The 272,878-nt window shown below is 42.1% G+C and overlaps 1 protein-coding gene across 2 annotated transcripts; it reads right to left on the bottom strand.

Annotated features, from left to right (window-relative positions):
• Window positions 1–62,794: 62,794 nt before the first annotated feature.
• Window positions 62,795–272,416, bottom strand: GPC4 (glypican 4). Of its 2 annotated transcripts, XM_029606670.1 has the most exons (10): window positions 272,216–272,416; window positions 271,917–272,064; window positions 161,829–161,987; window positions 138,230–138,621; window positions 88,466–88,631; window positions 69,701–69,831; window positions 68,480–68,626; window positions 67,912–68,045; window positions 65,722–65,894; window positions 62,795–65,246 (listed from the first exon to the last, which is right to left on the bottom strand). In XM_029606670.1, the coding sequence occupies exons 2-10, from the start codon at window positions 272,062–272,064 to the stop codon at window positions 65,032–65,034; spliced, it is 1,665 nt and encodes a 554-aa protein (XP_029462530.1). In that variant the 5' UTR covers window positions 272,216–272,416; the 3' UTR covers window positions 62,795–65,031. The 2 variants fall into 2 exon arrangements, with proteins under 2 accessions (XP_029462530.1, XP_029462529.1); XM_029606669.1 differs by having other exon boundaries at window positions 271,917–272,416.
• Window positions 272,417–272,878: the final 462 nt, after the last annotated feature.

Below are 272,878 nucleotides of genomic sequence, written 5' to 3'. Positions count from 1 at the left end.
CTTGTATGATCTTTATCCTGTTGGACTCTATACCCTCCCAGAAATAAAGTGCCACACCCCCACCAAGTTGATCCTCCCCATCATTGCGATATAATTTGTACCCTGATGTAGCACTGTCCCATTGGTTATCCTCTGTCCACCAAGTCTCTGTGATGCCAATTATGTCAATCTCATCATTTGCCACTATACACTAACTCTCCCATCTTACTTCTTAGACTTCTGGCATTGGCATACAGACATTTCAAAGTGTGTTTTTTGTTTGTATTAACAACCTGCTTTTCAGTTGTTAGGGATAATTTGGAAATCATTAGCCTCTATGATTTTTTACATATAGGCACATGGACTATGTTTGCTTTTAATGGAACCTCTCTGTTGGGATGCCCTAACTCTCCTGTTTTTTTTATTATCCTTCAAGGATACATTTCTCCGAATCATGCACTGCTGAGTAGGGGTGTGCATTCATTCCCTACGAATTGGGAATCTGCAACGTTTAGGGCCCTATTTGTTGTATTCGTGGGGAAGCAAAACATATCGTGATTCCCCACAAATACACCGGTATAGCACCGGTAGCCCCTTAATATGTCTCAGGGGCTACCTGTGCCATTGGTCAACCCCTGTCACATGATAGGAGCACAAGATTGCACCGATGGCCATGTGACAGGGGCTGACCAATGGCACCAGTAGCCCCTGTGACATAGTAGGTCAAAGGCTATCGGTGCCATTTTGAAACCGGCAGCCGAGGGTGTGAGTGCAGGGGATGGCTCCCGGACCCCCTGCTGGACCACCAGGGAATTTTGGTATGTCTTGGGGGGGGGGGTCAGGAGGGTGGGGGGAGGGTTGTTTAAATTGGCTCCCTTAGGCAGCCAAATAATTCGGCAAACAAATCTTTGCCGAATTATTTGGCCGCCTAAGGGAGCCAATTTAAACAACCCTCCCCCCACCCTCCTGACCCCCCCCCCCCCCAAGACATACCAAAATTCCCTGGTGGTCCAGCAGGGGGTCCGGGAGCCATCCCCTGCACTCACACCCTCAGCTGCCGGTTTCAAAATGGCACCGATAGCCTTTGACCTACTATGTCACAGGGGCTACTGGTGCCATTGGTCAGCCCCTGTCACATGGCCATCGGTGCAATCTTGTGCTCCTATCATGTGACAGGGGTGACCAATGGCACAGGTAGCCCCTGAGACATATTAAGGGGCTACCGGTGCCTTTTCCCAAATGTTTTCCCAGTTCCTTACATAGCTGAATCCCTCTTCCCTGCACCATCATCTCATCCAAGCATTGAAACTCTGGAGCTCTGCCTGCCTCTGGGGACCTGCACGTGGAACAGGAAGCATTTCAGAGAATGCCACCCTGGAGGTTCTGGATTTCAGCTTCCTACCTAAAATCCTAAATTTGGTTTCAGAGGCTCTCTCCCACATTTTCCTATGTCGTTGGTGCCCACAGGGACCACGACAGTCGGCTCCTCCCCAGCACTATAATCCTATCTAGGTGACGCGTGAGGTCTGCCATCTTCGCATCAGGCAAGCAAGTTGAGGCGGTCCTCACGTCCACCAGCCACCCTGCTATCTACGCTTCTAATAATTGAATCACCAACTATGATGGCCGGCCTAACCCTTCCCTCCTGGGCAGTAGCCTTGGGAGACTTGTCCTCAGTGCAAGAGGACAATACATCACCTGGAGAGCAGGTCCTTGTTACAGGATCACTTCCTGCTACACCAGGGTGATGTTCTCCTACTGGGAGACCTTTCTGATCCAAGGCAGCACTGGGGCTGCCAGATTGGATTTGGGACTTGGCTACTATGTCCCTGAAGGTCTCATCAATGTACCTCTCTGTCTGCCTCAGCTCCTCCAAGTCTGCTACTCTAGCCTCCAGAGATCGGACTCATTCCCTGAGAGCCAGGAGTTCTTTGCACCGAGTGCACATACAATCTCTCACCGGCAGGTAAAAAATCATACATGTGACACTCAATGCAAAAGACTGGAAAGCCCCCCTCTTGCTGCTTGACTGCTGCCTTCATCTTAGTTTTATTGCGTTCCTAGTTAAGTTTAGTATACTAAGGGAGTTGGAATGAGAGTACTTTAAATTTACAGGTGAATTTACTAATTAATCAGCTAGTGTCCTACAAGGGGATTATTAAACTTTCAATAAGGGCTGGCACAATAGTATGATTTAGATAAGACCCTGGTTGATTTTTAATGAGAAAGTGTCTCGTGCCTAAAAATCAAGGGTTGAGTGGGTGGGAAAGACACACTAGAATTAACTATCTCTAGCTTGCTTTTTACCTCAGATACACACAAAATCTAAAGAGTATATCCCTTAATTTCACTTTCACCAAACTTTTAAAAGCCCAAAAATTTCTGAAAGCTATACTTACCATTCCTCTTTAACCACCATTAAATTAATCTTCACTCAGTTAATGGAAGGGTTTGAGATTGAGCCTTCCGGTCCTCCTCTACTGCACAGGGTGCTGGGCCTCTGGAAGCTGGGGCTGTGGAAGTCAATCCCTGGATCACTTGCAGTGACCTCTGGATGCCTCTCCCGGGGGATGCTGGGAGCAGTATGCAGTTGAGCCTTCAGAACAGGCTTACTAACAAGCTATTACAAACATACTAGTAACATTCATAGATGCTTTCTAGTAGGGGATATTAGAAATTTAATTTTTTCTTTATCCTAGGAATGTCAACATAAGACCTGTGGGCCGCATGTGGCCTTCTCAATCCTCTGTTGATGTCATTCAGCAGGCCTTTTGATAAAGGTAACAATATAGCAGTAACTGTCACTAAATATTAATAAAACTGAAGCGTTTATTTTCTTAAAACAGATCCCTGTGGACTGCCCTTCATCATTTGTGTTTGATGGTCATGCTCTGCAAATAAAAAATGTAGTACACACCCTAGGTGTTACCTTTGATTCCTCACATTCTATATATGACTATTTCAAAACCACTGTAAAATTCTCAAACTACAACTTTTACATAGATTAAAGCCATTATTAGAACATGACAATTTTTGCACCACACTACAGGCACTAATATTCCTACCATTGATTATTGTAATGCTTACTCAGATCATTACAAAATTATTCAGAATTCAGCAGCACGTATTTTGACTAGTGTTAGTTTGTACATTCACATTATTCCCATCTTCCAATCTTTATGCTGGTTACCATGCCACTGGCGCGTAAAATACAAGACAGCCTGCTTGTTAAGTTTTTGGAATTGTACATGAACAAATGTATGATTAAGCACCTTATTATGCATCTACCAGCCATCTCATTGTCTGAGGTCAGTGAATAAAGGCCTTCTCAAGACTCCATCTAGCTAAGACCCATGATCTCTCATTCTCTGTTGTCGGTCCACTGCTGTGGAATTCACTTCCTGAAGAAATCAAGCTAACTTTGGGGAAGACAACATTTAAAAAAACTATTAAAATCATTTTATTTAAGGAAGCATTTAATCCTGGGTGAAGATCTGTTTTGCTAAAATTCTTGAGTATGCCGGCCAAATATTAGTTCATTTTTGTCACAATTGTTCATCAGAAGCTCTGAGCTATTAAGTCTTGTGTGTTCCTGACATAATTGTGAATGTTATAAACATTCACTTTTAACCCATTTCGAAACAGGTAGAAGTGGGATATAAATATTTTAAAATAGTGTGAGCCCGATCCCACACTGAGAAGTTTGCTGAATGCCTGTGCAAGTACCTGCTACTAACATTGTCTCTTCTCCTCCACTGTCTATTCTGTACTTCCTGAGCTGACTACTTCTATTGCTGTTCTTGGCCTAACTCTGCTCCAACTGTTGGGCAGAAACAGTAAAGTGCGGTCCAGCGGAGTACACAGTTTGCGTTTGGCTGTGCGTTTGACGCACTATTTTTACCCCTTATACAGTAAGGGGTAATAGCACGTCGAAAATGCACGGCCAACACCCCCGAAACTCATAGCGCCCGCAACATGCAAATGCATGTTGATGAGCCTATTAGTCATTCCCGCGCGATACAGAAAGCAAAATGTGCAGCAAAGCCGCACGTTATACTTTCAGAAATTAATGCCTGCCAAAGGCAGGCATTAATTTCAGCTGGCACCGGGAAAGTGTACAGAAAAGCAGAAAAAACTGCTTTTTTTGTACACCCTCTGACTTAATATCATAGCGATATTAAGTCAGAGGCCCCAAAAATTTAAAAAAAAATTAAAAATCTGCCGAGGCCTGCGGTTGGAAGACGGACACTCAATTTTGCCGGCGTCTGTTTTCCGAACCCGTGGCTGTCAGCGGGTTCGAGAACAGATGCCAGTAAAATTGAGCGTCGGCTGTCAAACCTGCTGACGGCTGCCGCCAGGGGCGGATTGAGGAAAAATAGTGGCCCGGGGGATATTTCTCCATACTGGCCCATGGGTACTCAATTACATATACAATATAATTTACATATATGTACACACCCCTATATATCAGCATGCTACTCCCGTATCAACACAGTACTATTTGCCAAAACTCAAAGAATAACAACCCCACCTATGAAAAAGAATACCACAAATATTACACCAGAATCTAAAATATCAATACACCTCCTATCAGGAAAACAGAACAGGCCAAGCTCCTACAGATCCCTACAGAGAAACCACGTGCTAAAAGAATGCTTCATCTCAGTCTTTGCATGCAGAACACAAACTCTCACCAAATACAGAATAAAGCCACATAAAGTATAAATAGAAATGTGCAGACAAAAATTACTGTAAAACGTATCACGCCAGACTCTATACAGTGCAACAATGGAAAAACAAAAATGTCACCCTTCTTCATGAAACAATCAATAAAATCAAGATATATAAATCATGACTCATAATTATAAAATAATTTCAAAACAGCAGATGAATAGAATATCCAATAATTAAAGGCTCAAGCAAATTTTTAAACCTTTACCAAACACCAATAAAATATTTCAAACAGCAGACATCACATACTACCCAATAATTAAAATGGTAATCAAGAAAAATGAACTTAAAAAGCCACCTTTACTTACCCTCTCCAGCAGTTCTCCTACTCCTTTCCCTTGCAGGCGATGCCAGAAGCAGCAGTAGCTGCTGAAGCTGTCCTCATGGTCCTCTTCCTTAGGGACCACAACCAATCTCTTCTCTCTCTCTCTCACACACACACACACCAATCATACCCTCAAGACCAGTTTCTGTCTCTCACACACCAATCATCTCCCCAACTAGTCTCTCTCTCTCTCTCACACACACACACACGAGCACACACATACCAGTCATCTCCCTGATCAGTCTCACACATACACATGTCACCTCTCTGGCCAGTCTCTCTCAATCACACAATGCTCTTGCTCTCTCTTACTTACACAAAGGCTTTCAATCATACACATGCTCTCTCTATTTCACTTACACACAAGCTCTCAATTACACACATGTTCTATCTCACAGCCACAAGCCAGCCAAAAACATGCTCCATATCTCTTGCACACACACACAGAAGCACCCTCCCTGTCTAACATACACATTACACTCACAGAATCACCTTGCTTTCAGACTTGCATTTTTCACTTTTACTAAAAGTGAAAGTGATGATCCCAACCATTAAATAAGAAAACCACATTCCTATTAGAAGATGAAATGACACCCTTCCTTCAGGTTCTGTCCTCCCAAGGGACAGCCACCCACACCATACAGCTTCTCTTGTTTTGCGCTTTCAGGCAATAAAGCAAGTGTCTTTCTTCAAACTATCAGTCATATGATTATTCATGTGGGAGATATGGAACCGAAAGACATCCTTAGTCAACTTCCCTTTTAAATGGGAAGATTCCAGTCTTAGTCATTTAAAAATATACATTTTCTAAAGGCTTAAAAAATAGCAAAACCATTTCAGATTGGAACTATTCTAGTCTTCATGCTTAAATTATGCTAAAAAAAGAAAAACAACCCACCTGGCATCAGTAAAATTTGTGATTTTGCTGAGATGAACATTTTAAATAGTTTAATTTTTTTTTTTGCTTTAGTATTTGTCTCTACCCACTTTGCTACATTTTATTTTCTAGAAGAGGGATGCTTAACATTCAGTAATTTAATCTTTCATCCAACTTTTCAAAAGTTGCACTATTCTCATACACACACACACACACACACACACAAAAGCACCGTTCCTCTCTCACACACACAGAAGCACCCTTCCGATCCAAGGCTTAACAGCTGGTCTCCGGTGGCGGTTCACTTCCTCGGCCCCCGCCGGCCTCAATTTTAATTCCTTCGGCCCTCTTGGTCTCCGGTGGGGGCCGAAGAAATTAAAATCGAGGCCAGCAGGGACGGAAGAAGTTAAAATAGAGGCCGGCGGAGGCCGAAGAAAAGAAGATAGGCGCTGCCCAGCCAGCCCCCGCTTGAGGCTGGCTGGGAGATGCCCATCTTCTTTGCTTCAGCCTCCGCCGGCCTCTATTTTAATTTATTCTGCCCCCGCCGGCCTTTGGGGGCCAGCTGTCTCCGGCGGCGGCCGAAGAAGTTAAAATAGAGGCCGGCGGAGGCCAAAGAAAAGAAGATGGGCGTCGCCCAGCCAGCCCCCGCTTGAGGCTGGCTGGGAGGCGCCCATCTTCTTTTCTTCGGCCCCCGCCGGCCTCGATTTTAACTTCTCTGGCGGGGGCAGGCTGGGAGGTTCCCATCTTCATTTCTTCGGCCCGCGCTGGCTGATCTTCATTTCTTCAGCCCCTGCCGGCTTGGCCTCCGGCAGGGGCTGAGGCTGGGCTGAGGAAGAGCCACACGGTCGAGACCACGTGACAAGGTAGACCGGCCCACTGGGGGATGCCCGATCCCCCGCTAGGTCAATCCGCCCCTGGCTGTCGCTTCTGTCAAAAAGGAGGTGCTAGGGACACGCTAGTGTCCCTAGCACCTCCTTTTACCACGGGCCCTCATTTGCATACGGGCCGATACTGAATCACTCGCCGGTTCTCCCGTGCTTCTTTCTGTATCAGCCTGTGTGTCAGATAACACCTCTTCTTCCCTCCAGCGGTTTGCCACACTCCCACTGCCTCTATTGCCTCCTCTGCCAGTGAACAGCTGGCTGTGCAGCTACTACTTCTAAACCTCTCTTCTTACTTCTGGCCCCTTCACATCCATTACTGTTGAAGAAAGGGGATGAGGAACTTGCCATGAGGTGCATTTTTCTCAGTCCATATAGCAGCAGAGGCACCTTGCTATATATCTCCCCCTCTCCACCAACTTTCCTTCTTTATGTGCAGATGGGAGGCCATGTGGCTGCCCAAACCTCTCTGTTGCTCCTGGCACAGCTCTGCTCCTTTCTGCTCGCTTCTGGTAACAGGAAGAGAAACAAGATCTTTATATCTGGCAGTACTGAATCAAAGAAGGCCATGAGAATCTTCATCATCCCTTTCCAGGGCAATTACAGGCAGTGAGAGAAAAGATGTCCTGTGCCTCCATTACCCCTGGAAAGAGAAAAGGTGACAACTCTTATGTCTATGCAGAAATCTATGATAAGGAAGAAAAACAAAATCAGTTACCTGTTGTGGGGATTGGGCGGGCACCTTTTCCCTAAGGATATCCCATGTCATGGTACCTTTTGTAATTGAGGAGTTGTGGGCTTGCTGATTTGGACAGGGCAGTTTGTCGGCTTTTTTTTTTTTTTGTTGGAGGCAGCATTAAAAGTAGCATCAAGCACTGGCTGCTCTGGGAGTGTGCTTCATTTTCTCCCTTAGTATTGAAGAATCAGGCCTTTGACAGCCACAGGAGAATTGCTCATTTTCTCCCACATCACTAAAAAGAACTGATCGACAAAGGTAGTGTTAGGCTGCACTGGAGGGCAGCCATGGGACTATGCTGTTTCTCCTGTGGCACACTGACTTGCTCGGCAAGGGTGAGAGAGCAGGAGAAGCGATTAGCTGCAGTCAATCCTTCCCTCTCATGGCAGCAGCACAGGAGGGTCTCTGCCATCATGGTTTTGAAAGAAGATGCTGAGAAAGTGTCCAGGGGCCGTGGAGCACCCCAGAGCTGTAATTTGCTACAACCCAGGTCCAGCGGTGGGAAAGTAATGTTATTTCCAGGTTGAGGTGCTGGCACAGGGGAAATACATTTACTGAACTTGATATACTGCAAGTTAAATCAAATTGCCCAAGTAGTTTACAATGAAAAGAAAAAGATACAATAATTATAACAAGAATAATAAACAAAAACTAACAAACAGGTAAATCACAATTGTACAATGTATCAATCCTGAATAAATCTGCCATCTAAAATATTAGTTGTATGCCTGGTTAAAAAAGTTAACTGTTACAATCATTACAGTTGGCGATAACGATTACCACTGCTTGGAAACTTTTCACAATGACAGCCCAGTGTAAGTTCAGCACAAGCAACATTAAGGGAACAATTAAACAGTTAGCAGTGAAAGTGAGAGTGAGAGTGAATGAGGAATTCTTTTGATGTTTACAACCAAAAGGTAAGAAGCAGAGCAGTTAGTGATAATAGTAAATGAATGATGAGACATGACTTTTTTTTCCAACTTCAGTTAACATGTGTAATGAATGAATGAATGATTAAATTCACAATTTTGTTTCATTCAAACAGTGAACTTGGTTCAGCTATATTTGCATAATACCAGGACTAAGTTAAAGGCCCAAAATTATTTTAGTAGTACGAATACAAAAGAAATTTAAGTTCTGTTGGAACAGTTAGTTTCTCTCTGACTAAATCATTTAAAGTAACAGCCATAGTTATATGACTCTTGTAGAGGAACTGTTCAAGGAAGAGTCAGGAGAAAGCCAAAGGTAAAGATGTGTAAAGGATTTTGTTTGAGTGGTACAGAACATAAGAGCATAAGAACATGCCATTGTGGATCAGACCAAGGGTCCATCAAGCCCAGCATCCTGTTTCTAACAGTGGCCAATCCAGGCCATAAGAACCTGGCAAGTACCCAAAAACTAAGTCTATTCCATGTTACTGTTGCTAGTAATAGCAGTAGCTATTTTCTAAGTCAACTTAATTAATAACAGGTAAGGGACTTTTCCTCCAAGAACTTATCCAATCCTTTTTTAAACCCAGCTACACTAACCACATCTTCTGGCAACAAATTCCAGAGCTTAATTGTACATTCAAGAAAATTTTTTCACTCAATTTGTTTTAAATGTGCCACATGCTAACTTCATGGGGTGCCCCATAGTCCTTCATTTATCCAAAAGAGTAAGGGGCACTTAGAGAAGATAAGACCATCGCGGAAAGATTAAATGATTTTTTTGCTTCGGTGTTTACTGAAGAGGATGTTGGGGAGGTACCCGTACTGGAGAAGGTTTTCATGGGTAATGATTCAGATGGACTGAACCAAATCACAGTCAACCTAGAAGATGTGGTAGACCTGATTGACAAACTGAAGAGCAGTAAGTCACCTGGACCGGATGGTATACACCCCAGCGTTCTGAAGGAACTAAAAAATGAAATTTCAGACCTATTAGTAAAAATTTGTAACCTATCATTAAAATCATTCATTGTACCTGAAGACTGGAGGATAGCTAATATAACCCCAATATTTAAAAAGGGCTCCAGGGGTGATCCGGGAAACTACAGACTGGTTAGCCTGAATTCAGTGCCAGGAAAAATAGTGGAAAGTGTTCTAAACATCAAAATCACAGAACATATAGAAAGACATGGTTTAATGGAACAAAGTCAGCATGGCTTTACCAAAGGCAAGTCTTGCCTCACAAATCTGCTTCACTTTTTTGAAGGAGTTAATAAACATGTGGATAAAGGTGAACCGGTAGATGCAGTGTATTTGGATTGTCAGAAGGTGTTTGACAAATTTCCTTATGAGAAGCTTCTAGGAAAAGTAAAGAGTCATGGGATAGGTGGCGATGTCCTTTCGTGGATTGCAAACTGGCTAAAAGACAGGAAACAGAGTAGGATTAAATGGACAATGTTCTCAGTGGAAGGGAGTGGGCAGTGGAGTGCCTCAGGGATCTGTATTGGGACCCTTACTTTTCAATATATTTATAAATGATCTGGAAAGAAATACGACGAGCGAGGTAAACAAATTTGAAGATGATACAAAATTGTTCAGAGTAGTTAAATCACAAACAGATTGTGATAAAATGCAGGAAGACCTTGTGAGACTGGAAAATTGGGCATCAAAATGGCAGATGAAATTTAATGTGGATAAGTGCAAGGTGATGCATATAGGGAAAAATAACCCATGCCATAGTTACACAATGCTAGGTTCCATATTAGGTGCTTCTACCCAAGAAAGAGATCTAGGCATCATAGTGGATAACACACATTGAAATAGTCTGTTCAGTGTGCTGAGGCAGTCAAAAAAAACAATTTTGGGAATTATTAGAAAGGGAATGGTGAATAAAACGGAAAATGTCATAATGCCTCTGTATCTCTCCATGGTGAGACCACACCTTGAATACTGTGTAAAATTCTGGTCACCGCATCTCAAAAAAGATATAATTGCAATGAAGGTGGTACAGAGAAGGGCTACCAAAATGATAAGGGGAATGGAACAGCTCCCCTATGAGGAAAGACTAAAGATGTTAGGACTTTTCAGCTTGGAGAAGAGACGACTGAGGGGGGGATATGATAGAGGTGTTTAAAATCATGAGAGGTCTAGAACGGGTAGATGTGAATCTGTTATTTACACTTTCGGATAATAGAAAGACTAGGGGGCACTCCATGAAGTTAGCATGTGGCACATTTAAAACTAATCGGAGAAAGTTCTTTTTCACTCAACGCACAATTAAACTCTGGAATTTGTTGCCAGAGGATGTGGTTAGTGCAGTTAGTATAGCTGTGTTTAAAAAAGGATTGGATAAGTTCTTGGAGGAGAAGTCCATTACCTGCTATTAAGTTGACTTAGAAATTAGCTACTGCTATTACTAGCAACGGTAACATGGAATAGACTTAGTTTTTGGGTACTTGCCACGTTCTTATGGCCTGGATTGGCCACTGTGGGAAACAGGATGCTGGGCTTGATGGACCCTTGGTCTGACCCATTATGGCATGTTCTTATTCACATTCACCCGTTCTAGCCCTCATGATTTCGAACACCTCTTATATCCCCCTCAGTCGTCTCTTCTCTAAGCTGAACAGTCCAAACCTATTTAGTCTCCTCATAGGGGAGCTGTTCCATCCCCTGTATCATTTTAGTCACCCTTCTCTGTACCTTCTCCATTGCAACTATATCTTTTTTTGAGATGCAGTGACCAGAATTGTACACAGTATTCAAGGTGCGGTCTCACCATGGAGCGATACACAGAGGCATTATGACATTTTCCATTTTATTCACCATTCCCTAATTCCCAACATCCTGTTTGCTTTTTTTTGACTACTGCAGCACACTGAACCAACAATTTCAATGTGTTATCCACTATGACACCCAGATCTCTTTCTTGGGTGGTAGCTCCTTATATGGAACCTAACATTGCATAACTATAGCATGGGTTAATTTTCTCTATATGTATCACCTTGCACTTATCCACATTAAATTTCATCTGCTATTTGGATGCCCAATTTTCCAATATCACAAGGTCTTCCTGTAATTTATCACAATGCGCTTGTGATTCAACTACTCTGAATAATTTTGATCTGCACATTTGATTACCTCACTCGTCGTATTCGTTTTCAGATCATTTATAAATCTGTCCAAGTACAGATCCCTGAGGCACTCCACTGTTTGCCCTTTTCCACTGAGAAAAATCGACCATTTAATCCTATTCTCTTTTTCCAATCTTCTAACCAGTTTGTAATCCACGAAAGGACATCACTTCCTATCCCATGACTTTCTAGTTTTCTCAGAAGCGACACACAGGCCTTTAGTCACCAGCAAACCTGTGCATTCAGAACTCCTCTACACCAATACCCAATAAAAAAAGAAAATATACAGAGGGCAGCCTGTTCTGGTATCTTGCATTTTAATTTATCATGAAAGAACCCTCGAACCTGTGCCCAGAATTGTTTTATAGGAGGACAGTCCCAAAAATTATGGTGAAGTGTTGCAATTGCTTCCTCACATCTCTGACAACTGGAACTATCAATAAGTTTCATTAAATCGGTCTTATGTGGAGATATTACAATTCTATGCAAAATTCTTTAAAAAGTGATGTTCTCTAACAAGCGTGGAAATGAGAACGTGATTGAGTAGTAACAAGCTCTCTTGCAAGTCTTTCTCTAGGTTTATTCTTTAGATCATGGCTCCATACCGAAGTTAGAGCCTGCATAGTGTTATATGTAGTAATACAATGAAGAAATTGATATGTTGCCAAAGTGTTTCCCCCCATGATATAGACCCTTAAGTCTTTGAAAGAGCCCCGGGCCTTGCATAGAAATGTGTGAGGTAAGCAGTGTGGAAATGAAGCTGCTGAGTTGCAGGGTTTGCAAAAAGTCCTGAGCTTGAAAGTTAAACTGCTCCCTGCGATGCTGGAAGGGGAACATGCGCCCATGCATAAAATCAATAAATGAGTAAAATTTATCCCTGCCCATCATGGATTGTTTGGTGAAAAAAAATGTGTATGCTTCTGCCACAGATCTGCAGCCAGGGCAAGGAGTTCCATGGCAAGGACAGCATTTTACGTAAAATACACCAGCAGTATTTCATATACTGAAAACGCATATTATTCTTGTGTAAAGAAGAAACCTCATCATGTCCCGCGTGTAGCAGAAAACTAAGGGGGTCATTTATTAAAATGCGCTAAGGTGTTTTCGCATGCGTTAAGGGCTTATCGCATGCGAAAATCCCCATTAACGCATGCGATAGGCCCTTACCGCATGCAAAAACGTCTTTAACGCATGCGATAGCACCATATTCTATGGTGCGATGCAAATTTGAAAAAGAGGAGGGGGTTAGGGGGCAGGGAGTGGGCCGGGTTTGCCAGTCTGTGAAATGCTATCGCACAGACATAACGCCGATTTTAACTACACCTTTTTGAATAGCGTTAAGCCGTGCGATAGCATTTGATGACCCTTGGAGTGAGGACACTCACCCAAAGATGAGATTTGGGCAATGTTTTCTCAACCTAGCTTGATGAGTCCATCAAGCTAGGTTGAGAAAACATTGCCCAAATCTCATCTTTGGGTGAGTGTCCTCACTCCAAGGGTCATCAAATGTTCATGAGAGACCCCTGTTCTGTTCGTACATCTAACATTGAATGTCAAGGTGGCACCTAACCACCTACACTAATACCTAAACCTCACCTCGAGTTACTAGGTGGGCCTACCATAGGGATACAAATATCTATGCAGGAAATACGACAGATCTGGCACTTATCGCAATTTGTGCTAACTTAGCTCTTCGACAAGGTAGTTAGTGCAAATTGCGATAAACCATATTAGCATAAACCACACCCCTTTTGCTATCGCATGCAATACTTATCACATTTTGATAAATCCAGGCCTAAGATGGTAGGAATGGGCAATAAGGGCCTCCAGGCCAGTGACTGCGAAAGTTGTTCGATTGAGAAGCCAGTCTCCCAGGGCTCTTAAAGCGCAAGCCACACTGTAATAATGACTTGTTAGGAAACCCCCCCCCCCTCCCATATGGGCACCATTAATTTATGTATGGAGACTCTGCCCTCTTTGCCTTCCACATGAATTTAGAACAGATAGAGAGTAGGGCTTGCAAGTCTTAAGGGACAGCAGTAAGGGGAGGGTTTGCAGTAGATAGAGTTTAGGGATAAGTGACATTTTGAGCAAAGCTATGTGACATTTATTTATTTTTATTTATTTAGTTTTATATACCGACAACCGTTTGCACATCGTGCCGGTTTACAGATAACTTACAACCAAATTATATGTAGGCAAAGCCTTTACAAGGAACAGTGTGTAACAAACGTAGTAACGGAGTAATAACTAGATAACTAGGGGAGGGAGGGGTGAGGGTGATCGAGACAGAGGAGGGGGCAGGGGGAGGGTGAAACAGATACATAAGGAAAAAATATGTACAGGGAATCAATGGGCAAGTGATATGTACATAGGTTTTATACAAGTATTGTATAAGCGCATAAACAACAGTGAATGAGGTGAGAGAATGTGTACGGGTTCTACTAAGTGATGAATTATTATGTGCAGGATGTTACATGTGGGGTTTGTGTTTGATTCGAGGGGGAGGGTGTAGGTCCTGTGGTAGGGGTGTTGGTACAAGATGGAAGTTGGGTTAGGGTGTTGGTGGGTGACTATGATGATTGGGGGTATGCTTGGAGGAAGAGCCAGGTTTTGAGTTTCTTTTTGAAGGTGGGTGTGGAGGTTTCGGTGCGTAGGTCAAGAGGCATGGAGTTCCATAGGGATGGGCCTGCGAGGGAGATGGCCCTATTAGTGGTGGAGATAGTCTTGTGGATTTTATGGAGGGGGGAATAAGGGTTCCATGGAGGGAGGAGCGGATAGGTCTTGTGGAGGGGTATTATCCCTGATGGGAATTAGGTCTTGTGGAGGGGATTATCCCTGATGCGGATTATCCCTGATGGGAATTATCCCATCAGGGATAATGGGAAATTCATCCATCTCATTGTGCATTTTTCAAGCTCTTGGATCATCAAGGGGACATTGACTTGATACCATTCCTTTGTGTCCCTGTGAACAAAGACCCCTAGGTATTTAAGGCAAGAGGTCTCCCATCTGACAGAAAAAGGCTGCCAGTGTTCATGTAGGGAGCCTAAGATATCCAGAATAACTGATTTTTCAAGGTTTAATTTAAAACCAGATGACAATGCATATTCCTCAAGAAGATCTAACACCAAGGGAAATAGGTCTTTAGCCCAGGGTATGAATAAAAGGATATCTGCAAATAAAAATGCAAATGGGAGTAGGGCATCCTGATGAGTCACATGCATCTGTAGCCCTTCATGTAGTTGCGCTAATAAGGGTTCTAAGGTCAAAATAGAGGGAAAAGCAGGTATCCCTGCCAAGTTCCACAATGTAAAGAGAACTGGATAGATAATGTATCATTCACCTGTATCTCGGCCCTTGGGTTGCTATAAAGTACCCCGATCGCTTGTATAATTCCCAGAAAAGCCATACAACACAAATACCTGAAATAGGATCTCTTGGGATTTCCTATCAAAGGCTTTTTCTGCATCAAAGCCCACCAAGACCGGGTCCCAAAGACTCCTTGATGACAAATCTAACAGAATATGAAGCCTTTGCAGATTAACACTAGCACGGTAACCCTTAACAAAACCCATCCGACCAGGTAGGATATTGGCCAGTTTGTTAGTAAGAATCTTCGCATAGATTTTAATGTCTACATCTAATAAAGAGATGAGCCGGTAGGAAGATGGCATCTGAGGGTCTCGGCCTGGCTTAGAGAGCACTACAATATGCGCCATATTTAAGGAATCCAGCATCTTACCCTTTTGAATCATTTCTGCATACAAATTTTTTAGGTTCTCTTGTATTGAAACAGCAAGAACTTTGTAAAAATGGTTTATTAATCCATCAGGCCCTGGAGCTTTGAAACTAGGCAGCACCTGGATAACAGAGCACTTCAGCACTTGAAATGGGGGTGTTTAGAAACGCCAATTGAGAAGAGGTGAAAGAAGGGCCCACAAGTCCATGTAAAAACTGGCTTCCAAATGCAGGGACCTCCCCTCCCCCCCCCCCCCACCCCCACTTATACAAAGCAGAATAGTAATCACAAATGATATCACTAATATCCTTATTAGCTGTTTCAAGGTTCCCAAAGATCTCAACCCCGCCACAAAAGTAGATCTCCGCTCTCCACACACCAGATTGGCAAGGAGCTTTCCTGATGTTTCCATAAAGGGACAGCCGGTGTTTGAGAGACATTAGGGATGAAGTTGCCCTCTTGTGAAGAGCCTCATTTAATATTTTCTGTAGGGAAAAATTTTTTATTTTAATTTGTTCCGAAGGATTAACCAAGAGTTGCTGTTTCAACACATTCAATTGAACTGTTAAAGACAAAATATCCCCATCTAATTTCCTTTCTTTTGAGCAGAAACATAGCTAAGAATATCCCCTCTAAGTACCACCTTCATGGTTTCCCAAAAAAAGGTGAGGGGGAGGATCACGTGAGCCGGCGGGGAAGGCAGATGTGGGTGCCCTAGCTCCTGGTCCTAAACCCCAATCCAATCCCATCCCCGGCCTGCCATTGAACCTGGCGTTGTAAATAAACTCCAGTGATTGGCATCTCTTAACCCAGCATCCTCCACAAGTGAGCAAATGGCTACCAGGATGATCCGCAAAGACAAGGAACGGGAGAAGACTAAGGGAGCTGAGCCGCCATCTTCTCCGGATCGCCCGACATAAGGCCAGTTGGGGATAGGGGCCGATATTGAGCAGATAAAGTCAGCGGTTACTGCGGCGATTGGCCCTGAATTAAAAGCGATAGCTGAACAACTGGCTGAATTGAAACAGTCGTTGAATGGCTATGAAGTGCGGTTCGGAGACTTGGAGACGAGAGTCTCTGAGACACACGACGACCTCGTGGCGGCACGCACAGATATCACGGTGCTCCAGGCCACAGTAACTCAGCAGGCCCAAAGGTTGGAAGACCTCGAAAATAGATCAAGGCGATCCAATATTCGTTTGATCGGCCTTCCGGAGTCCTTAAAAGACGCTGACTTACCTGCGGTTTTAGAGAAATGGCTCACGGAGCAGTTACATTTATCTTCCCAGAATGGCCCGTTGCGCGTGGAACGAGCACACCGCCTAGGCCAAAGACCGTCGGAAAACACACGCCCGAGACCCGTAATAGCTAAGTTGTTGAACTATGCGCACAAAATTGAAATCCTCCGGGCCCTTCGCGGTGGTTGTACTCTTATGCTAGATGGCCAGAAGATTTTACTCTTTCAAGACTTCTCATCCGGGGTCTCTCAGCGTCGGCGTGCCATGGCCCCGTACTGCTCCCAGATCATCAATATGGGCCTCCGTGCGATTCTTGTCTATCCTGCGCGGATGAGGGTGGTGACCGCCGAGGGGACTCGATGGTTAGAGACTCCCGACCAAGCGAAGGCGTTTGTGGAGGCCACTACCGCCGGCGACCCAGCGAAGAAATGACCCGAAGGAGCTGTGAAGATGCGCCAGTGTGGAGACCGTGTGAGAGGCAGGGTGCCGTGAGTGAAAGTCTACGCTTTTAAACCTACAATATTTTTTCTCTCCGCTCCCAGCTTCCCATTGTTTGGCTAGTTAAAGCCCCGAGCCATGTTTTTGGATTGGGCCGGGGTCTACCTGGCTACTAACCGGTGCGGATAGACCACGTGGATTGGCTGGATAGATCATTCAGTGCTCTGTCGGTCCAGCTACGGCCTGCATTTTTTGAAATCTCCTTGCGGTTTATCAGGCCGCAGTAAGCGCCGGGTCTGGCGATTTTTCTGTTTTCTTTTTTCAAACATCTCTAATTTCCTTCGGGGTGTTCCTCGTGCAGCCTTTCCGGATGTCTTAGGTTTGCATGCATACCAGCGGTAGTTTCATTTTTCGAGCTGCATGCATTATCATGGCTGCTGACTATCGCAATATTTCTCTATTATACTCTTTTTTTTTTTTGCTGTTTTATTTCCTCATCTGGATTTATGTATTCACTCTCTAGAGACACGGGGGGCACATATTGCAGACTCGGCAGCCTGTGTTCCTTGCTCTGGTCGACATTTGTTTACTACTTTATCATAGTTGTCTCATTGCCTGTGACAGTTTATATTTCTTGTTTCTACTTCAAATTTATAGTATGGACATGAGATCCTCATTGCACTATTATTTTTGTAGCTATTATCAGAGGTTGCTGTTATGCTACTATTGGATTGTATTGTACAGGTTTGATGCCCATGTTTACCTCAGTGGAGATTTGGAGGGCGGGGATGGGGGGGGGGGGGGGGGGGGGGGAGGGAGCCCACCTGTGACGGGAGGAGGCTCCGTGATCTTCTATACCACAGCGCTCGTGAAACCTCATATGGGTGCTGGAGGTATTTGGGGGGCAGTTTGTAACGGGGGGGGGGGGGATCTTCGTTGAATGGTGTATGTTGGGGTTCCGTTTTGATCTGCGAAGTACTAAATCTTGCACTGCTTCCTGTGTACTTATGTTTCGGGCCTAGGCTCCGGCTGGGAGAGTTCAGGCTCGTCCAGATATGATCTCTCTGCTATGTATGATGGTTTCTCCCATGTATCTCTAATAATCTTACTCGTATAGTATCCTGGAATGTCGGTGGAATACATTCCCCTATTAAACGCACCAAAATTATATCCCACCTGAGTAAGAAAGATGCCCAAGTGGGCTTTTTACAGGAAACTCATCTTACAGATACTGAGCATATGAAGCTTCGTAGGCACTGGGTGGGCCATGTAGCTTATGCATCGGCCACATCCAGATCTGCTGGGGTGGCGATATTGTTTCATAAAAATTTACCGTTGCAAATACAGCGTGAAATCAAGGACCCGGAGGGACGATTTCTCATTGTCATAGCAGAAGTATATCATCGGCGTGTGGTGTTTTGCAACATCTACGCACATAATACCTATACCGCCCAGTTTTATCAGACGATCCTTTGCCACCTACTGCCGTATTCAACAGATGTAATTCTAGTAGGAGGCGATTTTAATACGGTTAAGGATCCCCAGGTAGATGCCTCGCACTCTACTCGGCGCGAAAAGGGGATGGGAAAGGGTCTTGAGATGTTGGAATCCTCCTTGCAGATGGTGGATGTGTGGAGAGCACTTAACCCAGGGGTCAAGGAATTCACCCATCTGTCTAGGGCTCACGCGACCCATGCCCGTATTGATTATTTACTACTCAGTGGCCAGGCTTTCCCTCTGGTGAGTGAGGCTGGTATAGAAAATATCATTATCTCTGACCATGCCCCGATCTGGGTGGACATGCAATTCGCGTCTGTATCTGTGGGGCATCGGTCCTGGCGATTCCCCTATTTTCTAGCTGATGATCCCAAATTTCAACAGTATCTATTAGAGAGATGGTTGGATTATACCACCCTTAATCAGGCTCATACGAACGATCCCTCTCTCTTTTGGTACACGGCCAAAGCCGTGCTACGTGGAGATATTATTTCCTACGTGGCGCATAGACGGAAACTTATTAATACCCAAATTCTGCAGCTCAATGACCAACTGCGACGTCTAAAGAGACAGCTCCTTCGTACTAATACTGGCCTTCTACGGGACCAGTATCATTCTATACAATGTAAATTAAAGTGTATTGCATTCTCGTGCGAAACGCAGTATATTATACTATCAATTCCAGCTGTATAGATATGGTAATAAGGCGGGCCGAATGATGTCCCATTTAATTAAGGTCTCTAGGGGGACGAGATATGTGGCGGGATTGAAAAATGCATCAGGCCAGGTAGAGACCCAGATTCCGACTATCCTACGGCTGTTTCGGGAATACTATGCCCAGTTATATAGTGCAGGGGATTGGAATGAGGACCGGTGTGTGCAATTTTGCAATGCTCTATCGTTACCGGAGCTCACCGTAGACCAAAAACAGGCACTTAATGCCCCAATCACTGATTTGGAAATTCGTGCAGGGATTATGCACTCTAAAAGTCTAAAAGCTCCGGGGCCCGATGGGTATACCGCCGAATTTTATCGCTGTGTCCTGGATAAGGTTTGTGCACCCATGAAGGCGTTCTTTTTGGATCTAATTATGAAGGGAGGGTACCCCCCACAGATGAATTTGGCACATATTACGCTGATACCAAAGCCGGGGAAGGACCCCCAGCGGGTGGAATCATATCGGCCGATCTCTTTGATTAACTTTGATCAGAAATTGTTGGCAAAGATTTTGGCTGATAGATTAGCGAAGGTTCTCCCTGTCTTGGTGGGAGACCATCAGGTGGGGTTTGTTAGGAAGAGATATGTGCTGTCTAATATTAGGAAGATCCTTACAGCCCTAGAACTTGGTCAGTGGACGCAAACTCCATCCCTCACGATTAGTTTTGATGCCGAAAAGGCGTTCGATAGGGTGGAGTGGCCCTATCTCTTCTTTGTTTTACGGAAAATGAGGTTTGAAGGTTTTTTCCTACGGGCGGTGCAACTGCTTTACGCTGACCCCCTGGCGGTGTTGCTAGTTAATGGTGGGCGTTCTGCCCCCTTCTCAATTTTGCGTGGCACAAGACAGGGGTGCCCCCTTTCTCCCTTGCTCTTTGTTCTACAATTGGAGCCCCTTCTCCTGACTATACAACAGACGTCCGGTATATGGGGGATCAGACTTTCCAATACAATATTTAAATGTGTGGCATTCGCAGATGATTTGTTGGTGTATCTTACCAAACCACAAGTCTCCCTTTCTATTCTGCTGGAGGTCATGGGTGTTTTTGGGGAATTCTCGGGGCTTCGCATTAATTGGGGGAAGTCCTTGGCGCTTGCATGTCCGGCTACGTTGCAGAGGACCTGGCCCGGTTTCTTTCCCCTACAATGGGCACAGGACGAATTCCTTTACCTGGGAATTCACTTACCGGCGGATCCCGCTAGGATTTATACTGTGAATATACCTCCTCTTCTTAAGCAGACACAGGAGCTCTTGACGAGGTGGGGGCCCCTGCCTCTCTCTCTCTTAGTGGCAGGGTGCACCTTTATAAAATGGTGATTTTGCCAAAATGGTTATACGTTATGCAAAATTTGCCACTCCACCTCACCCGTACCGACAGGCGCCTGTTAGATAGCGCACTGCGTCGATTTCTTTGGCGGGGGAGACGGGCGAGGTTGCCTTTAGCTTGGTTACAGAGAGGCTGGAGATATGGAGGGCTGGGAGTGCCGGATATGCACCTTTACAATTTGGCCTGTAATATGCGCCTTATCCGGGACTGGCTGTTGGGGGAAGCAACCTATACGTCCTTGGAGGCGGACAGGGCGGGGACGTTCCCCATAGCTCTCACTTGTGCGTTGCAGATGGAACGCCGCAGTTTACCCTATATATTCATACGCTCAAGCCTTCTTACCCCGCTGCGGCAGGCTTGGGTAGCTCTTACAAAACACCTACAGCTTCCCCGGATTTGCGCTTACCTCTTATCTGTGACAGGAAATCCTGATTTTACCCCGGGACGTCAGGCTAAGGCCTTTCGAAGGTGGCAGGATTTGGGTATTCTTTATCTGGGGCATTTTTACCATGTGGAGGGTCATAGACTTCCATGACCAGAGTTTCGAGAGCTCTATGGGGTGGACCGTAAGGATTCCTTTTATTATATGCAAATAGATCACTACTTACGGTCGATACCGCCTGCATTCTTGCAGCATAGAGTGTTTCAGAAATTGGAGGAGCAGCTGCACTTGTCTCAGACTAAAGCACCGTCCCTCTCTTTTTACTACAAATGCTTGACAAAACTAAATACTAGTGATTTCTTTGACATTATGGCTGCTAGATGGAATGCAGATGGGGAACTTCAGATGACAGCCAATGTGTTACGTATCTGTTACCGGGGGAATATCCCAGATCTCGAGCAATAGTTATTACCGGGAGCTGCTATTTAAATTTCTGGGCCGGGCCTATATATCGCCGTTACGGGCGTATCAACAGCGTCTGGCGGTATCTCACTGTTGTCTCAGATGCACTGACAGGGTTGGCACTTTGACTCATGCTTTTTGGTCCTGTCCCATGGTCCTGCGCTTTTGGGCTCACATTGCAAAATATATAGCTGGGCTATTGGGGATTTCCATTCCAATTGCACCTATGTGGTTATTGTTTGGCTATATCCCGGAATCCAGGCTACGAGATCTGGGTGCTCGCCTTTTCATCCAAAAAGCTAGTGTGGTGGGGAAAAAAATAATTTTGTTACAGTGGCGAGAGGTGGATCCCCCCTCTTTTTGGGCTTGGAGAAACCTCTTGTATACAATGATGCATATGGAATCTCTTTCGGTTAAAGGCCATCCAAGATTGCGGAAGAGATTTTTGGACGTTTGGGAGCCATATTTACAATCGCTTCCTCATCGGGCTCGTAGCCGGATTCTCAACGACTGAAGATGTGGTGCATTGCGATTGGTTAGACATTCCTGGAATGTTTTTGTTTTTTTCATTCTACACAGTGGAGGCCGTGCGAGTGTTCGGTGATGGACTGGTATCCATTAGAGTGACATACGGATATAAGTCAGCGAAGTGTGGGGGGGGGGGGGGGGGATAGGGTGGGGGAAGGGGGGGATAGGGAGCGTATGACTTGGGTTTGATATTGCTGTAACTGTTGTCAGTCAGTATTGCTGGGGGTAGCGGCAGAACCACCTGCGCCCAGCCATTTGTAACATGATGTTTTGTTGGAAACTTAATAAAAACTGTTTAAACATAAAAAAGGTGAGGGTATCAGTGTGCTGGTCGTTATTGAGTGCAAATTCTCTCCATCGTGTTTGTAATTATGAGGTGAAAGATTTATCCCAAATTAGCAAATGAGGCATTTTCCAGAGAGATAAATCCCCTCCCCCACTTGGCACTTGAAAATTGCAAGAGATTGGACAGTGATCAGAGAGAGTCAAGGATTCGATTTCTGGCCCTTGCTACTGTAGAAAAAAGGGTTTCTGAGATAAGCACATAATCTAAACGAGATTTAGAGTCTGTTGCCCAAGTGAAGTGGGTATAATCTCATTCCCCAGGGTGTAGCACCCGCCATGTATCTACCAATTGCAAGTGTTTGCACAGGAAAGATACACCCTTCCCCTCCATAGATGGGCGCTGGGCCTTCACAGGTGCCCTATCTAGTAAATTATGAGCCACAGAATTAAAATCTCCTCCCAAAAGGCTGGGGGCCGATTCAAGGGCAGAAACCCAAGTAATAATGTCAGCAAAATCTGATCATCATAGGCGTTTGGGCCATGGACGGATCCCAGTATCATTAGCTTCCCATACAAAAAGCCATGAATTAAAATATATCTGCCATTGGGATCAACAAGTGAGTGTTGTAATTGAAAAAGAAACAGATTTGTGAAATAAGATCGCCACCCCTCAGCAAAGATTTGGTTAATCCCCCTCTTAGGTTCCAAGTGTTATCACTGGGACAAATGCGTCTCTTGTAGAGATACAATTGATCCCTGTAGTCTGTTAAGGTGGGAAATTTTTTCACATTTTACTGGCATTCCCAGGCCCGCCACGTTCCATGTAATGGAGTTAAGTGGATTACCCATATGGATCAGAGTAAAGAGTACTGGGTGCCCTCCTGATCCAGTCAGGACTACCAATAGACGCCATGAACCTTCCCGTCTCACTGTCAGCTACACTTATTCCAGCAAATGAGAAAGCACTGTCAATAAAACAGAAGCATGTAAGCAGTTGAAAGAGATGTAACCACACTTTCCCTTTATCTATGAACTCTCTCGCTTTAGTAAAACTAGATCCCCTTCTCTGTACTCCTTGACTCAGAGGTATGCTCTCCATCAAGAATATGGGAGTCTGATGCATTTGGGTGCCTTCCCATCTCCTTCACAACAAAAAGAAAAAAGTACATAAAATCGGTAAGATGCAAAAGCTCACAAAATCCCTGCTTCATGTATCTATCCCCCTTCAGAATATAAAAAATATTGTCCAAATATGAACTTCTAAAATAGGAAACAATTGAATTAGAATTCCTGTAACAAGGAACCACAACTTAGCTAAATGAAAAGAGAAAACCAAACGTAAGTTTCCTGTAATAGTCCCTGCAGTGGGCACATCAGGGCTACTTCCTTCATGAGAACACATGGTAACAAACCCATCGGACCACCCGACTTAACTGGACACACAAGGAAACACCACAGGAGTAGAAAGGAGATTTAAGAACTAGACTGCAGCAGATTTCCAATGTTTTCCAGCAGGGGGCGAAGATACCCACCATGCGAGTTAAGGGGGCAGGGACGTTGCAAAGTCTTTTGCTGCTTGCACAGAGTCACACCAGTGAATACCCTGATCGGACCAGATTTTTAGACGGGCAGGATAAATTAAAGCAAATTTCACCTGGCATTTTGCTAGCTCTCCATATATGGGGCTCAACTCCCGGCTCATGGATGAAACACGTGTGGAGTAGTCCTGGAAAATAAGCACCCGCTGCCCTTAATATAAAAAGTTCCTTGCGTTGTCAGTAAGCATGCAGGATCCGTACCTTGTGGGTAAAGTTAAGGATTTTGACCAATACCACCCTGGGCTTGGATTTATCCATAGCAATAGGGCCCATGCAATGTACCCACTCAATGTGGAGGTGATTCACTAGGTCAGCCATTCCCAATTCAGTCGGCAGCCATTTTTGCAGTAGATCATGTAATTTCTCATTTGTGATGGTATCCGGAAATCCAAGAACCACAGATTCGCTCGACACGAGCGGTTTTATAGATCAATCTTATCCTCGTGAGCTTTGACCAATTTTTCTAGCTTTTCCAGATTTTCCATTAGAGCCAGATCATCACTTTCCAGTTGAGTACACTGGTGGTCGCCAGCTATAGTCAATCAACCAGTTCAAGTTAATCAAGTTCTAAATGTTAACAAGTTAATTAAGTTAACCATATGATGAAGTTAATTAATCAGTCACACATATATCCACAATGCTTTTCAAGGAAGAATACTGAAGAGCTGCACTTCCTGCAGGGGTATATGTACTAGGGGCTGACGTCAGATTGAAATCTGATCCATCTCCAACTGCTAACAGGAGTACACTATACCCATTGGTCCTGAGTCCATCTGTCTACACTAAGGAAAACGAAATTATCAGGTAAGTAATTTCTCCAATTTATGGGTGAAAATGAAGGACCCTAAACAAAGCTTAAACTTTTTTTAAAATTAATTTCTGTCCTGTCTTACATAACTGCTTATCAAATCTAACTTTGGATTCCATAAAATGTAAATAAAAGTAAGATTTGTTTTCTCCTTCCTTCCACTGCTGCAGTCTCTGAATCCTTTGCCAAGAAGAGCATTCCATTGAGTGAGCTGCTTATTTATTTATTAATTTTTCTATACCGAAGTTCTTGTAAGAATACAAATCACACCAGTTTACATTATAACAACAAAATTCTTACAAAGTTTATTCCAACAAAATGCTTATAAAGTTTATGCCAACAAAACAATGCTGGTTCTTAAGAATCCCAGAAATTGAGCAGGTGCAATTCCACGTCACTCTCAATAGTAGAACATACTCATACAATCAACAAAGGAAATGTATAAATAGTTACATAAATATGTGTGTTACATAAATATGTGTAAAAAAAATTTACAATTACAACAGCTTTATACTGGTGTGTAAAAAGTAAACATAATACATCTTAATATGTTTATACATAAAGTACACAATCTGAAAATATACAAAGCTCTTATTTTACAATGGTTTCTCATCCATATAAAGCAGTTTCTTATGTATAAACCCACAGAAAACAACCTCACTCAAACTATCACAACCCATTCATTCCCCTTTCATACCATTAAAACCTGAAGCATCAGGAGTCATGTGATGCAGTGAGCCAGGATAGAAGTGCTGCCTGAAGCTCCGGGTGCCGAACACCAGGATCCTTTAACATCTGGATCCATCCCTCGCTCAGGGGCTGTAAATAATACTCTGTGCTTAGGGCCAAGGACACAAGAACACTTAAACTCCAAGACAAGGATGAGGTTCCACAGAGGTACTGGCCACTTTAGGGGTGGACGAATGTGTTGGACTCCTTTCAGGAAGCGTGATATATCTGGGTGCGAGGCTATGCTGTCACCCTCGCTCCTGGAGCGATAACATGACAATGCTGCCACCTGTACCTTGATGGAGTTGAGGGACAGACCCTTCTGTAGTCCATTCTGTAAGAATTCCAGAATCACGGGAACTTTAGAGGAGCGTGGCTTGACGTTGTGGTCTTCGCACCAGACCTCAAAAACTCTCCAGATAGTTATGTACTTTAGAGATGTAGAGAACTTTGCGTACTCGGAGGCTAGTATCTATTACTGCCCCTGAGAATCCGCTCTCTCTCAGGCGGGCCCTCTCAATGGCCAGACCGTAAGAGAGCATCAAGCTGGGTCCTCGTGAAGAATCGGGCCTTGTTGGAGCAGGCCTCTGTGTGGAGGCAGGGCTGGTGAATTCCCTGTCAGTAGTCTTCTCATGTCTGCGTACCAGGGTCTTCTTGGCCAATCCGGGGCCACCAGATAAACTAGTCCCCTGTGTTGCTGTATCTTATGAATGATTGCATCCATCAAGGGCCCCGGTGGGAAGTCGTAAAGCAGGGTCCCCGGTGGCCAGGACTGTAACAGGGCCTCGATCCCCTGGGACTGCGGATCCCACCTGCGGCTGAAGTATCTGGTATTTGAGCGTTGGATCTGCTTACTAGGAGGTCCATGTCTGGGGTCTCCCACCGATTCACTATCATCTTGAAGGCTGTGGACGACAGCTTCCATTCTCCTGGGTTTATACTTTCCCTGCTGAGGAAGTCTGCTGTGATATTTTCTTTCCTGGCGATGTGGACGGCGGGGATCTCCTGGAGATTTGCTTCCGCCCACACCATCAGGAGGTCTATTTCTAGGGACACCTGTTGGCTTCTGGTTCCTCCCTGTCTGTTGATGTAGGCCACAGTCGTGGCGTTGTCCGACATCACTCTGACCGCTTTGTCTTGAAATGTGTGGGCGAACCGCAGGCAGGCTAATTGACTGCCCGTGCTTCTAGGCGGTTGATGTTACATCCCGCTTCTGCGTTCCACTGCCCTTGGGCGGTTAACTCTTCGCAGTGTACTCCCCCACCCGTGTAGACTGGCATCTGTGGTGAGCAGGGTCCAGGTTGGGGAGGATAGTCTTGATCCCCGGCTCATGTGGCTGTTCTGCAGCCACCACTGTAGCTGGGTCCGGACTCTGCCCGGAGTGGTAGACGTACGGTGTAGTTCTGGGATCGTGGACTCCGCCGCGATAGAAGTGAGCGTTGTAGGGGCCTCATGTGGGCTCGCGCCCATGGCACCACTTCCAGCGTGGACACCATCAGCCCGAGGACTTGCAGGTAATCCCATGCTGTGGGACGAGGGACGCTCAGTAAGGTCTGAAGCCGGTTCCGCAGCTTTGATCTCCTCATGGGGGTCAGGCTGACCTTGTCTCCCTCGGTGTCGAATCGGACTCCTAGGTATTCCAGCGACTGTGAGGGCTGTAGGGAGCTTTTGTCTGTGTTGACCACCCATCCTAGGCTTTCCAGTAGTGTTATGACTCTGCTGGTTGCTTGGTGGCTTTCCTCCGGTGACTTTGCCCTGATCAGCCAATCGTCCAGGTAGGGATGAAAGAGGATTCCTTCCTTCCTGAGTGTTGCCGCCACCACTATCATCACCTTGGTGAACACCCGGGGAGCAGTGGCTGACCCGAAGGGTAGTGCCCGGAACGGATAGTGACAATTCAGGACCTTGAAGCGTAGGAAGCGCTGGTGTTCTTGATGAATTGGGATGTGTAAGTAGGCCTCCCCCTGGTTGTATTGCCCATATGACAGATCGTAGGGTTTCCATGCGGAAGCGGGGGATCCTTAGGTGGCGGTTGACAGACGAGGTCCAGGATGGGCCTGAATGTACCCTCTTTCTTGGGTACGATTACTCCATTTACTTTATGTCCAGTATTCATTTCCCGTGTAGGTACCGGGGTTATGGCCTCGAGGGCCAGAAGCCTGTTCAGTGTAGCTTCCACTGCCACCCTCTTGAGGGGGTCGTAGCAGGGTATTCCACGAACTTGTCCGAAGTTCTCGACCCATCTGCGGTAGAATAGGGCTAGTCTGCCCCCCATGGCTTCTTCCCTTGGATGGGTCTGATTCTCATTGTGGGGTGCGGCCGGGTCCTGTACCCAAGCTGGTTCCCCTCTTGGTGTGCTTGTTCCACAAGGGCTGGGTTCCTGCCCATAGGGCAGTACGCTTGATAGTTGCTCTTGTAAGGGTTGAAGCACAACTTCTGCCCCTGGTGGACCTGGGGAAGGGAGGCTGGTTTCTCTTTGTTTTGTCTTCCGGCATGTGACGTAATGGGGAGTCGCCCCATTTGTTGGTCAGTTTCTCTAGTTTGCTGCCGAACAGGAGGGATCCTTTGAAGAGGAGTCAGCCGACCAATTTCGAAGCCAGAGCTGTCTCCTGGCTGCCACTGTGGACGAGACTCCTCTGGCCGCCGTGCGCACTAGATCGGAAGCCGCGTCAGTGAGAAAAGATAGTGCTGATTCCATGTCTTCTACCGGGGTGTTGTTCCTGGCTTGTGATAAGCAGGTACGTGTCACCATGGTGCAGCAGGCCGCAATCTGTAAGGACAGGGCTGCAACTTCGAATGACTGCTTGAGTATAGCTTCCAGGCGCCAGTCATGTGCATCCTTGAGCGCCGCTCCTCCCTCCCCTGGTATGGTAGTGCGCTTAGCGATCGCGCAGACTAGGGCACGCCAGGAGCTCCTTGGTCGCTGGGTCCAGGGGGTACATGGCTGACAAGGCTAGGCCCTCCTTGAATGAGGACTCTGGAGTCTTCCACTCCAGGTCAATTAGCTGTTGTGCTGCCTGTAAGAGAGGAAAGTGGAGCGACATCTGACGAAAGCCCTCCAAGCAGGGGGTCCATACTAGGTTCCCCCCGAGGTGCCTTGGCCCAGAATAGCAAGCTCCGTTAGGCATTGGGATACCAGGTCCGGGAGCTCATCCTTTGCAAAGTGTCTCATGGTTCGGTGTGGCTCTGTCCCCCTCCAGGGGCTCGACTTCTTCTTCGGAGAGATCCGTGTCCCTGTAGGTGGGGCTTCTGGATAGTGTGAACCTGTGCCTAGGCCTCGATGGTCCTGGGGCATGAGGGTCCTCCGGTGTCGCATGTGGCTGTTCCGCCCGGGGTTCAGGCTGCATTTTAACAAAGGCGTGAATCCCCTTGAACCACTCCACCCAAGAGCTCAATGCTGGGTCTAAGTTGAGGGGCGCCGGTTCTCTGGGGGTCCCCGACTGTGGGGCGGACTCACTGGGGCCTGCTAGGTCCGGGGTGCCCCTTTGAGGAGCTAGCGCTGGGCCCTGGTTGGGACAGGCCCTGACCTGGATCTCCCAGGGCCTCCTCACAGTGTGCGCACACAGGGCGTCAGTCTCCTTGCTCTGTGCGGCTCTGATGTGGCATGCTGGGCAGAGGCCTTGAGCTTTATTCCTGGCTCTGGAGGTGCCATGTCTGTGGGCGCATAAGTTCTTGTGCGCGCAGATGTGCGCCTAGCCGTAGATATGCGCTTTGTTCTGTGCGCGCAACTTATGTGCATAAGGGTTTATGTGCGCCTAAGTTTATGCGCACAAGGATTTTGTGCGTTTAGCTCGATTTGTGCCCTCGGATCGAACGGCGGGCGGCGCGGCGAATAGGGCCAAGATGGCGGCAGCGAGCATGCGGGCAATATGGCGACCTCCACGTGGGTAGACCCTTGGAAACAACTGGGGCCTGGCCCTGCCAGGGCGGATCAACCCGGTGGCGCTGGTCTCTATCGGTGACCTGCGCTCCCTCCTCGATCCTCGGAGGCCAGGTGAAGAGAAGATTTCTACCTTACCTTGTCTTTGGCGCTCCCCGGTTTCGTTCTGGGCGGTCTCCGGCTGCGGGGGAAGAGGGCAAATACCTTCACCGCCGCACTAGAGGGTGCACCTGCTGCCTCTACGCTGTGCCTGAGACTTCAGGCGCTAGGTCCCTGCTGTGAATCGGCTGCCAGACAGAGTCTCACCTCCGAGGGACCACAGAAATCACCTCGGGAAACTCATCTGGGGGAGGGACCAGAGGGCATCACCGCAGGAGAGCGGGGCTCGTCTTCAGGTAGGTTTCTTCTTTAAATTTTAGGTTTTGTTCTTTAATTTTGGTTTAACGCCCTGAGAGCGTGCAGATAGTCCCTAACCAGTAATTTTGCCCTCCTGTTTTCTGGAAAAACTATAGCACCAAGTGGAAAAAAAAAAAAACAGAACACATAGGTAAAGGATACCCCCCTACATCCCCTCATTTTCTAGGCTACTTGACATGGTTCCTGATAGATTTAAAAAAAAAAAAAAAACCCTACTATTTTCATCTTGTTTACAATTATACTATGCAAAATAAAAACCGCAAAATGGCTAAGAGACAATCAAATGTTATTTGCTACTTACGGTAAATTCCTTTTTTCCCCCCCAAGACAGACAGCATTCTTCAAACCAAAATAAAAGGAGTTGTGAAACATGTTAAGAAAATCTAGGACTGATCAGAACCTTGAATTGCATAATGCCACAAATGTTTGCACTGAAGAATAGGTTAGGTTGCATCCTTACTATAGCATTTATCATCAGAGGGACAGGGCCCCCTCCCAAAATGACATTCCTTCCCCGATGGAGCCTTGGCCTATGAATTCAGCAAAGAGCCAAGGCAGTGCTTTGTGGATAGAGGAGGCTGGAGAACAAAGACAAGTGCATGAAGAGGGTAAGCATTCCCCATCTCTTTAAAAAAAAAAAAGGCACAGCCTGACAAGTGGGGCTGCTCGAGAAACCTTTGAACAAAGGCAATAAGCATGTGACCTCTTGCTGGAGAGCCATCTTCAAATGCCAGAGCATGTACTTTAGTGGTTCTGTGCCCTGCTGACCACCCAGTTAAAAAAAAAAAAATAAAATTCAGTAACATTGAATGGACTGCAGGGCCAAGGTCATCTCAGTGTTGTTTCATGGGCCAGTATGTCATAAATGGCTTCTATTTGGAACCCATTACCATTGATGACTTAATGCCAGGTATGTAATTTTTCTTGTAATATGGGTATGCAAACTGAAGATATTTTATTATATACTGCCATACAATACCCAAAGAAGCTAACAGATTAAATCCATTCTAACATTTTTAGCTCTTTCTTCCCACAGTTATGGATAAAGTGTAGTAGCCATCCTAGTCCACTTGAATGCACCAAAATAAAGGTTAAACAAAAATAACAAAGAAAAGGTGAGACCTTTCTTTTGGACTAACTTAACTAGCTTTCGGGACCTAACACTCACATCAAGTCAAAATAGAATGAGGGCAGAGTAAAAACAAAAAAAAAGGGGGACATTGCCAGAAAATACAACTGCTGTAAAACTGCAAATCACTTCCTCAGGATTCCAGAGATTATGACTGAAGTTGACTACTTGCTGTTTCAGACATGAACAAACTGCAGTCTAGTCTTTTTAATTTTTTTTTGGCTGTGCATCTCAATTAACATTTCATTCTTTGACAACCTTGCCAAGTCTTTCCTGAGTAACTGTGATTTCTAGAATAGGGAAATATTGATTATAAGACCAATGGATCCCAACCTGTGGTCTGCACACCCCAAGGGATCCATGAGACCATCACAGGGGTCTGCCAGAACGGCAGCTGCCGAGAGAGAAAGAGAAAAAAAAGAAAGAGTGGACTCTGCTCTAACGGTGCTGCTGCTGGTGCCTGTGACAGGACTACTGGATTGCACACGGTGGAGGTTGAGCACTGCTAAAAGGTGGAGAACAGTGGATGGCTGCTTTGAGGAACTCAGACCTGTGCCGAGAGGAGGGAAGGTGCATGTTGGATCACAGCTGTTAGAAGCCGCAGGGCCAGGCTTTTATCATCTTTAACAGTGCTGCTATCCCCCTATTGGATTGAGGGAGAAAGTGAGTGGTATGGCCATTAGGGAGCAGCATTCGAGCACAGGACATTAGAGATGTGTGTCGTGTGATCGATAGTCTTAACGATCGATTTCGGCTGGGGGGGGGGGGGGGGGAGGGAATCGAATCGTCGTGGTTTTGTTTTTTTAAATATCGTGTAAATTGTAAATCGGGGAGGGCGGGAAAACCGGCACACTAAAACATCCCTAAAACCCACCCCGACCCCGGCGCTACCTTTGCCCTGTCATATGACAGGGCAAAGGTAGCGCCGGCACCATTTTGGTTCCTGTCCCCTGACGTCACGAGCGTAGGAGATCGCTCCCGGACCCCCACTGGACCCCCAGGGACTTTTGGCCAGCTTGGGGGGGCCTCCTGACCCCCAACAAGACTTGCCAAAAGTCCAGCGGAGGTCCGGGAACGACCTCCTGCACTCGAATCATGTTGCCGTAATGAAAAATGGCGCCGGCCGTACGGCAATATGACTCCCCCACTGGACCCCAGGTAATTTAAGACATTTGGGGGGGTTCAGGAGAGTGGGGGATTTTAAAGGGTCGGGGTGGGTTTTAGGGATGTTTTAGTGTGCCGGTTTTCCCACCCTCCCCCTTCCCCTCCCCCCGATTTTTGACTATAAATCAGGGGAATTCCTATTAAATATCGACTAATGATTTTTGACGATTTAAAATATATCAGACGATATTTTAAATAGTCAAAAAACGATTCACATCCCTACAGGACATGGGGGGGTGGAGGGGCTGCAGCAAGAGGGCAGGAGAGCACACATGCTGGGAAGAGCCATGGATTGGGGGACGCAGGGTAGTAGGAAAGGGTCATGGAGGGCAGCACTTAGGAAGGGGCCAAGGGTGAAGGGAAGTAAGGTAGAAAAAAAAAAAGGGATAATGGGGGAAGAGAACTGGCAAAGGGATCACAGGGGGGAAGACAGAAGAAGGTACACAGGAAGGAGCCATGGGTGGGGGAAATCTGGGTAGGAGGGAAGGTGGGAAGGGGCAGGGGCCACAGGCAGGAGAGAATAAAGGGAAGGCATTTGAGAAGGGACCGCAGGTGGGGGAAGGAAGTAGGGTAAGGGTGATTCTCTTATTTAAAAGAAAAAAAAAAAGTAATAAAGTGAGGGGGCGGGAGGTAGCCATGAGGTTGCAGACACAAGGGCTGTTACATGAAAGATAAATTTTCAAAGGAGTTAGGTGGCTAATTTTGGGGGTAAGATCAGAGTCTTTGAGACGTGTAGCAGTCAAAGAGGTCTTTGCTCCCCAAAATGTTTGGAGCCCCTGATACAGACAACTCCGTGATCCATTTCAGTATGTGCTGGGAGGATGGGAAGCCTAGCTGTCCGCATCTACAGAGAGAGTTATTGATTTCTGCTGCATGCATGGAGATGAAGGAGCAACATCTGTTCCCTTGTCCATGCATTCACCACCCAGCCACCACCTATTCAACGTCATTTTACGGCTGATGGTCCTCGGGGTCATTGTGTCATCATGGGAAAAGCAAGAGCATTAAGAGGGTAATTTTCAAAGCTATTTATGCAGGGAAATAGTAGTTTATACACATACATGAGTGGTCTTAGAATTCATCTCTGCGTGTGGCGGCTAAAAAGCACAAACTCATTCCAGCACACCCGCACTTTCAGCTGCACGGAGGGGAAGCGCTCCCAGGGGAACGTGCTCGCATAAAACGTAGGTGCAAACGTACGGGCAAGGTGCTTTGTACCCACACGAATTGCAATGCTCCAGTGCGCGTGCAGTTTCAGTTTGAAAACCGGTGCAAAGGCCACAGCTACTTTTGCACCAATGCAGGGAGAATTGCCCACCCTCCAGCTGTCCCTAATTACAGGCACTAAAGTAAGGGGAAAGCATGAACACACATTTGTTTCCAACTTCAATCGCCCCACTCTGCTCCCGTCTCTCCATCACCCTAACAGTGCTCCACTCTTATCCAGATCTTTCCCACCTTCACCCATCTCCTCCTTCTGTTCTCCCTTTCCTCTCAGCCCTTCCTATCCAACTGCTCATCCTTACTTTCAAGGTTCATTTCTTCACCCCTTCTCCTCGCTGGTTCCTTTTCTCTAATGCTCAGGTTTCTTCCCCCCCCCCCCCCCCCATGCTCTTCCCCCCCCCCTCCTCCGACACTTGCTGGTGACAGCAGGAAGCTAGCAGTGTACACAACTGGAAACTTTTGACTTGTCACCCTGAGATTGTTGCAGATTAATAGGGTAGCCAGGGGCAGAGGGGGCCTAACAGCAACCTGTACACATTCTCATACCTTTACCCACATGCACACACTCACTCCTTTCCCTCTTGCCCACATATATACACATGCACTCACTTCTCCCTCTTTCGCACCTACACACACTAAGAGACGTGCACACATTCTCTCTCCTTACCTCAGTCCCCATTAGCCACTGTTGCTTCATCTTTCCCAAGGCCTGGGGGGGGGGGGACGGGGGGGGACACAAACTCTCCTCCTGCTGGAGCACTGGGCCCACGCTGCCCTTGTTTCATTTTTCCTGCTCAGGCCCCAATGCTGCTGCTCTTCCTGTGCCTGCTCAGAGGAGCTCATGCTGTTTCTTGCTCTCTGCTAGGGGTGGGGGACAGAGACTCCTTCCTCCTGCTGTGTGGCCCTGACATCCTTCCTGCTGCGCAGGGGCCAATGTTCCTCCTCCTCCTTTGGGCCTGTACTGCTCCAGCTACTTGGGCCTTCTGCTGCAGCACGGCACCCTGAATGTTTTGGTGAAGGCCCAGAGCAATGCATTCAGCATTCCGAAGCCTGCAGATCTGATCACAGAGACACCGTTGGCCAGTCCCCACAGCTGCTCTTCCTCAGCTCCCTTCCTTATGCAAGCAGTAAAACAGAATAGGACAGCAGATAAAGGGCACATCCAATTTACCCACCTTTACTCCTCTATGTTTGTCTCAAGCTTTCTTGAATTCTTACACAGTCTTCATTTCCACCACCTTTTGTGTAAAGAAACATTTTATTAGATTACTCCTGAATCTACATCTTTTCATCTTATGGCCTCACTTTAGAGCCTCCTTTCCATGGAGGCCTGCCCTCTAGGGGCCGTTCATATATTATGTACATTTTTGTGATTTTCAGCCACCCCCTTCTAACATGTGCATAACAAAAACCCATCCCCCCTTAAAACTATGTAATACCTCAGCCAACCCCGTTTCTGCGGTATTGAAGCTTTACAACAGCTTATCTGCAAATGGGTATTAGTAGTAATTAGGCCTAACTAGCCCTTTCACAAAATTAGTTCTGTGTTTCTTCCCATGGCGATGAACGATGCCTATCTGTAGAAATTGGCATCTGCTGATGGGGAATTATGCTGTAGGGAAGTTGGAACCTGGCTGGATCCAGGTCCTCTTCGACCCATTCTCTCTGATTTCTTCCAACACAAATGATAGCCATCAGTTCTGTCTGCTTTTGAACAGCTACTCACACCCGTCTTTCACTCTTCTCCACAAGACAAGGCTATGGCTCAAGAGAGTGGCCCTTCATGTGGTTTGAAAGAAGAATGGTCGATGGAACATACTGATGGCAAAACTTCACAAACTCTGTTAATCAGCTGTATTTGCACCAAAGGACAATAGAATTAAGGCAGGTTTTTAAACGCCAACGCCGATCTCAGAAAGATAGCACTGATCTTCAGTGCCAGAATAGGGTAAAGTGGAAGGAAATCAAAGTTTCCTGGTTTGTTCTCTGGTGCCCTTAGACCTCCAGGACTTTGGATTACACCAATGGATGGTAGCACAAATTGCACTGGAAGGATGGTAAACAAAAACAGGCTCAGTTGCAGCAATCATATTCATGCACTTTACAACCTGAAGAAAATACTGACTGGTGTGAACATGTTCTGCATACAGTTTTTTTCATCTCTGGATAGCAAGCTAGATTGATCTAATTCACTTGTTGCTGGCTTCACAAATTCTGCGACTGTGGGAAAATCTAAGATGACATTTGACCATATTTCAGCCAGAACTTTACCAGCAGTCTCAGAGTTCTGCATCTCTAACTCAGCATTGATCGGGATTCCTTGCACATCAAGCTGCAGGAAACCACGTGGTGAGTGCGACCGCTCCCACCCTAACCCAGCCGGCCTATCACATAGCAGCAGTAAGCCCTTTAAATTTGGTGATGCTTCCAGGGGCGTCACGTGCCCGAAGGAGTGTGACCTAAGGGGCCTGCCCCTTAGTGTGCCCCTTTGTGAGCCCAAGGAATCAGGACAAAGGCCACTCTGATAGACAGCCTCGCCTCAGCATTGCTACACACGACTCACAGCCAACATACCTTCACCCCCCTCCAGCACTCCACCAGCATTCTTCCAGCCTCCATCTAGCATTCAACCCATCCTTTACCGCACCACTAGATCATAATGCTTCTGGGACTCCCAATCCCTATTCTTCACCACAGCTTCTACAACACAGGAAAAGCAACAATGCAATACCATCCAAGCTCCTCTAAATCTCTCATTCCGATCTTGATTTCACCTCTCACCCAACTCCTAGGTCTCACTCTATTCTCCTTGACACTATTCAACACACAATCCATCACAAAAAAAACTCTGATCCTCAATGACTCTCTCCTAGACACCAAACCGGACATCTGCGCCATAACAGAAACTTGGCTGAAACCAACAGACATAACCCTAATAAATCAACTCCCCACACAGATGTACGATGTCTTTTCTGTCCCCCGACCAAAGAAAAGGGGCGGGGACCTCCTAGCAACCAAAAAAAGAACTGAGAATCTCCCAACTCCCAGTAAAATCGGATTCAAAATTAGAAACAGGCCTCTTCAAAACAGACCAACTCCAAATCCTCTTAGTCTATGCCCCACCAGGACTCCTCGACTCAGATGCCTCGCCTATAGTAGAATTAATTGCAAAACACATAAACCTGGACTCCCCCGCCTTGATCCTAGGAGATTTCAACCTACATGTTGACAACACTACACTCACAGCCAACTGTGAATCCTTACTCTCCACACTTACAGCCATGGGCTTCCAACAGATTATCAACAAGCCCACCTACAAAGCAGGCCACACCCTGGACCTCATTTTCAAAAACTCTGGCATCAAGCACTCATCCCCTCCTGTATGCACACTGGTGCCCTGGTCGGATCACTCACTAATCTCCGCTACTTTCTCTAACTGAAACCTGTAACCCTCACCCCCCTCAATCATCGTTTACCTACAGAAGATCTTGTTCTTCTGCTGACCTCAGCATCCACCTGGCTAAAGAACTTCCACACTTAAACCTCTCAGATTCCCAACTCAGCCTTATCATCCTGGAGCAATATCACAGAGGAAATAGCAAATAAATTATGTCCACTATCAACAAAAAAAAAAACTCAACCCAAATTCCCCAAAGAGACAACCATGGTTCACTAATGACCTACGGAAACAAACAAATCCTCAGAAAAAAGGAAAACAAATGGCAAAAACTCCTTGTCCCAACACACTTTCCGCCTACAAATCCATCCTCCATCATTACAGGAACTCAACCCTAAAGGCAAAAAGGGATTTCCACACTCACAAGATTCACGACCTTACCTTAGTCGCAAAAGCCCTCTTCTCCTACATATCCGAACTCAACCTAACACCATCTATCCCTAATGAACAAGCACAAGCCAAAGCAGATGAACTAGCCCTATTCTGCCAAAGCAAAATCTCCAATCTCTTAACCCTCTTGCCCCCTAGCCCCACATCGCTGATTAGCTCCTACCACCTCCTCAACAAAAGAACCTCGCTGGATTCGTTCGAACCTACCACTGCTTCAGAGATCCAATCTCTGTTGAAGAAAATGAAACCTTCCTCTCATCCCCTCGACCTAATACCGTCAAAACTCCTTCTAATACCTGAAACCATCTCCAAACCACTAGCAGACATCATAAACTGTTCCTTAACACAGGGAATCTTCCCTGATGCCCTAAAAATTGCTTCTCTTAAACCACTACTAAAGAAACCAGATTTGGATCCCAGCCAAACAACTTCTGCCCAATTTCCAACCTGCCTTTTGTAGCAAAGAGTTTGGAAAAACTGGTCAATTCACAACTCTCGGACTACCTAGAAGATCACGAAATACTATACCCCTCCCAATATGGATTCCCCAAGGCTTTAAGCACTGAAACCCTACTCTTATCGCTAACAGACCACCTCATCATGGGCTTGGACAAAGGACAATCTTTCCTACTAATTCTCCTAGACCTGTCGGCAGCGTTTGATACTGTAAACCATGCCATCCTCCTCAACCGCCTATCAGACATTGGAATAACAGGCTCTGTCCACACATGGTTCAAAACATTTCTCTGTAACAGAGGTTACAAAGTTAGAATCAATAATAAAGAATCCCCCTGCTACAATTCCCCTCTAGGAGTTCCTCAAGGTTCCTCCCTATCCCCAACTCTATTCAACATATACCTTCTTCCTCTATGCCAACTATTGACCAACCTACAACTAAAACATTTCCTATATGCCAATGACGTGCAAATTCTGATACCCATCAAAGAATCTATCACCAAAACACTCAAACACTGGGAAAACTGTGTCCAAGAGATCAACCGACTCCTCGCAAACCTAAACCTGATACTAAACTCAGCCAAAACTGAACTTCTCCTCATCACTCCCGAAAACAGCAATTCCCCACAAAGTGCTCCATCTAACACTATTGTCACACAAGCAGGAGACCTAGGAGTAATAATAGATAATCACCTGAATCTAAAAACATTTATTAACAATACTACCAAGAACTGCTTCTACAAGCTGCAGGTAATAAAAAGAATGAAACCACTCCTACACTTTCATGACTTCAGAACAGTCCTACAAGCCGTAATATTCTCCAAGATAGATTATTGCAACTATCTTGCTAGGTCTGCCGTCCTCAGCCATAAAACCACTTCAAGATGCTCCAGAATGCGGCAGCTAGAATCCTGACAAATTCCAGAAGAAGAGACCACATCTCTCCCATTCTAAAAAATCTACACTGGCTACCAATACACTTCAGAATTCTACACAAGTCCATCACCATCATCCATAAAACCATCCATTCCCAAGCCCCCCTCAACCTCCAAATCCCCCTCAGACTACACACATCATCCAGACCCATCAGAGAAGCCTACAGAAGTTCCCTGCTTATCCCCCCTACGAAATCTACACCATCTAGCACTCAGAAATCGGGCTTTTCCACAGCGGGCCCCTCTCTCTGGAATACATTACCACCTGATCTCAGATTGGAACCATGCTTATTAACATTCAGAAAAAGGCTTAAGACTTGGCTATTTAAACAAGCCTTTCCTGAGTCTAATATCCATTAACAGACCATTGCTGCACAATGTAAATACTGCTCAATGTAAATAATTTACTTCTGTATAAATTCTTTAATTATTGTCTCCTTCCTCCACCAGTTCCAGCAACCCTGTTATATTGTAACTTTTGTTTCTTATGCACTAGTTAAATGTACAAAGTTACTGCACCCCCTGTTTATTTTAACACTTTTTTATACCGGCATTCGTAGGACACATCATGTCGGTTTACAGTCAACTGAGAAAGGAAATTACAATGAACAAGGGAGGGGCTAACTGGGTAATATACAAAATACAAAGGGAGAGAGAGCCCTGTTATCTGTAAACCGGCATGATATGATTGTATCATGAATGCCGGTTTAGAAAAGCTCTAAATAAAAATAAAAAAGTCATGTGGTAAAATGGCAACCAGTTCTTTACTCAGTACAGCCATTTGGCATTCGACGCCACTGAACACACTGCATCCTAGTACATTTGTGGCAATGTATATGGCATCAAGGTTCAGCGTTAAAGTGATGGATAGCCACCTGAATCACCTTCTGAAACCTAGGATTTTCATCTGGGCCTCCATCGATAGTGCAAGTGAAGACTGGTTTTGCAGCTTTATCCCATTCATTTTTTAAGTGCTTCAAATTCCAGCAGCTGGAGCAAATGTGCAATGTCTATGGCATGATGAATGTTTCCCTGAACAAAAAACATTATAGATGGGTCCGGCCTAGCAGACAGCGTTGAAGCTGAGCTGTCAATCCAATCATGCTCTGGTAACCTGATGTGATGCTCTACACGAATCAAGAGCAGAGAGTGTTTGAGTTACAGCCAAACCAATAGATACCCTGGCTGATATGGCAGATGTCATAAGAACCAAGTAATTATGCTAATTCTTGCAGATTATTTTTTCCCAATTTAAGATTAGTTGAATGTTGCCACAGTACAAATGAATAATAAAACATCTTACATTAAAAACCTTGTTTGATGTTTGATATAGAACAATATCCCATTCCAATCCCCCACCCCCCACCCCAGCATTCCCTATAAATTAAATAGCCCAATCATACAGTAAATATTATAAGGCAGGCGAGATCTCACTTTATGGTCCCTACCTAACCAACTGACACAAAAATCAAGTAATGGAGTACAAATTAAAATGAAAAAAAAAAAAAAGTACTATAGCCCAAAGTACTCAGCCCAATTTGACAGCTCCCAAACAATCAATATATTGACAGGTGAAAAAAGGTTCTCTGTGCACAGTATCAGATATCAATGGAATAAATCCCAGAGAAGGCCTAAGCTGAAGACTGAGATGCCCAATCTACATATGGTTTTCATTTCTTCGTAAAAGACATCTGATTGTCAGGCCGATAAAGTACAGTGCGCTCCGATGGAGCTCACTGTTAGCCTGCTCTGGGACGCGCATTTTCCCATACCCCTTATTCAGTAAGGGGAGGAAAATGCGCATCCAACCCGCGGCACCTAATAGGGCCCTCAACATGCAAATGCATGTTGAGGGCCCTATTAGGTATGCGCGCGGGATATAGAAAGTAAAATGTGCAGCCAAGCCGCACATTTTACTTTCAGAAATTAGCGCCGACCAAAAGGTTGGCGCTAATTTCTTCCGGCGCCAGGAAAGTGCACAGAAAAGCAGTAAAAACTGCTTTTCTGTGCACCCTCCGACTTAATATCATAGCGATATTAAGTTGGAGGTCCCAAAAAGTAAAAAAAAAAAATTTTTTAATTCGGCCCATGGCTGTCTGGCCAAAAACCGGACGCTCAATTTTGCCGGCGTCTAGTTTGAGCCCGTGGCTGTCAGCGGGCTCATGAACAGACGCCAGCAAAATTGAGCGTCGGCTGTCAAACCCGCTGACAGCCGCTGCTCCTAATCGCGCGCACGCCGGGAGAGCAGGCGTTCGTCCGCTCTCCCGCGGACTTTACTGTATCGGCCCATGTGAAAGTAAGCTTTAAGGTACGCCATTTGTGATGTGTACATAGCCTAAGAACAACAGAGATAGAGGGGACTTTTACTTGCTTCCAATAAGCTGCCAATTTGCAGTGAGCCATTATAAAGACTTGGAGGCAAAACCTACATTAATATTTATCCAAAGCCTCATATGGAATATTAAGTAAGACGTGACAGGTATCTGGCTCAATTCTCACCCCCCAAAATCTGTGATTTCCATGCAGTAACCTGTCTCCAATAGTCAAACACAGGTGTGCATGTCCAGATATGATATAAATGACCAACTTGCCCACATTTCTCCAACATTTGTCCTCCACCCAAGGGTATATAGCATGAAGCTTAACTGGAGTTAGATACCATTGGTATAATAATTTATACCAGTTCTCTTGCAAAGCAGCTGAGATAGACATTTTCATGCATACATAAACACAAGGTCCCAGTCATCTATACTTAAGGCCTCCTCTAGATCAGATTCCCAAGCCAGAATATGCATATGCGGCACCTCAGTTTCTTTATTCAGTAAGGAATACATTTTTTAAATCGCACTTTGCAACTTATCTACTTTGTCACAAATAATGTTCAAAAATACCGACTTTTACACTTGGAAAGAATAAATGTAACAGATGTCACAAAGTGTCGCACTTGAGCAAAAGCTAGCAGTATATAAATTATATATTTTTCAGCAAAAGATCTCTGCGAAATATTGCCCCTAAAGAAAAAGTTGTTCAAAGTGAGTAACACCCCGCTGCTTCCATATCTCAAATGGACCACCTGATAGGCCTACTGGAAATAGAGTATTATGAAAAAGATGTGAAGAAAATATATTGCCCTTCTCCCACCAATTTAGATTTCCATTGTGTCCACATCCTGAAGATAACAGAGTAATGGGGAGACAGTTTAACTGTCTCCAAGTAACTCTCAGTTGCCATTCAATTACCCACTGCTTAGAGGAGTTCTGCCTGAAAACATCCAATAAGGCTCCTACAGGCCTATACAGCTCTGACGGAGCGCACTGTACTGTATCGGCCTCATTTGAATACTGTATCATGCGCACACAGGCGGACTTTACTGAATCGGCCTGTTAGTTGGGAAGCAGTGAAATACCAATGGAGATTATCAATCCAAGACATGTCTGGGGGGTGCCTAAACTACCCATCTAGACACCTTTGGTGGCCATTTCCAAATGAAGTCATCAATCCTTTTCTGCCAGGTATATAAAATGGCTGCCGGAATGAAAATTGGCAACATATTAAAAAAGTATAATCGTGGCAAGATATTCATTTTTATGATGGCAATGTGCCCTAACCGAGAAATTCTCTATGCCATTGATCTTTTAACAGTAGGGCATAATTGAAGCAAAAGAAATCTGAAATACAAATTCCAATACGAACTCCTAAATATTTAAGGGAAGACTTGGCCCACTTAAATGGAAACTGAGACTTTAGCATACCTATATGGGAGCTGGCAAGTTGATGTTTAAAATTTCTGACTTATAATTCACCTTAAAGCCAGACAGTACTAAACTGGTTTAATTCAGTCACTAGGCAAGCTAATGAATGACCTGGGTTAGTGAGGATGACCATATCATCTGCAAATAAAGAGCTTATACTGTGTTTCCCCTACTTTCAACCCCTCAATTTGGTCAGATTGGTGCACTCTGGCAGCAAAAGGCTCAAGAAATAGGGCAAAAAGCAATGGGGATAGAGGGCAACCTTGTCTCGTGCCCCTCCCTACTTCAAAACATTCCCCCTACTCCACCATGTACCTTCGCGAATGCCTGAGGTGCATGGTAAAGACTTCTCATCCAGTGAAGAAAAAAAGGCCTAAAGCCAAACTTCTCCATTAATTTGAAAAGGAATGACCAGTGTACCCTATCAAAACGCTTTTTCAGCATCAAAGGAAAGCAGTAAGGAAGGAACATGCTCTCTATGGACCCCACCATAATAGATCGATAATCTTGCAGATGTTATCAGCTGCTATTTGGCCCGGTATAAAACTAACCTGGTCTGTATTCACTAATTCTAGTATGACCTGATTCAAATATTCAGCCAGAACCTGTGCCAATATTGTAAGGTCAAAATTAATTAGCGAGATTGGACAGTAAGGACCACACAGAGTTGGGTCATGGCCAGGTTTCACAATGACCAAAATGGCTACCACATTGGTGGCCTCTGTGATAGAGGCCCCATCCCATATATAATTGAAATAGTCAGAGGAGCTACCACGATATGGGAAAATGTCTGATAATATGCACTGGAATAGCCATCCAGGCCTGGTGATTTGCCTGATTTCAGGGATTTTAAAACCTGTAACACCTCTGGTCACTAACTGATCTATCTAGGAGGTGCTTTTGTTCATTTGAGAGTAATGGTACAGGAACTTTAGATAGATATTTATTAATATCCACATCCTCTCTAGACAAATCCTTTCTGTATAAGGAAGCATAGAAAAGAGAAACACTGCCTGATTTCTTTAGGTTAAGTAAATTTCCTGATGGGAATTTTTAATTTTAGCTATGGAACATTGCCCACGAAAAACCTTTAATCTCCAGGCCAGGTACTGCCCAGCCTTGTTGCCCCCTTCAAAGTAGGCCTGTTTGTTAATCTTCATTTAGTGGACAATAAAGTCATCCTCCAGTGCTTGGAGCTCAGATCGCACTAATGTCAATTGTATATATATATTAGGAGATTGGGACTGCTTATGACTGTGAGAAAGGTCTACATTTTTGCCCATCGGAAAGCATTGGTGCCTGTCTTTCTCATTTACAAAAAGCGGCACATGAGATAGACCCCGCATGACTGCTTTGGAACATTCCCAGAGTGTCAATTGGGGTGGATTCCATTGTATTAAAATGGAAAAATTCTAGCATTTGTTCTTGAAGATGTGCACAGAAGATCTCAATCACCAAAATTTATTACCAGGATCTACATTCCTGGAGAAAAACATCAATCCAGACCAGGGCATAATCTGACCATATAATGTTACCTATGTCAGTATCATGCACCCTGTTCTGCAGCAACATATCCATCAGGAAATCTATGAAAGACTAAGAGTTATGTGGTGAGGAATAGAATATATAGTGATATGACTTAGGATGTCTTTGCCTCCATATATCCACTAAGATCCACTGAGTCATACGAGAACATGTTCCTTAGCCCATGAGAAGACTTGGATGTCAGTGATGACAAATCAAGATGTGGGTATTGAATAAAATTAAAATCCCCTCCAACCAACAAGAGCCCTTCACTTTGAGTCAAGAGAGTTCCCCCCCCCCCCCCCCCCCCAGAGAGTGCAGAAAGGACAAATGATCTTGATTAGGTGCATATAGTCTAACAATTATAAATATGTCTTTGCCAAATCTCAGTTTTAGCAATAAGAATCTGCCATGTGGGCCTGCCAGTTGAAATAGAATGTCAAAAACAAGGTGACAGAATATCAAAATGCCTACCGCTGTGTATTTCTCCCCACAAGAGCTCACAGCAAGATATTGATAAGGAAAACTTAGTAAATAGCAACTTCTCGTGCCTTTTTCTCAGATGAGTCTCCTGTAATAAAGCAATAGAGATTGAGAAGATAGCTCTTGGTAAAGCAGGCTGTGCTTGTGCTGGGTATTCAGGCCTTTAACATTAGACAAGATGCGAATAGCCGTTTAGAAAAATAAGTAACTACTCCAATGAATCTACTAGCATAATTGAGGTGCCATACAAGAGATCCACATTGCCTGCCTTGTATATTCCATGAATAGTTTGGCTGAAAACACCATTCACACAGTTCCATAACCCCACCCCCACCCATATGATCTACCAGAACCCTCATGTAGATCTCCCCAACCAAAGTAGGCAGTGACAATCAATGGAAGATGAAGGCCCATCCTTGCACCCTCTCTAAAATAGCATGAGCATAAACCATCAAAAGTACCATCACTATTAAAATAAGAATGAGTACAGCATAAACACTCTTATGGGCAATAAATTAAATCTCCAAGCAGCATCTGGAAGAAAAGAAAATGCAGTTAGGAACAAAAAAACTGCAGAGTCTAATGCGGTGCAGGTCTGCAATATCAGCCCTGGTCTGAGAGAGCAGAGTAGGATTCCTCTGAATGCTGCTGCAGGCGCCGACCTCCCTTTCCAGCCCACCACCATTTTGGAAAGGTATGGTCTGGATCACAGAGCTAGCTGACTTCGCTGTTGTAAATATCACTGGCAAATAAGCCTTTGAAAAGGCATCAACAGCCTCAGATAAGGTGTTAAGCCAGTAGGTAATGCCATTCAGTACAAGTTGCAGACCAAAAGGGAAAGTCCATCGATATTGAATGTTTTCAGCTTAGTGCCTCAGTTACCTCTTAGCTAAAGGCACTTGCAAAGGGCTGTTTGTATCAAATCATTAAAAATTGCAATGGTGAGATCCTCCCAGCTCCAATCTTTCTTTCTTGCTGCCTCAAATGCAAGATTTAAGCAACTATATAGGCAAATTATATCTCGAGCCCAATTAGGAAGCTTAGGACCTAAGACCCGATGAGCACACTCAATGGTAATTCCTTGTGGTGAATGCTCTGATGGCTCTGTGTTTTCCATAGTATTCACCAGGAGGGACTCACAGATCTTCACCACCACCTCCCTGGCATTTGAAAAATCCAGGCAGCTCAGGAACCCCTCTGATATGCAAACTTACAGTCTAGAACAGTTCTCTAGGTCTTCCAACTTATCTAGCAAAGAATCTTGTTCCATTTGCAGGTTTCTCTGTTCTGCTACTTATTCAAGGATTGCTCTAGCCATCTATGCGGGTCTCTAATTCATCCATTCGGCCTCCCAAGGCCACCATGCCTTCCTGCACTTCCAAGATGCATGCCAACAAATCGATCTTATGCTCCATAAACCAACCACGCATTTCTTCTTGTGGGTAACTCGGCAGACTCCTATCTGTTGCCAGAGGAGCCTTGCTCTGTTACTAGCTCCTTGCTGCTGAGACTTGCCATGGCCTGGGTGTCATCTTTGCCGCCATTCTCATTAGTATGCTTTGTAAAGGAAAACTGCTTTAAAATCTGCTGTTTTTCACTTTGCTGCCATCTGCGATGGGTGATGAAGCAATATAGCCATTTGAATGCTCCAGAGCCACACGGATGGTGCTCTGTAGTTAAGCCTCCTAGGGATGTGAATCGTTTTTCAACGATTAAAATTATCGTCCGATAATTTTAATATAGTCTTAAATCGTTATAGAACACAATACAATAGAAATTCTAACGATTTATTGTTAAAAATTGTTAAATCGTGTTAGTGCGCACTAACGGGAGTTAGTGCGCACTAACAGAAAATGATACAAATTGACACTTTCCAGGTCAGTAAAGGTCAGTTAGGAATGAATATGTGTTCCTATTGGCTGGCTGCCCTCTTATCTGTTGATGTTACCAAGGTTCGCACTGAGGTGATGGTTGGGGGGATGGGAAATGGAACTGGAAACTCACGAACACCAACAGAAAATGAAACAAAGTGTTGACACTTCCCAGGTCAGTAAAGGTCACTTAGGAATGAATATGTATTCCTATTGGCTGGCTGTGCTCTTATCTATTGATGTTATCAAGGTTCCCACTGAGGTAATGGTTGGGGGGATGTGAAATGGAAACAGTTGGAAGCTTGACAAAAAAAGTAATGTGATGATCATCACTCATGTGACTAGAACTTGTTTGTTTATTATTTTTGTTAGCAGGCATGTGAAATGCTAGTGCATGTTGAATTTGCCAATCACTGTGCATTTTAGAAAGGTGGTCCTGGCTGGAACTATTATACACAGTTCAAATATATGTGGTAATTGATTGTTGGTAAGTGTATTTTTTAAGTAGCCACACTGGCCACCAGTATGTTTACTTTTCCTCCTACTTAACTCACTAGCTCAACTTTATAAGAAGGGCTTCTCTGCTTGTGTGTTGCTTTTGCTTGGTGTGAGGAGAGCAGAAACATCAGATCTTTATTCAATCTACTACAGTCAGGCAGCTCCCCCCTGTCTGTGAAGCCAGCCTCTCACTAGTAATGCAGGCGGGATAGGGCACTGCATGCAGGAAGATCACAACACCCCTGGTGTCAGGGTTAGGGCACTGTGTGCAGGAAGATCACAACACTCCTGGTATTAATAGGGATAGGGCACTGTGTGTACATGAAGATCACAACACCCCTGGTATCAGGGTTAGGGCACAAGTTCTAGTCACATTGACTGATCACATTACTTTTTTTGTCAAGCTACCAACTGTTTCCATTTCCCATCCCCCATATACTGTCAGTGGGAACCTTGGTAACATGAATAAATAAGAGGGCAGCCAATAGGAATACATATTCATTCCTAAACTGACCTTAACTGACCTGAAAAGTGTCAAATTGTATCAATTTCTGTTAGTGCGCACTAACGGGAGTTAATGCACACTAATCGGAAAAAACGATTTTTAACGATTTTTCAATGAAATAATCGTGCCAAACATGATTTTCTTCTCCTGCCACACGATTTCAATCGTTAAGATGATATGGCACACGATTCACATCCCTAAAGCCTCCATCTTCAATGGTGACGTCACTAGCCGCCTTCTTCCAAATGTTTTATGGTTGCAATGCAGAACTTCCCATCAATGTGGCTTGTATGCTTGCCCTTTTAAGCTTTCATAAGTTGACAGGCACTATGACTACATGGCAGCATCTTTCTCCAGACAGGCTTCAATGCAGGAGAAGACGCAAGTATACCGCACTTCTAATAGTAAACTGCCCAACTATAAGTGTTAGTTCATCCAGAGAACTGATAATACGATAGATATCATGCAGTGCAATAGCAATTATGCTTTTTAGAAGCTGTGGGTTATTCTGTCATGCTTGTGTGAGTTTAAAAAGAAGCTCCTGTTGATGCTTGACTCGCATAGTGCAGTTTATGGTTTTGCATTAGTTTAACCTTCAGAGTGACAGCTTAGCTTGTGTTTTCAGTTTATTGCTTGTTCTGGAGAAAGAAGGCCACAAGATTTTCACCTCCTAAGTCCACAAAAGATCAGTTTCTACTACATATGTTGCTGATCAGTTCTTGCATCTTTGCTCTGAAATTAGTTTGCTGAGACCTCAGAAGAAATACTATTGTTTGCTGTGGTTTCTTTTGCACTATAGTCATCAGCAATAGATGCATTTGGCTGACCAGCACCCTGTGATGCTAGTCTTGTTGCCATGGCCTCTTGACTGTTTGGCCCAAAAGGTTTGAAATTCTTTAGCTATGAAAAAAGCACGAGTCTTCTGTCTGCTAGTAAGGATAAAACATTCTCAAGAAGGTCAGCCTTTTTAACTGCCTGCCATTTTTCAGTGACCTTTTGTACTTGCTGAGGCATTTTACTTGGATATGCTTTGGTATAAGCCGCAATCATGGAATTAAATAGCTTTGCTTTGATGACACATTCATGATGGGTAATGTTTCTGTAAAATTTTCAACAAGAAAATATACCAGAGAAAAACAAACAGTTGCCACAGAACTGGGTTGGCAGCTCTGGACCAGTGGGCTTGGAACTAGGGTGGTCGGGCAAGTCATTTTCTCTACCAGAGCTGCCAAGGGTAGACTGCCCAAAAGAGTGAGATTTATGGGCAATGAGTCTTAGGTATAAATCTATTAAGTTTTACATAGGGGGGAAAAGCTTCACAAATTGAAGCAAAATTAAATATTTAATTTTCTTTGGTACTTCTGAACGGTCAGAATGAAGGAAATATCAGGCCAATTTTAAAATTAATTTGCTCAGGTAACTTAAATAGCTGGGTAAATTCCCTAAGATGAGGACTGTCACTACTTAGCTGGATAAATTGAAACTTGCCCGAATAAGTGTTCGACTAATCCAGGAAAGCAGCAACTTGTCTGGATCAGTAGCACACGACTGCCATACTCATGTGTGTCTAACTTAAAATATTCTTGTGGAGATTTTACCTGTGTAATTTACATGCATTTACCCCCCATAAGTCGGTTTTTATGAGTGAACGTCCAGATATTTTCTAACATGCACACAGCAATAAAATTACCAGTTTCACCAAATTAGTCTACCAGTTTGCCCGCAGGTCATCGAAACCCTCCTGGCTCTTTAGCCTGAACTCCACCCCCACCCCAGTCAGTATTTCACTTTTAAGACACTTAAGATCACTTACTCCAGATATGGAGCAGGTATAGATGTACTTGAATAAACTGCTGAATTTCCATGCATAGATTGCTTATAAAATAGCATCTTACATGTGTAAATCTGGCTTCACCCTGGAACACCCTGTCCTTTTTGCACATGTAAATTTTCTCTTGTACCTTTACTTGCATGTGTTTGAGGTTTATAAAATAGCATACGTGAGCAAAGATACCCCAGGGACATTCTCTATGTGCTCCCCCCACCATGCTACTCAGGGTGGAGGGGGTAGAGGACAGGGAACAATGGCAGAGTCAGGACCCAGCAAGAGAGGGATAAAGCAGGGCATTGTCCTGCCAGAATGGGATGGCATAAGTGCCAGGATGCTGTATTGACATGTACTATTCAAAATCAAGCCCTGCCTAACTACTCTCAGCTGTAAATCAGCACTATAGGGCCCTGATTTTCAGACCATTTCAGCAGAAAATTATCAGCTAATTTCTCCTTAAACTGATGACCTCCAACAAGCTAATTAGCATGACAGCCATATTCTGCATCCTGTCACAAACCAAGGCATATCTATCTCCATTCATCCATGTACTACAGTCAATTCAGGATGAGATTCATAAAAAGTAAAGACATTTCAGCTTTTAAAATAGCATTAAATTTAAATTCTAATAGTTTGAGGCAGCATCATAAGTGTACAGAAAGAAAATATCAATTAATATGACAAGCACAGCAGGTTCTCTCAGACATCTAGGTAAGACCAGCTCAAATTACCAGTCAATTTTGGGTCTTGCAAATTTTAAGTAGTTCGAGGAGAGTTTGGGTTTTTTTTTTTTAAATCTGGCATCTGTCCTGGCAGTCATTTAGAACCCACACAGGAACTGCTTTATAATCTCACTGTAGTAAAATTAATTCTTGTACAACCTTACTTGGCTCTTAACAGGTATATTTCATTAACAAGTCAACCTAACCTTGTAAGAAGGAGCTCCTTGTTAGTTGAAATACAATTGCTACTACTGCATACCAGTTAGACAATACAGTGTAACAGTAGGGGGCTTTGTTTTGGTGCAAGGTAATTAGATTTCTTTGTACTGCATTCAAAAGTAATCCTGTCCTTTCTGCATATAAAAAAAAATTAAAAAAATCAAACATTTCCTACTTTGAGATGGTCTATCTTTAATATGCTATACAACTATTTGTTAAACTGTTTGATGTCAAAGTTACTGGAAAAAAACAAAGGTTAATTACAACTGAAATTTAAACATGAATATTCTGTTAAAGTATGCAAAATCCTGGTTTACAAGCGTTTTCCACTTCTATAAAAGTAAGACGAGATGCCAGCAATTTACATTCATGAATGAGGATGGCATAAGCTGGTTCATAGTAAAGCAATGCGCACGACAGATGGTGAATTTTAATTCTATCAGGGCTCCCCACAGGCAAAGCAATGCGATTAGGTTACTGTACTAAAAAAAATAAATTATATATATATATCCCACCCATAACTCAAGGTATTCTACAATTCACAATTATTCTTCCACATCAAGGCCAAATAGAGCACCAGTCTCAGTCACTACACATGAGAGTCCTGGGGCTGCAAGTCAGGTATGGGAGCAACTACACAATGCCCTCATCAGGCCCTTTAACGTTCATGCCACCACACTGTTTTTCTACCTACCAAGAACACACATATCTAGACCACACACTCTGATAAAATATAAAACCCATGCATATTTTTGAACAGGACATGGTAAGCAATTGCAGAGCTTGCAAATTCTGCAGAATTAAATACCAAAGCAAATAAACAGGGCATTTGCTTATGTGATTATGTTCCTAATGGCAGTTTAGTAGCATGATGCCTGCTTTGGAATTGAAGTGAATCAGCATTATAGTGCCCTGATTTTCTTAAATTCATAGTGGTAGGAGTGGCTAAGTAGGAGGAGCTTTAAAAAATTCAGAGCCTGGTGTCTCCTCAGAAATGCTAGTGCTACTGTTTCAAAATTTCATAGTTGAGCTCCTAGAATTTAAACCTAACTAGCAGCCAGATTTGTTCTGAAAAGAAAAATGTATGGATACATTTATTCAACTATAAGGTAATTTGAAAAAGAAACAGTAAGTGTCGCTGCAATGTGTTACATGCAGTATTAAATTTGAATATGGAAAAGCCATTACAAAAAGCTGAAAATTCTTTGAAGATTACAAATTTTTATATTATAGAAGGACCTAAGCATTAATACCAATTCTTTGTGAGCAACCTAACATTTAAAAATGCTAAACTCACAGCGTTATTAGAATATTTTCCATTGCCTACAACCATTCCATAAGCATTTAAGATTAGATTTCTGATGTAAAATCATTTAACTGGTAACCTACATAGTAATAAAACAGTTTTAAACCAGTGAACATGTTTTCCCCCCAATTTTTTTTAACACATTTTATTCCTAAGGGATTGTACTGCTCTAAAGTTTGAAACACCTTAAGAAATTTTACAGATCATCTCCATACAACATAAATATAACATCTCTACAATGAATTAGCATGTAAAAAACTTAGATATAGCCCTTATAAAATGCCCAGGTGGAAAATAGTTGTACAACTGGAAACTTCCATATTTTTCTTTAGAATTGCTATAGTATACATAACAGCAAGAAAAAGCAATAGCACCATCATTCACTTGGCGTGCACTGGCAAGATTCAGCAACTTTGCCAAAGGGAAACAAACCTCTCCAAAAACCCAGCTAAGCAATGGACACTGAGAAACAACCTAGTTCTTTTGCAGACTATGATGATTATGATATGCATGAATTTCCTAACATCCAAAGATGTGAAAGTCTCTGTACAATCACCCTTTGGTCCTGTAAAGGGTAATTTTCTCCAGGAACATAGAACTCCATATTGATGGACATCCATTTAAAGCATCTTCACAAAGCCTCTCGCTAACCCAGCTTGGACATTAACAGGCATCTGCTTACTCTGACCAGGGGTAATCACTGCCATCATGAATAAAATGTCAAAAGGTTTTGTCTCCCTTTTCAAAACAAAGGGCTGCAGAAATGCATTTTAGAAGAGAGCTGATGTAGCACATGTTTCCTGGTGGTCAGAAAACCCAAAGATACTACAGGCAGTAAGTGACTATAATACTGCTGAATCTTGCCTCTGTCATCCGTCTAAACAAGCAACCCAAGAACACCACACGCTACACGTATTTGTTTTTTTTCATAATTTAATTTTCTCTTCTTCTCAGGACATTTAACCCTCAGCACTGCTTCTGTGGGCACTTCCACCACAACCAATTGATGGCTCCCTTTGTACAAGGATTGTTCCATTTTGATTTTAGGTTCCCTAGAAGTTCGTCAGAGTGAAAAGGTGGCTACATCAGAAGGTAAAGCAGTCTGTGCAAACTAGGCAGCATAAACTTCAAGATATGCAGCTTTATATTATGACAAATACTTACAAATACACTTTTAGAAGGTGCAATTTTAATTCTCAATAAGGCTATAAGCAGATTAACATTTCCACTTTTAAATTTGGGAAAAAACAAACAAACTCTTCTGCAAATGAACAGATCACATACCTAAGCATCTACTTTTGGACTGGATTCTTTTACAGATTCATGTAAAATGAATGCTTAAATTTAAGCATTCATAAAATAGTAATTTCTTGATACCTCCCTCATACATGCTACAGCAAAGTCCCTCATTATCAAGATTTTCTTTTCATCCTGCATAGGGACAAGAAACAAAACAGAAAACCACCGCTCTGATGGCTTAGTGGAGTAGTTTGGAGTTGTGAAGGTTGTTCCATTTTAACAAGTACATGCCAAATTTACATATTTCATATTCATAAACCATCATGCCCAAACAATACATTTTAGCTCAGACCTGCAGAAATAATTCTCTTTTTAAGCAGATAGGAAAACTGCTTTCGTGTCTAAGCCACAATATTTTCAGCAAACAGGCAGAAAGTCACAGCAACATTCAGTACAAAGGACAGAAAGTTCCATTTATATTGTGAAAAACTTAATGGGCGATTTACAACTCAATTTAAAAAAAAATGCACAAAAATGTGTTTAATTAAAACATCTCATGTGCATATGAGCAACTTTAGTTGTACCAAAAAAATTAAGAGGAAAAAAAAAGAAAAAGACTTACTAGAAATTTGTGGCTCTGTATATTATGGAAGATTGAGCCATTTCAAGAAAAGAAAAAGCAGCAATTACCACAGACTAACAGTAAAAAAAACAAAACAAACAAGCCAGACTGCATCCAAACCTAATGACATGGCTGTTGCTTAAAAGCCAGACCTCATCTCAGGATGACCTGAAGGATGCTCTATCTTGATGGTAAAGCACAGTTGCTTACCTGTAACATATGTTCTCCAAGGACAGCAGTCCTCACATGGGTGACAATGGAGCCTGGATGCAGAAAACCTGTGCCAGTTTCTAGAACTTTGGACTAGACAGACAGCATACCTGCATGCCCTAGACCACACGGTGCCCTCTCTAGTCTTGTAACAGAATTATAATTAAGATAAAAACAAAAACAGGAGAAACCCAACTCCAGAGTGGAGAGTGGGTTTTCATCAGGACTAATATCCTGCTGTCCTCTGAGAAAACACGTTACAGGTAAGCAACTCTGCTTTCTCAGAGGACAAGCACGATGGTAGTCCTCACACATGGGTGATTACCTAGTAACAGGCTGCTCCCACAAAAGGGGACCAATAAACACCCAACCAAGTGCCAATAGGCACACCACCACCGGTGCTGTTGGTAACAGAGGGAGAGAGATAGTCTGAACCCAAACAGGCCCTAGGTGGGAGAGCTGGGTTCTATATCACAAACAGGTTCTGAAAGACTGGCCAAGCCTGCTGTCATATTGGCCATCCTTATCCAGACAGTAATGAGATGTGAATGTGTGGAGAGAACTCCATCTTGTAGTCTTGCAGATCTCTACAGGAACTGCTCACAAGTGGACCATCAACACTGCCATGGCTCTGGCAAAATGAGCCTTGACATGGCCCCCAAGATGCAGTCCCACCTGGGCATAAAAGGAGATGTAATCTGCTAGCCCATTGGATAATGTCTGTTTGCAACAATGTTCAACCTCTCACTATCAAAAGAAATAAAAAGTTGAGTGGTCTGTCTATGGGCTGTCTGTCTGTTCCAGACAGAAGGCTAAGGCTTGCTTGCCTCAGTGTGAATGGGCAAGCAAGCCTTCTGTCCGTGCTTGTTTGCCTTAGTATGAATGGGCCTGGGAAAATGTTGGCAGGACGATTGACTGGTTAAAATGGAAGTCCATCACCACCTTAGGCAGGAACTTAAGGTGCATAGGCAAAATCATCCTGTCATGATAAAGCTTGGTGTAAGGTGAATAAGTCATTAAGGCCTGGAGCTCGCTGAAGTGACTGCCACCAATAATATGACCTTCCAATCATGGTCTTTAACAGCTCGAAAGGAGCTTTCATCAGCTGAGCTAACACTAACTTGAGTTCCCTAGACAGAGCAGGCAGCCTTAGGGAAGGCTTCAATTGAAGAAGGTCCCTCATGAATCATACAACTATAGGCTGTACAGAGATGGGTGTACCACCTACACCTTGGATGTCCAACTGTAATGAGATGAACTCTAATGACTTGGTCTTTAAGCCAGCTGCCAACAGGTGTAGAAAGTAGTCAAGCAGTTTTTGTGTGGGGCAGGAGAAGGATCTAGGGCCTTCTGCTCACATCACATGGAAAACCTCCTACTTCAGTCCATAGGACTTTCTAGTGGAAGGCTTTCTGGAAGCCACCAGGACCAGAGACATCCTCTGAAAAATCAAGCGCCTGCAGAAAACCTCTCAACATCCAGGCTATGAGCAACAGGGCCTGGAGGTTGGGATACCACAGCCTACCTCAATCTTGTGTGATGAGTAGGGGGGGGGGGGGAGAAGTACCCAGACTGATTGGTCTGGGGAGGAGTGGAAAATAGACCTATCTCGGCTAATGAGGGGCTATGAGAATTATAGTCTGCTGTCCTTGTGAAGCTTCAAGGGAGCCTTCACCAGTAAGGGGATTGGAGGATATGCATAAAGAAGACCCTTGCCCCAATGAGAGGCAAGGGGCATCTGAGGCTGGTTTGCTGTCTGACCTGTACAGAGAACAGAACTAAGGCAACTTCCTCTTGCAGGGGGATGCAAACAGATCTATGTCCAGGCTCCCCCAGAGATGGAATATCCAATTCACTATCCCCTGGTCCAGGGACCACTCATGGGGTCTGAAGAATCAACTCAGCCTGCCTACTACCATGTTCTCTGTCCCAGCCAGGTATATGGCCCTGAGCCTCCCAGCAAGTACAACCATATGCCTCCCTGTTTGACATACTACATAGTCACCTGGTTGTTGGTTTGGATCAGGACAACTTTGCTGGACAGCTGCTCTTTCAAAGCCCAGTGTGTACCTGATCTCCTGAAGCTTCAGGAAGTTGATTTGACAAGAGTGTTCCTGAGTGGACCAGAGACCCTGGGTGCTGAGCCCATTACATGAGCTACCCACCCCAGGGTGAATACATTTGTGGTAGGACAAATTGGGTAGGGGAGACTTGGAAAAGAGATCTCTGTTCCAGATTTAAAAGTACCTACCACCAAGAAAATGAGTTCCAGAAAGACAGGGAGACTTGGATGCAATCCTGGAAGCTCTGAGGGGCTTGGTGCCACTGTGACTTCAGAGTCCATTGGACTCTGCACATGTGTAAATGTGCAAAGGAGTGACATGGGCCATATGGCTGCAGCTGTCCAACAGCCTCAACATGTGCCAGGCTGACACCTGCTGGCTCTTGAATCTCTGCTGTGATGGTCAAGGTGATGGCCCACTGGCAAGGCAGGAAAGCCTTGGCCTGAGCCGTGTCTAGCAGGGCTCCTATGAAGTCCAACTGAAGTGACAGGCTGAGATGAGACTTTGGGTAATTGAGAACTACCCTAGTGACTCCAACACCCAAATGGTGAAATGCATGGATCTGACAGCCCCCTGCCTGAAACTTGTTCTAGACCAGCTAATTGTCCAGATATGGAAAAACATGCACTCCCAGCCTGTGTAGGTGCGTCAACATGGCCAGGCATTTCCTAAAGACCCATGGGGCTGATGTGAGCCCAAACAGCAACACCTAGTACTGGAAGTGCTGTTTTCACACCACAAAAATAGGAGATCCTTCCTGTGATCAGGGAAGATCTTGATGAGTGTATGTGTTCTTTGGGTTGAGGGAGCATAGCAAGTCCCCTTTTTGTTAAAAAATATATAAGGGGGGGGGGTTAAGGTACACAAAGAAACCATTTTTTTGGTAACTAATTTCAAACAGTCAGAACACACCCAGGCATTAAAATAGAAAAAGGGCATCAGCACACCACATAGTGGAATGCAGTATAACAGTGACACGTAAAAGCTATTGGGAGTTGTAAAACTTCCAGTATGGGTCCTAAATCCTATCATACAATCTGACAATATCATATAAAGGGTAATTTATCAAGCAAGGCTGTAGAATGCAGCTGTGAACTCCAGTCACCTAGAGAGTCTGTACAAATTTCCATTTCCATGCATTAACAAAATGGGCAACACGTAACATTTGCTGCATAAGCAATTTTAGATGCTTATTCATTCTGAGCCCTCCACAGTCCTAAAAGAAATTTCCAGAGAGCGAGAGAAATTAGTAGTTTGCCCAATAAGTAGGCCAATCCTCTGCCAAAAATTAGATATCGAGGGGCACCCCCACCATACATGCAAGACAGACCCTTGTAGGCCACAGTCACACCAACAGAGGCGAGGACATGGATGAGAATTTAGAGAAAAAACCCAGAGAGCACCTGTATGTGTGCATAATCAAGCACATCATAAGCTCAGCCCATTTAGCAGAGAGAGCCTGGAAAACCTTTTAGAAACTTGCTCAAGGCCCTTAGGTCTAGGATGGGACAGTCGTCCTGTTCTTTGGAATCAGGAAGTACCTGGAGTAGAATTCCCACCTTCTTTGCACTGGTGGGCCTTGGGGTCTCTGCTGCCTAGGACGGCAAGAGCCCTGATGGTGTTGACAAGAGTGAGGCGGCCCCAGTCTCGCCAACCTTCTAGAAGGACAGGTCCTGAGTACTGGCGGAGAGTTGTTGGAAGATTTCATGGTGGTCACAAAGTTGGGCCACAGCATCTCTCATCCTATCTCCGAAGATATTCTCTCCAGTACATGGTACAGAGTCATTCCCATACCTCTGGTTAGATCAGAGACCTACAGCCATGCATTTTGCAGGCGCCAATTTCCACTGCAGAGACTCTCGATGCCATCTTCAAATCATTGAAGGTTGTAAGGACCTCATGTTTTCTGCACTCCAGGCTCTTATGCACCAGCAAATGAAGTGGAGGAGATAAGCGAGGGAGGATGAATAGTCTAGTGGTTAGAGCAGTGGACTATGAACCAGGAGCCCAGGGTTAGAGTCCTGCTGTCGCTCCTTGTGACCTTGGGCAAGTCACTTTTCCCTCCATTGCCTCAGGTATGAAAACTTAGATTGTAAGCCCTCTGGGGAAGAGAAATACCTACAGTACCTGAATGTAAACCAGTGTGATATCTCGATTGAGATCAAATGTCTGTATATAAAAATAACAAACAATATAGCGCTAGACATGTAAGGATCCTTTAAAGTTCAATCAATGAGGTAGTTGCCAATCAATTCCATCTTTTATTGTAATAAAGGTGAAAGATTTTGGTCCCCCAACATGGATCATGTTTCACCCCCTCCAGCTCTCCATAAATCCTGTTTACATGGCTTTGAAGTGCTCATATCTCCTGGCAGGCTCCCTGAAACCAGAGTGTTAGACACTGTTCTGGTGGAATCCCTCACACAACTAGTTCTAACAGCTCTCAATGCTTCTTTCAGTACTAATTTATTGCATGTTTGGAGAGGCCATGCTTTGTGTAGTGACGTTCTGGCACAGTGTCATTAATCAGTTTGGGCCTTTGTCCTTTCCAACACAGATGAAGTTGCAAAACATGGTCCATGTTGGGGGACCTCCACCTCCTGGCACCTGCTTCCAGATGTCCCACGAGTATTGGCTCATGTAGAGCTGATAGATAGCAATGTAGGCAATGAGCATGGTTCTATGAATTACCTTCCTCCCAGAGCATCCACTCTTATGGTCTTTCCCCAGGGGTGCCAAGGAATGAGTCAGAGTGCTTGGCCCTCTTTGTGGCAGATTTGACCACAACTGACTGGTGGGATAGCCAATGTTTATTGAATCCAGCAGCTTTCTGGACAAGGTAGACTCAGTCTGCCTTCTTATTAACAGAAGGCAGTGAGGGTGTTCCCATATCCTAAGCAACTTCTTAAGGATCTTGAGTACTGGGATTGCCATGATCTCCTTAGGAGGATCCATGAATTGGAGAATCTCAAGCATTTTATGCCTGGTACCCTCCATCAATAGCTGAAAAGGGATGGCCTCCACTGTCACCCTTACAAAACCTGCAAAGGTTAAGCCCTTAGTAGAAGACTTCCTTCACTCCTCTGCAGGAGAAGGGTCTAAAGGGAGATTCTCAGAGCCCTTGGAGGACTCCTCCAAAACATCATCTCCCCAGGGGTCATAGGGTTTCTCATCCTCACTGTAAGTGAGAGGGGATGGGTCTCTAGGTGCTTAGCCTTCAGAGGTGCAAGCATTAGTTTAACTGGACAGGAGGCAGCAGGCTTTTGCATCTCTGCTGGTATCAGTGGAGCTTCCTCAGAGGAACTGATGATAACCACCGAGTTGGTAGGGGGAGGCCTTGGTGCCCCATTGGACACAGATGTCCTAGGAACACATGCCAGCTGGGTCAGTAATGTACCAGTGAGCATGTTGAGCTTCTCCAGAAGCGGTATGGGCGGCACCGCATTCACTGCCCTTGGTGCCACAGAACTGAAGCCCTGCAACACCCGGTTCACTACTAGCTGGACTTGACACTCCAGCTCCTCCTCTAATGTTGCTGATACCAACACCAACTGGGAGGAAGGAGAGTTAGCCAGATCCTCTTCGGACCCTTGAAGTGGATTAGTGACTGCAACAGGACCAGTGGAGACAGTCATGGACCCCTGGCACCGATTGAGGATTGGCACTCCTTGCTGCTGGGTTCAATGGCATCACAGCAAAAGCTGGTGAATCCCTGGGTATTGACAAGGACTGGTGCAGATACTTTTGGCTTCCCTCGATGCCTGGCCTGATCCTTCCCTGGTGCAAAGGCTGATGACAAGGAACCAGACATCCTCTACCTGAAGGAGATATACTATGGTTGGTCTCTGACGCCCGTCTGCAGACGGCATTGATGGAACAGATGGTCCTGCCGATGTCTATAGCTGTGTACATCTGTGCAGCTCCTTTGATGCCAATGCCGGTGGCTCAGACTTAAACCTGAAGAGCTGCTCCATCTTGTCGAGTTGAAGCAGACATCCCTTTGGGGTCATCTGGGTGCATAAACTGCAACTCAATGTCATGTGATGCCCCCAGGCAGTGGACAAATCTCATGCGGATCTGTGATAGAAAAGGTCCTTGGGCACCAGGGGCATCACTGAAAATTGGACATGGCTATGACAGATGGAACAAAAAGGGCTGAGCCAAAAAAAAAGATGGTGGCAAGGCATCTATAGCAGGTAGGCACCAACGCACTGTCACAGGGAATAGACTGTGAAAGTTTTCCACAAGGCCAAAAACAGCCAAAGTGACGCTTACAGCTCCACAGAAAGACTGGTGAGGGACCCCACGTGGACCTGTGGTATAGGGCACGCTTGGCATCTTCGTGTGTCTAGTCAAAATTCTAGAAGCTTTGACATAGGTTTTCTACAAATCGGGGCTCCATCTGATGTCACCCATGTGTGAGGATTACCATCTTGCTTGTCCTCTGAGAAATACATTGTCCCCAAACCAGCACCACAAAAGGAAATTAAGTTTTTGGTCCATGGTCAGTTTTCCAAAAGAACATCCTGCAAATACAGGGCATGGAAAATACTTTGCTGAACTTGCTATGCTTTTATTTTTCAAGGGTTCAGTTTCTGTAGTGCTGAGTTTTTAAATTCTAAAAGATATTAGGAGTGGCATTAAGCTCAGTCTAGAGGACTTGGACACTGTTTCACATAGGCGACTTATAAACAAATTTAGTGCCCTGGGTATGGACCCTAAATTGATTGACTAGGTTACAAGCTGGTTAAGTAAGAAGCTAAAAAGGGTAGTGATAAATGGAGTTTGCTCTGAGGAAAGAGGTTACCAGTGGTGTACCACAGGCATCTGTTCTTGGTCTAGTTCTGTTTAACATTTTATAAGCAATGCTATAGGTGTTTTTTTGGAAAAGGTTTGCCTTTTTGCAGATGACACCAAAATCTGCAATGGCGTGGCCACCCTAGAAGATGTGAAAAACATGAGAAGGGATCTAGTGTTTGAGGAATGGTCTAGAGTCTCACGACTAAGATTTAATGCCAAAAAATTGCAAACACCCATGGAAACGGTACACCAACAAGGGTAAAGTTCTGCACACAATACAAGAGCAGGATCTGGGTGTTTTATCTGATGATCTTAAGTTGGCTAAACAGGTAGGTAAGGCAAAGGCAAAAGCCAGATCAATGCTTTGGGTGCCTAGGGAGGAGACTAGCCTGCAGGAATGGGGACATAGCGTCTTTAGTGAGACATCTGAAATACCATGTACAATTCTAGAAACTGCACCTTCAGAAGGGCATAAACCAGAGGGCAGCTATTAAAATTGTCAAAATCTCTTAGCAAAGCATATGGAGATAGTCTTAATGATCTAAACATGCATACCCTGGAGAAACGGGGAGACTAGGCCCACATTTAGGCATAGGTAGCATAAGCATCTGCCTAGGGGGCCAAACTTTGAAGGCACCAAATATCTAGGCGAATTAATATGCTTACTTTAGAGTCCTGTTCTGGCCCAACTTCAAAAAGGGATTTGCATACCTCCAAGGAATAAATTCACTGAAAGCAAACCTTTCAGCAAAAATGAGGATCTGGAATGAGGGGACATGATGCGCAGGTGAAAGGGGGTAGACTCAGGAATAATCCAAGAAAATATATCTTTACAAAAAGAGTGGGGGATGCATGGAGCAGCTTCCGTGTGGATGTGGTGGTAGACAAAGATAGTATTGAAATTCAAGAGTGGATTGGACAAGCTCAGAGGATGTCAGAGAGACAGGGACTATAAAGCTGATTAGGAAGTGTGATTGGGCAGATTGGATAGGCTCTATGGTCTTCATCTGCCATTATAGGTTGTATGTTTATATTTCTATGACTTCTAACCCAGTAAGGACAGAACCTTATGGAACCCAAATCTTTCCTCATAAATGATCTTTTAATATAGCTAAGAATCATTCTAACCATGTGACATTTTTAGACTACTTATTGCCGATTCTTTGCTTGGCTACAGGCACAGACTGGAATCTTCAACCTAATAGGATATGAAAAGCTCTGAAGAATAACTGTATATTGCTCATTGAGCAAAGAAGATAGACTTCTTTTTTGTGTAAAGTCCACCACTATCTTTTACCTGCAAGTTTTAATAGTAATTTTTTTTTTTTGAGAAAGTGTGTACTTTTGTTTTGGGCCGATGCAGTAAAGTGCATTCAGGCTGAGCGCACTGTTAGCCCAGGTTTGGCCACGCGTTTGACGTGCTAGCTTTACCCCTTATACAGTAAGGGATAATAGCGCATCTAAAACGCACGGCCAATCCCCCCGAAACTAAAAGCGCCCACAACATGCAAATGCATGTTGATGGGCCTATTAGGTATTCCTGCGCCATACAGAAAGTATAATGTGCAGCCAAGCCACACATTTTAATTTCAGCCAGCACCAGGAAAGTGTACAGAAAAACAAACTGCTTTTCTGTACACCCTCCGACTTAATATCATAGCGATATTAAGTCAGAGACCCCAAAAATAAAGAAAAATTTAAAATCTGCCCGCGGGTTGGAAGACGGACGCTCAATGTTGCCAGCGTCCGTTTTCCAAACCCGTGGCTGGCAGCGGGTTCGAGAACAGACGCTGGTAAAATTGAGTGTTGGCTGTCAAACCCGCTGACAGCTGCCGCTTCTGTCAAAAAGGAGGCACTAGGGACGCGCTAGTGTCCCTAGCGCCTCCTTTTACCGTGGGCCCTAATTTGCATATCTTTCTTTACTGAATCGCACGCCCAGGAGTGTGGCCTGGGCGCTCGCCAGCTCTCTCGCGCGTCTTACTGTATCGGCCCGTTTGAAAATTACTTGATAATAACCCCCCCCCCCCCCCCCCCCCAATCTACATTTTCTAGTTTGTACAGGTAATTTTCCCCGAGAAAACACATGCCTGCTTTCAAAAATCCAAAAGCACGTACCTGTGTACTGGCTCCTGCCCCAGGAAGACCACTCACCAAGGGTAAGGTTACGCAGGTGGGGCTGCTAAGATTATGTTTACAAGCACATAGGCTTTTAGAAATAATTATTGTCCCTATTTCAGTGCATAAAGCACCATTTTACCTGCAAAGATGACTTAAAATTGCCTCTTTAAGCCACTGGGAGGGTAAAACTTCCCTAAAAAAAAAAAAAAGCCACCCCAACCTTTGCATTTATTTGCACCTAGAGAACACGCACCATGGGTGGTCCCGATTATACATGTGCACGTCACACACCTATGAGTTGTAACTCTACTCCTCCCGCCAATGCCTGTACCTCCTGTAACACCAGAACAGAAAACAAGAATTGGGTGTTTCCTTTGCTCCTGAGAGCTCGCATTTGATGCAGAGGAGTTCTGCTGCCAAGGAACTTAAACACGTCCATGGCAATTCTTTAAATTGTTTCCTTCTATCTTACCAATCTAAAAATAATCATGCACAAAACAATTAAAAGAAACCCAAAACATTAATCCCTAAATTTGGGAGGACAGTTTCTAGATACTCACCAGGCTGAGTTGTTGAAAGCACAAAGGACATTGTACATATTGACACCTGTACACTAAAATGGGGGAGTTTAGAAAAACCAGATGCTGCTTCCTTTATTTGAAGCTTTTATTTCCACTGTCTTGTCTGAACATGGCATTTTAATATTTTTTTTTTTTTTTTTGCTAGCCTGCCAGCTTGTAAAAAGCCAGAAGGGTTATCCATTTAGACCTTTTAAATATTTACAATGGTAGTGCATGTTAGATGTGTTTAGATCAGGGTTGAAAATCAAAGCCTAACAGGATTTAAATATTACGGATACCACCAAGCAATGGGTCAAAAATCAAAGAAAGTCCTGGAGACCTTGAAACTCTTGTGTTTGGGTGACTTAACTGAGAGAAAACAGCTGGAGGGCGAGTGGCTCTAGGTCCTAAATTAAAAGTGTAATCTAACCAGGTCTACGGGGATAACTCTTCCCGCTACATTTTGGAGAACAAATTCATTTTTACCAAGCAGAAGTGAATAGCCCTCCAAGCTAAAAAGGAAATGCCTCAGAAATGAGGTTAAGTTACCAATCAGCACATTCCCCTAATTTCTCACAAACCAAGTAAGTTATTTACAATCTATTTTCCCACACAAATCTTTTCAGTTTGCAATGTCAATGACTTCTGAAAGAAAAACAACAAAACTAGTCAAAATAAGTCTACTAACATCATGTTTTAATAAATAACTTGTTACTTCTAATGAAATTAAGCCTCTAGGGATGGTGTGCAACAGCCAAATAAATTTATCCATCTGTGACAAGAGGAAAGTACTTTTGGTTAAATGAAATGCTGACCCTGAGCTAATGTTTACAAGCAATTAAGATTCGGATACAAAAACAGACATAACAAAAGGACTGGAGAAACATTTAAAAACAATGTCCAGACATTGATCTCAAAACGATTATGCTGGTTGTCAAAGATGGGAAGAGAGTGCTATAGAACCGGTTTCACGCTAAATCTGGAAATGTTTTCTATAATTCCTTTATAAAAAAAAAAAAAAACAAAAAAAGTGACATTTCTTCCTTTTCCCTTGTGAGTTGCCACTTGCTTCTTCCTTCTGATTGGGATCACAGGAAAAACTCACGAGTTCATGCTACTGACATCTTGTGGACTGGCTGACCAAACAGTTCTTGAGTTATGGCTTCCACCCTACCCTTCAAGTTCAGCACCTCTGTGGTGGGTGACATGTAAGACCTTTCCTTTACCCTATTTTAGTTTCATACTGACCCCATCAACTCTGCTGATGCTCTCAACATTAAGCCAAAAGGTGCTCAAACTGGTCCTACGTGCATCCCCAGCCAGTCATGAGAAATATTTGCATATACAGGAGGTAGTGCATGCAAAAAAAAGAGTCTTATGCATATTCATTTGGGATATCCTGAAAACATGACTGGCTGGGGGTGGGGGGGGGGGGGGGCACTAGGCCAGCTGCCCCCTTTGATTTCAAACTGGTAGGAGGAAGACACCTAGGGGCATACAAGGCCTACCCTACATGAGCTTTCTCCAAACAGAACAAAAATGCTGAGTCTCACTATTTCTTTGTATTAGTGAATAGCAGGAGCTACATCTATAGATTACTCCATTCTTTTGACATGTAGGTAAAAGGTTGAGGGCCAACCAACTGTCATATCAGTGTATAATGAGATAGGGACTAGCCATCTCACCATAGCTTTTATGGCAGGAATTCTCTAACATTTCAACCAATTTAACCCAACATAAATGAAACTTATACCAGATCATACTGTTTTATGTGAGAAACAGTTAGCTCCTAGCATACTGTGCCAATGTATAATTTTTTAAAAATGCGACTGCTTGTCAGATAAGGCAATTAACATAAGCAGGAGATTTGGCCAATTAATACAGGAAACATTTTCTGCTTAATGGGTGCTTCATTTTTCTATAAGATAACATGATAAATAAAATTTACTTCTGTACAGATATTTCATATTCTGAAACTTGTCACAAGCCAAGTTATGGCCTGTTTTCTTGGAAGGAAATGTGATAAAAACATGAATGCATAGCTAACTACAAGTCTGTATATACACTTGAGTTGACCACCTTTGACACTGATTCATGCTGAATGGAACAGGCACGCAAGTCCATGTCCCACTTTCCAGACCGACCGAGTGAACACCACAAAAAAAACAAACCTTTCAAATCAGTGGCAACGTAGTAAAAAAAACAAAACCCCCCAAAACTGTACACTGCTGTCCATTAACTTGAGAGCAAAGTCACTAGATGGTATAAAAGTGGAAACAGGTGCTTGAATATTGTCTTTTGTTTCCTAACGTGTGTGATTATCTCCATTGTCTTTGCACAGCCAAGATAATACTAGTGAGCAAGACTACACGCGATAAACCAGTGGTGGTGGCAGCAGATTCAATATTCAAAGTCTTATCGCCCTTCTGGGTTTTCCCTGCGTCTTCAGTTCCATTGAACTCAAATTCTGAAGTGCACGGTTGCAAGTCACTATCGCAGCCGCTTCCGCTTTCTTCTCCGCTACTTTCCTCGCCTGTAAAATAAAAAAAACAAACAAAAACAATGAGGTTTTATTATTTCCTTTAACCTTTTGCTAGTTTCTCTGGACTTTAAACAAGTTCCACGGGCCGGCTTGGTACACTCCCAGAAGGGAGGTCCCGGTTTGATTCCCCCCCCCCCAAAGATGGTTATGTTGCTCCCCAGGAGTGACATTCACAGCTCCCGGGGGTGGGGGAAGCAGTCGTGGCAATGGCTTAATGGCAACACCTAGAGGCTGGATTCAGGAAGGACCCCAGCCCAGGGCCATCATGGTGATGAACAGGCTAGATGCTTGTGGCAGGGACTGTCGGGGGCTGAATATAAAAATAGGGGAGAAAAGCCCAGCCTTGGTTCCAAATGAGCTGGAAGTACAAGGGAACAGCAAGAGGAAACCTGCTAGGCCAAGCAAAGAAACCCCAACAAGCTCTTCACACATAGAAGTAGTAAACTGACACCTTAAGCATACTTACTTATAACAAAATCAACATCAATGCCATTATAAGCATTTTTCATTTTGTGTGTCATCTCTCGAAGGGTCATGATCTGACGACGGATCACCATGTTTGGCTTGGTAATATCAACTTCGACATCAGGATTGTGCGCCTGGTTGGCTAACCCATTTGCTGTCACTGGAAACAGGTACCTAAAACAAAAATACATGCTTAATTTCATAATGTGAACACATTTTCCTACAACCCAATGAAAAAGATGTCTGGCTGTGTGATGCATTGTATGCCTGAGCTATAATATAAAAAAACTTTAGCTCGCTTTAGTTGAACAAACTGGTAACTATGTATTTTGGGAAAAAGGTACTCATGCTTTTTAAGTTTTGAGAGCATGGAAATAATGGTCAACAAAATATAATTTAAGCTGAGAGAAAGTTACTTAACTTTCAGTCTCAGATGGTAATATTTTGGATGATTAGCTGTCCTTAGATTTACAGCTATAGAATGTCTATTTGCACTAATCTTATTTAAGCAATTCAAATATGTATTACTCCTTCTGTACAATTCTGTTGCTTGCTCATGGAAATGAAGTGGCAAAAGAAAACCAAAAGACGATTTCACAAAAGAAATTACCGTTCTGTGCTAAAGCACTTGATATCACTCATACCTAAGAGATACTTCACCGAGCACACCACTCGAGGACCCCTAACATGCACTGCACCTCAACAAAAGCACCAAATGTGTGCCACGTCACAATGAGCTTATCAGTTCCCCGTCATCCTATGGGATCCACTAACAAGGCAGATGGGGCTCACCAAACCTCAGAACAGTCAGCACACTTAGGTTTAATGCTGATCACAGCATCTATATTGGATGGATAAAAATGTTTGCGTTGCATTTTAAAATTAAATGCAGAAGTACTACCAATTTTTTTTTAATTTTTTTTTTAATTTTACTTCTGTTAAGTTTTGCTACACAGAAAATATAGCTACACATTTTAGAAGAGAGGGATAAAGACATGAAAATGTCAGTAATCATCTATGGGCTTTAAAATGAATTTTAAATGAAAGCACTTGATATAATTAGCCAACCCAAAAATTGTTCCTATGGTGTGCAAGAGGCGTCTGAGTAATGTATACAAGGAAGAATTTGCTTATGGTACATTTGCCCTATATTGTGACTAAAGGGTTTTTCTTGTGCTATGTGTTAAAAGTACTTGGTACATCAGGCCCAATGAAAGCGAAGGTTGGGAATGCACACACACACACACACTCCACTAAAAGATTATCAGACTCTGAAAAGTGGAGAAGCACAGGAATCTGGCATCTAATATTTACATTTTTCTAGTAAATTTTATTGATGGTTAAAAAAAAAAAAAGTTAAAGATTTTCACAAGCAGAGTCTAGGGTGCAACTTTGTAATACTATATATTCCATAAACCAGGGTCCCCAAGCTACAATCCGCAGGGTGGACCCAACCCACAATGCTTTCCATTCTCATGGCCTGATTCGGCCTGCAGAAAAAAATTTCTGATTTTACCGAAACAGACAAAAAGCTGCTTTCAGAAAGGCCAGGCCCCGCCCCCATCAACGGGAGAAGAGGCACCGGGACCTGTGCAGACAAAACTGCTGGCAGGGAGGGCCAGGCTCCACCAGCCTAAGGTAGACGAGTCAGGGAGAGGGGAGAGAAGAGAAAGGAAGGGAGTGAATGAGAGTGAAAAGGATGCACCACATAATGTACACAACACGGGCAGGCAGATGGAAGGGAAGGGGCAGGCAGGAAGCATGGTTCTTTGAAAGGGGGGGGGGGGTTGTAAATGTAGGAAAACTACTGGCACTCTGTCCTATCCCAGGAACCTGGATCTCTTCCCTTTCCTAGCATTTCAAACCATTCAGAGGGTCCGCTATGCCCTCCCCACCTCCTGGCCCAGCAACTTCCAAGGCGGCCCCTCCCTCGCTGCTCATGAAACTCCAAGGGGATGCCTCCCCACCAGCCCTCTTGATGATTTGAAGTTTCCTATTTGGCCCTACCCTTAAAAAGGTTTGGTTAGTCTTGCTATAAACTGACACATTACAGAGCTGGAAAAGTGGTTACGTTAAATATACGTTCTAGGAAAAAAGAAAAAAAAACAGCTTTCCTTCCTATGCTGCCTTGAATCAGACATTGAGAGAGAAAACTTTTAAAAAAACAAAACAAAACAAAAACTCTCCAGACCTGCTCGTTGCATTTCCATTCCAGCACTTATCTTCATCAGCATCTCCAGCTGTCACCTCATCACTGCAAATACTTCCAGGGAGAGAGGACCAAAACTTTTTGGCAGTTTTCAGTTTCTCCTTCACATCAGTAACCTAAGTAAGAGGGCAAGAAAATCCTTATGCTCATCGCCAGACGTCTCTAAATATACTTTTCAACTGTTTGCTTGCATACTAAAAATCATACTGAGCAGATAAAACACACGCACGAGAAAGCTAAACTATTAAAATCAACCCTACACTCATGTTTCTGCACACTGAACATTTTCATGTCTAGACTTGTTAAGAGTATGTCCTTAATATCTAGTAAGCCGCTTGTCTAGGAGTTTCCATAACTATTTCTAAGAAAAGAAAAAAGAAAAAAACCTCCTAGCTAAGTCATAAAAAAAAAAACCTCTCCTGAACGCAGCTGTGTAAGTGTAAACAGTTTCTCCCACACACACATAGCTGGGGCTTATTGTAAGGTTAGTAAAATCCTTAAATTGACTATAAAAATGACTTGTCTGACAGAGGTGAGGTAAACCACTCACCAATCTATCCAAATTTGTGCCAGCAGCTGTAGTTGGCCTTTCCTCTGGATTGTATGGCCTAAAGCGAGCGCTGAAGCCACCTTCAGGTACAGAGCGAGAAGATCGGCCTTGAGAGAGTGTTTTGGGCTGCCCGCATCCATGGAAAACCTAGAAAAATATTCACACACACACACACAACACAGTCAGAAAATAGCAAGCTTACGTATGCACCGCTCTAAAATGTCAGAATCTCATGTGCCTAAACAAGGATTTTTGGCCTATCCTTATACATCTTACTATTTCTCGCCAATTAATAAACGCCATCAAGCTACATAATTCCAGTGAATAAACTATCAATGTAACTTTTTCAAAAAGTATGAAGAACAAAAAAAAAATAAGATGCTGTTAATGGCAATTTAATAAACAGATTTTCTATAAATCTTAATGTGCAGTAAAACAAAATCATACAAATACTGCTAAAATAAAACAATAAAATATTTTAAAATAAAATATGATATAAACAAATACAGGAATCTGCTCATGGCAGCATTCTTGGGCTTCTCAATCTCACATTGCCTATTCAGGGCAAATGGTGCCCAGGGCAAAAAGCAACACCGCCCCCCCGATGGTATCCCCATTCTCAACTGATGGCACACCTCTCCCCCTGGGTCCTCATTTTGGCCACAGTGGGATGGGATCTGCCCTCTTGGCTGTGGTGGGATGGGATCCACCAGACAGGCTGGGCCTCTCTTCTATTGCTGCAGTGCTCAGGATGCCCCCTCTTGATGGCGCCCTGGGTGTCTTGCCAGTTCACCCACCCCAAGCGCCAGCCCTGGCTATATTTTACAGTTGTCATTTTCTCTCCCAGCATTTTTTTTTCTACAATATTCTTAGACTATAGGCAGTCTTTCCTAGCTGACTAGATAAAAAGAGACCCAAACCCTGGCAGTGAGGAAGGAGGGCAGAATGGAGAAGAGATCCAGAGAAGAGTTCTGCTAGACATGGACACAAAAATGGCTAAAGCAGATTAAAATTTCTCTTCCATTCTCAAATGACCCTGGTTATTGGGCCATTTCACCAAGCTGGTAGGCCAATTTAGTTGTATCCAATGCCAGCGCTATACTTTATCATACATATGAACTTCACAGAGCACATTAAATGCATTATTACACCGGTCCCCATATTTGTCTTTGCATAATTGCAAATATGGGTAAAATTTTTTTTTTTTTTTTTGCATTTTACCTTTTGTGATACTTGCATACTGTTTTCCTGCATGTTCATAATGGCATCAGAAATCTTCACGTCAATTGGATCCATGACTGACTCGATGTTAAAGGGGCCCTCCAGCCTTTCCGCCACCATCAGCGTTGAGTCTGTTAGAAAAACCATAACCCACAGGTTTAAATGGATTTCACGGGTCTTACGCAGAGTCTGGGAGCGATGCTGCAAAATATCTAACTGCCCCTACTGAAGAGCAGCTAAATAGCTTCCTATTTTCAGTAGGTGCCACTTTCAAAAGTAGGGGGATGTGGTTTGGGGCGGGGGTGAGAAAATTAGCCAGTTAGAATGAATTTTCATTGCCAGCTAGCCACATTTAGCCACCTGAGGGCAAATATAGCAAGCCTATGCCTAGCCAGGTATTGTACAGGCAGATAGGAGTAAGAAAGTTTTCAACTGCAATGTATCTGAGCCACATTCTGAAAATCTATTCCTGTCCATCTAGTACTGTCCTTAAAACTGCCGTTAGAACCTAAAGTCTGTCCAGTACCAGAGGTGCAACAAACTAAACATGAACCCAATTGCTCAGATCTGATTGGGATGACTCGACCCAGCAAGAGCATATAGTTTTTAAACACTTGGGTCAAGCTATTCAAAAGATATTTGTCCTGGAAAACCATAAATGATAGAAATGAATAGTCTGAACAAGCCAAGAAGCCCAGTGCGAAGTTCTCCATTATGATCACCACAGACCGTACTGTGCAGCTGTTATATTTTGGAATTGAGATGTGACACAAACAAATGGAAGGATTGTGCACAGCTAGAAAGCTGTTGTAGGGGCAAAAATCAAAATATTAGCCACTGACATTTCACTGCCAACCCAAATTTTGCTCTTCAGGAAGTGTTATGTTGGCAGCATTCCAGGGCTTATTCGAGGAGACATGCAAATTCAGATTAAAAAAAATACATACACATATATAAAATAAATGCCTGCCTGGACTGTGGATCTGGTGAAAACCCTTTTGTTTCCAATTTCAACAAGGAACATTCTCACAGGAGACAAATAGTAACATCAAGTGTGAATTAGTCAAAATATTCTGATATTACTTCATTTAAAAATAGTAACCAAATATGCTATCCAAAAGTCCAAATTTAAAACAAAAAAAAAAATAGACAAAAAAACCCAAAAAAAACTTTCCACATTAAGAGATTTCAGACACTAAAATCATTTCTCCTTTTAAGGGCGTACAGGATACTATACATTTTAATACATTTTAAAACAAGCTTTCCCGGAGTCCAGCTAATGTCCTTCAACTTCTAGTTCTATAACACAACCAGCTCATTTAACTGTTCGTTGTAAATATTTAAAATGCTATTAACCTTTTCTTTTTCCTTCCTCTCCCAGTTTAAGCATCCCTGTTTTTTGTAACTGCTTTCTTCCGCACTACAGTTCCAGTTTGTTTTTTCTTTCTATGCACCACTGTTTTAATGTAAACCAGCATGATGTGATTTTATCATGAATGCCGGTATATAAAAACCTTAAATAAATAAATACCATATATGCTCAAGGAGTATAACCTCCTCACTGGATTCTTGTTGACAAAGCTGACATGTCACAAATTTGTAGTTTGAGCAAAGCAAGGCAGAATACTTTCCCCTAAGACTATACTGCCAGTACAGAAATTAAAGGTTTGTTTTCTATTAGTATTTGAAGGAAAAATTAGTGCACCCATTTCATAGCATTGGGTTCTGTCTACCTAGTACCATAGAAAACAGAACGATAGCGGGTCGAAAAGAGCCAGGAGGTGAGTGCAACAAGACAGATCTCCTTAGATGTAAAGATTCCTATATTAAATGAACAATCCAATGGTAAAAATTAAAATATGCCCTTTAAATAATGCCCAACTCAGGCTGAGTTTCGCCCAGTCATGGGGCTGCATCAGGGGCTTCCAATTTAAAAAAAAAAAAAAAAAAAAAAAAAAAAATCACAAAAACGTACGATCTCCAATACACAGATTGGGAAATCCACCCAATGTGTGAACTTATTCTTATGCGATTTAATTTGAGATACAGTGCAACACCAGTCCTCTGTGCAGATCGGTTATCTTAGTGCAGCAAATCTGGCATATTTTAATTTTTACCATTGGATTGTTCATTTGATAAAGGAGTCAGTCTTGTCTTGTTGCCTAGAACCATATACTACTGCAGGTGAAACTGAAGATCAATTCAAGGAGACCCCTGCATGTCACTCAAAGATGCTGAAAACCACAATTAATGTCTTTGCTCTATGTAATGTTCATTCTGGACAGGCAACCTTGAGAGGTGACATGCCATACATGGAAGCACATAGCCAGGCTCACCAACCTACAAGGGAAGCCATATCATGGAATCTACTCTCCTCTAGTTTGGTAAAGTTAAAACAGTCCTATGTATGAAAAAATCCCAGACCACATGCATGGTTTTTAGATATGTTTCTATGTCCATCTCATTCTTTGAATATAAATTGTGACTCCTGCTTTTGCACAAGCAGTGGAAGTGACAAAGTAATGTGTTTGCTAAAAGTGATTTTGCTCCATCAACACTCACAGCAAAGCAAGGATTTTGGGGAAAAAGTTCAGTATCAGGAAATACGTTTTTACTATCATTTAGGCCTGGATTCACTAATGCCGCAAGGCATAGTGAATCCTGGCGGTAACGTGGGGGGGGGGGGGGCGGTTCTGCGATAGCCGGCAGCGATCGCAGCTCCGCGGTGCGATTGTTGCCGACGTCGTGCCGAATAACTACACCATAAAAGGTGTAGTTATTCGGCACAAAATAGGCAGCGATACGGAAGCTTACCGTTTCGCTGTCCGCGCTGCGTTCGCAGAGTCGGCCCCGGTGCCACCCCAACGACTGCTCTAACAGGGCAGACTCCGCCCCGATTTTACTTTTGCATGCATGCAAAAAGCTTTCTGGCTATCGCACGCTTGGCACTGGTAGCACAAGTGTGCGATAGCTTTAGAAAATAACCCCCTTAGTGACCATCTGATTAAAAATGTGTCTCTGGATGATCTTGGACCAGTTTGCTATACATTTTCACAAGGCAGCCACACAGTCTATTTTTAGTTCTGGCCTAAGGTACTGGAATATGATCTAAAAAACAATAAATGGTGCATATCGGGGGGAAGTGAATCACCATCCATGACTGGATTGTTGGTATCTGATGGAGGGAGGGGGAGGAATGCGATAGCAATCAAAACCTCTTCCTTGAAAAGTATTTTGGAGTTTTAAGAATAAAAAAAAAATGCTTTTTTTTTAAACTACTTTTGTCTAGAAACATAGCAACATCAAGTAATGTTTATGACAGGCAGCTGCAAATTCTGTTGAAGAATTATTCTGTACTAGGTGAATAAGATGTTCCATGCACTCTTTTGATAGTAAACTGACAGCAAGTTTTACAAGCAAAAACCCATGGACAAATAGCCATTTAGAGCTACAGGTGTCAAGTCTTCATTATAAGAGTGCGCCTCACAGTATGATGGGAACCTCAGAGGTGTCAATTACTTCGAGAATTTGTATTCATACAATGCTGCTTGGTTTTACTCTGATTTTAAGATGGATTATAAATTGAATAAATACTTGCACTATGCCAAAAGATGGCTTCCTTCTAGAGCAGAGTGTCTATAACTCCTGACATGTGGACCACAACCTGTCTCATTAGCCTGGTTCCTCCCTCCCATGTACGCCTTCGTGCAGTCTGAGAAGCAGAAAGTGAGTGAAATAGCAAAATGTTCATACTCTAGGGGATGAGGGGCTTAATCCTAAATTCTAGGGATGTGCAGAGGGACGCCATACGTTGCATTCGGGATTTGTATTCGTCGGGGGGGGGGGGGGGAACGTTGCATTTGGCAAGGGGACCCCCCGATACGTTCTACACATCAATTCCTATTCGTTTTCCTGCTAAAATTAAACTACAACCCCCCACCCTCCTGACCCCCACCCCCCAAGACTTACCAAAACTCCCTGGTGGTCCAGCAGGGGGGGGGGGGGGGGTGTCTGGGAGCCATCCCCTGCACTCACCCCCTTGGCTGCCGGTTTCAAAATGGCACAGATAACCTTTGACCTACTATGTCACAGAGGCTACCGGTGCCATTGGTCAGCCCCTGTCACATGGCCATCGGCACCATCTTGTACTCCTAGCATGTGACAGGGGCTGACCAATGGCACCGTAGCCCCTATGACATAGTAAGGGCAAAGGCTATCGGCGCCAATTTGATTACTGGCAGCCGATTGCTCCCGGACCCTGCTGGACCACCAGGGACTTTTGACAAGTCTTGGGGGACCCTCCTGACCCCCACAAGACTTGCCAAAAGTCCAGCGTGGGTCCGGGAGCGATCTCCTGCACTCCGGCCATAGGTTGCCAGTATTCAAAATGGCGCCGATAGCCTTTGCCCTCACTGTCGGCGCCTGTGAAATAGTGAGGGCAAAGGCTATCGGCGCCATTTTGAAACCAGCAGCCGAAGGTGTGAGTGCACGGGATGGCTCCCGGACTCCCCAATGGACCACCAGGGAGTTTTGGTAAGTCTTTGGGGGGGGAAGGGTCAGGAGGGTGGGGGGTTTGTTTAAATTGGCTCCTAGGTGGCCAAATAATTTGGCAAAGATTCATTGTATTCGGGGGAATCGCGATACATTTTGCTTCTCCACGAATACAACGAATAAGGCCCTATACGTTGCGGATTCCCAATTCGTAGGGAACGAATGCACACCCCTACTAAATTCACTTCCTGTTTATGTTACCACAGCTGCTGCAGTAGGGTGATTCCAGCATGGAGGAGGGGGTTATGGGACAGGTGCTACAATATCAGAGGGAGAACTATTTCCCACAAGCTAAGGGTTGGTAGACCAACATTCCCTTAGATGCCACCTTTTTCTTTTAAGCACTTTGCCAAAAATTGCTAACTCCCTGTTCTAGAGCTCACTGGGTGGCACAGGTAGAGGCAATATATCAAAGAGGGCTTGGAAGTACTCTGATCAAACTGGTGGCATCCAAGACAATTAGTCCTATTTCTGTAGCTCTCTTCCACAGTTCTTTTGCAGCTTAGCGCCTAATGGAAAACAGAGCAGAAAATACAATACCTATATAACTATACAAATAACCCAATAGTGTACAAATACATTTTTAGGTAATTTATCAAAAAAAGGAATAAATTTATATTAAAAACATTTAATACAAAACTATAAATAAATGCTCTAATAATTCTATTTTGAAAATTGTAAATACAAATCTTCACTTTATTACACACAAAAAAGCATTTAAAATAAAATTCGGTAGAAAAACAAAATTTTTTAAAAATTCCTTTCAAACATTTCTTGATATGACCAGTATATCTCCCTGAAAAGCAGTCAAGGCAAACTTTCTACTCTTGTGCCCATAACTTTCAGTAATTGCTCCGATATGCATGGACTTTGACAGCTTTCCCACTCCCAATGCATAAACATTCAAATCTTGAGCATTCAGTTTAAAACCTCTTACCTCATCTCATGCTATTTCCTCTGTTATCTTCCCAAAATTCAATCTTTAGTAGCCTTCCCACTAAATGTTTGGTATGCAAAATTTGTGTGTCTTGCTTTGGGTATAAAATTGAATATTTATAATTTAAAAAATAAAAATATGCAATAAGTGATTATATAGGGTTTTGTATTTAATGTGTGTAATAAAACCAATACAGTTCTTTTCTGGTTAAAGTACTAAAAAACAAATTAGTTTTGCGCAGAATGGAAGTGAGCCTGTTGGATAATCTCAATCTTTCAAATTTACTGCTAATGCTCTTAGCAGCATTGTGCTAAAGCAAGCTTCCTTCTGGAATTCATAGGATGCACCACATATATGCAACATATCAAGCAGCTCCAGGAAGTTTTTTTTTTTTTAATCAGGACAGCACCCAATGCAATTGGGATAATGTCTTATTTTTCTATTCCTTTTCTTGGTTTCTGATTGCATTTATTTATACTTGAGGATAATGCCTGGCACTGATACTTCTGTTAATGCTGCCATTCTTGTGATTCTCCCCTTTACCATAACTTCACATTTTCTTGCATAGAAAATGTCCCAGATGAGTGCAAGTTCTTCGTTGAGGATCATGATCTCAGTGTTTTTCTGCTGCAGTGATAAAGTCTTTGTACAGTTTCCAGTGGATGAGCCATGCTACTTTATTCCTGTGTACAGGGCTTCAGACATCAGCATGTCCCGCCCACACATCTGCATGCATCTGTTTTACCATTTTTTTCTGTGCTGTGAACCATCTTGCCTGGGAGTTCACCATCCTGTGCTGCAATTATCATCTTTCATCTTTAGGTTGAAGTTCACCTCTCGTTAACCATTCTTCTGTCAAGTTTTGATCTATGTGTGGCTGCTGAAGTAAGACTGGATTTCTTGCTGTATTTGTGTCTTTGCTAATTGTTTTCCCTTATTTCCTCTTTAGAGTGTATTTTCTCTTGTTCTGCAAATTCTGCTTCTCACACATCCCCCTTCTGTTCATCAGAACACTTGGGACCAAGTGAGGAATCAGAAGTGTTCTGTGGCTCATATACAGCAATCCTGCACTTCTCATTATGGTTCATGGCTAACAAATCATACTGCGCCCATGCAAACCATATCAAGTCACCTGATCTACTAAAGGATTCTTCTTTGTTGCTAAAAAGAATTTAGCAAATAAAACGTAGTTGCTTTCCATGCCTTTTTGTTCTATTTGGTTGTGTACTATGTGGGCACTCTTGTAAGACTCTTATAGGAATTCTTGCTGTATATCGTACTTAGAAAATGTGATTTTGACATTTGGAATCAAAATTATTACTCAATGGAATTTAAAAAACAATCTTCTAAAAACTTGAAAGAAAAAATGTTCTGTAAAAATAGATTTGGTGATTAGCTCCTGCAACAAATCTCTGCTGAGTGGAGAAACTTACCAACAAGAGCTGCTCATGGTTTGGAATTTAGACCTGCAGAAAACATCTCCAAGTAGTTGTGTAATTTAATTTAAAAGGGGGAAAAAAAGGTAAATGAAACATGACTTAACCTGGTGGATTCCAATAAAGTAATGCTTCAAAATCTCAGACCAAAGACTGCTGAAATGAATGTCCCATTGTCTTGAAAGCAGGGGAAAAATGCTTTTGATGTGGCAGCAAATGGCGACTTTTTGTAAACAAGTGGAGCACAGCTTAAGAAGTGTTCAGCCTCGTCAAAGCTTTCGGGTTTTTGTTTTTTTCCCACCTACATAAAATGACCCATCCTAGTTCATGAAGCAGTGGCTTCTTTCAACTAAAAAATATTATGAATGGGCCACATAATAAGGCACGACAAAAAGTATAGTTTTTAAAACAAGAAAATCTTTCAGTTTTGTAACTACTCATTCCTTCAGCGGCAAGGCAAGGCCCCCAGATCAATAATGTGTTTGTGAAAGCCTGAAAAGGAAACACAAACCCCAATTCTTCTGGCTGTTTGGCGTCTTTGTAAACTTTGAGCCAGCTAGGCCATACACAAGAGCATGGGAATGTAGAGCGAATTGGAGGCCTTTGTTGCTCATGATGCCATGGAGTTACATGTATCTCAGCAAAGGAATGCAGCCTCCGCTTTTGACTGCTGATATAGAAAATGCATTCGGCCTCCAGCAGAGCAGCAAAAGCTGGTTATAAAAGATAAGGAAACGAATAATTGGCCTTGGAAGGATATATTCAACTACAGCTCTTCAGTAGAAGTGATAGATACTGACAAGAAGTACTACAAAAAGAAGAAGAAAAAAAACCACATTTAGAAGGGTATCCAGGTCACAGCGTTTATTTGGGGAGAGGGGAATATCGCCTGGCTCCTGCCTCAACTTGGCTGGTGTCCCCCGCCATTCTTGCTAACAGTGAAAATCCTCTGGCAACATTTGACATTAATAAAAATCAGCTAAGAACAGTTCTCAGAATCTTGCTGTTTAAGAAAAGCTACGCCAAGAATCTACTGTTAGGTAGTTTAGCTATTTTGATTTGGTTCAGCTGAGTTCACAGAGCCTTTGAAGCACCAATGCATTTCAACCTGTGCTTGCTCCAGAGCGCCAAGTGGCATCTCTCTCCATATTTGGGCAGGAAGGGGCAATTACAAAAAACATGCAACTCACCCTATTCATGGCCATTTTCTTACATATCTTCTCTCCGCCTCCCCATGTCTTTTGCTCACTAACCATACTAGGATGATGCTCAGGGACAAAGCAGCTTGCTCCTACTGAATGAATGCAATTCTTTTGCATAGTGCTACTAATAGTCAGAATCACCACCAGTTACACCGTCTGACTTAAAGCACAAAAGGCAGTGTTCAGCTGAAACCTCTAAGATCTTATTTTAAAACGCAAAAGCTTTAGTATCCAAGTGTAAATCTGGGAGGTGGGTGGCGGGGGCGGTACTCGACCATTCATTAACAAAAGTAGTCATTTAAGTGAAGAGAAAAAAAAAAAAACTTCCTTGCAAGGAAAAAAAAAAAAGAAGGGTCCTACATGTAAACTGAGGCTGAATTCTGCAAGCATAAAGCAGATTAATTAAACCCTTGTGTAAAATTCATGAACAGGATCTGGAGATTAACATTATTCATTACTGTAGGCCCTTCTAAACTAGTTTATATGAAACAAAGTTAAATCTGACTGGCTGGTATGCAGAACCATATCTGAAGCGTATTAAAAAAAAACCCATTTAGAATCTGTTAAAATGTTAAAAAACCCCCACAAAGAATTTTCAGACTATTTTATTCCCAATTATGGTTTTGCACTTAAGGTCCACACACTACGGAAAACACCAATCTAACATCTAAGCAAGCTTCAGAATACCTTGGGTGGTGCTTCAGTTACTTATGTTAACACACTAGGCAGCTAAAGGAAAATTGTTTATCAATCCTTGTTCTAGTAAATCCTAGAGCAGTCAGGTACAAGCCTGTACACATTACATTTCACAGTAGTCTGACCTGCAAAGGCACTACTGACCAGGGAATGTAACAGACCAGCAACTTCAAACAGGAAGTTGCATCACAGCACTTCCTGTCCCACCCCCTCCTCCAGCAGCAGTCCTTCCCACTCAGTCTGAGCACTTCTCCAGCATCTGATGATCTGAAATGCATATTTCCATATTTGGTCTCTTGCTAGTCTTATACACAGGGTTTCTTTAACAGATAAAACACCCCGATGCAAAAGAATAAAAAAGTGTTTATTGAATAAGCAATAGAGAAACACCACTACTTCTAGGACTTTCACACCTCCCTTTGCTTGTATCCACTGTGCCTTTTTGAGCTGACAACTCAGTTGTAAGGGTTTAGCAGCTAATGGGCCTCAATTCGCTTTGCTAGTCAACTCTGCACATTGGAGCTGGTGGTAAGAGGACAAAACAAGAGTGAGGAGTCTGAAAGTGATAGGGATTTGGTGGGGAAAAATTGAGAACAGGGTGGTGGGGAGATAGTGCATGTTGAGGATGTTGTAAGGGGGGGGAGAGTGTCTAGACTAAGGTTGTCTGAGTGGGCATGTGCTGGTGGCTTGAAGAATGCAAATATTTTACTATAGCAGTACATTCATGTTTATGGAAATCTATATTTAATTCAACTGGAAAATATAACCACGAAAACGGATATATACTTCAGTTTTTTTCCTATCCTCTTAAAACCCTTTAATTAGCTGGAAAATAAACACCTACATTTAGAATTTATAAAATAGTTCAAATAGAACTAATCCTGTATGGCAGGTCCTGTATATAGCAGTGTTTCTCAATCCTGTCCTGGAGGTACAGCTAGCCAGTTTCCAGGATTGCCACAATGAATATGTGAGATTGGAGACAGTGTATGCAATTCTATCTTATGCAAATTCACTGTAGCAATCCTGAAAGCCAGACTGAAACAGAAATGAAATGACAGCAGAAAAAGGACCAAACTGTCCATCCAGTCTGCCCCGTAAGCTTATGGTAGCATAAGCTGCACCATCCAGGTCTCCCCTATAATGGCAGCCTCGGGGGGTGGCATCTGCTATGCCATACAAATTACCCCATACTTAGGTTCCCAAGCCATTAAAGTCAGGGCCCTTGGTGGTTACTGCCCGAGTCCAATTCCCTGTTCTCTTATCTCTTGCACTTGAAGCAGAGGGCAATGCTGAGTTACATCACAAGTATAAGGCCTATTGGTTAAGGGTAGTAACAGTCGCATCAACAAGTTACCCCCATGCTTGTTTGTTTTCTCAGACTGTAGAATTCATATCCTTGTTGGTTGCTGTCTGAACCTAATTTCCCCTGCCATTAAAGCAGAGAGCAATAATGAAGGCTTGTTGGTTAAGGGTAGTAACCCCCACACCAGCAAGTTATCCCCATGTAATCTTTTCCTCATTTCCATACTCTAGCCTTTAGGGATCCACCATTTTTGTTTTTACCACCTCCTCTGGCCTGTGACAGAGAACGGAAATGCTGCTGTAGAGACTCACAATATACCCAAAATATTAATGGGAGCATCACCACGGCTACCACAGAACATGAGCAGAAAGTAAAGAAAAATCTCATTACACTCCCTTGCAGCCATGACCTGTGAGAAAAGCAATCAAGCTTCAGAACCTTAAAGCCTGGTTCTTCAAATATGTCACACCTCTTGAGAAATCTCATCAGCCACAGTAAACCCTGTCCCAAGCCCAACAGAGCTGTATATGGAAATCCGAATGATCCCATGGCCTGGACTATCCAGATACTAAACTCATCTGAGGTAGTTACACTGGGAACCACGAGATCCATGGAGACAAAAAAAAAAATCAAAAAAAAAAAAAATCAGATCTTGCCTTAATTCAGCAGCAAAATGGAAGAGATCCAAGATGCAGATCTTGCTGAGGAGCCAGTCATATATGTATCACAAACTAGAGTACACATGCAAAACATTTTCACCTACTACCTTTCATGACTTGCATTTTTTTTGTAGTTTGCCTCATTTTTTGATAGGCAAAAAATGAGGCAATTGAACTACAAAATAAAATGCAACTCAAAAGGTAGTAGGTGAAAGTGTATATACACACACACACTATACCTGTAGGAAAGTCATTGTTTTTCTATTTTTGGTCAAGAAAAAAATGTGCTCTTTAGTTTTCAATCTTTACTCCTGGGGGAATTGTGCATAAAAAAAATTTAAAATTCTGCACAACACAAAAACAAAATTCTGCAAACTTTATATTGGTCAAAATAAAAATTTACATGACAGTCTACGTAATTACATTTTAAATTAATACATAAACTACAAAAAAAATGTATTAAATTGCCTCTTTTTTCCCCTATCAAAATATAAATTACATTTTAAATTAATACAGAAAAAGGTTATTACTTAGATATGCAGAATTTTAAATATTTTGAGCAGAATTTCTCTAGAAATTCGCTGTAAGTGTCCCTTCCACTCACTCTCCCTACTCCCCTGGCCACTTTGCCCTCTCAGGCCCCTTCACCTGCCAGTATCTCTCCCCTCCACCTCTAGGCTCAACCCCTTCCACTCTATCGCCAGTCCCAGAGTTTGACCCCATTCTCAGTACTGCCCCTCACACAGGCTCCCTCTGTCCCTCCCTCTCTCTAGTACACACACCCCCCCTCATACAGGCTCCCTCAATCTCTCGCACACACACAGCCCCTCATACAAGGTCCCTCTCTCTTCTATACACCCCCACACAAGCTCCCTTTCTCTCTCACACATACATCCTCACACAGGCTACCAATGTCTCTCTCTCACGCACCCCTTCACACAGGCTCTGTCTCACACAACACAATCTCTTCACACAGGCCAGCACCCTCACATATACATGAGCTTACAATCTCCTCATATAGGCTCCCCCCCCTTCTCACACCCCTCTCCTCACACATGCATTCACTCTCACCGGGGCCTTCATCTTTGCCATGAACGGCGTGCCAGGGCCTTCATCTTTGCACAATCTGTTCGCGGCATGCCAGGGTCTCCTGCCATTTTCTGCGCAGAATTAGGTAATTCTGCATTGGGGGGGGGGGGTATTCTGAGCTCCGCAGTAGCGCAGATTTCCCCCAGGAATAAATCTTAAAATGCCTTGACTTGCAAGATACATGGGCCTCCAATCTAACAAGTATAGAAGTGTGGAAGTGGCATTTTGGATAGTGGTCACAGCCATCAATGAGTGTATATTAATGCAACAGGAAAACGCTTCCAACAGTATTTTAGGTGCCCAAGTATAAACCATTAAAATCTTAGCTCATCCTGTTTGGCAATTTGTTTCCTGATACTAGGGGACAGAGATGGATACAATCTCTGCATAAGGCATTCTTGCTTTACCTTGTACAAGAATGCTTAAAAATAGTTAAGCAAATTCATATGTCACAAATTCTAGACCTCCACTGCACTATTTTTTTTTTAAGGAAGTGCATTTTCATTACAGTGTATTCTATTGCAAAACAAAAACATGCCAAAATGAAAAGAAAAAAAAAAAGCAGAGTGAAAATTATCCTGCACGTCCCTAATTTTATAGTTTGCAAGCTGCCTGAAAGATGGCACAACCAGGAAGATGGATTGTAGGAAGATATACCCAAGATATACCATTCTTGCACTGCGTGAACTACTGGCAGTCTGCCTAGAACTCATGGTTGAGCCTCCAAGCTTTTATGGCATCAGTTTTTATTCCTTTGGTGCCCGGGGCAGCATCCTGCTGTGGTCCTTTTCCTAAGATAAGCCAAGTATTGGGTGGGAAGGACCATTGCAGGAGTAGTATATGTGTTGTGAGACTGAACTTGAATACTGTATACAATTCTGGTCACTGCATCTCAAAAAAGATATAGTTGTGATGGAGAAGGTACAGAGAAGGGCAATCAAAATGATAAAGGGGGATGAAACTGCTCATCTATGAGGAAAGACTAAAGATGTTAGGGCTGTTTAGCTTGGAGAAGAGAAGGCTGAGGGGGGATATGATAGAGGTCTTTATAATCATAAGAGGTCTAGAATGGGTAAATGTGAATCTGTTATTACACTTTCGGATAATAGAAGGACTAGGGGGCACTCCATGAAGTTAGCAAGTAGCACATTTAAAACTAATCTGAGAAAATTCTCGCTCAATGCACAATTAAACTCTGGAACTTGTTGCCGGGGGATGTGGTTAGTGCCATTAGCGTAGCTGGGTTTAAAAAAGGGTTTAGATAAGTTCTCGGAGGAGAAGTCCATTAACTGCTATTAATCAAGTTTACTTAGGGAATAGCCACAGCTATTAATTGCATCAGTAGCATGGGATCTTCTTGGTGTTTGGGTAATTGCCAGGTTCTTGTGGCCTGGTTTGGCCTCTGTTGGAAACAGGATGCTGGGCTTGATGGACCCTTGGTCTGACCCAGTATGGCAATTTGTGTGTATGGGGTGGGGAGGAATATACTAGAAGTGTGATGCTACTTCTGATTTTAAAGGTGCTGGTCTCAATAGTGGCCTTAGGGGTCATGACTGCTGGGGAGTATAAAAATGCAGTTTTGTTCTACCAGTGCCTTATTGGTAGGTCGGGGGAAAAAAAAAAAAAAAAGCTCTCCTCTGTTTTTGCTCTTCCCCACTAATCCCAGCTCTAAGTGAACCAGAGATAGATTAGGTCAAAAATTACAGCTGTAATTAGGAGTCAATTGTGTTTTTCTTGCTTCCCAGATGTAAATCCATCTTTCAGCTAGCTAAATATTTACATTTAAACCAGGCATCTCTCCAGCTAGGAAGTTAAATTCCACTATAAAATCTAAACTGCACAACAGTAGGCACATCCTGTTCAATAACAAATGACTATTGCATAAAAAAATCTATTGTGGAACTAGGTCCTTGCAAGACAGCTCATTAAAAGATTATTCCAGCTGCATATGTTCACTAAAATACTGTTTATCACTTGCTGAACTGTAACACAATATAGGGTAAAATAGTGATCCTCTCTTTCTCCCCCATTTAACTGCCTAATCTGATGTGCTTGGTTAGGTGGCTAGGAAGAAGCTGTTTGTGATTATGTTGTGTGCTCAACGAACATACTGGCCTCCAGTCGAATATTCTTGAGCTGTGTAAATGGCCAAATATCCACAGGTATTGAGCTTGACACTCCCTCATCCTGAAACACAGATACATTGCTCCATCTTGGGGGCATATTCAGCTCAGTCTTGTAGAGCAATAGTTTGTGCATAATTCTTATACACGCATCCAAACTTTACAGGCTAGAGGTCAATGTGTCCTAGTTCTCCATAATGATGTATATATTCATTTTAGTTGCAGAAATCCAAATGAGTACATTAGGGTGGGTGTGGGGGTGAACTAATGTGCATCAACCAAGAGATTGACCTTGAGGTGATCGGATTCAATGGTCACAAGGTAGTTAAGTGGTGGTCAGAGTCAAAGAAATAAAAAGCATAGGAAGAGGTATAATGAGCATTTAAAAAAAAAAAGCAAAGTCACCAATAAGAGTCCATCTTGAATACTGTGTCCAGTTCTAGAGGCTTTGTACCCAACATACAGAAACGAAGTGGTCCAGAGAAAGGGCTACTAAAATAGTGCCTTAAGAGATGGGACTTAATATATAGAAACAGAAACGACAGCAGAAAAAGACCAATCGGCCCATCTAGTCTGCCCAACAAGCTCCCACACTTATTTTCTCATACTTCTGTTTCAACCACCAACTTCAGGGCCCTTGTTGGTAACTAATTCAAATTTCTTGCCATCCCCTGTCACTGATGCAGAGTAATGTTGAGTTGCATCACAAGGTGAGCATAAGGCTTAATGGTTAAAGGTAGTAACCGCCACATCAAGCAAGTTACCCGGATGCTTTTTTTTTTTTGAACAATTTTTATTCAGGAATGTCAGATAAAACAGTGATTTACAAATCACAACCAGACAAGCAATAAATACACATCAATATAACAGGATCACGGCTCAGACAGAAAGCACCTGAATGAAAAAAGTTTGATAACACCCTCTCCCATCTCCGTCCCATTCCACCACAGAGCTCCAGGAAAGTAAACCCAAAAAGAAAACATAAGGTTAACGTCTATTGCCTAAGATAATCGAGACAGAGTCCTGGTTATATCCTGCAACCATCCTAAAGAGATCCAGTTGTTGGTAGAGATTTCCACTGCCAGTAAGGTTGCCAAGCTGCTTCAAATCGACCCATCCTGTCCAACCGAAGTGCTGTCAGCTTTTCCATGAAGTGCAGCCAGTGGAGTCGACGCAATACACATTCAAAAGAAAGGGGGTCAGAGATGACATCCATTCACGTGCTATTGCGCCCCTCATCGCCTGCAACACTGCTCGCACAAAAAGAGGCTGGGGCTTAGGGATCTTTAAGACCATAAAATTCAAAAGCGCAGTGAGAGGATTGAGCGCAATGGGAGGGCCCAACAGTTGCATAAGCAATTCTCAACAGTATGCCAAAGTGTGGTAAGACTAGGGCATAACCACCACATATGCAGGAAATCCCCTCGTAGACCACCCCCACACCAACAGAGCGTGCTACGAGTGGGGTACATTTTATGTAGTTTGACCAGAGTATAATGCCAGCGAAAAAGTATTTTATAATTAAGTTCCAAAGTCCAGGCTGATATAGAACTGTTACTGGTGGCATGGAAACCAACATCCCACTCGTCGGGAGATAATGGCCCCATTAGGTCCTCCTCCCAGGCCTTCATAAATTTAGTTTCAGGTCTCTCTTTATAGTTAGTATAGCATACAACTTAGATACCACCCGTCTAGTCTTATGGGCAAAATTGCAAATCCCCTCCAATAAAGATTTTCCCTTAAGTAAATTGTCCTTCACCTCAGACAAAAAGAACCCCTATGCTTTTTTACCCAGATTGCATAGATCAATGCCTTGTTGGATGTTGTCTGAATGTTAAGTCCTCTTTTCCACATTTCCCCCTTGCCATTGAAGCAGAGAGCAACGCTGTATATGCATGCAAAGTGATGTATCAGGCTTAATTGGTTTAGGGTAGTAACCACCGTAATAAGCAAGCTACCCCCATGCTTATTTGTGTACCCAGATTGGGAAGTTCAGTCCTTGTTGGTTGTCTGAATGCAAATCCTCTTTTCCACAATTCCTCTAGGGTAAATTATACCCTAGAGGAAAGGAGAGACCCTATACAGACTTTCAAATACCTCAAAAGGAATAAATATAGAGTACAAGCAGCAAACCATTCTCAGAGGAAAGAATGCTGTAGAACAAGAGATCTCAGTAGGAAACTTTGGGGTGGGGTGGAGTAATACAGGACCAACATCAGAAAATTCCTTTACTGGAAGTGTGGTGGATACACAGAACAGGCTGATGACAAAATAGAATGCCTTAGACCCTGGGATAAAGAGGTGAAGAGAAAGTCAGACAACTGGGGTCTATGGCATTACAACAGAAATGGAACTGGAAGACTAGAGGGCCTAATGGTCCTTATCTGCCATTATTCTATGTCACTGATATAACAGGGTTAGCACGTTACAGAATTATACACAGCCGAGAGAAGAAGTGATCAGGACAAAAAGGGTTGAAAAGGAAGCACAAGCTAGCAATATTGCAAAAAGACCATTGGGGAGGCCAGACTGGTACCAGTATGCAGCTCTTCCCTGAAACCAACCAGGTTGGGAGTAGTCCGATATGGGCTAGTAACACCATACAGATTTAAGCAGCTGAATGTTGCAGCAACAGCCTTAATTTTGGTGGTAAACCATGGGTATGGGGGTGTGTTTATGTAGATGTTGAAATCTTGTATGCCCAATGACAATTTAATCCATCTACCCAAGATGGCAGAGAACCAATGTGAATGAAAACAAAACAGACTTTGATAAAGAATCATTCAACAATCAGTGAATCTTCTATGCCTGGCAGCTGTTGGTATATTCTTAGCAGTATAGACTAAAATAACTAAGCAGAATGGGCAGATCAAACAATGTTTTTGCCATCTATTATAATACACTGCAAGCAGACAAGAGATGAATTTGGAAAGGAAAGATGGGATAAACTAGAACACACATGAGCTTAACTTTCAAATTTAAGTAAATTGTTTATTCTGTTCTCCTGTCAAAGAAAACTGACATTCTTGGACACTTATAAAGTCAAACATGTTTTCTGATGTCATTGAGCTTATAGAAACAAATACATCAGCTAATAAAAAGCTCTGAATTGGAGAAGTAGATTTTGTAAGATTTATTTTCAAAACTTAAATAAAACTTTCAAGTTATAAGCAAATATATATTCTTTGCAGGCTAATGACAATGCAACACAAGCATTATACAAAAATGATGCACACTATAGGGACTTAAGATCTAAAAAGGCCTCTGTCATCTCAAAAGCTCATGTACAGCATTATCCTCTCTGGATATTTAAGTTGGCTCAACAAAGTTGTCAATCTGCAAAAAATCTATTTCGAGATGAGGATAATTACTATTTTCTGTATGTACTTCTGCAGTGCAGCATTCTAGTAGCCATCTTGGTCTTGAGGATAAACTTATTGATACTTCCAGGGTGAGCTATATCGGTCATTGATTCTCAACCTGAACCTTGAGTTCCACCTCCCCATGGCAATCTACTGATATCCTGAAAACTAGAGGCAAATCTGTTTCATGCATATTCATCATGGATATCTTGAAACCCAGGCTGGATGTGGGTACTTGAGGGTCAGGGTGAGAACCACTGATATAGATGGATCCAATGCATTTCCCAGTATGAGATCTCTACAGCTTTGCTACTCCCTGTGGAAAGTTTAGAACACGAAACTTGCTGGTCAGGTAAGAGCAGCACAAGAGAAGACGTGTGGACCATGTGCGATACGATGTGCGAACGGATATCGGTATATAAGAGACCTTAAATAAATAAATAAATAAATAAATAAATAAATGTCTTGCCCTCTTAGTGGAAGACGTGTAGTGGGGGGACCAGACACTTGTAGTGCCTAACCTTAAATAGAAAAAACAGCTTTGCCATTGATTATCCTTGGCTGGCATCAAATGGTATTAGAATCATACCTATTCCCACACTTCACTGCAAGGGAACTTCAGCACAAAGCTGGTGAAATACTGCAGGTTGCATCAAAGGAAAAAAAGGTAAACCAAAAGCCTTCATGAAAATATGGAAAAAAGTTTGCAATGAGGTAATAACATACAGGGCCAGATTTGTAAACCTATGCGCGGGCGTAGATTTGTACGCACAAATCTACACCTGATTTTAACACATGCGCATAGCCGCACGCATATTATAAAATCCAGGGTCAGCGCGCGCAAGGAGGTGCACACTTGTGCACCTTGCTCGCGCCGAGCCCTAAGGGAGCCCCGATGGCTTTCCCTGTTCCCTCCAAGGCCGCTCCGAAATTGGAGCAGCCTCAGAGGGAACTTTCCTTCCGCCCCCCCCCCCCACCCCCAATCTAACCCCCCCCCCCCCCCCCGACCTTTGTTAACGAAGTTGCGCCTCCGTCCCGCCCTGCCCATTTTTTCAAGCCCCGGCACCTATGCGCGTCCCGGGGCTTGCGTGCGTCGCCGGGCCTATGCAAAATAGGTTCGGCGCGCGCAGGAGCGTGTTTTCGGGGTTACATGTGAAACCCTTTGAAAATCCACCCCACGGTGAATGAATTGTGTGAGCATTTTATTTTAAAGCTTCTAAATTAATATCTCACTGGGTAAAAAAAAAAATAGTGTACACAAACTTAAGGGATTAAAATTTTACTTTTAGCAGAAAGTGGTTAATTTAATAAAGGGCTACCTCCAAATACACAATTTTGAACAGATCGTGTATATATGTAATTTAATAAAACAAAGCATTTGCCATGCAATCAATATTTTCTCACCTATAAAATTGTTCCACTCTGTCTCTAGGTCTCCTAGGTTGGCCAGACAACCCCTCATGACATTAAGGCAGTAGTTATTACATGGCTTTGCTGTAACCAGGCCCCGACAGAATGGACAGTACATCATTTTCAAGAGAGCTTGATGACACGGAGGTGTTGGATTTACCTTTAGGAGGGAAAAAATGCAGATTTAGTTACAAAAGAAAAGAAACATTCAGCATTACAACAACTAAAAAGTTCCATGTTCCCTTCTCAGCTAATATAGAGGAGTCAAAAACAAATTTAGAGCCAACACTAAAGATAGGATGTTTACAAAGGCACGGACTGTTAATGACACAATGAATTCTAATCATGAATACAAATACACATCAAGACATTACTGGATACTTTTTACAAAGCTATTAAAACATGTACACATATTTTGCAATAGAGAGCTCCTCTCTCCAGTTTTAATGTTAACAGAATAAAATATGCATAATGCTCAATGACATTAGCACCTAATCAATGTCCACTATTTTCAAAACTAGTTGAGTTCAGACAGCTTCAAAGGCACCATTCCTTTGAATACCCAAGCCCTCCTCCCAGATCATTCTTGCTCTGCATTGTGTCTTCTTAAAGTGAAAATAAAATGGGATTTCACTACCATCTCCATAAAAAAAAAAAAAAAAAAAGTATTAAAGGGCTGGAGCAATACATTATGAAATCTGGATTGTTAATTATTTTCAATATGTCATTTAAAAATTTTAGTCAACATTCATTCAAATTTTTTCAGAACCAGTTATATACCAGGGCAATTTAACACTAGAAGCCACATTTTGAGGCTCCAGCGCAGTATACTACTTTAATTAGTTGGTGTTTTGTGTGCTAGGAGTGCAGCTTTTTTTGCTAGCAGGGGGAAGGCCTGTTCCAGAGTAGTCAATAAAGCTAAAACGTTAGACTAATTACCAGTGAATCTTACAAAGGCTCCCTCAAAAGTCTTCCGTTTATCAGTTACTTTCCAACGGTACCATTATATAAGTGGATCAAGTGATACCTTGCCCCAAAATCCTGCTTTTACATGGTCCTGAAAGCCTTCTCAGCAGAAGAAATTCTACTCTACACAAGGTTGGTACTATAATTTTATACACAAAATGTAAACAATTAAGTTAAAAAATATGCAAATTGTGCCTGGGGGAGGGGAAGATAGGTTTCTGTGATTGAGGAGGGAGGTAGTTACACACCATGACTTGCATCTGCACGACTTATCTTCTGAAAAAAAAAGAGGACAGTTGAATACTAGTCATGTGGTCTTCCTAGTCCAAGACTAATTCCATGAGCCAGTGGTATGATACAACTTGCATTAATAAAAGCATGGATTTTTACAGTTTTGTGTTACAACAGCCTTGCCCTACAAGCTTACAATTAGGCAATCACAGTTGGGTAGGAAAAAAAAAAAAAACAGGGGTGGGAGAGGGGTGTGAAAACTTCTCCCATGTTACACACAAGATAAGATTTGAATTCGTAGAATGGTGACTATACACAATACCAAGTTCTCCAATTCAAACAGAACATACCTTATCCCACTGAGAGCTTGAGACTCTACAAATGAAAAAACTGAGGCTTAATCTTTTTAAATAAGACTTATATAACAAACCTAATAGGCAAGGACATCGTAGTAAAACTTAAGATCTCAGACAGCTTTTACTACCAGTGGAGGTCAGGTCGTCCTAGATAGGACCCAATTAACTGTAAACATTGTATAAACACTACCTGCCTGAAATCAAGATATTTGCGATAGCTGTTTTCTTATCAGTGTCTTTACAAGTTGTTTTGCCTTACTTAAACTACAGAAATAATAACTGCATTCCTCCAAGGTGAAAACTGTCAAGTTAACACCTACCCAACAAATTCCAAGTAAACATTAAGGAAAAAGGTGGTGATAAAAAGTGGCTGGATTGCACTCTTGTACTATTGGGCTTTCACAACAACAATGGGCCAATCACCTAACCTTATCCAAGTTGATTAATTTAAGGCAATCTATCAATTCTTTACAAGCTATTGTTAAGGGCACTGATTACAACCCTAGAAAGAAATGTCACCCATTGCAAACAGTTCTGTAATAACCAATAAGCCAACTGGACTTTTCTTACCCAATGGTAAACATCCCTTCATTAGCCTCAGAAAGCTAGCACCATCTAAATATTAAAAAGTATAACTTTCTTTTTCTATCCTATGATATTAGAATTTTTCCTGCTAATGTTGTATTTGATAAAAACATATGCAGGAAAGGAATTGAGTTTACAGAGAAAAGGTACAAAAATAAGTAAGCTATTAATATAACCCATTTTTTAGACTCTTTAGCATGCAATTAATAAGCAGCCAAGAAATTCTAACATTTGGAATCGCAAGGATATTGTAGACATTTTAACAATGGGTTTGTAGCTTCCAGATGAGCAGTTGAACTTTGGTTTCATCTGCAACAATATAATGCATCACTTTAAAATCCTTGAGGACACAGGAATAGCTAACTACTATAAAGGACTCAGCTTCTTACAAATAGGGATTTTAGCCACTCTGGATGGCCCTAAAATTGACACATGGTAAATTTTCAGTGGTACTTCTGAGCCAACACCAAAACACCAATTTTCAAACCACAAGGTACCCGCACTTAGTGTTTGAATGTCAAGGTTTTAATGCATACCTTACATGTTGTAATATAGAAATATAGAAATAGAAGTGATGGCAGACGAGGACCAAATGCTACCATAAGCTTGCTGGGCAGACTGGATGGAACACCAGCTGTGCCACACAGATCTCTCCCATAAAGGTATCGTCAGGGCATGTACCTTGCAAGTTATCCCCCCCCCCACCACCACCACCACCAAATACTTATTTTCCCAAACTGTTAGTCAGGGCCCTTGTTGGTTTCTGTCTGAGTCCAATTCCCTTTTATCTCTTGCTGCTGAAGCAGAAAGCAATGTTGGAGATACATCACAACTATAAGGCTTAAATGACTAAAAGGCTCGCCTAGGGTGTCAAACATGCATGTTAGCAGTATGGCATGCTTTTTTGAAAATTCAGCATGTGAGCACACAGTTTCAAAATGCCTTCCACCCTCTTCTTGGAATGCAGTTATGCGGCCAAATTAACACAATTTTTCATGCGAATACAAATCCATTGGAAGTTGCAGACTTAGGGCAATAAGAGTTGACCCGCCTTTGAATATTTATCACCAAAGTCTTAGTTAACAACTCAGGCATTACAGTAAATTAATTGTGAGAACATGGATGTGCTCATGTATGTACATCTAGTAGAGAGCAGGGCTCTAGACGAAAACTGTCAAAAAAAGTGATAACTTTTTATTGGACTAAGGTATCACTTTAAATGTCATCTATTGACTTTGCCTGCACATTCAAGTGGAGTAACAAGGCAAACATGCTGCTTTATCCTTGGATGGAAAAAATACTGAGTAACAGAATTTTAAGGCTTGAAGAAAACGTCTGAAGCAATGTCTCATTCTATTCTCCCTCCGGTGTCAGACGTCCTTATGCACACTGTCTGCAACATGCACAGTTCTATCAGTATTATCGACTAGTTTGTTCTATGTGATTATGATCCACTTTCAACCATATAGTTTGTGTTCCATGCCCTGCCACATCTCCTCCATCCCAACTGCTTTCTTTCCTTTCACCTCTGATTCTCCCTCAGTCTCGACCTATCTTTCACCATGGTAACAGAGGCAGCCATCACCTGAGACAGCTCTGGGCAAAGCTGTCTCTTGCTCAGAATAGACCCAAGAGAGGCAAGAGCAGAAGCTGAATGGATAGGGGAGAGGGAAGAGTTTGTGTCCCCCATGCTGTCAAGCCTACTGGCTTCCCTCAGTTTACTCCACCGACTTCCACATGCAATACCACCCCAGCAAAAATGTTCCAGATTAAATAATCAAATCTCAGTTTTCCTACCTAATTTAAAGATACACTTGTAAAAATAAAGTAGGAATTACTCACATATCTGGATTTACATACTCAAGTCTGTACTTTACAACATGCGGACATCAAGGAAGTTAAGGTTTACCAATTAGTCCACTAGTTTACCCAGTCTTCTAGGTCACTGAGACACCCTCCTGGTTCTTAAGCCTGAATTCTCCCCAGTTGACCCAACCTGCTCACCCAGTCAGCAGTACATAACACATTTAATATCATTTATGCCAGATTAGTTGTGTAAAGTTACACAAACTGACAAATGTACACATGCAAGTGTCTTAAAATAGCAATTAAGGCATGTACATTTTGGCCCTGCCTAGCAATGCCCCTAGACTGTTCCTTTTGTATGCACCTATGTGCAGGTAAAAGGGAAATGCATATTTTGGACTTTTATAAAATACAGAATGTGCACGTTATGTATACAAAAAAAAGTTGTACATACATCTGAAAATTCACCGAGATTCTGAGTGGCTCTGTAGTGCACACTATATTTTTATCCATTTTTCGGATTTTAGGTAATCTTTTTAGCAAACATTTTTGACAAATATCTTTTCCTGCCGTTTTGTCGCGCGTTTAACCTGCTAACTTACCACCTACCCTTACCCCTGCGGTAGAGGCAGGGGTAAGGGTAGGCGGCAAGCTTTCCCCCAGCCCACCTGCCCCGGCCGCGATCATGGGTGCCGGTCTCCGGGGCAGCCCCAGTCCTCTCCCCTCCTCCCGAAGCAAAAAAAAAGTTGCTTCGCCGCTTCACACTGTCAGTGTCTCTTCTTCCCTCCTCCCGGAGCAAGGCTGCTTTTCGCGCCCTGCTTCGAGAGGAGGGAAGAACAGACACTGACAGTGTGAAGCGGTGAAGCAACTTACTTTTTGCAGCCCCCATCGGACCTCTCCTGCCTCCCGCTGCGTGACTTACTTTTTTTGCAGCCCTCCGGCCATCAGCAGGAACGGATCGTGGCTCCCCTGCCTCCCGAAGACGGACGCCTGCACGGGGGAAAGCGGCCCCTGTGCCTGCAATTGGCCGCTCAAGACGTGATGTCACGACGTTTGGAGTCGCGGCATGTGACGTCACGTCTTGAGCGGCCAATTGCAGGCACAGGGGCCACTTTCCCCCCGTGCAGGCATCCATCTTCGCCGGGAGGCAGGGGAGCCACGATCCGTTCCTGAGGGCTGCAAAAAAAAGTAAGTCGCGCAGCGGGAGGCAGGAGAGGCCCAATGGACGCCTGCAAAAAGTAAGTTGCTTCGCCGCTTCACACTGTCAGTGTCTGTTCTTCCCTCCTCCCGAAGTAGGGCACGAAAAGCAGCCTTGCTCCGGGAGGAGGGAAGAAGAGACACTGAGTGTGAAGCGGCGAAGTGACTTTTTTTGCTTCGGGAGGAGGGGAGAGGACTGGGGCTGCCCTGGAGACCGGCACCCATGATCGCGGCCGGGGCAGGTGAGCGGGGGCTGGGGGAAAGCTTGCCGCCTACCCTTACCCCTGCCTCTACCGCAGGGGTAAGGGTAGGTGGTAAGTTTGCAGGTTAAACGCGCGACAAAACGGCAGGGAAAGATAGCGATAGTCGGGGCGCGGGTTACGGGATGCTAGGGAATAGCTAATTCGCTCGTTTGCATGCAATATACATGCCGCGTGCAGAAGGGGTTGGCTGGGGATTTTAGGACACGGTAGGAGTAGGTTAAAGGGGATTCGGGATCGCAGGAAGGGATAACGCGGCCGGAAAGTGAGTAGAACGCGGCTTAGGAGCAGGGTAAACGCGGCCGCACTTTACAGGATAGACCTGTCTATGTTTAATGAGCAAGACACCAGCAGGCAAGGAAGAAGGGTATATATTTATTTATTTATTTAATGGTTTTTATATACCGGCGTTCATCCAAGGATATCGCGTCGGTTTACAGTAAAACAAAACAAAACGTCAGAGCGTTGTACATAGAACATGGTAGTAATAATAATAAACTAATAAAATAACTATGAAAAGAGAAACGTAGTACATATAACAAGTTAATAATAATTTTGAACTAGTATATAAATAATTAACAGAGTAAGGACTAAGTAGTTTAAGCGGTAAAATATAGATTAAAGGAAAGAGGGGGGAGGAAGGGTGGAGAGGGGAAGGAGGAAGCGAGGATAGGACATAAAGAGGGATTTAGAAATGTTGCATCAGGATAAGGCAGAGCGAAATGGATAATGTTTAAAGTGCTAGTAAGATAAGTGGAATGAGTTGGGATGAAACAGGAGGGATCATGTGTAGGCTTTAGTAAATAGCCATGTTTTGAGATTTTTTTTGAAGATTTTCGGGGATTGTTCAATATAATTGTTCAATATAATCTTGGGGATACTCGCTGAAGATTTGGTAAAGGGCCAGTAGTCACTTTAATCCATTGGTGACTTAAAATGAGCAGCCAAATACTACAAAAGTACTTTTTCCACAAGGTTTTAGTGCCAGGAGCAAACCTTTAACATACAATTGTATGTAACAGTAAAGCTAGATTAGTTTCATTTTGGAAAGACACAAGTTCATTAAACTCTACTCAGTGACCCTCAAAACCAAAATCTCCTTCCTCAAAAAAGAGTCCTTGTGAAAGCCTCATCTGTGTAAGAGGATTTATTCCAGTGCACTCAGACTGGGCAGTACATTATGTTGCACATAAGAGGAGTAAATATACTCTGTTTAAGTAAATGTACTTTCTATGGTGTTAACAAGCCACAAAAGGTAATCCATCACTCTGTGGTTTCATTAAATAAATTAAAAATGTGTCCATGTTTATAGACTGTCAAAATGCAATTGCAAGCTATTCACCAATACTAGGCTTTGGCACTAACCTTCACATTTATCAACCTGATGGTCTTCTAGACAGAGTAATAAAGCAGTAAGTAAACAAGGGTTCAATTTTCTAAAACCACCTAAAATACCCTCATATCTTTGCTGTCCGATGCCATCATCTACAAGAGGCATGTTTTTATACGTTCTTCACACCTGCATATTGTCCACAGAAGCATTAATGTTTAACCTGACCTATTAAGAACAATCCTGAAAAGGATACTGAACAATGCCCGTTCTATGCTTCACGAGTTGAAAAACAACTTTGAACCTCTGATAACGTTGTTCTATTTTAATCAAGAAATGTTTACTGCATTATCAACGTCAGTTAGGAACCATATAAAATTAAGCAGTAGATGTTTGATGAGCAGTAATCTAGCTTAATGCCTTTCATTGTATGACTGATAAGCGTTACAAACGCAGCCTGCAGAACAGTGCTCAACATTTCTTCCATTCTGTACACCAGCTTGCAAAATCCATTTGCATAACCTTTGAGTCCAGATATATATAGCCATTTCAATTTTGGACCTTTGAGGATCTATATAGTACTTCAAAGAAAAAAAATTTTGTTTTAAGTTTTTTCCTATACCTTAGTAGGGTAGCAGGCACCAAAATCTTAAAAAAAAATATTTTGGGCATAAAGAATAAATACAAATAACTGTAGGTAGTGCCATTATAAAGAAGACAGCCATACAGACATTAACAGGATTATTGCATATAGAAAGTACGCCATTACTCTCTCACTTCATTGAATATGGTTAAGGCCATTGTTTGAGTAGCATGTCCAATCTAATATGCCAAGCTAGGAGGATGAGGAGAAATCAGAATATATCCAGAACAAAGCAACAAAAAAATCTAAAGGTCTAAATATAGCTTGTAAGAATAGACTGAATGAGCTGGACTTATTCAGCCTGATCAAACTAAAAAGGCTGAGGCATGATGTACCGTAATAGATTTCAAATACATAGAGGAGGGCTACAGTGAGAACAAATATCTGCTCGGTCTCCATGGAGGACAGGACAGGACAGGACAAGTCACTTACAGAAAATAAACTGCAGCAGGAGAATTTTAGGTTGGATCAGGGATAGACAAATCTGGTCCTGGAGTTCCCCCAACAGGACTGGTTTTCAGGATATCCACAAGGAATATGTTTAGGTATATTTGCATGCACTACCTCCATAATATGCAGCTCTCTCCTCACTGAGGATAACATGAAAACCAGACCTTTTTGTGGCACTCCAGAATCTGAGCTGCCTACCCCAGGTTAGACATTTGGAATAGCTTTAACTGCAAAGGTAGCCCAGGACTTGGGCAAGATACCTAAAGGAATGGTGGAATCTCCATTGAGGTTTTTAAACATGCACCTTGGATAATACAAGTAAGCTGTATCCCCCACCTTGAGGCAGGTGTGGGCTAAATGGAGTCCCTTATAGTCCTGCTATTCCAGGATTGTATAAAGCCAGACTAGGCGAGGGGGGGAACCATGCAGCCAGAGCTACTCCCTGAAGATCCCACAGGGTGGAAGACTACGAAGAACAGTGCCCAGTACAAACCCACAAATCTGAAGACAAACTGCATAGCACACATCTATAGCTATTTTTTCCATCTACAGGTGTAGGTCACATCTATGAATATTCATTACTCTAGGAGGTTCAACTGAAAAATTGTGCTTTCATCTACTTAATGCATAGAACGGTGTGAAAAATCTTAATGAATATTACACAACTAATGTAAAAAAGGCTTCAGTATTTGCCCCAGGAGCTTGTTTGTGCACCACAAAATACACTGGTCCTGTACTAAGCATTTTTGTGGTTGTCAGTTATGAAAGGGTACGTGTAAAGTTCTATTCCTATTTTCTTTGTACTAACAACTGCGCATAATTAGAAACTTAGCACAATAGTGACCCAGGATCATATTGATATTTTGCAGGTCTAAAGCATAAAAGTAAGGGGAACCCCAGCAGAGTGAAGTAAGCTTTATTGGGAGACAGGATACATCCTTAAGATCTAGTGGTGGACACAGGAAGAAACTCAAAGGAATTCCTGATAACAATGGGCAGGCACAAAGTGGCAGAGCAGGTTTACCAGGTGACCCTTTTGTGGGATGTTTAGACCTTGTTGCCTAACTTTTATATCAGTTTAGCAGGAATCTGGGAACACTATGGGTAATGGCTGATACAGTAATTGTTTTAATAAATATCAAGAAAGGAGCTCAAGAGATCATGAATATAGTCACTGGTATGGGGAGGGGGAGGGAAGGGATGGGTTGGGGTCCTTAGGACCTGCAGTTTCAGCTTATTATTGCAAGGTTAGCCAAAAATAAAATACTATCAGGTCCATATTCAGTAAGCTGGCTAGTACATGTTATGCCGCTAACATTAGCAGGATAACTTGTCCAGCATATCCAGTGGATAAAAACATTCCACTAAATATACTTCTCTAAAGTTATCCGGCTACAAGTAGCTGGAACTGGGAGCACGTAAGAGGTTACCTTATTCCCACAGCAGGTTTTCTTGAGGTCTGGGGGAACGGGTCAGCAGGGAAGCTTTTATTTAAAAAAAAGTTATAGAAATGAAAGGGGTAGGGCGATCTGCAACCCTCCACTCCACAAGAGTTAATCATCAGGGTCTGGGGGTTGAGGTATCTTGTCCTGTCAGGGCCAGTTTGCATATTATTTGGAGAGGGGGTTATAGTCAGGCCAGTGGCCCACAAAAGGTTATTTATTTGAAGTTACTATGCTAGTTAACAGGATATCTTCAAAGATACACAGTTAAGCAGAGACGTATCCGGACGCACAAGGCAGTTATCTGGATAACAGCCAAATATAATTCAAAATCGGCTAAATAAGCTGCATAACAACTACATCACAAAATTCCCCCCAAACGCCTTTTTTATCCAGATAATTATAGCTCAATGATGATTTATCCGGCTATAATACAGCTGGATAAGTGGCTTAAATATGGCAAAACTTGTGAGTTACCCATCTAAATGGCTTAGGAATATTGGACCTTTATGGCTTGATCCTTAGCTTGGGGCTGATTTTTGCGGGCATAGAGTTTTAGTTGCAAGAGAAAGATCTTGTTATTTAACCAATTGTCCCTGAAGGGATTTTCTTATATTAACTCTAAGGATAGAAGGAAAATGGACTTGGTGGGGGGGGTACTTGTCCACGATTTTAAGGACCAAGTAAAACCTTCCTGTCAACTGCTATGCCCACTGAGGGGAGGCCGTATATTTGTTGGTCAAGTTAAGTGCTGCCCAAGGGGTTGAAATATTACAGATCAACTAGGCACCTTCTAGGGAAAAATCAATTGTTAGATGGCTTGTTAAAATTTAACAGCAGATGGGGTATTATCAATACCAAACTTATTCATCTTACCGTAGGTAACAAATTGTGTATATGGATCTTTGGGAGCAAGATCGTAAGTGCCCTTTTTTGTAAAAAGTATAAAGATCATAGTTTTCACTCAACTGGAACATGCCCCAACCTATTTGGCAGATCAAGTTCTAGATCTGGTTCTCTGTCAACATACCTTCTCATCAATGCTGCAAATCAGTGACTTGGATTACACCAGTCCTGTAGTCATATTGTTGGGCTTATATATTTGTGTCAGCTGATTGGAAGAGAGGATAGTAGATCCTGTAAAATGGTGTGCTCAATTCATCCCTTTCTGGTAGACAAATTCCAGCCTACAACAGGGATTTGTTTTGGACTGAGAACTGTCAAGGTTCATCCTGTGTTACCAAAACAGAACTTATTCCTGGACCTTCCTGAAAATTATAGGCCTATTTCAAAGCTCCCCATTCTTTCAAAGACTTTGGAAAAGGTTGCTCTTCCCCAGCTATCTTCTTTTCTTGACAAAATCCTAGTTTTTCATCCAAAACAGTCTGATTTAGCACATACAGCCCTCATGGCACACTATTCAATGATTAATTTAAACGTGGCTTTTTGAGAGACATGATAATCATTAAAAAAGGGTATGCTTCCTACAGTTTGGAAATAAGCCACTGTTAGACCACTTAAAGATAAGCAGTCATCTGCCAACTTGGCAAATTATCGCCTGATTTTTAATCTACCAACGGTTGCAAAAATCCTTGAAAAAGTAGTTTTAAACAATTGGATTAATTTATAAGTGATCATAAACTGTTTGGGTACCGTAAGAGTTACTTGACTATTTATTGCTTTCAGTCACAGATACATTACTGGGCTGTCTTGATTACAGTGGGTCTGGTATTCTTGTCCAATTGGATTTGTCAGCGGTGTTTACACCCTTCAACATGATATTCTTTTGACGACTCTGCAGTCAATTGGTTCTGGTCCTATGATTGGAAGAGAGCAAAATGATGCAAATAGAGACGCAACATTCGGATTGATCAGAGATTAAGTAGGGTGTGCCATAGGGTTTAGCCTTATCTTCACTGCTTTTTAAATCTTTGCTTAGCTCCCATAGGAGAAATTTTTCAGTCATTTAATGTTAAGTATTTTATCTATGCAGTTGATATATAATTTCTTGCCCAGTAATGTTGGGGGAGAAATTCCAGAAGCAAGAAAATCAAAAAGTTGAATGAATGACTGGCTGGCTATCCATGGCTTGTTTTTAAATATGAAAAAAAAAAAAAATGTTATGGGTAGGAAGGGATGCCGATCTAAAGATTGGGAATAATTTGTGGTTATCTATTATCTTGTGGTGCCTGTGCAATCTGAGATCAGGAGTTTAAGTGTCTTTTTGGACTCTCAATTATCAATGAAGAGGCAAATTAGCCATGTCAAAGTCAGCTTTTTATAAGCTTAAGATGTTGTACCCACCGAGGGTATTTTTACCTCCACATTTTTTCGATCAGTGTTGCAAGTTGTGGTACTTACCCATTTGGATTACTACATCACACTATACTTTGGACTGTGACAGGATGTTGCATGCAATGCAGATGATTCAAGACTCAGCTGCATGAGTTTTGATGGAATTTCCAGATCACAGCACATAACCCCGATTTTAAAGGGAATTACATTGGCTCCCAGTTAAATGGAGAAGTAAATTTAGATGAATAACCATAGTTTTTAAATTTGTTCACAATTTCTCATGTAGCCTGCGTGACTTGATAAGACCTTATTTGCCATCCCACTCTCTGCGATCCACACAATCATATTTGCTAAAGATCCCATCAGTTAGAAAATTCAAGCTGGCCAGAACCAGAGGGCAGGCCTTCTCTGTAGTTGCTTGCCCCTAGCAAATGGAATAAGATCCCACAAGTTGTGAGACAGCTGCAGGATCTAAAAGATTTTAGAAATGCTTTGAAGGCAGTAGTTTTTGAAGTTGCATTTGGATGAGACAGTTTTAACTCTGTTTTAATGCTAACTATATGATGATTTATTAATGTCATATCTGTGTATGTTTTTATAATTGTCATTTTGTATTCCTCGCCAAATACTTTATGGCGGTAGAATAAAATAATTTTTTTAAATAAATAAAATGTGGATAAAGGTAGAGCAATGTTCATTGTCTTCTTAGACACAAGTATTGCATTTTGACACTGTTGACCATCACCTTCTAAACACAGATGTAGAGAAACTGGGATAAGATTTGCCTTATGAGCTTGCTCTGACATATGCATGAGCCACAAATCAGTATCCTGGGTACTTCATGTAACTTCAGGATTGCCAGCCATCTTTTCATCGAGGGCATAATCATAAATTAAGCCATGCAAAGCACCCAATACAACATCTATGTAGGACCACACAGCAAGCTGTGAGATCTGTCCTACAAATCACAGTGGCTAGACATGTAAAGGACCTGACCTAGTTAGCCACCTCTCATGGATTAGGCTTAGACAGCTCTTCCTTTCTCCTCTTATGGCACATTTGGCCCCAATTCCTATGACCTTGCAGCAAATGAAGAATGTCAATGTAATGCTGCCTCCTAATCCTGCTACTTAAGGATCTAGGAACATGTCCCACAACATGGTATAATTGGAGGGGCCAAACAGTTCTGGAGGCAGATCCTCCGGAAGAAAGGATCCCCATAAAACTCAAGAGCTAGAACTGCTAAAGGAGCTACAATTAGTAGATCTAGAGGAATGCATCCTTGACCAATGCCTGTGCCTTCTACAAACCAAAGGCCTGCCATTATTTTGTGTCAATATTGGCTGACAATTCTCCACTCATACACTAGGGCTGTTGAATGATGATGTGCCTGAATGCTGATCAGAAGCATTTTCAAGTCCTGTAGGAATTCAGGACTGATCTACTTGGAGAAATTTCACTTCGGATGGGGTTACTGCTGTGCTTATGCCACAGACATCTTCTGTTCGCCCCCCACTGATGACAAAAATGTAACCCATTATGTCCAGCGTCCTATTTAGAGGATAGCTTTTTAAAAAGCTTGGGACATAATGGGTTAAACCTGCAAAACAGTGAGAAACCGGGGCAGGGTAGCCCTGTGCTGTAGTTCATGAGTACTTCTGCTCCTGCCATCAGCTGAACCCCCTTCTGAGAGCAAGGAGCATGGCAACCATGACTATAAGGAGAGCAACAGCCACCATGACCAGCATGGCTGCTCCTACCTTGGTAATGCCAATAGTTATACTCACAACAGATCTTTGAATGAATGCCACTCATGGGCATGGTTATAATGGTGATACCTGGATTCATGGTCACACCATCATGGTCAGTCATATCCCAAGGACTTATGCGCCCTATAGCGCTCATAAAAATCCTATCAAGAGCAGTAGAACTTGATCAGTTTCACCACCATGATCTGAGGGAAGCCATCCCTGGCCCTGCCCCTTATTCTGGCTTTCAGGGTCATTATCGAGTATTCTGGACCTACTAGGTCCATCCACAGTGGAGCTTGGGATTTCAGCCTTATGTCCCATTGTAGACAGTCCCTGAATGGTTGGGTGATTAATAGTCAGCTTGGTTCCAAGAGGTGTAACCATCCTGGGAGATCAACAGGTTGAGCCAAGTCCATATCACCCCTACTGGAATCACCATTGTAGGCCAATATCCTGACCCAGAGCAAGGCCTGCATTACCCTTAGGAGGCCCATCCCCTGATGTCTGCCACCTTGAGACACCCCCCCCCCCCAGATGCATTATAATCTGCTCCTGAAGGCATGATTCCCCCCCCCCCATCTGCACCACACGTTCTCTGCTTCAGAGGCTGTGCCCCATCCTACCTCACAGATGCAAGCATTGAGTCTGTCCCCCCCCATGCACTACAGGGGCAGAATTGGGGCATTCTAGACTCACCTCTACCCCCCCAGGAAGAGCCACCCTCAACCCCTCTAAAGAGCATATGCTGTGGAGGTCGACCAACAGGCATTTACACAGGGTTGCAACAGTGTGATCCAAGTACTCACATGCTGTAGCAGACTCTTGCAGGGTCCTCAAGCAGTGGCAAAGCCTGTGCTGTAAGAAGCAGCCTATACATTTATTTATACACACACTTTTTCCCCAATCAATAAGTTTTGTTTGTCCTATATGCTGCAGATGACTGTGCCCTCTAGCCTTAAGGCTGGATAGGTTGATGCTCTGCTGATGCTCCAGCAGAGCACCACTGTGCCCTTAAGGCATGCCTGAATATATAGACACTGTGCTAGTAAGGCAGGGTCTGCAGTCACTATGCCTGTAATACCTGGCCTGCATATAGCTATTTTTTGTGCCCCTGGATGCAGGGTCTTTTCACAGCTGATCATGCCACTGGGAATGATGTGGCTGGCAGGGGAGATTGTGATCCAAATGGGAAGAAAATGTCTCATTTATCCCCTGCCAGCTTCTCCCTTCCCTCCCACCCCCGTCTCTACAGGCAGCCGGCCAATCAGATCCTCCATTGAGGGCCAGCTGTCTTCTGCTAGCAAGGCCACAGTGTACTGGGAAAGGACTCAAGGCATCATACTGGCCACATAGCTGCTTCCCATGGGTGCCGTGGGAGGGGGGAGGGTTTGCTCTTCTACTGCAACCCTCCCCCTCCAAACCCTCAGCAGTGAGTTCTCCTTTCCCTCCCACATATAGCTGGTAAGAACAGGGAGTGACCTAGTCACAAAGGCAGTGGGTAAGAGGCTTGGGTACTCCAGTACCAGCAGCACCCTCAGGTGCAGCAGCCACTCAAATCAGATTACAGAGTATTAGGGTGATGGCTCTCATACCCGACTCCCAACCTCTGGAATTCCCTTCCCTTCTTCCTGCATCTCATAAAAGCAACTCCCTTTGTTTTGATATTCGATTGGTTTTAGTATCTTTTTGTACTATTACTATTTGCTGTATTTAACTAATACTGTATTTAACTAATACTATATTTAACTAATACTATATTTAACTAATACTATATTTAACTAATACTATTTGCTGTATTTAACAGCCTTACATGTATATAATCCTTTCCTCCTTTACCTTTTTCTCTTTCTTCCCCTATTTAAACTTATACCCCTTCATTCCTTTTCCCCTCCTACAGTTCTCCCTTGATACTATAATAAATTGTACTATTACAACTAATCCATATAATATTATCTTTATATATCTATATCTTTATAACCTGTTTTTTGTTAATGCATTTAACTGTTTTAATGTATAGTTTCTCAGTTTTCATACTGTTTTATGTACAACGCAATTGCGTATTTTTCGTTCTCTGTACACAGACGTGATATCTGATGAGCGGCGGTATATAAAAACCAATAAATAAATAAATATTACTGGCATTGACTTACCTTGCTTTTTATCCTTTTAATTGTGTTAATGACTCATGTTCTACTCAGTTTAATTGTATGTTGATTTTGTTATTTACACTTACCTATGTTTCTATTTTTTATTATGTTAAGAATTCTACTTATTTCCTTTTCATTTATGTTACTGTACAATGCCTTGCTTTCAAGCAAAGAAGGGTGGTTTAAGTAAAACTGACTTAGAATTCTGCATCATGAGTTTTTCACTCCAGCCACCAGGTATCAGCTTTAATGATACTACCACTCCCACAAGTCATCCCAGGGTACCATAAGGCCTGATCAGGGAAATCAGATACTAATTTCTATAGCACTACTATGTAGCAGCACAAATATAAAATACTTTCTAAAATTGTTAGTCTGGATATTTTCATCTTTTATGAATATTTTCCTCTATTTCAGTTCTCCCTTTTTTGCATAATTTTTATATCATTTATTCTCTCCTCCATCATTTTGATTCTTCAAGTTCTCTTAACTTTCTCCCTCATCTCCATTTTCCTTCCATTACTTCCTGTCTCTCTCCATCCCTCCGTACTCCACAATCATCCGCCTCTCAAAGCTGCTAGACTTCCTCTACTTTCCTTCTGTCAGCCTGCTCCCTCTCCCAGTCCCGGTCCCCCCCCACTAGTCCTCTTCTCACCCTCAGGATGCTCATATCCACAGTCTTTCTATATCTTCCCCTCATGCAGTCTCATCTCTTTTCTCCAAGCCCCTTCCTGTTTCTTTCCATCCATTCTCCTTTCTTTCCATATTCTCCAATCACTAATTCCTCCCTCTGTGGTTTTGCCACAAGAGCTCTGCCCACCTTCCCTTTGCTTTGGGGCAAGCAACTATAGTTACTCACCTTCCTTCCCCCCCCCCCCCCAAATTCAACTGTGCCAGCATCTCAGAATTCAGGTGGAAGGAACTGCCAGCATGACCAACAGTGGAAGGAAATACAACAGCATCCATTTGGAATTCTTCTTGTTCACGAGTTCTCCCTCCTGTCATTCCTTTACATACTAGATTTCTGATGTTATGACTTCCATTTTCTGCCTACTTTTATAGTAAGGTTGCCTTCTTATAGCCGACAAGTTTGCTTGCTAAGAGGCCAAGTCCCAGTGCCAATACTCTCAGACCTTACACGTCCAGTCAACTACTTAAGTTTACAGACTAGGATACAACAATGCTGTTGCAGCAGTAGTCCACTTGAATGTGTAGACATAAAAAGTTGATATGTTAGCCCAATAAGGTATTTCTGCTTAGCTTTCAATGGCTACATTGCCTTCATGAGGTGCAAGCAAAATTACCATGGAATATTTAACACATTTATATACCGTTTTACCAATACTTGATTGAACAAAGTGGTTTACAATAATTTTAAAATAATTAACTAGAAATAAAAATAAAATGAAACTAATAAAAATTAGAATAAAAGTACATTAACATCATGATCAATAACTAAAATATACTAAAATAGAATTGAACAAACTTTAACCACTATCTTACAAATAAGAGATAGAAAAAACCCCAAACAAACAAGTATGAGTTAAATGCCATAACTAATTGTAAAAGCACATAATCTCTTACCTAGAATTAACTATAATTAAACAGATTCTAGGTTCCCAAAAGTTTCCTTAAATAAGTTTAGAGCTTTTTTGAATTCCTTTCTATTGTGTATTTGTCTCAAGGAATCTGGTAAAGCATTCCACAAAATGGGACTGGCAACAGAAAAGGCCCTTTGCCTTGTGACATTTAAAGCTGCCTTTTTCCACTGTGGGTACTTCCAATAGATTTTTTTCTCGCTGACTTGAGATCGAGGGTTTATACATTCTTAATTCGGAACAAAGCCAAATGGTGTCAATATTTAATAGTGAATGAATAAGAGTGATAATTTTATAGCTTATTCGGTATTTGACAGGTAGCCAATGTAGTTTCTGCAAGATGGGAGAGATGTGCTGTTTCATAGGTGTCACTAAGAAGTCTGGCTGCTGAGTTCTGAATTAGCTGAAGGGGCCTGATAGTTGATTCTTGCAAACCCAGATATAACCCATTGCAATAATCTATTCCCGAGAAGATCAACGCTTGCAAAACTGATCTGAAGTCGTTGAAAAATAGTAAAGGTCGTAACCGCTTTAACACGTGTAGTTTGAAGAATGAAATAAGTGAAAAAGCAGAAAAAACAAACTTCATATTTATACTACATTATTAAAATACTATAGAACCACAAACTGCAATGATTTAATATTAAAATGTTTACCAGCATTCCAATGGAATTTCCTAGTAAAATGAAAAGGAAGGCCTACAGGTTTCGCTTCCATTTACTTACAGCCAGCTCAACCCGAGCTTTCTTGAAGTCTTCAAAAAATGTATTCCCAATTCAGAAATAAGAAAATCAGCATGGTGGACACAGTCTGGGAAGATCAGGCCCCAATAATAAGGATGAAGATAATTTTCTCTTGGATGCAATCTATTAATTCACCCTTTTCTATATACTCATACACGAGAAACATCTAGGGCACAGTGTAAGGTCTATTTTCTTGTTCACCCTCCAATTTGTCATTGTTCCAAGTCTCCTAAAATTGGTCTGCTTACTTTCCACTCTGTTAGATCCAAGTATTTGATACCTGACTTGATATTATATCATGTATTATGCAAACATGACTGGAAGACACTTTTGTTGAAACTAAGATGTGATAAAAGATGATATAGCTGTGATCTCACAATACCTTAAACGTCATACAGTCCAACTTTGTTTTGTTGGCTCATTACTCCAGTTTAACTTATGCTCCAGTATCTATCTTTAGCTCAGCTTAGTGAAAGCATGCTATAATAATCTTATAGTTCTGGGTATTTAGTGGGCATTTATCCTGCTAAAGACTGTTAAGGGAATTCTTTAGCCCTTATGAATGACTTAGGTTTTACCCTATGGGCCGGACTTACGCATGCCGGACCTATTTTCAAAAGGCCCGGTGACACGCGCAAGTCCTGGGGCTTGCAAAAAGGGGCGGTCTGGGGGCGTGGCCAGAGACCTCCGCACGACCACTGTGCTAGGGATCGCGCGCTGGCAGTTGGCCGGCGCGTGCAACTTACTTCAGGCCCAGGACTGAAGTAAGTTTTGTAACAAAAGAAAAATAGTTAAGGGGGGGAGGGGAAGGTAGCACAGCTTGGCACACAACTGTACAGCCACTTGCGCACGCCGACCCCCGATTTTATATGCGTGCACATGTTATAAAACCACGTGTCCATGTGTGTGTGCCAGGTAGCGCACGCACATGGACACAAACGCGCGTCTTAAAATCTACCCCAGCAGATCATTCATTAGATCTTGTTAAAACAAAAAGTGATTAATCCAAAAGGCAAAGCCAACAAATACTCCAGACTAACATCTTTAAGTATCAACAAGCCATGTCGCAGGCAGTTAGAACACTCCATCGCTGAACTGTTAAGAATATAAGAACATAAGAAATTGCCATGCTGGGTCAGACCAAGGGTACATCAAGCCCAGCATCCTGTTTCCAACAGAGGCCAAACCAGGCCACAAGAACCTGGCAATTACCCAAACACTAAGAAGATCCCATGCCATTGATGCAATTAATAGCAGTGGCTATTCCCTAAGTAAACTTGATTAATAGCAGTTAATGGACTTCTCCCTCCAAGAACTTATCCAAACCTTTTTTGAACCCAGCTACACTAACTACTCTAACCACATCCTCTGGCAACAAATTCCTGAGCTTTATTGTGCATTGAGTGAAAAAATTTTCTCCGATTAGTCTTAAATGTGCTACTTGCTAACTTCATGGAATGCCCCCTAGTCCTATTATTCGAAAGTGTAAATAACAGATTCACATCTACTCATTCAAGACCTCTCATGATCTTAAAGACTTCTATCATATCCCCCCCCTCAGCCGTCTCTTCTCCAAGCTGAACAGCTCTAACCTCTTCAGCCTTTCCTCATAGGGGAGCTGTTAATCCCCTTTATCATTTTGGTTGCCCTTCTCTGTCCCTTCTCCATCGCAACTATATCTTTGAGATGCGGTGACCAGAATTGTACACAGTATTCCAGGTGCAGTCTCACTATGGAGCGACAGAGGCATTATGACATTTTCCGTTTTATTAACTATTCCCTTCCTAATAAAAAAGCAAACAATGTTAGGAGTTGACTGCTGCAGCACACTGAGCCGACGATTTTAAAGTATTATCTACTATGATGCCTAGATCTTTTTCCTGGGTGGTAGCTCCTAATATGGAACCTAACATGTAACTACAGCAAGGGTTATTTTTCCCTATATGTAACACCTTGCACTTGTCCATATTAAATTTCATCTGCCATTTGGATGCCCAATCTTCCAGTCTTGCAAGGTCCTCCTGTAATGTATCACAATCCGCTTGTGATTTAACTACTCTGAATAATTTTGTATCTGCAAATTTGATAACCTCACTCATCGTATTCCTTTCCAGATCATTTATAAATATATTGAAAAGCACCAGTCCATTTACCGGTCCAAGTTCAATCATTTACCCTGGACCACACTGAACACTCAATGTGTTTTTGTTAGCAAGTAAAAAAACAAACAAAAAAAAAAAACACAACAGACTTCAATGTTCAACGAAACACCAGACACCAGTCGATGTTTTGAAATGACTATTAGGGACTAAATTAAATTCTCATGAGCGAGAATCCATTTTCTCTGAGACTAACCGGTCCGTATTGAGACTCTGGGACCTTCACGATGGTTGAAAACTAGTTGCAGTTGGTTGTCAGTCTATACATCTTTCTGACCAATAGAAAAAAAAAAAAGCCATTCTGGGTCCAACTAAATATCAATCAAGCCCAGCATACCATCTGCCAGTGGCCATCTAAGTCACAAGTATCCAACAAGATCTGAAAGAATGGATCCAGTCCTTGTTCATAACCAGAGATAAATGGTGGCTTTTCCAAATTTACATGGCTAAGAATGATTTATGCACTTTTCCTCCAAGAACTTGTCTAAACCCTTTTTAGCCATGCTAACTGCTTTCAATACATCCTCTGGCAACAGGTTCCACAGTTTAATTGTATGCTAAGTGAAAAAAAACAAAACTCTTTATAATTTGCTACTTAGCTTCATGGAATGTCCTCTAGCCTTTGCACTATTCAAAAAAGTAAACCACCATTCTCCATTTATCTGTTTTACCCCACCCATGATTTTATAATCCTCAGCTCCTCAACTATCTTCTCCTGGCTGAAGAGCTTCCATCTATTTGGTCTTTCCTCATAGGAGAGAGTCATTCCATCCCCCTTTCTATATTTTTATTGAAATGAAGCAACTAGAACTGTACAGAAAACTAAAGCTGCAGTCACACTATGGAATTGCTAGAGTGTTAAGAAGCGAGCCGGACCTTGCCTCTGTACAGTGATCCTGCAGTGCGACAATGGCCTCTGTTGGCAGCAGCATCCTCAGAGGAGCGTGACAGGAGGTGTGCTCCATTGTGGCTCCTCCCCCGGCACATCAGGCATCCTTGCCAGAAGTTCCCGCGATGAGTGGGAATTTTGGAGATATAAATGGCGTGTCTGCAGCATTTCCCTTCCTCGGCAACAGGCTTGCTTTGTGCAGGTGCTTTGCGTCTGCCTCGATCTATGTCTAGACTAAGGGTTGGCTGGTCTCATCTGTCTCAATCCCTTGCAGGATTGTAGATTGGTCAGGTATCCGTACAGCCTTCAGCTCAAAGATAAGACTGTTACTCTATTCCACTGGGATCCACATAGTGTAACAGAGGCATCACTTCCTCCATTTTTTCTTTATATTACTTTAACAATATCTAACATTCTATTAACATTTTTTTTTTGACTACTGCTGTGAGGTGGGCAAAGGATTTGAAAGTATTCTCCACAATAATTCTGCTACTGCTTATTTCTATAGCACTATAGAAAATACAGTAGTGGTACTTAGAGGCCCCAGCATTATGTACCTATAGCTTGAATTATTCCTCCCTATATGCATCACTTTGCACTTGTCCATGTTCAATTTCCTCTGCCAATTAGACAACCAGTCCCCTAGTCTCACATGGTCCTATCGCAATTTCTCACAAAATTGGCTCATTATCTAACTCTGAATATCTGAAAATCTGAACACTTTCGCTATATAGCTCCAGTCCTATTGAATGCACTTCCTTTCAATCTTCCAGATCATTTATAAATATACAGTAAAGCACTGGTCCAGGTACCCAGGGAACCCCACTATATCTTTCTCCTTTAAGACATAATGACCATTCATTCCTACTCTTTCCTTTTAGCCAGTTATCAATCCACAATAGGACATTCAAGAATTATGGGACAGGAGACAATTTACTGATGTGCTTCTCATGAAGGACTTTGTCAAACAATTTTTGTAAAACCAGACACTATCAACTGACTCACCCTTGCCAACACGTTTTGTTCCTGGCTTCAAAATAATCTAAGTTTAAGGCATGATTTTCCATTGATAAAGCTATGCTGGCTCTGGTCAATTAGTCTTTCTAGCCAGATGTTCAGTAATTTTGTCCTTCAAAACAACTACCATTTTCCCTGGTAATGTCAGGCTCACCAGTACAGGTTTCCCTGATCACCCCAGAGCCCATTTTTAAAATGGGTATTGTGTTGGGTCACTTAAGTCCCCAGTTACTGTAGCAACTTTTGAATGACAAGTCAGAGAGATTACTAGTAGTAAGTTTACAAATTCATTTTTAATTCTTTCAGAACTCTGGGATATACTCCACCTGGTCCAGGTGATTTGTTATTCTTTAGTTTGTCAATTTGATCTATTACAGCTTCACAGATCATGGTGATTTAATTCAGTTCGAGAGCATCCCCCTCAAAGACTTGTTTCTGGCACAGAAGTCACCTCAACACCCTCCTCAGTTCGAAGCAAGGAATTTATTTTGTATTTCTGATATGCCCTTGTCCTCCCTGAGCACTAGTTTTGCCTCACTTTAGCAATCCAACCTACTGCCTTCACAGGTTTCTTGCTGCAAATAAACTTGAAAAAGTGTCTGCCTCTGGCAAAACTTCTTTTCAAATTGTCTTGAGTTGCTTTATATCTAACTTGCCAGTGCTTATGCTCTTTTCTATTTGTCATTTGTATCTACCTTCCAGTTTTTGAAAGATACCCTATTGACTTTAAAAGCCACTTTCACTTCACATTCAACCATGCTGGCAGTTGTTTGTTCTACCTTTAATGCATGGAAAATATCTCGTCTGGACTTCCAAGATGGTGTTTTCAAACAGCACTCACAATGAATGCACATTTAAGCCTTTGCTACTTCTATAAATTTTTTCTTCTAATTTCCTCATTTCAACAGGTTGTTTTTTTGTTAGGGTTTTTTTTTTTTTTTTTTTTTTAAGAGTTAAATGCTACTGCAGAAGTTTCCCTTAATATCCTCCCTTCGGAAATGTAAGTTAAACTTGATTAAATTAAGATTACTATTGTCAAGTAGCAGCACACCCTGCTTTGCAGTGATGATTAGATCTAGAGTAGGACCCCCCATCTAGTCCAGGACCAGCTGCTCCATGAAGCAATCATTTATGGCATTTACTACTGGTCCCCACTATCAGGCAGGCTTGTATAGTAGAAATAAGGAAACTGACCATTTATGTGATTGGTCCCTAGAAGTGGAATAGGCTCCTAGTAAAAGAAATGGGTGATGTTCCTACTACCATAAGCAACTAACGGCATATCTATTTGTTCAAGATTAGCAGTATTTTAATATTGAAGACAAAAACCATCACAAAAAAAAAAACTTTATATCTTATTGTATATATTGTAATAACATTGCTGTAATCTGCCTAGCATGGGTTTCTATTATAGGCAGAAAAAAAATTGTTTTAAATAAAAATCTCCCTGGAATATCCTGATTTAGCATTTACCCAATCAATATTGAAGTAAATGAGAAATCCTATTGTGTGTCTAGTTTGTTAGATTTTCTAATTTCTATTTGTATTTCATTGTCTCTTTTCATCCCAGCTAGACAGACAATAGTAGGGCTATGAATCATATTTCTGACGATTTAAAATATCATACAATATTTTCAAAGTCATCAGAAATCGGGGGCTCCCCGAAACAGATAGGAAAACTCCACGAAATTGTTCGTGGGGGGGGGTTCTCTTATTTTGGGGGAGGGCGGGAAAAACGGCACACAAAAATAATTCCTAAACCCACCCCGACCCTTTAACACATCTCCTTTAGATTCCCCCACCCTCCAGACCCTCCCCCCCAAAAATGTTTTAAATTACCTGGTGGTCCAGTGGTGGTGCCGGGAGCGATTTCCTGCTCTCGGGCCGTCGGCTGCCATTAATAAAAATGGCGCCGATGGCCCTTACCATGTGACAGGGTATCCGTGCCATTGGCCGGCCCCTGTCACATGGTAGGAGTAATGGACGGCCGGCGCCATCTTTAAAAATGGCACGGGCAATCCAGTGCTCCTACCATCTGACAGGGGCCAGCCAATGGCATGGATACCCTGTTACATGGTAAGGGCAAAGGGCCATCGGCGCCATTTTTATTAGTGGCAGCAGACGGCCCGAGAGCGGGAGATCGCTCCCGGGACCACCAGGTAATTTAAAAAGTTTTGGGAGGGGGTCAGGAGGGTGGGGGATGCTAAGGGAGCTGTTTTGAAGTGTCAGGGTGGGTTTTTTGTTTATCGGCTCAGGTGCAGCCGATAAAAAAACCCGATCGGGCCACACGAAAAAAAATTCAAGATGTGAATCTGAATCGATTCCTGTTCAGATTCACATCTCTAGACAATAGTATACCCTACTGATACAACTGTTTCACAGATGGAATTTCTATTCAGAGATTCCACACTGCATTTTGTATCTTGCAGGATTTTTACCCCATTTGATTCTATGCCGTCCTTAACATATAGCACCAGCCCTCCACCAATTTGACCTGACCTATCACTGCGATATAATTTGGATCCTAGTATCCATGTTCCTTTGGTTATCCTCCTTCTGAGATGTCTATTATGTCTAAATCTTTTTTGGTGCTATACATTCCAAATTTTCAATCTTATTTAAGACTTCTGGCATTCGCATTTATGTTTTTTTGTTGTATTCACAACTGTTAAGCAGTTGACATCTGCCTGCTTTTAACTGAAGTGTACCTGGGCTACTTCTGCCTCTATCACATCCTAAGTATTTTAAAATTTCCTCATCATACTAGTATCCTTTAAAGGCATCACTCAGCCACGCTCTATTGGCTTTCCCCCCAAAATTTAGTTTAAAAGCTGCTCTCTCCCCTTTTTAGTTAGTGACAGTGTCCGGGTTCCATCCTTAAAGGTAGAGCCCATCCCTTCACAATAGGCTCCTCCTCCAAAATATTGCCCAGCTCTTAAGAATAAAGCCTCTCTTGCATACCACCTCATCCGTTCATTGAGATTCTAGATCTCTTCTTGCTTCAGAGGTCCTACGCATGGAAAGGAGAGCATTACTGAGGGTTTTATTTATTTAAAAAAATTCTAAGGTCAAAGGACACAGGAATAATCTATTTACCCTACATTCTCTTTCCCAAACTAAGTCACGAAAGGTTTCCAAACCAATGTCTGCAGATCCTGTTCATTCACCAGTGCAGGCAGCTTCTGCTCAGTACTCCCCTCAGGGGTTTTTTTTGTTTTTTTTAATTTGTGCATTTTTCCTTTATAGATTCAATTTTGTCATCTGTCTTGGTCAACTTCTTAGCTATAATTCAGTATTATGGCAAAAAGTATCATAACCACAAAATAAAGTTTCAGTTCCTTTCAGGAATCTTTTCAATATTAATATGAATGACCTGTGTTTCCATCTACAGATTTTTCCAAATAACTTTGCAGATGCCTCATCAGAAACAAGTTTTTACATGGAATGCAGTTTCAAAATCTGCATTGCACATTGTTGCTCCTCTTAAGTGTAACAATTCTATTCAGAATGCTCCTTGGTCCTACCCAGGCAGATCTAATGCTCAAAGACATGCAAGAGAACACAGCTATATGCATTAAAATTATGCAAGTTACACTGCTAGATGGTTATGAAAATTGCAAAAAAGGATTACCATTTGTTTTAAGACTGTCAGAGAACTACCTGAGAACTTTGCTTGATTTCAACTTTATTAAATAACAGTTTACTTGTGAAGTGAGACTAAAGAAACTTAACATGACTCTTGCTAACCATTTTGATAAGAAAATCAAATATTCAACAAGAGTTTGCCACTATCTGGAAACACCTGAGCAGACTCTTTTAGGGATGTGAATCATGTGCCCGATCGTTTTAACGATCTGGATCGGCTGGGGGGAGGAAAAAAAAAAAATCGGATCGGCATGATTTTTTTTTTTTTTTTAATCGTTTTTCTGAATAGTGCGCACTAATGCGAGTTAGTGCGCACTAACCTTCCTTTAGTGCACACTATCAAAAATTGTTACTTAATGGTTTAAAAGTAACGAGGAAATGTTAGTTAGCTAGAAGTGCTTGGTGCTGTCCCCCGTGGCCATTTTGCTACCAGATATAGCACGCACTAGCCAGAAAGGGAAAAAGTGCCGGCAGGCTGCAGCAGTGACAGTGCCAGCAGTAGCCACTAGCCAGTCTAGCCTCAGCCTGCTCTTTAAATTTAAGCACTGTAAATATAATAAATTAAAGTTTTTTGTTTAGTTTTTCTATAGTATGTTAATGTTTTGAAGCTCAGGTTGCAAGTTTATTTATTAAATGTTTTGTTTCACTAAAGTAGAATATAGAGAAGTACTTAATTTCATGTTATGTAAAGTTTCTTACTTTTAGTTTAATACACAAAGTACTTCATTTTATTTTATTCTACTCTAGTGAAAAAGTTTAGTTTAACACAGGAACTGCAAACTTGAGCACAGTGAATGGGGGGGGGGGGGGGGAGGAGAAGAGGGATGTGAAGGGTGTGACAGCCCCTGCATTCAGCAGCTCTTTCTGAAGAGATCTGTCCTTCAGAGACCAGGGAGTGGGACTGCTTGGCCCTTCATCTCCCCTTTCCCTTTGTCAAGCTACCAACCGTTTCCATTTCCCATCTCCCATATATTAAACCATCACCTCAGTGGGATCCTTGGTAACATAAGTAAATAAGAGGGCAGCCAATAGGAATACATATTCATTCCTAACTGACCTGAAAAGTGTCAAATTGTATCATTTTCTGTTAGTGCGCACTAACCCGATTAACGAAATTTTTTTTACGATAAATCGGGGGAATTTCTATTGTATCGCACTCTTTAACGATTAATGACGATATTAAAAATGTCGGACGATAATTTAAATTGTTAAAAAAAGATTCACATCCCTAGACTCCATTATTTGAGAGTAAAATTTCTACATTCAATATGTTTACAGATTTGGGTTTGTAAAACATCTTCCTCGCCCATTAAACTGATTCAAGAGTGAATGAACATATCCTTCTCTCTAAACTATGATCAATACCAGTCTAAGCCAAGGCCTTATACCTTCCTCTCAAAGAAACAAAAGATCCATCCACTGGCCTAGACTGAGAATGTAAATCACTATAGGCTGGTATCCAACCTGCCCTTTGTTTCTAAAGTAATTGAGAAAGTGTTTGGAGCCAAAATTTTCTGCATAAAGATTATGCCTACCATCCAAGACAGACTTTTAACGTGACAGCACTGAGTCTGCTGAACTTTTAGCAATTAACAATGAAATGTGGGTCAAGAAAATAGAAGGGTAAAGGGGATGAATGCATTATTTAAAAAAACAAAAAAATGAGCTACCTTTGACATCATTGATCATTCCTTTGCTGGCCCAGTGCCTGAATGAATTAAGCTTCAAGGGCAGTGTTCTGGATTAGTTTAGGTTATCTTTAATTGTACTTAGATTAGTTAGGATACTCAGTTGTCTTTATTGTATGGGGTCCCTCAAGTGTCAGACTTGGCTGAGATGTTGTTCAATCTATATTTAGTGCCTGTAGCAACATCAAAGGCCTGGGTGTCAGTTTCTTCTTCGCAGAAGACAATTAGTAGCCTATGTAGATATATTAATCTATGGCTTTCTAACTGCTCAAATTAAATCCTCAGAAATAGTAAACAGATATGTATATTAATTCATTCCCTTACAAGTCTTCCTCTTATTTGAGATAACTATACCCAAAAGAAAACAGTTGCAAGTCTAGCAATTGCTAAATTCAGTATGCAGTCATTTTTTCCTTGGTTTGTAGTACATTTGCCTTCACTATTTACAGCAAATGTGGTCCTATTTTGAGAAAAGACCTAAAAAAAAACATTGTGCTTTTCTTTAAAAAAAACAAAACTGCATGCACTTGATTAATATATTATGGCAACTTTTTAAGCATAGCCAGCTTTTGCAGAATACTGCAGCTAAACTTTTCACTCAAGCATCTATACTCAAGAACATCCACTGGCTTCCTGTTGTGTTGTCTAGAGAGTCTAGTTTGACTTGGTCTTTAGAGGCCTACACAAAGGTTGTCCTTTGGCAGATTTATTCTATTTGCCTGATATAACAGCTCTCTCCTCAGTTGGAACTTCTTGCTGTACCCATCCACTGTCTAGGTATATAGCTCCAGTCCTTTTGAATGCACTTCCTTTCAACCTGAGGACACAGCTCAATTAGTCAAGGTTCTGAAAAGAAGCCAAAACTTGCATATCTTCAGACAGGCCTTTGGCTGTTAACCTTACTTTCCCTTTTCTTTCTTATTTATTACAGATGGGTTTTAAGTGAATGCTGTTTTAGATTTTATGTTCTTAATGGTTTGATTGTTGCATGATATAGTATGTACTGCTTTTAGATGTACACTGCTTTGATATATTAGAAGAGAAAGTAATCAAATCAATAAACTAAAAATGTTATTAAAATTGTATTTTTATTTTACAATTTAAGTACTATTACAAAAAGCAAACAAGCAAATGACCTAGAAAGAAGCACAAGAATCACAAAAACAAGTTGATATTTTGAGCAACCTAGAATATTGCTGCTTTAAATCAAACCATATTTAGTGTTGCTGTTATTCCCAGTACCCAGGAATGTTTTATATAATACATCAATCCCTCAATATACAGAAGGAATACATTCCTGTAATTTTCCATATCAAAACTCCATATACAAAAAATTCATTTTCCATGGATTCCCATTATAAATCTGGAGATGTATTTTCATATAAATCGAGAAAATACCTCCACAATGCTCCTATTTAATAAGTACCATCCACAGGATAAAAAAAAATTGTAGAAGTTTTTCTTCATTTAATCTTTTGACTTAATTTCCATGTTTATTTTTTTCCTTCTAGGTTCTTCTCTACTCCATAAACCAAAATTTAGATCCCAAACAACCCTCAAAGAGGTAGCACTCCTTCAGTAATTAAGCACACTGCCTGGGATTGACAACTCTAAACTCACCATTGAAACTCAAGTGCCAGCGGTAACTAAGACAGAATTATTTTAACTATGCCCCAAATAACCAGTTACCCAGGCCTGATTGATTTCCCATTTGAACTACTGCAACTCACTATACACAGGAATGCTGAAAAAGTACCCATTACCTACAACTCATTCAAAACGTGACAGCACAAATGCTATTAGGAGCAAATAAGTTTACTTCTAAAATCACTACACTGGTTCCCAATTCACTACCAACTTAAATTCAAAATCCTGGTTTTGGCCTTCAAAGCACTCAGACTATACCCATGCTACCTGAGCAATCACCTGAACACATACATCCACCACCCCCCCAACCCCTGCACTAAGTCACAAGAGTGACTAGCCACACTCTCTTCTAAGATGGGGTGGGCAGACTACAGTCAATGGGCCAAATCCAGGCCATCACTGTTTCTTCTGGCCGTCCTATTTCTTTAAAAACAACATGTGTCCCTTGTGACATCCAGCTCCAACTAATGTAGGCCACAGCATTGGTGCTATTGAATGATCCAAAGTCATTTTGTTCTGTGAGCTTAAGGTTGGCTTTAGGGGTGACTGCCCTGCACTGGGGTACATGGATTGATATGCTGGCAGTTCCCATCCCCACCAGCAAGCAGAGGACCTGTCCTGCATTGTGGCACATGGATTGATATGGAGTTCTCAGCTACCACCAAGACTACCTACACTGCAGCATGGTTCTTCTCCAGCAAGAACAGGCCCTGTGGTGCCACGGAATAACATGCTGGTGGGGTTCCCACCCTCAACCCCTGCCAGTAAGAAGGCCTGCATGGTGGTGGGCCTGAAGTTTATTTGGTGATCTTCCACGACCCAGCCAGCAGGAAGGGTAAGTCACATGGTGGGCTGGGAAGGAGTAGGAGTAAGGGAAGGAAAGGCAGGGAGGGTGGATGGACAGGAGAGAGAAGGGAAGGAAGTGTGTGTGTGTGACTGAGAAGGAAGGGGCTAAGTGGGAAGGAGATGGAGTGGCAGAGGGAAAGTAGTGAGTAGGAAGGAGCATAAGCAGTGCCCTTGTATAAAATTTCTTTAGTCCTGTTATTCAATAGTTATTTGCCTTTGATTTATGAAATATTGCTATGATGCTGTGATATTTGCTTTTGTTGATTACTAAATATGGAAAAGTATGGTATAAATTGTATAAACAGATTTGCTTTTATAAGATTGTGTGTGTTCTATGGCGTAATAATACCATTGAGGCCACCACTTACAGAGAGGTAAGGGGATTGAGTGGGTGAGTGAAAGGAGTGAATGGGAGGGGTGAATGGCAGAGAAGGAAGGAAGTGAAGAGTAGTGAGAAGAGAAGTTTGCAAGTGTACGTGTATGAGAGAAAGCCAGACAGGGGAAAAAAAAAAAAAAAAGTGTTTCTTCCACTTCCTATCCACTACAATCTCAGGAAATAAAAATGCATAGATACGGAGAGGGGGGATTTTTATCTTAGTTTTAATTGGGCATTCGATATGTCTGTTTTGAAATATTTAATTGATTTTGGGGAATATTTAACATTTTATTTTCTTATTTTTAATTATACATTCTATTCTTTATTTTTACATATTTTTAAAAGTATATCATGATTGATTTCATATTTCTTTATTTTGTTTTATGAGGAAAGGTGATATTTCTGTTTTTGCATTATGGCTTTGTGTCTACATCTTTCCATTTATACTTTATGGCCTTTTAATTGTTTGGTGAGGGCCTCTGTGACTGAGGTGAGGTACTCTGCTAGCTGGGAAAACTCCTTGTACCTTTTGCATTGAAGGTCTTCCTGATTTGTTAGAAACTGGAATCCATGATTGAAGGGGCTCCAGGGGTGCTAAAAATGACAGTCCTTAAGCCTGCTGGATACTAAAATGCCTGCAGCAAATGCTGGGAGTTTAGCTGTCATGTTAGGAAGCTCCAAGGGGAACCCCCCCAACCCCTGTTAATGGTCGATAACTTGTAATGTGGCCCCAACACAAAAAAAAAAAAAAGTTTGTCTACCTGAACGGGAGCAGAGTAAGAACCTTCTCAGCACTACTTCCAATTCTACAGAACTCAATGCTATCCACCTTAAGATTAGACCCAAACCCAATAGTTTTCAGAAAATTACCAAGAACATGGCTTTTTATATCTTCCCAATCTAGATGCAATTCACTGCCTAGCTCAGGCAGTGATTTCTCCCAGCCAGAGCTTGCAAACAATAAGCATACCTCATGCTACTTTAACTATTATATTTAACTTGTAATTGTATCCAGAATTGATGTTTCTGACCTGCTGAAACTGCACCCAAAATTGCTGTAATTGCTACATCTTGCTGTAACACTCCAAGCTCTTATGGACAGCATGATACATATGATGAAAAGTAAATTCAATTAAGGCAAAAATTATTGAGTTTCCATACAACAAGGGATTGCTGTATAGATTCAGATCATTCTGATTTGGATTCAGAGCAGTATCTTCCAGGTGTTCAAGCTTGTGTAGCTAACAGCTGGGAGATATCCTTAGCACAATGAGAAGTGAAAAGGGGAAAAAAAATGACTAGAGCTAGAAGAGAAAATGGTTAAGCTTGGTTATCCCTGCCTATGCTATCTAATGGAATATAGGCAGGGACAAGTCAATAGGTCATTATCTAACATCTATATGTTACATTAGCCATTTTGTTCTGTGAGCTTAAGTCGAGCTGTGTTGGCTTTTTTAGGGGAGGGATTTACATTTCTGTATTTTGTTTAAGTCATTCTTTTATTACTCCCAGAATTAAATGATACAAAGTCTCCAAAAGGGGTTCTCAAGCCAACCCCCCTGCACACACCTAGGCAGTCAGGGGCTATTTAGCTGGATCAGTGAGACTTAGGAAGCTAAGAAGCAGCCACTGAAAGTGCGCCCATACTCAGCAGCTGCCGCTTAGCCATTTGAGTCCCTTATACGGCTAAAAAGTTAGCCACAAGTTGCGGATAGGCAATGGGCAGAGCGAGTTAACCATCCAGCTTATGAGGCTAACTGCCGATATTTGGACTTTGCCGCATTAGCTGCATGTTTACTATCAGTGGCCCTGATAGTAAACATGGCCCCCCCCCCAGTGGTTGTATGTAGGACATACCACAATTCTGGCACTTATCTCAAAGTGGGAAAAAGTTATCGCAATTTGCAGTAACTTAGCACTTTGCATAGGTTTTAGCGCAATCTGCGATAAACTGCCTATTACCATAAAACACGCCCCTTTTTCTATTGCATGCGATATTTAGTGCATTTTGCTAAATCCAGGCTTACGTTACTTAACTAGCCAGTTTTGAATACTGACCCCCAGATTTTTCAGGCTATATGCAATGAATAAACTCGAGACAGATCTGCATGTAGACGACAATCCTTACAAATCTCATGCGGGGATATCCTGAAAATCTGACTGGCTGTGTATATCCCAAGGACTAGGCTCAGAACCACAACTCTAGTCCATGGCCATAACTGCTTCAAAATTGCCCAAATACAGTGAGATACACAATGCTGTAATTATTCCATTGCAACAATTAACACAACCTGAGTGCCCCTTGAAACCATACAGCTTTATGCTAATGCCATTTTTTTTCATTTTACAATATTCCAAGAGAGCACAAGTTTACAGCTCTCTCTCAGGATACTCTCGAACTACAAAGTCTGGCATCTCATACTATTCTTTTTCTGTGTTTAAACTCTTGCTCGAGAAAAAAAAAATTGCATTAGACCACATTGATCAACTATTTCCTCAATGGGATGAGCATGCAGGACCCAACTGCTTGGGCTCATCTTCCTGCTGGAGCTCCCTGCCCCTCTGCATTTAAAATGACGACCATTTGATCTGGCATTATACCAATTCCTTCTGTATGAATAAACCCTACCTGGAGACTGGTGTCTTCTTTCTAAGGTCAGTTCACAGAGGACAAATCAAATCTCCTATGTGCATAATTATTTTTGGACACCTTTGAATCCTTAGATAAGCTGAGTGCCCAAGGAATTTTTCTGTAGACCTTGGAGCAGCTACACAACATAAGAACATGCCATACTGGGTCAGACCAAGGGTCCATCAAGCCCAGCATACTGTTTCCAACAGTGGCCAATCCAGGCCATAAGAACCTGGCAAGTACCCAAACATTAAATAGATCACAAACTACTATTGCAGTCATAGCAATTTATGGATTTTTCCTCTAGGAACTTGTCCAAACCTTTTTTAAACCCAGTTACACTAAACTGCTGTAACCATATCCTTCATGGAGGGCCCCCTGGTCCTATCATCTGAGAGAGCAAATAACAGATTTACATTATCTTGTTTGTCCTTTCATGATCTTATCCCCCCCCCCCCCCCCCCCCTCAGGTCATCTTCTCCAAACTGAACAGCCCTAACCTCTTTAGCCTTTCCTCATAGGGCAGCCGTTCCATGCCCCTTATTTTGGTTGCTCTTCTCTGCACTTTCTCCAGTGCAGCTCTATCCTTTGAGATGCGGTGACCAGAACTGCACACAGTATTCAAGGTGCGGTCTCACCATGGAGTGATACAGAGGCATTATGACTTTTCTGTTTTTATTTTCCATTCCCTTCTGCCCTAGCAGGAAAAATTAAGCCTAACCCCCATCACTTGACGCCATCCTACCTACCTCCACCTGGTATTTCTTTGCAGAATACCATTCCATGTCCAAGTCTGCTTCTTTACATGCTAAGCAAATTAATAAAGATCTGGGAGGCTCACATTCCAGTCTGGCAGATTACTGGTAGCTAGATTTTTGCCACCATCCATGTCTGTAGAAGGGATCACTTGTGCCAAGCATATCGTACCTGGCTGATTGGAAGGTGGTGGCCTGCAAGTATCAGCACTTACAAAATAAGTACCCCCCCTCCCCCAGAGTAGCCTAGTGCAACATGCAAGAATGCCCATCTCACTCCCTCAGAGACCAGAGGGATAACAGGAGATTAGAAATAGAGAAACAAACTGCAAGCTCCCAGAGGTCTCGTTGCCTGGGAGGAAATGCCTATTAAGTACATACATCTGTATGAAAAAGGAGGAGAAATGTTTTAAATGGGGAAAACAAGTTCTCAGTCTTTTAGGACTAACATGTGCTTCCTGTTAGTAGTATTAATCTCTAGGCCCTATTAACATAACTAAGGCCCAACTTTGCCCTGCTAGACTGAGTAGCCCTGCAATCAGGAGAACCTCCAAAAATTAAGTTTGCATTAAGAAACTATTGCCCCCAACCCAGAGGGCTAGGTAGAGCTAAATTACTAACAGTATTTTTTGCCAAGCAAATTTTTCATCTGCTTGGGCTAAAATGCTTTTAAGTTTCTGATTTTATAAACAGCCAGAACGGTTCCTGATCAGCGCTGAAACTAACCCCCAGGTTTTTTTGGGAAAAAAAAATAAATACGTTTTGGATACTGAATTCATTCTGACATGAGAACTGCTCATTTTCACCAGCCTTGTGATCCCTGGATGGCTTTCAAAGATTTCAACATGCTACGTCTTCGCATGCAAACCTAATAAGTATCAAAAACTATGGAAAGAAAAATATGAAATTCAGTGATGCAAAGATGTTCAGAACCAGTCTTCTTAACTTAAAAATCATCAATCCCACATTTGAACTTCAACAAATCTAGTTAGCTTTTGAAACATGTAAAGAAACAAAAAAAGTAAAACTGACAAAAAAAATAATCCACATTTAGCACACTGGTACTCTTTACTAGCTTGTATGGGGACTGTGAGAGAGAAGCTATTGCTAATTTGAAGTCAGGCTAATGTCAGTCATCAAGCTCGCAGTTAAATACCTTCAGGTCAACCAAAATTTAGAATTCTTTTTGCTTTTAATAGGTTTGGGTGGATGTATTTACTCAGCTGCCCATATTTACCAGCTGTGGGTTATTATACAAAAATAAATTGCCCTCAAATACAATGCATTGAACATTTTCTAAAAGCAAAATAGGTGAATTTTTTTTTAACAAAAAGTAAGGAATTAAGGGAAATTTGCAGAATTGCTGAATACTCTAGGTACATGGGGCATTCGTCTGATATGAAAGGAGGACCATTTTGCAAAGCAGTAAAAAGTAGAACGGATGTAACAGAGCAAGCAATAGCCCTTTAGGTCAAGTCACTGTTTTTAAGGTAGTCCCATCTTGAGTGTGATGGAATTGTATTAAGATATTCGACCTATTCAAACATGTCACACCTGGAAGAGAACACGACAGCAGATAAAGACTATATGGCCGATCAACACCTCCCTCCCCTCTGTGCATGTTTTATCTCCAACACTGGCCTCTATCTTTACCACCACCACCACCATTGGGAGGCCATTCCATGCATAGACTACCTTTTCTACAAAAAGGTTTCCTTAGATTACTCATTTACCTTCATCCCAGAGCCTCCTTTCTGTTGAAAGAAGCCCGTCTCCTGTGCATTTATTCCTTAGAGGAGATAAGCCTCTAAGGAATACCACAATACCACAAATACCACAAATACAAATACCACAAATAATACAATATACTATAATAATAATATACTATATACTATAATATACTATATATATATAGATATATAGATATATATATATATACATATATATACTATATATATAATATACTATATATATATTATACTATAATATAATATATAATATACTATAATAATAATAATACAAATACCACAAATACCACAAATACAATACCACAAAGGACTGCTTTTACAAACTGCAAGTCCTCAAAAAACTTAAACCCCTCCTTCACTTCTCCGACTTCAGGCTAGTACTACAATCCATCATTCTTTCTAAGCTAGACTATTGCAATTCCCTGCTACTTGGTATACCCGCCAACACCATCAAACCATTACAAATGGTTCAGAATTCAGCGGCTAGAATTCTAACTAGCACTAACAAAAAAGACCATATCACCCCAATCCTTCGGAGCTTACATTGGCTTCCCATTAAACAAAGGATACTCTATAAGGTACTCACTATCATCCATAAAGCGACAAACAAACTAGCTCCCATCACATTAAGCTCGCAACTACAACTACACACTTCCTCCAGACCAATCAGAAGCGCATACAGAGGAACACTGCTTGCTCCACAAATAAAATCATCATTGAGCAAACGAGCGCTATCTTCAGCAGGCCCACACCTATGGAACACGCTTCCCCCAGATCTTAGACTAGAACCCAGTCACCAAGAATTCAAAAAAAGACTGAAGACTTTTCTCTTCCAACAAGCTTTCCCAGACGCTTAAGTGACAGACAGACTCCCTAATTACTAAGTATCCTAATTACCCTAATTATGGTCACTGTATCCAGTACTAATTCTAAAATATCTATAACTGGACAATTATCTTTGAGATCAAAAATTTACTTTATTGCATATATATATTTGGCATTGCTTATATTTATATTTATTGCTACGTTAAATAGTTATACTGCTTATATAATATATTATATTTCTTTACTTATTACTATTTATTACCAGTTAAACTATTATTTCTTTATTTAGCTCTATGTTAAATTGTCAACCAGTTATACTGTTCCATATGTTCTACTGTTCCATGTAAAGCTCAGCTCTCTGTTGAGCAGTTCTTCGTTTTATGTAAACCGGAGTGATTTGTAGTCCCTACAAGAACTTTGGTATATAAAAATTAAAAATAATAATAATAATAATAATAAGCCATTTAAATACCTCCTTCCCAGAGTATAGAAGTTTAGATCTAAAGTCTGTCCTCATTATTTATGTAGGCCACTGAACATTTTAGTATCTGCCCTCTGGGCGGACTAAATGTTTTATATCCTTCTGAAGGTGCAGTCTCCAGATTTGTATACAGTTCTCTAAATGAGCCCTTGCTAGAGACTTATACAGAGGCCTGCAGCTATTCTCTCTATGCATAGAAGTATCCTTCTTGCTATTCTCTCTATGCATAGAAGTATCCTCTCCTGTTTTGTGCAGAGTCCTTTATACCCTACCCTGCATCACTTCCTTGGGTTATAAAAACCCAGTGGACCACCTTGCCTTCTTTGGCATTAAATCTTAGCTGCTAGATTCTAGACCAGCTGTAGGTAGCATTGGCCCCGCAGCCCCACAAACAGGTCTGACTTTCAGGATATCCACAATGAAGATGCACGACACATCTGCATACAATGGAGGCAGTGTATGCAAATTGACCTCAAATATTCAGGGTGGATACCCTGAAAACCAGACTCATTTATGGCACTCCAGGACCAAAGATTGCCTACTTCTGCTCTACACCATTTCTTCCATACCTTCCAGGGCATCTACTGTTGCAGATTTTGGTATTATGCACAAAAAAGGCAAACCTTACCCAATAGCCTTTCCACAAAATAGCTAAAAATAATGTTGGAACAGAACCAAACCAGCCACTTTTCTCAGAGTGAGCTCCACCTACTCCTATCCTGTGTCACCATCCTCTCAACCTGTTTGTCCATAAGACTCCTATGCGGAGCCATGTCAAACACTGACATCCAAGATTATTACATTTAACTTTAGTCATCCAGCCTAACTGATTAGCTTCATCTGATGAAGTCCTTCCCAGGAACTGCTTTAACCTCTACTTTAGCAGAGATTCCATTAAATTTACTCATCACCAAGGCAGGCGAACCAGACCTCCTCCTTACTTCCACGTTTTATGAAGAGAAACCACATCAGCCCATCCAGAGTCCTTTGGAACCACTCCCAACTCTAAAGGAATGCTGGGAAGGTCAGATGGAGCTGCCAGGCCTTCACCATGCTCCCTTAATACCCTCAGATGTATTCTGTCCAGCCCTATTGCTTTATCTACTTTTGGTTATTTGCTAGATCCTTGCAAATACCGTCTTCTGAAAACTGCTTGAGATTACCTCTCTGCCATTCCTATTTGTGGCAGTTTTCTGTAGTCCTATACCAAGCCCTTTAAGGCCTGATTTTAAAATTGGGTTTTTGTGTGTAAATGCACTTTAACCGCCTAAGTGGTTTGTTTTTTTTTTAAATTGCTACAGTATATGCCACTGAATTTTCCATAGAATATTCATGTGTAAGAGCACTTTATGAGGGTCAATGGCTTTTAAAAATTGCTGATAGTATGTTACATTTACATGCGTTACTCCTTTGAAAATTGCCTTTAGTGAATACTGAACAGAAATTTAAGCAACAGCACTCTACCACCACTAACATATCTTAAAAAAAAAAAAAAAAGGCAACACCTTCTTGGTCTCCCATTTTACCTATTAGTTTTCTTTTTTTTTTTTTCATTTCATTTACATCTTCTCTATTTTCCCCTGATTGGAATTGATACTAACATTACCCCTATCTCTCTCTTTCTGCGATCTCTTGTCATTTATGAATGCTAACTTTTTCAGCCACCTCCTTAGAAAAGGACAAAAGCCCGTTGTTTACTTGCCTAACCTTGAAATACATTTTTCGTTTGTAAGCACTACTACACATGCTGTAGGGCAGAGCTTTCCAAACTTTTCATGTTGGTGACACACTTTTTAGACAAACATAATTTCACGACACGGTAATTCAGTCTACTAGTAAACCAGAGGTTAAAGGTTAAATGAACGAAATATATTTCGACAATTTATGTATGTTTCCTTAAATATATACATAAATAAAATGTTTCACAACACTACCTATCTCATGAAAACTTAAATTTATATTAAAAATATATATTCCAAGATTCATGTTATTGTTATAATTTATGAGAAACAATAATAAAACAAATTGTCTGTCCCCCACACACTCATCTCTCTCCTCCCCCCAGCACATGTCTGTACCCCACACACTCATATCTCTCCCCCTCAAGCACATGTCTGACCCCCACACACTCATTTCTCTCCCCCCAGCACATGTCTGGCCCCCACACACTCATATCTCTCCCCCTCAAGCACATGTCTGACCCCCACACACTCATTTCTCTCCCCCCCAGCACATGTCTGTACCCCACACACTCATATCTCTCCCCCTCAAGCACATGTCTGTCCCCCCAGCACGTTTGCCCCCCACTCACTCATCTCTCTCCCCCCAGCACATGTTTGGCCCCCACACTCATGTACCTCGTCTTTTTGATTGTTGCCAGTTAAGTGCTTCACTCCCTTCCATGATCACCAGACACTGCTGCTTGCAGTCAGTACTCCTCATGGCCAGGCCTCATCGGCAGCAGCAGCCAATGCAAGGATGGCTGGGCTCGTTCCACCCACCAAGCCCCCCAAAAAAACACGATTGACAGCAAAAATCACCCAATAATAAGCAACCCATAAACTGAAAAAAAAAAAAAGTGAATCTCTAGAAAAAAAAAAGCCCAAACTTGCGTCAGAGTTGACCGGGCTTGCGCGACACACCTGCACACTGCAGGCGACACACTAAAGTGTCCCGACACACAGTTTGGAAAGCTCTGCTGTAGGGGGTGGACAAAGTTTCTTGTGTTGCTACACACTGCTCACAGTACCTAGCAGCAGACTTAAAGCAGGAGCTAAACTACACACACATGCACACATTATGGATTCTTATTAAAAAGTGAGCAAAGTGATGAGAAACAAAAGCAGAACAAGAACTTCAGTGCAAAATAGGATAAAGAGTTCTGCAGCAGCCATGTGCCTACTCAGAACCCAACATCTGTTCCATTATCCTTAAAAAGTTACACGCAGATACATGTCTTTTCGTTAATAAACACAATAACTGCAGTGTCCTGTCTGACATCTGTAGGTAATCACCACTTATTTCATGACCTAGTTTTCAAACAATTGCAATACAACAGAGGGGGTAAAAATTACAACTAGAAAAAAAAAAAAAAAGATTGAGAGTCTTAACAAGTAGCAGGCAATTCCTTTAAAGATGTAGAACAAAACTCTGCAAATATATTCAAATCAGACTAACTCATGGCTTTCGGCCCACCACCCCTAACTTCTGAGGGAGGGTGCATGTTCCTGAAAGCATGGGAGATGCAGTCAGAACGAAACAAGACTGCTCTCCCCCCCCCCCCCCCCCCGCACACTTAATACCCCCTTCCTGTCTGCTTATCTTCCTGCTCCTACTTACAAGTCTGTTTTTATAACTGTAATTTCTGGACTGCCCTCTCTTCAGGGGTTGTTTAGTTTTTCAATACTGCTTAACATTTTGCAATATGGCAGCAATTGGGTTGGCGGTCCAGTGTATTCAGAGCTAGAACTGATTAGCATTTGTTTAAAAAAGTCAATCTCCAATTACTAAACTAATCAAGGTAAATTAAAGTCTTCTTCCTTTTTCCCCACCCCCACCCCTCCAGACCTCCTAAGAATTTGAAAAAAAAACCACCTCATTTTCAAAAAGGTTACTTATTGCTGTCTTCTCATATTCCTCACTAATTGGTCTATTTGAGATTCTCTGTCCTACCAGCACCATTACAGCAGCAGTTTAGATGGAAAGAGATGGAAAAGCTCAGAGAAGAGTCACTTTCAAAACAAGGTAACAATCTTCCACAAGCTCACCCAGATCTCTGAAATGTCTCATTTCCAGAATGTACATATGGTATTTGTTTGAAGGTGTATTTTGATCCAGAGACATTTCCCAGCAACACTGAAAGATGGAATGAGGATTTGCTGAGTCTTAATGAGGACACCTGGAAAGATATTTGGGGTTCGATCCTCAAATTATCCTGATGTAACAAGGTTTTGGAATTGTTTCAATTACTGCGCAGGGCATAAACACCCTTTTTTTTTTTTCTCTAAATTCAGTACAGCTAGTCCCTAATGTTGGAGAGGGTGTAGAAATCGCTTCTCACAGCTTGGTGAAATCTTGAGCCATCCACTTCAGTTTACACAGTACCCCTATATTTGCTGGGAAGATGGGACAATCTTGTTTTGACCAAAGTCTATGAAGCATCTAGCTGTCCAGCTGTTGCATGCTGCTTGTCTCACTTACTATTGGAAATTGACCCCTTCAATTGAGCAATGGAAGTTGGTGGCAGATATTGCCATAATGGAAAAGGGTTTCCCTTTTCTCTACTGAAGAAGATTGGGCATATATCATATCATCTGAAAGACATACTGGCAATGGAGGTAGTGCACTGACTGATCTCTGTGTCTCTGGTTCCTGATATTGTTTGCACAATGCTTTTGGTTTACCTGTCTCGTGTATTGTTACATCCTTAAAATAGAGCAAAAAAAAGTCACACCTTTGAGAACGTGAACACAGATGTTTGTCAACCACGGATTGGAGAAAACCATGGGAGCATGAGGGGGTGGGGGGGGGGGGGGGGGAAGTTTCCTGCTGCTCTTTTGGTCTCCCAGCTCAGATGTGAAATCTGCTACTTTCCGCGCTATGCCAAGAGGAACTGCCTGGAGTTGGGTTCCTTCCATTTTATATTCTCTCCCAACTCGCTTAGCCTAGTCAGAGAGCACATGGCTACCAGGTTGCAGCTCACTCAGAAATGCAGCAATATGGATCCAAGTCTGGCCACTAGATGTCGCTGTCCCCACTGAGTAGGATTTTCCTTCCTGCTTTCACAGGCCGACAAAGCAGAATCCCAGCCTGAGAATCAAACCCAGGTCCTTCATATGGCAACATATAGCAATATTAGAGAGTGACAATTTTGCCAAAAGATAATTTCTTATGGTTGCCAAAGTAGTCTACTTAACATAATAAAGTTAAAGTGAACAAGCTACAGGCGATACCCATTAGACTAAGATTCCTTAATGAGCAGCTTTTAAACATTATATGCCCTTCATCAGGTTAGTGCAAACTATTGACTGTTTGTGATTTTTATTCTAAAAAGTCCAATAAAAAGATATCACCTACAGCTTGTCTGTCAACTTATTGCTATACATATGGAAGATAATGAAATGCTTTAGATTAAGTTTTGCATAAAATATTCCAGGCCCCACTTTCTAACATCCTAAAACTAAAGCTGTGCTCTCAGGTCTGGACATGGGGATCCTGCAACTTTAACTGATAATTATGCCCACAGTCCCTACTTGGTGACGTAGCCTTAGCCAACAGATATTAATGTTTAACTAGCTTGACACCGAACAGCAGACAGAGCACACACACTGGTGCCTCAGGTGACAAGTTAATCCTCCAGTCCACACTAACTGGCTCTCTCATTAGTCAAAATGCTAGCGTAATGCATGCTAATCCCTTGGAAGATTAGTAAAGCTGTTTGGTAATGTTGCTGAAGTAATCTGTAAATAACATGCAAAAAAAAAAAGTTGTGGCAAACCCTGAAATATCAGTTGTTGAAGCTCTTTGGAAACAGCTTGCTTGATGCAATTTAAATAAATCCTTTAGAAAAACATCTTGTGTTTTTAAAAATGATGCAATAGATAGAAGAAACTTCCATGCACTCACATGGACTAACAGCAACCACTACTTTAACCAGATAGAAACATTTCATTGTTTTTCCTTAATGGAACAGATCTATATAGGTAAGATTTTTTATTTTTATTTTAATGCTTCAACTCTAGAATTTGCAAATACATGCATAAACTGCAATGACAGAGCACAGATGAAAACATCGCTTCATAAAGGAAAAAAAAAGTGCTCTTAGGCAAGACCAGCCAAAGAAATCCAAGCATTTCTAATAAAATTAACATCAGCTCTGATTAAACCAAGTCTAGCAGTAACTTATTCCTGAATCACGTGCTAAAGTACACAAAATAAGGGGCACAAGCTTCAGGTCCATTTTTAAAAAGAAGGTACAGAGAAGTTATTAAAACACTGAAGAGGGATCATCTTTCTGTTCTAAACTATTAGTGGGCAATGAACTGACTGGACTTTGCTGATGACTGAAAGGAACTCCCCTTATTTCACACAAGAGCCTGCTGTGCTTAAAGTTTACACTTTTTGGAAAAAAAATCAGTTTAGAAAATAAAACCAAGAGACACTGGCATGTATGAATGCTATTACATGTTTCCCATTAGGTAACCACTTTGCTACACTTATTTGAAAAGTTTATTAGTGAAACAGGTGGTCACCAATTTTGTGATACTGCAGTCACAACATGTGTGCTTTCCTGGTAGAAATCTTTTTTCATGGCTACCAGGCTCTCTCTCTGCATAACACCAGCACAGGAAATTTTCAGAAAATCAACAGAACAAGAAGTGGGCTGGTAATCTACTCTGGTCCTATGCCTAGGAGAATCAAGTTTAGGTATGCTCTGGAGAAGTCACAACTGCATGTGACTCCCCTCCCCCAACCAGGCCACCAATAGTAATCTGGACACTGTTTCAGGATATGGAAGATTTTATCCTCTTAGGCAGTCCCCATTTTAATTTTCAAATAACTGGAATCTTTAGAATGGTTCCATGAGATCATCATGGGGGTGGAGGGATGGATCTCACTAGTGTTCAGAAACAGAGCACAGGGGGAAAATTGGCAATAAACATTCAGATTGCTAACGTTTTGTGCATGCACCACTTTCACAGTCACTGTTCCAACAGTTGGCACAATAAACTTTTCCTTTCTGGAGCATTTTTATATTTTACTGGAAAAATCCAAATCTGTGTTCTATAGACAGACAACCAAACCATGTGTCTACCACAATAGGAAGTACCCTAATACTTCATCTCTATAAAAGCTTAAGGGCCTGATCTACTAAGCTTATTTTGCCATTCTGGGGCTCATGCAATAAAGTGCACTCAGCCTAGCATACAGGTCAATGCGCAGTTGGACGTGTGTTTCGGACACGCTAGGCTAACACCGAATGCAATTAGGGGATTAGCACAGCCAAACTCGCACGTAGCTAATAGTGATCAATACAAGTAAATACCATGTAGATGAGTCTATTAGCTATTACCAACACCCCCCCCCCCCCCCAAATGCAGAAAATAGACACTCAGCTAACCCTAGGAGCTTTCGTTAAGTCATTCCACAAGTGAAGGGTTCAAGGCAACAGCTGCAGATTGTGGTACAGAAAAAAAAAGCAGGGACCAAAGATTGTAGGAGGAAATTTGGATTAAAGCTGTGAAAAGCAAATGCCGGGATTTTAAAAATGAAAACCTCTTGGCTTGCTTTTTCCGGCGTTACCTTTCCCCAACACTGCTTCTCATTGCCAAAGGTTCCATACCCCTTCTGCAGGATCCCTATTATGCTCTAATCTTGTAAATTTTCAATTAAGTATAAAGCAGCCAGCCATATGGGGTCAGCCATGTCTGAGCGCCCTATGCTTTCAAGCACTGGGGACGCACAATTGTTCCTTTTAACGTAGCTACTAATTTACGTACGGCATAGGATGCTCCGGGGCTGCGGCTGGGCATGCGTTAGGAAAGAGCACCTGTTTTACCACACGGTTTTATTGCATTGGCCTCTCTATGGCCGATTCATAGAAACATAGAAATGACGGCAGAAGAAGACCAAATGGCCCATCCAGTCTGCCCAGCAAGCTTCACACACTTTTTCTCTCATACTTATCTGTTTCTCTTAGCTCTTGGTTCTATTTCCTTTCCACCCCCACCTTTAATGTAGAAAGCAGTGATGGAGCTGCATCCAAGTGAATATCTAGCTGATAAGTTAGGGGTAGTAGGGGTAGTAACCGCCGCAATAAGCAAGCTACACCCATGCTTATTTGTTTTACTCAGACTATGTTATTCAGCCCTTATTGGTTGTTTATCTTCTCCCCTGCCGTTGAAGCAGGGAGCTATGCTGGATATGCTTGAGGTATCAGTTTATTCTTCTCCCATGCTGTTGAAGCAGAGAGCCATGTTGGATATGCATCGAAAGTGAAGTATCAGGCACATTTGGTTTGGGGTAGTAACCGCCGTAACAAGCCAGCTACTCCCCGCTTTGTGAGTGTGAACCCTTTTTTCTTCTCCCCTGCCGTTGAAGCAGGGAGCTATGCTGGATATGCGTGAAAAATAAAATTCGCGGGAGAATGGGCGAGCACCCGCTCTCCTGTGCGCGCGATTCAGTATTTAAAATGAGGGCCCACAGTAAAAAGAGCGGCAGCTGTCAGAGAGTTTGATAGCCAACGCTCAATTTTGCCGGTGTCTGTTCTCAATTCTGCTGACAGCCACAGGTTCAGAAACCAGTCGCCGGCAAAATTGAGCATCCAGTTTTCAACCCGCGGGCCGATTAAAATTATTTTTTTTTTTACCACTTTGGGACCTCCGACTTAATATTAGCGCCTTTGGGTAGGCGCTAATTTCTGAAAGTAAAGTGTGCGGCTTGGCTGCCCATTTTACTTAGTGAATCGTGCGGGAATAACTCATAGGGCAATGAACATGCATTTGCATGTTGCAGGTGCTATTAGTTTCGGGGGGGGGGGGGGGGGGGGGGGGGGGTTGGACGCGCGTTTTCAATGCGCTATTACCCCTTATTGAATATAAGGGGTAAAGCTAGCGCGTCAAACGTGCGTCCAAACGCAGGTTAAAAATGCGCTCCGGAGTGCACTGTACTGTATCGGCCTGTTGGTAGGAAAAACACTGAGGAAATCAAACCTATTAGCATAAACAAGTGGCAACCACTGAAAACCCATGGCCCAGGTTAGTCTCCTACCTTACCAAAATGATAAAGGGGGCTGGAACAGCTCCCCTCTGAGGAAAGAGTAAAGAGGTTAGGGCTGATCAGCTTGGAGAAGAGACGGCTGAGGGGGGGATATGATAGAGGTGTTTAAAATCATGAGAGGTCTAGAACTGGTGAATGTGAATCAGTTATTTACTATCCTTACTCTGCTTTCCCCCTCTTCTGTACCACACCCAGATCCACTTCTCCCTACTCCCCCCACACAAATCCAATGCATACTCTAGGCTCACTACAGTGGTGCTCAAAAACTGCTAGCATTTGTTTTACAATCTCGTCCCAAATATGCATTCCACATTTACCAGGCGAGATAAAAAATTCATAGATAAGGAACAATTTTGCAGTCAGGAAAATCTAGATGTCATCTCGGGACCTCCCAACAAGCCAACAGTCAAGTATGCTCAGACTTCACAGGTTTTCTGTGCGATAAGAATACCTTGCCTTGTCAGCAGGGCTGGCATGTCCATTAGGTGCAACTAGATGGTCACCTATGGCACAGACCGGTAGGATGTGCCGCAGTAAATAGTAGCCATGTCGTGCCACGAGCGCTCTGCTCGTGGTCCTGAGAAGCAGGTAGGAGGCAGGTGGCACGGCACGACCAGGCACAAGGCAGAAGGCTTGCCTAGGGCGCCTACATACCTTGCACTGCTCTGCCTGTCAGAATACCAAACACCTACTTGATGGCTCGGATGGGTCTTGGAATGTAAGGCACCACCATTTACCACCTTCCGATCAACAGCCACAGAGACCTTTAAGCGGTTTGGACAGGAAAGAGCAAGCAAATTACTGAGCAACATCTGGGCTCCAGGTTGAATTCAGCCTGCAGCAACACAGGCTGGAGGCAAACATGGCATAACTAAATTCCATGTATCTCAATGGATTTCAGCAGGAAACAGGCAAGCATCTGGGGAGGAAAATCAAGCTCCAAAAGAATGAAGTTCCCATGATTACAGAAACCACAATGCAAGCAAGCAATTTACATTTAGTCAGATAAAATATAGTTGTAGACTATTATTCAGTCCATTGCTTGTTTCTAATCAGCAGTCAATAAAAAAAGGTATGTCTGGAGAACTGAGCAAGCCAAACTTTAATTTTAAAATTATCCTATATTTTCAGAAAATGAACACATCTATCACCATATGCAACAATGTAATTTTAACAATATATTTCCAACCAAGGTCCCATCTTTATATTAAAAATATTTAGATCTGGATTTGCTTTCAATATTGAATTCAAGGAGTGGCGAGATAGGGGCTTAAGAATCAAAGGCCAACTGTGGGAGAAAAGGCATTTTCACACTTTTGCAGTCCTTCATTTTGACTTGTCTAATGATTCACTGTGATATCTATAACTCAGGAAGGCAATAAATGGGTTATGGGATCTGTGCCATTCCTTAAGAGAAGTTAATGGGTTGGAAGTTTGTTTTGTTTTGAGCTGGAGGGTCCCTCTGCTCTATCAGCCATATATTGGGGTACCATACAAGGTGGATATGGTAAAAGTACACCTCCTCACTTAATTGAGAAGTAGAATGAGGACCTTGGCTTAAATTTCATTGAAGTTTTCTGGAAGACAATATTGCAAAAGGCACTCAGACTATATAGTAGGAGTTGAGTTACTTAAAAACCTTTGCTTAATCAAGTTTTTCCAAAGTGGATGTTGGGTGCGTTATGTAAATAGGTACCAAGGTCACATGTGGTGGTACTATCATGATGTAAAACACTTCTTGGTGGAAGTAACTTAGGAAATATCTGATATTGGGGAAGAAATACATATGACCACTTAGGTTTGCTGAGGTGTTGGGAGGGTTCATTTATTTCAATGTCAGCCCAAGTCATTGGTTGCTCAACTTCTAGCAGTGAAATTCACCTTAGCAACATTCTGGCAGTTTATCCCAAATATAGCACACTGGTGTTGTCAAGTGTAAGGAAATTGCAGATATTAAGTTGCTTAGATACAGTCTAAAAGGTGAAACAAACATGACCAATTATGGAAATGTTACTTGGAATTTTATAATTAAGCAGTATATGTATGTCTCTATGCAATTTACTATTACTGGTAATCTTATGGAACTATGATGGTCAAGCTGTTTGTGACATGATACATGCCAAGTTTTTATAAATAATTTTTTTTTTTGACCTTTAGAATTAGGGATGTGAATCGTTTGACGATTTAAAACAATCAGATATATTTTAAATCAAAAATAGTCAAAAACCGTTAGAGTCGCGATACAATAGAAATTCCCCCGATTTATCGTGAAAAATCATAAATCGGGGAGGGGGAGGGCGGGAAAACTGGCACACCAAAACCACCCTAAAACCCACCCCGACCCTTTAAAACAAAACCCCACCCTCCCGAACCCCCCCAACATGTTTTAAATTACCTGGTGGTCCAGTGGGGGGGGTCTCGGTGTGATCTCCCGCTCTCAGGCCATCGGCGCCATTTTGGCTGCCACTAAAATAAATGGCGCCGATGGCCCGATAAAAAAAACCCCCACCCGACCCTTTAAAATTACCCCCTTAGCCTCCCCCACTCTCCCAACACCCCCCAAAAACTTCACACATACTTGGTGGTCCAGGGGAGCCGCGGGCAGTGATCTCCCGATCCCATGCTATCAGCTGTGCTAAAAAAAAATGGCGCCGATGGCCCTTTGCCCTTACCATGTGACAGGGCAAAGGTGGTGCCGGCGCCATTTTGAATATTGGCAATACGGCCCGCGTGCAGGAGATCGCTCCCAGACCCCTGCTGGACCCCCAGGGACTTTTGGCCAGCTTGGGGGGGCCTCCTGACCCCCACAAGACTTGCCAAAAGTCCAGCGGGGGTCCGGGAGCGACCTCCTGCACGCGGGCTGTATTGCCAATATTCAAAATGGCGCCGGCGCTACCTTTGCCCTGTCACATGGTAAGGGCAAAGGGCCATCGGCGCCATTTTTTTTTAGTGCAGCTGATAGCATGGGAACGGGAGATTGCTGCCCGCGGCCCCCCTGGACCACCAGGTATGTGTAAAAAGTTTTGGGGGGGTGTCGGGAGAGTGGGGGAGGCTACGGGGGTAATTTTGAAGTGTCGGGATGGGTTGGTTTTTTTTTGTTTTTTTTTTTTTTTAAGTCGGCGCGGGCCTCACTAAAAAAAAAAATTTAGTGATGTGAATTGGAACCGGAACAGATTCCAATTCACATCTCGTAACGATCTGATTTCCGCCCCCCCCCCACCCGAACCCGATCGTTAAAATGATCGGGCACACGATTCACATCCCTATTTAGAATCAATCTTATACAGTAACTGTTTTTGTTTCTCCCTATGTAGACCATAGGGGATGCTGGGCTTGAAGTGTAGTTTAAAAGGAATAGATGTAAGTAGCTCAATATGCACCGTACATCAGGCATTTAGATCTGCTTATAACATTAAGCATCTTTTCTTAATGCATTTTATGTGCAATTGTATTTACTACAATTTGTTTTAGTTTTATGTATTAATGTTTTCTTATGGCAGTATTGGAATCCACCCAGATATCCTGGATGAAAGACAGTATATCAATAAAATCAAACCTGATTTAGGCTGTAAGCTCTTTGGAAAAAGGATTCATTAAATCCATGCAGAATCTGTTGCGTGGCACTCTGGTTTAGGGTAATATATATTCTAACTTACAAACAGAACACAAGAGATGCCGCAAAGAACCCATGATGCTTTTACATGTACATTTTTGGAGACTGCTCTACATACACCTTTCATGGTCAAGAAAAATCTTGCACACCAAGAAACATATCACTTCAAATACAATCCAAAAGATAACTCTGATGCTTTAGAGAGCTCTATGTTACTTGTCAATCTGCCTTCAGAATAGCAAAACAAAATGACTTAGTATTTATAGCAGTTTGTTTTTTGTTTGCAGAAAATTGACTTCATCGATTTAGCCATCAACCTTGTTTAGAGGGTGGATGAAAATCTGCTTGGCTATCAATTTATACATATTTAAATTAAACTGATTTTGTAAAAGCTATAACAAAACACACACACACCTCCTTCAAATATCAAGTTATGCAACCTCTACCAGAATAAGACTGATATACGCGAGCTGTAATACTTATGAAATTTAGGTTTTCATTCTCTGCATACATAAAAAGAAAAAAAAAAAAAGATGGCTAAAGCTAACTTAAAATACAAAAACTTTTACAAAACAAATTACTTTTTTTTCCTGGGTAAAATACCTACATCATTTTTAAATGTAAAAAAAAGTCAGAAAAAAAGGATGACAAGATGTCACCCAGGATGGAAGAATACACAAAGTGCCTTATAAAACCCAGAGTCTTAAAAGAAGGTATTCAATTTCCTTTCACCTGCAGGCAAAAGGCCAGCCAACTTGGATGACCACCAAACCTCAGAAGTAAGATTCCATATCTGGTTTCCAAAACATCAGACCACTGGAGGCACAGCAACACCCTACAGCCACGTCAAGGCACTTACCGCAGATACTTTGCTGATCACGTCCCTTGCTACTGCAAGTCCCTGTGCAAAAGTGCGGGCAGCCACAAATGCACGAGTCACCTGTAGTTTTAATTTTCGTGGTACATCTCCAAATGGCTTCAAGTCCTCCGTGTATTTGCTCACGCATTCCAAGTACTCGTCTGTGAAGACGTACTGTGGATTTACTAGTTGGAACATGCGTTCCAAAAGGCGTGCCCAGAAATCATTTAGCATATCTTCCAGGTTCACATTCCCACCAATGTAGTACTGTTTCAGTTCAATGAAGAGATCCTTGAATAGCTTGGAGTTCTGCATATACAAACGGCCATACGTCCTGACAAACATGTCATTCAAGGACTTCTCTGCATTTTCAAGAAGTTCTTTGAAGAATTCTGAAAAAGAAAGAAAAAAAAATGAATAAATCTATTTCAAGCTAGTTTGCAAAGAAATGTTTGTCCAGCCTATTCTCCATATTGATATCCCTTGAAAGCCAAGAAGTCTGACTTGAGTTGTGCACAAATGTTTTCTTTGGGAATAATTCATCAATAGGTCTCCCTAGATGAAATGGTCAGTGGCAAACCAAGGTGCTTTGCAGTGTGCAACATAAAATGATCAGTAACCCCGTAGAGGGAAAAAAAATCAAAATCATTCTTTTCGTTTGCATTGTGAAATAAAGTACAATAAAAAAAAATCAAAATTGTAAACTTGCCTTCCCAGATTCTTTAATCTAATGGAAGACTCAAAACATTTTGTAGCTGAAAGGCATGTAATGCAAAGTTTAAGAACCTACTCAAGTTCTCTTTTTGACATGGCAGATCAACCGCAACCAAGACTGGAATCTGACTCTGTGCATCTTCATTCACAAACTTACCAGAGGATTTTTTTCCCCCATGTTATACTTCCTCCCAGCTATCTTTAGTCCAGTCATCACAGTGACAAGTCCATAGCCAGGGGCCCTGCCCCAAGGATCTTTCTGGAACCCTGCAATCATGCATCCTAAATCCAGCCACTCTGTGTCACCACCACCACACAATAACCAGCTCCCTCCCACCCCTTGAGGCTGTGAGTACCACCTCCGCCTCATCCCCAGTCCTGACCAACCCCGTACAGTCTCACCACGGAGCCACCGGACTGGCCTCAAATGGCTTTTCAAGCTGCACCACCACACAAAAAAATCCCCATGTAGCCCATTTTCAGATTTTTGTTTTAAGTTGTTGCCAAAGGAACAAACTTTACACATTTATGAAAAATGTAAAAGCAGAGATCCAAGAATGAATTTAGACTCTTTCCTTGAGCAGTAACTTGGCTATAACTTGTCTTCCATTCAAGAGGGTTTGAAAGGAAGTAAAACCAAGCCAAGAAAATTGCTGGTGTGAACTATAAAGAAAACAATATCTAAGAATATCCTACAGATAGTGAGTTGCAATATATATATTTCCAGACTGATTATGAACAGTCAAATAGAGAAAAATATTTAACTAGGTCTAGTTTTCCTTACCAGGACTATACTAACTTGTTGGGGAGGATTTGGAGATTAGTGAGCAGAGGTTGGAGTTTAGACTCCCCCATGAGTGAGTAGCATATGATGTGCTCCAGCTGTACATAAAACCCGTGCACCACCTTAGGTTATGGATTTCTTTTAGCGATTTTAGCTGGATTTAGTTGAGCTCTTGGTTCAGTTTCCCTGCTGTGGGTCTGCCCAGTTTGAGCAGTCCCCACTTTTGATTATTTTTTTCTAGAAGGACTCAGAGGGTCTTCTTCACAGGGAGCCTTCTCCTTAATTTTGATCCCAGATGTTTGGAGACTTATTGAGAGGGAAGCTTTTTCCACCTGTCCCCTCCGTTTCCTTTTGGTAAGATTTCTGTCTGTGCCTTTAATGACTGAGAACCTTCGGGTCCAGATACAGAAGTGTATGGGTCTCTCACCTAGAAAGACCCTGGAGGAGTAGCTGTATCAAGGAGGAATGGATTCCCATCCATTGCTAGCGAGAAGCTGTGAAGATCAGTTTTTGTAAGTGTTTCCAACGTGGTCCCAAGATAAGACATTTGGAAAGCGATCTGTATCTAACTGGAACTGAAGACTACTGAAGGCTATGAGATAACTGACTATTCCCAATATGGGAAGAATCTATTCAGAACTGTGGAAGAGGGCTTACACTTTTTTTTCAATCTAATTGGATGGGAGATTGAGTTGAACTAACAACGAACTGGCTATTACAAATTCTGAAGACTTCTAGTAACAGAGCAAGGTCACAAGTTTCTTTTTCTCTCCAAAATGTTCAATTGAATTTAACACCAAACTGCTGTAAATTACTCCTGGGGGAATTCTGCACAAAAAAAAATTGAAAATTCTGCAAACTTTATATTTGTTAAAATAGCACAATATACATGACAATCTTTAAGTAATTCATTAAAAATATAATACAGAAAATTAAAGATATAGAGTTCAATATTTTGAGCAAAAGTTTCCTTGAAGTACATTGTAAGAATGTCCCTTCCTCCCTCTCTCTCCCTGCTCCCCTGGCCAGTCTCCTTTCACTTTGCCTTCTCAGGACCCCAAACTCCTTCACCCTCCACTATCTCCCCTTTCACTCCCAGAGTTTGACCCCTCTCAGTACTGCCTCACAGGCTCCCTCTGTCCCTCTCACAGGTTCTCTCTCGCATACACACCCCCCGTTTCACACAGGCTCCCTCACATAACCCTCCCTCTCTCACACACACATTCCTTCACAATCTCCTCACATAACACTCCCTCTCTCTCACACACATTCCTTCACAATCTCCTCACAAAGACTCCCTATCACACACACACACATACACACACTTGCAGTCTTTAACACATACCTCTACACAGCCTCTGTCTCACACAAACCACATCTGAGCCTGCTTCCCTCGTGACATACTGGGACTTGCACCTCTCGTCTTCACTGTGCCGGGGCCTCCTTCCTGTTCACCGCTAGCAGGATGGGATCTGCTCCAAATTCTGCACAGAAACTGGGATTTCTGAGCAGAATTCCCCCCGGACTAGTAAACAACATTTTCACCCATTTGATCAACTGTCAGTAAAAGGTTGGAAGTCTCTTAGCTTCCAGCGTGTTTACTGCTGTCAGCCTGTAGAGATTATCAGTACTGTATGCCAAGGGATCTAAGGCGCTATGTATTTGTGATACATGCAAAAGGGCCTTTAAGATAGCTGATGCTTCTGTGGGGGGAAGCCTATTTTGGAGATCTGTTGCAAGTAGGGTCAAATCCTTGATTATGTGCTTTTGGGACCAGTATCTGGGTTTTATCAACATAAGGGTTGCATAATGAAAAAGCCAACCAGAAGGAATGGCTTTCAACCTTACAGCCCACTACCAATATTTCTATGGCTTAAACTACAGTCTGGATTAAATATATAAACAAAATACTTCAGGAATTCTTGAAATGTTGGCTGTATTCTATCAGCTTCCACATTATAAGCAAATCTCTAGGAAACATGTTTCAATACATACCATTGGCTAATCCAAATTCTAATGGTCTTTATTAAAGAATAGCTTTTTTAATGTTTACCATATGAAGTTATTAGGGTTTTAAAAAAGTCCTCAAGCCTGGTTTGAATTTAACTCCTTTAAGTTTAAAGTATGCTGAAGTTCAGATCCCAGCCTTCAAAGCAGCCCAGAACAACCAGTGACTTTAACATACCACCACACTAGTGTGATTCCTTATTAATAAAATCATGAGGTTTGTGGGTTAATATACAGTTGTAGACTCTTAAGAGTAACAAGAGAAATGATCAAGGGAAGACCAGATCGAGATAAAAAAACCTAATATGTCCTCTGTCCAACATCACTATGAACCTCTGCTCAAGCTCCCATAACTGGCATTTCCTGTCTGGGCTGATTTTAATATAATTAGAAATGAAAAAAACCTTACTTTGTGACCTCAAGCAAATCAATTCACCATCCACTGCCTCAGATACAAACTTAGGGGGTCATTTATCAAGTCATGATATTTTACTACAAGAGAAGCGAAATATCATTGGGGGGCATAGTCCTGCAATATTTGCCCCTACCCATGAAAATATCGCAGTTTTGCAGCATTTGTATCGTGGAAAAAAACCACATTAAAAATATTGCTGTAGAATAAGAAAAAAAGATAGCAGTCTTCTCCCAGGGCTATCATATTGAAGAGCCACGTGGCCCAAAAACAATCTCCTCCCAAAGTGAAAAAAATCCTGCCTAGGGATCTTGGAAGATCCCAGTTGCCTCTAGAGGTAGCCCAAAAAGCTGAAATGTTTAAAAATTTTTAAGAGTAATCCAACAGTGATGCCCCACCCCCTTTCCAAAATTCTCATCTCCCCTGGTTCTAGCTCCCCAGTTCCTCCCCTCCCCCACTGCTCCCATAGCTTAAGTTCCTGGTGTCATGGCTCCCCATCCCCATGACCCCCTTAGGTAAGACAAGGGCCTGGTAGTCTAATAACCCACAGCCCAGCCCTCCATACCTTGAGAAGACATCCCTGGTGTCTTAGGTGACCCAAGATCCCAGGCGATGGCCACCCTGATGCCCAAGGGGCACTCCAGGCCACTAGAAGTCTTCAATTTATGAGAGTCCAGGGGAGTGGGCCACTAGATTACCAGTGGCTTATTTTTGTCTACAGGGTGGTGGGGCATCACTGATTAGTTTTCTGCTTTTAGTTTGAAAGTAACATTTCAGCTTGCGGGACCACCTCTAGAGGTGGAAGGGGTGGGCCGAATTCTTCCAAGATCAGAGAGGGATTTTTTTCGCTTTGTTTTTTGGGGCCATGTGTCCTTTTTTAAAAATGTTTCCAGGGGCAGACTGGGGGGAAACAATAGTTTGATCAGCTGGGATATATGAATTGCACACAGGGAGGCAGATGCACTATAGTGACCGCTTATAGTATTACTGATTGTGGTCTGATTTTATCCATGTTTCTTCAAAGAATGTACACAGTTAAGGAATCATTATGGACTAATGTGGATAAATGTTAGTTTCTCTTCATTTATGGCATTTTTTTTTTTTAATTTTACCAAATGCAATCCAGAAAAGAAAATTAAGAGTCATAGTCTAATACACAAATAAGGAAATGCTACCAGCTAAAGAAAATCACAGTACAACTGCAACTAGTCCATATTACTGGAGGGTAGACAAGAAAAGGAAGTAAAGAAAAAAAAAAGTTAAAAATAACTATTACAAGTCATGTCACATTCCACGTGAACTCCTATAAACCATCCCCTGCATCCGAACACTAAGCAAATATTTTCCCCAACAGATTATTTTTAGAAAAGCTTCCAAATGGGAAGAGTCAAAGAAAATGTATTTATTCTTTTTAATATTGACCAGGCACTTATATGGGAACTTCAAGAAAAAAGGAAGTTCTACACAACTAGCTGAGTTTTTTTTTTTTTGGTTTTTTTTTAAAGAACATCCCTTTGATATTCTTAGAGAATTCCTGGGGAGATAACAGCCTGGTTTTGAAGAAGTTAAGGTGCAAGTTCTTCACCCTCAATGAATTCTCCAGAGTCCATCTTACCACGTAAAGCTAGGGATTCTTTAATATGTGCTAATCCAGTTCCTTGCAAGGAAGATATCTACTGACCCACTTCCTCAGATCTTCAAGTTCTTCTAACTTGGAAGCTGTGTTTGCAAAGGAACATCACTGAGAAATAGACTTAACTAATATAGTCTTTGCCCTACTAACTACTCCCTAAACATACTCCAATGACAGCTTTTGCAGCAGCCAGGAGGGTGCTGTTACCTCCCACGCAGAGACACCGGAGGCAGCACCAGCACAGCTTTTGGACCATCATGAATAGATTTGCCAGCAACCTGAGCAGTAGGACAAAGTTTTGGAGAACATCCAAGCTTATGATTTTCTCTTCAGCAGAACCTGATCAGCCCTTCCCCGCTGATTCTCCTCTTTTGGACTGTTTCCAACATAGGAGAAACAAAGATTGCATCATCGGCAGTGTAGGGGAGGAGTTATTGCACCAGAGCTCAGGGAAACCCACAGATCTAACAAGGGATCTTGATCAGTGCCAACTTGAGCATATTGGACCATCGGGCCCCTCACAGAAGCTACCAAAAGGCAAGCTTGAGACTTCTGTCTGCCCTTCTACTTCACCAGAAAATTAAAGGAAATCTTATTTATTTATGTTTATTTAGGTTTTCTCAAATTAACTATGTTCAATGTAAACCGCTAAATGTTCAATGTAAACTGCTAAATGAAGCGATAGTTACGGTTCCTTAGCGATAGTTTTGGTTCCTTGTAAACCGGGGTGATATGTATACTATACAGGAACCCCGGTATATAAATTCTTTAAATAAATAAATAAATAAATAAATAAATGTAACAATCACTGGAGAGTCTACTCCTCAGCATCCCAACTGAATAAAAATATGGACCATCTCACATACAGATGACCATAGCTACTATTGACGTTTATGGTTGTATATACATATTCCAGAAAAAAAAAAAGTGTGCATTTGGTTTTCAAAGAAATTAGAAAAACTGTTTAAAGAATCATTAGGCATTAAAGATAGAATATTATTTGAACCTCAGGTCTAATCTGCTATGACAATGAAATTACTTTTATCAATTCCTTGTTTTCAGAGAGATAACTGCAGTTCATGGCACTGTTCTTCCTGGACGTTTGACAGGTATTTCATCATCTAGTCGTGACCTTCGTAATGGAGATTCCTAGTTCTCTCCTACACAAAACAGGCAAGTGTGCTGTGGCAGTCAAAAAAGCAAACAGAATGTTAGGAATTATTAGGAAGGGAATGGTCAATAATACAGAAAGTGTCATAATGCCTCTGTATCGCTCCATGTGAGACCGCACCTTGAGTACTGTGTACAATTCTGGTTCTAGCATCTCAACAAAAAAAAAAAGGGGGGATGGAACAGCTTCCCTATGATTAAAGGCTAAAGAGATTAGGGATGTTCAGTTTGGAGACGAGATGGCTGAGGGGGGGGGGGGGGATATGATAGAGGTATTTTAAATAATGAGGGGTCTAGAATGGGTATATGTAAATCAGTTATTTACTCTTTTGGATAATACAAGGACTAGGGGACACTCCATGAAGTTAGCATGTAGCACATTTAAAACTAATCAAGAGAAAATTATTTCACTCAATGCACAATTAAGCTCTAGAATTTATTGCCAGAGGACGTTAGTGCAGTTAGTGTAGCTGGGTTTAAATAAGGTTTGGAAAAGTTCTTGGAGGATGGCAATTTCTTATGTTCTTAAAAATGTGACTAGTACATTTCTATTACTGGAAGCTTACTACAGCATCATACAAAAAGGATTCCAATGAAGACAGTCAGTGTCCCACTCAAGAAAATGACAAATTTCAATACATATTAATTTTTAATATGCAAAGCTAACAGCCTCGTTCTACAAAGGCAGGCTTTTAAACAAGCACAAAACATGTGCCATGTTAAAATGAATTAATCTTGGATTAAGTGGCAAAACAAAAGGCACTATTACCAAAAAGAAACAAATCCTAGTCTTGCTGATGTATTTGATTATAGATTTATTTAAAGGGCCAATTGAACATTACACATTAGGCACAAAGGGGTCCATATTCAGCCACCGTGCAGCTCTGCAAGTTATCCAGTTATACTTAACCTGCTAACTAGTGCTGTATAATCAGTGGCACAGCTGCCCCGCTGAATAAACCCGGCTATCTTAAAGTTATGTATAGCCAACTATCTTTAGGAAAACCTTTTGATTTATCTGGCCAACTCTGGTTGGAACAGTCAGCTAACAGAGTATCAAGTTAGCCAGTTAATTTATCCAGCCAACTTGACTCCTCCCTGATCTGCCCATTCCCTGCTCTTGCCTTAACCAGCTAAGTGGTGCCCGATGACCGTAGCCAGATATTCTACAATGCTACTTAGCTGGATAAGTGTCGTTTTCAATATAGGTCTCACGCTGTCTTAGAGATACTGCCGGCCAATATAACGTCACCCGGCTAGTGCCAGAACTGAATATTGTACAATAAAATTATGAAATCAGAACTTCTATGCAGCATAACTAGCAACCATGGCCAGGAAAGTCTTCTGAACCCACTGTTGGGTCTACCAGAAGCATGGAGAAGCAGTCTGTGAAACACAAACAGAAGACCACATGCATGCAGTTATACAGACAATGGGGGAAAAAAAGCAAGATACAGAGTGTACTACAGCTACCTTGTACAACAGGTAGTGCTGACAATTAACATTTCTTTGATAAAAACTACAATACCATATGTATTGCAAAAAAAAACCAAAACAGATATCTTACAAAAAACAAGTGTATGGTACCTTTCATCAAAATTCAAAGAGAAAAAATATGTCAAACACACCATTTCTTCTACATAACTTGTGCACTAGTACTTAAACACTTGTATTTGTCCTTTTTGCATTTCTTGGCTTCATTAATAAGCTGTTCGTGGGTTCCCAAATTATGAAGTGCCTAGCATTCATCTCAAGAACTTGAGAAAAAGACATGGAGGGTAGCTTTTTCCCTTCCAAGCCCGACTCTTTGATATTATATATTAAACACCTTTGGCTCTCGTCAGAAGTTTCCTTGTTCTGCTCAGGCAAAATGTACATAAGCGGATTAATCTCATTTTGCAGCAGTGTTAAAACATGTTTTATGGACATGCTGCAAACAACCCAAGCTCATTAAATCATCGATCAACAGGACTCTTGTGCTACGCCGTCAAAACGCAAACACTTTTTACGGATGGCAAATCTTGCTTTCCTGCTCACACAAACTATGGCTCTCTAGAGGGAGAAGGCAGACTTCCTCCTCACTCAGTGGTTAACATACTTCACTTCTCTGGAGAGAAATAATGAGTACCCCAAACATCTGTGAAAAAAGGTGAAACCCGAGAGGACCAGATCTGAACATTCTGGAGTAAAACTAGGAGTATTTTACATGTGTTAAAATAACCCACAGGGATCTAACTTTTTACTGTTCTTCATAAGATGCCCCTGGTCACTTTCCCAAATCCTTTCTTGTAGCTTTCTTTGAGATACAGAATGGCTTGCAAGTGTAGGCGTCGTTTGCCATATCATTCAATACAGGGGAAATCAGAACTCAGAGGCTTAGGCACTGGAATATGCACAAACGCCGTTTCAGGCTTCTCGTTTTAACACACGAAAGCCCTGTTAGCAAAACATAGGCCGCACGTAGTCTACTACACATGAAAGTGCAACCTACAATTGTAGGTTAATGAGCTGCTGTGATGCAATAGCATGCAAGGCAGCTCATCTCAGAATTCTGCTACAAAAATAAAATGCAGGAAGGTGGACCTTTGCATGCCAGTTTCTTTAAAAAAAAAGAACACCTTAGTGAGAGATCTAATTCTCTTTTTCAGCTGGCTCCAGAGCTCATGTTTGCTCAAAATTTTTCTACACAGCTAATTTTCATGTGAGGAAACTTTCATGCAAATGAGGCCGTTAATCCACAGGAATTCCCGCAGGTTAAGTACATCAGCTGCTCAGGAAGTGCAAGGCAGCTTGTGAGTTTCCTGCTGACATAGGTGCTCCCAGGGGTTCAGAGAGCTACATGAAAAGTTTCAGAAAGTATTTAATAAGATATGCAATCAATTGCTCTGCCCACAGAGCAGCCCCCAAGAGATTTGCTTTTGCCTTTATTTGCCTTACAGAGCCCTGAATCCCAAATACATTTACTCCTGCCCAGGGTAGGAGCATCCCCGGATGATACCAAGCTGCAGTCTACAAGAGTGATCATTAAAATAGGTTTATAGCTCACCTACATTAACAGTTCTACTAGGCAACTTACAGCCAACAAACATAGCAATAAAACAAATAAAACATACTACAAGACAACAGATTAAAATAGGAAAAAGCTCCCCCAGTCTTGGGCAACACCTACACAAGGGCTTCCTCAAACAAAAACACCAAGTTTCTAAACATTTCAACCTCCTGATTAGGAAGCTTTCCTTTTCTTCTAACCTAGCTGAAAAACTATCCACTACTTTACAAATATTATGGCTTGAACTAAGCTTTTCCTTCTGAAACACTGCTAACTGTACCTTTTAGGGACAGGAGAGCAGTTAAGAATAAGTACAGAGACAGACCAGTTTGGGTTGCCTTAAGATAATTGCAGCCTGTATATGCAAGTGTATTTACCCTATATGTTGTATCTTCCTGAGTTCCAGGCTTTTTTTTTTTTTTTAAACTGATGATTTGTGTGTTCATCTTCCTGCTGCTTTTCCCCTATTGTTTCCTATAGAGCTGGGCCACGTGTTTCAGATCATATAATCAGGATGAGCAGTGACTAAAGTGCGGACAGGGGATTTTGGCTTCTTGCCCTAAGAGTGTGCCCCGAGCGCTTCCTCTGCCCAATTGCAGATGTTGCTAGCGCATATTACAGTATACATGAGGCTCATTCCTTTTAGGGTATGCAGAGGTGAAGTGGACCATGTAGTACACACCGAAGAGCAGGGGCCAGGCCTAAGAATCCAAGTGAGGGTATATTCAGGGATACATAGAACTAGGGAAAGATTATTTTTAGTTGCGGAGGCACCAATTATACTTTTGGAAGATAATTCTCTAACTCGAGTGAATAGGGGTGGGAGGGGAGGGTTGAATTGACCCAGTATTAATTTGCTGCTATTGTCTTGGCCATCTAACAAAACATATCCATTTCCAACGGAAGAAAAAGTAAGCCTCCTTGCAAAATTCAGTCCCTGTGGCTCCATTTCTTCTGCTGGGCTCCCCACACACAATCCTCAGCCTAGGAACCCATACAAAGAGACTGTAGAACTTTTTTTTTTTTTTTGCCCTCTCCTACTGCAGACAGCACGCCTACGTAAATCCATCTGTCATAACACAAAACCTCCTGCACCACTCAGCTGCCATCCAGGGACAGAAAAAAAACCCCACACCTGCCACTAACCTTCCACAAAGAGCACCCAGCTCTGTACGTTATTCTTTCATTTAAGGGAAGAACGCTAAAGAGAACATACACCTTAAGAGTGAAAATCTTTCACCACCTATTGTTTTTGTGCTGTTCTTTGTTCCTCTAGAGAAAAAGGTAGATGTGGGAAACCTGCCCCGCCCTGCAGCTGGCTCCGCACTCCGCAATGGGGACCCAAAAAAAGAGAGAGAGTTTGATCCCCACAGATAAAAGGAACCTGGAGAAACGAAACAGGACACCAAAGTTTTGATTTCACCTCTAATGCAAACAATCCTATTTTAATACCCTTTTCTAGCCTCCTGCCTAAAAAGTGTCTCCTTAAGTTTGAATGGATGTTCACTTCCTGCAAACCGTAAGCACTAGGGGGAAAAAAACAAACACAAAAACACAGCTTACAGCTTACAGCTGAACCGCTCTTTGGCAAGCTGATAGCTATTAAAATTGGGTTAGATGTGGCTAGAGGGGAAAAAAAAAAAAAAAAGAAAGAAAGCCACATTTTGATTTACTCTCCCCAGTTATAAGCCTCCAATCCTTTGTTAACAAATGTCTCCCAAAATCAAGCAGCCAGTGGACATTATCCACAATGCTATTTCCTCTACAGGGTGAGCAGAGTTAGGGGAACACATACCAGAGGGGGAGGGGGGGGGAGTTTTCATTCCCATAATTTCAGTACATTCATTTTTCTCCACAAACAAAAAAAACCAGACTTTTTTGAAAGATCCACTGGTTTAACATTAATTTAAGGGCATTCACCGTTTACTCAGTTCTTATAGACGTCAGAACCAACTGCTGAAACCTTTGCCAGAGTTTGGCTGTTGGCACAAATGATTTTGCATTACATCTTATGATGAAAGCTACTGGGAAGGGGACAGAACAGGTTTAAGGCTATGACCTGTCCCCCTGGATCAAACTATTTAGAGCTGCTTGGCCCGAGACCGTAATCCTTGCCGGTCCACACACTTAAACCCTCTTTACTGCACGGTCCATTCTTGAAAGTTCTAAAAGGACCTACTTAGAAGATTTAAAAATAAAGGTGGCTAATCCCAGAGTTTTGGTGAATTATCAGTCTTCACGCCTGCCTTTTCTCAGGAAGCTGATGGAGGGCAAGAGTAATGTATCGAAAGCTTGGGAGTTGTTAGAGGGATCTTAGTTTTCAGCTTTTTTTTTCCCCAGGAATTTATCAGTTTATAATAAAAAACTATAAAATGGGAGAAAAGTTTGTGGAAAAAATAAGTTTCCTCCACAGACTCGATATAATTTAACAAAGCCACTGTGTGGGGGGGGTCTTTTTCACAAATTCTTCTCCCATTTTAATTCATTAATAAACACTGAAATTCTTGGGAAAAATAAAATAAAAATAAATTGAACACAAAGTCCCTACCTATGGAGAAGAGTGTGTTGCATCCATGCCAGCCAGCTTTTCAGGTAGGCATAGTAGAGAGACTTTGCAGTCTCTGGTTAGTGACATGTATATGCAGGCTTATAAAGGGATCGGTTCTCTGCAGATTTTATTAGCTCTGTTTTTGATACTGCGGATCATGTAATCGCATCAGCTTCAGGAAACAGGGGTGCATGGGACAGCTTTGCACCAGATGACTTGTTAGGGAGGATTCAGGGTTGCATGGCACCAGGGCCGGTGCAAGGGTATTAGGCACCCTAGCAAACCTTACAGCCTGGTGCCGCCCCATACACAATTTTAAATTATGCATTTATAACATTTTACATGAAAAATTACATTCTGAGGTAAAATTAATATACATGTTGGGATAATTTCATGCACTGTTGTGATGCCAACAAGAAAACTTTGCATATTGGAATTCATATGGCCTCATACCCATTATGATGTTTTGGCATGGTCCTCCCGTATCACAGTACTATCTACCAACACTCAAAGAATAACAACCCTACCTATGAAAAAGAATACCACAAATATTACACCAGAATCTAAAATATCAATACACCTCCTATCAGGAAAACAGAACAGGCCAAGCTACTACAGATCCCTACAGAGAAACCTCATGCTAAAAGAATGCTTCATCTCAGTCTTTGCATGCAGAACACAAACCCTCACCAAATACAGAATAAAGTCACAAAGTATAAATAGAAATGTGCAGACAAGAACTGTAAAACGCATCACACCAGCCTCTACAGTGCACAATGGAAAAACAAAAATCACCATTCCTCATGAAACAATCAATAAAATCAAGATATATCTATCATTAATCATAATAGTAAAATCATACTAATAAAATAATTTCAAAACTACTGATGAATAGAATATCCAATAATTAAAGACTCAAGCAAATTTTGAAACCTTTACGAAACACCAATAAAACACCAATAAAATATTTCAGAACAGCAGACATTACATACTACCCAATAATTAAAATGGTAGTCAATCAAGAAACATGAACTTAAAAAGCCACCATTACTTACCCTCTCAAGCAGTAGCTGCTGAAGATGTCCTCATGGTCCTCTTCCTTAGGGACCACAACCAGTCTCTCTCTCACACACACACACACAAGCGGCCTCGCAGGTTTCTCTTCGGGCCGCACGCCAGCAGAGCCTTCTCTTTGGCCAAGAAGGCCACCGGTGCCAGGGATGGATTGCCCCACCGGGGGAAGCCTGATCCCCTGATAGGGGCTGAAGGCCACCAGGGACGGATCACCCTATGTGACAGGGACTACCGGTGCCATTGGTTGGCCCCTGTCACATGGGAGGGGCTAAAAGCCACCAGCGTCGTTTTGGTTAGTGGCAGCCGAGGCCCAGGAAGCTGCAGATCGCTCCCAGTCCCTCCGCTGGACCACCAGGGGGGGGCTGGCAGAATTTTGAAAGGGCACTTTTTGCCCTTTCAAAACTGCCGCCTGTCATGGCACCCCCTAAGTCTCGGCACCCTAGGCACAGGCCTAGCTCGCCTAGTGGTTCCTCTGGCCCTGCATGGTGTGGCGCTCAGTCCTCTCCCTACCCCCTGAAGTAGGAAGTAACACATGGGGACAGTTTATCTCCCCTGTTTATTAGCTATATGGCAGGAGAAAGGGGGTGGGGGGGAGTAGAGGTGACCTGGCTGAGAACTGGAGACTAATTTTGTGAACCTTGGCAGGAAGTAGTCAGCCACTGCCTGGGCAGAGAGGTGAAAGCAGTTTGGAGGAGGGAATTGAGTGTGGAAATACAGGGAGGATTGGATGCAGGAGTTTGGAGCAGCAGGCTATGAACCAGGGAAGTCAGGGTTCAAATCCCATGGACACTTCTTGTGACCTTGAGCAAGCCCTTCATTGCTTCTGGTACAAAATGTATAGATTGTAAGCCTTCTGGGGACAGACAAATGCCTATAGCACCTAAATGCAACCTGCTTTGAAGCGTTACGAAAGGCAGAATATAAAATTATCAGTTGGACACAGTAGTCTTGCTTGGCAAGTGCAAAAAGCAGACTGGAAAGAAGTCAGAATGAATTTGAAATGCATGACATGGACATGGGATTTTAGCCAGAGAGGCTCTACAGAGCAGAAATATGGAAAGCAAGTCCTTTAGGTGGGCCAAAGCTGGGATTTGGTGTGCCTTATAGGACAGGAAAGGGGAGAGGCAAGAGTAAAAAGGAGAGCACAGTGTCGTACGAAACTGCCCCATCAATTGATTCAGACAATGTAGGGGAGGAGGAACAATCAGTTGAAGACTCCTAAAGGTGTTGGTACTGACTGACTTTCGGGCAGATACAGTAAAGTCCGAAGGGAGAGTGGGTGAACGCCCGCTCTCCCGGTGCGCGCACAGGCCACTGTGTGCGCGATTCACTGTTCAAATTAGGCCCGGCGGTAAAAACAGGCGAAAGGAACACGTCCCTAGCACCTCCTTTTGGACCGGAGCAGCTACTGTCAGTGGGTTTGACAGCCGACGCTCAATTTTGCCAGTGTCGGTTCTCAAGCCCGCTAGCAGCCACGGGCTCGAAAACTGGACGCCGGCAAAATTGAGCGTCCGGTTTTGACCCGACAGCCGCAGGCCAACTTTTTTTTTTCCTTTTTTTTTTTTTTTTTTTTTAAACTTTTGGAAACTTTTGGGACCTCTGACTTTAATATCGCCATGATATCAAGTCGGAGGGCACTTGCCCGGTGCCTGAAGAAATTAGCGCCTACCTTTGGCTAGGCGCTAATTTCTGAAAGCAAAATGTGTGACTTGGCTGCACATTTTGTTTTCTGAATCGCGCGGAAATACCTAATAGGGCCATCAACATGCATTTGCATGTTGCGGGCGCTATTAGGTTCGGGGGGGTTGGACGCGCGTTTTTGGCCCTTTACTGAATAAGGGGTAATACTAGCACGTTGAAAACGTGTCCAATAGAGGGTTAACAGTGCGCTCCGTTGGAGCGCACTGTATCGGCCCATATGTTTGCAAGGAATTGAGAGATGTTATTGCTGACAGCTCCTCCCTTTCAATCAGTCAAGCTTCTGAGCACTAGACTAGCTGCTCTTACAAAATTTGCTCTGCAGTTATGGAACACAATTCCACAGGTAGCTGAGCTTAGGGGAGGGGGCGGTGCCTGGAGAAAAGGGGAAGCACAGTATGGGCAGCCCCCTTTTTGGCCAGGCACTGTCAGCACGGCTTCGTCCCCTCCCACCCTCCCACTCAGGATAAGGTAGCTAGAGTTGAGCGTTGAAACGTTAGGTCCTGTCACAGCCCTTGGCGTTGTATAGTGACTGGCGGAAGCAACACGCCCCCCCCCCCCGCGCACTTAGTTGGATCAAGTAGGTGGCTCGGACTGGGCAAGCGGCCTAACAGATCCAGCGCAGTCCCTCGACGGCCAAGAGGGACAAAGAGGTGAATGCTGAGGCACTTAGACCAAATGACTAAACTCCTACGGTCGGGTCGCCGGCAATGATGCTATGGCTTTAACAGCCAGGTGTAAGTGGCAGCTGCCCGGCTTCTACGGCTGGGGGTGTGCGTGCGCCTCAGCGGACTTACATGCTTGGTACTTAGAAGCTGAGGGTGTTTGCTGGTCACAAAGTTAATTAATAAATTATGCTGTTTTACTATTATGATAATGCTGTTGTGTTATTTATTGCTGGTTAATCGTATTGATGGGCTGCGGCCATTTATTGTCCTACAATAAACGTATCGGAGGAAGTTGTGTGAGACTGCAATGAATTGGGAAGGGTGGGTGGGGGTTAGGCGCAGCCTTTCCACTGCCCACATTGTGGAATACAATTCCACAGGTAGCTGAGCTTAACTATTTGACACTCCTGAAGATGGTTAACACATGGCTCTTCATTTGGAGCAGGCTAAGAGTAGCTAGCGTTTTGGACAGGGTCTGCTTGGGGTTGAGGCCTGGTAACTGAATAGGAGGGAGATTTTTATAATGCATGTGTGTTGGTTATGTTTTTATGGAAAATGCAGGAGTTGTGGGAATGGGAATGGCATTAAGTGAACTGCATGAGTAAACAAAATTTGGGGGCGGGGGGGGGGGGAAGAGGAGAGATTTCATAGGATTTATTGTGATCTGCTCTAGAGTCCATTATTATAGGGCTATGAAGTGTAACAAAGAAAGAACAAAAAAAAAAATATAGAAACTTCCTAAAAGGTCTGCAATTTAAATGTGAGATGTGATATTTTCAGGAACATGCCTTGATTTAAAAAAAAAAAAAAGTGACCAACAAAAACAAATCCAAGACATCCTGAAAACCCCTGGTTTGAAAGTAAAGAGTTCTGGTTGCAAAGCAGAGGGAGTTCCAGGAGGAGTCTTCAAAGGAAAAGGTCTGGAAAAAGTGAGTTGAAGACAAGAGACCTGTGCAGAAAGCAAGGGGGGAGAGGAACAATACTGACAGATTAAGAGAATGATACAAACAGGCCTAAGAAACACAGGAGCCTGAAGACTAGATGGAAAGGGGACGGGGCAAGCCAAAAAGTGATTTTCCACCATCTCTTTATGAAGCATTTTCTCTTCCAAAAAAAAAAAAAAGGGACACCCAAATTTTATGTAAAGTGAGAAACTTGACAAGCGAGCTGCCCGTGTGATTTGCTCTTGCCATGTTAAATTTTCCATTTTCAGCCACCACGCAACGACACCACCCAGTGGCCTGACAGGGCCCACAATTTCAGGATTCTGGACGGAGCCCTGGTGAGCGACTTCTGAGGACCATTGCTGCAATGAGTTGGGAGAAGATAAGATAGAAAATGGAGGGAATCTTGGATAGTTACAAATGAAGGTTCAAGGTACTACAGCCCAACAAGAGACTGGTTCTGACTGAACTGGAAGTTGCTAGGAGCAGACAAACTGTTGGACAATAGACAAATGCTGTTTTGGGGTTTTTTTTGTTTTTTGTTTTTTTAATAAAGCCTGGCTTTAGAATCTTTGGTCACTTAAATCAATAGTCTCAAATGCTTTTGTGCAATTTATCAAAATGCTAGAGGATGAAATTCCAAGTTGGTAAGGACAAACCCTTTATCTCCCTCATTTTAATGAACTAGCTCTTCCTCACATTTCTTTAATTATTGAGGAATAAACAGATTAATGGCCTATTGGTTGATTTAAAAAGCTTTTTCCTCTAAAGGAAGCCATTCAATAGCTTTGATAACACCTGGGTCTAAGCCCTACTGCAGTCCAAATTTAAAATGGATCCACAGAACCTGGGCAAACTTGAGTGCCATATTCCGTTCTCCCTGTCCCCTGCAGTGCATATTTTTAGTTTCTCAACAATGGGGAAAAGGGGGAAATGGTATGGTCTAGGTCCACTGCATGCGCTTGTAGGACATCTTTAGACTCAATAGAGAAACCAGAAAGAAAAAAAAGCTACATTAAACATACATTATTACTCCAGAAGCAAGGTGTGCAGAACACATTTGAAGTCAAGAAAAGATTTTATAAAATGCTCTGGATATATTTCAGACCTATTAATGCTTTAACAGTTCATCCTCACAATCTGTAAAAAAAAAAAAAAAAAAAAAAAAAAAAAAGTTATTTAAAAAACCCAAAAGCAGAAAACAGGAAGCAAAGCCAACTCATGAAAACAAAAATTGCAAGCTGAGGGTCCAGCTTCTTTCCCTAATCCCTCATCAAGAAAGCAAAAGAATATTTTATCTTTGGGAAGATTCATAAAACTGTGCTCTCTCCCTTTTGTCATAATTGGGGTGCACTGATGGGAAAGGGGAATGAAAGAGACCCTGAAAATCTCTGAACTATCTTGTCAGTCTGAAAGCCACAGGGGAAACACACTATAAGTGAACAGTAGTTTTTATTACAATGGAAAACCATGGCTATCTAACAATTTGATACGTATATTGGCCCATGCAGAATTCAGATGTAATGTGTGTAACATAGGCTTGTGAACAGCAAAACAAAACAAAAAACTTTGCGTTGCAAACCCACATCTCATAGCTGGCAGTGCAACAAGCAGCTACTGCACACTAGCGGGCAAGTCCCAAACAGCTGCCCACATTATTTTATGGCCTCCTTTTAAGGTTCCTCTTTTGTGGTTTAGGATTATGACAAACAATTTTCCAAAAGAACTCATTCTGTGGCTGCAGACTAAATTAGATCTGCTTAAACAGCAATTAACGGTACTTAAGGTCTGTCAGTAACAGGGAGAAAAGGTCAGCAGATGCTTTCTTCTCCCACCCCCCCTCCCAATTTGCACATATCAAAAAAAAAAAAAAGTGAGATTAAGAAAAATTATAAAATCTGCTAAAAAATGTAACATTCATTCATGCAAGTACCAAGCCCAAGCATTTTCATTGGTCATAAGACCACTACATTAGGGGAGAGCCAATCGAAAATGTACAAATCTCAAAAAAAGATAATACAGAAAATACACACCAGTCCATTAAACAGGAGAGAACCCTCGAGCTATATAGAAATGACAAAAAAATGCAACAAAATTAGTCTTTGGCTCTGAGAACTAGCGATAATAGTTGCAGTAACAGCTTGGCGAGTATTAACTGTCTCAAGAAGAATGAAAGATGTTCAGGGTTAAAAGAGTATCTAGTCACAAACACTTACAGGGGTTCTTTAGATAGAACTGAGCCCCTAAATCAGGGCTTCCCAAACCTGTCCTGGGGGACCCCACAGCTAGTTGGGTTTTCAGGAATCTGCACGAGATGAGTTTGCATATACTGTCTCCTGAAAATCTGACCCTTTAAGCGCTTGATAAGATGTTCAGGGTAGTAAAAAAAAAGAATATCATAAATAAGATGTATATGTGCAGCTCATCAACACTCATCAACACGTACTATTTCTTGCCAAATACAATTTGGGGCTTTTAAGCTTGAGTACTTCAAGCAGCACTGGGGACAACAGATCTTTAGACCCATAAACAGCAAGCCCTTATTTTGAAAAAAAACCCCAAACGTTTTACGTCCAATTTCTATCAGGCTTAAAGGAAGAAGAGCATCAGCATAGACTTCCTGGAAAGTTTCTTGAATGAGTTCCCGTATCCTACATCTGATAAAGATCAGACCCACCAATCTGGTTTTCCAGAAGTGCTAGGCCTTGCAGTTGAGAAATAGGGAGGGAGCACATGGTCCGTGTTGGAGGAGAAGTGACCACCTCTATTCCCTTTTGGAATCCAGAAAGGGTACTCTGAGCTGCTACTGCTATAATCTTTGCCTAAAACCAGCAAAAAGTTGATACAACTCCAGTTTGAAGCTGCCGGTCCCAATTACACTTCTTGAGCAGTGGTGCTACAGGTCCCAACTACTTGGGATAGCAAAGCACCATTGGGAGAACAGATGGACCTTGTGATCACCATCTCCTATTATATTCTTTGCTCCTATGACCAAAATTTAAACTGAACTATTAATGCGAAGCAAAGGGGGAAAAAAAAAAAAGCACTGTGGTGAGCTATCACCACTGCAATCAGCGAATTTGTATTTTATGGTTCTGCAGAAGCAGCAATATTCTACCCTCATAACCACAAGCTAAAAGAGTCATATACCACAGTAGCCACTGGGGAAAAGGGGAGAAGTACTAACAGCACAGAAGAGGGATACACAGCAAGTACACAAAGCAGACTTCACTGGGGCAAGGGATCTCAGACAGAAGTGACATCATTGAACCCGGATAGGGAGGGGGCAGATTAAAAGGAAAGTAATCCAGAGCTATGCTGAATAGCAGCCATGAGGGAATGGAGGTTGAAAAAAGTGCTGAGCTAGAGAGATCCCTGGCTCTGGGGAGTTCCAGTTCTTGGCAGAAGGAAGAAGGGCGAGGGCATGAAACAAGACTGTGCTATTTTCTTATGTGAAGGAGGAGGAGGAGGAACAGCTCAGGGCAGAAGGTCAACTTTATTCATGATATAAGTAATCATTTTAAAGACATTTCCTGTGATGCAAATGCTGCTACATAAGGGACCACTTGTTGCCTCAATTGATAATGTGTGTGTTACGTATTCAGTCTAGATTGTCCATAGCTCCAGTTGCTAGGTGGTAGTCAGGTTTATTTTAACAAAAAACCCTGGTCTTTCCCTGCATGCTACAGAAGCTGTCTATGTAAGCCATACAGGCAGATCTTAAATTCCTGAATATAATCTGTTTCCTTCTGCTCCTCTTCATTCACATTATGTTCATCATGTGTGTGAACAGCAAATAGATGAACTAAAGTAAAATCCTGCAACAAGGGTTAGAATTTTGGCCTTTGCTGCAGAGTCATGGGGAAACCAGGGGCTAAGATTAACCTAAGCTTCCACTATTACTATAGCACTACTAGATGTACACAGTACAGATACACAAAATATTAACCGTAAACAGAGACACTAAAATTGGCCCATCCAGTCTCTCCATTTGAGATATTTTCACATTGGGTAAATCACCATTCAAATGTACATGCACAATCCAAAACCAGTTCCCAACCTCCCATATGTTCTACCTCAACCTTTAACCTTTTCCTACTGCTGGCTTACATATCTATCCCAAGCTTGCCCAGAATCTGCCAGAGTACTGGCCTTTAGGGATGTGAATCGTTTTTTGACGATTTAAAATATCGTCCGATATATTTTAAATCGTCAAAAATCGTTAGGGCCACGATACAATACCAATTCCCCCAATTTATCGTTAAAAAATCGTAAATCGGGGGAAGGGGGAGGGCAGGAACTTACTTGCCCTAAACCAATGGCAGGAAAACCGGCACACTAAAACCCCCTAAAACCCACCCCCGACCCTTTAAATTAAATCCCCCACCCTCCCGAACCCCCCCCCCCAAATGCCTTAAATTACCTGGGGGTCCAGCGGCGGTCCGGAACGGGCTCCTGCAATTGAATTGTGTTGTCTTCAGCCGGCGCCATTTTGCAAAATGGCGGCGGCCATAGACCAACACGATTAGACTGCAGGAGGTCGTTCCGGACCCCCGCTGGACTTTTGGCAAGTCTTGTGGGGGTCAGGAGGCCCCCCCAAGCTGGCCAAAAGTCCCTGGGGGTCCAGCGGGGGTCCAGGAGCGATCTCCTGCCGCGAATCGTTTTCCGTACGGAAAATGGCGCCGGCAGGAGATCGACTGCAGGAGGTCGTTCAGCGGGGGTTCCGGACCCTGCCGGCGCCATTTTCCGTACGGAAAACGATTCGCGGCAGGAGATCGCTCCCGGACCCCCGCTGGACCCCCAGGGACTTTTGGCCAGCTTGGGGGGGCCTCCTGACCCCCACAAGACTTGCCAAAAGTCCAGCGGGGGTCCGGAACGACCTCCTGCAGTCAAATCGTGTTGGTCTATGGCCGCCGCCATTTTGCAAAATGGCGCCGGCTGAAGACAACACAATTCAATTGCAGGAGCCCGTTCCGGACCGCCGCTGGACCCCCAGGTAATTTAAGGCATTTGGGGGGGGGGGTTCGGGAGGGTGGGGGATTTAATTTAAAGGGTCGGGGGTGGGTTTTAGTGTGCCGGTTTTCCTGCCATTGGTTTAGGGCAAGTAAGTACTTCCCTCCCAAAGTTGATGAAGTATTAAGGCATTTGGGGTGGGGGATTTAATTTAAAGGGTCGGGGGTGGGTTTTAGGGGGTTTTAGTGTGCCGGCTCACGATTTTAACGATTTTCACGATATTTTAAACACCCAAACGGCAACAACACGATTCCCTCCCCCTCCCAGCCGAAATCGATCGTTAAGACGATCGAGGACACGATTCACATCTCTACTGGCCTCCACCAATTTTACTGGTAGGCCATCTCAGGCCTTGTCTTCCTCTACCATTCTTACAAGACCAACAAAATCCTACATCCAGGCCACCTTGTGTGTCTCATTACCAAATTCTCTAATCTGCACAGTTGCCAAGACTAGAGAAGCTATTGTCCAAAACATCTGGCCTTCCCATGCAGGTTACCCTAATAAAGCCATATCACTACTGTCAAATGTTAACCACTGCCACTGCTCAGGCTACCCCCTACCCCCCCCCCCCCAGGCTGTTGCCTGTAGTGCCCTAGCTTATAAATCCACTCTTCTTTCGCAAATAAGGATCTATGGAGTTGGAAATCCAGTCAATACATGCAGACAAGACAAAAAGGTTTCAGGAATTTTCTTCATAGTAAACATGTTAAAGCAAACAGCAAGAGACAGCATTTAATATTTAAAAACCAACCTCAAAAAGGCAGGTTTTTAGGGGAGACTTTAATATGGCCAGAAACTTAGAGAAGTTGCTCCAGGCATACGGTACAGCAAGTTATAAAGTATAGAGCAAGACTTTAAGAAAAGTTACAGAAAAGAGCAGCTTATTCAATGAATGGAAGTTACAAGGAACAAAGACAGAAGAGGTAGTGAGAAGCTGCCCAGAGAAGGCACTTGTGGGGAAAAATCCAGCCTGCTAATGAAAAATTCGATATTCTGCCACTGCTTGAAATTTATATGCCAAATGTAATACCACTCTCTCCTCCTGCAGGCAAAAGGCCACTACAAGTTTGAAATCTTGTCACATAGCCTCAACTGGGTATAGAGGGAATGGCCAACAAAGAAGCATGATGGGCAATTTCATTGCACCTTGAAACAAAACTGCCATAGCAAGTCTTACAGTGGGGGTGGGAAGAAGGAAAACCATGCATACTGGGATAATATGTATGCTGCACAGCCTAGGCATTGAAAAGCTTAAATCCAGACGTTGTGTTTGGTGGTTAAGAATAAATGCTGAAATTGAACACGATGAAATTTACCATGCACCAAAGGCATTACCCCAAAAGGTAGCTGCAACAAACCTATGGTCAAGATCAAAGATATGATGGAGCAAACCAATTACTATTGCTGCATAGATTCCTTCACAGAGCAGAGGCACCACCACACTACCAAAACACTACAGAATCAGACCTTACAACTGAGTGGCATGCGCCAAAAGCTGCAATGTCATCACAGACAGTCAACACCAGCCACTGAACACAGCCCCTGCATATCACAAAAGAGCTTTTGAAGTTCATCCTATCATGTGTCTGCCACTTATGCTGCATGTTCTTCCTAACATGTACACATTAACTCCAGTTGCTAGATGTAGTCATGGGACAGAGCATGTTTTATTGCAGATCTAAAGTTTCTGAATACAGCTCATCATGCCATCTGCCCCTACTCCCTCACTCAAGTGACCAACAGTAAGAATGGAAAAACAGATTCAGCACTTCTGTTAAAACCCAAAAATTCTCAATTACAGCCTTTCCCTATGAACAATACAGAGTAAAATTAACTAGATTAAACACAAAAATGCAATTTACTTTTAAATTGATCTACTTACCATCAAACTTTTTGTATCTGGAAGCAAATGTGTTTTGCATAAGGCTGCACGGCTCTGTTACGGCATTCTTGAAGTCATGCTTGCTTTGCTGACTGTATTTCTCCTCCATTGCTACACTGCAACAAGTGAAACCTTGGGGACACACCTTCAAATGGTCACCTGGAAAATCAGCAACAAACAGCTGTTGAAACTTAAAGCTTGCCACAATGAAAGAATCTATAAGAACATTAAGTTTTGCTGTACAGCTCGTTTGCCACGTAGAAGCATATTTCAAAGACAACTTACTGAAAGCTTTCAATTCAGCATAGGCAATTGTAGAAAAAGTGGACTAGATGCATACCTCATTTGTAAATAGCAAACTGAATTTTGTGTGCCACTGAAAAAGAGGGGGAACTTCAGGACACTACCACCATAGAAAGTGTTATTTTTAAAAAATGCATTCACTTGAACTACAAAGTAGTAAGCGTCCTTTGGCTCTCCCATCTCTGCTCTACTAAACTGAAACCACACTACACACTACAGACCAGTGATTCTCAACCCAGTTCTCCAGTACCCTTTCTAACCATTTTTAGCATCTGCAATGAATATGCATGATATAGCCAGCACATGCAAACCTCTTGGGCATAGCCATGCCTACAGATCAGTGGTTGTAAAGCCAGCCGGGTTTTCAGGATATCCACAATTAATATGCATGAGATAGATTTGTATGTACTTCCATTTTATGCAAGCGAGAGATCTGCATATTTATTGGGGACATCCTGAAAATCCAAGTGGCTGAGCGTGTTCTGGAGGACAGAGTTGAGAACCATTGCTATACAGAAGACTTCAAATAAACATTTTTAGAGAAAAGATGACCAGGGAACATAGTAAACTCTGTACAAAGATAAAACCATGTGTCAAAAAAAAAAAAAAAAAAAGCGTTAACTATTATTCAAGTTACAAAGAAAACAAAATAAATTTAGAGAATGGTACAATTTGCTCATATCAGTTATAGACAGGGATCAAAAAGACTTTTTTTGTCTATAGAAACAAGAATTAGAGGAATTTAATTTTCTTAAAACAAGGTCTATATTCAGACATAATCCAGATAGCAAAATTAGCCAGATAAACTTATCCGGTTAACTTTGGAAGCATATTCAACAGGGCAGCCACACTACTGAATATAGCCCGTTAACTTTAGGACAGCTCTTTTACTCAGCCAGACAGCTGGCTAAGTCATCCAGCTAACTTTGAATATTGGAGTTAGTCAGTTAACTTAGCCGCCTAACTCAATTCCCCCCCAATTATGTCCCCAGAACACCCCTAACTTATCTGGCTAAGTTCTAGATGTGTAACTTATTAACCAGCTAATTTCTAGATGGATCAAGGTTGAATATAGCTAGATAAGCCATTTAGATGGATAACTATTATCCATCTGAATGGCTTTTGAATATGGACCTCATTAAATCTAAATGCTTTTAATTTTAGGGCACTCATGAAAGATTTCATGGATTCATTTTTATGGATTACTAGAGACCGTGCATATACATAGAAGTTGAGGATACTTCTGGAGGGCATGTGTGCGTGCAAGAGATTTCGTTATTTAGGTAACACCAGAATAATGAAATTAGGGAACAAATCTTCAAAGTCTGGGTTTCAAGATGTGAACAAATTCATTTTCTGAAAAGAGCTTCAAAAATTCTGAAGGAAAGCAAAAAGTCACACACACACACACTTAAAATGTTCCCACTTACTTCTGGAGTATTAAAAGAAAATAAATTGTGTTAACAATGGACAATGTCAAAAACCAAACACACAAAAGGTGTCTGCCTCCGACAGTACAATTCACAACAGGTTTTGTGTGTTCTTTTCAGTATTTAATTGTCAGCAGGTGTGAATAAATTCTCATGTTTATATTATATTATGTCAGCAAGGACAAATCCAAATTCACATTGACAGAAATGTCAGTGCGATTTTCCATTAAGGGTTTGCAGAAGAGCAGATGTAGAACAGACATGCTCAATTTTACACCAACACTGTCATTACAGCCCTCTAATGATTGCTGGCAATTAAGAGTAATTCATTAAAAAGAGACAGGCCACACTAACAGTATCAATGCCTAATTTTAATCCATGTTTGTTGGCACAAAAAAATAAAAAAGGGAATGCTAGGATTTCAGAATCAGGTTACAGATGCCCTATAGAAACATTAAGTGGCCCACTTGTTTTCTGGCCTTTGTTCAATAAGGATTTGTGCCGAACGCACAAGACTGGAGGGATGTGGAGCGGGGAGGGGAGAGGCAGGGAAAGGGAAGTCTGTATATCAAGATATTACTCTAATCTTATGCTGGGGTGGCAGAGGATGTCCCTATCAGATGGTGTTAGGGCAAAGTTTAGTCTCCAAGGCTCAATGGACACAGGATAGAAAATCTAAAATTGCAGGCTGTTGTGCAAAAGCGAAGAAGGACTGGTAAGGGCAAGGAAGGAGATGCTAAAAGCCTGAGTAAGGCCTGCAGAGACAGTATGTAAGGATCCCTTGCCCAGCAAAGCAGTCCCTTTCTGCCAAAATACTCTTACTTGTGTGTTAAGATCATAAAAAGCCTTTGGAGCAGATTTTGAGCTGTACTGTCTTGCAGGAAAAAAAAATTCAAATGAGACTAGAGATCAAGGGAAAATAAAAATTCAGAAGTCAACCCGTTAAAAAAAAAAAAAAAAATTAAAAAAAAATCTTATTTAAAAAAAGTTCATTCAAAAATGTCACTCTTCCTTTTGCTGGTGCTAATCTTAATACATACTTTTTATAAAGTTCACCATTACAACTCTGATTCAATCATGCAAAGGCTTCCAAACACTGGTGTGTAGTGACATTTATAGCAGGGATTTAGTCCTGCTCCTCAGTCCTTTCTCTTCCCACATGCACTGCCCCATCTACCCTCCCCTAGACGACTGCATCCTCACTCCCTTCTCCCCTAGATTCGAGAGACATGGAACCCATGTGGTATTAGCTCTGAGGTAACATAGTAAGCTTCTTCTGCACCAAGAACAGCACTAGCTGCCAGCACTCAAAGTACAAACTTACCTATGAAAAGACCAATATTACAAGAGGCTCTAAAATACCAATATACCTCTTATGTAGAAAACAAAACAAGCCAGGTTGGGATCATGCGATGAGCTGAAGGTGAGAGCACATGCCCTGATTGAGCTCCTAGGCTCCTGGATTTAAATCCTTTAACATCCTTTGGGGGGGGGGGGGGGAGGGGAAGAGTCCTTGGAGTCTCAGGGAAATCCAGGAGCGCAGCCAAAGCTTTGCCAGGAAGAGGGGGGGGGGGGTGTCTGGGGCCAGATGGCTTTCAAGTGCGGTTTCATAAGTAGTATCTTTGTACCACGTGACGCTCCGCTATGTTGTAAAGTTTGCAGGGGGATGTCCTGTTTTGGTGCATACATTGCGGGTCTGGCGTCTGGTCATTCGTTTCCTTCAGGTGTAAGCAGAGGAAAATCTCTTCCACCTTTCCCCTTCTATTGTAATGTGCTCCTGTCTAGCTGCATGTCCTCTCTGGCTTTTAAAGCATGGAAGGAGCAGGGTTTGGTTTCATTTGTGAGGAGGCGGGGAAGAAAGGGGGATGTGTCATTCCAAACCTTGGTGGAAGACAGACATTGACTTAGCATCGCAGGCTCAGTAATTGCAGTTGCTTCAGGCCTTATCAGGATGGACAGATCTGGAAAGACCTTTGGCCCCTGAATGGTATGGAGTCTTTTCTGAGTGACCCTGGTGCGTGACAAGGTACTGCACTTATGTATCCTTGTATCAGAGCAAATATGGCCTAGTGACCCCCTTCCACTCTCAGCCGATTCAGTGTGGTGTGCTCGGTTGAGCGCACCTTGAGCCCCAGTTTGGCTGCATGTTTGACGTGCTATTTTTACCCCTTATACAGTAAGGGGTAATAGCGCGTCGAAAACGTGCAGCCAACTCCCCCCCCCCCTCCAAACTAATAGCACCCGCAACATGCAAATGCATGTTGATGGGCCTATTAGTTATTCCTGCGTGATACAGAAAGTAAAATGTGCAGCCAAGCCGCACATTTTACTTTCAGAAATTAACACCTGCCCAAAGGCAGAAGTTAATTTCGGCCGGCACAGGGAAAGTGTACAGAAAAGCAGAAAAAACACCTGCTTATCTGTACACCCTCCGACTTAATATCATAGCAATATAAAGTCAGAGGCCCCAAAATTTAAAAAAATTTTTAAACCTGCCCGCAGGTTGCAAGACGGACGCTCAATTTAGCTGGTGTTTGTTTTCCGAACCCGTGCCAGTAAAATTGAGAGAGTCAGCTGTCAAACCCGCTGACAGCCGCCGCTTCTGTCAACAATGTGGTGTTAGGGATGCGCTAATGTCCCTGGCGCCTCCTTTTACCGTGGACCCTCATTTAAATACTCAATCGCGTGCCCAGGAGAGTGGCCTGGGTGCACGTCGGGAGAGCGGGAACTCGCCTCGGCCCGCCGGCTCTCCCACGGTTTACTGTATCAGCCCGACAGACTTAGAATACAGACCTCAAAATGGTTCGAGTTAGCAGAGATTGGAAAACTATACGGACATCTGTCCATCTGTGCAGAGGATGGACCTGATGTTCAGACTATTACACAAATTACTGGACTCCCTTTCTACTGAAAAATATATCTTGATTCCAGTAACAGGTGTTTGAAGGGGAGGTTGGGACCTTCATGCACATGCTGTGGCACTGTCAGAATGTCAGGTTTTTCTGTTCTCAGGTCACAGGTTGTGGTGGATATTTGAGATATTCTGTTTCCATAGGGCCTGGCCTGGGATTGTTGGGTAGATGGATTAAGTTCTTCAATCCCGGTTAAGCACAGGCTATTGGTCGAGCGGTTACAGTTAGCTGCTCGATTTACAATCGCTACGATGTGGGAAAACTAACCCGTTTGGATTACTGGCATGCTCAAATACAGGACGTTGTGGATACTGAACCACTATTTCGAGCTTAAAAAAATGCACACTAAGGCCTAGATTTTCTAACCTACTGCGGCGTCGTGAATCGCACAGTACGGGGGGGGGGGGGGGTGCGATCGCTGCCGGCTTTCGCACTCAATAGCGCCATTGTAAAAGCTGGTGTTATTGGGCACGAGATTGGAAACGAAAAGGCTCCTTACCTTTTCGAAGTCCATGCTGTCTTTGCGGCGTCCGCCCCAGTGCAGCCACGACTCCTCCCCGATCTGGCTATCGCACGTGAAAAGGGACTTTTCGTGTGCGCTAGCTTTAGAAAATAACCCCCTAAGTTTGAACAATTATGGTGACCTTATGTGGAATATCATAGGCAATAATTGCTTATTACCTTGTAACTTACTGTACTATATACTTGACAAGCCCTGTGTACTTGTCTAAGTTTGTTCTCAAATATAAGAAATTTGACTGTCTAACAATTTTTAGGTATACCATATAATTGCGAGTTAAGAAAAAAAAAGCCAAGCTACCTAAAATTTGTAATTTTTTTTTTTTTTTTTTACATGTACCTAAAAATATTGTACAAAAGCTTTTAAAACTACACAAGTCTATACTTCGGATGTCAGATCAGAGATTCACATCTAAAGATGGGTCCTATGTTGTCTCAGTAACTCACGTTCAGCATTTCTGGATAATACTTACATAGCTCCAATCAGCTATCATAGCCCCAGCTTCCAGAGGCCCCACACCCTTTGTGGTTAAAGAGGACCCTTCAATTTTATGAGTGAAGATCAATTTAATGGTGGTTAAAGAAGACTGGTAAGTATAGCTTTGGGAAATCTTTGGAAAGTCTGGAGAAAGGTGAAATAGTGGGATATATTCTTTAGAGTTTGTGTGTGAGATAATAAGCAAGCCAGAGGTAATTAATTTAACCCTTGATATTTAGGCAGGAGACACTCAAAAATCAATAAGGCTCTTATCTAAATCATTATTGCACCAGCCCTTTTTGAAAGTTTAATTATCCCCTTGTAGGACACTAGCTGATTAATTAGTAAATTCACCTATAAATTTAAAGTACTCTAATTCCAGCTCCCTTAGTATCCTAAACTTAACTAGGAACTCAAAATGAAGATGAAGGCAGCAATCCAGCAGCAAGAGGGGGCCTTCCAGTCTTTTGCATTGAGTGTCACATGTATGATTTTTTACCTGCTGGTGAGAGATTGTATGTGTGCACTCTGTGCAAAGAGCTCCTGGCTCTCAGGGAATGAGTGAACTCTGGAGGCCAGAGTGGCAGACTTGGAGGAGCTGAGGCAGACAGAGAGGTACATTGATGAGACCTTCAGGGACATAGTAGCCAAGTCCCAAATCCAGTCTGGCAGCCCCAGTGCTGCCTTGGATTAGAAAGGTCTCCCAGTAGGAGAACATCACCCTGGTGTAGCAGGAAGTGATCTTGTAGCAAGGACCTGCTCTCCAGGTGATGTATTGTCCTCTCACACTGAGGGCTACTGCCCAGGAGGGAAGGGTTAGGCCGGCCATCACAGTTAGTAATTCAATTATTTGAAGTGTAGATAGCAGGGTGGCTGATTGATACAAGGACCACCTGGTAACTTGCCTGCCTGGTGCGAAGGTGGCAGACCTCACGCGTCACCTAGATAGGATTTTAGACAGTGCTGGGGAGGAGCCGGCTGTTGTGGTACATGTGGGCACCATCGACATAGGAAAATGTGGGAGGGAGGTTCTGGAAGCCAAATTTAGGAGTGTGTACACGTATGTGTGTTGGGGTGGAGGAGGGCTTTGCAAATCTGGGACACAAAGGACAGGGCACCTCTTAGGAATGAGCCTCTCTTCTATAGATCTATGTTTGTTTATTTCTGCAATCTGCTGTGCTTGGTTCCCCTTTGCTCAGATAGTAGCACAGTCGGATCTGCCTTCTACCCTCAGCATTCAAGGAATTTGCAAAAGTACTATAAAATATGGAAGGAGGAAAGGTCCCCTCTTTCAGCAAGCATTATAAAAACAAAATACTCAATTCTACAAGGGTTTAGGATCAAGGCCTACATTTTCTTTAACACAAATCATTTTGATGGACTCTTGTTAAAAGAAAATCACTTAGCTGGCACTGGGCTAGTAGCCATATTGGACCCAGAGAAAGCTGAATTCTTTGCAGGTTATGATATCTTTAATTGGCCCAACCTACAAATTATCCAAAGATGCTTAAGATTTCATCTGCCTTGCGGACTACTGTGCAGCCTCCCCAACTGCAGAGGCTGCCAGCGAGCTCTATTCAGAGTTATCCGAGCCATCTCCTCAATGGTTCCTGCCTCAGTCTGTCTTTCAACATCCACTCCTTCAGGACTCCTCAGCAAGCTTAGCCTCCAGCCTTGCTAAGCTCCTCCTCACTGCATGCACCACATCCAGACTCTAGCCTATTGTAACCCAGCCCTGCCATTGTATTCTTGCCTCTTCATGGAGTCACCCTTGGGTATTTGACCTGGCTGCTGTTCCCTGCTTTGCGGCCTCCAGGTGTTTTGCTCCTTGCTTATGGCCTATCCAGGCCTTGCGGCCTTCTATAAATCACTGCCTTTGGGCCTTCGTGTTTTTTGTTCTGCATGGTCTTATCTAGTCCTGCCCTTGTCTGCCTTATCTAGTCCTTTCCTGCCCACTCCTATCAGTATAATTTCCTCACTTGGCCTATGTATTGTTTTACACCAGCCTGTATCTATTTCTAGACCCTGCCCAGTGCCAGCTAGTCTGATTCTGCATCCAGGCCGATCCAAGCCTTGTACCAGATTACCATCCTGTCCAGCCTTGCTTCTGCCTGCATAGACTCACCATGATGTACTGCCACAAAGACTTACTGGCCCCCAGAACCAAGGGCTCAATCTGAGGGTGGGAGACTGCCTAGGTAGAAGACCAGCTCTGTACTGCTTCTGAGGTTTTGTACCCTTGAGTCCAGAAATCTTGACAATGCTGTTGCAAATCACGTAATCTCCAAGCCTCATATATAATATTTGAATAATCTTTATATTGGTCCATCAGGTATCACAAGCTGTAAATTTCCTTTCCTGCGAGAGAGTTTGCTTGAATGAATATCTTCCTATTTTGATTAAAAACTGAAATATGCACATTTACATTCATAGTTTAAATGCATGGATTGCTGTGTATGTGTAGCCGCCTTCTGGTATTAGGAACGGCAGGAGTAACACAGCCCCAACGCTAAGTCCTCAAAGTGTAACAGCACCAGGATGTGGATTCTCTGAACAGGGGGGAGGATAGTCCTCCAGGACCCAAGGTAAAGAGGGCAAACTTCTTCACTATCTCTCCCATGTGTAAATGATGGGAGTAAATGCCAATAAACAAAACAGATGAGAAACTATGGCTGGATGTGCCAAACTTCAGATCTCCCAAAGTATTTAACTGGCACCATACACACTTGATTCTGGTTGCATCCATGCCTCAAAATGATTTACTCCTGTGGGAATTCTGCAAACTTTTATATTGGTCAAAATAAAATACACATCAGTCTGAGTAATTAACAAAATATAATTCAGAAAGTTTCTCAAAGATGCCGAGTTAAATATTTTGACCAGAATTCTCCTACAAGTGCACTGTAGGAGTGTCCCTGCCACCCTCTCTCCCTACTCCCCTTTCACTCTGCCCTCCTAGCTTTAACCTTTTCACTCTATTTCTCCCCTCCACGCTCAACCCCAGCCCTCCATTCCCAGAGTTTGACCACTCTCTCATACATACAGAAACAGGTCCTTCTGTCTTTCCTTCTCACACACATAGGCTCTGCTTGCGGCCCACCAGGGCTCTCAAATTCTGTGCAAAAAAATATTTGAGCAGAAGAGGAATTCTGCACAAACTGCATTCCACAGTAGCACAGAATTTCCCCAGGAGAGTTATTCTCAAGCTGCACCTCTTTTTGAATATATCCCTTGGTATTGGAGTCCTGAAAAAAAAAAAAAAGTCATCCTCTAGGCTTGGAAAGAGCAGTATCCCAGGTGAGCTAGGAATCTAAGTGGAAATTCCTTTTCAACCAGATGTTGCAGGGAAGAGGGATTTAGTTTTGTAAGGAACTGGGAAAACCTTTGGGGAAGGGGGGGGGGGGGGAAGACACTTTTCTGAAAGGATAGGCTTAATTTTAACCAGAGTGCAACCAAGCTGCTGGCACTAACTTTTAGAAAGGAGATAGAGCAGCTTTTAAACTAGAACATGAGGGAAAGCTGACAGTCACTCAGCAGTGCATGTTAGGAGGAATGTATCCTTGAAGGATACTAAATGAAACAGGAGAGTCAGGGCATCCCAACAGAGGTTCCAATAAAAGCCAACTTAGTCTATGTTCCTATATGTAAAAAAAAAAAAAAAAAAAAAATCACTTAAGGATAACTTGGAAATCTTTAGCTCATCAACTTAAAAGCAGGTTAATACAAACTAAACACAGTTTGAAATGTCTGTATGCCAATGCCAGAAGTCTAAGTAGTAATATGGGAGAGTTAGAGAGTGTATAGCAGCAAATGATGAGATTGACATAATTGGCATCACCGTGACCTGGTGGAAGAAGCATAACCAATGGGACAGTGCTATATCTGGGTACAAATTATATTTCAATGACAGGGAGGATCAATCTGGTGGAGGTTGGCACTTTATGTCCAGGAGAGTACAGAGTCCAACAGGATAAAGATCATACAAGAGGCTAAATGCTCAGTAGAATCTAGATGGGAAGAAAGTCCATGTGTGTTGGGTAAGAGTATAGTGATAGGAGTACACTACCGTCCACCTGGACAAAATGGTCACACAGATGATGAAATGCTAAGAGAGATCAGGGAAGCTAACCAGTTTGAAATCTCCCATTATTACTACACTGCCAATTACCCCAATATTGACTGGGTAAATGTAACATCAGGGCTTGCTAGAGACAAAGTTCCTGGATGTAACAAACAACTGCTTCATGGAGAAATTGGTTCAGGAACCAACAAGAGGGAGCTATTTTAGATTTAATTCTTAGTGGAACACAGGATTTGGTGAGAGAGGTAACTGTGGTGGGGCCACTTGGCAACAGTGATCATAACATGATCAAATTTAAACTAATAACTAGAAGGGGGACCAATAAGTAAATCTACAACTCTTAACACAATTTTCAAAAGGGAAACTTTGATAAAAATGAGGAAAATAGTTAGAAAAAAATGAAAGGTGCAGCTGCAGGAGTGTGAAACAGGAAAGGACATTGTTTAAAAATATGATCCTAGACTCACAGTCTAGATGTATTCCATGCATTAAGAAAGGTGGAAGGAAGGCAAAAACAATTATGGCATGGTTAAAAGGTGAGGTGAAAGAGGCTATTTTATTCTAAATTCATCCTTCAAAAATTGCAAGAAGGTTCCATCTGAAGAAAATAGGAAAAAGCATACACATTCTCAAGTTAAGTGTAAAACATTGATAAGACAGGCAAAGAGAATTTGAAATGAAGTTGGCCGTAGAGGCAAAACTCATAATAAAAGCATTTTTTAAATAAATATATCTGAAGGAAGAAACCTGTGAGGGAGTCTGTTGGACAGTTAGATGACAAAGGGATTAAAGGGGCTCTTAGGGAAGATAAGGCCATTGCAGAAAGACTAAATGAATTCTTTGCTTTTGTGTTTACTAATGAGGATGTTGGGGAGATACCAGTTCCGGAGATGGTTTTCAAGGGTGAGTCAGATGAACTGAACCAAATCACTGTGAACTTGGCAGATGTAGTAGGCCTGATTGACAAACTGAAGCATTGCAAATCACCTGGACTGGACGGTATGCATCCTAGGGTTCTGAAGGAACTAAAAAATGAAATTTCAGATCTATTAGTTAAAGTTTGTAACCTATCATTAAAATCATCCATTGTACCTGAAGACTGGGAGGGTGGCCAATGTAACCAATATTTAAAAAGGGCTCCCGGGGCGATCCAGGAAACTATAGACCAGTGAGCCTGACTTGCTGGGAAAAATAGTGGAAACTATTCTAAAAGATCAAAATCACAGAGCATATAGAAAGACATGGTTTATTGGAACACAGTCAACATGGATTTACCCAAGGGAAGTCTTGCCTCTCAAATCTGCTTTTTTTTTTTTTTTTGAAGGGGTTAACATGTGGTTAAAGGTGAACTGGTAGATGTAGTGTATTTGGATTTTCAGAAGGCGTTCAGAGTCCCTCATGAGACGCTTCTAAGAAAACTAAAAAAAAAGTCATGGGATAGGAGGCAATGTCCTTTTGTGGATTACAAACTGGTTAAGACAGGAAACAGAAGGATTAAATGGTCAATTTTCTCAGTGGAAAAGGGTAAACAGTGGATTGCCTCAGGGATCTGTGCTTGGACAAGTGCTTTTCAATATATTTATAAATCTAGAAAGGAATATGACAAGTAAGGTTATCAAATTTGCAGATACAAAATTATTCAGAGTGGTTAAATCACAAGCGGATTGTGATGCATTGCAGGAAAATTTTGAGAGACTGGAAGATTGGGCGTCCAAATGGCAGAGGTGTTGCATATACCGAAAAATAACCCTTGCTATAGTTGCATGATGTTAGGTTCCATATTAGGAGTTACCAGCCAGGAAAAAAGATCTAGGCATCATAGTGGATAATTCTTTGAAATAGTCGGCTCAGTGTGCTGCAGCAGTCAAACAAGCAAAATGTTTTTTGTGTACAATTCTGGTTGCCACATCTAAAAATTAAATATAGTTGCAATGGAGATGATACAGAGAAGGGCAACCAAAATGATAAAGGGGATGGAACAGCTTCCCTATGAGGAAAGGTTGAAGAGGTTAGGGCCGTTCAGCTTGGAGAAGAGATGGCTGAGGGTGGATATGATAGAGATCTTGAATGAGTAGATGTGAATCTGTTATTTACACTGTTGGATAAGAGAAGGACTAGGTGCACTCCATGAAATTAGCAAGTAGCACATTTAAGACTAATCTGAGGAAGTTTTCACTCAATGCACAATTAAGCTCTGGAATTTGTTGCCAGAGGAAGTGGTTAGTGCAGTTAGTGGAGCTGGGTTTAAAAAAGGTTTGGATAGTTTCCTGGAGAAGAAGTCAATTAATTGCTATTGATAAAGTTGACTTAGGGAATGGCTTCTGCTATTACTGACATCAGTAGCAAAGGATCTTTTTCGTTTTTGGCTACTTGACAGGTTATTATGGCACAGTTTGGCCTCTGTTAGCAACAGGATGCTGGGCTTGAAGGACCCTTGGTCTGACCCAGCATGGCAATTTCTTATGTTCATAAGATTTCCCAAAATACCAATATAATATTTCTAAACAGCAAACATATCAAACATCCAATAACGAAAGTAATAAGGATTTTAAAAATCTCCCTTTCTTCAATACCTGGGATGCTTCAATTTCCAGCCACTCAGATTGTTTTGGATTTGGGGATAGAGCTTTGTACAAACTTTATCCTCTCACACCCACACATAGGATCCATCCACAAGCATGCACCTAGGCAAGTCATTCACACACTGCCTCTCACCCAAATACACAACCTTTCATCCCTACACCCACAGAAGCCTCTTCATCTGTGAGCAAGATGGGGTCTGCTGGCAGCCACAGCATCAGATCTCTTCAGCCATCACGGGACATGCTCATTGTGGGGGTGGGCAGCAGGAGTTGTTTATCCTGCTGCAGCGGGCTCTTAGTGCAAGACCAGCCCTGCAGCAGCAGGAGACTACATTTGGATATATAGCGACCCTCCCCCTTTTCATAAGTTATAGTTTATGGACTTTTCTTCCAGACCTAAGCGCCTTTTAAACCCAGCTATACTAGATGCATCAGACCCAGGTCAGCCATAGTAACAATCTTCAATGGTATCTTTTGGGGCTATTACAATTAATACTGAAGTCACCCAAGATAGTTAAATTGGGATAAATGGTAGTAATCTCAGCAAGTCAAATCAGTTATTCCTAATTTAATTCCAGAGTTTTAACCAGGAGGCCAACAATAGAGCAAGCAGGTTTGATTTTAAACTTAGAGCATCAAATGGGGGAATGGAAGGTAAGCAATTAAACAGCCTGCAAGGATAGTCTGGAAAATAATTGCTTTCCCTCCACTTTTTTTTTTTTTTAAGATAAAAATATAACCTTAAGGACAAGCTTGTTATAAACATGTGGATTTGTCATCCATTACCCATATTTCCATAATACAGAACATAGAGATGAAGTTCTAAATTAAGAGCAAGAATGGACATCTATTTTCTTTTGAAAGAAACGTTTTAACAAGCCAGTATTAAGCATCTGACCTTGTCCTCTGGTTGAAACAGCAAAAGTAAGAACTTTACACAAACCAGGCACTACAGTAAGGTACAGTGCTTGTTGAAAATATCTGGCTGCAGGTTGTATTAATACCCAGAGTAAGGGGACATTCAGTGTTTCGAGCCACGGACAGATTTAATACTTATCTGCACTGAGTTCTGCAGGGTAGGAGAGGAATTCTGTGCACTGTACAGTGCAAACTTTAACCCCCCCCCCCCCCCCCCCCCCAAGTAATTAAAATAGTTCAAGATAATCCAGGACTACACAGATGTACCAAGACCTGTTCAATCGTCCCCCATACTGCCTTCAGTCTTGTAACCCAATTTGTGAGCGTGCGAAAGAACGAGAAGCGGTCCCACTGTAACACTAGTGTGCACTGTGGCATGCCACTGATGTTTCCAATAAAGACCTCACTGAAAATCCCACAAGAGCTCCGTATGGTTTCCACCTCCCATGAAAGGTCTAGTGCTCCATAAGTTGCTTTAGAATCTCTAAGAGTACAAAGTGCAACTGTGGTCAACTAGATAGCAGATCACACTGCAAACCCATCTGCACCCCCTTACAGGCGGACTCGACTATTAATCATGCTATTACTGAAAGCCTGACATGCGCATACCTGCCACATGCCAGAAGACTCACACCTTTAAAGATCTTTAGATCCGGATTCCTCAGATTGTGCTGCTCTTTTACAATGTTGGGTTTACAGCCTATTTTTTTTTAGAAATAAGATGCTTTAAAAAAGCAGCCTGCAGTTTGGTTTTCTGTCTTGTTATTCCACAAGTGCGTCTTCATTCAGTTCTTAGCCTCTTCATAGATTTTGCAGAAAATCTTGGACTGATCAAGAAGAGCAACCACATGGAAAAAAAAAAAAGTCTAGCACTACTGTGTTCACCATGAAATGCTAGTTTCTCTTTAAGTTAAAGATTCCCACTGGCCCACTTCCAGCAGGTAAAAAGTTTACAGCACACTTGTCTGCCTGTTATATACAAGAAAGATACCAGTGCAGCATCATTTTTATTTTGAAAAGTGTTCAAGTCCCCCAACAAAAAAAAGTGCATAGAATGCCCTGTCAAAATCCACTGGAAACCACTGAAACCTGGAACCCAACAGCTCCAATCCAATGCATATTTTAAAATACGTAGTTCAACATTAAATCCATCACTTTTGGCACGCAGAAATACTTGAAGGAATGTATATTACAGGGTCTGAGATTCTCCAAGTATGGTGCGAGGCTTTGCAGCGTGGTACATGCAGCTACAACTGGTACGAGATATTTTTAGTTCACATTCAGAGATACCACAGCCTAACAAGATCCTTGACTCAAAAGATCAGAGGCACTCTGTTACTATCTAAACCAAGATCAAAATTATACACTTTATTTACATAAAGGGGCCAAAGATTTTACAACTGATGAAAAAGGTAAAAAAACAGAAGTACTGCAGCCTGCACCTGCTCATCCTGTGAACAGTAAAAAAAAAAAAAAAAAAGCTGAATTACTTAGAGAAATAAAAGTCCACTTACATGCTAGCAGCCACAAACAATGGGCACAAAGTTCAAAGGCCCTTTAAATCAAAACAGCATGGGGAGCAGATATTCTGGAGATCATGAATGCTGAACTCTGGCTTACAAGACAGGGAGAGCACGGCACAAACTAAAAAAAAAAAAACGGCAGGAGTTATGATCTCAATTGCCTGCCAGGAAATTGGTCCAGGTACCTGTCCCCCTAACCTTGCCACACGTGTGAGCGCAAGTAGAAAAATCAGCTTTCTTCACGGATGACACTGATATGATAATAGGAAGGGGAGAGATTTATCCAATATTGTAAACACAGAAGTCCAAACAAAAACACAAAACAAGCTTGAGATAAGATATTGTAGGATCAAAACTCTGCATCAATCTGGTCTTATGGATGGTGCCATTTTAGGACTATGTCAAAAATAGATTCTTTACTGGCAAGGTTTTTTTTGTTTTGTTTCTTTTACTGTGCATTTTAAAATGCATACAAGAATACCTTGTAAAGTACCATAAGGTATGCAACAGTAAACATTAGAAATTATAAGAAAAAAAAAACAAGCATCCTCATAATAGGTAATAAAGGGGATAAGAGGGGAAAAAAGAGCAAATATACCCAGCATGTAACAATAAAAGAAAAGCATAATGAAGTTGTACACTAGAATCCATTTTTAAGGCCAGTCTGAATAGGGAGACTAAGAATGCAAATCCAGAAACGACCGAAGTTGGGATGGTTTGTAAAAATATATAGTTTGCATCTAAATATCTGATGGAACATTTACCAGGATATTGCAAGAGAAACTACCCCCCCCCCCCCCCTGATAATACCTCAGAACACACAAGGAAATGTTTTCCTACCAGTATCTCTAATAAGATCTGGGTATACCCATAACTTAACCATAGTATACTAAGTACCAATTCTAGAAAAAAAAATGAATAATCTAAGAACATTATGATCAGAGGAAAAAGCAAAATGACAAGCAAAGTCCCACCTTGCAAAACTTCTCTTGACTGGGAATTTAAGAACATTCATTTGGTCTAAAGCAGCATCCAAAGGCGAATTACTACCAGGAGCTTAGACTTGAGGCAAATAGTATGCCTTAGTTATTACAGGCATTGCAGCATTTGAGATTTCCAAAATTTGAGAAATGATTTCTAAACAAACCTGCTGGAGAAATCAATTTAACAGGAAAATTTAGAATTCTCAGATGAAGAGAACGCAAGGCATTTTCAATATTCAAGCTTCCTGGAGTATATCATAATCAGACTAAACCAAATTTTGCTGAATTTGAGGGAAATGTGTCCAATGCCAGAAGCTTGGTTTCTTGAGACAAAGCCATATTAGAATTAAGTAAAACTTTGTTATTAGTCTCCAGAATAATCTTAGTCAATGAAGAAAGGAATCCAAAGTCATTAAGGACTTCCATAAACACTTCAAGAGTAATCACGGGGTTTCTGCAAAGTTCATGCTTACCAACCAGGACATTCACCACTTCACTTTGGAACATACATTCCCCACCACCCTCAGAAGAGACAGATGTCAGGACAGGAGGCAAAGCCACTTTGAGTGCCCCTAGAGGGGGGCCTTCACTTCAAAAATTAAAAAAAAAAAAAACACCTTTGCAGAAGAAAAAAAAATGGGGCTTCCAGCCTTTTCCACAACTGCCCGTGACAAAATCGAAGCTCTCCTGCTCATTTCTAGAAGAGCTGAAAAGTCTGGTGGCAACAGCACTCCATGTTGGGTGAGAGCTCATTCAGCCTGCAGAGGAGACTTCTGCTTCAGCCATCAGTACCAGGGTCAAAGCTGGTGTTGCAGTTAAGAACCTCTCAATCTGGGCTTGGAGCAAGTCCAACGAGGGAGAACTAGTAATGTTCTCCCTCAATTTGGCTTTCCACTTTGGTGCGAGCAATCCAAAAGAAAAGGAAGAGACAGGCTCCAAGCACACTTCAGTCAGCCGCCATCTTATCCCAGCTACAATTAATTTTGATGACCAACAGCAGTTTGTTTTTTTTTTTTTACTTGTCTGCAATGTTTACTTTTACTAAGTCTTCCCCAAAGGAGTTTTAAAGTATTTGCCCCAAGATGAAATTAGGCAGCATTAAACTAGAGGTTAAAAAAAAAAAAAAGTCAGCTTGCTACTTCTATACAAATTTGGACCAAAGCCAATTAAATATTCATTAACACTACAGCAATTAAAGTATATCATGTATTTATTTCCATTTCTTACATGAAGAGTTACATTTGTTGCAACACCCCTAACACATTGCATTTTCATATACTGTAGGCGATACAATTGTTTCTATATTATGCTGTTGTAAAGAGGTGTAGAACAGCAATAGCACAGCAGCAGAAGGATTCCAAGAATCCTGGAGAAACCCATTCGGTTCAGCCAGAAAACTAAAAATCTATGAGCATACTTGGGTCAGGTACAGAGGAAAAAAGATATAATTGCGATGGAGAAGGTACAGAGAAGGGCTACTAAAATGATAAGGGGAATGGAACAGCTCCCCTATGAGGAAAGACTAAAGAGGTTAGGACTTAAGCTTGGAGAAAAGACGGCTGAGGGGGGATGTGAGAGGTGTTTAAAATCATGAGAGGTCTAGAACGAGTAGATGTGAATCTGTTATTTACTCTTTCGGATAATAGAAAGGCTAGGGAGCACTTCATGAAGTTAGCATGGGGCACATTTAAAACTAATCAGAGAAAGTTCTTTCACTCAACACAATTAACCTCTGGAATTTGTTGCCAGAGGATGTGGTTAGTGCAGTTAGTGTAGCTGTGTTTAAAAAAGGATTGGCTAAGTTCTTGGAGGAGGAGAAGTCCATTACCTGCTATTAAGTTGACTTAGAAAATAGCTACTGCTATTACTAGCAACAGTAGCATGGAATAGACTTAGTTTTTGGGTACTTGCCAGGTTATGGCCTGGATTGGATGCTGGCCTTGATGGACACTTGGTCTGACCCAGTATGGCATGTTCTTATGTAGGCAGAAGCAAGACATGTTATATGTTTCTGCTCCTGCTTGTTAAGTTTCCATGTTGGGTCATAAAAGGGAACAACTGTCTTGGGCTGATCTGGTTACAGGCCCTCACAGTCAGTTATTTAATAGGCACAGCAGCAGATAGGGCATTCCTGGAAAAGAAGGTTCAGACAGCAGGTTGATCAGTGAAGACAAAAGGAATTAACACCAATCTGAGGTTGCAAATGTCCAGTGCAAGAGTAGGCAACTCCAGGAGAGTTCTGCAAACCAGTCAAGTTTTGGTTTTGTTTTAGATATCTACAATACACACACAAGATGCATATTTTTTTTTAATTGAACTTTAGTTCTGCAGCGTATCTTAATCCGCACTGATTAATGTGGAAATGTGGAATATAATGCAATAAATAAAATTAAGAATTTTCTAACCTTGACACAGTCATGGGCCTTAATGGAAGTTTATGTTACTACTTTTAGCAGCTTAATTTTCAAGCTACATGTTTCCCCAAACACCACAAGACAAAAATAAAAACTTAAGCTGGGAAGGGGCTAATAATCCCCAGAGTCACTAGCATACACCCAAACTCCACTCTCATGCTGGTATTTAAAGTCCCCTATTAAGAGGCCTCACATCACAGTAACATGAGATTCACACACATGCCTCTTATTTTGGCAAAAAATATTTGCAGCAGATTTAAAACAAATTGTAAAAAGTATGTTTTCAATCACAATTTGTTGCCAGAGAATGTGAAAGACTGGTAGTATAGCTGTGTTTATAGAAGGTTTGGACAAGTTTCCAGCAGATTATCTAACAACTGCTAGCCGTGCAAATTGGCTCACCACCTTTTACTTCTGGGAGTGAAAGAGGGAAGGGATCTTACCATTGCCAGGCACTTCCAAGTGGCCCAGTCTGGAGAAAGCATGCTGGGCTCGATAAACCACTAGTCTGACATGGCATTTTTAAGGTTCTTATTCATACTTCAATAAGTTTTACTAATTCCCTAAGCTATTTTTTCCTCAGATTAAAAAGTGAATTTTTCGAATGTACAAATTAGCACATATGCACATTAGTCATTACTCGCATATTCCAAAATATGTTTTTTCACTTTCATGCCCACATAGATGCATGAAAATAAAAAGGGTCTGTCTGGGGAGGGGCCAGCAGTTATTTTTTAAAATAGCAAATTTTTTATATGACATCCATTTCCAACTTACTTGTGTCTTTACACCTGCTAATTATCTGGCATAAGAGATAAACAAGTTTCTTGTGCTCTGCTGACTGGGTGGGAAGTCTGGGTGAACTGGGATGAATTCAGGCTGAAGAACCAGGATGATCTCAATGACCTGGGGAAGGACTGGGCAAACTGGTGGACAAATTAGTTAAGCTGGTAACTTCACTCACACATGTTTTAAACTACACTGATTTATGCATGAAAATAGACATGTTTAGTATGCTGTACTTTTGTACACAAAATATGTGCACATATATTTTAAAAGTAAGTGGATAAAGTATGAGCATTCAATGCAATGAAACAGGTGGTTTCAATACATTGCATTAGTGATAAAGCACAGGACTGCTACGGCCAAGTCCAAAGGCAAAGCACGTTCAAACAGGATGGTCTGAAATCAAGAAGGCTGCCCACCCTGTAAAAAAGTTGCTAGCAGTAGTTTTGTTAGGAGTTTGACAGATGCTTTGTTTTGATTATAAATATTGCAACCCTTAACATAAGGCTTGGGGGCAACCTGCACAGAGTGGCAGTTGCCACCATAAGAAATCTGCTGGATAGGCTGGATAGACCTTTTGGTATGAACATGTGTGTATTTTATATGTGCATACTATGGCAAAACTACATGTGGCCACATACACCTGTAGATTCCACCACATTCAATTCTCTTCAAATTATCCTCACAGTAGGAGAAAAGCCTTAACAGTGCCCTAAATGAACTGTGCAGAGTTGAAGCTACTTTGCTTTCCTGAATAGCAAAAATATGAAAACTGACAAGAGCCATGCAGAGAGAAATGGCATGGAAAAGAACAGTTATCAGAAGGCTTTTATGCAGGCATCCATTTGAAATGTTATAAAAATCTCATTTCAAAATCTCAATAGCAGGAAGGGAAAATAGGCAGACTAGCTGGACCTTACACCCTCATCTGTCACCCTATTCTAAATTTCTAGATGGTCTTTCAAGGCAGAAACATGAAGAAATAGAACCATGTACCTAAGGAATGGTATTTAAAAGGCTGTTTTGGTAGCCCCAGGATCTTGGCCTCTCTGAATCTTGGTGCACTCTTATTCCATCAGCCCCCAAAGTGGGCACTCCGTGTTCAGCACCGGCTTTCCTGACATGCCCAGGCACCTCTCCTGGGGGCACCATACAATATTTAAATTAGGGGTTGCAGAGTCAAAGAGGCATTAGGGTTGACTGCGCACCCTATCACCTCCTTGACAGTGAGCGCCCAGGAGAGGTTGGCTGTCAGTGGGTTGAGAAAACTGATGCTGAATTTATCAGCGTCCATTTTCCTAACCAGCGCACAGCCATAGGTTTGGGAAACAGACACTCATTAACTGGAGCATCTGTTTCCCCAACCTGACCACCAGCACCTAAAATTTAAAAGATTTAAAAAAAAAAAAAAAAAAGTTGTTCTCAGACTTAATATTGCCACGATATTAAGTTGGAGGATGCACAAAAAAGCAGTATTTTCTACTTTTCTAATCAACATTTTGGTCTGCTCAGAAATTAATGCCCGCTCTGGGCGGGCATTAATTTCTGAGCATAAAAATGAGCAAGTCCAGCACACTTTTTTGCATCTGGGAGCATAGCTAATAGCCACATCAACATGCATTTGCATGTGATGAGCGCTATTAGTTTCACTGCATGTTGGATGCACTAATAAACTTATAGCATAAGGGTCTGTGTTCACATGTCCAAAACATGCGAACCATGGGTAAACCAGTGTGCTCTGCTGAACCCACTGTATTGCATCGGCCTGTTGGTAAATAATTGCCTTTTTCCATTGCAGAAGTAGTTAGTTAATTGTAGTTATCTTTTTAAAAATTCTATTAAAATGCTTTAGTGCCACAGAAGTCTAAAACTATCCTCTAACATGTGGGGATACTATACCATTCCAGCAAGGTCTACCCAAATCCCAGAGGTGCTTGTAAAGGATACTGTGCAATAGTTGTAGGTTTGCTTTTGTATATGGATGGATTTCAAAAGCACTACAGTACTGAGACACTACTTCTTTCGCTAACAGATAACATTCTAATGTTTTGATAGCGGTAAACATTACATTCTAATAATGCTAGACTTAGCATCCTTTCCCACAGTAAACCATAAAAATACTACTAAAATGACTAGAAGAAATCGGATTATACAGCAAAACAATAATCTAAATAGGTTCTTTCAAGTTCAGATCAACAACCTATTATCAGAAAAAGTCAATCTCAAATCACGAGTACCACAGGGATCAGTCCTGTCTGCAACCCTCTAACATATGTGCTGCCCTTAAGCCATCTGCTAGCAGGACTAGGAATCATACATTACATTTATGCAGATGATATTTTTTCGAAACTAGACTATTGCAATTCCCTATTGCTAGGTCTACCATCATCATACTCCAAACCCCTACAGATGGTTCAAAATTCAGCAGCCCGAATCTTGACAGGCGCAAGGAAAAGAGACCACATATCCCCCGTCCTGAAAGAGCTTCACTGGTTACCAGTCTACTTCCGCATCATGTACAAAGCCATAACCATCACCTACAAAACTATACATCAACTTACCACTCTCGATCTTCAATTCCCTCTCCAAACACATAATTCTACCAGACCTACCAGAGATGCTCACAGAGGCTCCCTCCAAGTTCCCCCAGTGAAAACGACCAGACACATCACCATAAGAGATCGCGCCACCTCCACAGCTGGCCCTCTTCTATGGAATTCCATTCCTACAGACCTCAGACAGGAGCCCTGCCTCCCAACTTTTAGGAAAAAACTTAAGACTTGGTTATTCAAACAAGCATTTCCGGACACAACCCAATGACACATTCCAATGACTCCTAAAACACCACTCCTCTTGTATATAACATTTATTCTGTATACTATATTTAAATTGTATATTGTTTAACCATCTCTTTTCTCTCCTCTCTTCTTCCTTCTCCAAGTTCGGCTACCCTTGTTAAATGTAACTGTACTTTCGGACACCACAGTTCTAGTTTTTGTTTATAATGCACTCCTGTTCGATGTAAACCAGCAAGATATGTTTTCATGATTGCCGGTATATAAAAACTCTAAATAAATAAATAAATAAATAAATAAATGATATTCAACTAATTCTACCAATCGAGGACATAGAGAAATGTTAAACCTAGCTAACATGTACCTAGACATTATAAAACTGCTAAACCGAATGGAACTTGTGATTAATATTGAAAAAACAGAATTTCTACACTTAGAACAGAAAAATATTGAAATCATCCAAACTCCAATAATCCTCAAAGACAACCAGAAAATTGAACTAGCTGAAAAAGTACAAAACCTTGGAATAATAATGGACCTAGAAATCAATCTAAAAACAGCACATATCACTAAAAGTAAAAGGCTATGCAAAAATTCATGGTACTCAAAACGAAAACCACTACTAACACTAGCTGATTTCAGAACAGTACTTCAGGCACTAGTTTTCTCCAGCACGAACTACTGTAATGCCCTTTTACTAGGACTCCTGAATACAACTAAGGCCACTTCAAATATTTCAGAACACAGCAGCTAGAATACTAACCGGAAAAAGGAGGGACCGTAACAAACCCTAGCAGAATTACACTGGCTACCTATTTAACACAGAATTAAATACAAAGTCCTATGAACCATACATAAACTAATACATGATGAAAAATCGGACTGGCTAAACACAGCATTACGAATACACGTCCCACACAGAAACCTTCTATCAGCAAATAAAGCACTCTTAACCATTCCCTCAGTAAAGACAGCAAGACTAACCCAAGTGAGAGAAAGGGCCATATCTATAGCAGACCCCACACTTTGGAACACAATGCCTCTAGAGATCAGATTACAAAGAGATCTCAAAACCTTTAAGAAAAAAGTTTAACACATGGCTTTTTAAACAAGCTTTTTATAAAGACACTGGAGAACAGAAAATATACAGGAATAGGCAGAAGAGCACCAGCACTATTCTAAGAATGTGCATTATAATAGTCTATGATCTCTACATCAAAACAATTGTAAACACTAAATATATGAATTTTACCCATGAACAGTACCTTACAGGTACACTTTATCATGACCTACTTCACTAAACGATTGTCTAACGATTTATTGTAACTGAACCTTTTGTGGCACCTGTTAGAACATACTATGGTATGCATTCACCTACAATAATTTATGTGCCTACATGTAAACCGTTGTGATGGTATATAACTTAGTGACAATATAGAAAAGATTTTAAATATGTAAAACCAACACCATTGTGTCAATTTGTTTTCCTTTGAGTTGCATTGAAATGCTGTTTTTAGATACACAACATTTAATTATGCAATACAAACTCTCTCCACTAGTCCTTACATACAAGGTTGAAACACGGCAATACAGAAGAGCCAGTATTTATACAATTTATTTTTTCACATTTCTGCCTGTTGCAGCTACTTGGCAGACAGTGCACATCTGTTGTGTCAATGTCCGATTCCCTAACACACTATCACGTGCATAAAGTGGCAAATATGACACTAGTCTTTCTGGCCACAAAAATGGAAACGGGGAAAAAAAAAAAGTTATGAATGGCAGCAAACCTCATCTAACATGAGTGGAAATACACAAGGACATCTTGTATTAAAGTATTAAAATATTTCATCGAAAGTCTCTAGGCGTCCATCACATTTATCTGGTGACCATAAATGTTGCTAGATATCTGCGATGTGACTTCCAGTCTGCTGTTCTAAACACCTATTCTTTTCAACAAAGATTTGAATCCGCCGTTCCTGATTGAACATCTGTTCAATCCAATATGGCTGTTCCCAGCCAGCTGCTCAAAGAACTTCAAAAGAAAGTATTTTAACAAGGTTCTTTGCAAGAGGGACAGAGCATTTTTGCCAGGATGGAATAGATCTGATTAGGGAGAGTGCAACCAAAATATTTGGATTGTTTCGTTTGAGGATTTGTTTCGTTGTGTGTAGGTTCGTTTTAGCATTCCCTAAGACCCATTTAGTGCATTAACACAATTTCATACACACAAAATTGCTTTAGCCTGCACTTAAATCACAGCACGTCACTACAGATTTATATTGCTTTCCAATAAAAAAAGCTCTTAACTGAAAGCTTTAGTAATGGTAGCTTAGGGCCTCACAGAAAGGAAGAATAAACAGAAAAACTATTTAAAAAGTTTGAAAGAAAAGCTAAAAAAGTCTTAGCAAGCAGCTACTAATGAATTTTAGTAAGGACAGATTTCTTTACCTATTACCAGATAATGATATGACCCTGCTGGCTGTCATTCTTCTCAGCAGAACACATTACCTCCTCATTTCACCTTCCACTTCACACCTCCATTGTTGATACTACCAGAGATCTGCTTGTGCATTTGGGCAACATCCTCCTTTGCATTAACTGCTCATTTTGCTTTTACGTAATGAAGTGTAATTCTCAAACTAGCCAGAAATGTTTAAGTTGATTTCTCACTAGCTTTCAAGAGTTAGGTCTACAACTTTGTAGAACTTTATTCTTTCATATTGTTTTTAAATATCTGATCTAAAATTTAACACAAAAAATACCCCCTCTACACACAAAACCCAGAGAAAAAAAAATTCCCAGGTGCCTAAAAGTTGGTTTCTATTGCCTGCAGTGGGCCTGGGATCCAGGAGGAGATTCCCCACCACTGTAGTCTGGATTCTCCTGCGCCAGAACTAAACGATGCTGTCAGCACTGAAAAAAAAAAAAAAGCTAGACAGGAGAGAAAATAATGTATTTTGGGTTTTAAATATTTTGAATTTTCTCTTTTGGCAACAAAGTCCAAAATACAAAGCAAAAACTAAGAGCATATAAAAAGATTAGAAGGAAAAAAGCATTTTGCCCTGACTCTTCCAAGTTTTGGCTGGCACCCAAGTTTCCAAAATATTTTTTCACCCTAGCAATGTCTTGAGGGATTTAAAAAATGTCTTACAGTAATGTTTTTAGGTAACTGAAGAATATTCCTGCTGGTAGAGAACAGTGTACATAGATCATTTTAGCAGCATTGTGGGATGAAAAAAAATATTAGCTTAAGATTCTGTGCATTTCCCTACGTCTCTTATATAGGCTTGGAACAGAGTACAAATTCATTATGCAACATTTAGAAGGAAAAAAAGCCAGCTAAAATACTGCTACAGTCATTTTGGAGATATCTAACACACTAGTTAAATATACTATTTGGCAAGAAAGGGAGCTTCAAATAGAAGGGGGGGGGGGGGGGAAAGCCGTTAACAAGAAATCTATATAAACCATAACACTACAGAATGTTTCATTTTAAAATTGTAGCAAGCTGTATATAACTTCCCCCCTCCCACTACTACAAAATACAAGCCTCGATTGTTAGCAAGCGCCCCAAAGCTGTGTACCTTGGCATGGGCGACCTGCTGCCTTCTGCTACAGTACAGACCCAGAGGGGCGGCTCTAGCCATCGGAGCAGCACTGTGTAAGTGTCTACACAAAGGATGGTCTGTAGTGCAAGGAGCTACTCAATAACCACTCTGTCGAAAGACTCGTGCTGAACGGCTGAAGCGAAAACCTACAGATCCAAACACGCATGAGGGGCGTGCATGCACACACACTGGCACCAAAACTTCTCTCCCTGAACCGTAGGCCTGGGAAGTATGTTTTAAGAGTTACTGGCCTCCGTGAGCAGCAGCAGACAGACAAATCTGGATTCTGTTTCGCAAGAATCCCTCATATAGGTTGATGGATTCATTCGATTGCTCTTCATAACAGATCCCTGAAATGTAGTTTGGAGGGGAAACCCGTTACCCAAAGTTCTTTGCCGTGTCTTATTGGGCACAGAACCCACTGACCAAACTGAGTTGCAACACATGCAAACAGACTTTGGCACAGCCTCTGTTCACCATTTTCCTTCCTGGAGAAAGTAGTGAGCCATAAGTTATACCGCCTGCATCTTCTGACCACCCACGTTCCCACACATCTCGGGAATACCTTTCAGGAGTCACTTATTTTATGGTAGTGTCATCTTTTGACCTGCAATGGTGTAGGGGCAGTGTGGGGAAGGAATTATTAGCCCTCAAGTTTGTCAAGAAATGTATTAAAGTTTGTTATTGGACTAACTTATCACCTTATTTTTTGTTTTATTTGTTAACCTTTATATCTGTATATTTTCTCTTACTTGTCCTAGCAGGGACATCTGGATAGAAGTAGTTATCTTTAGAACCCAAACCTCTTGCTGGATCAAGGTTTGAATACAGGGGTAGTTTGATCTAAGCCCCTAGGCAATAAGGGACATTAACATAAGAATTTGCCATACTGGGTCAAACTGAGGGTCCATCAAGCCCAGCATCGTGTTTCCAACTGTGGCCAATCCAGGTTCCAAGTACCTGGCAAATACTGAAACCAGTAATGTTTATTATAATATTAGTATTAAATTCAACCTGTCAAATAAAGTGAACCTACATACAGGAGTCCCACAAGGATCTGCACTGTCAGCAACACTTTTTAACATCTGTCACACACTGACCAGTCTAGATTTGACCCACTTCCTGTATGCTGACATCCAAATATTAGTCCCAATCCAAACTATGCTAGAAGAAACCTACAATAAAATAACCTCTTATCTCTCAAAAATCAAGCAATGTCTTTCCAACCTAAAACTAATCAACATCGATAAAACTGAACTAATCATTCGACAAAAAAGTCAACGACTCACCCAATCACTCCTGTTAACCATGCCAGAAACCTTGGAATTACAATTGACAATGAATTATCTTACAAAACCCATATAACAAAATCAAAGATTAGTGCAGTTAGTGTAGCTCAGTTTAAAAAAGGTTTGGATAAGTTCTTGGAGAAGAAGTCCATGAACTGCTATTAATCAAGTTTACTTAGGGAATAGCCACTGCTATTACTGGCATCAGTAGCATGGGATCTTCTTAGTGTTTGGGTAATTGCCAGGTTCTTGTGGCCTGGTTCGGTCTCTGTTGGAAACAGAATGCTGGGCTTTATAGACCCTTGGTCTGACCCAGCATGGCAATTTTTTATGTTCTTAAGGTTACCACAAATTGACTCAGATGTCTAACCCTTCCTCACTCAAAATGATTTTAGAACAGTTCTGCAACTACTACTCTTTGCAAACCTGGACTACTGCAACGCCTTACTCCTTGGCCTCCCTTTTACCACCATGCATCCACTACAAATTCTTCAGAATGCAGCTGCCAGGATTCTATCAGGAACCAAGATCACATTACACCTACTCATATCTTTGCACTGGCTCCCAATTAAATACAGAATAGAATACAAAGTCTTATCAATCCTCCATAAATTAATCACAGGACAACAAAACCATTAGCTAATTGAACATATTGAATTACATGCTCCGAAAAAAGGAATCTTCGCTCAATGAATAAAGGCCTCCTCAAAATTCCTCATGCTAAAATTAAGCACCTAGTATCTACCCAAGAGAGCTATATCCATCGCTATGGAACACCTTACCCCTAAAATCTAAGAACACAAGTCGACACCAAAACTTTCAAAAAAAGAATTAAAAACCTGGCTTACCAGAGCTTTATCAGAAGATCTCAACTATCAACACCAACAAACTCCCAACCAGACAACTCCAAAGAAAACAAAGACATCATCCTATCAACCTACGACAGACTAACCAAACGAACTCTGACAACTAAAAATGTTTCCCTATATATTCTAAACCTTTTTACCCCCATTGCGACCCAACTTTATCTTTAAATTGTATTTGTTAAACTCTAATGTCATTCTCCTAATGTAAACCATTATGATGGCAAACCCAAATATATGGTATACAAAACATGTTAAATAAATAAAAAATAGCAGAAAGGCTACTTGATTCCCTAAGTTTACTTGATTAATAGTAGTAAATGGACTTCCCCAGGAACTTATCCAAACTTTTTTAAACCCAGCTACACTAACTGCACTAACCACATCCCTCTGGCAACAAATTCCAGAGCTTAATTGTGTGTTGAGTGAAAATATTCTCAGATTAGTTTTAAATATGCTACTTGCTAACCTCATGGAGTTCCCCCAGCCTATTATCCAAAAGAGTAAATAACAGATTCACATCTACCCGTTCCAGACCTCTCATGATTTTCTAACCCTCTATCACCCTCTTTAGCCTTTCCTCATAACAGCCATTCCATCCCCTTTATCATTTTGGACACCCTTCTCTGTACTTTCTCTTTTTTGAGATCTGGCAACCAAAATAGTACACAAGTTGCAGTCTCACCATGGAGCGATGTAGAGGCATTATGACATTTTCTATTTTATTCACCATTCCTTTCCTAATAAAAAATAAAAGATAAGGAATTGACTGCCACAGCATACTGAGCTGTCGATTTCAATGTATTATCCACCATGATGCCTAGATCTTTTTCCTGGGTAGTAGCTCCTAATATGGAACCCAACATCATGTAACTATAGTATGGGTTATTTTTCCCTATATGCATCACCTTTCACTTATCCACAAATTTCATGTTCCAATTATGATCCGCATGTGATTTAACTACTCTGCATATTTGTACATCTACAAATCTGATTATCTCAATCATACCCCTTTCCACATCATTTATACATGTATTAAAACACACCAGTCCAAGTACAGATCCCTGAAGCACTCTACTGTTTACCTTTTTCCATTGAGAAAAAGGACCATTTAATCCTACTCTGTTTCCTGTCTTTTAACCAGTTTGTAATGCACGAAAGGACATTGCCTCCTATCCCATAACTTTTTAGTTTTCTTAAAAAGTCTCTCATAAGGGACTTTGTCAAACACCTTCTGAAAAACTAGATCACTGCATCTACTGGTTCATCTTTATCCACATTTAATAACCCCTTAAAAAAAAAAAAAAATGAAGCAGATTTGTGAGGCAAGACTTCCCTTGAGTAAATCCATGCCGGTTGTGTCCATTAAACCATGCCATTGGCCCCTAGCGACATATCCGAGGCTAGGGGAGAGTGTTGTGGGATCTCAGGCATTGCCCTATTGTGCAAATGGTCAGTCCCTTCAAGAAACAGCTAAAGACATTTGTTTCCAGATATTTGTAAGTATGACAAAACAGCTTTGCAACTTTGCAACTTAAAAGTGCATTCTGTGAAAGTTCATCTAGCACTAGTAAAAAAAAAAAAAACACAAAACCAAATATACAAACCCAAGTCCAGATTTAGGAATAGACAATATAGACAACTGTCTAGGGTGCCAGATTTTGAAGGCATTAAATATGCAGGCTTACATTAGGACCATGTGCAGGCACAGTGTAAAGGGGCATAGCCATGGCTCTCCACCTATGGGCACCCAAACCTTAAATCCAGCCCTGTCCAAACCCAAGCATCACCAGTGTTAGCATGAATGCCTGCCTTGCGGTTATATTCTTAAATTTATCAACTCCCAAATAAGTATCTTCTTCACTAAAATACTGCTACAAATCGCATCCCCTCAGACTTCACATCTCCACAGGACAGCTTTGACTTGAGTTAAAGATGCTCCTCAAACTGATATGATTGGTGGAAACAAATCCAATTCGAACTGGAATGTGGGTTTGAACTGACATTTATTGCAGATTACTGTATAGTCCAAATGCTGAATGCCTAGCCAAGAATCATCTAATAGATGTTGCTAACATGTAATCAGCCATCAATATAGTGCTGTAGTTGCAATCCATGAAAATGTAGCTCCTCATATCCAAACAAAAAAAAGCCACAGGAAAAAAAAAAAATTCTAAAAATTACAGCACTGCACGAAGAACGTTACAAACTGCTCTTACCATAAGTCACACTTTGTACGTTGTAAATCTACTTCTGTTCACTTTGAAGCAGGCAGCTATCATAGTTCCTACCCCAACAGGGTGAAAGGGGAAAAAATGATGTCCTCCGTCTAAATGTTGTACCAGTGCAGTTTCTATTCTGCTCGACAGTGCAGGTGCAAAGATTTTGTTCTGTTTTAGGTTATTCTGAATTCCATGAACATGAACAATGGCATCATTCCGGATAACAGTTCCAAGAGAGGACTGATCTAATAATCAGCCAGTAGGACTACCCTGGAGATAGGGATTTTTGTTGTCAGTTTTGTTTTGTTATTTTATTTTTCCTAGGAACTTAAGTGTTCAATTCCAGATTCTCCTTTTTAATTTCAAATCAGGGCTATCATAAAAATACAGCTTCTACAAACTACGAGTTGTACGGGGTTTAAAATTTTATACCCCTCTGATTTTTGTATTATGTAGGCGTTTATACTTCCACTAATCAATTACTGTAACATTGTCCTTCCCTGCATGCAGCTTAAATGCTTTACAACTATCAGACTGCAGCATCTCTGGTACTAAGATGGGGAGCATATTTCCCCTATTTTAAGAGACCTATGTTAGTTGCCCATTCAGCAGAGTATCTTTTACAAAATAGCTGTGATGGTGCATGATCTTTTAAAGCTACGTTCTTTTCCTTGGGCAAATTCCTTATCTATGTTCCCACTCATGCTTTTAGATCCTCAAAACAGAGGTCTCTGGGATGTACCTTCACATAAAATAACTATTACTCTTGAAAGAGCATTTTCCAGGGCAGCTCCAGAAATTTTGAATAGCTTTCCCTTTGATATGAGGTTGGAAACTTGTCCAAAGCAACTTAAGCCCCTCTTAAAGACATTTATTTCATCTAGCTTTTATAAGGTTACATATAGTTTTTTGGTACTTTTACTAATATTTGTGGTGATCATATTGTTTTGCCTTATATAATTTTCACAATGCTATAATTTTAATATTAACGCTTTTAACTATTTTATTGTGAATGTTTTACTTTGTCACTTTGCGCTTCAGCATTAGGTGACAGTCATAAGTAAGGTATATAAATATAGGCCCCGTCCCAGTCCTGGGCACAGGTGCACTTGGGAATGTCCACAGTCCACGCAAGACCTCATGACCATCCCAGAGCTCCTGCACAGGGGGGGGGGGGTGCAGTTCACTTTTCAAGGCCCTTTGAGGTTTTGTACTCACAGGGGCTCTTCCTGTACCCCCTTCAAGCACTCCAAAGACTTGTCCATGCCTGTTCTGTCCAAAATAAAAATCTTTACTGACTGAGGACAGGGAAAACAGTCCAAAAAGGGTACCCAGGGTAGTGTACAGCAAATCAATCCAGAAAAAAAAAAAAAGGAAAAAAAGTCATCTTTACCCCTTTTCCTCAAAAGCAGCTCTTTGGGACAGGTACCCCTGCCACCCTGAACCTGGTAGCTATAATCCTCTCTAAAGTCCTCTCTTGAGTTTGAGACTGATTCTGCCAGAATCAATCTCCAATTCTGATTAACCTTCCTTGGGCATCTCCTAGTATACCGGTCTATAGTCTCCAGGGAAATCTTCTCAGGACTCCCAATTTCACTGGCAGATTCTCAGGCAGGCTAGCCTCTGACACTTCAAGTATACTCATCCCCCATTTCGTCAGCCTCAGGACTTCCAAGAACTCCCCAACTCAACTCCATCTATTTTTTAATTTATCTATTTATCTTTTTTAGAGAACCACAGCCATCCTTTCCCATAGGATTCTACAACTTTGAATTCTCTCCTTACTGCATCCAGCCCTTCCCTATAAAGGAATAAGGCACCTCCAATGTTCTCCACAAGGAGAGGCACTAGCTCCTTCAGCTAAGGCTGCTTTACAATTCACTCACATGAACATAGGGTTTTGTTAGATCTTAAATCCCTTCCAATAGGGAGCAGCACACACAGGGCAGGGTCTAGATGAAGACCTGACTCTCACTGCTGGCAGGATGACCAGAGACCACAATTACTATTCCACTAAAAGACAAACCAACCACAGGGGCAAAAGAACAATTTGCCATACCAATTCAGAGGGTCCATCAAGCCTAGTATCTTGTTTCCAACAGTGGCCAATCAGGATACAAGTACCTGGCAAACCCAAACATTAAATAAATCCATGCTAATAACCAGTATGAAACAGGGACTCTTCTTTAAGTCAACTTTATTAGTAGCAGTTTATGGATTTTGCCTCCAGGAACTTGTCTAAGTCTTTTAAACCCAGTCATGCTAACTGCCCTACCCACATCCCCTAGCAATAGATTCCAGAGTTTAATGGAGAAATTATTTACCTGATAATTTTGTTTTCCTTAGTGTAGACAGATGGACTCAGGACCAGTGGGTATATAGTGTATGCCTGATAGCAGTTGGAGACTGATCAGATTGCAATCTGATGTCAGCCCTAGTACATATACCCCTGCAGGAAGTGCAGCTCTTCAGTATTCTCCTCGAAAAGCAATTGTGGATATATGTATGACTGAATAATCTGAATAACTTAACTTTATAACTTGGTTAACTTAATTTGAACTGGTTGAATTGTTATAGCTGGAGGCCGCCAGTGCCCTCAACTGAGAAATGTCGACACCCGGTAGGATGGGTGTGCTAGATGGAGAAAGACATGGCTTACTCATGAATCATTCACTGTGTCTGATGTCACTCAAGGATTCCATGAATAACGGCAGCCGTGGGTGGGATGCTGATTCCATCTGTCTACACTAAGAAAAACGAAATCAGGTAAGTAATTTCTCCATTTCCTAGCATGTAGCAGATGGACTCAGGACCAATGGGATGTAAAAAAAAAAAAAACACTACTCCCAAACCGGGTGGGAGGCTGCCCGTGACCCCCACATAGTATTGCCCTTGCAAATGCTGTGTCCTCTCGAGCCTGAACATCCAGGCAGTAAAACCTGGAGAAGGTGTGGATGGATGGAGGACCATGTCGCCGCCCGACAGCATCTTGGTTTCTGCCCAGGACACTGCCTGGGCTCTAGTGGAATGGGCCTTGACTTGTAAAGGCTGTGGCTTGCCTGCTTCTACGTAGGCCGCCTTGATGACTTGATCCAGCAGGCTATGGTTGCTCGCGAGGTCACTTCCCCTTGCTTCTTCCCACTGTGAAGGATGAATAGATGGTCCGTCTTTCATATGGATTCCGACCTTTCTAGGTATCTGACTAGGAGTCTGTCAACGTTGATATGGCGTAGACTGTGAGCCTCTTCCAAATTTGTATGATCATCTGGCGATGGTAGCGAGAGAGTTTGGTTGAGATGGAAGTGAGACACCACTTTGGGGAGGAACGACGGAACTGTGCGTAACTGGATGGTTCCCGGTATGAGTCTGAGTCACGACTCCTGGCAGGACTGTGCTTGTAGCTCGGATATATATGACAGGCCGAACAGACTGCCAGCAGGAAGGCAATGTTAATAGTCTGAGAGACAGGCCACGAAGAGGTCTGAAGGAGGTTCCTACTAAGAAATCTAGGACCAGGTAGAGGTTCCAAAGAGGTACTGGCCACTTTAGGGGTGGTCAGATCTGCTTGACTCCTTTCAGAAAGCGGGAGACATCCAGGTGAGAGGCTATGCTGCCGCTCTCGCTTTTGGTTCCAAAGCATGACAATGCAGCCACCTGTACCTTGATGGAGTTGAGACAATCCCTTCTGTAGTCTGTTTTGCAGGAATTCCAAAATTGCAGGAATTTTGACTGAGCGTGGCATGATGTCATGGTCCTCACACCAGGCTTCAAATACTCTCCAAATCCTTATGTATGTTAGGGATGTGGAGAACTTGTGCTCAGAGTAGGGTGTCAATTACTGCTCCTGAGTATCTGCTCTTCCTCAGGTGAGTCCTCTCAATGACCAGACCGTAAGAGAATCAAGCTGGATCCTCGTGGAGGATCGGTCCCTGTTGGAGCAGGTAGCGAGAGGGGGATCCCTGTCAGTCTTCACATGTCTGCGTACCACAGTCTTCTTGGCCAGTCCTGGGCCACTAGAAGTACTGGTCCCCTGTGGTGTTCTATCTTGTGGATGATTGCACCCAATAGAGGCCACAGCGGGAAGGCGTATAATAGTCTCCTGTGGCCAAGTCTGTACCAGGGTATAGATTCCCTGGGAGTGAGGTTCCCGCCTGTGGCTGAAGAAGCTGGGCACTTGGGCATTGGACTGGTTTGCCAGGAGGTCCATGGTTGGTGTTCCAATGGTTTACTAATCAATTGGAATGCTGTGGTCAATAGCCTCCATTCTCCTGGGTCTCTACTTTCTCTGCTGAGGTAATCCACAGTAATGTTGTCTTTCTCCGCAATGTGGACGGCAGAGATCTCTTGAAGAGTTGCTTCCGCCCATGACATTAGGAGGTCTATTTCCAGAGACACCTGTTGGCTTCTGGTTCCTCCTTGACAGTTTATGTAGGCCACTGTTGTGGCATTGTTAGACATTACTCTGACCACTTTGTCTCAGAGTCTGTGACCGAACTGAACTGTAGGCAGGCTACTCTGACTGCCCGGGCTTCTAGGCAATTGATGTTCCATCCCAACTCTGTTCCATTGCCCTTGGGTGGTTAGCTCCTGGCAGTGTGCTCTTCATTCTTGTAGGCTGGCATCCGTGGTGAGCAGGATCCAGGTTGGTGAGGATAGTCTCGTTCCCTGGCTCAGATGGCCTTCTTGTAGCCACCATCATAGTTGGGTCTGAACTCTGTCTGGGAGCTGAAGATGTATGGTGTAGTTCTGGGACAGGGGATTCCATCATGATAGCAGTGAGTGCTGTAGGTGTCTCATGTGAGCTCTTGCCCATGGCACTACTTCCAGTGTGGATGCCATGAGGCAGAGGACTTGTAGGTAGTCCCATGCCATGGGGTTAAGTTCACTCAACCGGGTTCGTAACTGGGTCATCAGTTTTGATCTCCTTGTCAGTATCAGGATGACCTTGTCTTGTTTGGTGTTGAACCAGACTCCCAAGTATTCTAGAGAGTGGGAGGGCTGCAGGCAGCTCTTGTTTGAGTTGACCACCCACCCGAGGCTCTCCAGTAGAGTTTTGACTCTGTTGGTTGCCTTGTTGCTTTCCTTTGGGGATTTTGCCCTGATCAGCCAATCATTTAGATAAGGGTGCACGTGGATTCCTTCCTTCTTCAGTGTTGCTGCCATCACCACTATGATCTTGGTGAACATCCGGGGTGCAGTGGCTAACCCGAATGGTAGTGCCGGTCCAGGATCGTGAATCGTAGAAAACGCTGATGCTCTTGATGGATCGGAATGTGTAGGTAAGCTTATGAGAGATCCAGGGATGGCAGGAACTCTGCCAGTTGTATCGCCCTTATTACTGAGCGTAGGGTTTCCATGCGGATGTGAGGCATCTTCAGGTGACAGTTGACTGCCTTGAGGTCGAGGATGGGCCTGAAATGTTCCTTCTTTCTTGGAAATGATAAAATAGATGGAATAATGTCCAATATTTGTTGTGGAGGCACCAGTGTTATAGCCTCTAAGGCTAGCAATCTGGTCAGTGTAGCTTCCACTGCCATCCTCTTGGAAGGGTTGTGGCAGGGGGATTCCACAAACTTGCCTGGAGGGAAGTGGTGGAAATCCAGGTAATATCCCTCTCGAATGATGTATAGGACCCACTTGTCCTAAGTTCGACCCATCTTTGGTAGAATAGGGCAAGTCTGCCCACTATGGCTTCTTCCTTTGGACAGGTCGACTGATTTTCATTGTGGGGTGCAGCTGGGCCTGGGCTCAGGATGGCTCCCCTTTTGTTGTGCTTGTTCCAAAAGGACTGGCTTCGACCTGCGGGGCAGGCCACTTGATATGTGCTTCTATATGGGTTGAAGCGCTGTGATCCTCTGCCCCTAGAAGTTTGGGGGAAGGGTCACTGTTTCTCTTATTCCTGTCCTCCGGTAGCTGCAGCAGTGGGGACTCGCCCCATTTGTTGGCTATGGGGCGAGTCCCCACTGCTTCAGTCCTCACAAGGATGTGAGGTCCTCACAAGGATGCCCATTTGGGTTCCCTTGAAGGGCATCCTTGTGAGTCATTTTGGAGGATGCGTCGGCCGACCAGTTTCGGAGCCAAAGTTGTCTTCTGGCTGTAGTGCGCACCAGATCAGAAGCGGCATCCGCAAGGAATGATACTGCTGGTTCCAGGGCCTCCCCAGGAGTGTTGTTCCTGGTCTGTGATAAGCAGGCTGCAATCTGTAAAGACATAGCGGAGACGTCAAAGGACTGAGGATAGATTCCAGACATCTGTCCTGAGCATCCTTTAGTGCTGCTCTTCCCTCCACCGGGATAGTGTGCTTTGAGACCACACAGACCATGGCATCCACTTTCGGACATGCCAGGAGATCTTTGGCGGCTGGGTCCAGAGGGTACATGGCTGCCAGAGCACGCCCCCTTTTGAACGTAGTTTCCAGGGCATCCCATTCCAGGTCAGTTAGTTGCTGGACAGCTTGTAATAGTGGGAAATGACAGGAGGTCTGACTGAGTCCCTCTAGTAGGGGGTTAGTCTTAGGTTCCCCTGAGGTACTTGTGCCCAGGATAGCAAGCTCTTTTAAGCTGTGTGTGACCAGATCTCATGATTCAGTGGGGCTCTGTCCCCAGAGAGAGTTCCCCTTCCTCCAGGGGTTCTGAATCCTCATCTGAGTTGTCAGTGTCCCCGAAGGTGGGGCCACTTCCCTGAGCATAGAGGGTCCTGGGATGTTGAGGCCCTCTGGTGGAGCTTGTGGCCATATTATAGGAGGCCCCGATTGCATGTGGATGAAGATATGCAGACCTTTGAAGAATTCCACCCAGGAGATGGATGCTGGATATAGACTAAGGGGTGCCGTGTCCCTGGGGAGCCCCCGCTGTGTAATGCTAGGTCTGGCGTACTGTTCGAGAGGCTGGAACCCGGTACTGGCTAGGGAGGGCCATGAGTTGGATCCCCTAGGGCCTCTGCACTGTATACACAGAGCCGTGGCCTCCTCAAGCTGTGCAGCTCTAATGTGGCATGCTGGGCAAAGGCCCTGAGCTTCTTTTCCGGTGGTGCCATGGCTTGTGCGCGCAAAATACAGTTGTGCACATAGGTTTCTTGCGTGCTCAGGGAGATGTGCGCACAACAGTGCGCATAGATAAGAGTTGTGCGCCCAGCTACACGCGTCATCTGTGCACACGGTACTTGTGCCCGTGACGTTGGGTGCACAAAAGGTGTGCATGATCGGGGCGGTGAACATATCAAAATGGTGATGAAGACCACCTCAGAGGGTCTCCACGTGGAAGGATCCTTGGATCTAACTGGGGTCTAGCCCTGCTAGGGCAGATCAACCCGGTGGCACTGGTCCCAGCTAGTGACCTGTGAGACTCCAAGCTTTAGAGACTTAGATTTCTACCTTACCTTGTCTCTGTGCTTCCTGGTCTCGTTCCGGGTGGTCTCCGGCTGCAGGGGTGGGGGAGAGGGAAAATACCTTCACCGCTGTGCTCGAGGTTGCACCCGCTGCCTCTCAGCCTCACCTTATGGGGGCTAGGTTCCCGTTGAGGGTTGGCTGCTGAACAGAGGCTTACCTCGGAGGGAATTGCAGAAATCACCTCTGGAATGCTCAACTGGGGGAGGGACCCAATGGATGTCATCACAGGAGAGCAGGGCTCATCTGTAGAGGTAAGATTTCTTATTTTCTTGGATTTCTTTGGTGAAATTACTCTATACATGCTCACACAGCGTTAGAGTCCCTAACTGTTATGGAGACTGAAAATACTGAAGAGCTGCACTTCCTGCAGGGGTATATGTACTACGGCTGATATCAGATTGAAATCTGATCAGTCTCCAACTGCTAACGGGAGTACACTATACCTATTAGTCCTGAGTCCATCTGCTACACGCTAGGAAATTGTGTGGGGAGTGAAAAAAGTTTCTCCGATTAGTTTTAAATGTGCCACATGCTAACTTCAAGAAGTGCCCCCTAGTCTTTCTATTATCTGAAAGAGTAAATAAGCGATTCACTTCTACCCGTTCTAGACCTCTCATGATTTTAAGCACCTCTATCATATCCCCCCTCAGCCTTCTCTTCTCCAAGCTGAAAAGTCCTAACCTCTTCAGTCTTTCCTCATAAGGGAGCTGTTCCATTCCCCTTAATTTTGGTCGCCCTTCTCTGTACCTTCTCCATCGCAATATCTTTTGAGATGCGGCGACCAGAATTGTACACAGTATTCAAGGTGCGGTCTCACCATGGAGTGATACAGAGGCATTATGACCTATCATATCCCCCTTCAGCCATTTCTTCTCCAAGCTAAACAGCCCAAATCTCTTCAGCTTTTCCTCATAAGAGCCGCTCCATATCCTTTAACATTTTGACATTGTTTTATTCACTATTCCTTTAATTCCCAACACACCCTTAGATTTCTCAAAATATTTTAAATATAGCGGAAATAGTGCCCGCAATAAATAAGGGGACATGGTGAGGCTAATTTCCCTGCTCCCGCATAGGTAATTTCCACAAGATGTGATACATGTGCTGATCAATGCACTGTAGAGTGCATTACAGGGAGGTTTTTTTTAGGTTTTTTTTTTTTTTTTTTTTATAGGCTATGCAAGGGAGAGAGAAACAGAAGGAGAGAGGAGAGAACCCCATGTCACTCTACTATTTATACCACTGTAGAGGGGGGGGGGGGGCACTTAACTCAGAGTGGGGTTTGGGGTAGGTTTGGCAAGGGCAGTTTTACATACACAGTAGTACAAACAGCAAAGTTGACATCACTGAAGAATTTCTGCTGTTTAAATTCATGAAAGGTACAAGAGTTGATCTGTACAATGCCCTCCTACTGTGTATGAAAACTGCCCCCCAAACCACACTCAGAAGTGCCCCTCCCTCTTGCAATGGTGTTCTCTACACTCTCGCAAATGGCACATGCAATAAAAACCTTTTCCTGGTAATGCACAGAAAAATGGATGTAGTTATTTCTGGCGATAAAACCCGTGATGCTTGGCATTACTCTATCGCATTTGACATTAGGAGCTGCTCCTTACCATGAACTCTGCCCAAATTCATCCTGCTTGCATAGCAAGTGTCGCATTTGCATACTAACGCATGTTGCACTATTTGACGCGAGTGTTATGGCCCTAACATGAAATAAATGACAACGTTTGCATTTTTTTTTTTTTTTTACCATTGCCGTACACAGAGCCAACCATGTCAGTGTTTTGCCCACTGTAACACCCATATCTTTTTCGTGGATGGTATCTTCTAATAAGTACAGATCCCTGAGACACTCCAATGTTTTACTTTTCTCCACTGAAAAAAACCTGCCATTTAATCCTACTGTTTATCTTTTAACCAATTTGCAACCAAAAAAAACCCCAGACATCGCCACCTATCCCATGACTTTTTACTTTTCCTAGAAGCCTCTCATGAGGAATTTTGTCAAATGCCTTCTGAAAACCCAAATACACTACATCAGCTCACCTTTATCCATATATTAAGCCCCCTGAAAAAAAAAAAAAAAGGCAAATTTGTGAAGAAAGTCTTCTCTTGGGTAAATCTATGTTGGCTGTGTCCCAATAAACCATTGGTATCTATATGCTCTGTGATTTTGTTTAGAATAGTTTCCTCTATTTTTCCAGCACTGAAGTCAGGCTCACTGGTCTATAGTTCTCCAGATTATCCCTGGAGCCCTTTTCAAATATTGTGGTTACAATGGCCACCCTCCAGTCTTCATGTGCAACAGACAATTTTAATGGTCTGTTACAAATGGCTAATAGTAATTTATCTGAAATATTTGAGTTTTCATAGACCTGGGGTGTGTACCAACCGGTCCGGGTGACTTCAGTTTGTCAATCTGGCCTCCTACATCTTCTAGGTTCACCATGATTTGATTCATTTTATCTGCATCACCACCCTTGTAAAACATTTGAGTTTTAAATACCATCGTTTGGTTTCGCAATCACAACGGTTTACAGAGGTTCGATGTTTAACAATGTTCAAATTCATTCGCTTGTTATGTTTGTCTTAATCGTTCTACATTCATTCACCTGTTTACCTGGCTATTTTAGTCATTCTGGTATATAGTCTAGAATAGAGTCATTCTGGTATAGTCGTTCTAGTATAGAGTCATTAGGTGTTTTGGTAAACATCCAAGTTTTTAGTTCTTTTTTGAAAGTTTAAGTTTTGTTGTGTTCTCAAGTCTGTTGGGAGGGAGTTACTGGAATGAGTCTCTCCAAAATCCTCATTAGTAAATACTGAAGCAAAGAATTAATTTAGTTTTCCCACAAAAGGCTTTATCTTCCCTAAGTGCCCCCTTTAACTTCTCAATCATCTAACGGTCCAACCAACTCCCTTCAGTGTTCCTGCCTCTATGGCCAGCTTATCAAATTCTCTTAACCTGTCTTATCAATGGCTTTACATTTAACTTTCCAATGCCTATGCTTTAATATTTTCTTCAGATGGATCCTTCTTCCCATTTTTGAAGGATGTTCTTTTGGCTAAAATACTCAGCCCCACCTTTTAACCAAGCTAGCATTCATTTGGCCTTCCTTAATGCATGGAATACATTTGGACTGCGCTTTTAAGATGGTATTTTTAAACAATGTTCATGCCTGTTGCACACTCAACCTTTGTAGCTGCACCTTTCAGATTTTCTATTTTCCTCATTTTATCAAAAACTCCCTTTTGAAAGTTTAGTGCTAGAGCTGAGTTTTACTTGGTCCCCCTTCCAGTCATTAAAATAAATTTAATCATGTTATGATCAATATTACCAAGTGGCCCCACAACCGCAAAATCTTTCCTTCTCTCATCTGTTCCTGAACCAATTGCTCCATGAAGCAATCATTTATTCCATCAGGAACTTAACTCTAGCATGCTCTGATGTTACAGTTACCCTGTCAATATTGGGGTAATTGAAGTCTCCATAACTGTGCTGTCAAATTTGTTCACTTCCCTAATTTCTCTTAACATAGAAACATATATAGAAACATAGAAATGACGGCAGAAGAAGACCGAATGGCCCATCCAGTCTGCCCAGCAAGCCTCACACATTTTTTCTCTCATTCTTATCTGTTACTCTTAGCTCCTTGTTCTATTCCCCTTCCACCCCCACCATTAATGTAGAGAGCAGTGATGGAGCTGCATGCAAGTGAAATATCTAGCTTGATTAGTTAGGGGTAGTAGGGGCAGTAACCGCCGCGATAAGCAAGCTACACCCATGCTTATTTGTTTTACCTAGACTATGTTGTACAGCTCTTGTTGGTTTTTTTTTACTTCTCCCCTGCTGTAGAAGCAGAGAGCCATGCTGGATATGCATTGAAAGTGAAGTATCAGGCACATTTGGTTTGGGGTAGTAACCGCCGTAACAAGCCAGCTACTCCTCGCTTTGTGAACATTTCATCATCCATCTGATCATTTTGTCAGAGTGAACAGTTAGACTTCTAGTGCTATACTCTTCCCCTTTCTACCCATTAAGATTCTACTGTGCATTTGGTTTCCTTCAAAATCTTTATCCTGTTTGACTGTTTGGGATGGCATAAAGGGCTGCCACCCCCAAGTAGATTCTCCTATCACTGCAATATGGACTTGTACCCTGGTATCACACTATTCCATTGTATAGCGTCCTTCCACCAGGTCTCTGATAAGTACTTATACCTCTCTCATTCACTGCTATACATTAACTTTCCCATCTTACTTCTTAAATGCCTGGCATTGACACAGACATTTCAAAGTGTGTTTGTATTACAAACCTGATTATCAGTTCACAAGGATAATTTAGAACATAATATGCCATGCTGGGTCAGACCAAGGGTCCATCAAGCCCAGCATCCTGTTTCCAACAGTGGCCAATCCGGGCCATAAGAACCTGGCAAGTACCCAAAAACTAAGTCTAGTCCATGTTACCATTGCTAATGGCAGTGGCTATTCTCTAAGTGAATGCAATAGCAGGTAATGGACTTCTCCTCCAAGAACTTATCCAGTCCTTTTTTAAACACAGCTATACTAACTGCACTAACCACATCCTCTGGCAACAAATTCCAGAGGATGTGGCAACAAATTCGGAATCTTAACTCAGGTGGTTCTTTACTTATAGGCACATGGACTACTTTTGCATTTATAGGAACCTGTTGGGATGCCCCCTTTTCTGTTTCGTTAGTATACTTTGAAGATTCCTTCCTGTGAACCATGCACTGAACTGTGTTTTCCCAGTTTGTTCTAGTTTAAAAGCTGTTCTCTCTCCTTTTAAAAGAGAAGAGCCAGCAGCCTGTCCTTAAGAGATTCTCATCCCCGAAAGGTTGCCCAGTTCCTTACAAAACTGAATCCCTCTTCCCTGCACCAGTTTAATCTATGCATTGAGACTCCTGAGCTCTGCCTGCCTCTGGGGACATGCACATGGAACAGGGAGCATTTCAGAGAATGCCGTCCTCGCAATTCTGAATTTCAACTTTCTACCTAACATCCTACATTTGGTTTCCAGAACCTCCCTCCCACCCCATCCTGTGTTTGTGCCCACAGAAACCACGACAGCCAGCTCCCCAGCACTTTCTAGAATCCTTTCTAGGTGATGAGTCATGTCCTTAGGGTTGCCCACTGTCCAGATTTCTCCAGACCATACATAATTTAAATCAGCATCCAAAAGCTAGATGGAGGGCTAAAGTATCCAGAAATTATCTGGATTTTAAGCCTTCAGTCTGGCACAGCAGCTATATTGGCACTCGTGAGCAGCAAGCTTCTCCAAGCCTAGCCAGGAGCAGCTATTTAAACTCTACAGCAAATTGTGGCACTATTCCTACAACTGGAAAATTGTCTGATGCTTTAGCCACCAGTGGTTCCCCTTCTGCCTGCGGCAAAACAGAGCCCCAGTGGGTCTGTCATGTGGCAGTTCCCCTCCCAGCTACAGCCCACAAGTAAAGATCCTCCTCTCCATCTGTGGCACATAAGAAAATGCCCAGTGGACTGCCAGAAACTCACGCCCCCACCAGTGGTGCAGAAGAAAAAGTCCAACAGGGCTGCTGTAACCTCCCTTCCCACCTGTGGCACCCAAGCAAAGGCCCAGCAGGCGTCCAGAACCTGCTCGTGACACCAGTACTGACCCAGAAGGGCTGCAGGAACCTTCTGCCCTCAGCACATTTAGGGTGATCAGCTGACTGGATTTGAACAGCACAGCTCAGTTTTTCAGCTTGTTGTACAGTATCTAGTTACTGTCGTAAAACCCATCAGCAGGGCCTTTCTACCTTGGGACAGGCCAGTAGCCAAATCAGCAAAGAAGGCAGGCAGCCTCACCAGCATAACTCCAATCAGCTGCCTTTTCCTTTTTGGTACTAGCGCAGCTGTGGATGAGGGAAGAGGCACATGTCTTGTTTTTCCTAAGCACATGCATTTCCCATCTTCTCTATCAATTTGTCTTGATCTCTGCTGAAGTTTTGTTCCCTTGCTCACCAATGCTGCTGCATCCTGCCTGGCTTCATTCAGGCTCCAGATATTCCAGTGACTGAACTGCAAAGCCCAGCAATGGCTGCCCTGCTCGCCTTATTTGCGTTGACTAGGGTGTGCTGCTGTCTCGGGACCAGAGAGTGACAGATGACATTCCTTCTGGCCCTATGAGTCCTTGCTGAAGGTGCTGGTGCCATAGTAGTGGTTATCTAAGTTACACATGCTGTCTCACTGTGCTGCCCAGCCTGCAGTACTGCCTTGCACTTGGTCCATCCACCACAGTCGTCCTCTCCCAAGTCTAGCTCCCCCCTCTCTCCAGGTAAACAGGCCGATACAGTACAGTGCACTCCGGAGCGCACTGTTAGCCGGCATTTGACGCTCTATTACCCCTTACTGAATAAGGGGTAAAGCTAATGCGTCCAAAACCCGTGTCCAACCCCCAACCCAATAGTGCCCGCAACATGCAAATGCATGTTGATGGCCCTATTAGGTATTCCCGCGCGATTCAGAAAGCAAAACGTGCAGCCAAGCTGCACATTTTACTTTCAGAAATTAGCGTCTATCCAGAAGGTAGGCGCTAACTTCTCCGGGCACAGAAAAGTAGTAAAAACTGCTTTTCTGTGCACCCTCTTGACTTAATATCATGGCGATATTAAGTGAGGTCCCGAAAGTTTAAAAAAGTAAAAAATTTAAAAATAAAATTTTTAAATGGGCCCGCAGCAGGCGGGTCGAAAACTGGACACTCAATTTTGCCGGCGTCCGGTTTCTGAACCAGAGGCTGTCAGCGGGCTTGAGAACAGATGCCGGCAAAATTGAGTGTCGGCTGTCAAACCCACTGACAGCCACCGCTTCCATCAAAAAAGAGGCACTAGGGACGTGCTAGTGTCCCTAGCGCTTTTTTACCGCCGGGCCTAGTTTAAATAAATTAATACTGTATCGCACGCACACAGGAGAGCGCTCTCCCACGATTTTACTGTATTGGCCCGAAAGTTGGCCTAATATAGGGCAAGGCTTCCCAAACCTGTCCTGGGGACCCCACAGCCAGTTGGGTTCCCAGGACAGGTTTGGGAAGCCCTGCTATAGTGTCTGGGGGGAGAAAGATCTCTACTGCTTCCCCTGCCCCTCTCCCCATTTTGTTTTTGGTATATGGGCTGTGCCCCAATGAGAAAAAAAAGATTTGTGGGCATGTGTGTATGAGAGAGAACATGTATGAACGGGAGTGAGGGGGAGAAAGAATGAGCATGTATTTGAGTAGGAGATATCTATCCCATGTTTTACCTCTGAAAGCACCAAATATATTAATCATAATAGCCAAAGAGGCAGACAAGCATGCTGACAGGCCCACAAAAACACTGTCACAGCTAAAGAAGAAACTTTGGCCAGATGAGAACTGTAAATAAGTACTGAAGGATGTTTATCAACATCTGCTTGTAAGTGCCTGGGTAAATAAAACCAAGGCAGAGAGACAATGCAATAACAAGCTCATAAGCAGGAGTCATGGATCGGCCAAGGGAGTCCAGAGGTCAGGACACCCCGCCCCCCCCCAAAAAAAAACAAAACCCGACACTGGCATATGGCCTCTGTCCAAGATGTGGCAGGAACCCCCCCCCCCCAAAGAAATGGGGAATGGAAAAGACCTACAATGTGGCAAAGACCCTCCAACCACCTCATGATTATGCATGAGCTTATACATATTTATTAGCTGGAAAGTTTAAGACGGGGGGGGGGGGAGGGGGAGTGCAAATAAGGGGAAGCAACTCTGAAAGAAAAAAAAAATGAGTGGACCCAAAGCAACCCAGCGTCCCCTGCTAACGAGGAGGGAGAAGAGTAAGGCGTGGCCAGGAAACTAGAGAGAAGAGGCGGTCCTGCCCTGGGTCTGACAGTGGTACAGAGCCGAGAGCAGCCCGACAGCTCTGCCAGAAGCAAACCCCCAGACAACCAGTACCAGACCAGGAGCAAGTCTCCTCCTCTACCCACATTCTCCCGCCGCTTCAGAGGTAAACAGGGAGGAGATCACCTGAAGTTGGGACTGGGGTAAGTAAGTTAGCCGTAAGCATTAACATGTTAAGCAGGCTTACAACCACCCATGGTACAGAACCTTTAGGGCAAATTGGTGCTTCATTGCCAGAAACCGGAATTATCTTCTAAATGCTAAATCCTGTCATATCTGATATACAACAGTCTGATTCTGAGGAGGAGAACATCTTTTTCCTGAACTTAGGGTCATGAAGTGGGAGGGTAATTGTAGCAGAGACAGGTCCCTGCACCTCTAAACTTGCTTCCAGAGAGCAGAAGAGAGTGTGCATGAGAGAAAAACAGGCATGTGCGTGACTAGCAAGAACTGGAGGGCCCTCCACATGAGTTCAGGCACAGCGGGAGCACATTTAAGTAATGTACAGGAAGGGAAGGCTGCCCCCCACATCATGCCCTGAAGTGTTCAGTCCAGATCTGAGAAAACATTGGCCACCCTATGCACAACAGTGGCCCAGTGGGGCTGTCAGAAGCTCGCTTGCAGCACATAAGAAAAGGCCTGAGTGGGGCAGTCAGAATGATAATCCATTTGTGCCAGTGGGGGGAGGGGCTCCCATCAGCAGACTGATACAGAGGTTTGGAGTGTGTGAGCTAGTGAGTATTAAGAACCTGTGTATGAGGACAGGAGAACCTGTATGGACAGAGCACCAGTGTGCAAGTGAGTATGAGAAAGCACCAGTCAATGTGAGTTAGGGAGAGTGCAAGTGAGTGTGAGCACCTCTGAGTGAGGGAGAGAGCATCAGTCAAGGTGAAAACTATGTTTGTGTATATGAGGGAAAGAGCTAGTAAATGCAAATGAGTGTGTGTAATGGAGAGAATGAACAAACTTGTGTGTGGAGAAGAGGATAAAAAGTGTGCAACCTTCCTCTTATGGTGAATGGAAATCAAAAATTCTCCCGGTATAGAGAGCAGGAGATTTGATTTAATTATTGAACTTTGATGTGTATTTTGAAATATTTATTCTATTACTATGGTTTTACTATTATGATTTATATGTGTCTTGGTTTTATTGTTTGTGTTGTGAGCCATGGTGATGTTTATGTTTTTCCATATACAGAGTCTGGTTTGTGGCAGTTTCCACCTGCATATTTTTATTTATACTCGATGGTCACTTTTCTCTGTTTTTGGTGAGGTTCTGTCTGTGTGACCAAGGTAGGATGAGGTATTCTGCTAGCGTGTAGTTTCTGTTTAGAGATCTATAGTAGCCTACCTTTTTATGTTTTAATAGGAGATGCAGTGGTGTTTTAGGAGATGGTGAACTATTTGCAGTGTTGCATTTTAGAGTGTTGGCAGTTAGAACTGTTTTGGTATGTGATGTTTACTGTATTGAACTGTAATTGTTTACTCATGATTTTTCTGACAGCCAAGCACACCCCCAACATCTTACAATAGGCCAAATACCATGTAGGTTCAAAGTGTCTTTTGCAGGGGTTTTTTTTGCTTGGCACCACAGCAATACATTTAAATATAAAAAATATAATTCAAAAAACTACTTTGAATGTCCTTTCCATGTAAAATCTGTTATAACTGCATACTTTTTAATTGTATGTACGGGGTGGGAGTAGCATCTGTAAGCTTTGTCTAGGGCACCCATTATCCTTGCATCAGCACTGGGTTGGCAGTGGTGAGTAAATGGGTGAGATATTGGGGAGGGGAGAATATTTGCATTGGGCCACATATGGAAATTTATATTCATGTCTACCCACAGCAGAGGAATCTCAACTGGGTAAGCTGGATGAATCAGTTTGGGCATTATCTGTATCTTTCTATAAGATAGATCACCGACTGACGGGATAAGCAACAGTAATGGGGCAAAATAGATTTAATAATTAGAAAATGTGTGTGACCTGATAAGTATTTGAGATTCTTCTTCAAATAAAGTACATGTTTTCCTAATGGTGGGGGTAGCAATTAAGTATTTGTAATTTCCTTGACTATTCTAATGGAACGTTATAAAATGACAATATTTGAGATCATTTGGTTATATCTCACTTTGTGCCGTTTTCTAGTAGTAAGGCAAGTAAAAGTTTAAAAAACAGAAGAGCATAAAAGGATAAGTGAATTTTTTACTCTACATGTCTTAAGTGTTCACCATTTTCACAGTTGTAAGTTGTCATCTCCAGAGGTCTGCCACCTTCACACCAGGTGAATGACAACTGCTTATGTTAAATGTTGATAAATTCTTAGAAAAAAATAAACCTGAAAATGAAGGTCCCTATATATTCTACAATAAAATACTGAATGTCCATTGTCAGACAATATACCAAGTATGCAGTGAAAGTTCACTAAATACAGATCTTCCTGTTTTATTTATTACTTCCTATTTAACACAATAGGCCTCACCTAATCCCATCTAAAATAGTCCCTCATGTCAATATATAACCATTTCATTACTATAAGAACCACAAGTTCAGGTTTGATACAGGCTCCAAGTCAAACTGATAAATTCACCATAATATTGCAAGAATTTTTCACACACACATTTCCTTGGCCAATGATAATTTAATATAAAGATAGCAGGTTGGGGCCAGTGGTAGCCCTCACCTTCCACTATCTACAACAGGGAAAGGAAGTAACTTAGCACAGTTTTTAAAAAAAAGTTCCAAGTCAATGATCTACTTTGACCTCAAAAAATAAGCACTGACTGGTTGGTATTTTAAGGCTCCCAGCTCATCCACAAAAACAGTCAATTTTTTTATTTATTTATTTTTTTAAAGAAAGAGAAGTTGTCTAGGTGATTCTTGCCAAAACTGGGAAATGCAGAGTATGGTTCCTTGTATGAGTTTCTAGAACTTGTTTCACCTTGGCACAAAAGATCATATTCACTATGCATAGCAACCTTGCAGTTTATACAAAAATGCTCAATTGTAGTCCAATAACCAATTATAGTGTTTTTACAAAATTCAATACATAGCAAACATTATATCCCTCCCCGGGTGCCTTCTTTCATCTATTTTGTTTTGTCCATCATATCTGCATCCAACAGATTTATATACAGCATCTTTAAGTGTACCAGAGGGCAAGTGTTCAACATTTTTATAGTACTACTGCAGTGCTATAAAATAAATATTCATGTATGATAAGTCCCAGCCCCAAAGGGCTAACATTCCAAGTGAGTACCTAAAAGGACACGGGCACAAGGTGTGTTAGTGGGAGAAGCGGGATGGAAGCCCTGGCTTCTTTAGCTCCCAGTCCACTCGTCCCACTTGTGCCAGAATGCAATTTATTTATTTTTTTTTAATAGCCTCAAGTTGTAGGCCTGTGATTTTATGTTGAGAGCTTGTGAAGGAAAGGCATAGACCTTTTGAGGCATAACACAGACCTTAATATTTATATTCTGGCCCAATAACAGCCAGGGATGGAAATTATAATGTGATAAGAAATGCATGTTTCAACAAACCTAATCCCTTCCTATTATAGCAGATGCATCAGAGAACACTTACCCATTGTGCAGAATATGTAGGAAAATCACTCTACATGATTAATGTACAGAACATGGTCCCAAACAACTAACATCAAATTTGAGTGAGTGGAACAAGTTAAAGTTATGTATCCAGTGTATCAGCTACATAAGTTATATTAAACTGTATATTTAAACCCAATTAGGACCTTCAGATGCATGTTGAAAACGTTTTTCTTTCAGCAGGCTTTTTGCTGAGGAAGTCCTGGAATTTCTGATGTGGGTGGACTTTGACCTCTGGCTTTGCTCTTGAAATCTGCAGGATAGTTATGTCAGATTGTTTATTCTATTTGTTTGATGTTTTTATTTTAAGTGTTAGTTTTTTTGTTTTAATTATGTATGTTTTTATTTTATATACACTGCTTAGGACCTTGTGTATTAAGTGCTTATAAGTATTCAAATAAATAAAAAATGTCAACATCCCCAGATTGTTTTCAAATCCTGTCAGCCTGAATTTGCACTACTTCTAGACACTGTGCTGCCCCCCGCCCCTTTCATAGAGTTCCAGAGCTGCCACCACCTGGACTTCCCCCCCCCCTCCCCTTCTGGAGCTCACGGCTGCCGCGGCACTGAACATGGCCCCACACACCCACCCCATTTTTTGCCACCCTAGGCACGTAAGCCTGTGCAGAAATCCTGGGCTGAATCCTGTGTGTCAGAAATAAGAGATTTCCCAATACAACAAACCTGTGAAAGAGGCATTAAAGCCAGACAGGCATTTCAAAAACAGACATGTGGTTCAATACTTGCACCATTCAAATCCTAGGCTTTAGGAATTGTCGAGTGTCTTACAAGTAAGCATCAACACTACCAGGATAGTGATGGTCATAGTTCTTATCTGACAGACTTATGGAATGCACCGACTGTTCAGTTGAGAAATCTTTCAAACTACATGACTTTCTACAAACAACTGAAAACGTGTCAGTTTAATCATTAATGGCTATAGAGATTAACTATTTATGTGTTTAGCAGCTTTGGCAGATACTTGTTTAGTAAGGAACAAGTAATATTCAGGAGTATTTTGATTAGGGTCTGAGGTGGCTTAGGTAAAGGAGGGCAGAAGTGGGGGTATGGATGGGGGAAGGGTTCCTCCTGTTTTCCCCACAGGAGGCATTTACAGGCCCACAAGCTGTTTCTCGGATATCAATAATGAGCTTCCATAATTGCATAAATTAAGGGCCCCTCGCCTCTCCCCTAACCAGTGAAGGCTGAAGAACCCAGAGCTAGAACAACTGATATAGCTGGAGGTTAAAAAAAAAAAACAAAAAAAAAAAAAACATTTTAGTTATAAGGTTACGGGATAGCTGAAAATTTGAGTAAAGATTAAAATCTTCAATTGTAAGAAAAATGACCAAGAATCATCTTAAACTAAAATGAACTTTGAGATGGTGAACGTTTCCTAGAGACAAAAACAAAAGTTTAATATGTATTAATCATGGACCCAAATAATAGCATACAAGACCTGTAAGATGCGACACTGAAGTACAGTCTGTTTATATTAATGATTAAAAGAAATTAAGTATATCACAACATGCCAAACAGACAAAACCCCACACCCCCTGAAATGAGAATTAGTCTATACAAAATTACATCCTTTAATCTTCTTTCAACACAGAACAGACAATTAAGCTAAACCCTTGTGAAGTCTGAATATTTTCCTTAAATCCCATACCTACATTCCTTTACAGAATCAACTGCCCTTTAAAAATTAGAATAGGTTAAGCAGGTCCCAGCCTCATCTGAGAAAGGTTATGACCTCCCATGCCTCCAAGGCTTTTGACCTCATTCCTGTTAGTGCTGCTTCATCCAGCAAAAAAAGCTCTTTTCACAGATTATCAGCCTCCCTGGCTTGATTTATAAACTGCAGGACTGAAGCCAAAAGTAAAATGGATTTTCAAAACAAAAAACCCCTGGTTTCAACCTGGTTGAATATATTCTGCAAGGATGAACAGGATGCAAAGTATCACATGCAGGTAACATCATCCAATGCTGCCTAATCTGGAAGATTTACTCAGAAGCTTCTGGAAGCTTTTGGAATGTTCAACTGAGCACGTGTTGTATGACCTCAAGTCATATGTGGCCATCCCCATCTTCATTCTTCCATATAAAAAACTATAATTGTGGATTTCTCCAGCAGTGAAAAAAAAAGTTCAAAGTTAGTTCTCACATGGGACTTCTTGATTCCTCCCCTCTTGGCTTCACTAGATAGGTTTTTACTGATCATTCAAAGTTCTTTATTTTGTGTTAGCCACAAGCTGCACCAACTTCAGTGCACCAAGCAGCTTCGGTTGGATTTTTTAATTAAAAAATTGAGCAGTTTGATTGGCCAAAAAATGAGAGCTGCAGTGTCCCAGAAGGTAAACAAGAACAAAAGTTTCCACAAGTTCCTCTGGTGCAAACAAATCATGTGCAACACAAATCCTTATGATAGATATGTAATTTGCCTTGGGGGGGGGGGGGGGGAAGATGACCTCTAGGGGCTATGTGTCAAAAATTGATGGTAAATCTCTCCATCTACATCAAGGGACCCAGGAGCTGTACCAACTTATTTAAAAAGCATTTATTACCCGTCCTTCCTATGTTCAGGGTGCGTTACAGTATGAATATACATAAAATCAAAGGAACATGATAAAAACAGCACATTACAAAAACATTCAATATAAAGGAACCTTGAACAGCGGATGACATTAAAACATGGGAGATAACTCCCTCTAGAGTAGCTAACAGTGGGGTCAAAGACTCAGAGGAGAGAGAGACGCTGGGTATAAGCAGCATGTCCAGCCTATGCAATAAATATTTATTTTTGAAGAGAAATGTTTAGTGCTTTTTTTTTAAGAAAATTCTTTCCCGGAGACACATCCTTTGGTAAGCTGTTCTATAAAAGAGGACCTACAGAAAAGAAAGCATGCTCTGGTTTTGTCAAGGTGGGTAAACTTTAGAGATGGCACAATCTAAAAGCATTAGGTTTGCCAACCTGAGTGACCGTGGATTTTTAGTATCAAGGAAATCCGGGGGGGGGGGGGGGGGGGGGGGGGTAAATTGTAAATAGTTGAATGTATATCAGAGAGCTTGTATTGTATATGGTATGAGTTTGGAAACCAGTGTAATGTTTCAAGGACGGGAGTGATATGTTCATGAGTGGGAGTGCCAGTTAAGTCTTGTATAATCTGCAATGGACAGATAGTGTATAATGGGAAACCTGTTGAGAGTTACAATAATCTATACTGGAGAATAACAGATTGGAGGACAGACCGGAAATCAGTGTTCAAGAAGGGGCTTGAGTAGACATAGCTTGTAAATGGGCTGTTCAGCTTGGAGAAGAGACGGCTGAGGGGGGATAAGACAGAGGTCTAAGATCATGAGAGGTCTTGACCGAGAGGATGTGAACCAGTTATTTACACTTGCGAATAATAGGACTAGGGGGCAGTCCATGAAGTTAGCAAGTAGCACATTTAAGACTAATCAGAGAAAATTTTCACTCAATGCACAATAAAGCTCTAGAATTTGTTGCCAGAGGATGTGATTAGTGCAGTTAATGTAACTGGGTTCAAAAAAGGTTTGGATAAGTTCTTGGAGAAGTCCATTAACGGTTATTAATCAAGTTTACTTAGGGAATAGCCACCGCTATTAATTGCATGGGATCTTTAGTGTTTGGGTAATTGCCAGGTTCTTGTGGCCTGGTTTGGTCTCTGTTGGAAACAGGATGCTGGGCTTGATAAACCCTTGGTCTGACCCAGCATAGCAATTTATGTTCTTAAGGATGGGTTGGTAATGGTTCTTATATGGTCACACAGAGGGGTCAATGGTGACTCCCAAATTATATAGTTTGGGAGACTGAGTATCGAAAGAAATTGTTGGGTGTATTTTCCCCACAGGAAAGCGAGACAGAACACTGATTTCTGTTTTAGAGATATTGAGAGCTAATTTTATTGCCGTGAAGCCATTTTTGGATGGCTATAAGACAGTGGGAAAGGAATGATTCTGTGAGGGCCCATGTTTCTTTCAGCAGAAGAGAATAGGATATCAGCATAGTGGTGTTGTTAAATAGACATTAAATAAGGCAGCGGAGAAAGCAGACCCCTGGGGTACCCCAGAGCTCAGTGATGTCATGGAAGAAGTAAAATTATTAATATGGACTTGTTGGGTCCTGTTATTGAGGTACGAAGAGAACCAGGACAGAACAGATCCAGTTATACCAATGGAGTGCAATCTGGAAAGTAGGATGGCATGATTTACAGTGTCAGATGCAGAGGGAATGTGAGAAGGAAAGCTGAACCCTGATCAAAACCCCATCTCACAGTGTCAAAGCTGGAAAGCCACAGTAGTTCAGTGCTATGATGTTTCCTAAATGCAAATTAACATTAATTATATTAGAGTCAATGTAGTTGCAAAATTGGTAAAGAACTGTTTCTATGCTTTTGGCCATGAATGACAAGAGATGAGGCAGTAATTAGAGATAAGAGTTGGATCAGCCGATGGTTTTTTTGATTATGGGCTGGAGTGAGGCCTGTTTTAGGATAGGAATGACACCATGTTAAAGAGATGAATTAATGAAATCAATAAGAGCACTGTCAAGTTTAGTTAGTTTAAGTAATTTAGTATAACAGGTTAAACGATGATTTCGTGTTCTTGATAATCTTAGTATCAAATGTGATGTAATAGAAAAACATTCCCAGACTGAACTGTCTGATCAAGTCATCAGCTTCAATAGGGCAATTAAAGGTACGGTTTACAGTTGCAGTCTTAAAGAATGATGTGAGTGTCTCAGTGATGTTCAGGCCAGGGAGTGTGGATGGTAAAGTAGAAGGAACTGAATTGGGGTTAATGACTGACAGAGGAATATAATTCTCTGGGGTTTTTTTGTTTTTTTAATGTAGATATGTTTTCTTAGCAGAATTAATGGCCTCGATATGATGCAAGTTTACAGAGTAGTGTCTTGCCACTTCCACTCATCTTTGTTTTTGTTGGGTTTTTTTTTTGTTTTTTTTAGCTTGAAGCATATCATCGAACCACGGGGCTGAGTTAGCTCCCTTGGCTGGTATATCAACATCAGAAGGGCACTGATCCCCCTCGACACTGAATACCCATAGGAGCTGGGGAGATGGACAATGGCCTATCTCCTACTAACCAAAGTAAAGGGTTCTACTTTTTCAGTTCCAGTAATCAGGACATCTAAATGACATGCACTGAGCGAAGATCAGGAAACATCAGCAATGGTCTCAGTTGGTGTGTGTGATGCCAGGAACAGAGAAATTCTGGCTACAGTCTAATTCCCTGAAGCATTTCCATAGAGAATGAAAATACCTATAGTACCTGAATGTAACCTGATTCGATGTACACTTAAGTGCCAAAAAGCAGAATATAAAAGACAAAAAAAAAAAAAATCTAACTCTCATCGCAACAGATTAAGGGTCTAGATGCCAGCCACTGTAGTAATCCAGAAAGACATGGCCTCTTCTCCTGCTTCCCATGCAGTTTTGGCATCAATTTTTGAGGAGGAATGGACAAAAGAACTTAGGATATTCTGGACCATAAGATGAGTAGCGTTACATACTGAGGTGCAACCTCTGCTGGACGTTCAGAGCATCTGGCTTGATGTCAGTTCATGCAGGAACATCTATTTTGGGTGCTACTGCACCAATGTTAATTTTGGAGTGCATTGGTTGAGATAGTGAGGCATAGAAGTTCATCAGGGTCTAAACCTCAGTCAAGAGTGGCTATCCTGCAGGAGAAGCAAATGAGAATATGAAAACTAATACATTCTAGAGACAGACCTATTGGAAAGCTCTTGGAATAAAAAAAAGCAGCAGCTACCTTAGCTGTGGTCAAATCCACTCCCACGAAGGCCAGAATCCTCAGGTGTACAATTTATGCCACAATATCTGCAGGGAAGGATTCCCATAACCTTGACCTGATTGGGAGAAAGGTTTGTCAGGTAGCAATGCTCAATGCCTGCATAGCTTCCTACCAGTTCATGAGCCAATGGATGTGAATCATTCTGAAAGACAAATGGGTTGTCAGAGCATCTCCCTCAGGTAGTGAGATACCCTAGAGTCATTAGTGGAACAAGGGGAATGGCACGTGGAAAACAGATAGGCTGACTTTCACTTTTTTGAGAGGACATCAAGTGTCTCTGAAGTGGATATTGATACCTGCAGACTTGCATGACTGTGGGACTCAGACAAGGTATCCCATGGCAGGCTTGACAATATGCCTTACAATGGGGAGAATCTCTTTGCAGATAAGGTAAAGGAATCCGTATTACACTCCAGATCTGCCCGCTTCAGTTAAGATGTATACAAGTTGAACTCTATGGAGACCTTTATCCACTGAAAAAAATATCTTCCTCCTCTTCATTCCTATCAGGAGCCTCATTCTTAGTCAGCAGAGGACCCCCAAAATCAGAGCAGCATCCCACTTGAAACCTGGGATGGGGTTTTGACCGTATCAAGAACAAAGCCAGGATTCCAAGATCTGTGCCTGAGAAGCTTCTTGTTAGGGGAAGGCTGAGGATTTATGTAAACTGTTAGACCAGAGTTAACAGTGGACACTTAGTTCTTAACTATGCTGAGAACCCAACAGATTACATCTATTGGAAAAACTTGCCAAAATTGCCCACTAAGTAGCTCAGTCTGCTTTTGAGGATCAGGAACTGCTACAAAAAGAACACCTCACTCTTAGAGTCCAAGGCAGTCAAACCTGTTTCACCTGGAGGAAAATGGTGGGGTTTTATTCTAAGCACTTGATCCCAAAGAACAGGACTCCCATTTCATCCTAGACCTTAACATATTTCTAGTAAAGGAAACAGATTAAGAGTTTTCCTAGGCACCTTAATCCTCTTCTTCAAAAGAGGGGACAGCCTATGCTCAGGAATCTAAAGAACGCTTACATCTACAGAGACATTCCAGGTCACAGGAAATTTCAGTTTTGTATTAGAAAAATACTCTCTCCAAAGTCACAGACATCAGCACCACCTGTGTTCATGAAATACCTTATGGTTGTAGTTGTGCATGTTTTCCTACCAGGATAATTGGCTGGTCAACAGCACATCAAGGAAGTGCCATTAAATCAATGAGCAAAACTATCCAAGTGTTGGAATTGCTAAGTTCCTAAGTCCCATTTGAGCCTGTCAATTGGAATTTATAGAACTTCTGATAGATATGACTTAGGTGAACACCTTCCTGCCACAGAAGAGGACCATCATGTTGATGTCCTGAATGGAAGGTATAACATGTCAGAAGACATCAGCATGGGCCACAATGAGGAAGTTGGCTTCATGGAATAAATAGTACACATTGCTCCACTGGCACTCTTTATGAGATAAGCCCAATGGACCCCAAGATCACAGTGAACTCCGTCTTAGAGACCTGAGTGGCCTATCTATATCACCCAAGCAACTAAAGTCAAATCTGGCCAAAGATTGTTTTCAAAATTCTTCCAGTGCAAAAAGTTGTCCTAACCATGGATGCATTCAACCTGGGCTAGGAAGCTCATGAAGGACTTTACAGCCAGTGCCTCTAATCCACTCAGGAAAATTTTTACTGGATAAACTTCCAGGGACTTCCAGAGATTGGATTCCAGAGCTCCAAGGACTTCCAGAGATTGGATGTGCAACAAAATTGCCTTCTCAATTAAGTAGCAATGTGCTATATAAAACAAGGAAACAGGCTCATACTTCCCATGTCAGGGAATCATCCAGAACTAGGCCATTTCTTAAGAAATGGTACTGAAGGCCACATATCTGGCAGGTGAAGAGCATGTTCTAGAACAGTGGTTCTCAACCTTTTTTGGTTGGGACACACCTGAGATGTTCTCATGTGTGACACCCTAAACATGTGACCATCACGGGGCTAAATTTAAACATACACTCTGCATCCACAGGAATGCCCTCAACCCACAACAATGGGTGCAGGGCAGAACTAGGGCCTTACCCATATAAAAAAAAAAAAAAAAAAGATATTCTGGTTCTGACGACATCTCAATAAAAGCAAAACAAATTCCCTTTACTACCAAGCACAACAGCCCTCCTTATGAAGAGACAGCAATTTACCACTAATGCATGTTCTATTGAGAAAACATAAGATTGATATAAATGCTAAATGCTAGTAAAAAAAACCTCACTTCAGTCACACACAACTGACCTTCAAGTACAGAAAGACCACAAATAAATATGGAGAGAAATTGAAATGGAAAACAAAAAAGCCACTCTGCATGCAGTGCAAACCTGGAGAAATGGAAAGAGAAATATAGCACCTAACATAGTCCCAGGATCTGCAATAATGCACACAAACTAATCTGCACAAAGTTACACCTGCATTATGGAACACATAACAACCCTACCTATGAAAAGGCAACACTACAAATATTAAACCAGGCCCTAAACACTAATACACCTCCTATTAGAAGAACAGTATACCCCAAACTGCTATAGATCCCCACACAGAAATAATTGTAAAACTAAATGAATAAATGTTACAAAACAGCTGATGAATAGAACATCCAACAATTAAAAACTCAAAATTAAATTGTCCAAATATCAATAAAATATTTCAAATCAGCAGACATCACATAATAGCCAATAATTAAAATGGCAGTCAATCAAGAAAAAAACTTAAGCCACCTTTTCTTACCCTCTCCAACTCTTTCCCTTGCAGGCCAAAAGCACTCCCCAGAAGCAGCAGTGGCTGCTGAAGCTCTGCCTCACGGTTCTCCTCTTTAAGGCCCACAACCAGTCTCCCCCCCCCCCCCCCCCAATTAAACCTTATGACCCAGTCTGTCTCACACAGCCCCAGTCACCTCCCTGCCCAGTCTCTGTCTCACACAGCCCCAGTCACCTCCCTGCCCAGTCTCTGTCACACACACTTTGCTTAGAGCCCCAATGCTGTGTTCCCCTTTAATTTCACAGCGGCAGATTTCCCAGTGCTGCCGCTGCCTTCTGAGCCGCACTGAAACAGCAAACATTTAAAAAGCTATGCCACAGCTCTCGGGCCTTTCTTCTGCCTGCCAGGATATCCCTAGGCTCCTGCAGCACCCCCTCCTCATCTGCCTGCTTTTACAGCCACCGGGAGCTCCGATTGCCCCATCTGTAACACCAGCATGGCTGAGTGATACTTTTATTTTAATCACAGCTCTGCACGCCCACTGTTGTGTCGTGGGGGTGGGGGATCCCTGGAGCAGCCAGCCTCTTCCTGCTTGCGACTCACCGCTGCTTTGGGGAATCCTTAATCTATTGTGGTTCCCTGCCGCTTTGGAAGCAGGAACTCCTGGCCTCTTCTCTTTATGGCTCACACCCTGTGTTTAATTTCTGGACTGCCAGGCCGTGGCGGCCTTGCTTCAATAGGGTCGGGCTTCTTTGCCGCCACAGGTCAGGATACTATCACTCCCTCCCAGCCCCCCCACAAACCACCCCAGGGCTATGAGATGCCCACCTTCCTGTCCCACTGGCCAATCGGAGGCTTCCTCTCTTTCTTCCTATTCCCACTGGCAGGAAGAAGAAAGGATGCTTCCCATTGGCCAGCGGGGGCAGGAAAAAAGTAAAGGGAAGCGTAACTGGTCAGTGGGACACTGGGAGCTATGACACACCAGCCAGTGCTTGGAGACACACTGGTGTGTCGCTGTTTTAGAAGATGGGTTCAGTCAGATCCAGAAACCTCATGAGTGGTCCCTAGATTTGGGGGGGGGGGGGGGGAGGGAATAGGATAGCAAAATCTAATATTCCATGAGTGGGGTACATCTGTTTGCATCTTCTCTGAAGAGAAAAGTCCCAAATTCCTGCTCCAGAAGAGGGACAAGACAGGCTAGCCTCTGATACCTTCTCCCTAAACAAAGGATAGGTCTTCAGTACACTTATCCTTCAATTCCTCTAGTGCCAAGAACCCTGCTAAAAATACGATTCAGAAAAGGGGGCAGGGACCATGATCCTCATAGCTCCTACTGGTCAAGAGAGATTTAGTTTCTCCTCAACAGGAGGAGATGTCAATAGGAATCTGAACAAGTTAAGGGAATTCATCATCTCAATCCCTAGACAGAGATGCTGTATAGTCTCAAACTCAGGTCCATACAGCCTCTATATTGAGGGAAGTATGGCATTCCCTTAACCTACCTATCTGAAGATGTATTGTGTATTCTTATGGCTTCTAAGAAGGATTCTACAAGGAACTACTAAAGATCAAAATGGAAGAGTCTTGCATTCTTGTGTAAGGAAAGGCACTAGACCCTTTTTTTCTGATACACACAAACAATGCTTAAATATCCTCTACATCTGAGTATTATTTTGAGGTCTAAACTTTAGGGTTCATCTCAATGCAACTGGCATGCATCACCATATAGAAAGCAAACATTTCTCTATAACCTTTAGTTTTTTGTTTATGTGGGACTTGCTTCAGTTTAAGCATCCTGCTGTCATGGGACATCAATGTGATACTGACCCAGCTGATGAAAGCTCTTTGAGCTACTAGAGTCCTGTGAACTGAAGTACCTAACCAGGAAAATTGAGTTTGTGATTGTCAATTCAACACAGCCAGTGAGCTCCAGGACAGGCCCAAGCAACTTATCCACATTAGACTTTCAGGATAAGTTTCAAAGAAAAAATGTAAATGTAACATACTATTGTACCAATTTTCAAAAGCCCATTAACCCACATTAAGGCTTTTGAAAATTGCTATAATATATGCTAATTGTCAATAGGTTTTACCCATATTAAGTACACTTAACACGGGTCAATGAGCTTTTAAAAATTGCTGATTGTATATTATATTTACTTTTTCCTTTGAAAATTACCTTATAGTAACTAGGTGGTTCTGCACATGCAGTTTAAGCTCCTGCTTAATGTATCAGACATCAATTTTAATCAAGCAATTGTCATTTTAATCTTTTTCCCAGGCCACATATCCACAAAAGGCAAACATTGCATAGTGTGGATTATAAAAAGGTCCTTGGCCTATTTGGAGCAGATTGAAGCCTTTAAAAGAAAAAAATGTCTTAAGTCCACCCAGCTTTTTGCTTTGACCCCCCCAAACATGGAACCTGCCATTGCAAAGTGCACCCTAATTGGGTAGAAGACTGAATTTTTATTCCCAAGCAGGCCTGAATCTGGTAGATCATGTCAAGGCTCAGTGATAGAACCATGGTGGTATCTATTGCCCACCTGAGATCCGCAAGACTGCAGTACTGAGTTAGTCATACATTCACATCTCACTGCTTGAATAAGGACTCCTGATGCTACAGTAAGTTCGAAGAATTTGATGTTTAGAACCCAACTCCACCCCTCCGGATCTTTTTTTTTTTTTTTATTGTTCTAGGCTGCACTAGAAAGAAAAGCAGGCGATTGCCACCAAAAATAATCCTGCTTGTTGGCAATATTTTCTAGCTTTCCCCCTTTTCCGATAGGGATTCTCCCACATGAGAACCAAGCATCCTGTTTGTCCTTCGAGAAAGTGAAGTTGCTTACCAGTAATAAGTGATCTCTGAACACAATAGGATTAAGTTCTCACAAAAAAAAAACCCCTCACCTGCCTCCATTTGGAGTGGACCACATTTTTGAGTAAAAAGCTATGGAAGAAACAGGGTGGCCAGCACGTTGCAGGTCATATTACATCTGCTCCATCAAGCACAGCCAAAGCTTTAGAAGCAGAAGTTAAGTCTTCCACACCAGGCCTCACAGCCTGCTATCCTCAAGAGATCGCCTGTTACACGTAAGCAACTTCACTTTACATCTAACAAGGGGGCAGGAAAAAAGAAAAAGTTTGAAGTGAGGGGGAATTTTATTGCACCCCCTTTCTTGTAACTTAATGTTTGCTGTCCTATCCCCACCAAAATTTTCAGGATGTGTCAGGTCGGGAGGGGGAATGAAAGGGTTTGTTTTTTTTTTAATTCACACGTGGACCACCGATGTGCATCCTCATGCAGCCTGTTAGTTCTGTGTGGAACTTGTACTTTAGCTTACTTTGCTTTCTGTTTTGACTTTTTTTTGCTCCCCCTTCCATCCCTACTCAGCCACAATTCTGTGGCCTAGTAGTGGCTCCTTTGCATGTCCTAGCCCTGGCCTCAAACAATGGCTCCTTCCATCCCGGACAGTGAAGTTTAGAGGAAAGGTTTTTCTACACCTAGTCCCAAGCACTTTCATGAGAATGAACTTCCCACCACTATCAAACTACAGCAAGACTGGCAACAGTGTGTTTAAGTTACAATGTCTCAATATTCTAAATCAAAAAACTTTCATCACATCTTGGAGAGGACTGCATCTTATCCAAACTCCAATACATTGTGAATTTTGTGATTAAATGCACTGTTGGCAAATTTTAAAATCCTGGTAAAAGATCTGAAATCCCCTCACACTCAGCAGCTTCTGGCAAAGGGAAACAAACATTTAATCAGAAAAAAAAAAAACCCTTCATAATATTCTTTTAGTGTGCGTGTAATGTTGATGCTCTGAGCACGCAAGGAATTTCAGCTGTTTTCTGTTTTCTTTGCAAAAGAAAAATCAAATGCCAAGAGCAGTAACCCATGAAAAATCATGATTCAGATTCACCTCCTTCCCCAATCACAGTTTTCCCTCCCATGTCCCCTCCCTTCTTATTCCATTTCAGGTTCTTTAAAAGTACCTAAATCCCTTCTCCTAAGGCCACAAAAAGAAGATAGCAGCAAATGTCACTAGGACACGTAATGTGCACTTCTGGTCCTGTGCTGCTGCCTTCCATGCCAGTATGGAGGAAAGGTGGCTGAGAGAGACTCCACTGCAAGGCAGGGTGAAGGAGGAAGAAAGGAGAACCAGGAATTCTGGGATTGAGACCATTTCATCCTAGACCCAAGGGAGAAGACCCGCCCCCCCCCCAGCCTACCGTCACTCGTGGTGAGAGGCAGCCATTCTGAGTGATAGTGTTACATTCTATAGGGATTGCCTGACTTTAAGGTGAATCCAATGCAGTTCACATTAAAAATATGATCAATACAAAAATTAGTCCCTAATGACCAGAACAGCCCCATTCCCCAACCCCTTTCCCTTACTTTAGAAACTGGAGAAGTTCTGGAGGATTGGAGGGGGGCAGATGTGGTTCTTATTCATAAAAGTGGAATTAAGGAGGCGGTTGGAAGCTATAGGCTGATGAGTCTGACCTCTGTGGTAAGCAACTTAATGGAATTGCTGCTAAAACAGAGGATAGTGCAGTTTCTGAAGTCCAATGGATTGCATAATCCAAGGCAGTATGGTTTCTCTTGATCAATTTCTTCAATTAGGTGGCCAGAGAGATAGTTGGATCAAGAGTGCACTAGATTTTGCATACTTGGATTTCAGTAAGGCCTTTGTCATGATTCCACATGGGAGATTTAAATCAATTGAGCACCCTTGGTATGGAAAACTAGAGTGACTAAGTGGGTTAGAAACTGGTTTAGTGGAAGGTGATAGAGAGTAGTGGTAAATTGAGTTCTCTGAGGAGAGGGCTGTTATTAGTGGTGTCTCAGGAATCAGTCTAACATTTTCATGAGCAGGACTGTAAAGAAAGGTTTGTCTTTTTGCCGATACCTTCCTTGCTGCAGGTTTTGAAGGTATGGAGAACACAAGGCGGCATCTAGTGATGAGGAATGGTCTAGAGAGTTTGCCAGTTAAGATTTAATACTAAAAAATGCAGAGTAATGAATTTAACATGCAAACAAACAAGGAAGAAGTACAGTACTGGAGGCAAAATTCTAAGCACCATAAAAAGAGCAGGATCTGACACTCTAAATATGGCCAAACAGGTGGCTAAAAGTGATGGCAAAAGCCAGAAAGATGTGTAGCTGCATTAAGAAAAGAATGGTCAGCAGAAAAAAAGGGAGGTGATATTGCCCCCGTATAGGTCCCTGGTGAGACCTCACTTGGAATATTGTGTACAATTCTGGAGACCGCACCTTCAAAAGGATATAAACAGGATGGAGTCAGTCCAGAGAGTGGCTACTAAAATGAAAAATGGTCTTCATTCTAAAGCATATGAGGGTAGACTTAAAGATCTACACATGTATACCCTAGAGCAGAGCTTTCCAAAGTGTCGCCTGCACTGTGCCGGTGTGTCACGTGGTATACCGAGGAGAGGTTGCCAATGCGGCCACCGGTGGACCTCATCCCACTGGCGGCTGAATAGTTAAGCATCGCTGTGCTGTGCCAGAGACATCACCACGACCCGAAGAAAAAAGGTCACGTCTAAATGTGCATGTGCTCCTCCTTCCTGCCCACATGGCCCTGGAAGAAAAATGTTGCCGGAGCCGCACGGGCAGGAAGGAGGAGGAGCATCAGCCGTGTGCAGAAGTGGAACAGCATTTTGCAGCGGGCTGAGAAGAGGCGGCGGCCTGGTAGCAGGGTCCCCACCACGGATTGGCCCGAGAAGATCATGGCCACTGCAGAGCCCATCCTGCAGCGACCCGTGAACAGGAGGCCCAGAGGTAAGAGGCTGAGGGCCCGTAGAGTGTGTATATGAGATGAGTTGAGAGACTTGTGTGGGAGTGAGGACCTGAATGTTTGCAGAGACAGCATGTGAGAGTGTGTGTATGAATGATTGTATGAGAGAGAGCATGTGAGTGTGTGTGTGTGTGAGAGAGAGAGAGAGAGAAAGCATGCGAGAATGAGAACCTGACTGAGGGAAGAAGATAGATGGAGAGAAAAGAAATAGAAAAGAAAACACAATATGAAAGGAATTGGCAAAAAATTAAAAAAAAAGGGGAGGTGGAACAAAAAAGCCTGTGACCGACCGATTAGAAAACTAAGATCAAACAGCAAAGGTAAAAAAAAATAAATTACTTTTTACTGATTGGCACATGTAATCTTTGGTAATGTGCAAGAGTAGCACTTTCTCTATGCAGATCTCACAATGTATGAGATCAACATGGAGGAAATGGAAACCCATGGGGCCTGCACAGAGGAGGCAGCAGGGAGAGGATGGGGATGGACAGGTAAGGGCCAGTCTTTTGTCTTGAAGCTACCCTAGAAATATACTCCCAGGAAAAAAAAAATTGCATGTATTCTCAAGTGTAAAAAAATAGCAAAATTCAACAGTTCTGCTAGATTTGATAAAAATTGAGGTACTGAAGCAGCTTATGGGAACACAGTTTGCAGAGTACATTAAGCAACATATGGCTTTTAAAGAGCTGCAAGTCATCACCATCAAGTGAATACAGCATATTTCTGCTCCAAAAAGTGCAAAAAAATAAATATTTTGCAACATGTGTTATGGTTAAAGACTGTCTCGATTGTTCTAGAAATCCAAGATCAGTATGATGAATACTGGGACACACCTAACACTGGAATCATCTGGCAATTCATGCTAGACTTCAGCATCTGACAAACTGAGCTACTCAATCTAATTTACAAAATTCTTTTTTGTATTGTGGTTATAACATTTGCTTTCAATTGTCTAACCCCTCCATATTCTTTAACCTCTACACCCAAGAGGCTATCTTACATGGGAAACAGGAAAAAAAACCCATTTCAAATGGTCATTAAAAAAGAAAAAAAAACTTCTGAAAAACTGAGTTAGCCTGCAGGCTCCCAAAAGTTCATTTGGGACGTTTTCCTACTGTAAAAAACACACCACTCAAAAGAGCCATCAAAAAATCAAATTATATTAAAGTCCAGATTATAATGTGGAGTTTTTCAAAATTTGACTGTTACTATGATGCTGTAGGAGTTAGGCACATCACGCTGCAATTTTGATCTTCCTGATGAGGGCTTTATCTCCCAGTGACCCATTTATTGGACCATACCTGGAAACCTATCAACCTTCCTATATACATAATTCCTGCAGACAAAAAATCCTGCCAGCTATACTGGTTTGGAAGGTCCCATGTATTGTAAATCAAAACAAAAAAAAAATTCTAGATTTTGAGAGAATATGAGATGGCCGATACCTAACCTCAGCCTGCTGCTGGCATTCCAATACTAGGCCCAAGTCACTTTATTCTTACTACTGTACTTATGCCTTTTCAATAAGAGTAAAAAAAAAAGAAGGAGTGGGACTTAGTCTCTAACAGTGGGATGGGATGTTGGCAAATGAAGCAAAGCCTGGGCTAACCTTGGGACTGCTCAGCATGCTGGCATCAGCAGCAGCCCTGGCCTTATTTGTCCCCAAGTGAGATCCACCCACCTCTAGTGCCAGGTCCAATGATGCTACTATTTGCCATGCTTGGGCATGTTGCAGCTTAGAAGGTGCTGCCAGAGAGGCACAAGTATCCAGAAGGGGACAGAGATGCTGAATGAATCCAGCCAGAGAATTGGAGAGGCAACCTCAATTCCAGGACAAGTAGGAGTCCTGTCTGCAATTGCTGGATTCAGCTGGGGTGGGCTGACAGTCTCCTGTGCTGGAATAGCAGGAAGGTGAGACTTCAGGCAAGTGTAATATACAACAGATTTTGGCTGCTATTACTTATCTGGAAAGCTTACTTTTAGAAGAAAATAGTGATATAAAATGATACTATTTCTGGGGTGATGTCCAGGCAACAGGTTCAATAGGCTGATACTGAGAATCATGTGTGGTGTATTTAACAAACTGAAGGAATGTTGCCTCCATTCAGGAGCATAACAGTCTTAAAGACAAACTGGCTCTCCTTGTTAAGACAATGTTTGGAACATGCAACCAAAAGGAAAAAAGCACAGCACTTGATCAACTTCCCCAAATCATATTTAAGGAGGCATTATATGGTTGATGTCTGAGAACATACAATGTTATAATGCCTCTATCATACCATGGTGAGGTGGACCTTGAGTATGGTGCACAGTTCTGGTCACCACATCTCAAAGATAATTGCACTGGAGAAGGGCAACCAAAATGATAAAGGGCTCCCCTATGAGGAAAGGTTGAAGAGGTTAGGGCTGATCAGCATGTAGAAGAGATATGATAGAGGTTTATATAATCACAAATGGAACAGAACAGGTAAATGTCAATCTGTTATTTACTTTTTCAAACACAAAGACTAGGATAACACTAAAATTAGTTAGCACATTAAAAAAAAAAATTGAGAACATTTTATTCTATGCACAATTAAGCTCTAGAATTTGAGGCCTGAGGATAGATTTAAGGCAGTTAGTGCAGCTGGGTTTAAAAAAAAAAAAAAAAAAAAAAAAAAAAAAAGATTTGGACAAGTTCCAGGAGGAGAAGTCATGTTATTAACCAAGTAGACTTAAATAGCCACTACTTAATCACTATGTGATAGCACCATGGGGATCTACCTACCATTTGGGATCCTGCCAGGTATTTGGGACCTGGATTGGCCACTGTTGGAAACAGGATACTGGACTTTATGGATCTTTGGTCTGATCTTATGGCAAATTATATTCTTTTAACTTTCCCTCCAACAACTAGAAAATATGAGCCTATAGCAAAAGTGAAATTTAGAACTGCTGGAGAGGTACAGAACAGTCCCATCTACACAGTCTGGCTACAACCCTTACTCTTGACCAGAGAGACTGGACATTAAAACTTTACTTTTGAAATGGAAAGGTCTTATTTTAATATGATCTTTCACCAAATTTAGCACAGTGACTCAGCCAAAAAGGAAATGCTTCCTAATGCATCAGTACATTTTTTGTGGGAAAAATATTTTTCATTTAAAATGTAATGCTAAATATTTGAATGTTTGAGAGCTTTCCCTAGAAATACAGTAAACAGTCAAATCTTCTCCAGGTGGGATCCTGGAGTCTCCATCTTAATGTTTCAATGGGGGTAACATTTAATGAAATATTAGATTAGACTAGGGGTAGTGTTTGTTGCTGTAAAATGATTTGCTTTATTTTAAGAAATTAGTTTTATATTGGAGACAAGAAATAACTATACATAGGCATTTGCTCTCAAATTTCAACTTGAAATTAAATGTGAATTCTAAAAATCCAAGATTTTATAATATGATTGCTCCAAATTAGTGGTAAACCCTTTGTCACTATCACAATGCTTGCAGAACAGATGTTTTCAATGCCCACTGAGCTTTAATTCTAACAAATTTACCAAAACCTACCATGCAATTTTCTGACAAGGATACATACTCACTTAACTGCTACTTCAACGGTGCACCAAGTCTGAGTTTGTTAGTAAAGTTTGCATGTAATTCAACTGAAAATACTAAAACCTTGTCTTGTGAAAGGTCTTTTTGAGGATGTGCAGCAGAATCCAGTAGTTTTAAGCAGTATATTTACTCTAGGCTTCCAGAAATCCTCCTCGGGTTAGTGTTTATTTGGCCTAGATCCTGGTCTGCTTCAAGAAGCAGTAGAGATGCCTATAATTTTTGTTTCAAGTATTGAATGACCACAGCCTTTCTAGAAACTATTTTAGGATCTGGTTTTAGGTTTAGAATGAAATTCCATAGAATCACTGACCAAGAGATATGCAGAGTACTCAAACACACACACACACACACACACAATGCTTGCAGCTAAAAGGAAGTTCTAATTAGTTTGTGAAGTCAAGCAGAAAAATGAAGTGAAATCCAAGCAAACTTTATTAGCTATGACAAGCAAACCCTGACTTTCTTTGCTGTGCACAAACCTTTTTTCAAGATTTGTAAGGCCAGCAAAACCTTGTTTCAGCTACAGTAAAACTGGCACTGATCAATACACACATTTAATTGAAATCCAAAGATAATATTGATTCCATTTCGTTGTCTACCACGCACACTATAAAAAGTCACTCAGTGTATTGCTAGAAAGGGTTTATTACTTGGATTTTTTTTTTTTAAAGTATATTCACAGTGTTTTCCTGTTTGAGCTACAACTTAAGAATGATCAACACTTGCCTTACCTTAAAACACAACCAAAAGGCATTTGTTAAATGTGTCATTAGGTTCTTCTTAAACACTGGCAGAGCATTTATCAAAGATGCACGTATATAACTGGACATATGGTGCCAGACAAAAGAAGGTTGCATTTTGCACACAAAAAAGTTTGAAGCTTGTGAGCAGCATCACCAACTGTCAAGGCTTCTGGGAAGGAAAGCAGGGGAGCGATAGTAAGGAGGCCTAGCCATCAAGTTTTTCCAACCCTAAATATGGTGAGATGCGGCTCAAGCGAGGGCTTCTAAAGCAACAAAAATCTTCTGTACGGAGTCTGCAACTAATGGATCCAAGGTGTGCCTGAAAAAGTATGTTCTTTGCAACTTCTAGCTCTTCCCCCGATTACAAATAGGAAAGATGCAAAGGGCTTTATACTTTAATGATGGCATTTCAGATAGAAAGTCATTAAAATAGAGGAGAGCGAAAGAAAAGGGCAAACGGTCAAAAGCAGCCTCCAAAAAGCCCGAAGTCTCAGGACCTCTACTGCTATTTAAACAAAAACGAGGAGAGGAAAACTTAAAGGCAGGCACAAGAACAAACATCCCTCACCGTTTTTATTCCCACAGAGATCACTTCACAAGTGCATAAACTTTATATGGCACGAGTATACACAAACTTACAGACTTGCACTGCAACAGCAGAAAGCCTGCATAGGATTTTACTATGGGATCAGAAGAACAGCCGGCGGTAAGAGGGTCCTGCTAGCCACGCACATTTATCAGAATTTCACAGTGTTTACACCAAGATCACGTGACAAACATAAAAAAGATCCGCTGCCCTTGTGTAAGCCATTAAATAGTCCATGTGAGGATAAACTTCCTTTTCCTGCATTTATTTTTCCAAGAACGGTCACAACACAAAATGCAGGCTGCCATTTCTACCACAGGCCAGACAAACCGGCTCATCAGGCAGAGGGCACGACCTCCAGAAGCCAGCACTCTTCCTGGAGTCTCACCAGCAGGCCCCACACTCCTGGCAAATCAGAATTTTGTGCGGATGTAGCCAAAAATGCACGCAAAAGGGGCCTTCTCAACTTGATTTACAAAATATGCATAATACAATGAACTAATGGCAGAGTTTCTACAGAAGCAGTAAACTTTGTGCACAGCAATTCAAACAAATCACATTCCCAATGCAAAGATTAGGATTTTCCAGCTACACACACTTTCAGTTTTCTGCGCATCTGCTGCTTTGCAGTCGCATAAGAAAGTCCGGTTTTTCAGTACAGAGATCTAGGTTCAAATAGCAGCATTTCTGCTACTTCCACCAGGTAATCTCAGGCATGTTATTTGTTTCCCTTTGGAGAAGAATCACCTGGTTTAAAAAAAAAAAAAAATGACAAACAAATTTATGGCCCAGTTTGCCAACTATAAAATCACTTTTTCCTGAGTTACAGCCCACAGAAAGTGGACAGTACTAGTCTCAAAACAGTATTGGCCATGGCTGTCCAGTGTCACCAACATCAGCTGCAGGAAGGTCACATTCTACACTTTGTAATCTATATTTGCTGTGCAGTGGCCCAAGGGTGTAAAACTGATTTAAATCAAAATGTAAATTAGGCACTGAATGAGCTGGGTGCAGCAAAGTCACACTGAAAGTCCCCGCTTTCACACAGCAGCCTGTCCCATGGACACCAACTTCTCTTGCACTTGAGAAAAATCCATCTCTGCTTTAAATCTTTTTTTTATGGCCTTTTCCAGGTTCAAACTTTGAGCCCTAGAAATTTCCCCTATTGAAATCCAGCAGAACCTAGCTCGATGGCTGTCAAACACATACCAAGCTTCACCAAAAGCACATTGACACCTTTCCTTCCAAGATGTGTTAGGACAAAGGGACAAGTGCTACAAAACCCGTGCAGAGACGCGATTTGGGCCACCTCATTTCATCCCACAACAAGCAAACATCTGAATTTCTGCTTTGTTTCCAACCAGGAGGGGGCTGCAAACTGTAGCAATGCTCTGCAAGAATTTTAGGGACACCCTGGAGAAAGTAATTCCAGCACAAGAAACAGCTTGTCCAACTATTATTTTTACTCATACACACTCGTGTATTGCTGTTTTGTTATTCTGACCAAACTGGTGCATTCCTGCATAATTAAGACTGGGAAACTAGAACCACATATGCCTATTCTAATTTGATTTCCAACTACAAGGATTTTCCCATAACCAGTTAAACATCGGTCAACATTTTTGCCTTGTCTATCAGCAACCACGAACAAAAAAAAAAAAAAAAAGACAAACCCCACCACCACTACGAGTTTAAAAGTTTGAATCCCAAATAGATTATTTTTTTAAACAGGCGCCAATGCAGCTAAAAGACTCAGAATAAAGTCATTCAAGACGCAAAAAAGTGGGATTATGCAAAAATCAGTACTTTTAAAATATATACTTTATTTATAAAAGGCCTGTGTTACAAAAAGAAAAAAAAGCAGGGATATGGTTTAAACCGCATCCCCTAGTAAACATCTGTCAGCATGACAATACTATTGCATTATTTTGCCTAGTTTGGAACAGACCATTTCCTCTTTTGGGAATATCTACAACTAGATTCCAGAAGTAGTAATCTTTATAGCCCAGGATCATGTCACTTTGGGGCCATATTAGTCACTTCACAGGCTCTAAAATTTGTGTCTAAGGTAGATACTATTTTTCAGCTTGCTTTTAAAATAAAAATGCTGCAAAAAAAATAAAGCCACCCACAAACACCAAACTTGTCTTGTCCTTTTCTTATGCCCAAACCTATAAACAGCAGAAAGCTTCAGAAATGTCTTGTAACCATAGAATGCAGTTACATGGAGCATCCGAACTTCCCTGGTATATTATCTCACAGGTTTAGCAGATGTGAAATCTGAACAGGCCACTTCGGATTTCCTGGTATTCACACAACAAAAGGCACTCTCTGTCTAGACCATCTGAGAGGCACCCAGCTCAAAACTCATCAGGTACCCTCCCCCCAAGCTCAGGGCAGAAGAAACTATTCATAGGTTTATACTTTAAATTAAAGTTGTATCCAAACTGAAAGGTTTGTTCCCCCCTCAAAAAAAAAAAAAAAAAAAGAAAACTCACCCTTTCAGCCTGTATCATTTGGAGACCCCTGGCTGAGACCCAGACCTAAGAATCTGGTTTATCAGTTAACAATGGTCGACCCTGCTGGGAGCAGCAAGCTGCAATAGAGGGGGGTAGAATGGAAATTGGATGCTAGAATTTGAAAGAGGTCAAAAAGGGAGAATTCTTAAGAGTGCAAATTTATTAAAAAAAAAAAAAAAAAAAAGATAGATTAACACAAAATTTAGTTATAAAAGAAAGGTAAAGAAAAATGAATGTGAAATGCCAGGATATAGGGTCTCCTTAGCATGTACTGCAAATCACTTAAGACTTCAAACCTAGCTTTACCTTACATGGACAAATTAATTTTTGCGACAGGCACAGCACTACTCGCCTTGTCAGTTTCAGTGCCCATGCAGCTGTGGAACATTTTTTTTTTTTCTAACACCATTTACAGCAATTATCTGATTCTCAATACATTGTAAGGGCCGGCAGATGGTCTGGAATGTATAACAAGGCAGTAACAGAACCGAGGATTCTTGTCAGTGTCAGTAGAAGTTTAGCAACGTCAGCAGACATCCTCCACACGGTCACAGCCCAGGTTTCATTTTCTGCGTCCCAACCAAATGTCCTTGCCCCACTCTGTTGAAATACCTTCCGAAGCAAAAATAAATGCAGCTCAGTTTCGTAGGCTGTACTCAGATATGCCTTCCCAATTCATTTTGTAAGCAAATATAAAATAAAAAGTGTATTTTGGGGGGGTGGGGGTGGGGGGAAGAGAACAAATTTACCTTTTAAGTCACAGCCAATATCTGGGCATTAAGGATTATCTATCAAGAAACCTCTATACTAAAGCACAAACAGCATATTGTAGACGTACGTCGCAGTGCAGATCTACCTACTCGATGGCTCCTTTTGACTGGTCTCACAGCAGACTGGACCACAAGGACAGTGCTACTGCTGGCTTGAGTCCAGCAACCCTTTAGCCTTTTAAAATTCCTCCTTCCTTTCTCCTTCCCTGGCAATGTCACTGCCTCCCCAGCAGCAGTCCACTACCCTTGCACGGAAGTTGCAGAACAGGAATGGATGCGGGGGATTTATATTCCACCATATTTAGCCATCTCGCCACTCTGCAGTCAAGATCCCAGAGGAAGAGGGTCCATTCTGGTCGGAGATCAACAGGCTCTTATCAGGAAGGCAACCAATTCTGTTGTCTCTCACCCTATAGACTATTATAAATGGGCCCCATCTCTCCTGGCAGAACAAGCGAGGCCAGAGAACTATGCACCCAAGCGCTGCATCTGCCAGGGCCCATTTAAATCAAGCCAAGGTTTACTTAGTTACTGTATGCACTGTCGTCTACCTCGCACATCTGCTAATGAAGATTTTAACCCTGTTCACTTGAAATGCAGTCACAACTCTTGTGAAATGAACTTTAATGAAGCATCTAATTACTATACCTACCCCGTAGGCCTCAAAGATGCAATTTTTACCCAGCTGGTAATGACTTTCAAGCAGGGCAGAGGGGCCCATTAACATGACAGGCACTAGACAAAATAAAAGAATGTCCCTTGCAAAAGTGGTTTCCTGCATAGACTCAACATGCTCAGAGTCAAAAGAGTGAAGAGAATCCCCCCCCCCTCGAGAGGCCCCTTTTAACCCCTTGCAGTAGTCCTGGCTGTGAGGAGAAGCCGGGCAGGCAAGACAGAATGTAAGAATACTTATCTAACAGTGTGTGGAGGCCAAGAAACGTTGCTACAAATTATTAATCCACCTTGATCCATCAGAAACTGGAGAGTTGCAAGACTTAAGTACGCCAAAAGCAGGTTAATTAGTTCCTTGAAAGTCAGGGATCACAGGCGCTTTCCTCACAAACCTGTTTTCTGTGCCCAGCACTTGCCCAAGTGCTTATTCAGGACTTTTCAATTTAAGATCATAAGCTCTATATCTCCATCCTACAATAATGATATTCCACTCAAACTATGTCTTATTGGGGGGGGGGGGGTCTTATTAAAAAAAAAAAAACAAACAAACAAAACCATGAATGGCAGGCTCCTCAAACTTTTAGCCAATGTGACCAGAGCCATAGCACATCTATGGCCACAGCCATAGGCACTGCTACTGAGAGGCGCCATCTGGAGCCTCAGCATGTATAAAAGCAGTACAGCTCGCTGGCCATGCAGATTCTGGTGGGGTCCTGCTTCTTTTTCCACTCATGGGTGGAGGAACGGGAGAGGGCCACCAACAATGAGGAAAGCTTCGTTGATGGTAGTGGGACGGCACATGGCTTTAACACTGACCACCGCCCCCCCCCTGCAGTCCTGCTGTGATCCCCCTCACTCACCCTCCCTGTGCCCAAAAAATGGAAGGATTGTGGCCTTGAAGCACAGGCTGCTTTTTCCATCCTTGGCTGTTGGCACAGACAGGCGGGAGGGAAGAAGCAACCCACACTGCAAGGCTGCAAACCTTCCATTATTCAGGAGCAAGGCGGGTGAGTCAAGGGATCACAGCAGCACTGCAGGGGTGAGCGGTATATACTGAAATGCATTGGCTACCTGTGGTGAGTGAAGGGATGGGAGGTGGAACAAGACTGCTGGGGACTGGGAGGGGAGTAGGGGCTGTGGCAAGCAAGACTTCTGGGGAGTGTGGGATCTGGAAGAGAAGAGGTGGCTGGGAAGTTGAGTGTCAGAGAGGAGACAGGGCTTAAGAGCAAGAGTACTACAAAGTTAAGGGATCTGAGGGAGCCTGCGAGCAAGAGCACTGCAAGGAGGAGTGGGGTCTAGGGAACAAGTCTGCTGGGACATGAAAGTCAGAGAGCCTGGGCTTGCGTGTATGCATATGAGAGCCAGAAGCTTGTGAGTGAGGAAGAGAGGGTATGGTGTGTGAAAGAGCAAGTGGAAATGCCACAGCTCTTAAGGCCCCACCGACCACAGTCGATTATGGAGGGGCTATGCTGCTTCCTAGGAGGAGGTGCGTGCCCTGCCAGAAGGAGCCCAGAGTCTAAGCTAGGTCGGCCCCCATGGCCAGAAATTGTTCCCTTTGCCATGGAGCTGAAAGACTACTGCTGCCTGCTGTTTCAGTGGAGAAGGAGAAAGATACACATACACATGCTCTCTCAGAGCATGTATGTGTGAAAGAAAAAGTGTGTGGGGGGAGACTGATCCATACTTCCTCTGTCTGCTAATCTATGAATTTGGGGGCATCTGGAAATCAAAAGTTCCCAGGTATGGATAATGAGGATTTAAAAATTATTAGTTTTAATTATGGGGTATTTGATGTTATTTGAAATTTTATTGGTATCTGGAAAATTTATGGGAATTTTAAATTGAATGTTCTTCTATTTATTAGTTTTGAATTATTCTATTTATTGATCTGGTTTTACTAATTTCATTGTTTTGTGAGGAATGGTAATGCTTGTTTTTCCATTGTTGCAGTGCATATAGAATTTGGCTTGTTGCAGTTTGCAGTTCAGTTTTTGTCTGTACATTTCTGTTTATACTTTGCGTGTCCGGGTTTTCGCATGTGTCACTGAAGTGAGGTGTTCCAATAGTATGTTGTTTTTATATAAGGATCTATAGCAGCTTGGCTTGCTGTGTTTTCCTAATAGGGGGTGTATTGGTGATTTAGGGCCGTTGTAATATTTGCAGTGTTAACTTTCATAAGTAGAGTTGTTGCTGTTTGAGTGCTGGCAGTTCGTGTTTTGATATAGAAAGTTTGTTTCACTGTAATTCTGTTTTCTTGTGGCTGAGGGTTATGCCCATGCCCAAGATGCATTACAGTATCCCTAATACCATACGAGTTCCAAGTGTCTTGCTTTTTTTGCAGGATTTTCTGGTTGGCACCACAACAGTGCATATAAATATAATATCCATATTGTAAGCAAGTTTTTATCTCAGAAGACTGCTTTGAATGCCATTTTTCAAATAAAATCAATTATAAATGCATTTTTAATTGTGTACGAGGAGGGTGCAAGGCTATAAAGGTTTTCCTAGGGCACCCTATACCCTTGCACCAGCTGTGGACATTGCTGTACAAACATTTGTCTCCCAACTCGGTGTCATGTGTTGTGTAATGGGTTTTTTTCACTTGGCCATTGGTGCCACATTGCCTGGCTATGGCTGAGTGAGACCCCATTTGAGCACTAAAAAATTCACAATGACCCCAGATGACCAAAACCAATAAAGGCAGTCCCTCCCACTCATCCTCCCCACATTCCAGCTGATTCCCTCTCAACCTCCATCCCCTACCCTCCATTGGACCCTCTCAAACTCCACCCTTCCAGCTGATCCCCCCTCTTACATACCAGCTCATCCTGTCTCACCCTCTTCAGCCCCTCTCGCATCCCACTAGCTGATCCTCTCACCTTCTTATACCAAACTGATCCTTTATCACTATCCTCTCTAATTTCCATCCCTCCTCTTCATTTCCTCCCCTTCAACCAACCAGTCTCACGCCCCAAGCTGCTCTCTCGCATCTCCCAATCAGCCTTCTGTCATTTTCCCCTCTCATCCTCCACAGCTATTCCCTTTCCACCTGATCCAACCCTCTTCAAAGCCCTCCTGCAACCGATTCCTCCCTTCAAACAGCCCTTCGGCCAGGGCTAGTGCAACATTTTTCTTTGGGCTCCAGGCCAGGAGTGGGATGACAATCTGTGGCTTATGAGGAGAGGGGGATCAGTGGCCATCTCCATACACACCTAACCACCCCCCTTGCTCATGGCTGGTCTGAAGCCTGACCATGGTCTACAAGAAGCAACAGCATTAGCAATGAGAGACAGCACGGGGCCTATGAAGTAGTGCAAGCTCACAGGCCCTGCTGTGGACCAGATTCCTTTTTGTGTAGGGCTTCTTGTTACCACAGAAACTCATGTGAGGGCGTGGCCAAGGTAGGGCCTGTGAGTGTGCACTGGTTTACAGGCTCCACACCGACTTTCACTAGGTAAAGCTGCAGCTGCCTGAAGAACGAAGCCCTTTAAAAGGCACCTGCGACCACAGCTGAAGGCTTTGCGACCCCATTTGGGGGTCCCAACCTACAGTTTGGGAAGCCCTGGTGAATAGAGCATTTCAGCACAGCCCCTTGATCAAAACAGCATGCTCTGCCTTCCCTTGCTCCTATGGAAGAAGGCATGTGCAGAGATTTTATTAATCCTGGGGAACACAGGTGTGCACATCTGTCAGTTGTAGCAGGGAGTTTGCAACATCAGTTTACACTTTGCCACCTTATTCTCTCCCCCTCCCCCAGTTTTTTGTTTTGTTTTTTTTAAGTCGGTGAAAGGAGATGGTATTCTGCACAAATGAAAAAAAATCCATCTTTCATAAACCTCATAAGAGGAAATATTATGTAGCTTTTGATTGCTAAATTTATCTCACTCATCTGACATTGTTGCTTGGACAAAAAAAAAGTGCTGCCTTAACAGAGGGCCAGATTTTCTAACCTACACGCGGGCGTAGATTTGTGCACGTAACCCGGTGCGCACAAATCTATGCCCGATTTTATAACATGCGCGCGCATAAGGGAATCTATACAAGAAATGATATTCTTCTATTGCTCTCCGTGCACGGGATCTGGATTACAGAGGTACATCGATAAATGATCATGTTTAATCTCTGAACACCTCCAGATCTTAGGAGTCAAATAGGCACTTGCTGCAAAAAAAAAAAAAAAAAATAGTATGAAGGTACCTTTTACTCCATTTTTGCATAGAACAAGAAAGCAGTGATGGATACTAGCAAGCACCTACTTTTAAGACATTTAAAATAGTTTGACATTTCACCAGAAAGGTTTATTTATATACTAAACTGTTCATGCTAGCCAAACCTGTCTGTGCTATATTTTTCCATTCCCACATACATGGGCTGAAGTTTTATGAACCAGTTCAATGCCTGAATTTTTATTTTTTGGGGTTTTTTTTAGTAGATACTCTTCATTATAAATTATGTAAGACATTTTAAGAATGATTTCAAGTTTCAACCTCAAAAGAGCTCATGAGGAAAGTAAAGCTATGCCCAGAAACTAAAAATTCAAGTCCATTACAAAAAACTTTCAAAGGGAGCTGAATTCCATAATTGTTAAAGATAACATTGCCTGAATTCTCATGTGCATTTCTGCTCGAGGTATTTCAATGATTTCTCCTTGCATGTGCCAAACCGATTACTAGGTAAATCTTTTTCCATTAAAGTTTCATAGTTCCAATGTTTCTAATTACATTTTCAGTTACATAGAGAACCATAGCACTTTCAAGAAAATTAAATAGAGAAAAGACTCTTGTTCGAGTGTTATAAAAACACAAAGAGGGTTAATATTCCAGTCCCACATATTACAGACCACTATACCTTTAAAAAATTCCAACCCCACCCAAAAAAAAATGATGATTCTACCACCCATAGCTTGCTGTAATGGATTATAGCCAAACTGTTCATAAGGAAGCTTAAAAAACAAAGATGATTTCATGCAACAATACCCCTAACTGAAACCATTTGGTAGGCTGACACCAGTGCAAAGGCAGCAGAGTATAAATTAACATTTTCAAGATGTACACTGATGTCTGGTGAAAAAAAAAAAAATTAACACAAAAATCCTTGCAAGAATTTTTAGTTTATGAACAAAATACCTTTAAGCCAAGCCACTGAGATATGGAAAAATCTCACACCAGGAGACTTCACACTAAATTCTTGACCTAGAACCAAACATTTATTGGAAACCCTCCACTTTTATACCACTAACAAATGGGTTAAAAGTTCTAATGTTTGTGAAGAGCTAGAGTACTATGGGCCCACTTCAAAGAAGCATAAACAATTAAAAAATAAAGAGGAATTCTGCCAGTTTTTGTTCCCGATAAAATCTGCATTCCAGACTGTCAAGCTATCTTGTTATCCCCAGAGCCGCTGAAGTATCTTTGGCTGTGGATGACTCCTGCTCCAAGCAATGGTAGTAAAGTGCATAAATTGAAACTATTTATTCCTATTGGGGGTGGGAAAAAAAGTTCCCTGGACCAGTTCACATAAATTACAATATCTAGAAAAACAGATACCACCAAGATAGCATTTTATAAATTTTATAAGCTAAACTTGTATGTCAGAAATTTACAAGTCCAATTTATTTTTTTAATTCATAACCAAACATTCAGATGGAGTATTACGTTAAACCCAGCTATCATTTACAGGAAGCTCGGCCTCAAGTACAAATTATAGACCTGTTAAGTTTATCTGGCAGTACCTAGCCTTAAGTGCTATATAATTATTCCTAAATCTTTCAGGAAAGAATTTGAGAATAATATTTTAAGGCTATAATTCACTAACAAGAAGGAAATCTAATTTAGCCTCTGGTGCTAAACAGAAATTAACCTTTATTCAGTGGTACTGTTTTCAGTTTCTTGCTAGGTTTCTACCTTGGCAAACTACAAAAATAGTTCAGACATCTTGTATTTCTGAAAAGATTTAAACTACTCTGCTACAGTCATGTGGCCAAGATAATAAAGCCATCTTGATCCATTTTTACAAAAAAAAAATTGGATAAATAGCACAAATCAGAAAGCCCCCTCAGCATTTCAGATGTACTATTAGCCAGTCATAATAGGCGCTGCTGGCAGGGCAAAGCAGATTATACAGAAAGCAAAGGCGGCAATGGTAAGTTAGACTTTCTTGAAACACTTTATATGTTTTTTTATATGCTAGGAAAAGCAAGCTTCTCTTAGAAATCCATCTGTACGTACAACAAGATACAACACCAGCCGTGTTTCAATAACTGCATCAGGGGGCAGAAGAATGGAAGAGCCAGCTTTAATGCTTTTCATTACATTTATTAATGTTGCACAATAACATATGCTACAGCAACTCTACCTCCGACACCTCAACTTTTGGCATATGCCATTACTGCAACACAACCAGGTGAGGGGTGTGTTTACTTGCTGGACTTCTAAGATACCTTTGTTTTTGCTTGCATATAAAAGTGTTCTCTCATGCTCAGTATCAGATTTTTTCAGCAAATCAGTCCAAGTCCAAAGATATCCATCTCTTGCAAAGGATCTACTCGTCCCACTTTTTCCTTCTTAAATTGGAGGTAAACACACCTTAGACTAAGTGGCCCTTGAGAGCCACATTTTCAGAATATCCACGACAGACTTGCATGCACACCTCTCTCATGCATATTCATTGTGAAAATTCTGAAAACCTGGCTTGTGACTCGAGGACCAGAATTGGCCTCAAGAGTCACAACTATTCCTGCTTTAGATACTGGCAGAATATTTTTAGCTGAAATCTTTTAAAATTTCTTAACAAATACTTTTAGAACAGCTATTGCAGAAATTAAGAGATGCTACAAAAGTTAAGTTGAAAATTACATCTATAGTTTGTTATAGTTTTTCTACACCATCACATCAGCAAAGCCTTCGCAATGGTGTACAATTGTGTTAACAGGGAAAATACGTTAATAAAAGAAACAGCCAACATTACTAAAAAGATGAAGCACAGAAAATATAAGTTAGCTGTTAAAGATATAGAACTATAATATTTAAAAAACCAAATTACCTTAAAAACAAATATTAAGAATAAAAAGACTTCACATATTTTACTAAAATGAGATCAATATTAAATTAAAAGAAAAGAGGAAAAAGAAAAGGATAAGCCCATGAGTTTCTAATGCTCCAACTGTGTAGGCACATTTAAATAACCATGTTTTCAATTCCGCCTTAATTTTTTTTGTTCGCTTGTAGTCTCAATGTATTCCACGCTTTTGTTCCCACTATTGATATATGTTCCCTTACTTGGCTAAGCTTTGCAGATTTGATAGTTCTCCAATATTTATGTCTTAAACAAAGCTAAAATTCCCTTTAAATAAAACATCTTCTGTAGTTTTAACTGCCAAATAGTCCTTTTTACATTTACCCAGCCTAGCTTGAACTACCAGTATATTAATCTCCATCTCATTTTGGACTTAGCATTCCTTCCATATTCAAGGATATACTCTGAATTCATCCAGATAAAGATCTCCCAATATCTGCTGTAGCCTCTCAGACTCAAAGTTAAAATTGCTTAGGAAGCTGCAGGAAAACTGTTGAACATTTCATACTGCAAACCTTGTAAGGAAAAACCTGAAGTGTGCCAATCTTCCTGCCCCAGTCTCTTGGGCCATAGAGCCTCGCCCTCAGTCCCAGCCCTAGCCGACAGATCATCTTTCAAGGCAACTGCCTCTGAAGTAGCACTATACCTTACTGCCTCCTGTCCTCCAAAGGTTGACTTCATCCAATAGTGCCTGGTCAGGGAACCAGACTCAGATGCTGCAAATTGCAGATGATCTGGAATGACGCACTTATCTGGCAACAAAGATATTCATCCCAAGAGATTCCAGCCCCTCCCCCAGAAATCAGTGCCACCAACACCTCTCTGCACACAATACGTATTAATTCAAACCAACCATCTCAAGAGAGGCAGGTATAGCAGGAAAAGGCCATATTTTTCCCTTGTGTTTAACCATAAGGTAAAATGGTTAACAGTATAGGAAAACTATAAGTAAGCAAGGAGAATGCATAGAGTTAAATAACTTGCACAGTTAATGTCAACTTCCTGCCATCTTGGATCCCTCCCAGCTTATTTTAGCTGATCACTGCAGCAACACTGGCCATGGGCCATGCACCAGGGCTCCTTCCAGGACCTTGCAATCTGGAGCACTAAATCCAGCCACTAAGTCCTTGCACAATGGTGAGACCATGATACTCCCTGCCAGGAGCTCTGAATGCAGTCTCTCCCAGCCCCAGTTGACCTTCAGCTGAGAATGTAACCCAAGTTCCTCCACAGGCAGCATATAGCACTCCGACCAAGCCATCATTCTAGACCCACATAAATGCATTTCATGAGCCCACACCTATAAGAAATGCTGAAGTCTTCGGGTAACTTAAAAGCTTCAGCACGGAAACTGTAGGTCAGCAGGCCATGTGATTATATAACTAGAGCTCATAAAACACACACCCCCTCTACCCAGATGAAACATCCTGCAAAGGGTGGCTCACCAATTCTCATAGCACTCAAGATCAGTGACCCACAATTTTAGATAATCTCTGCACACACAACCAAATAGGTTACTGTTGAGATACACAGAACACTATTCCACAATATTTAAGCCCACTCCATGCATGCCAGTCGGCTAAAAGACCAGCAGACAAAAGTACCATGTTCATGCCTGTCTATACTTCTGGATTCTAAGTCCCCTTTACTGATGCAAGTCAACATTTGCTCAGGAATGACAAGTGCAAGTGAGGGGTCCATTTCCAAACTGTTATAATGTAAAAATTCCAACTCTGATCAAATGAATTGTCTTTCAGAAAGCCAACCATAAATCTGGCAATCTGAAAGAGAGAATTAGGTTAAAGAGTTTCAGTACCTAAATCTACAATAAAGTTGGCCCTTTCACATGCCACAAGTTCCATGAGCCTCCAAGGAGTCTACATTTATGACAACAGTTTGCAAGAAGATTACTTAAGCTCTCAGTACAGATAATAAAAATCTGAGATATTTAGTAGTAGAGCAACACTTCCCAAAAAAACACAGCATAACATGAAATGCAAAAGCATGACAATAAAAAGTTTGAATATCTTTCTACAAAAGTTCTGTATAGAAAGTTCACATTTGCTTCTAACAGTTTAACAAAAAAAAAGATTCTCCCAATATGCATCTATTTTGTCTTCTTTGATTAACTGGCACCGTTCATTTATATATTGATTTTAGAAGAATCAATCTACTGCAGATTTTACTGGCTCTAGTTACTAAAATATTAGATCATCCATTCTACAAGTGTTTGTTTTGTTTTTGTTTTTTTGGGGGGGGATGGGATAAGAAGAAGAGGAAGGTAGAATTTGACCTGGCAGCTTCTTTAGCTTTGCACCTCTACTGGAACCAACTTTAATGGTGTCCATTAGAGGCTATCACAGCAACAGTCTTCAGCCAGGAGCTGTAGATCATGGCTCCTTCCAGAACCCAGCTAACGTGGTCCCTAGGTCTGGCTGTTAAGTATAGCCACCTTACAAGGATTCAGACTGGCCCAGGAAGTAGAAGCCCAGCCACTGAACTCGGGTCTTCTGCAAGGCAGTGTGCAGCAACTGACAGCTGAGTCACTGTACGTCAGATCTAATGCAACATAAAATCCTAGCTGTTAATACTATGGCAAGACTAATGATCAAGGTAAAGTAACTGGGAAACCTCAGCCAGCAATTACTATTGAAGCCACAAGCTGCGCAAATTAACTGGCTGGGTATGTTTCATGCCTTTAATTTTGTTTTCCTTTTGGGGGGGGGTTGTGGAGTGTAGAATTGGTATCCTAAGCCTTTCGTCTACTAAGTGACAAAAAAAACACTTAACACCAGTCTGCACGGCAACAGCTCAGTGAGACTGAAGCAAACATCTAAAAGTTAGAACCGCCTCCTCTCTTAACACCCAGTCTGCTGTTCTACCCCTTGCTATGCAAAGGTGCTGGGAGGAGATTGAATGAAGGGCAACCCAAACTATAACAGTCTTACACTGGATTTAACCATTACTTCAGATGTGAGTTTAACAGGGACCCTGCTCAGACGGTGCCTACCAGCTGGGTTTACCACCTTAACAGAACATGCCCTACGCCCACTTATGAGATTAAACCAAAAAGAATAAAAATACTCTCATCTATGATCAATGTAAGCCACAATATGGCTACTCTACATGGAAGAGTATTTCAGGCATTCAGAGTCTTAGTTTAGATAGTTATCCAAAAAGGTCTACTGAAAAAAAAAAAAAAGTTATCCAAATTCTAAAAGTTATGGTATCACAAACTGAATTTAAGTGAAGAGTGGGGAGGTGCAGACCAGATGAAGACAGAATGCCATCTGGTTTCTCCTCTCCCAGCTTCATCCTGCCTTACATGCCCCAGTGGCATGCTGGAACCTGCACAGTTTATACTGTTAAAGTCTTTTTGAGATGGCATGCTATAGTTATAGAATATTTTAAGTAACAAACAGATTGATAAATTGTAAAGGAAGCAGCATTAGGTTATTTTACAGAACAGTGTATCCAATTAATGAACATATGCAAAGCTCTGCACCAGTCAATGACGGGGGTTACTAAATATTGGTGATGGCTAGTCTTGACATCTACCAGAAATAGAAGATGAACATTTTTCACATAAGGATTCTCCCTCCCCATTTTGGTGACCTTGAGACCAAATGTATTGATCTGCACTGTTGTGTGCAGGATTGTAAATTCTGTGTGCTATTTTTTTACACAATTGGGCTGGGTAGAAAAATAGGTGAAGTTTTACAATGGGAAATTTTGCCAAAAATATCCAACTATAGCTCATTGAAGAGTAGGGTTTTTTTTTCCCCCCCTGTTTTTTGTAAATTTTGTCCATGAAGCAAATTTTTGGCCTAGATTATGTACACACTAATAATTAAGGAGCTGCTCTGCTTAATTTTGCATCGCAGCTGCTCATTAACTATTGATTTACACCAAGTTTCCTGCATGGAAAAATGACACATGCAAGTTTAAAGTTTGCAAAGTTCTGCTTCTTTGCAAAGAGCTTTGCACACTATCAAACATGCACTAAACACAGATTAGGCTTGCATTGCTTTACGCCCTTTGTCTTAATCTTCGCTTTATCCTTAAATGGCTCCAAGTTTGCCCTCTTACTAGTTACACAACACAGAGGAGTCCCTGCTCCATGGAGTGCTGGGCAAGTGCTACATTTCCTAGCACAAGTGTTTCATAGTAGAAAGAACACGCAGTGGTTCATATACTCCGGAGAGAGGATCCAGTGGCACCATTTTGTAGATGCTTTAGAAAAAGCAGTAAAATGGAGTCATTTTTCCCCCCACCACTTTGGTGTGTGTTTTTTTGTCAGAACCATTTGACCATTTTGTGGTTTTTTGGATTACTGATGGAAGATGAGAAATTGCTGGAAACCCCCTGTGTGCCAGATGTGGTTTATACACAAGCACATCAACCCGTGTAAACATAATATTCCTCTGTAAGAGTGGGGGGGAAAAAACCCCTAAAAAAAGTTACTGCTGCACTTCCAAATACAATGGGTTCTGTCCAGTCTGCAAACGAAGCATGCAGGTAAGATTTGCAGCAAGGAAAGGAAGTCCAGATGTCAAGTCTTATAACCAAAAGCTTCAGTTAAGTCTAAAAAAAGAAATCTTCAGGTCACCCGAAAGCTGTACCCGTTCAAAACAAAGAACTTTTGCATAATTAAGACATAAAATAAGAAAACTGTACACCATAATAAGGCTACAGTAAGGAATATGTATCTTATGTTGATATCTCCCTAGAATGAAAGCAGTTACCACCATGAAAAATATCAGTGAAGAGCAGATGGAGGGGGGAGGGGGAGATTTCTGAAAAAACTGAACCACCACAATGCCAGAGGTGGACTGTTTTCTTAAGCTGTAGCAGTTCTGAAGGCCTTTTCAGCCTAAAATCTGCATCGGGGGGGGGGGGGGGGGGGGGGGGGGTGGCTACAGATACCAAAACTATTTTCATACTTCTAAACAATCTACTTGGGAATACCAGTTTGTGTGTGATCAGGGAGTTTTGGTTTACCACTAGTCATTAAATCAGTGATTTTATTACATGAAGTAATTAGAAATGCATTAAAAGGAAAAAGCAAGAACATACTTTAAAGAAATAGCTGGTCAAAAGCATAAGTTTCACATCTTATTTCTGGATTCCCACACTAAAAATGTTATATTAAGAGTCCAGTATTTATTACATCGTGACAGGACCAACTTTCAGACAGCAGCTTATTTTTCAATGGGTACAAACCATGGAAGAGTCCCACATGCTCAGTCAGCCCAAATCTTTCTGGTGGACGCCGCTATCATTCAAAGAGATTACACATTGAGAAAAGACTGATCAGGAAGCATCTTTGGACTCTTTCCTGCCTGCCTCTTTGCAGACACCTGATAATGCCCGGGAACTTCTCCAGATTTGAGAGACTCCAGAATTCTAACACAACTGCCAGGCCAACATCTGAAGAGACTGGCTCCTTTGCTGCTGCTAGCGAAGCAGCCAGCGCAGTCTGGAAGGAGTCAGCTTGGCTTGCACAGACCAATCACCTACCTTCTCCCTTTTTCCTGCCTGAGCGGACAAGGGAGGCAGCCTCCAATTGGCCTGCAGGAGCAGAAAGAAGGGAGGATGCCTATCAACCCATAGCAGAAGCAGGATATGGCTTGGCTGGAAGAGAGGAGTTCCATTGGATGTGGGGGCCTTAACGAGGCGGCTGCTACCACTGGTGGGATCAGGGTAGGGAGTGTAAGAAGGTATATGTGGAGGAGGGGACGTGTGTGTGAGAGAAAGGAATGTGAGCAGGTATGTGTGAACATGTGAGTGTGTTGTATGTGTATGAAAGAGGAGAAAACGTGTGCATACACCTGACCTGCCCCCTTGCGCTAATCTATGATTGAGGTTGATGGCAAACCTATCATTAAAGTCATCCATTGTACCTGAAGACTGGAGGGTGGCCAATGTAACCCCAATATTTAAAAAAGGCTCCAGGGGTGATCCGGGTAACTATAGACCAGTGAGCCTGACTTTCAGTGCTGGGAAAGATAGTGGAAACTATTGTCAAGATCAAAATCTTAGAGCATATAAAAAAGACACTGTTTAATGAACACAGTCAACAAGGATTTGCTCAAGGGAAGTCTTGCCTCACAAATCAGCTTCATTTTTTTGAAGGAGTTAAACATGTGGATAAAGGTGAACCAGTAAATGTATTGTATTTGGATTTTCAGAAGGCGATTGACAAAGTCCCTCATGAGAGGCTTCGAAGAAAACTAAAAAGTCATGGTATAGGAGGCGATGTCATTTCGTGGATTACAAGCTGGTTAAAAGACAGGAAACAGAGAGTAGGATTAAATGGTCAATTTTCTCAATGGAAAAGGGTATATAGTGGAGTGCCTCAGGGATCTGTACTTGGACTGGTGCTTTTCAATATACAGTGGGATCCCTTGACTTACAAGCTCAATTGGTTCCAGAGGGCTGGTTGTAACCAAAGTTGGTTGTAAGTCAAGACTTTTCTTCCATAGGAAATAATGGGAAAACCAATGTGTTCCAAACCTCCCAAAAGCACCCCTTACCTAACAATTTCTATAATAAAAAATTGTTGTATAAGGTCATTAATTACCAGAAACACCAATACTTATCTAGCATACTCACCAAGATGTTATAAAATGTGCCTAGCCTACCATAAACAATTTCACCTCCTCCACCAGTTCCTTTACAATATCTGCACATGGACTCTACCTAAGAACATTGCACAAATCTCATCTTTGGTTGAGTTTCTTCACTCCAAAGGTCATCAAATCTTCACAAGAGAGTACTGTTCTGTTTGTACGCCACATTGAATGCCTCCCGTATACATAAAGACCTATCTAGCGTGAGGGTATTATGGTTAGTCTCTCATAATATGGTAGTAACTAGAGATCTGTTTGAGTTATGACCAAAATTCTGGTTTTGAGTTACAATTTGTTTGTAACCTGAAACCTTGAATTTTGGTCATAACCCAAGCCGTTCTAACCCAAGGGCCCACAGTATATATAAATGATCTGGAAAGGAATGACAAGCGAGGTTATCAAATTTGCAGGGGATACAAAATTATTCAGAGTAGTTAAATCACAAGTGGATTGTGATACGTTACAGGAGGACCTTGCAAGACTGGAAGATTGGGCACCCAAATGGCAGATGAGATTTAACATGGACAAGTGCAAGGTGTTGCATTTATGGAAAAATAACCCTTGCTGTAGTTACTCAATGTTAGGTTCCATATTAGGAACTACCACCCAGGAAAAAGATCTAGGCATCATAGTGGATAATACTTTAAAATCATCAGCTCAGTGTGCTGCAGCAATCAAAAAAGCAAACAGTGTTATGGATTATTAGGAAGGGAATGGTTAATAAAACAAAGTGTCAATGCCTCTGTATCGCTCCAAGGTCAGACCACACCTTGAATACTGTGCACAATTCTGGTCACGGCATCTCAAGAGATAGTTGCAATGGAGAAGGTACAGAGAAGGGCAACCAAAATGATAAAGGGGATGGAACAGCTCTGCTAGCAGGAAAGGCTGAAGAGGTTAGGGTTGTTCAGCTTGGAGAAGAGAAGCTGGAGGGGGGGATATGAGAGGTCTTGAACGAGTATATGTGAATCTGTTATTTACACTTTCGAATAATAGAAGGACTAGGGGGCATTCCATGAAGTTAGCAAATAGCACATTTAAGACTAATCAGAGAAAAATTCACACAACGCACAATAAAGCTCTGGAATTTGTTGCCAGAGGATGTGGTTAGTGCAGTTAGTGTAGCTGGGTTCAAAAAAAGGTTTGGATAAGTTCTTGGAGGAGAAGTCCATTAATGGCTATCAAGTTTACTTAGGGAATAGCCACTGCTATTAATTGCATCAGTAGCATGGGATTTTCTTAGTGTTTGGGTAATTGCCAGGTTCTTGAGGCCTGGTTTGGCCTCTGTTGGAAACAGGATGCTGGGCTTGATGAACCCTTGGTCTGACCCAGCATGGCAATTTCTTATGTTCTTATAGAGAGTTCCCAGGTATGCAACTGAGGCCTCAAAAGCCTTGAAACAAGCCTATGCTGACCAAGGCCCTAGGCATTAGTCTGCTCCTGTTTTGTTTTGTTTGTTTTTTTAAACCACACAGTTTGTTGGGATCACAGAGAATTAAAAAGGAGCAAATCATGCTAAAGTGTCCCCTTCAACCTGTGTACAATTTTGGAGGAGGCACTGTGATCAGTCTGCCCAAGTTCCAGTGCGTTTAACCAGCCTACATACCAGCATGTTTAAAATCAATTCAGAACCTTTTTTTTTTTTTTTTTTTTTAAGAAATTTGCTATTATACAGCACTTGGGTGCAAAACAACTTCAGCGCCTTCAAGAGCAGGCTTCTTTAGGAAGATATGCTGAAAAGGTGGTGTTGATAGGAACAGTAAACTATAATATCCTAGGGTACACAAAGCTTTGTCCGATAAAAAAAAAAGACCAAGGAAAGTCAAAAATAGTGCCATTACAGTTTAGGCAGCATGATACTAGAGGGGGAACCACCACCACAATCTTCTATACTTCTCCCCACAGCCAACTTTTAGCTAATGGATCAAACTTAACAGATTCCTTTTATAATTATTGCAAGACCAAATGAGAAGACCTGGGATAGCTCAGAGAAATATCAAGGGGAAGATATCCCCAATTTCAACACAATGCTTTTGGTCATTCCTAATGAGCCAGCATTACTAACTCATCATGCACTGAATTATGACATTCAGAAGGCTTCATGATATGTTACAGGATCTCCACATGTGACTAACTCTCCCCAATGTAGCTGGGCCATGGCTCGGACTCCTCACTCTGATATTTACTGGCATAGTAACAGGACTAAACCAGAATAAATCTAGAATACAAGTTACAGAAATGTACCAACTACATTAAATCCTACTAAAAGCTTTACAACAGATACCAAAGCCCTATTATATTAGGATAGTATGATTAGAAGTTGTACTAGATTTAATTCCTGTCATAGTTCACAACCCAAATGTAAACTGTTTCTGCAGTTCTTGATCAGCATAGAAATTACTTCTGCTCAAGGAAGCTCTCTTGCGGGACACATACACAGTTACGTTCAACACTCAAAAGGAAGGCTTCACGTGAGCAGGAGGAAACATTGGATTATTAAAGCAGTTTTGACAATAGCTAATTTGATTATAAATTGTCTGGAATGTAATAATTGCTTATTCTGGCACTAAAAGCATACTTTCTCTGAAGTTACTGCCAAATAAAATAGACCCACTCAAGCCGGACAACTGAAAGCAGTTACTGTTTAATATGTTTAACACTGCAGTTTTCATGAAGATCATTCCTTGTTTAAGCTCAAAATGTAAGTGCTAGATTTCATTTATATTCCATATTTCAGACACTTCAAAACAGATTATATTCAAAACCATGAAGTTCCCATAACATAGGTAGAAGCCTGAGCAATATACCCCAGAAGGAAACCACTGCCTTAAGTGGTACCTGGAAGAGGGATTAGTGGGCCAGTACTCCTGCACAGTTGGATGGTCTTTAATGAAAGCCTACAGAGATGCTGAACAGCACAAATTGGGCTCCTAGGATTTTCAGCCCAATCACCCAAGCCAGGTGCCTAAAATTCACCAAGGCAAAAATATAAAAAAAGTCAGGAAAAGCTAAAAAATGTACCTTTTTTTTCAACTGTACCTTAATTTTTGAGCTTTCATCTTTTGTATTTATACTGTACTCACACTCCATTTACTCTCTCTTTTATATTTATTTTCTATATAATATTTATTACTATATTACTATGTTTAATTGGTTATCTATTCTATTTGTTCCAGCATTATTGTTAGTTCTATTGTTACCTGTTTTATTGTTCAACTGTTCTATGTAAAGCCCACTACTCTTTTTGGGCATTTAAAAGTTGTATGTAAACCGGATTGATTTGTAGTTCCTACAAGAACTTCGGTCTATAAAAATTAAAAATAAATAAATAAAATAAATAAATAAAAAAAGCAAGAGAATAAGAGCATGCAAGCGAGGAAGTCAAAATCTTAAAATCTCCACACAAGATAGACAATTTTCCGGAGGCTCCTAAATTTTCTAAATGTAATTCCACTCCTGGCGTGGCAGTACCAACTAGGACAGCAAGAGGTACAACTTGACTTGTCTGAGGAGAAGAACATGGATCCCATTTGCTTAGGGATCTCTATGACAAGGTGAAGGAATGATTCCAACATTGGAGGGAGGGAAAAAAAAAAAAAAAAAAGTATAGTTCATCTAGTCTGCCCATGTACACCAACTATTCAGCTTTGCAATCCTTAACGCTCCCTCAGAGATCCAGCTTTTCCCCATGCTTTATTTTAAATACTTATAGCCCACTTCCTCTGAAACAATAGTTTGGTGCGGGTAACACTTTAAATATTCACAAAAATAATTTTTACATACCCTAGACATCACAATAAAACAAATCTTAAACCAACAGAACTGAATTTCCATACAGGACCCTATACAAAAGCTTTTTGAAATAGGATCTAAAAAGCTTCTTCGTTCTAAAGTTTTTAACATCTATTTTTAGCTTCAATTCTTTTGGGAAGGAATTCCACAATGCAGGAGCTGCATACGTCATCGTTCTATGGATAAATTCTGATCTAAACTCCCAGCTTGGGGGAAGTTTTAGTTGTCTTGTTCCCTTGGAGCACAATGCACAAAAAGTTTCATATTTCTCAAATTCAGATACTGTTTTCTTCACCACTTCAATTTAAGCCAAGAACTTGCTCTGTTCTTCAAAAACAAAAATCAGCAAAACAGGCAACATCAACAGCTCAACTAACCTAAATAAGCAACAAGCCATCAAAAATATAACACCCTGGGGTCCATCTTCGATCCCATATCAACCACCGAAACCAAAAAGCTATTAAGAAAGCTAAACCCAGCCTGTCATGAGCTTGATACAATCCCAATTCATGCACTAAAGGAAATAGCCCAAACCATTGCTCCAGCCATCACGGCAATCAAATAAATCTCTCAAAGGCGGCAAACTTCCTGACAAATTAAAAATTGCAACAATTAAACCAATAATTAAAAAAAAAAAAGAACCTCAACCCAGAGGATCTGAACAGCTACCACCCAATCTCAAACCTACCCCTCGCCAAACTGACAGAGAAAGCTGCACTTAAACAACTCAATGAGCATCTCAAAGCAAACATCTTACACCCTAACCAACATAGTTTCAGAAAAAACCATAGCACAGAAACCCTACTACTCAACCTATCAAACACAATAATAAGAGGCTTCGACACAGGGCTAAGATACATCCTCATCCTACTCGACCTCTCTGCAGCATTCGACACAGTCGAACATAGAAGCCTAATCTCCAGACTAGCTGACATCTGTCTATCCGGCAAAACCCTCGACTGGTTTACATCTTTCCTAAAAAACAGATTCCATACCTCTTGAAACAGGAGTACCCCAAGGATCCGCACTCTCAGCCACAGTTTAACATATACCTCCTCCCTCTGTGCCAGCTCTTCACAAGCCTCTGTCACATACTACATGTACACCGATTATATACAATTAATCATTCCCGTAACAGACACCCATGAACAAGCATTGAAACTTGCAGCCACCTACCTTGACACCATAAGAAACATGCTAAACCACATGAAACTGTCTTAGCATGGACAAAACTGAGTGCATTCTACTTAAGACAAAACGCTGGAATCAACATGAGCTACAACATACAAATCGACAAACATCAAATTAAAAGACAACATGAAAGATTTGAGCTTAACTACAAACAACATCAATGAAAATCAAAGAAGGCTTCCACAAACTAATAACCCTCAAAAACCTAAAACCACTACTTTATCTCCCCAAATTCAGAACCATCCTACAATCGCTTATATTCACTAGCTTCGACTACTATAACTCACTCCTGATAGGCCTACCCAAAACCACCTTACGGCCTCTCCAATTACTACAGAACGCAGCAGTCAGAATTCTCACCGGTCACAAAAGAACCAACCACAACACTCCAGGGCTAAAAAGTCTACACTGGTTACCTGTAGAGAAGAGAATCTAATATAAAACTAACCATAATACATTACACAACAGTGAAAACACAAGCCTAAACATTATCCAGAAACATCCCTCAACACAACACGAGAGCATCAAACAAATCACAACTAAATATACCATCAGTCTCAGCCGCCAAACTTACCACTGTAAGAAACAGAGCCTTTCCTATAGCAGGGCCCCTCCTCTGGAACTCACTACCCGATCACCTAAAACTACAAAATACTAAAATATTTAAAAAAGATCTCAAAGACCTGGCTCTTCAGACAAGCCTTCAAAGACTGGATCTGCTAATCACCCACTCCACAAAGGACACCGTATTCTATCACTGACAGTTAAACGCCACTACGTTTAGTTAACCTTTTCAACTGACAGCCCTCCACAACAGACTATAATCCCTTTCTGTTGCTATATAAGCTCCTAACCTTAACCATTCAGTATTCGTTGCAATAACCTCTCCACTTCTGCTATTATACCAATACTGTTATACCATTTCTGTTAGAATATATTATACCATACCAGTTACTATGCATTATATTATATATATAATACTGTATTTTGCCAAATCTATTATACCAGCTTTCACAATTGTAACTAGTTGTTTCACCTGTAAACCAGAGTGAAGGCCTCTAGCTAAACCTCGGTATATAAAGTGTATAAATAAATGGGGAGGTGGTTTAATAGATCCACTGTCCTCAAAAAATATTTACTTCAATTACTCCTGAATCTATCCCTTTTCACCCTCATCACATGACCTTATTTTAGCGCTTCCTTTCCATTGATAGTGGCTCACTTCCTGTGCATGGAAACCTTAGAGCAGAGCTTTCCAAAGTGTGTGTCGCGACATTAGTGTGTCACCTGCAGTGTGCAGGTGTGTCGCCCGGTCTGCAGGGCCTGTGGTAGCAGGGAACTACAACAGGAAGATCGGCGGGGCCGTGGTGGAGCTTACCTCACCACAGCCTGAAGAAAAAAAAAAAAAAAAAAAGATTCATGTTCACTCCTCCTCCTTCCTGCGCAGCCCCGGAAGAAAAACGTTGCTGGAGCCGCGAGGGCAGGAAGGAGGAAGAGCATCTGCTGCGGATCCCACGTCGCGGCGGCCCGAGAAGAGGAGGAAACCCAATAGCAGGGCTGCTGGAGAGCACATCACTACGGCCCGAAGAAAAAGGTCACGTCTAAACGTGCAGGTGCTCCTCCTTCCTGCCCACGCGGCTCCAGCAACATTTTTCTTCCGGGGCTGCGCGGGCAGGAAGGAGGAGGAGCATCAGCCACATGCAGAAGAGGAGCAGTATTGTTGCAGCGGGCTGAGAAGAGGCAGCGGCCCGGTAGCAGGGCCGCCACTGCGGATCAGCCCGAGAAGATCAGGGCCGCTGCAGAGCCCATCCTGCAGCGACCCGTGAAGAGGAGGTCCAGAGGTAAGAGAGGCTGAGGGCCCATAGAGTGCGTGTATGAGATGAGCTGAGAGATTGTGTGCGTGTGTGGGAGTGAGGACCTGAATGTTTGCAGAGACAGCATGTGAGAGTGAGAGCCTGTGCTTGAGCAAGACAGCATGTGGGAGTGAGAGAGCCTGGTGTGTGAGAGTCAGACAGCATGTGCAAGACAGACTGTATATGAATGATTGTATGAAAGAAAGCATGTGAGAATGAGAACCTGTGTGTTTGAGGGAAGAAGATAGATGGAGAGAAAAGAAATAGAAAAAGACACAATATGAAAGGAATTGGTAAAAAAATAAGAAAGGGGAGGTGGAACAAAAAAGCCTGTGACCAATCCATTAGAAAACTAAGATCAGACAGCAAAGGTAAAAAAAATAAATTACTTTTTACTGATTGGCACATGTAATCTTTGGTAATGGTGCAAGAGTAGCACTTTCTCTATGCAGATCTCAATGTACGAGATCAACATGGAGGAAGTGGAAACCCACAGGGCCTGCACAGAGGAGGCAGCAGAATGGGCTTCAGTGCCAGTAGCAGCAATCAGCGCCTCCCCAATAGCCATGTGGTAGTGATAGTGGCAGCAGAGGAATGAGAGAGGCTCAGAGGTTGCTGGTAAAAGAGGGGGTCTACCTTTAGTGTGTGCATGTGTATGAATGGGTGCCTGCCTGAGGGTGTGTCTGTGTATGAGAATGAATGGGTGTCTTCCTGGGGTTTGTATGTGTGAGAACAGGTGCCTGCCTGTGTGTGGTGTGTGTATGAGAATGAATTGGTGCCTGCCTGGGGGTCTGTGTGTGAGAATGAATGTGTGCATGCCTGGGGGATGGTGAGGGAGTGGTATGAAAATGAATGGGAGCTTGCCTGGGTGTATGTGAGGGAGCCAGAGAGCGAGAGCATGAGTGTATGAGAAAATCCAGGGGAGTAAGTTTGTGTGGAGGGGGAGAGTGTGTCTTAGAGCCTGAGAGAGCGAGAGGTTATGGTAGGTATAAGAGCATGAATGTGTATGTATGTGACAGTGTATGTGTGAGAGAGAATGGACATGTGAGTATGTGTGTGAGAGGATAACCTCCTAATCCTTGACAATATTAGAGTGACTGGAAATCAAGAGCTCCCACGTATGGACAGCAGGGGCTTTTTAAAATCCTTATTAGTTTTAATTATTGGGTGTTATTTGATATATGTGCTGTTTTGAAATAATTAAAATCATACATTTTTTTTACTAACACCAATAAAGTATTAGAAATTCTATTTATCAGTAGTTTTAAAATACTCTTATTAGTATGGTTTTAATATTATAACTGATGCTTTGTTTCTTGATTTTATTTGCTTTATGAAGAATGGTGGTTCTGTTTTTCCATTGTTAATACACAGTCTGGCTTCTTGGGGATTCCATGTCAGTTTTTGTCTAATTTGTGCTCCTTTATTCTGTATTTTGTGAGGGTCTGTCTCTGCTCTGTGTGTGTAACCATGATGAGAGATTCTGCTAGCACAGGGATCTATAGCAATCTGGTTTGTTTCCTCAGTAGGTGGTGTACTGGTATTCAAGGACCCAGTGTAATATTTACCCTTGCTTTTTCACAGGTAGTGTTGTTTGAGTCCTTTGTGTTATTACTGTTATGTTACAATAGGATTGCAGTATAGATTTTGAGTGTCTTTTTTTTGCAGGGTTTTGTGTTAGTTCACAATGTGCCTGGCACAGGAAGGTGTTTGTGCTGCTGTTACTGTGAAGTGACACCAGAATATGAAAATATCTTTTAGTATGATGAGCTGTAAGGGAAACATCCAAACTCCATTGTTTGGGAGAATTTCAGTGGATGCACAGAGTTACAGAACTGGAGGTGCAGGATTTATATTGACATTCTGTCCCTTCCTATAAATTCCAGACACAGAATTAAATGAATGAGGCTATCAAATAAATTTTATAGTGTGAAACTGGCCAGCTTTTTAAAATTACCCAGAATACCCTTTGGACTTTTTTTTTTTTTTTTAATTAACACCAAATATTCAAAAGCTGTGTTCATCCCATGAAGCTCATACATCTCATTAAAGAGGTAAATTGAATAACACAATAACTGTTTTATTAGTGTTACTCAAATTATAACATTAATCTTGGATTATTATATATATTTAATATAAATGAAAGGTTTTCACAAGATAGGTTGTGTCATGAAACATTTTATTATGTATATATTTAAGGAAACATACATAAATTGTTGAAATACATTTCGTTCGTTTAACCTTTTAACCTCTGGTTTGCTAGTAGACTAAATTACTGTGTCACGAAATTATGTTTGTCTAAAAAGTGTCACCAACATGAAAAGTTTAGAAAGCTCTGCCTTAGAGGTATTTAAAATCTATCTCCTCCCCTATCCTGACTTTCCTCTAGAGCAGCGATTCTCAGTGTGTCACCATGCGCCAGCAGGTGTGTCGTATGCTACCTGCAGCCGGCAGGGCTGAAGACCCAAAGACTGGCACTGCTGGAGACCAGGCCAGTGGGGCCAAAAATGAGTTCTTCAGCTGGGGGCTAGTGTGCCCAAGTCAGGGAGGTGATTGTACATGCATGCAATTATGCATGGTGCGTATGTGAGACAGGGAGGCTGCTTGTGTGTGCACATGAGAGCTGGAGTACGTTTCTGGCTGGCTGTGAGAGGGGGGTACTGTGTGATTGAGAGTCTGCAAATGGAGAGAATGTGTGTGATTGAGAGTTTGTATGCAAGTGAGAGTATTGTGTGATTGAGAAAGGCTGATCAGCGAGGTGACATGAGCGAGAAAGACACTGGTTGAGGAGATGATTGGTGTAAGAGATAGAAACTGGTCCTGAGGGTGTTGTGTGTGAAGAGACTGGTTGTGGTCCCTAAGGAAGAGGACAGCTTCAGCAACTACTGCTCCTTCTGGTGTGGCCTCCAAGGGAAAGGAGTAGGAGAACTGCTGGAGAGGGTAAGTAAAGGTGGCTTTAAGTTCATTTTTCTTGATTGACTGCCATTTTAATTATTCGATATTATTTGATGTGCCTGCTGTTTTGAAAATATTTTGTTTGGAGAATTTAATAATTTAAGAGTTAATTTTATTTGTTTTTATATACAGATATTCAACGTATGTTATCACATCAGTTTACATAGAACAAGTTGAAAAAGGTTACAATGCAACAGGGTGTAGTAAATGGGAGAGCAAAACAGGGGAGGAAAGAATTAGAAGATAGATAAGGCAAATAAAGAAAAGCTGATAAAGCAAATAAATCAGTAAAGAAAAACTTGAGGGAGGGGTTTCTTTTATATTCATTTAGGCATATGGAGGATAGAAATTCTATATTATTTTAGTCACATAGGATTGATGTAGAAGTGCATTAGATGGATGGGGGGGGGGGATTGTAGATTGCATATTTTGTGGAGGAGATGGGTTGGAGAGTATAGTAGGGGGTGAGTGAAAGGGAGGGAGGAGTGAGTTGAATGGTGATTGTTCTCATGATGCTGTGAATGCCTTTTTTGAAGAGCCATGTTTTTAGTTTCTTTGAAAGTTTGTGACGTTGGTTCGAGTCTTAGGTCAGTGGAGAGGGTGTTCCATGGGGGGGGGGGGGCCTGCTATGGAGAAAGCACATTCTCTGGTTGAATTGTGGTGGGTTAGTCTTGGGGAGGGAGTTGTGAGAAGACCAGTGTTTGTGGTGCATAGATGCCTATGTGGGTTTTGGAAGTACATTCATCCATTCTGTTAGATGTTCTGTTCCATCAGCTATTTTGAAACGTTCATTCATATAGTTGTACAATTATTTCCGTGTGGGAATTTAACAGCTTGGCTTTTTCTGTTTTCCTAATTGGAGGTGCATTGGTATTTAGGGCCTGGTTTAATATTTGTAGTGTTGCCATTTGAGTGCATGCCATAATGCAAGTGTAACTTTGTGCGCATTATAGCACCTAACAGTCCCAGAATCTACAATATTTCTGTTTGCATGCAGTATATAACAGGAGAAATGGAGTGGCTTTTTTGGGTTTCCATTCCAGTTTGTGGTCTTTCTGTACTTGAAGGTCGATCTTGTGTGTATGACAGAGGTGAGGTATTTAATTAGCATGTAGGTTTGTAAAAAGATACCTCACCTTATTTGTTGTGTTTTCTCAATATGACATGCATTGGTAATGAACTGCTGTCTTTTTATGGCTATTATGCCTGGTAGTAGAGGGAGTTTGTGTTGCTGTTATTGAGATAACACCAGAATATCTTTTGTATGGTAAATGTTCTAGTTCTGCTTTATACCCATTACTGAGGATCGGGGGTAGAGCTGGGGTTAGCCTTGTGACTTGTGCTCAGTGTCACACATGTGGGAACTATCAGGTGTGTCCCAACAGAAAAAAAGGATGAGACCCACTGCTCTAGAGTATACATGTTTAAGTGTCCCCATATGCTTTAGAATGAAGACTAACCATTTTAGTAGCCACCCTCTGGACAAGTTCCACCCGATTTATACCTTTTTGAAGATGTGATCTCCATAACAGTATACCGAAATTATGTCTCACCAAGGGCAATATCAACTTTTTTCTACTGACCATTCTTCTCCCTATGCAGCCAAGCATGTTTCTGGCTTTTACCACCACATTATCCACCTTAAGATCACGTGATACAATCACCCCCAAAATCCCACCTTTTCACACACAGATTTCACCCCATACTGTACTGCTTCCTTGGGGTTTTGCAGCCCAAATGCACGACTCTGCATTTTTTAGCATTAAATCTCAGTTGTCAGACTAGACTATTCCTTGAGCTTCGCTAGATCCTACCTCATTTTCCTGTCATCTACCCCATCACAGATTTTGGTATCTGCAAAAAAGCCTTTCCCAACAATATTCTACAACATCACTTGCAAAATCCACTGAAGCGAACCAATCCAAGGACTGATTGATAATGAAGCATTTTTGCCTGGAGCGATTAAAGTGACTTTTGCAGCATGGGTGGCTAAGGAGATAAGTATCATTGCACAGTTCTTAACTGAAGGAACTGTAAAATCTTTTCCCACTCTGGCTGATGAATTAGAGTTGGATAATAAGCATTTTGCTTACTTACAAACCAAAAGTTATATTCAATCCTTAAAGGTGCAAGACTGGGATGGAGGAAGCAGAGTTAGACATTTGATATAGAGGAGCCGACCAGACACTATTTTTACTGTAATCTTTTAGATCTGAAGCCTTATATCTATTGTGGACAAATACCAATTGGAAGTTAGATTGAACTGGACCTCACTGAATTTCAATATGCTCTTAGTTTTAAGAGAATAAAATCTATTTGTAATGCAGATTTAAGGGAAGAAAAATATATATATATACTGCAGGACTGGGTGGGAAATGATTCCCCAACTTTAACACAAGATGAAATTGATTTTTCCATTATGTCTCAAAACAGTATAGATATTTTATCCAATAGCAGGGTCTTTTGGATCTAAAGTCACAAGAACTTCTTCTTACCTAAGGCACCCCACCACATGTTAAATAACAGATCTGCATCCAATGGTAACTGCTATATCTTCAAAGTCACTGGAATACAAACTACAGACTTCCGAAAAGAACTGATCTTAGGGCAATCCCAAAACTGATGCCCTAGGGTTCTTGGCATTCAATTTACATTTTTTCACAAATATCAGATAAAGCAATCTGCATGTGGAATGCCCTTTTTTTGGGAACAGTAGTATCTCATATATATATATTGATCTAACCAAGAAATGTATATAATTTTTTTTTTTTTTTTTTTTACTAATTTGGGATGCTTATTTACAATCGTTATCACACCAGGTGCTTAATTTTGAATGGTTGACACTGCTTACATATAGAAAGAGTATGGCATTAAGTGGGTCAACAGTATAAGGGGTGGGGAAGAGTTGTTTGAGGTATGTTATTGCATTCGGGCACTGAAAAGTAGCAACCAGTGAACTCTATCCTGTTTCTGTGATCATTTTAATTGGTTCATGACTTGTACTATACTTGTTGAACTTAAATGCTTATTCAGTCATGTTTAAATATTACTACAAAACTGCAGACCTAGACTTGCAAATCACTGTTGAAAATCAAGGCTGATCTACATTTCTGAAATTCACATGTAATAATTAGATTAGCCTGACTTCTAATGGATTTATCCTCCCAAGTGTAAAGCAGATATTCATCGCCACCTAGCCAGATAAGTTCTTACTTTATCTACATAGTGGTGGCTGAATATCTGACCAGGTTTAACAGCTACCACCACTTATCTGGTTAAGGTCTTATTCAGTTAAGGGGTGGGTGAGAAATGGGTGTTTTGGGGAGGAGTTACTTATCCCTTTAACTTAGCTGGATAAAGGCTGATATCCCTTGTAAAATTAGCTGGACAAGCTTAATCCAGCTAACTTATGTGATGGGGCTGCACCAATCACTAACATTATCCCTATGTGATCTAGGGGCAGTAGGATGGGTTTTAATATTTAATTGTTCCCATGGTTATAACCCCATCTTTTGGGGGTAGGCTTGTTGGGGTATAAAGTCTTATGAAGCCTGCCTAGTGCTTCAGTATGACAGCGGAGTCACAGCAAGAGATCCCCCCAGGATCACACAGCAACAGTGGGTCAGGAGCTAAGGAAAAGGAAGGATGCTAGAGAATCCATCAGAACCTCAAAGCATTTGAGTACAAGATATTTCCCTAAGATCTTAAAGCAAGGTGGTTGGAGAGCTGGAGATTCCCCCTGCATCTCACTGAAGGCAATTCAAGCCCTCGGCAAGGAAGATTTTAGGAAGAGATTTCTTTTGTTAGAAAACTTGTGGATTTTGACTGATCCATGCCAGAAGGAAGGTTATCCCAAAGGGCTGGAAGATCAACCATGTAAGTGAGTGAAGAGAAGGATGTAGAATTCTGTGCCACTAACTCAAGAGATTCATGTTTTTGATACTTGACTTGTTGGAACCCTTTTTTGGATATTTTGCTTGGGGATTTTTCCAGACCAGTTTATGCCTGAACAGAGCTACACACTGGTTATATCCCACTCTCACTGGTGAGGATATTTTCAATCAGGATGAGGGTGCAAGAGCCAGAAGGAAAGTGAACAGAGTAAGGATGGACAGAGAATTTTTTTTTTTTAATCTATCATTGGATATATGCAGACTCTTAGTTTTGTCATCATGACCTGGAGCCTCTAAGTTAAGGTGAAGACTAGCTTATTTGAACAACAATTACAGTCTCCAGGGTTTTCACTTACTGGGATGGTTGGTGCCTTTTGTGATTCCTGGTTTCTCCCTGTTGTACTGGTTTTGGAGTCCTTGCTTTTACTTTTCACTATTTGGCACCTCTGGAAATCATTAAACAAATCTAGAGTGTGAAGTGGTCACAGATCGTGGTAAGACAGCTCCAGGGGCCCCAGAAGGAAAGTCCTCCCCATCCGGACCTTGAACCTAGACCCATAGCACCCCTAGTCTATGAAAAGCACCAAAACAGGGGACCAACTACACTTACTTGGACATATTTCTTTGAATATCAAACTTGTCAAAAACCAGAATGACCTTTTAATCTTCCATTATCCTGTAAATGGCGTGGGAAGACAAAAATCCCTGAAAAACATTGTGCTTCACTATGCACTTTGGCCAGCTCTTCAAATTGCAGTTTTAGTCAGGAAGATACTCTGCATTTGCACAAGGATACCATCTATCACACAACAGCACAGATGTTAGGCATAAAAAAAGTTTAGCCAACATGCTACAGCATTACCATGTTTGCAAAGAGTCTTAATATAGCTCTTCAACTTTTAGTGTTAAGGGCTTCTGCATTGATTAAATCAGTCTGTTGATTGGCATGACAACTCCTAGGAACCAATAAGGGATTAATAATGGGCCTGGGACCTACCCTATTGAAAGTAACCTTGATCTTATAAGGGTAAGGTCATTTCCAATAGGATGCTCATAGGTTTGCCTTCAGTTACTGGCAAGTGGACCAGTTATCCAGCTAACATTATCTGGATAACCTGTGACAGATATTCAGCAGGACAAATCTTCCAATGAACATGCTCAGTTAAAGTTACTCTGGTTAAGGTTACACGGATAACTTTAAACCTAATGGAGAAAAGATAAGAGCCTTAATCCGTTCAGCTTGGAAAAGACAAGAGAACATAATTGAGATTTATAAAATTATGTGTGATGAACATGTAAATACAGAACAGTTATTTACCCTTTCAAAACAACTCTACAACTAGGGGATACTCCATAAAACTAGTAGTCAGTAGATTCAAAACAAGTCTTAGGAAGTATTTTTTCCACTCTGTGCACAATCAAGCTATGGAATCTGTTGCCAGAGGATGTGGTCAAGGCAACTAACTTGTCATTGCTTTCTGCAGCCCCAGGAGCCTGGTCTTCCCTGGGAGAGGACTATCTATCTCCCTTCTAAGTTACTGGTCAGGCCTGACCATAATTAGTTTAAGATCTCCCAAGGCCACGGTCTCTGGCTATTGTTTGGTTGAAAGCCCAAACTCACAAATCAGTCTTCCCTGTACTAAAATATAAACAGCCACAGCCTACAAGAAACTAACATTTAACATAGACTTAACTCTCAAGATTCTGAGAACTCAGTATGCATGTCATCGCTCAAGGAGTAACAGCATAAAACAGGATAAACTGTGATAACTTTCTACTGCACTAAATACATTTGACTAGTTTTTGGAGTTAATAATCCTTTCCTCAGGACCAAACAGGTCGATTCAGTAAAGTCCGGAGAGCGGACGAACGCCCGCTCTCCTGACACGCGCACCGGCCACTCACCAGTGCGCGCAATTCAGTATTTAAATTAGGTGGTGCGGTAGAAACAGGCAAAAGGAGGCGCTAGGGACACTAGCGTATCCATAGCGCCACCTTTTAGCCCAGAGCGGCGGCTGTCAGCGGGTTTGACAGCAGACGCTCAATTTTGCCGGCGTCCGTTTGAGCCCACTGAGCCGCAGGCTCGGAAACCAGACGCCAGCAAAATTGAGCATCCAGTTTGACCCGACAGCCGCCGGCCCATTTTTAAATTTTTTTTTTTTTTTTACTCTTCGGTACCTCCAACTTAATATCACCATAATATTAAGTCGGAGGGTGCACAGAAAAGCAGTTTTTACTGCTTTTCTGTGCACTTTCCCAGTGCCAGCAGAAGCTGGCACCTACCTTTGGGTAGGCGCTAATTTCTTAAAGTAAAATGTGCAGCTTGGCTGCACATTTTACTTACTGTATAGCGCGGGCATACCTAATAGGGCCATCAACATGCATTTGCATGTTGAGGGCGCTATTAGGTGCCATGGGTTGGACTCGGGTTTTCCTCCCCTTACTGAATAAGGGGTAAGGGAAACCGTGTGTCCATGGGCAGGTTAACAGTGTGCTCCGGAGTGCACTGTACTGTATCAGCCTGACAATAAGCAAAAAAAAAAAAAAAGGACCTTGCTAGAAAACACAAGTGAATCATAAAACAGGAAGGCAGCAGGGGATTGTTGTCATCAGTTTAACCCTTAATGGCCTGACTTTACCTGTCACTATTTTTCTAGCACAGTAAGGGGGGGCAAATTTTGGGGATCCTCCCTTTGTAGTCATCACCACCTTTTTGTGATAAGGAAGAGTACTATAAAATGCCACAAGCATGTGATGTGATTTGGGTCTTTACCATCCCCCATGTAGACAGAGGTTTCTCTGCCTTGAAGTAGAATTTACCTAGAGAGTGGACTCTGATACACTCAGGGTTGGCATGGAAGGGATCCCGGATCCCCCCCCCGTATCTGGAGGAACTGGATTTTTTTGCCTTTGCTCTCACCAACTCAGCTGGTGAAAGCCAAGGTGAAGGATTACTTGATTTGGAGGGATGGTATAAGTGGTGCAAAAAAACTACAAGGCGAGGCATGGATACACAGGCTATGGCATCTTCTGACCTTCATTTTCCTTATGCTATTTCTGATACTCGCCATCCTGGCTTGGATTTTGATTTATAAGTTAAATGAAGGTTTTGTTTGGACAGAAGGACTTGCTCTTTTCGTGAACTTAATATAACAGGAGGAGCGAGGGGGACCAAGGTTTTGTTTTTTCCTTTTGGCCCCCTCCAGCACCACCCTTTGCACGGACTCCAGAAGAGCAGTGGGATTTGACCAGCTGTTAGTGACCAGGGCCCATGTTTATGGCAAGGGCTCAAGATGTGCCACTGGACGAACCCTGGCAACATAGCGTCCTGAACGCAACCAGTAGCCCACTGTGGGTCCCGCTCAGGGGCAGATTGGACCATCAGAGCTTCGGGCATGCCCCGGTCAGGTCAGTCACATGACTGGCGTGGATCACAGCAGCCCCCATGCTTGTGGAGTTGCTGCGATCGATGCCAGGCCTTGCAGCAGCTCTCCTGGCAGAGCACAGAGCCGTAGCATGCCTATGGCCAATATGGCCTCGGCCATAGACACCACTAACCGAAGAGCGCGCCCCAAGGAGCAGCAGCACGCCACGGCCCTGATAGAATTGCAGGTGGGGCTTGGGGAGGAGCAGCAACGCTGCTAAACAGCCCCCACCTTATGTTGAGACAGTGAAAAAGTTATAATCCTTTTCCACCCCACTCTGCATCGGGGGGGGGGGGGGGGCCCTCCTTTTCCCACACCGGCACCATCAGCAGTTATCTGTCTGGATTTCCCCTGACCACTAATGTAAGTAAAAATAATTTAATATATTCAGAGGAGGCAGAAGAAGAAAAGAGTGGGTGAGAGTAGGAGTATGTCAATGAGCTCGTACGAGCATGAGCGCATGTGTGAGAGTTAGAGACCGGTAGGGAGCATGTGAGTATCAGAGCATGGGAATGTGGTTATGAGTTTAAGTAAGGGAGGTGAGTTTGTGCAACCCATCCCCCCCACCAATCCACAACAATCTCAGGATGGCTGGAAATTAAGTTGCCAAGCATATAAAGCGGGGGATTTATTCATTCTTATTGGATGTTATGATGCGTCTGCTGTTTGGGAAATTTTAAAAAAATATTTAGGTGTTCTGTTTGTCATCTGTTTTAAAAATATTTATTATTTTTTTTAGTATGTTTTACTATTATGATTGTTTTATATTTCGAGGAATGGTAATATTCCAGTTTTTCCATTGTTGCACTACATACAGTGTCTAGTTGCAGTTTCCTTTTCAGTTTTTGTCTGCAGCTTTCTATTTATGCTTCATAGTTTTTTGTTTTTTTATTCTGTATTTGGTGAAGATCTGTCTACATTCTGCAAATGACTGCGGCGAAGTATTCTGCTGGTGTGTTGGGATCTATAGCAGCTTGGCTTGTTCCATTTCCTAATAGCAGGTGTATTGATGTTTTAGGACCTGGTGTAATATTTGCTATCTTGCCTTTTTCATAGGAAGGCTGACAATTAGTGCTGTTTTGGTATAGGAGGTTTACTATATTGTAATCCAATTTACTTATGGCTGTCTAAGTGTGAAGCCCACACCCAAAATGTATTACAGTAGGAATAATACCATATGAATTCCATGTCTTTTTTGAAGCATTTTTTGGCTGGTACCTATTACAAAAAAAAAAAAACAACACACATATATATATATATATATATATATATATATATACATATATACATACACACACACACACACGTGACTTTTTCCTCAGAAGACTGTACTTTGATGTCCTTTTTCATGTAAGCTCTGTTAATCCATAATTTTTTTAATTGTGTGGGGGAAGGGTTGGGGGAGAGGGAACAAGGCTGTAAAGATAATCTAGTGCACTACACATATATCCCCCACCATTCACCTATCTCCTTCTTCACCCAGTGCACAGATGCTGGGGAAACATGGGAGACAGGTGGTAGGGTTGCCAGATTCCTAGAAATATCATCACTGACAATCTGCTACTCCTCTGGGAACATGGATGTCCGAGTGTTGAGGGAGCTGGCCAGACGGGGCCCATTTTTTCCCCCGGTGCCTCCTTACAATTTTGTTCCATGCCTGGCCTCAGACCCAGCCTAATTGTAGAGTTGTGCGGTTTGCAGGTATGGAGCGTGGGACTGGGAAGTGTCTTTATACTTAATTTTAAGATGTATGTGTAAATTATATGGTGTGTAGAATTGGGTACCCATGGGCCAGTATGAAAAAAATCTCCCAGGCCAATTTTTTCCCACAATCCACCTCTGGTCCCGCTACACCATCCACCTTCTTCGCACTACCAAAACTGAACTATAGGCCTGGGTACAGCAAGTGTAGACTGGCACACACAGTTCCTGCAGAACCTCCACCCCCTATTTCAAGAAGAGGGGTGTAGATGCTACAGGATCTGTGAGCCAACACATACTCACAGCTCCCCCCCCCCCCAGTACAACCAGACTGTTAGTCTAGAGCACAGTACCCCTACATGGCTAGGCAGGGGGTACTGAGCAGCTATAACGCATGCAGTGGGGCTGGGAGTAGGTATTTGCACATAGCTGTGAGATTCATAGACAAAAGGGTAGTTTCAGAAAACAGTTCAGAGTGGAAAATTAAACAGATATTATTATCTATCCTGTTCAAGGAACACACACTGAGAAAAGGATTTTTATAATCACATCAATTCACAAGTCAACATCAATAATCTGTTATCGTAAAGGGTGACCTGGTTTCTAAGGAAAGCTACTGCAAGCCAACCTTGAAACGTCAGCCAATTTTAAAGAGACAAAGTGTAAGAGTCAGGTTTCCTTATTACAAGTTTGTATTTTAGCTTTTTCCTTGTTCAAAATGAGGGTATTTAACAGAGAGGAAAGCAAAAAGCATACTAGCTGAAGGATGTCTGCACGAAAGGTACTGCCACGCTTACAAGGATTAGCTTGAGTCTACAGAAATGCTGTCACCATAAACAGCTATTAGACTGAACTAAATACCAGGTTGATCAATTAACACAAGTTTAAATTACGTGACACCTTAGAATACTTAAGGTTATACAAACAACTGATTACCATACCAAGAATAATTAAGAACTGTGTTAGCAGTTCAACTGCCTTACTATGGATATTTCGATTAGATTCTGTCTTTGGTCCAAACTGGGTAAGCACCAGAGCTTCAGATCCTTAAATGATAGTTTATGGATCTTCAAGTGAAAGAGTACACGTGTCAAGTTTGGAGGGGGCGGAGTCAGGATAACATAGGTTTTACCTGAATGCGAGAAATAAACACACATTCATACCCAGATTTTTTTGGCAGTAAAACAAAGTTCTGCTTTGCATAAAAAAAAAGGAAAAAATCCCCAAGCTGATGTGAAACAAATCTCCCCCCCCCCCACCCCCCACTCCTCAAGGTGAAACTTCAGTTCTGCATACAATATAGAAACATAGGTAGAGGCCTAAGTTTATGGATACACATTAGAGGCAGAAATGTTGGCATTTTTCTAGGCTGCTTCTGGATACACTGATGGATGAGTACTAAGTTAGAACAGTTTTACCACAGACACACAAGAGAAGAGATTTTGAAAATATATACGAGTCCAGTGTCATCTGAATGCTTTTGCAGCCAGACAGCAGGTTTTCCCCCAATGAAAACATAGGACGGTACTAGCCAGCAACAGTTAAAAAAAAAATATACAACTGAGCCAAGGTATACCTCTACCCACCGAGAGGGCGAGCCAGTGAAGAGGACAGCAAAAGCAGAGTTGAATAAGGCGCGATATTCTACAACTGGGATACGTCTTTAGCAGCGTGGAGAGGCAGATTACATGGGCCAGTCTCTTCCTACGGTTATCTACTTTGGAAAGTAGCATTTTACAGTCCGTATTTCTCGCATACGGACTGTGCAGAAAACAGGTCGTTACTGTTACATCTTACAAACTAGGGACACACGTTCCCTTTACTGTGTGTACATCACAGGAAGTAACAGTTCTGAAGGAGCGCCAGGAACCCCATCAGCGTGACCTTTGATTGGTGGGACCAGAAAGACTGCAAAATAGCTTCATATCACATTAACAGGAATATATACGTAAAAATGTGTGTATTTTATTGCATGCTCGTAGGAAGCCAGCTTCTCAAGTCCAGTAGGAAAACCATGGTACTTCATGGTAACTGCTTCATTTTCTTTGCTGTATTGATTTGTGTTATGTATGCACATTGGGATTTTATTATATGCCTGTTGTCCACTGAGCTTGGTGGATCAGCAGGCTATAAAATATTAAAAAGTATAAATTTAAATTGGCCACAGCTTAACAAGAATTAAAACAGTACATATATGTCCTGATCTAGCCTGGCGAGTCCAAAGTGAATTCTTCTTCCACCACTTTGTATACAGCCTCTTACAGCAGCACAGCTCTACCGAAGGAGCCATTCCCACCCACCAGCTTTTCAGGAAAAAAAAAAAAAAAAAAAAGACAGCTCAATTCACTTTCCACCCCTTGTGCTCAGGAGAAAGGACCTGGATGAGTCAGACTCACCTGCCTCATCTGAATGACTCCTTTTTAAAAAAATCACTCCAAACACACCAGGCACTTAAATGAACTCTAAAACCAAACTCTTTGACCTCTCTTCTGAGGAGTCTTTACCCTTTATGAAGGCTCACAAGTAACAGGAAAATGCACAAGTCCACAGGTTTAGCCTGGGTGTATCTGCATTAATTCTACACAGTAATAATTGCAAAAAAAAAAAAAATGAGCAAGGAATAAAACCTAATTAGTTGATAAGTAAGCTGGAAACAGTCCTGATTTAGGCTTTTAAAATGAGGTCACACCAATCGCCAGTTCAGGACATCCAAGAGGGCCTTACCAGCAGGACTTACTCCAGGCCCCCTGCTAAGCATATCAGGCCATCTTAATTATGGACCCTTCAGAACTATTTTTTCAGAAAGTCACATTAGAACAAAAATGAGGTGAAATGGGGGGGGGGGGGGGGAGCCGTCCTTTAACACATACTTAACTGCTGAGAGTATTCAAACTGAAAAGCACTGGATACTTGTAACAGGACCTCTCTCCATAAACGGCACCATTTAAAGGCCCTCCTAGCCCCAGAAGTGAAAAGGGCTATAGTTATTTCTCTCAGGCATGTGAAAGCCAGTTACAAATGACCCAGCTAACAATGGAGATAAGTACAGCCAGCTAAATTCATTTTACTTTGCGCCACTGAAGAGGATAATATATGCATATTTGGAGGCCATATTTGCCCCTGGTTTTTTTTTATTAGCTGTCTAAAAAAAAAAAAAAAAAAAAAGGTATTTGCTTGGGTCTGTCTGTGTTGTGACAGTGTCCTAGACTCAGATGAATGCCTTTAACACTCTGCATTTTTGAGTCATTCAGTCATGCATTTTTTTTTTTTATTGTGGAAAGTGGGGCGAAATTGCACGGCATGAGCTAAAGTCCCTGGTGGTCTCCAAAGGATTCCAGCTAAAATGGCACTTCCTTTGTTCCATGGGAGAATACAGTCCAGTAGGTCATTGAAAAGGGGAAATAAAAGCAGAAGCCCTGGGAGGGGGGGGAAGGAGGATGAAACAAAACGAATAAAATGTTTTGGGTGTGAGCACATTAGCTACCGTTTCCTACCACTGACTTCTAATAACACACCGGCCCCGGGGCATATATTTATCTATCTGGATGCAGATATGCTAAGTTTATACTGGTCTCAAAGGAAGGGAAAAAGCCAAGCACTGGGTTCTAGTTAAAATATTAAGCACACAATAACTTTCTATTCTTCAAACCAGATCTAGCTGTCTGCATGTAACAAGTAATTATTCTGGAAGACCAATATAAGAACACTGCTGCTGGCTTTCAGATATTTGCAAAAGTCAGATGGTTCTTGGAGCCATTTTTATATAAATAAACCAGAGAGTGTTCTTAGAATGGTTTTAGAAGCCATATGATAGCTTCCCAGGAAGCCCTTATTTGTTTTATGCATATGGATGCAGACAAGGCTTTGAAGTTCACCATTTTCATGAATGCAGCAGAAAGAGATCCAAAAGACAAAAAATGTTAACCATGGGCCCCTTTCCACCACACAGACTCTGCAGGGCTTAGTACTGGAGTTGGTAAATGTGTTTTCCCTCAGGCAGCATACCCTCAGAGAACATTTTCTATTACAATTCAAGCCCCTGACTGAGCAGCATGTGCCCAAACTCTGTCCTCTAGGAGGAAACGTATTATTTGTTGCAGATACAGTTATGTGGGAATGCCTCCCATTCCATTCACCCCCACCCCCCAGTTGCAGGTATGGGAGGGAGCGGGAGAAAGTGATGCAGACTTTGCCAATCCTGGCAGTGCATATTTCCCACTGCAAAAACAAAAAATGGCTCCAGGACCCCAGACACCTAATCAGCTTTGAAAGTCCAAAGATAAACCGTGTGAAAAGAAAGAGTGGGCCACCTTTCAGTCACCTGGTAATTCGGCATTATTTTCTCAGACTAATCACGTGATAGCATTTATTGCATTGTTTAACCCCTACTTAGCTTTTTTGACTACATGAATCTCAGTCTATTACCACTAGGATTCCAAACATTTTAAAGTCATTGGCAGGCATCTGAAAGGGGGGAGTTTTCTCCCAGATTTCTCCCTGCAATAATATCCGAGGGCCTAAATCACTAAACTCACCCCTGCCCCCTCCAAAATAGATAGAAGAGGCAAGCCACTGTCCATCAGGTCAATAAAGCCTTAAAAAAAAAAAGCTCTCACACACTAGTGGAGATCAGATCAAAAGTTTACTTCCCTCCCTCTCTACCCAGGTCCAAAGTGCGTTGTCCTTTTCCAAAGGCTGCTCCCATATTAAAGCAATATATATAACAGCAATTGGGATTATTATGGGAGTAGAAATCCAAGGGTTACTATGTTATTTCTCCACATAAGAAGTATTAATGTTGTTAATAACTAGCATGTAGGATCCCCAGCCCCATTATTTAAAAAGGGCTCATGGTTTGGATAGCCTCAGCACTGCTCAGCTGCCATCTGCAAATTCCTCAGCACAATTTGTCATCAGTTGCTAGAATTCACTTTAAGAAAGAATTCTTTACAAATAACGCCTGACAATAGAATACATTTAGTAAACAGCCGGGGGGAGCAGGCACATTCTTTTGAACACCTCAAGTGCAAAAACGTGCTCATTTTTTTTCCACAGGATTAACCCTCTTCATTTGCATGGCCATCTCCAAACAAAAGAGATTAAGATTTCCTGTAATCATTCTTTCCGAAGGCCTATAATTGCATTTGCAATTAACCCTAAGGTTAAACAAAATCTGGTCACCCATAACAAAAAAAAAACAAAAAAAAAACTCTCTCCGTCGAGAAGTTATTGCCAAAAAATATGGATCTGTAGTTCAACCACCACAAGGAATAGGTGCAATTTTTGAATATTTCGCAGTTGCATTTGTTATAGTTTCTTAACTTTCAAGTCTTGCAGCAGTGTGCATCTGCACTCAAGTTTCACTTAGCCCAAGAGACTGGAAGATCTAGAGTTGAAACAAAGCGATAGCGGGCAAGAAAGTGGAGAATGCGAAAGGGAAACGGGGAGCAGTTTCACTCTAAATCGAGTCCCTGGTTTTAAGCCCCCTCCCCTCCCCCTAAATGAAGAGCTTGAAAAGCCGCACGCCACGAGTCTTCCCCTCGCAGCCCCGGAGAGCAGCGGCGGCGGCGGCGGCGGGCAGGGCACTCCCCGCGCGCCGCCTCCACTGCCCCGGGGCCGGCGCGCGCGCGCCGCTCTCGCCCCACTCCGCCTCCTCCCGCCCCGCACTCACCATTGATTTCGTGGTAGGGCGCATCCTTCTGGTTGAAGCCCTTGGAGATGTAGGATTTCCTCACTTCCGAGCAGCTCTTGGACTTCAGCTCCGCCAGGACAGAGAGGCTGAAAGCAGCGAAAGTGCAAACGAGGCAAGGGAAATTCATCTGGATCATGGTGAGAGCGAAGAGGGGGGGGGGGAGGAAAAAAAATAATAATAAACTGTCCCGCTTGCTTCAAGAAAAGCCAAAAAAAAAAAAAAAAGGTACCACGGTGTCAGGAGAAAGCGATCAAAGCAGGCAAAAGTCTGGCCCTCACTGAAATAGATGAGGTGGGGGGGCGGGATTTGGCTGTTAAAAGTCTCTGCCCTGCTCTCGCTGTCCGAGGGGGGAGGGAGCCGATCGGGTCCTTCAGCGCGCCAGCTCGGCGTTACGGGCAACCTTTGCTTTCCAGAAGAAAGTTGCCAAACTGCTCCTGCTCTATTTAAGCCAGTGGGGGGCGGGGGCCGCCACAGGCGGCCCCACCCCTTTTGGATGTTCTGACACTTTTCAGTGTCTTGAGTCTAGACCCCGAATTGAAAAAAGAAACCTGGACTCCTTCCGGGGTCACTGAAACTGGTTCAGCCGAAGCCAGGCACCCAGTGTGCCTGGCATAAACAACTCAAACCAAAGAAATACAGATGATTCATCCGCAGAAGCCTGCCTTGTCCCATAGCCAGGCAATATATACAACAGCAATTTGGATTATTATGGGAGCAAGGAGCGCTGATTAGAAATCCAAGTGCTACTATGTTATTTCTCCACATAAGAAGTATTCATGTTTTTAATAACTAGCATGTAGGATCCCCAGCCCCATTATTTAAAAAGGGCTCATGGCTTGGATAGCCTCAGCACTGCTCAGCTGCCATCTGCAAATTCCTCAGCACAATTTGTCATCAGTTGCTAGAATTCACTTTAAGAAAGAATTCTTTACAAATAACGC

The sequence above is a fragment of the Rhinatrema bivittatum genome, chromosome 6 (genome assembly GCF_901001135.1).
Source record: "Rhinatrema bivittatum chromosome 6, aRhiBiv1.1, whole genome shotgun sequence".
NCBI classification, from domain to species: Eukaryota; Metazoa; Chordata; class Amphibia; order Gymnophiona; family Rhinatrematidae; genus Rhinatrema; species Rhinatrema bivittatum.
The sequence above is the reverse complement of the archived record's forward strand: the minus strand, read 5'-3'. Positions and strand labels throughout refer to the sequence as shown.

What these genes read in the sequence shown, in the direction of transcription:
- GPC4 (XM_029606669.1), bottom strand. Translation starts at nt 272,073, where the DNA reads ATGATCCAGATGAATTTCCCTTGCCTCGTTTGCACTTTCGCTGCTTTC. An exon ending in GCACAAATTTGGATAGATTG is followed by an intron (nt 68,046 to 68,479) that starts GTGAGTGGTTTA and finishes CCTCTTACTTAG; the next exon opens with GTTACTGATGTGAAGGAGAA. An exon ending in AATGGAAATGCAACGAGCAG is followed by an intron (nt 65,895 to 67,911) that starts GTCTGGAGAGTT and finishes TTTTTGTTTTAG; the next exon opens with GTACCTGTTTCCAGTGACAG.